The sequence below is a fragment of the Protomyctophum parallelum genome (assembly GCF_964188405.1).
Source record: "Protomyctophum parallelum genome assembly, chromosome: 21".
Classification (NCBI taxonomy): domain Eukaryota; kingdom Metazoa; phylum Chordata; class Actinopteri; order Myctophiformes; family Myctophidae; genus Protomyctophum; species Protomyctophum parallelum.
The window spans coordinates 35,832,937-36,053,558 of record NC_139713.1 but is presented as its reverse complement, the minus strand read 5'-3'; the positions used below and the strand labels follow the sequence as shown (position 1 = coordinate 36,053,558).

Sequence of the window (220,622 nt, the reverse complement as noted above, 5' to 3'; positions counted from 1 at the left end):
CCTCGAGTTCCATAAGGCAGTGGCACATGTTGGCGTAGACCACAGAGAAGCTGGGCTCTGAGACTGCCTTCTCAAAAATGATGCCGATGACTCCTTTAAGCCTGTCCTCTGTGTTGATGGGGAGCTCCCTCACCTGCTTGGTCAGCTGTTGGAACTTCTGGGGCGTTAACTTGTTCAGGATGCCACGCAGTCTGTTGAACAGATCCTGGGTCATGGCCTCCTCTGTGTTCTTCCCCTCCTCACGCTGCTGCTTCTTGCCTGTAGGCGCCTTCCATGCCTCCTTGGCCTTGTTGAGCTGCACGTCGACGGAGAGAGAGAAGTGACGACGAGGCACCTCTGTGTTCTTCAACTCCTCACGCTGCTGCTTCTTGCCTGTAGGTGCCTTCCATGCCTCCTTGGCCTTGTTGAGCTGCACGTCGACGGAGAGAGAGAAGTGACGACGAGGTCTGTCTCTCCAGCCTGCCTCTCCAAGTCCAACGGGACGCCTGAAATCAGAGCAACGGTCCATGACTACTGGTAGAGGCCTGGGCTTCAGCGTCCCCAGAGGCCTCTTGTTAACGCTGTCCAGGATTACATCATTGATGACTGGCAGACCCGCAGGTTTGTTCATGCTAGCTGAGATGAACTGCAAACTCAAAATGAGAGCTCTGTCGTAAGTGATCTTCCCCATGATGTCCAACGTACTACAACTCCAAGTCAAGACCATCAAGTAGAAATGAGCATCTGAGTGACTGTGTTGCAAGCTGAGCGTTTTATGCGCGACGTTCTCAACCGCAACGCTTCGTTCTCGACGGACATTGGCTGTTTGAATTTGAATATCTATCAGCGCGTCCTATCAGCGCGTCGCCCGTGGGTCTCCCTGGGCAACGCGCTTCTGTACACAAAGCGCGTCCAATGAGCGCGTCGCAACTGAGCGAAGGCAATTTGTGACACGCCCACATAGAGTCGGGGGCACGCCCACCGCTCAAGCAACCTACTGACCGTAAGTTAACTAGTTATAACGTCCATCCATCGACTCCATCCCAAACTTGAGTTCAGTTCAAAGTAAACTTCACATATACATCGGTATCATTAAAATACAAATAACAGTTACTTTACTGCATCAGCTGCCTGCATGTGTTCTGTATTAAATCAACTTCATTTAGCTGAACACTATATAGGCCTACAACAACTCTAACGTGAAATCAAGGCAACAAGTTGAAAACTAGTTCTCGGTCTAAATTCATGTTTGTGTTTTCTGATTATATGAATTATTGGGTTGTGATGAGCTGTTTTAAATAAAAATAAAAACGATATAAACAGCTACAATATCTGTTTTTATGTAAACAAACTTCGTCAGTCTGGCCTGGCTGGTGACAAACGGTGACGTGTCGACTCGACACGTCAATAATAATGACTATTTCAAGATGTGGATGGATTTCTCTTTCATATATATTTTGGCAGTCGTGATCACAGCGGCAGTCCCACAGTAGCCTATTCGATTCACCACACCAAGGCTCTGACCAGTCACCTGACCACAGCTAGTGCGACGCGGCCCCGTTTTGTTTGTCCATATTCACGTTCCGTAGTTGTACCAGAGCACACAGCGCTAACCAAAACAACATGGCAGCCTCCTTGAGCCACGCATGAGGAGTGGGTAGTTTAGCGATTTTCAGATATATATATATATACATATATAGTTATATACACGTGGACATTTTTCCTAAATCATGTCTGGCCGACACAACAACAAACTGCCCAACAACCTGCCCCAGCTGCAGAACCTTATTAAGAGAGATCCACAATCATACGTGGAAGAGGTGGGTTTTTATTTATTGCTAACGAAACTGTTGAGTAGCTAATAGTGCTAGCGATTACATTACATTTTTTGATTGATTGAAATATTTATTAACAGTTTGTAGAATTTACAGTACATTTTAAGCACAAACTCAATACAAAGACTGTCAACTGTGAGTGGACGACCCATGGCATTACACTTGTTTACAACAGGGTCCACATTGTTCAATTCATCAAAACATTTAAAGACATACTTACAAACATTTAGAGACATACAAATAGACATTTCTATGTAGCTAAAGAACAGAACAGGAATTCCTCATATGGGAAGCAAAAAAGGGAAAAGATACAATATACAGTGAGGGAAAATGGGGGGTGGGGGGGATTCAGATTTTACAGAGGCCAGTTTCGAATTGCAGCCATTACGTAGGTGCCCTTTGAGAGCGGTTTTGAAGGAGTCAAGGGATTCACATGTCTTAATGACTGTTGGTAGAGCGTTCCACATTTTGGTGGCATAGGAGCGAAAATAATTTAGTCCCTTGTTTGTGCCGAATCTGGGTTGTACATGGTTTGTTGCACTCCCTCTGGTGTTGTGGGTGTGGACTTCGTTTACATTAAGGAAGTATTTAGACAGGTACATGGGTATCTTGGTGGTGTATCGAATCTTGTGGACCAGACCCATTGCAAGATGCTGTACTCTGTCGACGACCCTAAGCCATCCCAGCCTGTCAAAGTGGGCAGGGGTGAGGTGGGTTCGGGGGGTGAGGCCAAGTAGGAGCCTGACCAGTTTTGGGAGGTCTGGAGCCTTGTTTTGAGGGCCTTTGAGGTGCTGTGGTACCAAGAGGTGGATGCATAGTCAAAGAAACCTTGTACGAGGGCTCCTGTCAAGGTCTTCAAGGTGTTTTTGCTGACCAGTGAGGAGATCCTGTAAAGGAATCTTGTTCTTTGATTGACTTTTTTGATTAAGTTGGTGGCCATTTTATCACCGGAAAGATTGGCCTCCAGGATGGAACCTAGGTAGGTAATTTGATCTTTTCGTGTGATAATATTGTCACCCACTCTAACCAAGAAGCCATCTGCCTTGCTGAGTTTACTATTTGATCTGAAGAGGATGGATTCAGTTTTTCCCAGGTGTAAGGATAGTTTGTTATCAGCGAGCCAGGTGCAGATTCTACCGAGTTCAGAGCTGAGGGTCTTTTCAACCTGCAGTTTGTTCCTGTCCGAGACCAGCAGTGCTGAGTCATCTGCGAACAGGAACAAGTTGCAGTCACAAGCTGAAGTCATGTCGTTAACATAAATTAGGAACAGTAAAGGCCCTAGTATGCTTCCTTGTGGGACGCCACAGCTCACTGGGAGGGGAGGGGACAGTGTTCCGTTCACCTCCACCATCTGTTCTCTCCCCTCCAGGTAGGATTGCATCCAGCTCACTGATGTGCTATCAAAACCAATAGCTTTAAGCTTGTTAACCAGTATGGAGTGGTTCACGGTTCACATACATTTGTACTCAGTAGTGAGTTCGATCTGAAGTTATTTTTGTACAAGGTTTGTCAATTGGCCTGGTCTGACCAAATCGGTGTCTTATTGATCTCTTCACTTTTCCAGTTTCTACAACAGTATCGACACTACCAGTCCAGTGTTTCGATCTTCAAGTTACAGCCAGACAAGCCCAACAAAGTCCTGGCAGAGCTGGTTATGTTCCTTGCACAGGTTTGTGGTGGTATTCTACTGGAGGCGCAAGGGTCTATTAAATTGGTTCCATCTGTGTACTCTTTATGTTAAATTAACACCTGTCATTTTGCATTGGGGTGCCAGAGAAAACATAGGCCTATCTGTTCAATTCCCAATGCCCTAAGTTAAAAAGAGATCAGGTGATGAAGTCTCTAGGACATCTAGCCGCGTGGGTTAAACCACAAGTAATTACCAGCCTCGGAGTAATAATAGATTCAGACCTCAACTTCACATCCCACATCAACAAAATAACCCAAATTGCATTTTTTCATCTCAGAAATATAGCCAAGATACGACCCTTCCTAGCACAACCAGATGCTGAAAAAAATCATCCACGCTTTTGTCACTAGCCGCCTAGATTACTGCAACGCTCTATTCACAGGATTACCAAAAATGGCCATAAACAGACTCATACAAAACTCTGCTGCTAGACTATTAACGAAAACAAAGAAAAGAGAACACATCACACCAGTATTACACACACTCCACTGGCTTCCAGTCTCCCATAGAATAGATTTCAAGGTACTACTTATAGTTTACAAAGCACTCAACAGCCAAGGCCCTGCATGCATACATAACAGATTTCTTACCATCATACACTCCATCTAGGACACTAAGATCCTCAACAGCAGGTTTACTAACCACAAAAGAAAAAAAGAAACCACGAAAGAAAATAGGAGAGGCAGCATTCTCGTTTTATGCACCAAAATTATGGAATACAATTCCTCAGGAAATCAGAGAGGCCAACTCCACCAACATATTCAAACACAAACTAAAAACACACCTCTTCAGATTAGCCTTCTCCACCCTGCCGTAGCACTTTATTGAGGCTTCCCATCATGTATTTTATTAGTATTCTATATTTTTTTTTCTCTTAACAAATATTTTAAATGCTGGACCTTCTCATGCCTATTTTTTATCTCAATGTCTGATGTCATGCACATTCACTGTCTTGTCTTGTGTTTGATTTAACCTATATGACCTATCTGTAAAGCACTTGATGTATATCCTGCCTGTGAAGCACTTTGAACTGCAACCCTGTAAAAGGTGAAAGGTGCTATATAAATAAAGCTTATTATTATTATTATTATTAATTCCAAAGTGTGGTGGACTTACCTGAACCTTTTTATTTCCCAGGTTGCACACTGCTATCAGCAGCAGCTGTCCACCTTCCCTCAGGATCTGACTGAACTGCTGTTGAATCATCACACAGTCTTGGAGCACGACTTGCAGATGGTGAGACAACACAACAGTACAGGACCCCATAAATTACAATAACACCATTTCACAAATTGAAGTTCTCAGTCGCCACGAGTCCACGACTGATGTCATTCGGATTCTATATCTATATCTATGTTATTCTAAATTCTAATGGAAGCATTTGAGTGACAATAAGCTAATCTACAAGCTCTCAAACTCTGAGAGCGTGTAGTATAGGCTACAGGGTCCCGTTTTCTTATACTCCGGGGATGCTAGACCTCAAGTCATTTAAAGGTCATAAGCTGGCATGAAACATTTTCCACTCAAAACATTTGTTTAATGTCGTTTTTCAGTATGTACTGTATATGTCGTGCTTTCTCTGTCAGACCCTCTGCAAAGCGCTGATTCTTCTGAGGAACAAGGACCTGATAAACCCCACTTCCCTGTTGGAGCTCTTCTTTGAGCTGCTGCGATGTCACGACAAACTTCTCAGACAGGTGAGAGAGCCTCGATGTAAACCAGAGCACCAATCAGCCATAGAATTATAATGAGCTCCACTTTAATTTGTTTTATTGACAATCAATCACAATCGATTGATTCTTTTGTGTACCTGTATAGTTTTTTCTCTCTGTGGGTTTGTGCTAAAATATTGACACATTACCAATTTTCTATAGGTGAAATTACCACTGTATTATGCTGTTTCCCTTGTTCGTTTTTGACTATTGTTTTTCTTTGCCTCCACAGACATTATACACACACATTGTATCGGATATCAAAAACATCAATGCTAAGCATAAAAACAACAAAGTAAACACGGTAAGTAAACATGCTCACCTTTATGCATTTATTCCAAATGCATAAAGGTATTTCGACCTCATTGTGCCTAATATTCATGTTTCATGTACATCTGATAGAGTACAGACACAAGTAACATTCTTGGGTTTTGGGTTCTCAAAATTGTAGCAGAAATAACAACAGCAAGGCGATGATTAAGACTAACAATTGTAGTTATACATTTTTTCATGCTGTAGCGCACTTTGACTGCCTTGAAGGTGCATGTGTGCATGGTTTCTGCTTCTCTAAATATTATACTTTTATCTACAATGAGTGCACTCATCATATATAATTGATATATCATGCATTTGTTCCAGACTTTGCAGAACTTCATGTACACCATGCTGAGAGACAGTAACCCTATTGCATCTTAAGATCTCTCTAGATGTGATGGCGGAGCTCTACAAAAGGAACATATGGTGAGCCACATGTCTTGTATTTGTGAGTCTGGATTTGACCCATTAAGACGAGGCAGATTCCACAAATTGTGGAATTGTTCAACATATCGTTCACAAAATATACATACTTCATACTTCATTCATATAATAGAATACATATAATAGAATATAGTAGCCGATCTACAAGCTCGCAATGCACTCGCCACCGGGGTACGATCAAGTATATAATGGGCCTTCAGTGGTAAAATGAGGTATGTAAAGGTGTTGTGCTCAAGAAAATACACATGAATGACTCTGTGCTATGTTCTAGGAATGATACCAAGACGGTTAATGTTATCACAATGGCGTGCTTCTCCAAGGTGACAAAGGTAAGTCCTCATGATGAAAGCAAGTCCTTCCCTTTTTCTACCAGATAAGGACTTAAACTGAACGCACAGTGTCTTCTTCCTGTGCAGATCCTTGTAGCGGGTTTGAAGTTCTTCCTAGGCAGAGATGAGGATGAGAAGAAAGACAGCGATGACGAATCAGAGGCAAGAAACATGGATGATTCATCAAGTTATCACTTTTTACTAAATGTATATCATGATACCGGTAATTGGAAAAAGGACCTCAAACTAGCAATTGAAAATGTTTCAAAGATATTAAAATCAAGTGTAAACTCCAGAACCTCATTCACTGAGTGCTAATGCTTCAATAGCCAGCAGGGGGCGCCATCATTGAGAACTGCATACTAAATATCTCTTGCTTGATGCTTGTTTATACATACTCACTTACTCATCTTACTGTTTTTTGTCTCCACCAGGCCGAAGGCATGGGGGGAGAGTATGTTTTGCACTCCGTGTGTCCGTCCGTCCGTCCGTGTGTGTGTGTGTGTGTCCGGTGTGTGTGTGTGTCCGTCCGTCCGTCCGTGAGCAGCTAATCTCGGCCACCGTTAACCCGGTGGATGCCAAATTTTACACACACACTCCCTGGATGCCAACGATGAACCTCTGCCCCAAACTTTCCAGAACGGCCTGTTATAGCGCCACCAGGAGGCCGCTTTGTGCAAAACAAGTTTTTGCACAGTACACCTACAGATTTTGTCCAAACATCACGCAAATTGGTACACAGTCTCTCTAGAGCCATTCAACCAAACCGGTCTTTCACATTTCTCAGACTCCATCCTGATTGGTTAAGATTGGCTTCCAAAGTTCACAGGAGTGCTCAGTTTCAAACAAAATGCTGCAAATCATGAACACATCGCGTGATTTCCGTGAAATTGTGCACCCACATTCCCACTAGGCCGAGGACAAAATGCCACATGAACAATTTCAACTCAGCCTCAAGGTGGCGCTATAACTGGCCGAAAAGTGTTTTTATTTACTTTTGTTGCCCTTTTATCCAACCACCAGATGAAGGCAAGCTGCAATGTCCTACATTCCTATCCTGGTGGAGACCTGTGCCCAGAAGGGCACTTTTTCTAGTTTGTTTTGTTAACAGTTAAACTTGCAATAAATAAATAAAATAAAAATACTTTCTACAGATTATGAGGTGGGTTCTCCAGAGCAGAGCACAGAGCTGTCAGAGGACACCGATTGTGATGGTTCATCTCTACCTGAGGATTCCCCTGAGGTAATTAATCCTCATGACCTGCCTCTGCATTTAATATGACCACTAGTACAATATATGACAAGATGCACTGTTTCTTTTATTTTGGGTCAAATTGAACTCAGAATGTTACTGTGTACACTGAATGTATACAGTACTTCAAACTGTAGCCTAGTACATATCAGTTCATTGTTTTGTTTTTCAGTTTTTTTTTATACCATAATATGATTTTTTTATACCTGGTAAAATTACAGAGTTCCCGGAAAGCAGAATGGAAAGAGGAGTGTGTGGATGACCCCCTAAATGAAAAGTAAGCTCTATTTTAATGACCTGTCCATTTTTCTTGTTCTTACATGATTTTCTTACGGTACAGGAGCATCAGTGCCAGGACAGAAAGGGTAACAAGAAGACTCGCCCCGTTTCTGTTTTCCTCCCAGAATTTTCCCCAATGTGAGGGGTGGGAGAGGCTGGACAGCAGACGGCTGGACTTTGAATTTCTAAAACTATAAACTTTCATGACAGCAGACAGCCTAAGTACAAATATAATTTATGAAAAGCTACTACAGTGAAGTCTGTTCACAGAAGTTGTTGTAGGATATGTGGGGATTATCTGACGAGGTACCATTTGAGTGTGCAAAACCTTACATATACTAAATAATACTAAATTGTTTATAGGGTCAATATAAGTAAAATAATATAGCCTTTCCACAGGAGTATCTTTTTATATTTTTCCAAAAAGAATACAAACAGCCAATGGCATATTACAAAGTTATCCCCCTCACTGGTGACAATTCCGGGAGGAAAAACGGGCAAGCACCGGGTCGAGTCTTCCGGTATTCACAGAAAGGATGCGGAGCAGCTTCTTTCCCCAGGCAATCAGGCTCCTGAACTCTAGCCTCCCTGGCAGATAGGACATGAACTATGATCTATGTTCAGTTTTTTAAATGGTTTTTATTCTATTAATCTTTTTTATGGATCCCTGTAGTTTTTAGGACTTATTTATACTTAGTATTGTCTTGCACTGATAATTGTCTCCACCAGGCCGAAGGCATGTGGGGAGAGTATGTTTTGCACTCCGTCCGTCCGTGTGTGTGTGTGTGTGTGTGTGTGTGTGTCCGTCCGTGAGCAGCTAATCTCGGCCACCGTTAACCCGGTCGATGCCAAATTTTGCACACACACTCCCTGGATGCCAACTGCCCCAAACTTTCCAGAACGGCCTGTTATAGCGCCACCAGGAGGCCGCTTTGTGCAAAACAAGTTTTTGCACAGTACACCTACAGATTTTGTCCAAACATCACGCAAATTGGTACACAGTCTCTCTAGAGCCATTCAACGAAACCGGTCTTTCAGATTTCTCAGACTCCATCCTGATTGGTTAAGATTGGCTTGAGTGCTCAGTTTCAAACAAAATGCTGCAAATCATGAACACATCGCGTGATTTCCGTGAAATTGTGCACCCACATTCCCACTAGGCCGAGGACGAAATGCCACATGAACAATTTCAACTCAGCCTCAAGGTGGCGCTATAACTGTCCGGAAAGTGTTTTTACCTCTAACTGCACTGGATAACTTTGTATGCCAACTCCCTAGAGGCCAAGGAAAAACCTTTGCCTGGAATTTTTCACATCTGCTCTTTATAGCGCCACCAGGAGGCCGACATATGTAAAACACATTTTCTATTATTACTCCTTCAGATTTTATCCAAATTTCACGCAAATCGGTATACACTATCTCCATAGTCATGTGATCAACACGGAGCGGCACCATTTCCCTTCTTCCATCCTGATTGGCTAAGATTGGCTTCCAAAGCTCACACGATTCGTCCATTTCGAAAAAAGCCCACAAATCACAAACACAGTGTGCAATTTCCGTTAAATTAGACACGCACATTTTCACTAGGCCGAGGACGACATGCCACAATTTATTCCTCAAAATCAGCCTCACGGTGGCGCTATAACAGGCCAATTCCTGTTTTTAGCTATAACTGCATCGATCTGTATACAACTTATGTATGCACACATGGAAAAACATTGTACCTGCATCCCTCCAACACGAACCTCCGGCCCAAATCTTCCTCAACAGCCTGTTATAGCGCCACCATGAGGCCACAACCTGACCTGCCCTGGTGGAGACCTGTGCCGATTGGCACTTTGTCTAGTTCAAATATAAAATAATAATAATTATGTTGCTACTTGTATAGCAACATAATTAACGAGACACAGAGGAAGCTCCCGGATTGAAAGGTATGACAACCTATAGGTTACAACAGGTCTAAATGGGTTGAGTAAAACATTTTGTTTTACTTTTTCCACCACTGGTCAGGACTGAAGAGTCTTCGTCCAGTGGATCCACCAAGGCTCTGGACAGTGACGTTTTCTTGGAGCCAGGTCTGCTGGGACCGCTAAGAGGAGATGGCAGCACTGTAGGTTCTCCTCTTCCTATTTCACTCTTTCTCTATCTCTTTTCTCTTTCTATCCTCCGGTTCTAACTTCACCTACTTTCTCCCTGTTGAAAAAGTCTGCAACTGGTAGGATTCTCCCTTCATGTTCATCATTACATCATTGGTCCTTTGGGGGCGGGTTTCAGGGGGTCCCCAGCAAAAGTAGTTAACATAGCGTCACAATCATTTTAACCACTTTATCCATTTATATGTTGGCTATACAAAAATAGCACACATATCTCACAGCGCGTCACTTCGTGCCGTGTTGCGAGATTATGCTTCTGCTATTTTTAAACATGAATCTTCTCTTCTGGGAGTCCCCGGTACAAAACCTTTTCAGCTGGGGGTCCGCGGCCAAATACATAGCAATTTGGGGGTCCTTGACATGAAAAGGTTTGAGAAACACTGCATTACACAGGTCGTTAATTTAACTCCTGGAGTGTATAAATTATGTTGTATGACTTTTCTTCATTTTGACCTTTTGCTAAATCCCTCCCCAAAAGCGATTGTCCAATGCTTAGCAACCGTTGCTAAATTGAACAAGCTTCCAGCTCCTGCCATAGCTGCCAAATGTTATTTTGCCTGCACATACAATCATTTGCAATATTATTAGCAAGAATAGGAATACCAGGATAACGCGATGGTGTCCAGCGACAGATTCCACATACCCAGAAAACCCAAAAGGGTGCATTACCGTGCTGAAGTCTGTACTTAAACAGCAAGGCGTGCACCTGTTGAACATATACACATATTACACAGCTTAACATCACACAGATGTGCTGTTAGAATGTTAGAATTTTGCTCAGGTGGGTATTGGCGCCTGTGCATTCTGTTTGTTCAATAAAAAGCCCATGAAGCTTGTGAAAGACGAGCACCATGTGAACAATGGCTAACATTTCCCTGTGTTTTTAGACTTAGTTAATTGAAATGATGTCATGCACATTTTTCCAGTGCTTAGCCTACTGCAGGCCTTGTTGACTATAGATTTAAAAGAGATTTTGAAGCTTTTGCTCCTGAAATGATCGATTATTTACATGGGAAAGTCTGTCATACAAGTCAATGGGCGAGAAGCAATTGGGCCTTAAATAAACTAATCTAAGAAATCCCATAAATTCAAATAAATAATTAAGAAGTAATGGTCCAGGCAAACGTCTAATCTCTCTTTTGGGTCTCGACCTGAAAGGTTTGGGAACCACTGCTCTATTCAGTGTCGTTTTGCACCTGTCTACTCTTATGAAACGTAACTTGAATGTAACTTCTCTACCCCGTCGCTTCAGAAAAATCAGCTGAATCAAATATTGACATGATTGGTGTTGTTCGCTGAGTTGTTGTGTCCGTATTCACATTGACCTCTACCCTTTGACCTTTGCCAGAGGCAGCAGTCTCTCCTGTCAGAGGACGAGGAGTACACAACGGGGTCAGAGGTCACCGAGGATGAGGTGGGCGATGAAGAGGAGCTGTACAAAAAACAAGGTTTTATAAATACTAACTCATTTTACATCAAAACATCACAGTGGTTAACATAGTCAGTAATGTCATTATCATAACCCCTTTGCAGTAGAGTTAACATCATAAACATTAGTAGTTCCACAGCTGCTGTTCCCAAGGTTACATTAGGGTCAGCACCGAAAAGCGCTTCTATTCTATTCTATTCTGTGTTCTGAACCGTGGTCAGTGATTTTAGTGTCCATATTAGTTATGATTGATGTAGAGTAGTTGGGATAGAAATATCACGGATAATGTGATACATTGTAGTGTAATAAATGTATGTTGTTGTTACACCCTTATGATGTCACAGACTTTCATCAATGTGAAGTGCTACAGTAATTATGATTAGTACTTTTACATTGTTGTTTACATACAGTATACAATTAACAATCATCTAATTGGTTTAGTGTTGAATCGTTGCATTTATAATTAGTTCTTTATTTATTCTCTTTGATTTTTACATGTGAATTAAATTTCAGGAGTTAAAATTTAGTTTTCAGTTTTCATTTTCAACCTATCTTCATATAATTGGTCCTCACTAATGTTTATGATAATATGGCACCATTTTTTATTACCACCCACCCACACACACACGCGCACACAGTGACCTGTTTTCATGTTGTTCCTACCACATTCCTTCACTTAAGTGATCCTTTCCTAATATTCTGTCGCTTCAGATCCAAAACACGCCACGCCCAGGTCCGGACAACATAGACAAGTGAGGAAAAGAAGATAGCAGGTCTTCCACACGTGCAGCTGCGCACTCCGTCCTGCAAGATAGCCACAACAGAGCAAGCCAGCACTGGCATCACTGCTAGCGTAACCCTGCCCCCACCCCACCCTGCCTGTGCCATTGCTATGGCTTACTACCTGGCTGTACTGTAGCTCTCCCATCATTCTTTAGCCCAGTGGTTCTCAAAGTAGGGTATGTACGGGAACGCCCAGCGGTCCTTGAGGGGGTTTCAAAGGCATAATGATTGATACTGAAGTTGGGAACCAAGTGGACCCTTATACTATTGGACTGTAACTCTGACAGTGTAAGAATGGAACATTTGTACACTGTCTTATGGCATGGTCCAATCCAGTGGTTCCATGTGGTCCTCATCTGAATGATGGAGAGTTGGTAACCAAATAGACCCTCATAGATCTTTAACTCTTGAAAGTGTAAAATGAAACCATTTCATTTTACGCTCTCAATGATGAAAGAATCATCTACGAACGTACATTACTGTTAATTTACAAGAAGTCTACACAATTCAGATCAAAAACACGCCACGCCCAGGTGATATCCAACGATAACAAAATATTCTTTCGTTTTGTGTCTGAGAGCCTAAATGTCTTCACAGGGTGGTCCGTGGCTCAAATGATAAATAAATAATGGGCCTTGATATGAAAAAGGTTGAAAGCCACTGGTCTAATCTAATGAATATCAAACTGAGGGTCCTTGAAATTAAAAAGTTTGAGAACCACTGCTTTAGCCCAGTTTGCCCCAGTTCTATCCCCAGCTTAGCTCAGGTACATGGGAATGGACATAAACAACTCCATGTATAGACTGGACATTGGTACCGACGCTGTGCTTCTGTGTCAAACGGAAGAGGATGTGATCAAACCTTAGGGGCCATTTGTGTGTTATGAAGATCCACTGGTTATGATATCCTTGGCAATACGTTAAGTAGGGTGATTTAGCCTACTATCTCTATACCTTTTATATACACCGTCACTGACAGGCTCAGTTAAGTAGCTACCGTTGATCACATGAATCAACAATCCAACAACGTCTAATGTGAATGAGTGGCTGTATGTTAGAACCAGTGCCAGTATGATATAGTTTCATGGTTTGTTTAGTTTAGTTGTGGCCATGATGATGTGTGGATTACCACAGAGGAGGAAGTCATATTTCCCAATGACCACCTCTAAGTTATTCTCCTGGTGCAGTAAACCCAGGACATGGGTAATAGCTTAGTCAGCTGGTGAACAGTAACCTGACGCTGCCAGATCCAAAAATCTTGCTACACAAATTTGTTTACCAATACCGCCCCCATCTGGCAGTGTCAGGTTAGGTGAACAGCACATCAACTACAATACATAGTAACATCATAATTGTTTTTTCATGGATTTCACGATGCCATGCCAGACGTCCCTGTCCTTCATTGCCATCCCCAGTTCCTGCTTACTGATTCATGTCAGGGAATGGCAGTTTTCTACCTCTGGTCTGCTTTGAGGCAGGATTCCAGAGAAGAAGGGAAGATGAATAACCTCATGATCAGCTCTGTAGCAGTGGCTACTTCTACTGGATCGGACTAGTGAATAAACACAGGGAAGGTTGCCGTATATTAGAGAAGTCGTTGGGTGGCTCTTTAAGAGAGATTTTGCGCTATCATTAGGCAGGTGTCTCAGAAGGTGCCATCCAGCCGTTTCTCTAATTTCTTTGAAAGTGTCCATGTCTCGGAGCCATACAGTAGAATCGTCCTGAACCTCTTACTAAGCTGGGATGACCTGATCTTATGCATGTCATTGCAGGCTGACCAGGCCATACACTTCCTAGTTTAAATAGGTAGTATATGATCTCAGGTAGAGCATTGGATCTCAGTTAGTGTTGTGAGAGAACTGGTTCCTAAACCTTTTGTCTCGAGACCCAAAAGATTAGTTGTCATAAGAAAATAAATTGAGTTGGAACAGTTCAGGAGGCGGAGGAACACACCTTGACCATACCTTCACGCCATCCTCCGCCCTCCACGCCAATCTACCTGAGCCTACTTATACCCGCCCAATACAACCCAGCATCCTCTATGCTTTTCGTATCCCGCCACCATCCCCATCACCACCACAGGACCAGCAGCATCTCCACTGCTCCATCTCCTCCTCCCTCTCTCCTCCTCCCTTCCTCGCAGTTCCCACGGGGGGATCACGCCTCCACGTGTACCGCGGGCTGACCGCCACACGACCCCCTCCCCAAAGACTCCAGGTTACCCCCCCGGAACCCACGCCCCGCTCCCCCCACTCTCCTCCTCATCATTTCATTAATTCATTCATAAAATCTTTAAACCTTCCACAATGGTGTGTTCATTCCAACCATTGAATTGACTTATTGACTTTCAGCCTGTCTGAACTTTGCATTGGTCCTCAATACTACAAACCTGCTATACTCTTAAATACAAACACTGTATAAATATTTGCAAATATACATTTGTACTCTGTCAGGTAAACAGGTTATTTATGTAAGGTTTGGACTGTGATTATACTGTACATCACTGGCACCAAGAAAACATGAATGAACTGTGATACCAACACATTAAAATTACATTGAATCTTAAATGGAGCTATTTGCATTTGTATATTATTACATTTGTAGGGTTGGGTTTTGATAGCTGCTTTGGAGATGGTTAAAAGTTTGTAAACTATACAGATGAATTGCACTCCAAGTTACAAAACTCTGCTCATATGTGTGCATCCCTTTTTGAGTGGTGCAACCACTCGAGCTGTGTGTGTGGGTGGCTCGGTGGCTGGTTGGCTGGCTGGGTGGGTGGGTTGGTATGAGCACGAAAATAGCATGGTTGTTTTTCACCACCTGTGCGCAACCTAACACACAAACACACGCACATATTAACTGTATATATGATGATTTCAGGTGTGCCAGTACAGTACAGTGACAGTACAGTACAAAAGGGGGTACAGCATAGGGACCCCCACACGGTAACTCTGTCATTTCTCAGCCGTTTCGTGGGGCGGCTCACTGGAACCGGGCCGGCACCCTGGCTGTGGTCCTGTGGGTCTGGAACTTCCGGGGTCGCCCACACGGAGTTGCACCACTCACTTCACACGGGTGTGATTTTTTTTATATACTTCCATGGTACCTGTCTGTCTATTGCTTAAAATTACTCAAAGTGAACACACACTGCATTTAGCACAGGTTATGGCTCTGTGCATTAGAAGATTCTTGTCAAAGGTTGTGTGAGTTCAATCCCCACTTGTAAAATAACCTGCTCTTAAATCTCTAGGGACCTCACTATGTAATAGTTTTCTTTTTTACTTACTCATTTTCTGTTGTGGTCTTTTGTCATTTCTGTGTTTTATATAGGCTGTATAAAACACAAATTCAAAATCTTAAAGATTGCAAATGAGGGTAAACCTCAGTGCTCTTTTCGAGAATGAATAAAGGTTTCATATATTTGTCAAATTCCTGATGCATATAAGGTTTTAAACAGATTTTGATAAAATGGTAGCCCTGCCCCTGTTTAGTAAGGGTCAGAGGACTGCCTGCAAGGACTGGGCTTAAAACCTGTATAGATTCAAATCAGAACATTGTTACTCCACCGGTGTGTGTTTGTGTGTGTGTGGGGGGGGAGGTGTCCATGTGACACACACTTTATGTCACTGTAAAGTGCTTAAAATAAGCAAAACAAGCATGTATAGAAAAACACAAGCATCAATGCAGAGTTCTCGTGTACTCTGCATCACATTATCACATTAACATGTACTGTATGTTTCAATTTCGATTATCGGTTATAGGCTATTTGTTTACATTGTGTGCAATAACGTATGGATATGTAATATGTTTGTGTATTGTTCTAGGCCTATTATCTTGCAATTTTCTTTTTGTTTATCTTACTAATCTAACAATTTTCATGTATGCAAAAGGTGCCAAGAGGAGGGAGTGTTATGGCAATTTCTGTCATTTATTGATCTACCATTTCTTGAATGTAAGCATATCACAAGTTGTCATTTGCCTGACGTCCTTTCAGGGGGCACACCCCACCTGTATACACAATACAGCAATTCAATTCAGTTGAATTAAACTCAAAGAAGCTTTATTAGCACGAGAAAACATACATTTACATTGTCAAAGCAAGGGTCAAAATATAAAAACTGTTGAAAATGGAGAAAATATATACAGTTGGAGGGGGTACAAACAGTGTGTACACAGAGCTACACATTGCCACACCTATTGTTTCTTGTTCATGGGACCCCTGGGTGCCTGGCTTGGGAGAGAGGTATAAAGACACATGAAAACATGAGACTTGTTGGGATAAGATACCAGGCTGGGAGAGATGCTAGTCAGTTTTTCTTGTGCCAGTAGGTGCCCACGGGGCGAAGCATTCTCATGCTTCTATTACAGCCTCTGAAAGATGCGGTTCGTTTGTTGCTGTTTTTCTGCATAGATACTCTTTTACGGTTAAAAAATCTCCAAAAAGGCCCAAAAATGCCATATCTTGAGCATCATAGATGCTTTGACAACCTTTGACCAACTTTTGATGAATTTGGACATACCAGGGTTCCTCCAACCAGGGTACCTCCACTTGTGACTGAGGTGGTGAAGAAGATCCATTCTCCTGGGCTTGTTGAGATGCTTGGCGTTCCAACTCATCTAGTTGTAGTATCTGTCGTATCTCTAGTAAAGCCTCGTACCATTCATCTGAATGTGTTGATGCTGGCCTCACCTTGCTGGATTCAGGTGTGATGATGCATCTAGCAACAGTGTCCCTGATTCTTTCCTTCACTACTTTCCAGGTTTTCTTCTTCTTTTTAGGAGTTTCCTCTGAGGTGCTGAAGGTCCCTGCATCTTCAGCAGCATGAGGTCCATCCTGTGACTGAGGTGACGATGATAGAGGTGGAGCAGGTCCAATCTCCTGGACTAGTTGTGGTGGAGCAGGTTCATCCTCAGGCCCAGGTTCAAGCTGGGCCTGAGGTGGTGTGCTGATGAGGTTTGAATCATCTTCTGAAGTGAAGTTCCCTGCATCTCCAGCCCAGGGTTCATCCACCATTCTGGGCAGAGACTTGGGGCATGTTCTTCTCTTCTTGAACACCCCATTCTTCTCTCCTTCCATTTTCAGGACCTTGTTGTTGTTCTTTGTTGTCGCCGTCATCTCGTTCATCTCTTCTTGCGTGAGGAGACTTTCAATCAGTTTGTCTTTTCCATCAGCACCCTCTTCCCAATGGTCTGTTTGAACTACTGACGGCTTTGCCTCACTGGATTCAGGTGTGATGATGATGCTGATGGCGGTGGACGATGGATGCTCAGTAGCATGAACTAATGCTACAACCTGGATGGATGATTCAGTTGTGATGATGTTGGTGGCAGTGGATGGCTGCTCAGTATCAGATGGTGGTGGAGTGCAGATTTTGCTAAAGCCATCTTCAGCAAAAGGTTCATCCTGGGCTTGAGGTGATTGCATTGGAGCGCTGATGATGAGTGAAGAACCGCTTGTACTCTTTGATGCTCCAAAGAAACTCTTCTTCTCCTTCCTGCTGTTCACTTTGTAGTCACAGGACCCATGGGTGTCTGTGCTGATGTCCTCCACTCTGGAGAAACGCAGTAGCGTTACTGGATCGGGGCTGTTCTGCACTTTGAACAAACGTTTTTTCAGCCTTCTTAGGAATCCCCTTGTTTCTCCTGTAACCCCATCTTCACTGGCACCAGGAGAAGGATGATCTGTGCTGTTCTCCAACTTGTACGATTTTGATTTGATCACCGATCTGTTCACTTGGTAGCCTGCTGTCGTTCTTCTGCCCTCCTCCACCTCACTGGACCCATGGGTGTCTGTGCTGATGATGTCCTCCACTCTGGAGAAACGCAGTAGCATTACTGGATCGGGGCTGTTCTGCACTTTGAACAAACGTTTCTTCACCCATCTCAGGAACCCTGCTGTTTCTCCTGTCTCCCCTTCTTCAATGGAACCAGAAGGACAATCTGTGCTGTTCTCCAACTTGTGGGATTTTGATTCGATCATTCTGCTCACTTTGTAGTTTAAGTACAGTAGGTGCTATTGTAAAACTCTAACATGCAGCTGCTGATTTCACAATGAGTTATGGTATCCTGTCACTTGTCCTTTTAAGTGAATCAAAATCAACAAAAACGAAGTGGAAACCATGGTAACATCGAACTCCATCAACAAGACACGTCACGTTAAAACTGCATGGCAGTTTAACGTGACGTGTCTTGTTGACAAACCATGGCAACGCGGCGCCTCACAGCGAGGTCGGGGCTACGTCACGGTCAAGTTGAGACACGCCCACCCAGCTTCTACGACTACGTGCTAAAACCTTTTTTTTACAGTCTATTTTGTGAATGGGGCTTTAGTGTGGAAACAGCCTGACTCTGGCCCAACTTAAATAACGCGCTGCGGCGCTACCATGGTTACAACGCGCAGCGCCTCCACCAATCAGAAACGATAGTGTTCCGACTAGGTTCGCTGCGCATGTGCGTTCACCACTTTCTCTTCGCCGCCGAGTGGTAGTTGTTGACAGAATGTATACTCTATGCCTGTCCTGTACTGTTCACGATACTTTCGTAGCATTAACTACAATACCGTCACAGCTGTGTGGACATCAGCTCATTACATTGGCGACGAGAGATGCAGCTTTTCAGAGCTTAAAGAATCCACGGAAACTTTTGTTGTATCTATGGAGACAGCCAGAGACAGCCAGCTAACAGCTAACACAGCAGCTAACAACAACAACAAGGAGTAAAGTGAGTGAGCACTGCAGAGCACATGAATGGATGCCAGATTGCTGATGTGTCCGCAAAGTTGAAAATTACACTGATAAGAGGCCAAACCGAAAGTGGTGGAAATGAATGGAAAGAAAAAAACGCAATTCAAGCAACCATAAAGGCACAAAGACATGGCTGCAGAACTACCCTCCCTTCCACCTTTTGACATAAATGCAGACATTTAGCTCAAGTACTGCACTTAAGTAAAATGTTGATATACTTTTACTTTATTTTATTTTTTGTTATCAAATGTTTTTTTATTTTAGACAAAAAATGTTAACATCATGAATGAAATAAAGAAAAAATAACACATAAAAATAACACATAACAGCAAAAGAAAGGAACACAAAAACAGACAACAAACAAACAATCCCACCCACCCCTCCCCCCGGGACCAAAGATGCCACAAATTGTCAGGACTCCTACCACTGTGCAATAGGGAAAAATAAATAAATAATAATGACTAAATCATGTCCTTTACCAAATCTATACTTTTACTTTATTACCGTACTGTGTTTCCATTTTTCTATACTTTTACATCTAGTCCACTACATCTCAGAGGCAAATATTGTACTTCTATTCTACAATGATTTGAAAACTTTAGTTACAAACTTGACTAGTTACAAAATAGGGTTGTCCCGATCCGATCACGTGATTGGAAATCGGATTACTGACTTCAACACAGTATTTCTACATTGCGGTATTGATACTTTTACATTTAGACCAGAAGCTTTTCTGAAAACCTAGAAATTCTTATTCAAATATAAAATAATAATAATTATGTTGCTACTTGTATAGCAACATAATTAACGAGACACAGAGGAAGCTCCCGGATTGAAAGGTATGACAACCTATAGGTTACAACAGGTCTAAATGGGTTGAGTAAAACATTTTGTTTTACTTTTTCCACCACTGGTCAGGACTGAAGAGTCTTCGTCCAGTGGATCCACCAAGGCTCTGGACAGTGACGTTTTCTTGGAGCCAGGTCTGCTGGGACCGCTAAGAGGAGATGGCAGCACTGTAGGTTCTTCTCTTCATCCTCCTCTTCCTATAATTCCTCTGCACTATAATTGCATTGTATATAGTCATAGCACACCATAGTACATATGTACTGTATAGCATAGTAGTATATATATATAGCTTATATGTATAGTCTCATAATATAGATATTCCACTGTTACTTTCTTAGCTTACGCATGTTTTATGATAAATGCTTTTGTGATATATTCCCATGCTTTTGTTCCTGATTATTGTAAATCGCTCTGGATTAAGAGCGTCTGCTAAATGCCTAAATTGTAAATTGTAAATTGTATTTCACTCTTTCTCTATCTCTTTTCTCTTTCTATCCTCCGGTTCTAACTTCACCTACTTTCTCCCTGTTGAAAAAGTCTGCAACTGGTAGGATTCTCCCTTCATGTTCATCATTACATCATTGGTCCTTTGGGGGAGGGTTTCAGGGGGTCCCCAGCAAAAGTAGTTAACATAGCGTCACAATCATTTTAACCACTTTATCCATTTATATGTTGGCTATACAAAAATAGCACACATATCTCACAGCGCGTCACTTCGTGCCGTGTTGCGAGATTATGCTTCTGCTATTTTTAAACATGAATCTTCTCTTCTGGGAGTCCCCGGTACAAAACCTTTTCAGCTGGGGGTCCGCAGCCAAATACATAGACATTTGTGGGTCCTTGACATGAAAAGGTTTGAGAAACACTGCATTACACAGGTCGTTAATTTAACTCCTGGAGTGTATAAATTATGTTGTATGACTTTTCTTCATTTTTACCTTTTGCTAAATCCCTCCCCAAAAGCGATTGTCCAATGCTTAGCAACCATTGCTAAGTTGAACAAGCTTCCATCTCCTGCCATAGCTGCCAAATGTTATTTTGCCTGCACATACAATCATTTGCAATATTATTAGCAAGAATAGGAATACCAGGATAACGCGATGGTGTCCAGCGACAGATTCCACATACCCAGAAAACCCAAAAGGGTGCATTACCGTGCTGAAATCTGTACTTAAACAGCAAGGCGTGCACCTGTTGAACAAATACACATATTACACAGCTTAACATCACACAGATGTGCTGTTAGAATGTTAGAATTTTGCTCAGGTGGGTATTGGCACCTGTGCATTCTGTTTGTTCAATAAAAAGCCCATGAAGCTTGTGAAAGACGAGCACCATGTGAACAATGGCTAACATTTCCCTGTGTTTTTAGACTTAGTTAATTGAAATGATGTCATGCACATTTTTCCAGTGCTTAGCCTACTGCAGGCCTTGTTGACTATAGATTTAAAAGAGATTTTGAAGCTTTTGCTCCTGAAATGATCGATTATTTACATGGGAAAGTCTGTCATACAAGTCAATGGGCGAGAAGCAATTGGGCCTTAAATAAACTAATCTAAGAAATCCCATAAATTAAAATAAACAAATAAATAATTAAGAAGTAATGGTCCAGGCAAACGTCTAATCTCTCTTTTGGGTCTCGACCTGAAAGGTTTGGGAACCACTGCTCTATTCAGTGTCGTTTTGCACCTGTCTACTCTTATGAAACGTAACTTGAATGTAAATTCTCTACCCCGTCGCTTCAGAAAAATCAGCTGAATCAAATATTGACATGATTGGTGTTCGCTGAGTTGTTGTGTCCGTATTCACATTGACCTCTACCCTTTGACCTTTGCCAGAGGCAGCAGTCCCTCCTGTCAGAGGACGAGGAGTACACGACGGGGTCAGAGGTCACCGAGGATGAGGTGGGCGATGAAGAGGAGCTGTACAAAAAACAAGGTTTTATAAATACTAACTCATTTTACATCAAAACATCACAGTGGTTAACATAGTCAGTAATGTCATTATCATAACCCCTTTGCAGTAGAGTTAACATCATAAACATTAGTAGTTCCACAGCTGCTGTTCCCAAGGTTACATTAGGGTCAGCACCGAAAAGCGCTTCTATTCTATTCTATTCTATTCTATTCTATTCTATTCTGTGTTCTGAACCGTGGTCAGTGATTTTAGTGTCCATATTAGTTATGATTGATGTAGAGTAGTTGGGATAGAAATATCACGGATAATGTGATACATTGTAGTGTAATAAATGTATGTTGTTGTTACACCCTTATGATGTCACAGACTTTCATCAATGTGAAGTGCTAATTATGATTAGTACTTTTACATTGTTGTTTACATACAGTATACAATTAACAATCATCTAATTGGTTTAGTGTTGAATCGTTGCATTTATAATTAGTTCTTTATTTATTTTCTTTGATTTTTACATGTGAATTAAATTTCAGGAGTAAAAATTTAGTTTTCAGAACATTTGGGTGGATTTGCTCTATTTAGCCACCTGATGGCGGAAAAGGCCATGTAAGATGGAGCAGTCCAGTCCATGCTCATTGAAGGAAGACTTCACCCATTTTCAACCTATCTTCATATAATTGGTCCTCACTAATGTTTATGATAATATGGCACCATTTTCTATTACTTATTACACCCACCCACACACACACACACACACGCGCACACAGTGACCTGTTTTCATGTTGTTCCTACCACATTCCTTCACTTAAGTGATCCTTTCCTAATATTCTGTCGCTTCAGATCCAAAACACGCCACGCCCAGGTCCGGACAACATAGACTGTTTGATGACAAGACAAGTGAGGAAAAGAAGATAGCAGGTCTTCCACACGTGCAGCTGCGCACTCCGTCCTGCAAGATAGCCACAACAGAGCAAGCCAGCACTGGCATCACTGCTAGCGTAACCCTGCCCCCACCCCACCCTGCCTGTGCCATTGCTATGGCTTACTACCTGGCTGTACTGTAGCTCTCCCATCATTCTTTAGCCCAGTGGTTCTCAAAGTAGGGTATGTACGGGAACGCCCAGCGGTCCTTGAGGGGGTTTCAAAGGCATAATGATTGATACTGAAGTTGGAGACTTGGAGAGACAGAGAAATAGCAGATCCGCACGCGCGTGTGCGCAGAGAGTCTTAGATGGAGTTGAATAAAGTGTCGCTTCGTTTTTACCCGAGAGAAGTGGATGGAATTAAGTAATCTCAAGTGACGCTTCGCGACCCATAAGCCCAGGAAAGTCCCACGGTAGTATTATCATAGTCTTAGTCTTAGTTTAACTAAAACCAAAGAATTACATCATCATCAATGACATTAATAACAAGCCAAATAGGAGTCTTACATTTGTAGTTTCACAGGAACATAATGTCCGAATATAATATTCTTATTTAGTTCAATCCAGTGGGGGGTTCCAGGGCAGAGGGGGGGAAAAAAAGAGCTAGTGGTAACTCCATACAGGAGGGCCGAGGTGGGAGGTTCCTATCGTGGGAGTCCTAAGGAGACATATTCAGGCTAAGTAGCCCTGCCATAACTGCCAGTATTTTTCACCCGTTGTATTCTGCCAGTGGACTTTATCAGTCTGGGTCAGTAGATCTCCCGCTGGTAGGGGAGGAATATGTGGGTACTTTTCAAGGCAACCGTTGATCCTACGTAAGTCCGCTTGGTGTTCAGCGGGAAGGTCCGGTGAGAAGTTTATCAGAGTGAAAAGCACCCTAGCCTTGGGGAATTTTTCGGTTGCCACGTCTCGTAGTCGGCGTACGTTCCTCTCGAAGGTGTTAAGTTATGTCTGTTATTAAAGCCGAAAAATAGAACGATTTGTCTCACCTCGGGGTGGGGCTTGGGTATTTTCGTCAGAATATCAATCGCGTGCGATACGCCGGCCCCCGGGTAGCAGTCTACTTGGACCCTCTGATCCAGAATATAGGGAAGTAGCCTAAAGTTAGAGGCTCCTGCCAGAATGGTGGGACGCGTGGGATCCAAAGCCCACACGCTCTTGTCACCCTTGTGCGAATGTATAGTACGTTTGGCTAAGGACAAGGGGGTCTGTAGGGTGGAGGTAGAGGGGTCGCTCGCCGTGATAGGTTCTTTGCGATTCGCATAGACCAGTAGTGTGGCGTCGAGTAGCCGTTTCATACTGATGCTGGGTGGTTCCGGTGCCTGAGCCGGGGGTATCTCTAAAAAGGAATCCAAGATCATTTTGTCCGTAGGGGAGGCGGCTACTACTACCTGGGGTTGTGACGTCACGTTGGGTAGTTGGACAACCGCTAATACAGGGGAAGAACTGGGCGAGGACGTTTGGGAGAATAGGAGTGGGGAATCCATGAACGTTATCGGGTCGGCGGTCGGCGGTCCAGACCGTGTGAGACCGCCGGGCGTTACTGCCACAGTCGAGGTCAGTTGTTGTGAGATTGGGGCTATCCAGGCGCGGGAAGGAGACGCAAGGGTCCCAGAAGGACGCGTGAATTCTACTTTTAACTAGGGACTTTAGGTGTCTGTTTACCTCGCGAAGGGCTGTCGCCCAAGATTCCTGTTGGTCCTGGCATGATCTAGTTTTCAAGGTGTCCAGGAGAGAGGCTATCAAATGTAATGAGTATAGGGAGGTGACCTCCAACCAGAGCTGGATCTCTGTACAGGCCCAGGGGATAATATAGTATGATATATTAATATTGTTGAGCTGCAGTTATAATATCATATGCTATATTATATTAGTTGGCTATGGATACAAACCACAGAGCTGAAGCTTTGTATTTATTTTTCTTCAAATATGGCTGGTTAAGAAAAAAAGATTACAAACTAGTTTAAGGTTGATAAGACCTATATTTCCTTCAAGGTGAAGTCTGCTGGTCAATATGTTGAGCTAAATGTTGAGCCTTTTTTTTCCACTGTGTCTACTTTTATTTTATTTGAACAGACCATAAGTACGGTATGAGAGACGTTGAAAATGGAACCTGACATTCCCAGAATAATTAGAACTTATTAGTACTTAAAATATTAGATAATGTCTCAAAGATCCTTGTCCAATATGATATTGGACAATATCTATCCAAGGGCAAATAGCGAAACTGTGTGTGGAGATTTACCTCAGGCTCTGCTGAAGCATAAACTTAATATAGGTTTGTGTGTGATTCTGATTGAATTTGAAGTGTGGATTTTATATTGTCCCTGTCTATTCCAATTCCCAATTAAAACTATCAAACTCTTTACTGCGTAATGTTTGTCAAAAAGGTCCACGATAACACTATGATTTAAGGGCAAACTGTGGCTACGGGCTAGCAGTGGATTAGAAGATTACTTTGTCTGAAAGTTTGTGAATTTAAAATCAATTTGCTTTTTCATACTTAGATGACTTTGCAAAGTTTGCATTAATTTCTGAGTAGTCCTGTAGTAATGTTCTTCTATGTTATCCTTATAATTTTGGGCGGGAACCCCCTTTGGTGTCTGCTATTTTTGAAAAATCAAAGAACGACTGACATGGAAACATAGCTTTTTCAGAAAACTGTCAGGATGTAGAAGACATTTTTAGAATCTGATCTCAGGTCAGAATGAAAACTGTCAGGATGTAGAAGACATTTATAGAATCTGATCTCAGGTCAGAATGGGTTAAATCAACAATCTATATGCTGAGTAATAAGACAGAATGCCCACTTGGGCTTGTGTGATATTGCACTTTGAGCATCAGGCAATATCTTGTCACCTACTGTAAGTACAGTTAACTGAACAGTCTCTATAGTTCTCAATAGAAAGAGAGAAACCAGTCAAACCACCACCGTTATGATAGTTATATTATATCAGGATACTTTACCATACAGCAGTATATCATTTTTATTTCTAAAAAGTTGAAGCTTTAAATAATTGGAGTTCTCCTAAACCTTTTGATGTGTTGTTTTGCATGCTAAATTAAACAGGCTTACAAGTTAAGATGGGACATAAATGACCCCAAAGCACATAATAAATAGAACTTTAATATGAGAATCGGAGAACATTGCTGTGTTGTTCATAGACTGAGACCATTTCAGCACACATTACCTCCACAGGGTTTAGTGTGTCAACAATGGAACTGGGACCATTCCCATTTCAGCACAGCAGCTATGATTATTAATTATGATCACCACTATAAGCCATTGTGAGATAGGCTAATATTAGAAGTTGACACACTGTTTTGTTATTTATTAGATATTTTATTGAAGTTGTTCGTTAAAGACTTATAAGAACAGATAACGGAACAGAAACAACAAAGGACAAAATACCATCTGAATAATTAATGATGAAAATCAAAACAAGAAAATACAGGATATTATTGTTAAAAAAAAAAGAAATCCGCTTTGGTCCATTTGTACACTCTTTGCATTAAGGACTTTACTGTGTAGAATAAGAGTCTCCTGTTGGTCCCTGATGCTGATGCCCACTGCCCTTATGTTCCTCTACTTGAGACGCCAGTGCCTGCAAAGCTATTCCTGCTCCTGCGTTTGAACAGTGTTTTGGGGAGGTGGAGAGAACGACTCGTCGTCAGGTGAGTCGTCCTCTCCTGCATCAGCGCCCTGGTGTTCTTAATCCACTCCTCTTTTGTTCCCACGTTGGATGCCCTGAGTACGGTCAGGTTGTGGGAGGTGGGTTTCCTTCCTACCGCCAACAGAGCAAACTTACAAGGGTCCCCCTCGACGTGTTCAATCACCCCCAACAACTCCGACGTCTGTATTGTATTCTTGAAGCGGTACTTTGTCCCGCCGGTGGAGTCTCTGACCTCCTTGCTGAAGACCAGTGCCTTCTCCAGCAGGAACAGGTGGCGGTGGTGAACCTTCTGAATGAAGGAGCTGGGGTTCTGCACCTGGAAGCTGTCGTGGAGGATCAGGTTCCCCTGGACCTCCAGGTTCTCGTGGAAACCCTCCAGCGAGGCAAGGTGCATGGCGTCGTTAACTCTCTGGAGAACACCCAGGATCACCTGCAGGCCCTCCGCAACCTCGTCCTTCTTTCCCTCCTCGCAGCACGATGACAAGTCCTTGAGCAGGAGCTGGTACTTTGTGATCCTCTGCACGGGTTTCATGAGGTGGGACTTGATGGAGTTTGCCCGATCGAGGCCGCGCCTCCGCTGGATGCCGTCGAAGAAGGTTCCGGCGTGTTCCGCCACGAGCCGATTGGATCCGGGCGCGTTCTTGCAGTAAGTCACGTACGCCTGGAACTTCTCGGCCCACGTGATGAAGCAGTGGCCCACGTCCTCCGGCAGCTCGCAGTCCACCAGGTCCTTCAGGAAATGATCGCTGTGGAACTCGTAGAGCTCCCGCATGTTCCCGAAGATGGCCTGCTCCTTGTCGAGGATGCCCGTGGGTATCCCCTCCTCCTCCTCCTGCACTCCGCTGGCCATCTCCCACAGGTACGTCTCCAGACACTCGCGCAGATCCCTGACGTAGGACTTCTCCGTCTGCAACAGCTCGTCCATGATGTAGCCTCGTTTCTGGGCCGACCTGCTCCTCTTCTCCTTGCTGCTGACCTCATGGTTGTTGTGGTCAGGCAGCTTATTGACGTCCTCAGCTGGTATGATGATGGCTTTGTGGTGGTGTGGCAGCATCATTCGCTCTCTGGCGAGGGCACTGCGCTCCAGCTTGGACCGAACAAATGCCAGCAACAGCCGGGCCTGGGTGTTGTTGTTGTTCATCTGATTGTTGTGCAGGCACTGCTGCAGCAACTCCTTCCAGGCATCTTCTCTCTGCTCGGCCGTTCTCAGCCTCCAGGCCAACCTCCTCCATGGCATGATGACACCATCACTGCACTCCATCACACCTGACCTCCGCTGGACACTCATCTCCATCATCTCCAACATTCACAATGAGTATGTGACTTGTGACCTGTCTGTCGCCTTTTAAAGACCAGACCTGTCAACAAATACATTCAACAAACGGGGTGAAAACCATGGCAACAGCGTCACAGCGTGGTCAGTCGATGCCACGTCAAGTGGAGACACGCCCACCCAGCGTGCTACAACAGACAACGTCAGCGTTTTCAGATCAACAGGTATCAACATAATCTAAATTGTAGCTTTTTTACTGATGGAAATTGATTTAACATGTTTTCTCTGGGATTGTTTATTGTATTAACTCATCCTAAATCCGGGAGAACTTTATTCATCATACCTAAACATGTACCAGTTTATTTATTTGCATTCGTTGTGTTAACAACGAAGCTTGGCAGTTCAGCCTATGGGATCTGTTGTCGCTGTGTACCATAGAGTACTCTAAGCTGTGTACGCTCAAAGTCTATGTTGTCATGGTTACGGACCGTGTACCCGCAGGCGATGGGATTGGGCCCTGTAGTCGCTGTGAAAACTGCGGTTGCCATGTTCGCTTATTATAAGCAATGTTGGGATTAGTCTTCTGTAAAGTTTCTTGCTAAGAAGTATAGTTGCTGGTTTTGCTTATTTGGTCTTCATAATGTTGGTTTAAACAGTGTTCAAGCCAAGGACCGCCAAATTAACATGTATTTGCCTGCGGACCCCCACCTGAAAACATTTTAGGGACCGGAAAATAGTTTATATATTTTTTATTTTGGGGCTTGTTTTCATATAGATTGCTTGTTTCTCTCTGAAAACCTGCCAACACGTACTGTTGATAGTAAGCGGTCGAATCGATGAGTGCAATCATGTTCAAAATGAACTCGAAGAAGTGAACCGACGTTTTTTTTAAAATCATTAGCCTACGTAGCACAACAAGCTTAATAGCTGTCTGAAAATTAAACAACATAAACTTCTCTCGTCAGGCATTTATGGCCATGCCAAGGTAGGTATCATTCAAATGGACCCTTATGGGACTGTAACTCTGAGAGTGTATGTAATGCAAATGACCATTTGCATTTGTACGGCTAGAGCCGTAAAGAATCTTCTCTTACGGGGGTCCCTGGCATATGTTTTCTAATGGGGGTCCGCAGGCTAATTAGTGTTAATTTGGGGGTCCTTGACATGAGAAAGTTTGGGAACCACTGGTGTAGGACAGGCTGTGGTTCAACAAACATTGTGTGCCTCAGGTCACCCCTGTAAAAATAACCTTTTCATCCACTGCACCACCTGAATTACACTTTATAGCACCTTTTGTCATATTAACAGTATGTAAATATGTATATGTTCCTCCAAAGATGCAGTATGTAAGGAGGGAAGCTGGAGAGAATATTTTGTTTCCACTAGGACAGACTGAGAATAACTTTTATACTTGGCATTTAACCAGTCCAACCCCAGCATTAATTCCTATGCCGTGTGGAACATTCCGAGCTGCCAAGCTCACAACGCGTGTGAGCTTGTAGATCTGCCATGGGGACGCCAGGAAATGCTATCCTATCCTATATAATGTGTCAAACATTGGCCAAATTGTCAAATATTACATAAGAAAGAGGCAACAATTGTGAAAATAACCGATATCGGCTGTAACAGCCAAAAAACTGTATGCCTCGATTCCTAAATACCAAAATAATTGTTTGTCTATGAATCCTAACCATTAAAGTAAACCTTGACTCTGGCGCCACCCTCAGGCCCTCAAGTGTCAACGTCCCACACAGTTTATACATCAATGTAGTCACACAATGTTCTGAGTAAAGCGGATGAACAGTGTTTGTGACACGTTTGGCCCCTTGGGGCCCCTTGACTGAGCCCCTGGGGGCCCTTTGACTGAGCCCCTGGGGTTACTATTCTCATAATCCCTCTACAACAGTGGTTTTCAACCCTTTTCATATCAAGGCCCATTATTACTTGCGCAAGCAGAGCGCGCAAGTAATGTTTTCGCCCGGTCTCTTCCGCCGTGACAGCTGTTCCGCCATTCGAGGCTTACGCAGAAAAACATCAAATCTGTGCCTGTTTTGCTGGGACCAAATGACCACAAATGACCATATTTCTTACGTCATCATTTAGAGCTAGTCATACGTATACTATATACATAATCAGTAAAAATAAAATAGCAAATTGTGCCTGATCTGCTGGGACCAGAGTACGTGGTGTGTATATGTATGGCTAGCTCTTAATGATGACGTAAGAAGAAATATGGTCATATCCACTTGACCAAATGTGCTGACCTCATCACGTTTGTGATGACGGCTATGGCCGTTTTCCTCCCAAGGAGTGTTTTTTGTGCAAAACTAATGCTTGGAATGGATTCAGAATCATGAAAACCCCCTAGTTTCATATGTCACATGCTACTGAAAGAATGATGAAATTTGGACTTTTTTTCTTTATATAGGATGTTATGGGTATGGTCACATATTATGCCAATAACTCAATTTCCCCCGGGAGTTGAATTTCAAACTTTTAGTACATGTTATTAGACACCTTTAGAAACACATTGGTGAAGAAATATCTTGGTAACAATTTAGTTCCCAGATTGGTCAAATACCTGATAAAATGCCCTTACTATATATATATATATAATATTAGCCCCATGTTCGAATGCCCCCGCCCCCTGTCAAAAATCGCTAAAAAGAAAAAGCAGCAAATAAATAAAGAAAAATTATAATAATACTCATATTTTTCTTTCTCTAATAACAACCTAAAACATGAACCTTGGTTGAAAAAGCAAAGTTGTCCTATATGAATTCCTTCATTCCAAACCAGACATGGCTGAACTGTTCAACAGGAGGAACCTGAAAACCACCAGAACCTCAATGAGTTTCATGCTCTCTCTGTTTCTTTGCTTTAATGAACCCTAGTGTCCTGGGTTAATATTGACTATCTACAAGCTCACAACGCTCAGACTATTTGAGCTTGTAGATATTATATTATTACTTGCTCAAACAGAGCGTGCAAGTACTGCGTTTGGCTGGGTATGTAGGCCTATGTATGTATGTCGGTGTCCTCTTTTGTTGATTATTTTGGTTACTTCACCATCAACAGCCAATAAGGGGGGCACCATTCTAGGTGACGTAACTAAGGTATGTTTAATAACAGGTATAAAGGATTTAGAACAGCAGGTGCAGGTTGGCATCTCGACAGAGTGCATTTCTAGCTATCGCTGTTTGTGGCCAAGAGACTTACCATAGAGGGAAGGACCAAGAAGAAGGAGCGGACCAAGTATAGACTCGATCCTGAGGGAGCCCATGGTCAACTAAATATATACAGTAGTGTGAAGTGTATAAAGTTTGCTCTGAACTTGAAGGCAGATAGATGCACGAAGCCGCGTCTCTTATCAGACCTATGTTGTCTACCTCAGATACCTGTCCAGACCTGCCCGCAGTTAAACCAAAATGTTGCTGCTGTAACCAATGTGGAAAAGGCTTCACTTCAGTTTACTATCTCAAAGTACACCAAAGGATTCACACTGGAGAGAGGCCCTACAGCTGTGATCAATGCGGGACAAAGTTCATCACAATGTCTCATCTCAAGACACACAAGAGAAAGCACACCGGAGACAGGCCTTACAGCTGTGATCAATGTGGGGAAAGCTTCACTCAAATGTCTACCCTGAAGACACACAAGAGAAAGCACACTGGAGAGAGGCCTTACAGCTGTGATCAATGTGGGACAAAGTTCACCGCAATGTTTACACTGAAGACACACAAGAGAATGCACACTGGAGAGAAACCTTACAGCTGTGATCAATGTGGGACTAAGTTCACTCAAATGTCTAACCTCAAGACGCACAAGAGAATGCACACTGGAGAGAGGCCTTACAGCTGTGATCAATGTGGTGAAAGCTTCACTCAAATGTCTCCCCTGAAGAAGCACAAGAGAAAGCACACTGGAGAGAGGCCTTACAGCTGTGATCAATGTGGGACAAAGTTCACCGCAATGTCTACCCTGAAGAGACACAAGAGAATGCACACTGGAGAGAAACCTTACAGCTGTGATCAATGTGGGACTAAGTTCACTCAAATGTCTAACCTCAAGACGCACAAGAGAAAGCACACTGGAGAGAGGCCTTACAGCTGTGATCAATGTGGGAAAAAGTTCACCGCAATGTCTACCCTGAAGAGACACAAGAGAATGCACACTGGAGAGAGGCCTTACAGCTGTGATCAATGTGGGGAAAGCTTCATTCAAATGTCTGCCCTGAAGACACACAAGAGAATGCACGCTGGAGAGAGGCCTTACAGCTGTGATCAATGTGGGAAAAAGTTCACCGCAATGTCTACCCTGACGACGCACAAGAGAATCCACACTGGAGAGAAACCTTACAGCTATGATCAATGTGGGAAAAGCTTCACTCAAATGTCTGTCCTGACGACACACAAAAGAATGCACACTGGAGAGAGGCCTTACAGCTGTGATCAATGTGGGACTAAGTTCACCGCAATGTCTACCCTGAAGAGACACAAGAGAATTCACAGAGGAGAGAACCCTTTTGGGTGTTGGCTCAGTTGCATAGAACATTAAAAATAAAAACTCATCAGTGCATCCATACTGTAGAGTGAAGTCTTCCTACTGTGACCAAACCAAGAATCCGTCTCCATTAAAAAGGAAGAACTTGAAGACCACCATTACTTCAGTATGTTTTCTATGATCAGTTTCTTTACCTCAGATCCAAGCCGCCAATATTTCAATTTTCATAGACTAGTAATTTGCATAAGTGAATTTAAAAGATTCACTGCTATTTCTACCTTCCTTCACCCCCCCCCCCCCAACACACACACACACACACACACACACACACACCCTCACACACACACACACACACACACACACACACACACACACACACACACTTTTTGATGTTTTCCGCATTTGAGCAGGACAGTCTGTGAACTCTAAAAATAAAAAGGATCCTGAGTTGAATGACTTTAAGGATGGATCCATCAGTTAGTCAGGAGTGATTTGGTGCGTGTTGTTATGACACTTTGTATCATTCTTTAACTGTATAGATTTGTGTTGTTCGACTTATTATTTCTTTGTTTAAAACTTTAAATACACTTTAAAAGCCTTTGTAGCTATTATAATGATTAGGAATTAATCATTATAATACACACTCACATACAACAGTCACAGATATATACAGGTCAAAGAGTGCACTGCACTGGGACCTTGACTGCATTTGTACTATTCATAGAACATTCTTTGGGGCACCTTGACTGCATTTGTACTATTTATACTACAATCTTTGGCTTGCCACATTGTTTCTTCAGGAACAATATTTCTAGTTATTTTATATTTTTATTTATATTATGTATATAGCCTAATATATTTTAAAAAGATGTTCAATTAAATGTTGCAGCCCCATTTATGCTGGGACCAAGCTTGCATCATCTGTGTCCAGTTATGGACAATAGCTTGACATTTCCAAACACATAATATAATGCAATAAATTTAAGCTGTACTAGTAGCCGACTTAATAAACAAATATTACAAAACAAATTGTTTAAAGTATGCATTTTTGTTTTATTTTATTTACTAGCATAATAAAAAAAAATCTGAAATAATTGCAATACATTTTCAGTTCTGTACAAAACCATTTTGTAGACACCAGATCACACAAATTCCAGTGGAGCCCTGAAAAATCATTGTTGCATGTTATGTTATACAGGAGAAATATTCACTATTAACAACAACACATCCACCCCAAATTCAATATTGTAATTAATTAATGGCGAATTGCTTTTTGTATTCTTGAATTTAGAGTGGACCAGTGGAAGGATGTGGAAAAATCACCATTTATCAGGTTCTTATAAGAAATAAATCTTAAATAGATAAATTAACATTGTGAGAGCAACATCTTTTCTTTCCAGCTATCAGCAGTTTCTTAGTGTATTTTCTTTTCCATCCAAAACTAACACAGATCATGCAGTGTTTTTCCCAGTTATATTCCTCCCCCAAAAGAGCTTTAGCTCGTCTTTGTCATTTAGTATTCAATGTCCTATTAATTGTGCATTGGGCAATCCAAGGGAATGCACACCAAACGCACTGCAACAGAAACAACAAGCCAGTGACCTCCAGACGGACCCACGGTGGTGTCAGGTTACGGGGGAGTGCTTGTTTTGTCTCACTCATGTCATGTCCACTAAATAACTCCTAATGATTCAATAGAATAGTAGTTGTGTCCACATAACCATTTTCTGCCAGGACCATTTCTTCCTGAAGGGGCATCATGTGAATGTGCGTAGAGACATTTGGTATGGTCCATGGTGTCTGTGTAGTGAGAGAGGCAGACATTGTGCAGCAAATCTGTATTGTTCTGTCTGTCTCCTCGTGGTCACAAGGACACCCCTCCCTCTCTTGTCCCCTCGCCTCCACCTCTCTCTGGAGTAGCAGACCATTACCACTGGCCACCCCCTTCACTTTGCTGTAGTCCTCCCCTTTGGATAGCTGAGAGAGGGCTTCCCCAGAGAGGGCTTCCCCCTGTCTCTGGGATAGCTCAGTGAGGGCATCCCCCTGTCTCTGGGGTAGCTGAGTGAGGGCATCCCCCTGGCCCTGGGGTAGCTGAGTGAGGGCATCCCCCTGGCCCTGGTCTGATGAAAGGGGCTGGAGGAGCACCATGTCGTCCTTACTGACCTCATGGACTTCAACGTACTCCTTGGACCGGAATGGGGCCAGCTGCAGCTTGCCAGTGGCCTCCTTGTGCCCAACGGTGGGAATGTTGTATTGACTGTGAGCCTCCTGGAGGTGCACGTGAGGCTGGGTTTGGGATACATGGAGCTGCTTCTCACCCAAGTGGAACTCGTCCAGGCCAGAAGCCAGATTCAGGCCATTCTCTGAGCCATAGCGGTGCTGAGCTGGCTGGGAGGTCGTGGAGGGCGGAGGGAACAAGCTGCCAGAGAGGAAGAGCGGCTTGGTTGTCTCCAGTGAGCCCAGATTGACCAGGGATCTGGAGCTATACTGAGGTAGTGGCGAGAACACACAAGGCCAGGTCTTCACCCTCACCCTCCCGTCACACATGTCGGGGGTGATACCCTCTCGTTGAGCCTGACTGATCTCTCTCTCCTCCCAACGTAATCGCTGCCCTATCCTATCTGCCTCCATTTTTCTCTCATATTCTTTGACCTCCACCTCTCCACACTTCTCCATCAGCAGGATGTGGCTTTCACAGCTGCCTCGGCCAGAGTCACTGTCTGATGGGGAACCCTTGGATTTCGTGCAACCCTCCTGGAGGTCCTTGCATTCCTCTAACATCATCTCCTGCTCTTCTGGAGCATTCACTTCCAAGTCCTCCACCAGCAAGTCCTCACAGGACTCAGATATGGTAGTTATTGGGAAACCAGGCACCACCAGTGCATGATAGACCTCTTCACATGTTCCAGCCTATGCAAAGGAATAATTATGCAGTACATTAGTTGTCGATACAGTTAGCATATACAGGTACGCACGCACACACATGCGCGCGCACACACGCACACACACGCACACACACACACAGTCACACACACACACACACACACACAGTCACACACACACACACACACACACACACATTCCAGTGTTGTACTATCTTACCTTGAGAAGCTGCTTATCAAATCCATTGATCTTAGGACCAGGTACTGGAGGCAGGAGGCAGTGCTTCACACTTGAGTTGTAAAATAAATAAAACATTTTAGGTATAGGAATGTTTTTTATTGCAGTGATTCCTTGATTAATGGTTTATCTTTTAATTTAATGAAATGCATAGATCCCCTCATTGATCACTCCAATGGGGGCATCACTCCTTGGAGGGATCATTGGAGATCATACAGATTAACCGTTGTGTGACATTATACTTTCATTCTCTCACCTGTGGATCTTCATGTTTAGGATGCATGTGAGGATGAGGAAGATAACGGCAGAGAGGACTGTGATGACGATGGACATGGACCTCTCATATGGGATGTCTAAAAAACACAACATGCATGTTGTCACTGTCGGGTGGAAACCTTGTCTAAAACTGTTTTTTCAGACAAAAAGGAAAATAAACTGTCACGTCTACATAAAGCTAACCTGTATTCCAATAGATCCGATGTAGATATGATTTAGTCACAAGCTCTTATTAATACTTTTCATTGGTTCACTATTTATAAAACCCAGACACACCTAACCACTTTCATTTAAAATATTGTTCTAAATAGCACAAATAGCAGATCCACAAGCTTACAAAGCGTAGACTGTGAGCTTGTAGATTGCTTTTTTTCACCGTAGTACGGTGTCACACACCATAGTAGGGCATTAAAAAAAAACATAAAAAGTTGAAATATGGAGAGCCGGTGATCAACGATATACAACAGGTTGTGGGATCCAGCAATATCTATGAATTCTAATGGTTTAGGGTTAGGTCACCACACCATTTGTTCATATATTTATAATACAGAAGAATACAAAGCATTTCATGTATCGGTCTGTAGGATCTCTTCGTTAAATAAATAATAATTAAGGTAATTAATAATGCTAATTAGAAAGGACTGTATATTTTAACTTCGATAGCAGAGCAAGAAACTCCGGAAATGTAAAAATACTTTAGAAAGTAATCTAAAGTACAAAAAAGTACTCTGTACCAAAAACCTAGGCAGAGAGCCTGTAGCGAAAATGGTTATAAACCTTTTAGATTATTAAATTAAGAATTAGCTTTAACAGGAATATTTTTAGGGAGAATGATCAATATCCATATAATGCCTTAAGTAGGAAATACTTTTAGAAAAATACCTTTTAAATACCAAAGATGAATAAATGAATCCACATGAAAGAAATGATTGTCCAGTCAGGAGCTTATGATGTTTCAGCCAGTTCACTTTAGTTCGGAGAGCACAAAGAATGAATCCACATACCAGCCAAATTACAAAAAGTCTCTCTCCGTGTCACCAAATGGACACGGTTAATATAGCATTATAATCAAGATTGGGAAAGCCATGAAGTCTGCCTTGCTACAGGGTCAAACAACTGTTTTCACAGATACACATGTAATCTGTGGCAAATGGGAGAAAAAATATTCTTTATCTGGCTAGGGGAGAAGTGAGATGTATCTCAGTGGGGCAGTGCATGTGACCTGAGGCACATGAAAAATAAGTCATATAGGGCATATGATTACGACATCCACAAACAATGTCTTAATAATTCAAAATGATCCATCACTCTTACAGTCAGGAACGTTGATGTATGTGGTGGAACTCCATTCGCTCCAGAAGCCATGGTCTGGCTTACAGCGCACCTGAAGAAGGTATGTTCCACCTGAACGCAGGCTGAAGATGTTGAATGTTTTCTGCTGGCCAGCACGGTGTTCCTGGGAACCACAAACATGTGATGTGTGACTGCACCCTGGTGAAATGTCATCTTGTGTTAACCACCTAATCTGGAAAGTGAATATATTTATTGTATTATTTACCTCCCACTCCTCATTTCCCTCCAGTTTGACACGAAGTTCATAGATGAGCGTAATCCAGCCAGATCGTGTGTCTGCTTTACGGGGTGGTTCCCAAGACACCTTGAAGAAGGGTCCGTCTTTGTCCTCTATCAAAGCCACTGTCACATTCTCAGGAGTGTGTGGCTGGACTAGAAAAGACAGAGTGGAAAGGAAGACATGTGTTTGTGTTTATGATAGAAAAAGAGAGCAAGTCAAGGAAAGAGAGAAATATTATTCTCTGACTCTAACAAAACACATGCATTCTCTCATGGCCTTTTGAGGCATTGAGCAGTATAAGATATTTCACAGTTGAGAAAATTAGTATACAATCAACTAAATCACTTAACCCCCTTATGGCTATTGATGTACCGGTAATTGACGTAATGAATCAATAAATCCATTATGGCCACTGACGTAATTGACATAATCGTTTAATCCCCTGTAATCGGGAGCTTAATATAACAAAATGTAGCAACTTTTAGCTTGTTTGGCTAACGGCCGATGTAATTACCTAAAACCGTCCGAAATCTGCGCGTGCACGGTCGATCACGCACGTGCGTGGTCAAATTAGTATACATTCAACTAAATCACTTAAGCTGGTATTAATTTTATGTCACTGGTGGTTGTCAATCAATCAATTACGTTTCCATTGGCTTGGGTAGATTAGCATGTCATGACCGATTAATTTGGTCCACCTGATTGATGCTATAATGGTTAAATATGACTAACTATAAAACTATAAATATAACTAAAGGACTGTTTGAAACAGTACGCACGCATGCGCGCGCACACACACACACACACACACACACACTCACACACACACACACACTCACACACTGTCAGTCATCTATGCACAGCCAACAAGCTGGAGGCTCAGCCAACGATTACTGATTAATCAGATAATATAATTATATGCACAGGATTAATTTGGCTGTGACATGGGCTGGGTACCGAGGCTAGTGACATGGTGGTGCACAATAAGGGGATAGCCTGATAGAAATCTAGACAGAAATGCATCCATGTCCATCTTGTAATTGCAAGCCATGGTGTACACTTCAACAAGACAAAAACTAGCACATCTGCAGTGGTTGTAGGTCGTTGGAATCCCTACTCTTCCACTGATAAAAAGTGGTTAAGACCCTAGTGTAGGACACCTACTGATGACAACTACAGCAGTACTGCCTGAAGTTCATAGTGCAATAACTCCCCTGACCAAGTAGGGATGTCTTATTGAAAGAGCGGTATATAAATCTATCTGTCCCTGTTAGTCTAATTCATGTGCACAAAACGTGCATTAACGTAAAATGTAAGATAGAGATGCAATAATACACAAGAGCAGAGCAAAAGTAACCATTGCTCACCAATATAGACCACATCTACTTCTACAGGCTCAGACGAGTTGCTGCCCAGAGGGTTGGTGGCCACCACAGTGATGTTGTAATTGATCCAGATAGAGGTGTTGTTCTTGTTGAAGAAACAGGAGTTCTGTCCAGCTGTTTGGTAATCTGGACACTCGTACACCATGTCAGAGCTACCATGTCAGAGAGCGATATAGAGATGGTGCAGTATGCATGTCAATACATTTCAGTCAGGACAACTAAATTGCAGAGAATATTTTGAAGGAATATAAAATGAGCAATACATTTATTTAGTTTCCGGATGAATGGATCTGCACCTTCACCTATTCACACATACTATCACTGTCTTAATGTAATGGATGAATTTGCAAAAGTGCCGAAGGAAGAACCACCACTGACTTCTCTTTGCGGTAATACAGGGCATAGGTGGTGGGCAGTCCTCCGTCAGAACCTGGCTCCCACCAACATGTGAATGTCTCCTTCTCCGGGGAACGGCAGCTGGTCAGTCTGGGCTTTCCTGGAGGGGTGTTATGGCCTGAAAAGAGACGCCACAAGAAGCTTCACACATGGGATGGACGTGATCCTGTTTTACAGCTTTCATAACAGTGCTTTCAAATGCCATTGCATAACAGCACGAATTTGGATGCTTTTATTACAGATTAAAGAGGAGTAGGGGTGCGACAGATAATCGCATAATTGATTTAATCAATTATCACCCCCCCCCCCCCATCAATTTTAATAAAATACTACATAATACAAAACACCTTCAAAAGTAACATATCTACAATCTATAAAGTATGAAATAGCGGGTAATCAGACTAATCAATTTAGTTGATTATAAAGAAAACAATTGGAACAATAGTAACAATTAATCAATAGAGCTACATGACAGACTGTCTTGTAACACATTTTTCCAGACATAATGCACTCTAAATATCAAACAGTAAAACATTCCCAATAATTCTGGTAAAGCACCAGCTGTCCTAGAGCATATAAGCTCTCGGGAGGATGGACATCTGGTGCCTTTTTATGCAACGTCAGTGACCTTCCATTTCTTAGATTGTAGACTGTAGAGATCTTTGTTTGTATAAAGGGTCTGGATCAATAAATCTGACTAAATTTGACAGTAAACTCTAAAGCCTGATTTATATTTTGTTGTATGACAGTTAGCCGACAAAAGCACATCTACAAGCTCTGTTTGCAGATCTATTCTTGTCATGTGACACGGACACCATTGCATCTCTCCACTTTCATATACAAACAAATGCCTTTATTGATACCCCAATATGTTGGATGTATTATTCCCCACATGCAAGCACAAATTGTGACAGCAGTATATACAATATCATCTCTAGCTTTGCTGTCATCCTGGACAAGTTGTATTTTGAATAACGCTTTCATTCTACAAATGAAATACTGACTTTTTGGAAGAGTGCATGTCTTTTGGAGCCTTTACTTAAAACAAACGTTTACAAACATACACAATGATGATGATGTTGAGGACGATGATTATTATTATTATGTCTGATTATTTTTATCAATGGATCTAGCAACTAAGAAGGCTCACGTATTATACTAAGGAGCATTCCGTGATTTGGGTGATTTGGAAAGAAATCCCGGTCCACCCCGGTAACAAGATGTGCACATGCACGCACTAAGTGGGGGGACACGTGACAGGCCAACAGCACACACACACCAAGGCCTGCACCCCTCTCTATCCTGATTGGATGAAAGCTAGGCCACCTAGCCAAAAACAAAACCCAAGGTTGTTTGACCCCCAGGGGTTAACTGCATGGGGACAGGGAGGAACTCCTTATATGGTCAGCACAATCTATAGTAGGGAGGATTATCACAACAAAACAAAAATATATTTGAATTAAGTTAAATCACTGAATATACCTTTAATAATAATCAACAATTTGCCTATCCTTTTCTGTAAGCATTTTAGCTTTTTAAAACTCTGGAATGTAACTTGGGCGAAATCAACAAATGACTAATATAAGACAAAAGAAAATGATAGAGCCTCATACACCAAAACAATACACAGAAATGAATCTCACTACGAACTCCCTCTGAAAATGTCATCAATGATAGTCTGTTGGCTGTGACTTACGAGTTCCTTTAGCCTGTCCGATCAGGAGCAGTGTCACAAACACAGCTGATGCCACAGGTTTCATTATGGTGCCAAATGATGTTGGCAACATGTCTGAGCACTATGGAGGAAATAGAACAGATAATATGAGGACCAGAACAGATTTACCAATACTGATGCCCCGTGTTCGGGGGAAGTAAGTTGGGATTCTTTTTGCCTTTTTCTGCCTCTATTAATAGGCTGAAAGTAGGAAATGGGGAGAGAGACGGGGGGGAAAACACACGGCAAAGGCCGCCGGGGACTGGAAGCCGAACCCGCGGCACGCCGTGCAGGCTGGCTCAGCAGCCTGGGTGCCCGGACAGCCACGACTCGCAAGACATGCTCAAAGCATTTCCCGGATGTCCCCAGCCCAAATCGTTGAGAACCCCTGTCATATAGAGCACTTGTTGACTATATTTATTTACTGGTATGTCTAAATATAGACTATGATAATGACGTGCGACTAGCTGATTCAACTTGAAGTGGAAAAAACTCCCAAGAATGTACATCCTATAAGCATCCGAATAAACTTAAAGGACAACTTTAGTTTTTTTCAGGTTTCATGGTTTCAGGTTCATGTTTTAGGTTGTTATTAGTGTTAATTTTTTTAGCATGGGGCTAAATATGTATTATTTTTACAGCGATTAATTTTTATAGTCCTACTATACCCCAAGAAATTACATCTGGCCACAAAAGATCACAGGATCTGCTGAATATGAAGGTAGCCTGGGGGGAAGCCATAGGCTCAATATGTCAGTTTGACACATTCAGTAGATCTCGTGATCTTTTATGCCCAGATGTAATTTCTTGGGGTCTAGTAGGACTATAGTAAATAATAAAAAAAGAAATCGCTATAAAATGTTGTAAAAAAAATACATATTTAGCCCCATGCTCGAATGCTCCCGCCCCCCCTGTCAAAACAGCTAAAATCCCTAAAACGAAAGAAAGCAGCAAATGAAAAAAAATAACACTCATCTTTTACTTTCTCTAAACCTAAAACATGAACCTTGGTTGAAAAAAACTAAAGTTGTCCTTTAAGCCAATGATCACTGGGAATTATGACTAAACAACTATTACTTTTAGGTCATGCCTTGCCTAACATTGGGTTGTTTTGCATCCTCTTGGTGAAGCATTATGGAAAAGCAAGCAGACCAAAAGCAGTCAAATATTGCATGAATCATTCATATTTTGTAGCTACCTGTATCATACCTGTTTCCGGTCCCGGTTCATTTTCCCATAGCTTCGTTTGAGTGGCTCGGCAGCAGATTTGAACTGGAAAGCACATGAAGATGTCATATCAATATGCCTGTTGCAGAACTGTCTGAAGTCTCTCCTTCATGATCTCAGACATTATAATAGACGTTTTCAGACATTATAAGCCTCTACACCACTATTTCCCAAACACCATTTGTGTGTATTATTTCAAAAACATTTTCAAATAACATTCCCCCAAAAGATTTTTTATTTCATTAATTAAAAACAAATGCAATAAATTTGAAAATGAATGTAGTTTGGGTCCTGGGGAGACTATAGCTAAAACGTTTGGTTAACTATGTCATGACATAACTATGTCACTATAGACCCCTTTTCCACCGGTTGGTTCCCAATGAGAACCGGTTCAGTTCTTTTCGGTTTTTAGTCCATGAGCCAGAGCTCCAAAATTGATGGGCAAACTATACCCTATATTAAATTGTTTATAGGATCAATACAAGTAAATTAATACATGATAACCCTTCCACAGTAGTAGCTTTTTCATATTTTTGATTATTTTGCATATTTTCCTACATAATGCCTCATTTGCATATTTAAAAATGTAAAATTTGTAATACAATAAATCATTGTCTTCGTGTAAGTACTCAATTGGGGAAGTTTAATGGTGATAACAATCTAATATAGGTATGGTTCTGCCCACTCAATTCATAATTAACGTTTCAATTTTGGAGCTATGGCTCATGGACTAAAAACCAAAAAGAACTGAACCGGTTCCCACTGGGAACCAACCGGTGGAAAAGGGGCCTATATGTCCATTTTCATTGGGTAGGTTCAGTGTTCGAATAAAACCACCAGGCTGCTACATTCGATAATAGCCAATATCAATCGTAATAGCCTAAACCTTAAGATTACACTTAATTAAAATAAATGTAAAAGAACAGTAAACATGACAAGGCAAGAGAGCTAGAGGGGGGCAAAAAAAATGTGTGTGTGTGTGTGTGTGTGTGTGTGTGTGTGTGTGTGTGTGTGTGTGTGTGTGTGTGTGTGTGTGTGTGTGCGTGTGCGTGCGTGCGTGCGTGCGTGTCATTCAATTTAGGATTAAAATACATCTGTCCCCTTATCTGTTGCTGTAGCTTTTTGCATAATGTGAGCTAAGGCTTATGCCACAAAATCTGTGCCACATTACAGCAGGGATGCTGCTTTCCAGTCATGGCAGACTGGAACTGTTGTGACCAACATATCGGCTGTTATCTGGGTTGAACTAGAGGTCACACAGAAGCAGTAGCTGAAGATGCATGACAGTCAGCAAAACGTCCACCTCTATACCTTTTCCTCCCACTCTCTCTTGTGAGTGACAGCAGTGTTTGTATTTATTCTGGTTACTGTAATGAGCGTGCTTTCTGGTCTAGAGGGGTGGGCGCGCTTGGAGCAAGCACTGGAGAATGTATTGCACAACTCCCTATGCAGATTTTGTACTGAGGTGTCCTGCATACAGAACACACCACTGTTCCCATTATACCTCATACCTGTAGTTCACTTGACTGGCTGCAGCCTAAATCAAGAAGACAATTACACTGGTGCCTATTCCTCTTCAAATGTGTTCACTATAACTGCCCTCCATACTTGAAACAGTCACTGCAACCATATACTGTACATCACCATATCCACACACACACACACACACACACACACACACACACACACACACACACACACACACACAAACAACAACCCTACTTTACTGTTCCCAAAATAATGTTTCGACCTATTTGCTATCTATATGTGTTCCACTTACACATGCACCTGATGAAAATAACTAGTTGTTTGGACTGTTGAGTGTTGACAGCTTATTCTCATTTATGTAAACATTTCTATAGCCAGTTGCCATGTAAGGCATCATATCAACAGATACCACAAAGCCAGTGGCTGGTTATCTCTACTCTTCTCCATCACACATTTATTTCAGCAACCTCACATGATCTGATAATTGGCATTAGGGAACTGCATGAGCCTTGCGCTACATATAGCCTAGCTTTCTTCTTACGTAACCAATGGAACAAATGGAATAAGCTGTTAAGCTGGTGAAATGCTGGCAAACAGAGAAGAGCTCCCTATAACAACAACTTAATGGCCTATACTGTATATCCACATAGCCATGTCATGCTTTCTGTTTGTTCTCTTTTATGATGTTTTGTTTGAATGTGTAGTGTGTGTTTAATTACTTGGGTGATGATGGTGAGGATATTACCAGATTTATTATCTTTTGGACTATATGTATTTGTTCTATTTTCACTATTTTGTCTACACGTTTGTTTGCTTTTTTCCCCTCACAATTGCATTTCAATCAGAAACTGTGCTTAGTGCCACCAAAAGAGCTGGATTATGTTGTTTTCAACCTTTTGGGGGAAAGTTAATGTTATTTTGACAAATCTGTATCTGTATCATGGCAGAGTATGATATAACTAAAACAGTTGCAGTGGTTGGAGGTAATGTACTCTTATTGAGACATTTAGACCCTGTGTTTGGGTAGGAACAATAGTTGACGAGAGAGTTATTGTCCGAAGTTCAAAGTGGAATAACTCCCACCCTTCAGGATGGGCAGATTTTCTTGAAATTTAGGGAATCAGTAGGTTGCCCCAAAGCGATATTTAACATTTAGGTTGAAAAGTCATGCAGGTTTAGCCTGAATTTTCATTTCGTTTCACTTCATCGCCCAGAACATATTGTTTTAGAGTTCAGGGAAGTATAGTGGTTAAGTGATACTAAAATGGCACGTTCACATTTATCATTACAATGGCATATAATGTTGTACGTAATTTACAATCGAAACACCTAAAATAGGGCATAGACTTGACATCGTCAGCAATAACACCTGAATGATGCTAATAAACAAAGAACCTAAACCATGTAACCATTAATTGGTCAAGAAGTATAATTTTTGAGAGATTTGTGGCATGCAACTCTGTTGCACAAAGAAGTAAAAATCAGTTTTAACTCCTGACCTGAGGCAGCATACGGCAAGTTAATTATTTTGACATAATTTTAAATTGTGCTCGGTTTCATGGTGTTGGATGGATGTGTCAATACATAAGGCAAAAATGAAGCATGATGATCCCATGAACATATGCTGTAAGTGGTCTCAAAATACAAAACAGAGGTCATTAATAAAGAATGTTCCTTAGTTCCGTCCTTAGCTTATGACAATGCTATGCTATAGATTAGAACATAGCTTTATTCCTTTCAATGAGCCCCTTGTTCAGGAGGGCTATACAGAAATACAAGCTCACAATATACAGTACATGTAAATGAGGTCCCACCTACAGTAATAGTTCTGCAACTACTAATTACGTTGACTGTTTATTAATGAACTAAACTGAACAAAACTAACATATGCACGTATTATTGATCTGGGAAAGCTGAGAGTGACTGCAAATTGCAACTAAAGGAAGCATGGAGTGTGTGCAATGCTTTGTACAAGTAAGGAACTTTGTTCTGTCATAATGTATGGTTCAAGTACCTTAATAAAAAAAACATTAATTTGATGAAATTGATCTAACATTGAGTAGCACAAATGGATTGTTAAGTCCAATAAGGATGCAATATTTTGGGCATATGTAGGCGAATATGCACAAAATAATAATCAGATCTACAAGTTCACAACATGTGAGTGTGTAAGCTTGTAGATCGGCTACTATAAAACAGGCTTAAACGGTTATAAAAATGCTGGAGATGTGCTTGGGCATTAACTGTGAACCTGGTGTCCTTATATATATATGTTGTGAGCTTGTAGTAGATTGACAAAATGTAGGCTAAATCAGTTTGGAAGTTCTGGTAGGCCTATCCATTGTTGCAAACATCACTCATTCTTGATATTTGCACACATGCACCTATAGTGCAATTTACAAATGATAACTACTTCATGATGAATTATGCATTTACTATTACTTAACTAATGCTTAAAAGTGTATAGTTATTATAAAGTGTTACCCAATAGTTAAAATAAAAGATAAAGCAGCATTATTTATATTTACAAGGGCTGGATGCTGTCTGCTGATATCTGTTGAAATCACTTTTAATATGTCGTTTCACTAACCTTTTGTCTGTGAAATGAAGCAAATCTCAATTTCTGTCAACTCGTCAGTGTGTCGATTGAGTCCCGAGTGGAGATGCACCGGCGGGGAGGATATACCGACCGACTAACCTACTATTTGGCTGAACCGGAGAGTCAGCAGTCCTCCCCATCCACCGCGTCCAGAGAGGTCCAACTAGTAACTACGAGAGGCTCTTCGCGCGGGCGCGTAATGATAAAACCACGTGACCGAGAATAAGGTAGCCGAATATTCAGCAGCAGCACCATGGCTGTTTCTCAGACAGAATGCAAAGGGCTGTCACTGCATACGCGCGCATCATCTCTCCATCACGCACTCATGGCACATTGGCACTGCAGTGCACTGTGCACTGCAAGCCGATCATAAATAATCATAGATGGTAGGCCTAATACATGTTATTATGTAACATGAAGACCCCTACAATTAAAACTTTTAAAACTTATTTTATTTTATTATTCACAAATTACATAATAATAATAAATAATAATAAAACTTTATTTGTATAGCACCTTTCATGACATGAAAGTGCTTTACAGAGCAATGGAGAAAAAAGAAAAGAAAAGCAAGGCATAAACATTAAAAAACAAGCAGTAATAAAATACAGTGAGGACATGAATAACAAAATAAAATATCAATTTAAAGGAAGGGTGTAGAAGTGGGTCTTGAGCTGTGCTTTAAAAATGTACAGAGGCTGCCTGTCAAAGGTACAGTGGGAGTTTGTTCCATGCCGTCGGCCAGTAGAAGCAAGAAAGTTGCAATTTCTTTAGGCAAAGCGAGCAGGCCAGCAGTGGAAGACCTTGGGGCTTAGGGGGACCTTAGAGGCATGTCCTTTAATCACGTCATATGCTCATCACATCATATGCTGCTACGGGACATACGCATCAAACGACCCAATAACCACAGTATACCGCTAATCAACTTACAAATTACATATACCGACACTGAAACATATCTTTATTACGCTAAAACTACGTACGTAGCAAATAGCTAAACCTATAATTCAATATTGCAAATGTTCTTTCACAGAGAGGCTGAGATTTGAATGTTTATAGCGGTCGACAGTACTTGCACGCTCTGCTTGCGCACTAGTAGGCCATTTATGGCCTACTTGGGTGCAACAAGCAAGTAGGCACTCGACAGAGTGCAGTTCTAGTTCTTGAACTGGATTTGTTGAATCATGACCGTAGGCTATAGGCCACATACCAATTCTGGCAAACTATTTATTCCAAATGGCTATGATTATTTCATCCAAATTTGCGTGACCGTGAGAGACCTATTTTGAGGGGCGCTAACCCGGGTTTGTGTAAACACAAACATTGTGTAAAAACAAACATTGAAGATAAAAGTTTAAGATGGAGAAGTGAGGATGCAAATTGTGATTGGCCAGAATGAGATGATGTACGATGATATGTTAAGAGCACCCCTCACTTCACATGGGTGTGATTTCTTGTTTTGTTTTTGAGTGGCACTAGCCACTTATGCCCAGCTTTGTGTGTCTGTGTTTACCACGGAATGTGATGATGATGTATGATGATAAGAGTGACCCTCACTTCACAGTGAGTGTGATTTTTGTTTTTTGTTTACAAAAAATGGCGGAAATTAAAAATTACAAAAGCAATAATCAAACATATTTTGACAAATAAATAGCAATAGAATATTCAAAATATTTTGACTGTCTATTGCACAAGACAACAGCTTTAGACAGGGATGTATATATTAGGTTAACAGTTAACTGTACACAAAATAATTCACAACAAAAAATGTCCCAGCTTACAGTATCTCGAGAACCATCTGACCGATCAAGTTGTTAAAGTTGTGTGTATTGCCGAGGACCTGATGGAGAGGGAAGTTGTCAGTGGTTATTTAGCTAAAAAAAAATCAGCCTCACAGGATCAAGTAAAACTAACAAAATAACTAAATAAATGTAGAGCTTATAAGAAAAATCTAGTCTACTACAGTCATATGAATGCTGATGCCAAATAAGTAAAAGGATTAATGAAAACTAACAAAATAACTAAATAAAAGCACAGGCTAACTAGAGCTGCCGTGACGGTGTCTGAACAATCGCGTCATCTTGGCAAACAAAAAGAAATAAGAAAAAGAAAAATCACCTGCACACCTTCACTTATGTTCCACTCCTCTACCTCAATATTATGCTACATACTCCTACGTCCCAACCTTCGTCATCATCTCCTCTGTCTACCATGTCGGACCACAGTTGCGGAACTACACCCATACTGCCGTATACATTTATTAGGTCTTCTGTGAAAGTGTGTTTTATTTGTGGGACGGGAGAACGTCAGGGGTTGCTCCTGGCTCCTTCTTGTTTTCATGCCACATAGCTTAACTCGTCTGCCAAGCTCTGGCTACGCTCAACAAATTCCTTGTCAATGAGCACCTCAATGCACTTTTTGATCATGCTGATGCTGGGGTTGAATCTGGCCTTGGACTGGTCGATGACCTCTTGGATGAGGGCGTTGTGTCGCAGCACCTTGCGGGCTTTCATGATTCTCACTATAGCGGCTTGTAAATACATTTTGCGGTCCTCGTCTATAGAACTCCTTGTCTGCTCCATCTCTTGTGGCGTGTCTTTCTGCATCGACATTGTGATCTTGAACTTGGTCCTTTTGCTGGTGAATCCCATATTTAATGAAAACGTGGATTCGGACTCTACTTCCTCATGTTGTGAGTCGTGGTTGAGCATCTTGACGTCCAACAGGGACTTAACAGTCTTCTGTAGCTCCTTCTCATTCATCTGGGTGGTGTCCTGTAGTTCCTTGTAGGTCACTACTGTTTGGCTGTTGTTGAAGGCCAGCAGCACGGCCATCTGGTATGTGGTAACCATGGCCACGTAGGGCTTGGACAGGTAGTTGAGCTTGACCTCACCTGTGCCGTGGTGGTGCAGCCAGGTCAGCTTTCTACCACTGAATTTCTGATTGTAAAACACCTCAAACATCTGTACACTATTCTCTAGTTCTTGAGGAATGGCAAAGGTGGAGGAGGTGACGTGTGTGAGGGGCCAGGCTCCTGCCTGTAATACAAGGATGTGGAAGTTGATGTCTACAACATTCTTTTTTGTTTTTTGGAAAACAAAGTTGGTGAAGTTATTGTTGAGTTCAGCACTCACACTCATGTCTGTATACATTCTGTGGAGCTTGCTTGTGAACTCATAGCCACATGTTTGCTTCAGTTTGTTGATCATGGCTTCTTCGGAGTCCATTGACAATGACAGGCTATGTATTAACCGCTTTGCTAGCATTCTGGCGTAAAACTTCTGAAAGATATCCTTGTCGTCGATGTATTTGAACACTATGTTGAAGCTGGTCAGTTTGTCCTCCACCTCGCTCTCCGTCCTTCCCTTGGCAGACTTCTTCAGCAGATTGTCACAGTACTTGGCCAGCAGTTCGGGGGCTATGCAGATGGATTTAGTTTCCCTGTAGTTCACCACAGATGTCAAAGCCTTATCAAGTGCACTCATGAAATGATGATCCCCATTCAGGACCGTGCTAATGAGGTGAACAAATTTACTGTGGACCTCCAGCACAGCCTCGACAAACTGGGTTGGCATATTTTCCGGAGAGAGGTTACTAGTGGCTCGAAGGCACTCGTCGTGGATATGGGCCTGCAACACGTGGATCATGTGAGGTAAGCCACTGGTCACATCCCGCAATAGGGTGTACATGTTGGCCATGTCGTCTGTCTTCTCTTGCCGGATGATGTTCTGACACTCGCCAAAGAGGAACTGCAGGTGGTCAGCCACCATCGTCTGCTGGAATTTCTGGATGACTTTTGTGTAGGTGGTGTCGTGCAGGTACTTCCGAAATCGCACCTCCTCGTCTTTCAACTGTGCTAAGACCTTTTCCATATACTGTGAGCAGTTGGACTCTTGCATTAGTTTGGATGCTTCCTGTGTGTAATCTTCTCCCATTTTGTTCAGAAATGGCTCCTCGAAGACTTCCTGATAAAATGCCATCTGGGACTTCTTGTACTGTTCAACATGAATAAAGGAGTTGATGACTCCATGAATTACTTTCTGGTCATTTCTTATTTCTTTGAGCAGCATTGAGATCAGAATGGGCCGGAGGGGCTCTATCATCCTCTTCCTCCAAACATCTAACGCCAGCTCTCCGATGTATAAAGGCTTAGCCGTGTCCTCACCTGTGGAGCTGTTTTGCAGATCATCCTCCACTAGTTTTTTCTTTGTGATGTAATGAGTGTTGAGATAACTGAATAACTTATTAATGTAGATTGCCCCTTCGCGGTAACACTCCCAGTAATTGTTGTACGTCTGTAAAATCTGATTTGACTTCTTAACTTTCTCGTACAAGGAATGGACATGACTTTCCAGAAAGTCCTTGGTTCTTTTGTATAAGGGATTTTCTTCAGGGGGCGTTTGGTCTGTAACACATAAGGCATAAATGTCAGAGAAGCTGTTATTCCATGTAGTCGACTCCACATTGCGAAGCAGCAGAACTGCCTCGATTGTAGTCTGCAGCTTCTTCCATGTCTCGTCGAAATTCACTTTCCGGGGCTTCAGGGACATTGTAAGAATTCCTTTTAGACAGCGTTTTGAAAGTAGCTGTCTCCGATGTCTCAATTAGAAGCTGTTCAATTATGCTACCTGTTCACAGCACACGACTATTACCGATGCTCCAGTGACGAAGGGTCATACGTCACTATGGCAATGTATAACCAATATAAATACCGAAGGCTCGACTGATTGTCTAACACCGGGTCAAGACCAGCTGAGGTGGTGTCCAAGCAGGACTTTGTGAGATGCCCCTTGGCAGTAGCCTAGAGGGATAAAGGGAACGAGTGGGAACAAAGCTGTGGGATATGGTTATCCGAGTTGTCAGACCAGCTACCTGGGTTAACTCGGAAGGCAATGAGTTATTTCGTAGTCAGAGCCTAACTGTTAATGTATTGAATATATCTTATATAGCTGATAACATGTGGTTGTCGCTGAAAGCAGTGAATTAACGTGCACTTGCCTTTTATGTCATTGGCTGCAGTGTTTGTGTCATTACTGTGATGCCATTCATTCATATGGAGCCTTGATGTGAGTCGTGCCCAAAGATAAGGTCTATGATGTCAGGCTTAGGTGTTTCCTTAGGTATAGTATCCATTTATGACTAATGTTGGCAATTAAGTATGCTCTGAAACGTTCTTCATAGCCACAGTGAAGTATGACCCATACGCCATTCTTTTTAGAGTAAAGTGGTATTTACACTTGCCTTCTCCTGACCCCAAGCCCCCTCTATTCACCTTCAACCCCCGTGTTTTTTTTGATTGGTGCTAGCCCCTCCTATGCCCTAGCCTGGCTGATTCGGTCTGGTTTATTAACCAGGCTACCTATGCCCAGCTTTGTGTGTTTGTGTGTGTGTGTGTGTGTGTGCAACGGAAAATTATTTGATTGACTGAGCACGGAATGTGATATATGATGATACTGCATATGATGATAAGAGTGCCCCTCACTTCACACAAGTGTGATTTTCAATTAAAATATAGCTGACCACCGGTTCCATCAGGCCTTTTTATCTCCCCCATCTAATGGTAATGTGTAATCTAACGGTTATGTAGTGCATATTATGTAACTCATATGGAGTACTCTACAGTGACACGAGTTTGGTGTAGGGTGGAATTCTCATATCTGACTTTTGTTTTGTGAATCTGTTAATGTTAATGTAATGAGTAGGCTATTACGAATCATGTTCTGTTGTAAGTAGGATAGGCATTTATAAGCTTTTAGCTTCTGCCTATTCCTTTTGATCATCTTCATGTTTTGTTTTGTTTTTGTAACAGCTTCCATTCATTGTCTGTAAATATTGTATTTGAAACTGAAGGATCAAATAAACTAAACTAAACTATTACACTTCAATAAGTGTGCTATGAAGTGACTTCATACACATAAAATAGAAGCTATAGGCCTATTTGTACAACTGAGTGCTGATGTCCTGTATACGACCGCCAGAGGGCGAGGCAGGACAAGCCAAACTCCCTAACGTGTGTGCGGGAGGGGTGCAAATTCCACCTACTATTATTTTCTTGTCTTTTTTTTTAATCTCCTCCTTTCTTTATTTTAGTTTGAGGAATTTCTCAAACTAAGTGAGTTGGTTCAAGACAAGTCGCTGGCATCCACCTTATCCTGTCACTTTGACAGTGCTTGTACACACACACACGCGCACACACACACGCGCACACACACACACACACACACACACACACACACACACACACACACGCACACACACACACACACACACACACACACACACACACACACACACACACACACACACACACACACACACACACACACACACAGTCACACGCGCACACACACACGCACACACGCACCACACGCACGCGCACGGAACCTTTTCCGTTTTCCGTATCCGCTCTCTACACCGGATCTTCAAACATTGATTCAAGAGTCGCTGGTGCGTTATTATGGATCCCACTTCAGTTCTAGGCAAACCGTGCCCGGCCCCAGCGGGGGGCGGGGTTTGCCCCAACTGAGGTGCGATCCATAATAACGCGTCTCCGGCATCATCATCAACCGCTGTGGCGAGAGGAAGTCACAGAGCTTTCTGTCACACACAACGTCAAGACTACTACGGATTATTAGGTTAGGAGGGAGTTAACATATATAGCCTTACCCTTACTGCCTTCTGCTTGGAAACATTTCTGACAGTTGTTTCACGAGTTATTGATCAGGCGGATCAGGCTTACTAATAAACACACCACGACCACGGCACAAAGAACTGTGTATGTGTGTGTGTGTGTGTGTGTCTGTGAATCCTGCACTCCACCACGGCAGAGTAGACAGGGGGAGAAGGAGACTATTGTTCACGGCTAGCTTGGCTGGGCTACTAGCAGTTTCTTGTTTGGACCTGTGGACCTCCAGCCTATATGGAATGGCTACGAATCTCGAGCCCATATATGGACTGTCAGAAGACGAGGTAATGTATAAGTTAATTTAAAAAAATGACACCACATGTGTGCCGTGCACGATAACGCAAGAGATAATTGACGCGTTGGACTGTAAAACATGCCAGGGGGTGTAGTGCCGTATGTTGTTGTTGCTGGACAGCCGCAGCTAGCTAGCGTTCACGTCCAAAGGCTTAAAATATCGTCGCTCGAGCCTTTCGCTCGATAATAAATGATGTGTTTTCAGTGTCGACGCCTCGTCTTTTCACTTGGAGTTGGAAACCATGTCATTTTTGTCAGTTGAAAGGTGTAAAGGAGCGAGCCTCCTGTCCCAAGCTCCGCTAGAAATACTCCTCAGGACGTCAGCTGTCAGGAGCTGCTTGTTCCGTGTATTCCAAAGCCTTTCTTTGGCTGACATCAGATCCTTGACAGTGAATGTGGACTGTTAGAATCCTTCTGGTGTCAAGGTTTTTAAAGGTTACATTCTACTAATATCCTTCTGATGCCAAGGTTTTTTAACAAATCAATAAAGAAGCTATTATGATGATCCTAACACTAACGTTATATTCCAGCCCAGCCAAGCAAGGGGGTTTAACATTCCATTCCAAAAATACAATCCGTTTTTTTAAACTTACATTCCAGTCTTTATGTTGAACTTTACATTCCATTTACAGTAAAACAAAAAAAGAGTCCTTCTGAATCTGCAACGGGGGTTTTAGTTACAGTCGTATAATTATTCTTAACGGTTTTAGCGTTACATTATTCCAGTAATGATCTTTCTAAAGTAACGTTTGGAAACGTTTTCCATAGAAGCATTCTATGCATATCTTTCAATGACCCACATTTTACATACCGTTAGGCCTATAGTTTCAGCTACTTTTAATGTTTTTTTTTATTATTATTATTATTATTATTATTATTATTATTATTATTATTATTTACACTATTAATTTATTATACATTTTTAAACAAAATTTCATGTTCAAAACTGAAAATAATTTCATAACCACAAAACGAATTAAAATTATTTGAGGCTAACACAGCTTATATCTACTGCTAAACAAAAGCCCCTTCACCACTAAGTGATGAACTGTTTTGGAGAACAGAATTGTGGTTTAAATACTCATTTAATTCATTTCGTTTCACACACCACCATAAGATACAAGAATAGCACAAAAATAAAACATTATTAAAAAATTAAGCCATTAACACCGTTGTTGTTCTAGGTCTGCTGAGTGCATTGTCATGGATGGATGAAATATCCTCATATATTCTTCCTGTTCTTACTGGAAATGGGGGGGGGGGGGGGGGGGGGGTAGCACTACCTGCATGCTTACATCAATGGACAAAGGAGTCTCCATAGAGTACTAGACTACTGGATGAACACACTCATTATGCCATAAATGACCAGGTCTTTTAATATAGCGTCTTCAGTTCAACTGCAAAATATAGGCTTGTAGCGGTAGCCTTTGTCTTACTGCTGCTATACGTTAAGCACAGAATTATTTTTACATTACTGTAGTGTATACTAGGATCTAAATCTATTTAAATCACTGTGAGTGATCGTTATTGCTTTTGCTAAATGCCACATTTATTGAAATCATAATTATGTAAAATCATGTACTGTTACTGTAAGTAGCCTAATGAATAATTCAGGTGAAATGTCCAAGCCAGTATTCATGTCACTATTGCTGGGACTCTGGGAGATGGGAGCACGGAGCAGGCTACGTTACCTTGCTTTATTTGACTATACCACATTTTCCCTGACCCCTGTCTGTCATTATGAAAGTTAGAGCTAAAGACCATAGCGACATTCCACACATACTATAACAACAGAAGTGGCGTTGCCAGGGAAGGGGTGCCCTAGGCCTAGGGTTCACATTAAAATCCTTAGTGTTAATTTAACTCAAGAGTTTACACTCTTACAGTTACAATTGCAAAGGGATAAATTAACACTGGGGTTTTTACTGTGTTGTTGGACGCCTAGAACCTCTATGTAATAACTGTGTTGCAGCGCAGGCATATACGTTCTTTATGAATACGACCCAATTATAGGCCCACATTCCATAATACCATAATCTTATTGTGAATGTGTTGTAAACAATCAGTATTGTTACATCCCTCTGAACAAGGCTACTACAACCTTAAATAACAGCTGACTGTCTGTTCCCCTCCCTCGCCCTTTCCCTAGCAGCACTCACAATAATTAAGTCTGTGACCGAATATGTTGTCAGCTATTACTTTGCCTAAACATTACCTAGCCTATCTTCTGGTGTAGTGTAGTGCCATTGATTTTGTTTTGGCCTGCACTGTAATTTGCTGCGTAGTAGAAAGCTGTGTGAGGCAGCAACCTGAGTGCAGTGTGTGAGGCAGGTCAAATAATTCTCTAGGAGTCTAGGTCAACCCTAAATGGCTAATACATTTCCTATACTGAATGTTCTTTTTTGAGGGCCGCTAGCCCCTCCTATGCCCGGCTTTGTGTGTTTGTGTGAATAATAGCAAAGATTTGATTAGCAGATCACCCCATAGCGATGATTTGATTAGCTGAGCAAAGTACGTATTGAGGATAAAAAGTGAGAGCAGACAAGTGAAGACTGAAAAGAGAGGGCGCAAATTGTGATAGGCTAGATTTAGAATGAGATGTGTGTCGGATGCTTATCCGACACACCACCAGTCTGTGCTCAAAGATGTAAAACCCCAGCCAGTGCTCAAAGTCTGACATGTTGGAAGTAGTAGTGAGCTTTGGGAATTAGGAAATAATGTCTTGATGAATTTAATTAAATGTCTCCGATCTTTTGCTTTCTTTTCCAGCATGATACAAGGGTGCTACGGGTTAAAGTCATTGCAGGAATCGACCTGGCGAAGAAAGACATCATCGGAGCGAGGTGAGCAATGAGGATAGACCAATTTATAATTGGTTGATGTGAGGTCATGACGATGTACAAGCTCACAATGTGTTGTTCTGCGACGCGTTGTGAGCTTGTAGATTGGCCATTTTCGGGGTGCAATATCTGTACGCAACAAAGTATAAGTTGGACTTAATTCCTTTCTAGCTTCTTCATACTTCCACTGACACCCACATTGTCATTATATAAGTGCCATGTAGGTGTTCTTTCCGAACACCAGGTTTGGACACAGCTCAGTTCCCATGTTCTCTATGGGAACACTTTCTTCAGCCAGCAATATTTATTGAAACAGCAACTTCACAACCCCAGCATCAATATCTAAACTTGTGACCATATTTTGTTCTTCTTACATAGCAATAAAACAACAGAGAGAGAGAGATATGTGCAGTGTGCTCCTGGTAACAGATGTACCGGTACATGCTTTTTATTTTGTTTGTTGTTTTTCACTTATTCGGCTGAACACTGGATTGACCAGAAATGTGTTGTTCCTATTTTCTGCCTTTTGGTGGCCAAACCTTCGGTGCATCCCTAGTGGACTGTGTCTGTAATCTGTATGATACAATTAAACAATTAACATCCTATAATGAGCTCTTGGCATGTATAAAAGTGCTGAGCAGGCCCAGTGGACCTCGATTTTGGATCAGATGGCAAGAGGAAAAGACCTGAGTGAGGATTCATTATTGCCATTGGAGCTCGGGTGGCAGGAGCTTCAGTCACCAACACTGCTGAACTGGCTAGTGTTACATACTGTACAGTATCAAGGCCTACAGTATTATTTATTTCGCATCTGAGCCACGGACCACCATTTGTTGAGACTTAGCCTCTCAGACCAAAGACTATGAATATTTTGTTATTGGATAGGACTTTGTCCACAATTCCATATGCTGTATTGAGGGTGATACCATATGAGATAACAGGCGTTAAATCTACATTCTCAATTTTCTTTAGACTTATTGTAATTTAGGTACTACAGATGTTTTTTTTTTTTTTTTTTTTTTTTTTTAAGATATTTTTTTGCGGCTTACGCCTTTTATTGATTTTTTAAGGGACAGATAGTAGGCTGACAGGAAACGGGAGAGAGATGGGGGGATGACATGTGGTAAAGGCCGTGTCGGGTTCGGGAGTCGAACCTGCGGCACACCGCGACTGGATCACCAGTCCGGTGCCCAGACCGTTACGCTACGGCCTGGGCGGTACTACAGATGTTTAACGATAATTTAACTCCTGAGAGTGTAAAATGAAACCAAATGGACCCGTCCGAAACGGTCGAGAAATGACAGAGTTACCGCGTTGCAGCTTTCCGTACTTGGACACGTACAGGGACACACAGCTGCGTTAATGGAGCGGAGGCACTGCTCAAAAAAGTGCCATTGAATAGGGTTGGGTGCTGTGACTGTCACAGACCTGACATTATTGCAAGAAAATCTTAATTTACTGAATTGGCCTATATCTCTGACCCAGGATAATTCCTTTTACAGTTCTGGATACTGACTGACTGCTTTATTTTGTGCTTTCACTCCTTTAGCCTCCAAAGTCTGGCAACAGCACTAAACTTCAGCTCTATAGGGTGAATGTTTAGCATTATGGTAATAAAAAGATCCATTCTATTTAGTTGTCCTTCTCTTGTCATAAGCTAATGACTATTCTGTGCTGAAGTATAACTCAGTGTTTTCACAAGTTTGTGTGCTGTTGCATAATATCTCCTTGTAGAGTTGTACTTCAAGTCTACATCTTGTTCCTTTTTTCACAGTCAGTCGGGTCAGGCAACATAACTCACGCCCTGTGAATTAATTACTTACCTTGTCTGGACTCACAAGGGTAGAAAAACACTAGATGGAACACCACTGAGTGATTTAGTTATCATTCTTGAAAAGCTAAATTCTGCAGCAAACCTGATCTAGATGATAATTGAAGTCATTCAATATAGTGAGTCATTAGCGTATACGCAGGTCACATTTTCAAGTTAACAGTAGTAATGTAAGGGGAAATTATTGTTGTAACTCATTGACTTCAAAAGCATTTAAAGTAATCTCATAAGGTAGAGTTAAACACATTTTATGAACAGTTATGTTCATAAGATTTACGTATCTTCTATAAAACGTTCAGACTTACCATTTCTTCCCGTAATGGCCTGCTCAGAAATGCTTCAGAACCCTTGAACTATCCCTTTAAGCAGTATAGCCTCAAAACCTCACTCTGTTAGAAGATTACATGTGTGATAAGAATAGTTTTAATGCACACACACACACACACACACACACACACACACACACACACACACACACACACACACACACACACACACACACACACACACACACACACACACACACACAGCTGGCCATGCACATTGAGGGGATAATACTTTCATGGGTAGAGTTTATTTTTTTACAGTATATCCCTGGAGCACACCAGTGGGTGAATAGCTAGTGTGTTAACCATACAGTAGGCCTTATGTCAGTTTGATACCAGAGGGAGCCCGGTGTTCCGTGTGTTGCTTGTCATTCCCCTCCACGGTCGGCCTCCTGTCATTCTTTTTTGATCAAAGTTTCTAGTTTTTAATTTTTCAAGTCACATATGAGTCAAAAATAGCATACAAACTTTTTTTTACCCCTCCCTCCCCCAGGCCTCCTGTCATTCTACACTATCTACAAGAATAATTAACCACCCTAGTCTAGACTTAACTGGGCCAACAGTATACCTGGAACACTTTTTTCTATCTACCGTACACCAAATCTCCTTGCAAAGTGCTCAGAGAGTCGGGAGAATGGGACATTTTGAGCACTATGAGTGCTGCTCCCATGTTACGCAGCCATGCAGGAACATCCTGTAAGAGGAGAAAACTTTGATGTCATGGAGAATGAGGTCTCATGTTGTGCACACTAGATACTGTAACTGTGCTAGCCGTCTCCTCCTCATTGGATACTCGACCACTACATTATTCTTCAGTTTTTAACCGTTGCCTTTATTCTTATCATTCTGTGGGACCTATTTAAGCCAGTGGTTTTAAACCCTATTCATATCAAGGCCCATTATTTATTCTGCATTTGAGCCACGGACCACCATTTGGATCAGATTTAGCCATTTCAGACACAAAACTTCAAATATTTTGTTGTCGTTGGATATGATCTTGTCCACATTTATGGTACCATGCAGGCATACATTGATCAAAATAACAATTCTTCTACATTCTGTAATTGTGTAGCCTTAAGTAATGCAGATGTTTAACAATAATTGTACTCTTGAGAGCGTAACATGATGTAATCTATAAGGGTCTATTTATTTGGTTACCAACTCTCCATTTAGCTGGGGACCACCTGGTACCCCCTCAAGGACCACTAGTTGAAAACCACTGATTTAAACTATTGAGACCTGAGCACCCGATTACAAATGTCTACAAATTAGACTACAAATGTATCATGAGTTGACAGTTTTCTGAAAAACCTCTGTTTCTATTTCAGTTGTTCTCAAACTATTTCATGTCAAGGACCCCCAAATGATGTATTCGGCCGCCGACCCCCATCTTGTTCCAGGGACCCCCCCCAGAAGCAAAGTACAGTCAAAAACGTTCGCTGTGAAAGAATATATATTCAAAGATTTGTGCCACATTTTCACGGTTTAAAAGAAAATTGCAGATCTACAAGCTCATAGCGAGGCATTCGGTGCTTCTTGTAGATCTTATAGATTTCAACAAGTATAAAATAATGGTTAATATGGTTAAACGCTAACGTCACGTGGCACAAATGCGTTCCAGGTCTTAATAGGTTAAATGATCTATGGTGCAAGGTCGCATAGGGTCTAAAGCGCATTCAGTCATCAGTAATAATAACCAGTAATGCCTATATAATAATGAATAACTAAGTGTTCTAATATTTTCCTTTTAAATCTGATCACTTTCCTGCAATGCAGCCTTTAAAAGGACAAGGATAAAGTTGAGCAATATCACAATATTAGAATATCCAAATCGCAGATGATATCTAGTCACACGTATATTGCCGTTGCCCTACTTCATCAGCAGGACATTGTGTGAAGGTTTCAGGGTAGCAGAGATACAGAGTAGGGCATTGTTTTGGTTTAGTCACAATTAATCTCAGCCAGACATAAACACACAATCCGGGGCAACATGGATTCTGGTGGAGTGGTTGATTTGCAATAAAGCTTGCAGCAATGTTATTTAGCTCTGTCTCTGAGGGAATTTCACTTGAATTCCTCGTTCTGTGTCTTGCATGTATCCTTGAATTGACTATTGAGTGAGTGTGCTACTAAAGAAGCTGAAGTGAGGAGATGCAGAAAAGGGCTCTCTGCTCTGAAGTAGCAGATAAATTAAGAGACAGTAATGTTAGCTGGCAAGTAGGACAGCTTATATTCAAGTACTGTTCAACAGAAACAAAGCCTATATTGCAATTGTGTTAAGCCAAACAAAATGTGTATGTCCTCAGCTTCATGTAGGTGTCCTATTGGATTGCAAAAAATATACAATGGAGTGAGTGGGTTTCCTACCTTCCCCACACAAAAGTGAGAGCAGATAAAATGCAAGTGTGTGAAATATGTGGAGGAGTTTCTTATCTCAGGACATGGGAACGCCAACCTGACATTGAACCTACAGTAGAGCTGCCTTTGGGGACTGAAAGCAGCAGAGGAATTGGTCAGCCTAATGAATAGAACAGCTCAGCCGCTATCAAAAACTCACTAGGGATTTGAGGATTTCTGCCCTGTCAGCACCTTCAAATAAACTACTGTGTTATTTTTAAATAGCCCAGTCACAGACAGCCTGCTTACTGTTTGTTCTGCTCAACTCAATTTTTTTTGCAGCTACTATTCTTAGCACATTATTTTGTCAATATGACATTGTAGCCATCCCTAACAATAATGTAATGCAAGCTGTTTTTTCTACAGGGATATTCATTGCTACTGTAGCTCAGATTTCAGGTTTTGGAACCAGTAGGATTTTTGTCATGGTGGTAAAAGCCTAGCCTAGCAATACAGGCTCTGGCACTTGTGGTTGTATTGATATAAGGGTCTGTTGCTGAGTAGGCTATCTGGTACAACTAATTAGATGGGATCCTGTCTCCTTACAACACTCATGATGTCTTTGCCACCATAAGATTTGATCTAAAAAAGTATGTTTTCCTGTTTGATGGACTATTCTTATTTTATGAAGTGAGTGTAACTGTAAAGCATCGACGATTTTATATTTTTTATTGTATGTGTAAATGAATGTGTCCGACTGAATGTAAAGTTTTAACATTTGTTGCTCTGTTTTGTCTGCAGTGATCCCTATGTCAGACTCTCCCTCTATGCTGCGGATGAAAACCTTGCCTTAGTCCAAACGAAAACCATTAAAAAGGTAAGACCCAAGATAAACAATATCTGTTGTTCCTCATATAGATATGTGTATGATAATTCCAGAACATTCCTGTGTCTATGTATCAAGTTTGTTTTCCTCTCAAAAGAGACCATTGAATTTCCATGAAATAGCAAAAATAAATGTACACGTTGTTGTATTATGCTAGTCCTTTCTAGAGCATGTCGTCACTCAGTACCTGGCCCGTCTGTAAGCTCCATCCTAAGACTTCAGTCCTTTCTAGAGCATGTCATCAGTACCTGGCCCGTCTGTAAGCTCCATCCTAAGACTTCAGTCTCCCCTCCCAGAGCTCACTCCTCCAGATTGGTTGAAATCCCACAGCACTTTCTTCTCCCAGCTTCTCCCAGCTTCTCTCCCATATACCAATATGCTGGGGCGGCGGTGGGCGGTGGCTCAGGGGTAGAGTAGCTGGATGGTAACCGCAAGGTTGCCAGTTCGAACCCGGGCTCCCCCAGAGTTAGTGTCGAAGTGTCCTTGAGCAAGACACTGAACCCCAAATTGCTCCTGATGTGCTGGTTGGTGCCTTGCATGGTTTCTGCCGCCATCGGTGTATGAATGTGAATGGGTGAATGTAATGCACAATCTATGTAAAGCACCTGGGATAAAGGAAGGCGCTATATAAATGCACCATTTACCATTTACCATGATGCTACTGCGTTACGCTACTGTGTTATAGCAGGTTTTCCAGAGCAAAATCTTTTCTTTTTTTTCCTCACTTCGGTTGATTGCCCATTACAAAGATATGTATCTGTGTAATAAAACAAGTAATAACCAACCAGTGTAATTGCTAGATACATTTAAAGGAGGATTCCACTACAAAGCCACGTTAAAATAATGTATCTGATAAAGGCAGAACTGATGTAGCCTGGCTTGGCCAGCCTCATAGCGTGGATTCACTGAAGATTATGCGGGGAGGAATCTTCAGTGAATCCACACGATTAGCCAGGCTAGAACTGATGTGGCTCGCCAAAGATACACAACAGCAATAGTGGCAGTGGATGTCTGGACGATTGAATTCCATAATTATTAATTACACACATTGTGATCTTGTAGATGACCTATTTTAGCTTTTTGTTGTACGAGGAAGTATAGGTTAGGTGGTTAACTAAGTCAATTATACATAATTTTGCTTATTTATAGGGAGACTCTTCTCACTCTAGTCTAGGGTGTGTGTGTGTGTGTGTGTGTGGGGCTCTTCACAGCAGGGGGAGCCGTTTCTTTGTGTTCACATTAACCTCCTGTCAAAGTAGAACCCGTGCCCAAAGAGAGGATTGGTGGGGTTGAGGCTGTCCAGGCTCCGAGCAAACATCCATTTGTATTAGAGTTAGACAAAGCAAAGTAAATTCAAAACTATATCAGCTTAGCATTTCATATTTAGGCCATGGTGTATATTATACATCCCTATTATGTTATGCTAGTGTGCTGTGGATACTTTAGCCTAGTGGAAACCGGATGAATCTGCCAATGCAAAAAAAAGAAAAAATAGCCCAGCCCCTGGCCATATTCTGGTCTGGCCCTGCTCGTTGTGATTGGATTTCCCTGCCCCAGAATTGTGCGGCACCAATCGGGGCCCAGGATGCAAATATGGGACAGGCATTTTTTTTAATTCTCTCCTTGGAAATGCAGGTCCCCCACAGAGATTCCAGACTGATACAGTATCTACGCAGTGATATTAGTTGTGCGTGCGTGCGTCTGTGTTGATATAGACCTTCTTCATTCTTAAATAGATAGTGATATATACTAGATAGATATCTATCTATATTCAGTACACCACAGAAAGACATTTGGATCAAGGCATTTGCACTGCCGTACATAATTACACGGTAATGCCATCATCATTATGTAACACTTGTTATAGCTAGTGAGATGGGCATGATTCTGTCTCTGCAACTATAGCGTCTTTATTATCTCAGTGCATTTCTCCTCTCCTAGTGGTTTGCATCAGCTACTTGCCAGCCAATCCTCTGCTGGAGCCAGGCAGCCCGGGCCTCCGTGCAGGCAGACATATGCTACCAGTGGCTATGCCTGTCTTTTAGGATATAAATAGCTGACAGTGCACTGCCATGTGGAGCATAAGAGCGAAGGGAAGGCTCTTCTATGCATGAGCTTCATCTATGTGTCTTTTTAAATGGGCCACCCCTGCCAGCATCTTTGTTGTTAAAGATAAGAGTTTGCCCGGTGGCAATATTCACTGGACAGTGGTTAAAAATGCTATTGTCGAGCATGCCATAGACTGTTATTGGGAGACAAACTGATCCAGGCATTCTTGGCCTAACTCATACTACTGTATTGTATACTATATTATACAGGAAATGTAATGTAACGTTGACTAACATATTTGGTCTGCTCTTTTGTAACGTGATCAAGACGAAAGTCGTTTTTGTATTATTATTATTATTATTAATATTTTTAGGACATTGGGTTCAATGGGGGAAAGCTATTTTAACGGAGATGTTATTTTATTGCTGCTGTAAAACTGCTTGTGTTTATTAATCGGAGAGACGTGAAATTAAAGCTTCATTGGCATTCTGGTGTTTGCTCCATTTCAATAATAGAAAGCATTTTAATGAGAACTGTCACATAGTTCTCAGACTAATAAAATGTCTAAGACAAGACTAATGAATTCATGTGTGAGAAGGCTGTGCATATCTGTGGTTATTTCTCCAACAAGCTTCTGGTTGATTATTTACCTGGGCCGATGCAATCACTGAGTCACACTAAAGGTCTTTTACATTATTTCATATGATTAATTTGTCCAAAAATGTTTATCTTATATCTTTATCTTTATTCGGAACATGGTTGATTTGTCATCTGCATAATCCTATGATATCATCAACATTCGCCACCGAGTTTGTTCATCGTGGCCTGATGTGTAATGACCTTTTAGGAGGATGAATTCGGATTAACACTCAAAAATGCAATACGTGCAACATGATTTAAACTTGTAGACTATTTTCGGTGTGACACCGGCGCGCACAATTTCAGACGGTGGATGTCCCCTCTTGCTCAGATAAACACTGTTAAATAAATTGTCTTTTCTGACCTGTTTCCTTGTTTTCTGCTAATGATAGGAGCTGGTATGGCAAATAATTTAGCCCACTTTTTTACAACTGTAAACCTGGTGACAAAGTTGAAGTTGTCTTATGAAAAACTACAAGATATGTAATACAATAATTAACCGTGTTCATATTTTATCTTCTTTTTAGACCCTAAATCCCAAGTGGAATGAAGAGTTCTACTTCCGGGTGAGTTCTAAAACCACAACTGTGTAATGTATGTTGTATCAAGTGTCAATTATAAATTAATTGTTCATTAATGTGAATATGTATGATGATGCAGATGCAGTCATTGTACTGGCCTCCACCCGGCCTGCACTGTTGCACTGTTACACTACATGAAAACTAACCTATGATGACTAAGACTAACTAAATATATTGACAATGGACAAGAGTGGACAAGAGGTCCAGTATGTCATTTTACACAGCCATTACGACGGCTTCAAGCATTTTAGATCTTATGATATTTAGTCGAGTAAGACTAGACTAACAGTACAACATTCCATGTGACTAAAATGTGACTAAAACCGAATTTGCTGTCAAAATCAACACTGCACTGTTGCTCATTACAATAAAGAATGCCGTCACTCGTCAATATCTGTGAATAACAGCCCTTTTATTTTTGCACAATGTAATCATTTTGCATAACAACCAATAACGTATAACAGCCTAACACAGTTATTGTTATTGTGGTGAAGGTTCTTAACCCATTCTGACCGGGCACCCATTTTGGTGTCAGCATCATGTTATGCTTTAGCTATTGAAAAATAGCAGATCTACAAGCTCATATCGCGCCACCGAGTGGCGCGATACGAGCTTGTAGGTCTGCTATTTTTGAAAAATCGAAGACACTTTTAGAATCTGATCTCAGGTCAGAATGGGTTAATAATTAAACTGTCAGGATGTAATATACATTTTTAGAATCTGATCTCAGGTCAGAATGGGTTAATGTTGTTAAATGTAAACGTGTCATAAATGAGTTCCAGCTCTCCTGCAACTGTAATCAAACCCTTATGGCTGTAGTATAGTTTACAAGGCCAGCTGCTCCCTGTTGGCTATGTATAGCAGAATCAGCATTATTCGTGCTTGTGTTGTGTTTAACATTATTAGAGCACAAGATTGACAATTATCTACAGTAGATATGGAATAGTTATAGTACTCTGTTTTGACATGTGAAATATTGTTACAGTTTCAGGCGTGTGCGTGTGCGCATGTGTGCGTGCACGCTTAATACTCCACTTAATCACTAACACTCTTACTATCTGCAGGTGTCCCCCCAGAATCACAGACTGCTCTTAGAGGTGTTTGATGAAAACAGATTGGTAAGATTCACACTTAATACCTTTTCCTGTCTATTCATGGCCTCAGTTTTATTCTGAATGTTTCTCTCCAGTTTTCTCTGTAGTTAATTCCCGAAATCTTGTTTGGTATATGAAGCATTCTACTTTTCTGATAATGGGTGTATTGTGAGCTTGTAGAGCCGCCATTTTCTCTGGATGTTCTTGGGTTAAAGTGTTTAAAAACTTGTTGGTAAAAACGGCTGCTCAGTTTCCAGTGCAGCTCTGTTGATGTGAATGGAAAGGGCATGTGCTCTCTGTAGCTGCCTGTAGATGCTGCATGCACAGTAGAGCCAGACGCCTACTGGCCAAAATATGGCAAACCATCTGACTTAGAATGCAATACATGTTCTATACACATAGAACTGCACTGACTGCTGCTGCTCATTCCACCATGAGCTTCACCTTATGTCTGTCTGTTATGCTTCAACGAAAGACGATTGTAAAGCTAATATAGCCTACCTTATAAAACAAAACGTATTGTCTGTTTAATTGCAGTGAATGGATATTAATCATATAATAAAGCAGTATTATTAGCCTAGAAGTACCAAAAGGTGTAGTACTTAATCATCATTTTGCTCATGCCATTAGTTATGTCTGTCTTTCACAAATAATGACTACTACTATCAAAATACAATTTCTATATATTATATTTTCGATATTAGGCAACAGCAGAATGACACTGTCTTCTTGGACTTGTGCTCTATATTGCATGATATTGCTGCCTGCAGTTTCACATATAACTATTAAGTGAGTTTACATCCAGCATAAGACCGAACGTTCAGTATGTGCCTAGCAGCTGGGCCAGGGCATTGTCCTCATTTGCATTCGCGTACTTGTGTGGAGTATGTTTCAGGCTTACTGTAAGTCACATTATTCAGGCTGTGCAGCAACTTGGTGTGCATGGCACACTGCATACCACAGTACTATGCATTAGCATCTTAAGGTTAGGTGAATAATGTTCATCCGATAGGATTATGTCTGTATCAGGTTCTGGAGAGCTTTGTAGGTCAGAGGCTGCATAGAATTTAAACATACCGGTAATAATAATGTCCTTGTATGCCTCGCATTTATGGCATCCCAATTTAATTTATTTGGAAGTGTTTTGTTGTGTGCCCTCTGACACGTTCCCTGATTTGATCCCTTAGGGCCGGTCTGGCAATGGAATACATTTTTTTCAGTGCTCATATGTCGGAAGTGGAAGGTTGCACTGTGGTTCTATCAAACATTTTCACCATCATGGAAACTAGAGCTCTCGATTTGTCACTGTATAAATCAATACCCAATGCCTTAAAATTATTTGACAAATTTGCTCTGTAATTCGAGTTTACAGGACTTCTCATATACGGCAAAGAGCATTGCTTTCCTTGTGTTTAATAATAGGCTGTATCCCAGCGGTCTCCCAGTTGCCATGACAACAAGATAAGACCACTGAATAATGTCAAATGTCTTGGCTACCTGTAGACCTGGCTAATATATTATCTCTGTGTTGAGGTGGTTTCTTCACCATGGCTAATTATAGTGTTTAATCAGAGGAAAGTTTAAGTGAAAGTTACTTTGTTGACATAGCATCTTCACAATCCATGCCAGTACACTACAATAGAAACGCAGACCAGTGGCCAGCGTTTCGAAATAACTAAAAATTAAAGTTTTGGGAAAAAAAGTAAGATGCAAAATTACGTCCTGGCAAAGGGGGTTATAGTGCTTAAAACGTAACCTGTCGTTCCTTGGCTTGGATTGGGTTAAGATAGTAATATTCTACGGAGGAAGTAGAACCTCTCCCTGGAGATGATTATAGGATAATGGATAAGAGCTTGTGGTGTAATTATGTTTGGGACTAATGTTTGATCTAAGTAGACAGTGGAATCGTCCGACAGACTTGGTGTTCTTGGCTGAATGAAGCGCATTCTGTTGGGGTTTCCCTGGTTCAATAATGCTGCTACCTTTTTGTTGAACTATAATTTATGCTAGTGTTCCGAGTCGCATAAGGTGAAAGTAAAGTATTGTTTAGAGACCTGCTGGCTTTTATCCCTGTACTTAGCTTCAGTTTACCTCTTGGCATCTTCCCACTGTTGCAGACGGTAGAAGCAGAGCACAGACTCCCTCAGGCCTGGTTCTGTCCTTATAAAGCAGACAACACTTGATGAGTGTTAAAACGGCTGTGCACTGGTGGTGCCATTGTTTTCCTATGGACAAAGCGGTGACGCCCAAACCCAGTGGTGACTGGTGGCGCTTACTGCCTGGATTGTCCATATTTGTGTTGCGCTCAAAGTACAAAGGTTTTTACCTTTGACCCCATGTGCCATTGTTATTTGTAAGCATGTCCAATTGGAGAGAAGGGCAGAACTGCACGTCTGCTCTTGTTTGAGTTTACCTGCATGCTCGCTATGGTGATGATGGTATCATTAGCATCTGTGGTGTCCCGTCCACTGATTGGTTCTTATTATGTCACTGTAGCATGTTGTGCTACTGTGGGTTCTTGCTGACACAATTAACGCAATATTTTAAGTGTAGCAACAGTGAAAACGACACATTATAGGTAAACGGTGCTTTTATTTTACATTCCACAGACCAGAAGACAGAGCGCTCTCATACATTGTCTGGAACTATGCCTGTGGCCCTGGTCTGTTATGTTTCTCTGATTCCTAATGCTCATCTCTATGTTGACCTGTTTTCCACTATTCAGACCATTCTTCATAGCCCTCCCTTTTTTCCCTTTTCATTCGATCATGCACCATAAGATGTGTAATTGTACTTTGGCACAGATAGGCTGACACCACTGAGGCTTGGAAGGTCTTAGAAGCCATGAAGGCCAGAACAAGGGAACCACTATGGCGACTTTATGCCTCTCAAAGGCCACTTTATCTGAGGAGCTTTGACTGTTCTCTCTGTGTACAGGCAGAGAGTTCACCCTTAAACCTAGCCTCAGGAAAACAAGAGTATTACATGCAACCATGTAATCTAAACCTACATTTATTCTTTAGCAGCTTGAATTCTGTAGAAAGGCTTTGCTATAAGGCAGAATTAGATTAGCTCATGTATTTAATTGTTTGCTGTGTAAACGTAATCTGAGCTGAGGTTCCCAAAAATGTAAGGACTGTAATAGGTAGGGCCTAATTGGAGTCCTGGCAGTGGCACAAGGCAACATAAGGGTCAAAAACAGTTTATGTTGTGGGCAACATGACTTAGCAGGTTAGTGTCTGCATGGGGCCAGTGGGAGGCATTTAGCACTGTGGGCAGCGTGGGGTTGTAACAGGAGGCAGGGGAACCATTTGTGGTCACGTGACTGACAAGCAGCCCACTGTCACCTCGGAAACCAGGAGCGCCGGTCGCTCTTATACAGTCATGCCTGGAATGCTGGTCCTCACTCGGCCCAGTCTATTTCTGCTGTCTGTCGCTATTGCCTGGTAGTGCTAAGAGTTTGGCGTAGGGCCCCCCCCCCTCCTCTCTCTCTTTGGTTTCACTCCTCCTCTTGAGTGTGTAGCGTTGTGTTGTCAGCTCACTGGCAGTGCCGCTTTTGTTTTTGTGGTGTGGGTCTGCTGTACTTTCCTCTCTACAGTTTACTGTGGGAGGGAAAGTTGTGGAAAAGACTCGGGGTGGGGGGGGGGGGGGGGAAGAGAGAGTGGAGCAAAAGAAGAAAGGGGATCAGCCAGCCAGCCAAAGAAGAGAAGAAGTGGGCGACACTTGAAGACAGAGACGGGAGCCAAAGTAACGAGCCAGACATCCAGCCAGTTACAGAATAGAGTGCTGTAGAGCGCGGGGTGAAAATGTCTCACCGTCTGCGTCTGTACTTCGGTTCAGGCCGCAGTAACACAGCCCCGGAGCTTCAGGTACTAGAAAGAGACTCCTCGGAGCAGCAGGGAGACAGCGATGTGGCCATGACGTTCCGCATGCAGCCACCTCCGACATTTAGGAGGCCATCTCTGGAGCCAGCCGTGCAACACTTTTCAAGACCTCCCAGCTCTTTGGCCCTGGGCTCTGAGCATTCACTCAAACGCAGCTCCTCTATGTTCATACCCCAGCTCACCCCTTTGGCTGATCCACGGCCCACCAAGAGCTCCTCTATGCAGATCTCCCTCCAGCGCTCCAACAGACCAGGCACTGCTAATTTAAATGGATTTGCATACGATGTCCCGCCACCCTCTTACACTCCTCCAGGACCTGCTCCTGCCTACACAGAGCCAGGGGTCTATACCGACTTTCCACTATCGCCACCACCTCCATACTGCAGCCCAGAACCTCAACCTGCAGAAAACTCGCAAACTAATTCTGCAGAGCCTGGAATGCCTAAACGCAGGGTATTCAACATCGGCCCCAATGGCCATGCTGTATGCAACAGCCAGCCTGGCATCGGCGGAATTTGTATCCATAGGAACTCTCCTGACGGTTCTGACATCCAGCAGTTCAGAATCCTCCCTTACAGTGGCACAGGAGTTCCAGGTGGATGGTACGTCCAGCGGCACAACTCGGATGTCAACGGTGGCGCACAGAGACTTGTGTTCCAGGTCCAGCAAAATCAGAGTCCGGATCAGAGCCAGCGGAGGCAACCAGCTGCCTCCTTCCCAGGAGAGTACACTGATCTGGCCTTTGGCAGCTCCAAGAGTGGTCGCATGGTGTGTTACCCCAGGATTCGATTGGAGAGAACCTCTTCCCCCCAGAGCTTGTCTCTGGGCAATCAAAACCAGAGATCAGACTCAGATAGCCCAACTTCAGAATATAACCAAACGGAAATGGACACGCAGAGAATGGACGCAGAAGAACGATCAAAAGGTTGCACTTTCAAAATCAAAGGAAAGACACCCAGAAGACAACCTCATTTCAAGATCTGTTTTACTCCAAGTGGGAGTAGAGATCAGGATATAAGCTTTAGCAATGACTCGACCAGGAATAAACCAAATAATCCACAGGTAATGATCACAAACTACATTTGCTCAAAAATACTTTATGAAAAGGTCTTCAACTGGTTGATTTAATATTATAAAGATAATGTACAGTGATAACCCATAAGTTTTGAGGACAAAGCAAATAACATAAAATGTAAATATTATATCTTAAACAATGTTAGTTGAATAGAAAGTGAACCTGGGGAAGTTGGTGTTGTTCCTTAGGACTTTTGGCAGAAGAGATAACAGAAGGATGTAACACATAAGGGACATCATGTAACATGAGTTGGGTTGTAAGTATGCAAAGGAAAGTGACTATTTGAAGGGAAAGAAGAAGAGAGGGTGGTGACATTCTGGGAAGTGAGACACCCAGAGAGTAGCTGTGTTAAACCACACACAAACACACACACACACACACACACACACACACACACACACACACACACACACACACACACACACACACACACACACACACACACACACACACACGTGCATACACAGGCAATCCTTTCACTCCACAACCGCTGCTTAATCACATCCATGGAAAGGAGCAGACAAAAAAAAAAGCTTAAATATTTCTTGCCGTTTTTGCCTTCATTATAAGTCACTGAAGCATGGCTCTTAAATGTTGGTAATACATTTACTGGTCCACTGTTCTTTGAGAGTTAGCTGTTTCTATCTTTAGCTGTGCTTCAAGTGTGGTAGTTGATTTTGAGCGCAGGCAATAGTCAGGCAGGCAGAATGTTTTTCTTCCTTCTGGCTCTAGGATGGTAGAGATCTTTCTCCTTGCAGCTGCTCTGCAGGCGATTAAGATGTCATTACAGAGCCAATGATGATGGAGAAGGTTAACAAGCTATCAATATCAACATTTCCTAAAAGCCTGGAGTCTTTTTGATGAAGGCTAGCTGTCCATTAGCTGCTTCTGTGTGACTCAAGTGTTGTTGTTTTTTTAATGTGTCACTGTGTCATTCATTACTTGCCATTATTATGTGCATTATGTGCCATAAAATATATATTTTAAGCCAAGGGACAGGAACCGCAGTAACTCAATGTTAACAGTATTTGTAGTAGATCACAGTAGCACAATTTGAAATTTGCACCTTTTATGGCCAGAAAAAGAATCAAGTTTGTGTGTTTTTACTAGGGTTTGACTGGATTACTGAATTCCTACAATGGCCATGATGCCTTGGTGCACTGCCCCTCCTTTTTGAGAAGGGGAAGGCTGCATGGAGGTGTGACTTGTATTCCAGTAAGGAAGTGAGACCACATTTTCATGACACATTTTGGTCATGAACATGCGGGTCATGACAAAAATATCCAAAAACACATACAAACCCCAGGAAAGTGTTTCTTGTGTCCTAAACAATAAACATCATTAAAAGAAGATCTGGTTGCAGAAGGGGTGAAGTGGCCCTTTAACGGTAGGACTGAGCTGGGGGGGTATGAACATTGAGGAGCTGTGTAAGATGTATTCAAGATCTAATTTTACATGATTGGTGTCATTGAGACGATGGACACGAGCAGAACGTGACTGTGTCCACGTTGCGTCTTTTACAGGCATCTCACAGCTGGGGGGCGATTTAGGGCAAGGAACGCATCTGTGTCGCTTTAGCGTTTAAACCGATTTAACCATCATTTTAAACTATAGCTGTTGAAAAATAGACAATCTACAAGCTCATAGCAAGTGCCACACTATGAGCATGTAGATCGGCTATTTTAGAAAAATCGTGACAATGTGCCGCAAATCTTTTAATATATTATTTCAGAGCGAAAGTTTTTGAACTCAAATCTTTGCTTCTGGGGGCTCCCTGGAACAACATATTTTCAGATTGGGGTCGGCGGCCAAATACATATAATTTGTGGCGTCCTTGACATGAAATAGTTTGAAAACCACTGGCATAGAAACATAATGTTTTACGAAAACTGTCATGATTTAGAAGACATTAGAATCTGGTCTCAGTCCTAAATGGGTAAAGGAAGAGTGAGGGAGTGTGATTATTGTTCCTTCTTGCCAGTAAGATTGGCTTCAGGTGTTTTTGAGCTACTCTAACTTAAGGAAATCCACTTAGATTGTTTTAGTTTTGAAAATTCAATGGTGATTCTGTCCATGTAGAAATATAGTGACAGTGTGAAACGTTATTTGGTTATTTTTCCACTTATATATTGTGGTGAATATTATTATATTATAATAATATATATGTGAATATTGTGTTTTTGGTTATTATAGCAGGATTGTGTTTCTGTGGAAAGACGTGCAGTGTTGATGGGGATTTCATGACTTGAATGTGGTTAACTCGGTGATATCTCTATCTCTGTCCTCTGGCTGTTAGGTCAGCAACAAGCATTTTGCTAACTTGGAGCCAATACGGCACCTCACTGAAATACCCTACCGATTATCTTATTTCTTCCCTAAAGAAACAAAATGAGATATTGTACTCAAATGTAAGAAACGGTTCAGGAAACGCAGTTGCATACTTAATTAAATTCAGTGCCCTAAAGCTGTTGGCCATTTTAAATAACCTTTGCATGTAGCCTACGAGTGTGCTACTGCTTTTCATGAACTACTGCATCTTCAACTGTGGTCCATGACTCTTCAACATATGTACTGTATGTGAGGTGTTTTAATAGTCTTTAGCAGCATCATAACAGTAATTTTGACATCATCTCAGACCGCGTAAGAATGTATAATATTCTAAATACTTTGTCCTTCAGTGTTGTGATAGTCTGTGCCAGGCTATTTCTAAAGCAAGAGGGAAATCCTCATACATTACGCACCACAATGACAGGACTTCCCTCACTGGTGGCCTGTTGTAAAGCCTGCCCTTGTGTGTGTTTGTGTATGTGTGTGTGTGTGTGTGGGGCTGGGTAATTTGGCCGCAGAAAGCTATGCTGTGGACCCATGCCCTCTCCAAAGCCCTGATGAAGCCCCTGATTTATACTTGGTTGCATGCCAATGTCGTGCACCTGTGTCTTGCACCGAGAATAGCCGCTTATAGATCCGCAAAGATCAGGCCTAACGCTCAAACTTCTCTAGCCTGACTTGAGCGCTACTTTGAAAATGACCAGCTCAACAAGATCTACCCACCGAAAAAATTATAATTCCATTGCTGAAAATACTGTAATAATGCACTTGGAATGGTAAATAGAGGGAGACAAATGGAAGAGGCAAGGGTTTTGGATTTAATTTGTAATTCTACCGACATTGTGAGCAGCAACACTCTTGAAAACAAAGTATTGCATTATGGGTTTGTCAATTTAATTCAAGTGGCAGATGCCAAAAATAGTTTTTTTATATTTAAATTAAATATTATTTAGGGGCATGTCAGGTGATCTACCTGCACAGCCTTTGCGATCTACTGGTAGATCGCGATCTACTTTTTGGGCACCCCTGGCCTACAGGTATATCCTCTCCTGCCAATCGCGTCCTTCCCTTAACTACTTCTGTTTCTCTCTCTTTTTCAGTTTTTCTCTTTGTTGCTGTCGGGCAGATCTATCTCATGTTTGTTTCACGCTCTTTTATACTTCGTTATATGCCAGTGTATCCAGACATGTAGTGACAATCAGCTGATATGCTATTTCTGAAAATGTTTTTAAAATATTGTTTTATTTTGTTTTTAAATGTTGCCTATGTCATGCCCGAAATTGGGATGCCAGTTTGAAAGTGGTTAAGTCTTGTCTTTGGGCTCTTTTTTGAGCCTTTATTGCAGTGGAGAGTTGGTATGCACATCCGGTTATCTAACCGGGGACTCGCTGTCAGGCATTGCAGCCCATATGGTACTTGACCTAATCACTACTAGGGTATCGGATTCCCCCCCAGTTAAAAGTATTAAGAGCTTGTTGTGACTTAATAATAATTTACATTGACGCCATTGGAAGTTATTTTTTCCATTCCAAAGTAATAGTTTTGGACATACAAGGTTTTCCACCTGACAGCAGCGTCTCCAGTGAAACCTGGCCCTGTATGAGACAGCTGCGGGCTCAGCCGTGACCCAGTGATGACTCTGCAAATAGCTCCCCTTACGTTCACACAACAGCCAAGCATCAAGGCTTGTTATGGTTGAAGACAAGAAAGAACCGTTGGCTGCTACGGTCCATAGAGACCACAGAATCATTAGCTACCACTGTTGCCGACTCAAGCTATTAGGGACTTAACCACATGAACCCTAGCGTCCCTATTCTGCGATGAATATTTTGCGGAAATATCCGGGCTCACAACGCGACACAGCGTGCAGTGAGCTTGTAGATCGCCTATTCTGTGCGTAGAAAAAAAGCTTTAAGTGTAAAGTATTGGGGGACCTCGGTCAACAAAGTGTATTGGGTTTAAGCCAGGGGTATTTCACCCCAATCAAATACCCCATGAAGCCTTGACTTCATGGAGATTCTTTAGTGTTTGATGCATTCCTGATCCAATATTCCAATATATTTACATCATTTTAGTAAATATTACATAAGAGACAACAACAAGACAATTATTGCAATTGATAATGCACATATTTTTGTGTTTACTAAATGGTTTTGTATTTACTCTCATGTTTAATGTTTCTTTTGGGCTTTTCCAATTGGAGCAGTTCAAGGTGTGTGTCAGTATGTACTTTTAAGTGTGCGTGTGTGTGTGTGTGTGTGTATATTATGTTACGGTACAAATCTGTGTGTCTATGCATTTACATTTGTGACTCATTTGTAACCCATCAATTGTAGTTGCGTAAGCTGTTATCATATTATCCACCCACCCATGCACACTGTACACAGCATCTATTACTGTACTGGTTATCAGAATAAACACCTTATCTGCTCCAGCAGCCCAGGGCCCAGGAAATGATTCTCCGTTCAATTTCCTCATAGACACAAGTATTTATTTAAAGACGTTTACGCCACAGACAAAGCCAACAAATCATGACAACAAACACAATTTTTTGGGCCGAACAAATAATTAGAAGAAAAAACGGCAGGTTACAACACTTTTTTTGTTGTTTTTCTTCTTTGTAATTATTTGTTTGGTCCAAAATATTGTGTTTGTTGTCATGAGTTGTCACGACTTGAGTTGGCTTTGTCCGCGGTGTAACCGTCTTTAAATAAATACCTTTTGAAATGTCTATGGGAAAAATGCATTGGGAATCATTTCCTGGGCCTGGCGTCGTCATGAAAGGGGGTGGGACTGCGACGCTCTATAGGGCTATACCCTCATAGGCGATTCGTTGATTAATTGGTCAGTTTGGTCTCAATTGACCAATAATCTGTTAGCTGATTAATCAGTTATTTTATATTTCCCAGCAGCACTGAATGAAAAAGTATAAACACTTGCACTTGTACTTAAAATACCAGATTTTACATCACTGCATGTGGGAAACATGAAATTTGTCAATTCAATCGACTAATCTGTTAGTCATCATTCGTTGTTGGATCATTAGCAAACTGAGAATTTGTTTAGTGGGAGGACAGGCCTAGTATACAACCAGACACCACTGATACTCCATGCCTGTTGTCTAAATCAGTTGTGTCCCACACACAGGCCGTCAACAAGAATGGGATTTTCCACCTCGGACAGGTAATCACTGATTTCACCGTGGGCTGCTGGCTGCTGTGTGGCTCAGTCACCCTGTTGCCAATCTAAGCTTTGCCTCTCATTCTGCATTAATGGAGGCAGAAACACAAACATAACTACAGGCTACTCTGATTTGTCACACAAGCCCCCCTTCCTTACTTCCCAGCGCTCCACTTCTGCCTCGTCCCTCCTCCTCTCACTCCGTCTGCCCCCCCCTGGCTCTAATCCGATGGCGGGTTGATGTTGTGTTTCTTTGCTGGGTTCACAGGTTCTTCTCCTACATGAAATGTCTCTAAACCTGTCCATAAACAAACCCTAGACTGCAGCTACTACTGCTTGGACACTTGTGTAAATCTGCGAAGGGAGTTTAATAGAATTGTCCCCCTACTGGGACACATTCATTATCGCCTCCTCCTCCTAACGTACAATAGACCTGCCGTATGGTTTATGTGAGTTATGTGACATAAACGGTTTTGCAATACTCGGATCAACACAGGTGTTCAAGAACAAGGCTAGAGGTTATTTCTGGATGGGACTCTCCCTTAAGTGAAAACTTCCCTCTCATCCTATGGTGTCGCTGTCTGTCTGTCTGTCTGTCTGTCTGTTGCTCTCTGGTTTCTCTCTCTCTCCCACACATCTTTATTTCTCTCTCTCTAATAAAGTGTAGGTATTTCTTTTAGATTTTCTCTCTCTCTCCCTTTAGTTTTGTGCCCTCTCTCTCCCCCTCTCTATCCCGCCTCTTGCTCTCCAATGCTGGACCTTCTGGTGGGCTTGGTAAATCCCCTCATCGTTGTGGTTTTCCCTTACCTCTCCAAGCCCTGCTGCTGGAAATGGACTCCTTGCTTTTGGTATTCTTCAGTTCAGCCAGGCTGAAAAACAATCTGCTTCTAAATTGAAGGTCTTAAAACACAATCGGCTTGTCTTTTCTTTTCTTTTTTCTAGACCAGAGATGATTTCCTGGGACAAGTCGATGTACCTCTCAGTCATTTGGCGGTGAGTCTGTTTCTGCTATCAAGGACTGTTACAGAAGGAAGAGACGTCGCTGACGTCATGGATACGCCATGATACTTTCATGGGGTGGATGGAGCCGGCTGGACCAGCTCGTGAACAAACATTATTTCTGAACAATTTAAACCTTTGTCACATATAATCGGTTCAGAAATATGAAAGAAGACGCATCACAGGTTGTTTTCTAATCATTTGCTATTCGATGTGCACAGCACATCATTTTATTTGAAGATCTAAACAGCGGCAGGTATCGTTTCTGTTGTGAGATTTGGTTGCAAGACAGGAAACGGTGGAAAGTCTCACGATACTTGACACGTTCAGAAACGTACATTGTGGGTCTTTAGATACCTCCTATTAAATTACACAGTGTATACACATCGAAAAGCTTATGATGACTTCCATTGTTGTCATTAGGTTTTTGAGTACCGGTACTCAGGTGTTCCTTATCTTCAGTTTTGTTCGGCATGGTTAACTTTTGTGAAGGTCAAGCTTAAAGTGTGTGTGTGTGTGTGTGTGTGTGTGTGTGTGCGCCTGTGTGTGCCTGTGTGTGTGTGTGTGACACACACACACACACACACACACACACACACACACACACTTTAAGCTGTGTGTGTGTGTGTCACGCACATGTCTTGAGTGTGTGAAAGCCCTGGTGGTCACAAAAGCAACCTGCTGTTGCAATCAAGCTGCAGAACAGCATGGAAAGAAGGCAGTCTGGAATGTAAACAAGAGGTACCCGCCGGCCTGAGGGCGGGCTACCCTCTGAGCAAATGGAAAGTGCCATGCTGACTAAATTGACACACACTCAGTTGCATGCAGTGGACTGACAGATGATATCAAGCTTTTAAAAAACAATAACAAATGGAGTCCATGGAGAGGCCATTAGCCAATAGGCATTGGGTTACCTTACACAATTCTTTTGACAGTATTTTGTAGTTTAACCACACGAGCCCTATTACGTAGGTATACTTCTCTATTTTTAACCCATTCTGACCTGAGATCAGATTCATACGAGGTTTCCGCCGGACACACACTGGTCTGATTAACCCATTCTGACCTGAGGTCGGATTCTAGAAATGTCAGTCGCTCTTCGATTTTTCAAAAATAGCAGACCTACAAGCTCGTATCGCGCCACTCGGTGGCGCTATATGAGCTTGTAGATCTGCTATTTTTCAATAGCTAAAGCATAACATGATGCCAACACCAAAATGGGTGCCCGTTCAGAATGGGTTAAACTAATAATACATAAAAAAAATTAAAGGAAAAACATTGTTTTGCTTGTAATGAATTACATGCCCAAAATAGGGTTGTCTGGGTTTTTAAAAGCTTATCATCATTGGTTCAGCTGTGAGATATGAAATATGATCCCGTTCATCTCGTGCTCAAGCAGCAGGGACGTGTTTTTTAAGCCAAATTTCATGTTGGCATCTTTTTTAAACGGAAGGCAGCAGACTGTGTGTGCACCCATTGATCCTTGGCATACATGATGTAGGTCATGTGATTCATAGTCACAGATCGTTCCTTTACTCACCACCTCTGCTTGCTTCTGTTAGGCATTATTCCATTAACCTTCCATGAAGCCTGTCCACTACAATAATTTGTAACAGGCTTCTAGCTACGTTGGCCCTATGAATCACGGTGTCACTGTCAAGTCACTTCATCTCTGAGTCACCCAGGCAACGTAGCTTTGGACTACGTTGTGAGATAATGCTGAAGTAGAGGAATCATCATCAGTTAGTTTGAATGACTGACACTGTTTTATACTTCCCGCATATGACCGTGATGATGCAGAATTAACAGATCTTCAAGTTCACCACACGTCACATTGTGACACGTGAGCATACTGTAGATCTGCAAACCATTTTATGCCTATAATGACATGCCTGAATACTAGATTTCAGGTTGAAAGTGGTTAAAAGTATGTCTGTTGATGTAATATAATGGAATGTACTGTATTTTCCTCATTACATAATGAGATGTTAGTAGACATGTTATGTGAGATCCACCTTTCCTGCTGTTCAGGGTGTAACTGGAGAAACTCAACATTGCATAATGACTCCACTTGAGATGGGCTGTGTACTACCTATTATAGCTCTGATATTTTGATACTCTCTGACTGAGTATAACAAGTTGGTTGGTTGTACATGCTGTTGATTGATATTAAATAAGTCTTGTTGTTGTCGTTTTGCAGACGGAGGACCCTGCCATGGAGAGGCCTTACACATTTAAAGACTTTCTTTTGCGGCCCAGAAGGTTTGTTTCTATGGCATGTGACATGTTGACTGGCCACTTAATGCAGAGCAATGAATGACTACCAGTATGTAGCCTGTGGTGTGAAATGAGTTGCGACTTCAAATCATGCTCCCAAAACAACGTTTGTGGGGGAACTTCATTGGCCAGGCACATGTACAGCAGCATGTACAGATTGCTCACCGCCAACAGTCTGGACTGACTGCTGTCAGTGTTGACTTTCTGTATGCAAATTAACAAATCAAAATTGGGCAAAACGTTGGCTTGTTGGCACTCATGTACAAGTACAAATGTATATGAGATTTTTGTAGCCTCTGCAACAGTAGTGAGGTGTCTCTGTGTGAACTCCTAACTGTATCTGATCAAACCGCCACAGAGTGACAGAACCAAGGCTTACTTTGTAAAGAAGAACCCTCTTAGCAGTCATTGTAGCCACGTTGGTGCACAATTTCTTTCTCTTAGTGGGTTCTTTTTTGACATTCTTCCTCCAGTCACAAGTCCAGGGTGAAGGGCTACCTGCGACTCAAGATGGCATATCTACCCAAGCAAGGAGGAGCGGAAGAGGAGGCTGGTGAGACGAGGGAGGAGACGGAGGTGAGTTCATCCTGTTGACTTACTTACATCAGTCATCTACAGTACGACCTACTATGATGTATGACTCCATGTTTTTGGCAAGGTTTCCGCCCTATCCAACCACCATGGGTTTCCGTTATACCATACAGTTAAATAAGTCAAACAATATATAAAACATGGCCTCCTGGCAGTAAGTGTACACAAGAAGTTTGTCGCTGATTGGTCCAGCGCTTTGCGAATTGGGTCCCGTACAGAGTCAGACACACAGACGGACAGACCCATTTCTAGGCGACTTGCCTCCTACTTGCCTCCTACACAGCCACGCCATAACAGCGGCGGTGGCTCAGGGGTAGAGTGGCTGGATGTTCGAACCCGGCTCTCCCAGAGTTGGGGTCGAAGTGTCCTTGAGCAAGACACTGAACCCCTAATTGCTCCTGATGTGCTGGTTGGTGCCTTGCATGGTTTCCACATCGGTGTATGGATGTGTGTATGAATGGGTGAATGTAATGCACAATCTATGTAAAGCGCCTTGGATAAAGGCGCTATATAAATGCACCATTTACCATTTACCATAACAAGATGGCCCTGCCAAACCAGATCCTATTTTAGTAATCCTGAGGTCTTGAATCATATATCTTTGCTCATTGTATAATTAATTTCCTCCTAACACGATTGGATAATAATTTATAGCTAATAGGTAAATGTATTCAATTGATACTATCTCGCACAATGATTGCTTTTTAGAATGAGGGCAGGACCTTTTATTTTTTTAAGAATTCAAGCAGTATCTTTTAGCCAAAAAAAATGGAGACAATGTCTTCTGCAGGTTAGGGCCTGGAAAGTCAATTTACAGTCAGTCTCTCTCTCTCTCTCTCTCTCTCTCTCTCGCTCTCGCTCTCGCTCTCGCTCTCGCTCTCTCTCTCTGTCTCTCTGTCTCTCTCCCTCTCTCAGTATCTTTCTGTTGCTTGCTCAAATTGTGGATTGTTTTTGCACTTATATTCAGGATTGCATGCATATAAGCATGCATTAGACTAGAGAATATGATGGGGAGTATATATTTTCAGACAATGTTAGATTTCATAGATAAAGTGACATATAACAGGCTAAGAAGGGGGGGGGGTGGGTGCACATAAAATACATAATTTGCAGACTATACGGAATTTCCTTTTACTTGTGTCTCCGCCAGGCCGAAAGCATGGCCGAGACTATGTTTTGCACCCTGTCTGTCTGGCCGTCCGTCCGTCCTTCTGTCTGAGAGCAGCTAGACTCGCGTGCACAGCGAAACTGACCACACACACTCCCTGGATGCCAGAGCAGAAATGTTTCACATGGGCCTGCTGATAACAATATTCTTATTTAACCCATTCTGACCTGAGATCAGATTCATACGAGGTTTCCGCCGGACACACACTGGTCTGATGAACCCATTCTGACCTGAGATCAGATTCTAAAAATATCAGTCGCTCTTCGATTTTTCAAAAAATAGCAGACCTACAAGCTCGTATCGCGCCACTCGGTGGCGCGATATGAGCTTGTAGATCTGCTATTTTTAAATAGCTAAAGCATGACATGATGCTGACACCAAAATGGGTGCCCGGTCAGAATGGGTTAAAGTTCAAACATCATGCAAATCGGTACACAGTATCTCTCTAGTCATGAAACGAAACGGTTCATTCAGATTTGTCATATTCCATCATGTTTGGCTTCCATTGTTTGCAAGAGTGCTCCGTTTTGTTTTTAAGGCGGCGGTGGCTCAGCGGTAGAGTGCCTGGATGGTAACCGTAAGGTTGCCAGTTCGAACCCGGGCTCCCCCAGAGTTACTGTCGAAGTGTCCTTGAGCAAGACACTGAACCCCTAATTGCTCCCGATGTGCTAGTTGGTGCCTTGCATGGTTTCCGCTGCCATCGGTGTATGAATGGGTGAATGTAATGCACAATCTCTGTAAAGCGCCTTGGATAAAGGCGCTATATAAATGCACCATTTACCATTTATACATAGAGGCCAAGGAAAAACCTTTGACCTGCATTTTTCACATGTGCCTTTTATAGCGCCACCAGGATTTATGTAAAACCTTTTTTGTATTACTCCGTCAGATTTTATTCCTGATTTCACAAGAATCAGTACACATGATCTCTACTAGTCATGTGATCAAGACTAATATGGATTTGGATTTTGTGCTCCGAGGAGCACTTTTTCTACTTTTAGTTTTTATCCCTTATCCTTCTTTGCCTTTTTTTACATTTTAAAATACTTCAAATACATCGACACGTTGTGAGCCAGATCAGCTATTTGAACTATTTAAAAATGTTTTTCAAAATAGTAAAAGAAAATCACACTCGTGTGAAGCCTTATCATCATACATCACAGAACCGTGCTCAGCCAATCAAATAATCACAAAATGTCATTCCAGCCAGTCCCTTTCGGCATCTTCACTTTTCTGCACTCACTTTTATCATCAATATGTGCTTTGCTCAGCCAATCAAATCATTGCTGTGGGGTGATCAGCCAAAGTGTTTTTTGACCCCCCCCCCCCCCCCCCCCAGAGAGGACGTATAGGGCCTTAGGGCCGATTCATACTCCTATTTTACCGCTGTTTCGGCGCTGTAGTGCCGAAATGATTTCGTCTCGTCAGAAATTTTCAGTAGCAGCGAAGAGCCGACTTTAGGACGGTACCCGCCCCCCCGAACCTCAAATGACGTCAAATTGTAGGCTCTACAGCGCCGAACCGACTTTTATTCGGCTCTAAAATAGGAGTATGAATCGGCCCTTAGTCCTACTCCTCCTCCCAGCCCAAATCACACCTTGGACAGCATGTGTGTATTTCAAACAAAGTGTATCAGGATGTATTAGGATGTTCATATTCATTCATCAGCCAACACTCCCCACTCACAGGTAGTACCCTGTGAGTGGGGAGGAGGTTTTGAGATAAGGGTTAAGGCCCTGATGAAAACAGGGCCGTATGTCTCTTTACTCTGCTTCTGTTGCATTTCCCTTTCCAACTCTTGTCTCGCCTGCTCCGTTGACCAGGGTTATGAAGACTCGCCGGATTCGGCCACCCAGCGACCTCCGCAGTTGCTGCCCCCGCTGCCCGCAGGCTGGGAGGAGAAGGTGGACAACTTGGGCCGCACCTACTACGTGAACCACAACAACCGTTCCACACAGTGGAAACGGCCCTCCAACATGTATGTTTTTCAGAAAACTGTCAAGCTGACACTAATTGGTCCGCGGACCCCCATTTGAAGAGATATGCCAAGGACCCCTATAAGAGAAGATTTTTACAGCTCTAGCAGAGATTCTCAACCCGTTTAATTTCAAGGACCCGCAGTTTTACATGCATTAGTCTACGGACCCCCATTTAATGGAATTTCTATCTCTGGGTCCCTCGCCTTATATTGTAAAATCAATGTTAATTTAACTTTGAGAGTGTACAAATGGTTTGTACACTCATAAGGGTCCATTTGGTTCCAAACTATAATTTAGACTGTGTGGAACCACTGATTTAGAAGACCTCTGTAGAATCGGATCCTTGGGTCTTATCCATTATTCCATGGATAGGCTTTGAACGAAAACGGACAATCTGCAAGCTAACAATGCATCACGATACGTCGTGAGTGTAAACCAGGCTTGAGTAGATGCGTGTGCATGTCTTTGCTCTTCAGGGATGTGATTTCGGAGACGGAGAGTGACAGCCAACAGCGACAGAACAACCTGGACGCGCACCGCGTGTTCCGCGCCCGCCGTCACATCAGCGAAGACCTGGAGGGCGAACACCTGGAGGCCATCAGGGACTTGGAGAATGTGAGACACCGCACACGCGCCTTCACTTCACTCGTAGAGGATCACCAAATCAGTTGGCTGTTCCTGAGAGCAATTTCCATAAAAGCCCCTATGATGAGAATGCCGGGTTGTTCAAAATTGCTTATTTGGGAGGATAGAAAACACATAGGCAGCGCAAAATACAGTATTTCATGTACAGTACGTGCGTGCGTTGACGTCCGTACGCATGTGTGTTATTCACATCTGGCTGGCTCGTGAATTGAACCATTTGCCCATGTCATTGACTCGCGGTCTCCTTTTCTTTGCAGTCGTGGGAACTAATCACGGAAGAGGACTCCAACGACCGCTTGGCCCAGTCCCTGCCAGGCCCCTCGGTTTCCATGACGGCCCAGCCCCCACAGACGCCAGCGCCGCCACCGGAGTTCTCCGAGGATTTGAACCTGCGGCTGTCACTTCCCCCTGACACCAATGGAGAGGTGGAGAGGCCTAGCTCTGCTCTGGTGATGACCATTACATCAATCGTTTACATTTGATTGAATCTAGACCAGTGCTTCTCAGTAGGAATGTCCCCATCACGTTTCTTTTTGCTCCCGATCTGATTCCGATCATTTGATTTTCAGCATCTGCCGATACCGATTCTTCCCGTTCCGATATTTATATTTTATAGAACACATTGATGCCATATCACAATAGTACAATATCACAGACAATATCCAGTCTAATATCATGATATGAATATAATATTACTAGGGATGTCCCGATCACGTTTTCTTTGCTTCCGATTCCGGGGACCCTGGGGAATCCCACTGGTACTTAGAAGGGTTCCAGGGGGTCCCTATCTAAAGTATTGATACCAGAAACAAGTCCTAGAAATGTATAAGGTTGAGAATCAGTGACCATCTACATTTCTTGGCAGATCCCAGATTGTGCTAGTGTTGATTTTGACAGCAAATTTAGATTTTAGTTTAGTCATCGTCTTTGGAATGAAACTTTTAGTCTAATTTTAGTCATCTGAAATGTTTCAGTGTTACTCTAGTTTTAGTCCACTAAATATAAGATTTTAGTCGACTAAATCTACAGTTGATTTAGTCGAAAATGTATTTTGGCAGGCCTTGATGACGTTGTAATGGCTGATTTTACACTTGCTGAAAATAGCAGATCTACAAGCTCGCAACGCATTGCGAAACTTGCGATGCGTTGTGAGCTTGTAAATATTCTATTTTCAGCATGCAACCAAGTGTAAAATGACTTGTGTCTTTATCTCTTGTCCACTAGTCCCTTCCTAATATTTTAGTCTAGTTTTTATTTGTTGACAAAATTGTCAACATAATTTAGTCTTAGTTTATGTCATCATGGCTTAGTTTTAATTTTGTTTTCCTACCGTGTAAAACGGTAGTCAACAAACATTTTCCATCATAGTTTGTCAATGAAATCAACACTCGTGGTGACTCATGCCAGTTCTAAGGTGATTGTTCCATCTGTCTCTCATCTGTATGTGTTCTCCTCTCTGTTCTAACAGAGCCAGCTGTCCAACAGACTTCGCTCCTCCAGTATGACGGATGGCGTTAGCGATCAGGCCCAGGCTCCTCCCCCATTGGTATGCATTTCTCTCCCCTCTGTTGTTCTTCATCCTGTATTTCTCTCCCGACCTCTTTTTCCCTTCTGTTTGTTTCCTTTGGTTAATTTGTGGCTTGACGTGAGGTGAATATCTTCACTGTATTATGATGCCTCTGCAGACTGCTGCGTTCACTCCATGTCTTGAAATGACATGCCGCGTTTATCTTGCTCCTCTATCGCCCACACTTCTCTCTGCTGTGGCCGGTGTACAAATGGTCACCCATGATCGTCTATCTTCCATGTCCATAACTCGCGGTACACATGGATTAAAGTTCTCAGTCGCCACGACTGATTTCAGTCATTTGGATTCCATAGAAGCCAGCGTGTCTTCTGTGAAAGCATGCCGTTCACCGAAAATAGCAGATCTACAAGCAGACAGCAGATCTACAAGCTGACAACACGTCGCCTTGTGAGCTTGTAGATCTGCTATTTCGGTCATTAGTTATTTTAAGATTAAAGACTATTTGAATTCATCAGACTAGCAGTAGAATACAAGTTTAGAAGAATACCAACGAAGTTGCGCAACTCGCACCGGGCGTACAGCCAGCGGAACTGCTCAGCCTGGTATTCCTAAAGTAACCTAAGTAAATTATGCTTATTAAACCATTAAACCTAACCCCAGTAAAGTAAAACAAATTCAAGAATACAAGAACCGGCGGGGAAAAAAAGAGGGCGAGATGGATTATAGGCGACGGTACCTGTTACCGTTTAGTTTAGAAGCTTCTTCCAGAAACGCAAATGATCTCTGAAATGTCATAAAAGCAACCGTAATGCCTCAAATCTGTGATTGCTTCAGCTGGTCGGCCAAAAAACGTCATCACTACATTTTCGATGTCTTGAGATTTTATTTTGCTTCATTCTGTGAGTACATCATCATAGCACGCTGATATGGTTCCTTCTTCGCATTTGAGTAAATGGTGCGCTGTGACTGGCCAGTCGCTGTGATTGACAGCCTACACCTAAACCTAACCCTAACCTTAACCTCAGTAAAACTATACCTAAACCTAACCCTAACCTCAGTAAAACTATACCTAAACCTAACCCTAACCTTAACCTCAGTAAAACTATACCTAAACCTAACCTCAGTAAAGCATACCTAAACCTAACCTCAGTAAAAATAAAGCAGTGGCTGGGGGGTGTTTCCAAGAACCCGAATGCGAAGAAGATACCATATTAGCTCATAGCACACGGTCCTGCACCACGCTCTGCACCGTCACCTCCCGCTCACTTCCACTCTCTGTCCTTCCTGCCAGGCAGCCACGCGGTGTCTTCTTTTCTTTTCTTTTTTTCCACCTCATTTCCCGCAACTCCTCTGCGTTGGTCGTGATTCGTTCGTTCTCTGCCAGCTCTGCAGCATCAGTGAAACCGGTGGCGTTCGCCGTTAGGGCTGTGTGCCAGCAGGACACTGGGGTGGGATAGGATAACGATAGAAAACCCAGGCGCACTCAGACTGACAAGTCCAGTGTAGAGCAGTGGGTTAAAAGGGTTTTCAACCCTTTTAATTTCAAGGGCCATTATTCAGCATTTGAACCACGGAACACCATTTGAGGAAATTTAGCCTCTCAGTTGTTGAATACGATTTTGACCACAATTCCATGCTGTATTGATGTTGGTACCATAGGAGAGATAACAGGCAAAACCAAAATAACAATTATATTTTGCATTCTCTAATTGTGTAGACTTCTTGTAAATTAACTAAGTAATGCAGATGATTAACAATAATTTAACTCAGGGGTTCTCTTCTCAGCCCATGGGTCACGACCCCTAGGGGGGTCGCCAAATTATTTGGGGGGGGGGGGGGGGGGGTCCCCAAAATGTTTTTTTTTTTTCCAACTGAATGGCTAGAAAATGGAAATGAAGAGTTTACATAGTACACATAGTACATACATAAACTTTCCTTAATGATTATATCTGGTTTCAGTATTAATTTATGATATATTTTCTCTAATAAGGTTATTTTTGCAGTCTGTTTGTATTAGGGGTGGGGAGGGGCGGGGGGGGGGGTGGGGGCACCGGGGGCTGGGAGACATGGCCAAAGCATTTCCGGGGGTCCCCAGCCAAAAAGGTTGAGAACCCCTGATTTAACTCATGAAAGTGTCAAATGAAACGGGTCAATGTGGTTTTCATTTAACACTTCCAAGAGTTAAAGATCTATAAGGGTCCATTTGATTACCAACTCTGTCATTTTGCTGGGGATGTAAAAAGAAAATATGTACAAAATTACAAATACATATTTTGCCAGAAGTAGGGACGACAAGTTGAATTTAAGTGCATAAAAGTCTCCAATATGCAACCAAACTCGCCCTGAGTCATAGCATGAATCAGCTGAATATTGATGAACTGTCACATGATCTGCTCTGATGAACGTGCCTCCCACGTAGTCGAGTCATAGTAAACACCAGCTTGGCATTGGCTGCATGCCAAGACTCTCAAAGGAAAACTACAGGTGCTGATGTCAGCTTTTTCTTTGAGAGATATTTGACACTAAGCACTTTTATAAGCCTTCAGCGAGAAATTATATTATACGCATGTGTTGGTGGTGCCCTACATTAGGCCTGATCACATTTTCCGGGGGAGGTGGTGAGTAGTTCAGTCTGTGAGATTGCAGTTGCTTTGCTATATCAGCATTGGAAGGCTACCAAAACACAGCCACGATAAGACGGTCTTTGATGGTAATGGCCTTTCAATTTAATCCCACTCCCTCTCATTTGCACAAGAGGGGGGGAGTGAGGGAGCAGGAAGCAAAGACAACACAAACACATGAGTGAATGATAGTGAGCCAGGTAATATTAGTCATGAACCACTGGGTGTGTATCATGCCTGTAGTTAGAGCTTTGTCCATTGGTTAATGACAAATGAAATGAGGCATTGTTACCCCATTAGTCTCTCAAGACAGATGTGTACTGGCTCAAACAACTTTCAAATGCTTCCGCCTAATAGTCCTCGGAAGCACTGAAAATGAGCAGAACATAAAGCAGATGTCCCGCCTCCTGTGAAATTACATACAGTTAGCTAGAAATCACATTAGTCGAAGCCTAGCCAGCTAGTTGCTAGCCTTAGATCCTCAGGTTCTTGGTCACTTTAATTAATTAATGTTGAACTGCTTGTGCTTTATAACCATAATCTTTTCGGGTTTTTGGCTTATCTACCTAATACTGTGTGTGTGTGTGTGTGTGTGTGTGTGTGTGTGTGTGTGTGTGTGTGTGTGTGTGTGTGTGTGAGGGTGTGTGTGTGTGTGTGTGTGAAGTTAAACTGTTCTTCTACTAGAAAATTCTAGGTTGACTCATCTGGCTGATGAAATTGATTAACTAGAATCAATCACTGTCACGGCTTACTCTCTATTCCAATCACAGATCACACTACTGTAAAATACAGTTGATTTAATGCACTCCCTCCTGCTATCTATCAACCTCACAGTTCTGCTTAATTCATACTCCGACATCCAACAGAAATGGCAGAATAACAGAAAGATCACGACAGCGCGACGTGTCGTGAGCTTGTAGACATTCTATTGTTTTGCCACGAGACACCGTCAACGTCGTATTTGGACGTAGGACTCAGGCTTTAGTGTCACCACGGGTATCCTCTCTCACCACCACAGAAACAACCATCTTCACCGGGATCTCTTCTTCTCACATGGCCACATCCATGGACCCCCATGAGCACAAGGAGGAACCTGTTCTCCTCTCTTTCTGACAAGACATTCCTGTCACTCTGTCTTTTTGCCTCGATCCCCCACATTCCTCTCCACTCTCCCTCCGCCCGTGTAATTCCTCTCCTTAACCACCAATCAACTGGGCGCTCACTTTGCTCGATGGACGCTCCTCACTGAGCCTCCACCCACTTGCTCTGTGAAAAGAAACTCTGTAATCTAAAGACCCTCTTCCACCCATGTTGTCTATACCAGCCGCAGAGTTCCCAGACCAGAAGAACGAGAGCTCAAACAGTCACAGGCGTTGAGGAGCCCACGGTAATGTTCTGTCTACAGTATATATACCCTCTCTCCGTTGTACATCTCTCATTGGAAGTAGTCATCTCTGCACCCCCCACCTCCACCACACTGGATGAATCCCCCCCCCTCCCCCTTTCTTTTCTTTTACATAAATACTAATGATTAAAAGCTAAATATATCCTTAGAACTGAACACAAAAAGCCAATTTAAACGAGGAATTAATCAAGGCATGATATGGTCATCAACTTCTATTTTTTTTTTTTAAATGGCCAATTCCAGTGAAATGGATAGAGGGAAAATGCTAAAGGCATTGCTTTATTGTTGCTCAAATAAAGGACAAATGCGTGATTGTCATACAGCCAAAGATGGCTTCCGTGTTAGTTCATGAAATATGTGAAGAAGAATATGTAAGAAGTATGCTGTTGGTAACGACAGCAAACAAGTGAAATAGCACACTAATACACTATTACTGTATGTTATATATGCTGAAAATGTCTCTGGGGCATTCACTTACTATTACTAATATCATTTTAATGCTTTTTTTAAGTCCTTTTAGTGTCATCACTCAATTGACTACAAATTGCAATCATCTTTATGTTGCACATGGTTTATTTAATTGTTCACATTTCTTCTTCATGTTGTTGTTTCTGTCTGAGTCTGAGTTTGTCGTTTGTAGTTTGTGACTTCCATTTTAAACAGGATCCCTTACTCCATGTTATTTGAAAGGCATGGAGTAAAGCCCCTCGCACAGTCTATAACAAATAACGAAGACACACTTTGCCATTACCTAGGCTCTTGCACACTACTCAGACAGTCGAGCCCAGTTCGATTCCTGCATTTTCTCCCCAGATACGTTAAGATTGACAAAGACCGTAAGATATATTTGTGACTGTTTTACTTTAAAGGGGATAATGCCCCCATGGGCTGATGTGTGGAAATTAGAAAAAGTTTCCCCACCTTCTGTGCAGCTACAACCGGAGAATCTATTATCTGGGGCCATTTTGATCAGTGACGGCTGCTGTAGTCTTTGGCCCGCCCTCTAGGCCCCAAACGTTTTCATGTCAAGGACCCCCAAATTGACACCAGTTGGCCCGTGGACCCCCATTTGAAAAGATATGCCACCCCCCTTAAGAGAATATTTGTATGGCTCTAGCAGTGATTCTCAACCCGTTTAATTTCAAGGACCCCCAGTTTGACATGCATTAGTCTACGGACCCCCATGGCATTTCTATCTCTGGGACCCCCAATTTATAATAGTAAAATCAATGTTAATTGATTACAGACCCTCAAGGGTCCATTTGGTTACAAACTCTCATTTAGCTGGGGACCCCCTGGAACTCCCTCAAAGTCAAAGTCATGTGATTTGTCACACACGTTACCGCAGTGAAATGTGTTCTCTGCGTTTGACCCATCTCTTGGAGCAGTGAGCCAAGGAACGGTGAGCTGCAGCCGTGTCGCGCTCAGGAATATTTGATTAGTTGATTTGACCCTCCCATCCAACCCTTTGATGCTGAGTGCCAAGCAGGGGGGAAAAGGAATGGAGTGCAATGGAAAGGCATTTTTGAGAAGAATGCACGTCTCCATAAGCACAAAATGTACTTCGTGGTTTTACTTCCTTAAATGATCATTTTACTTCATGCTAAAGTGTCCAATAGACAAGTCCTCCTGCAGTGTCGACTAATACTACTGTATGGCGAAAAATGTTCGTCGACTACCATTGTTCACTGACTGGAAACTAAATGAAAACTAAGCTACGATGACAATTTCGTCAACAAATAAAAACTACACTAAAATGTTAGGAAGGGACTAGTGGACAAGAGATCCAGTATAAGTAATAGACACAAGTCATTTTACACTTGGTTGCATGCTGAAAATAGCAGATCTACAAGATCACAATGTGCAGCAAGTAGATCGGCTATTTTCAGCAAGTGTAAAATCAGCCATTACGACGGCATCAAGGCCACGCCAAAACACGTTTTAGTTGGCTAAATCAACTATAGATTTAGTTGAATCTTCAGATGTTTAGTCGACTAAAACTAGACTAACACTACAACATTTCAGTTGACTAAAATATGACTAAAACTAAATTAAAATGTATTCAGAAGGGACTACGACTAAAAAACTAAAATCCAAATTTGCTGTCAAAAAATCAACACAGGGCTAACTAGTTGGTCTTTGCTTTGCTCTGTTCTCTCTGCCTTCACTGGGCTCTCCAGTCCCCGTCGGGAGCCGCTAACGCGCTGTCCACCCCTGGCCTGCCAACGGGATGGGAGGAGAGGAAGGACGCCAAAGGACGCACTTATTACGTCAACCATAACAAGCGTGCTACCACCTGGACCAGGCCTGTTGTGCAGGTACATGTCTTGACGGTTATGGGGACGTACGGCTGTGCTCGTTGCACGGCACAGACCGACCGGACCTTATATCCAGGTTTTATTCCGGGGTCATTGTCTTGAACCTGTAACTTCTGGAATGAGTCGTGTATTCCTGTTATTTTCCCTCTCTGTGGTGTTAAGAACGGCTTCACAAGGACCAGTGTTCCTTTTCTGACTTGCCTCTCTTTGTCTTTCTCTCTTTTCCGTGTCTTTAATTTTCCAAGTTGAATGTGTGTCGTCATCGTCGTCCTCTTGTCCCCAACACTTTTGTCACTGAGCGAAGTCCAACTCTGCACGGGTCATGTCTCTTTTCCAAGAGCCAAGCATGGAGTTTCGCCAACAACCTCTTCTCTGTGTCTCTCTCACGTTCCCCCATATCTGCCCTGTTTCTCCTCTTGTCTTTCTTTGTGTCTTGTGTGTGTGTGTGTGTGTGTGTGTGTGTGTGTGTGTGTGTGTGTGTGAGGCAGCTCTACACAGCCTGAGGTGGGAGAGAGAGTCTGCTGCATGGCGCTAATCCCAGGTCTCTAGGCATAGCGCTGTATGTTTATAGCTCACCTCTGGAGCCCGACCGATATATCGCTCCGGACAATATATCGCTCATTATTTGACTTTTTGACTACACATCGGTATCGGCACTCATGCAGCTGGTGATGTGTCTAACCACGTTCAACCTTTTGCGTCATTGAGATAGAGATGGATTTTCAAACTTTCAAAAATAGAACATCTACATTCTACACGTTGCAGAAATGCGTGTCGTGAGATACAAACTCACAACGTGCACACCTACAAACTCACAATGCATCGTGGTGTGGTTAAATCCCATGAAGTTAAATGTATGTGTCTGTTCTTTAACTATCAAAAACGTTGAATGTTCTCCAATAGAACGTTTAAAGTCAATTGGTGGTCTACGACTTGCCAACAATTGGGATCGGCATTGGACCCAAAACATTTGGCATCGGTCGGGCTCTGGACCTCTTTGTCTTCGCCCCTCTTTGTTTCTCCTTTTGTGTCGACTGTCCGTTAATGACCTGTTCATCTGTGTCGTCTATGAACAAAACTGTGTACTCTGCTACTCATCTACTCTCGTCATCACAGGGTCACTCCAAAAAAGAGAAGGTCAATGGCAAGCGATTTATATTAAATTGGAATGAAATGGACACATTACGCCAGTGCTCATTGGTATGCAAACAGATCATTGATTAGTGTGTTGCACTACTGTTTCCTCTGGACGCTGACATGATTGACTCCCAAAGCCTTGTTCCTCTTCTTCATTTGGAAGCTGAGAATACTCATTTAAGCAATCATCTTTAGTTCAGTCATTAATAAACACGCTATTGTTTGGTGCCCAATGGAAGCCCTGATATTAGGAACAGATTTCCTCTGAAAGCAATGTCTGCATCCAAGCCTGTAGCACTTTTGATTGGCTTGTTTTGGGGAAATGCAATAACAGTCCAGTGTTCTGGTGGGTGAGTTGTCCTTTTTCACGCCAGCTGCACCGATGTGTCAAACCTGTGTGAACCCATCAAACGCGTTGGCGATAAATATAACGCCCTCAAGCTAGTGTCTTTAAGCGTGTTCTTCCTCCCACCCACAGCCGACTGAAGATGGAGCCAGCACCTCCTCCTCGGCTGGAGCAGCAGTAACGGCTCCGGGAGGAGCCTCTGCCTTTCCGCCTTCCCCTTCCCCCTCCACCTCCTCCTCCAATAGCCACCTCCACGAGGTCCCGCCCCAGGTCCGACGCGCCCGTAGCCTGAGCTCGCCCACTGTCACCCTGTCCGCCCCGCTGGAGGTGAGGACCACGCTACCCGCTATCCCTGCTTATCACACGGCTTGGTTGAATGCTTGATTCTGATTGGTCAATCGCTGAATTCTGCTGTGTGTTATGTCTTGATAACAGACCAGACCGCTGTCTAATCAAAGCCTCGGAGCACCTGGCTGCGCTGCTGGATTTTTCCAACATGACAGCCATGTAAACACACACACACACACACCATGTAATTTACAACTAAACATTGCTCTTAAGAATGTTTTTGAAAACATTTGAAGGGAGAAACAGACAGTGCAGTAACCGAACATGTATTCTATTTGATCAACTCACTTCCTTGTTTTCTGAGGCGACTGTGCCGCAGCTGGGCAGACGGCCAGAGCAAAACTTATGGGATACTTTCAAATCATTACAGTAAGCAAGGAAATACCTTGTTTTGTTACTTTTGTCAATTTATAAATGTATTAATATTGTAGCTGTGTAATAAGCCGGATAATGTATGACGCGGAAATAATAAACATATATAATAAACACTAAGACGAAGGTCATTATTTTTCAACAACTACCGCCACGCCGTACATCATCTCTTGCACAGTGTACAGTACAGTAGATACTCTTTCTTCCTTCTTGGCTCCGTTTCCGTGACCACCCCACAATAAAACTTGCCCGGTGGCCCAGATGTACGTTTTTTTTAATGCTCCGGGTCACCATAGTAAACCAAGCACTGGCCCGGTGTGGCCAGTGAAAAGACTGCCTTGAAAACAAAAACATGAATTAACATCTAATAATTAAGGGACCAAGCAGTCCCTTTTTGGTTTTTTGCAGTTGCAGTTCTGGCTGAACCGTGCAGGCGGTTCTCACCAAACTGGCCAACATGGTAGAGGGCCGTGCCAAACGGTGACGATGCGAAGCCCACTACCGTTGGCCAAAGGGTGGCGCTATAGCACTCAATTGAAAATGCTAACTTTGAACGTACATAGCTCATGAACCGTCTGCAATGAAACTTCGATACGCATATGCGTCTCTTACTTTTGACCTCATGAAACACAGTTCAAATCTATCTCCTCCCAGGATCTTTGATCAAAATGCACGGAAACTTCTACACGTGAACTTTGGACAGTTGAAGAGAAGTTTGTACGTGAAAACATGAACAGCGAACACACTGTAGTAATGAATGACATGCATAGCTCAGTAAGTAGAGCTCTTGCCTTTGAAACACAAGGTCATGGGTTCATATCCGGGTACCGACAATTCAGCATATGAGTCTTCAAAAACCCTGGCCCCCACAAATAAAACCGACCCAGTCACAATTGGTCTTCTTTTTCTCAAGTTCAGTCTTCCATGTTTCTATGGCTTATTGTGCATATTGTTCTTATTGCTTATTGCCTTCTTGCTTGGTCCCAAGTTTTGTAATGACTTCGGTTATATCGTCTTGGTAATTACCGTTAAAACATAGGCGTTTTCTAACTGATTCCGATATCCTGAGTCCTGAGCTCCCGTGCATGGCTGTCTGTTTTGCTACGTTAGCTACATGCTAACGTTGCTTCCATAGATGTATGTCTATGGTTGCTTCCCTCTGACTAAGGGAGAGTTGGGTCTGGCCATAGGGGTCTGGCTCGCTCACCTCTCTGAGTCATAAACTCATTGGGTCATAAACATGCTCGTCGCCCAGAGGGCCAGTGGAGAATTTCCCTTATTGTCTACCCCTGCCTAACCTTTATACTCTATGCTTCATCACATCACCATTTGCATTGCTTTGAATGTGACAATCTTCATTTAACACATTGTGGTGTCGTCTGTCTTCATTACATAGCAATGTTACGGTATTCTAGTGGAATAGGACTCTGTTCCTCACTGTTTCAGGTTAGGTCTGTTTTCATCTCTCTTCTATCACTTCTTTGTCCTGGATATTTGGTGCCGCTATGATGATTGTGGTGTGAACTGTGAACCAAATAACCTTGCATTGCAGCCTGCAACTGTAAGCAGTTTGTGAGTGTGTGTGTGTGTGTGTGTGTGTGAGTGCAATGCTCAATGTAAAACACATTGAAGGGCCGTCAAGACTATAACAAGGCGCAATATTAATGCAGCCTATTTGCCATTGAATCTGTGTGATCGGTAATCATTAAATCGGGGCCTATAAGCAGTTTAGAAAGCGTCTACTGCATGTTGTTTTTACACCACCCCATGCAATTAGTTACTTATGTCTCGATACATTCTGGCGACTGATTAGCTAAGGGCTATTATGACGGGACACACCCTGTTCACATGAAGCTACGGGTCAAGGTGCATCTCACTGTTTGTAGCGGACCGGCTGGATAATAATTGGGTAAAGCCGACTGATGAGTTTGATGTTTCTTTATTCAGAATCCAACGTAGAAACTGGAAAAAGGACATAACATACATAGGCTACATGTATAATCAAAAGGCATAATTAATTTCCAATAACATGCATGAGCGTATAAATCACAAAAACTCTTATCAAGATGAAATATAGAAATGAATAACCCTCAGACAATACATACAACAATAAGTCCAATTACCAATATCCCTCATACAAGATTGACCAACAATAAAAGTATCACCTTTTCCCCCCTTTCAGCTCGGTGCTAAAGTGGCTTGTGCAAAACAGTCTGTTCCAGGGCTCGTTTGGCCATCCGTCCGTCCTTCCATTGTGGTCTGACCGTCCGTCCTTCCCTTCCTCAAATAAACTTCTCCGTGTTTGCCATTACCATTCCTCTTTTGGGGCAAATCTGGCAATATCTGTTCCTCTACCATCGAGGTGGGCAAGTGACAGTTTTATAATCTAATGCCTCCTTCTAGACCCATACTGGTTTGTGCAGGAAACAGTCAAAATAAGGCCTGAGACCTGACATTTGGACAGGAAGCCACTCAAAAATAAAAGCCTTAGGGACACATTATGACAATTGGAACCCCCCTATGTGGGTATGTTACACTGTTAATGGCAGAAGGGTAAAGTTGAGGCTAAATTGTATTGTACCCCATCATATGATTAGAGTATAGAGTAAAAATGAGGCATTAGTTTAGGATGCACTTTTATTAACCAAGACCTTAAGTATTGGCATAGGATCAGTCAAATCTGACCCCTATACTTCTACTCTCTTCAATTGGATGTTAATTAAGGAGAGATGCAATTTCATTAACAAATGGGAAACTCATAAGTGTGCATTCTTCTTTTAGGGATGAATGCCAGATATTCAGGCTCTTATTATATCTTGAGTCGGGTTTCTTCTGACACTGACTTTTGTTTTGCAGGTGATGCACATATCGGATTATCCACACTGTGTGTGTGTGTGTGTGTGTGTGTGTGTGTGTGTGTGTGTGTGTGTGTGTGTGTGTGTGTGTGTGTGTGTGTGTGTGTGTGTGTGTGTGTGTGTGTGTGTGTGTGTGTGTGTGTGTGTGTGTGCGCGTGTGTGTGCTAATTTAAGCATCTTATCCATGTGTCCTGTCCTAATCTCAAGCAGAAGAAAAATGGAAGATGTAATGTAATTAACATCCAGCTCAAAGTTGGGGAATTATGATGAAGGCTTTGTAACAAAAAATGGTCTAGTTGTCCGCTCTTGCTTCATTTAAGAACTGAACGGGTTTTGTAACTGTCAAGGGAACAGACCTTTAATGAAGTTTTAATTAACATTTGTGTGCTCTGCTCGGGATGTTAACAAAAGTTAAGAGTTGAAGTCCTAGAAAGATGTTCTAATTGCAAAGTATGAAGGGGTGAAACAGAGTGTTCTGTAAAATAATTAGCATGGTTTCTTCTCTTATTAAAAATCTGATAGGTCTATCACTCAATGGGAAATGACTGCTAAATGAGCTCTACTGCTGTAGGAAGAGTTTGGGGCTGTCCTCCGTATTGGCACGTTGATATAATTAGTTTTCAAAGAAATGGGCATAGTAGCGTCCGTTCTTGCCGCTGTTCTTAGCCCCTACGTTGAATTTAAATTTCCCCCAGAAATATCGGAATAGGTGGAGATCTCTGATCGTCTTACTACGACTAAGACTAGGAACTTGTTTGTGGCCTTTCTGGTTTGCGTGCTATAGTTCAGGTCAACATCATTTAAATAGTACCTGTTCTTTTGATTGTTCTGCTCTTTGTGACAGCCTCGAATTGTTCCCCGGCTGTCTGTTTGACTGTCCTTTAAATGCCCTGATGCATGTAATTGCACCTGATGCACTCGTTTAAGGAACGTGAGAAAAGTTGAATCCCTGGATCCACTGTTTGTGCTTGCGAAGTTTAATCTGCAGAAGTGTTTTGCGTAGCCTTATGAAGTCTACAAAACGCCTAAAAAAGATTGACCCATATATCCGATTTACTAAATAATCGTGCGGTCCTCCGCTGTTCACGGCCGTCTCTGCTGGACAGTGTTGATTTTGACAGCAAATTTTAGTTTTTGTCATACAGCCTCTTGAATAGTTTTCATTTAATTTTAGTCACATTTTTGTCACCTGGAATATTTTAGTCGGCTAAAATGTGTTTTGGCAGGCCTTGATGCCGTCGTAATGGCTGATTTTACACATCTACAAGCTCTGTAGATCGCCTATTTTCAGCATGCAACCAAGTGTGAAATTACTTACATTTTACTCTAGTTTTTGTGTGTTGATAAAATTGTCAATTGTCAAGGTATCTTATCTACTTTTCCCGATTTCATAACCCAAATTCTGTTTGTTTTCCCCCCCCACCCCAGGGGGCCAGTAACATCCAAGTGCGGAGGGCCGTGAAGGACACGGTGTCCAACCCCCAGTCCCCTCAACCGTCCCCCTACAGCTCCCCCAAGACTCAGCACAAGCCGCAGCAGAGCTTCCTCCCGCCGGGCTGGGAAATGAGGATAGCCCCCAATGGAAGACCCTTCTTCATCGACCACAACAGTCGCAACACCACCTGGGTGAGCTTGAGTACTTGAGTACCCCCCGGAAGCAAAGATATGAGTCAAAAACGTTTACTGTGAAAGAATATCAATTTTCACGATTTTTCAAAAAATAGCAGATCTACAAGTTCATAGCGTGGCACTCTGCGCTATGAGCTATGAGCTTGTACAGTACATCTGCTATTTTTCAGATAACGTTTAAAATAATGGTTAATGTGGTTAAAAGCTATATAAGCTTGTAGATCGGCTATTTTCAAAAGATTTTGTGCCCATTCTGCAATACGAGTACTTTTACTTTTAGTACTTTAGGAACATTTTGATGCAGATACTTTTGCACTTTTAATACGGGACTTCTTCTATGACATTCCCAAAGTAGGGACATCTGTTAAGGATGCAACATAACATTTTAATGAATTTAAACAACTCTGCTTGAGAATTTGCCAACTTTGTTTTATTCACTGCCTTATTCAGAGGGCATTTATAAGTTTTCCTAGTTAGTTGATCTAATCGTTCTAAAATGACAAATAGAGTGATTGAGGTGAATAAAGTGATTCTGATTCTAATGTAATGTTGCAGTGACACCTGGTGGTGGGAAATTGAATGTAAATCTTTATCATTCAATCTAATCTCATTGTACCACCACCTAGCCTCTTAAAAAGCTTAAATCAATTAGTGAGGAACTGGAATTACACTAAGTGCTATAGCTATTTGAAAGTAATTTACTGGATTTGGGGCAGATTTAATTAAAAGGCAAATGTAATACTACAGTACGGTGTTTTTTGTTCTGCTCCTTCATTTTGTCCTAAATGATTAGAATGTATTTTCCCCATAATAGAAAAATAATGTCCACTCACTCAGTGGATCATGCTCCAAAAGTGATTTGAATGGGTTACCCTTACCACCAAAGCAGTGTTGATTTTGACAGCAAATTTAGATTTTAGTTTTAGTAAGTCTCTTGAAATGTTTTAATTTAGTTACTGCTGCCTGTTTTACGTGATATTAACGCTCTGCGACGCAGCTGTACGAAGGGAACACGGCGTGACATGCTTTGAGATGGAAACACACAGCTGTGGTTGGATTGGATGAGAGGAGTTGACTAAATGTGTCTTTTTCGGAAAATAAATAGTCAATCGCCAAGTCTATATTAGATTGAATAGCCTACGTTGACAATCATAAATGGTGAGACGATTGAAATGAGATTTTATCATTTGTGCGCAATTTGTTAACTACCTTTTCCACCTACAGTACATGATTTTCATTGGTCATCTTCCCCATGTCTCTCCCTCTCTCTCTCTGTCTGTCTCTCACTCTCTGTTCTGTCTCTCTCTCTGTCATTCTCTCTCTCAGGAGGACCCCAGGTTGAAGTATCCAGTCCATATGAGGACTAAGAATTCCATGGAACCTGGTGACCTGGGTCCTCTTCCTGTGAGTAGTACTGTTAGACACAACAGGAAACTAAAGCATTGACTGACTCACAAAGAACACACAGATTCAGGTTCTCAGTCACCACGACTGATTTCAGATTTCATTTGGATTCCATAGAAGTCAGCATATAGAAGTGTGTCCTGCACCAAAAATAGGCTATATCCACAAGTTTACAACACGTTGCGTTGCGACGTGTTGTAGATGACCTATTTTCGGTTATTAGTTATTTCAGTCATCCAGAAAACCCTAATGATCTCAGATATTTCATAACCGCGATCGTTAACACCTCAATGTGCAATTTCTTCAACTGGTTAGCTGTATGGCTACCAAAACATCATTTGACAATATTGCATTAAGTGTGCAGGACACACAGCGTTAGTGTGTGGTGGCTCCTTTCACGCTGTTAGGACTTGGCTAAGCAACATTTTTCAGTCGTGAGATTTTATTTTATTTTATTTCCATGAGAACAATATAACATGCAGTACCAAGCACCTTTTTCAGAGCTATTCAACTAAAGCATTATCTATTACCAACTATAAGTGACCATACGTCAAAATATTAAATAAGACAAGCAGACTATCGGGGTATTGTGAATTCTATTATATCGTCACTGAAACACAACAAGAGAATGCTTATTTATTTTATTGCAACAAAGTGCGCAAACCTCAGCTCCTGTGGAGCGATGTCGATGCGGTTCAACCTCCAAATGATTTAAGGAACACTGTCTGCTTTTAATTCTGTGTGTGGGAGAGAGGCTGCGTTGTCTAAAAGAGATGCTGAATGAGATAGGGGCTATGTGGTCAGAATCTTTATGAAGTATCTGGCGTTCCTTCCTGTCCTAATCGGGGGCAGCGGCAGTGGAGGGAGGAAGTGATAGGGACAGTTTAGAAGAGGACAGTCTAGGTCAGGGGTATTCAACTGGCCCTTGTGGCCCCTGGAAGAAGAAGATTTTTTTTTTGATGATTAATGAAAGTTACAGGTAGGCTATGGTGTGTGCGATATGAAGTGTGAGATGACCATAATGACATTATCCTTAATCATATTCCATCATATTCAAGGGCTCTTGGAGAGAAATGTCGATAGTCTCCAGTAACTTTAGACTAGAGCGCAGCAGAGGGTGGATACGCTTATGTAGTATAAATTAGCCATTCGCTGAATCAGGTTTTGGGATGAACAGCTTCAGAGTTCTCACAAGGCTTGTCTGGTGTGTGTACGTATGTGCTCTCTCTCTCTCTCTCTCTCTCTCTCTCTCTCTCTCTCTCTCTCGTTCTCTACACATTCTGGGGGATCTTGTGTGCGCTACCTCTTCTTCTCCACCTGGCCATGTCTGTTTGGCAGAACCTACCAGAGGAGGTTGGTTGGTGCCTCCCTCCCTCTGCCTGCCTTCCTTGTCTGGTCTGGTCTGGTCTGGTCTGGTCTGGTCTGGTCTGGTCTGGTCTGGTCCGGTCCAAATCAAATGCCTGACAGTCTTGCACTCTTTCTCTTTTTCATGACTGGGCATGGATGGACTGTATCTCTCCTACCCTGCAGTGTTGATTTTGGCAGCAAATTTTGATTTTAGCTTTAGTCATAGTCTTTTGAATAAAGTTAAATTTAGTGTTTTAAATTTAGTCACCTGGAATGTTTTAGTTTTAGTCGAGTAAATATCATATAAGATTTTAGTCTTCTACAGTTGATTTAGTCAACTGAAATGTGTTTTGGCGGGCCTTGATGCCGTTGTAATGGCTGATTACACTTGGCTGATTACACTTGCTGAAAATAGCTGATCTACAAGCTCGAGCTTGTAGATCTGCTATTAAATGACTTATGCTGGATCTCTTGTCCACTAGTTCATCATAGCTTAGTTTTAATTTAGTTTCCATTTAGTTTTAGTCAGTGAAAAAGGGTAGTCGACGAAATCAACACTGCTACCCTGTTCATCTCTGTTCTTCCTCTCTGTGTTCTCGCCCCAACACCACCTCTTGTGAAAGACCCTCTCCCCCTGTTTTTTATTTTATTTTATTTCAGACGGTGTGTAAGGAGGGACATTGATTCATACAAGACAAGTGCTCATTGAGGACTGGCTTGTTGTTTTTTGCTGTGCTGCGTTTGGTGGATATTCTCAGTGGATATGTATTGATTACCCAAATCCTGGATCATCAATGCATCATTCAAAGAGTATATGGAATACTGAATGAAGTCAAAGATTGAGCGAAGAAAAAGATACATTAAAGCTGCTTTAGGGACAAAAAATAACTTGGCATGCCATGTACGTACATTTATTATAAAGAGATGATTATAATTTTTTTCAATATTTAAACCACATCATTGCACTGGGACTTTAGTCGTTATCTTTTGGGAAGTTGGGAGTCCCCACTATTCTACCAACGCGCCAGGATTCCTAAGGATTCCTGTTTGAAAGTCGGGAGCTTGTTGGCAGGAGACTCCTGTGAGTGAATCAAGCGACCAGGTCACCACTTGAGTCCTATTACATCAGCTATTAAAAAAAAAAAACGATTGGGAAAGTCCAAATAAGCAACTACACTTCAGAAACAAGCCCAAATACGCTTAAATAATGTTTCCTCTGCCAACTGGTTTGTGCTGATTAGAAATGCCAGTCTGTTGCATTTTGACAGTTTTAAGTGGTCTTTGACTAGTCTGAACGAGACTGTTTGTTGTGGAAGGGCCTCTAAATGATTGATAGAGTTTAGTCAGGGGAGCTACAGTATGCGAGAAAGATGGAGGATTAACTTGCGAAGTGATGGTATCAAAGGAGAGAGAGAGACAGAGGTAGGGCCAGAGCGTGAAAGCCAGGCAGTCGTATGTAAGAGTGCGCAGCTTTGTGTGTACCGCATGTTGATGGACTCCTTTCGTCTCCCCCCCTTACATCTTTCCCTGCTCTCCAAGTATAGGCCCCGATTCACCAAGCTATTTACACCCATATTTTGGGTGTAAAGGAACTTTCCAAACGTCCCACATTAGTAGTCTAGAATAAGGCATTCCAATGACATACAGCAAGCTTTGGTCCCATTCAAGTCTACATCCGAGACAAAAAAAAGATTACTGAATCAGACTACTAACATGGTTAGTTTGGAAAATTCCTTTACACCCCAAATATGGGTGTAAACAGTGAACACACACACACACACACACACACACACACACACACACACACACACACCTTAAATAACAAATTGTCTGTACCCCAGTCCCCCACCCCTTCACTTTATATATAATGTACAACTGAACTGTTCTAACTGCCTGACTGCTGGTGCTGTATGAATGTGTGTGGCCTGTGACACTGTCTGGTTTATACTCTGTTGCGTGGTGTTGTGGCGCAACGAAAGTAGCCGATGCACAAGCTCACAACGCATCGCAACGCACTGCGGTGTGAGCTTGTAGATCGCCTATTTTCGGCACACAACACCGGCATGCAATGAAGGATTGTGTACTGGCTTGGTGGTGGTGGTTAACCTGGATGTTGTGGTTGGTTGTGTGTGTGTCCCTGTTTGGTCACATGTATCAGACCTGGCTCAAACACGAGACACAATCCTCCCTCTTTCTTTTCAAGTTTGAGTTCTTGAACCATTTCATGGTTCGGGCAAACTCATATCAAGCATAATTTTTTTTAAGTGGTTGGATGTAGAATACTATTTGAGCATGGCCTGGTCATTAGTACTGTTTGATGTTAAACCTGTTGTTCATCCCAGCCTTTTATTTGTTATTTTCTTTAGCCTGGATGGGAAGAACGGATTCACACAGATGGACGCACCTTCTATATCGATCACAGTAAGGCTTTCCGTTACCACATTCATGTTAAATGTCCTCTTATAATACCGTAATCGAATCACTCTTTATTTACTTGTTATTATTTTCGTCCAGCAAAAGTGTGTAGGCATTATGTCTATACAGCTCCTTCTCAAAAGAAATTGAATATCGTGCAAAAGTTCATTTTCTTCTTTAATAATAATTCAGAAAGTGAGAACTTTCATATATTCTTGATTCATGGTGCATAAGGTGAAATATTTAAAACCTTTTTTTGTTTTAATCTTGATGATTATGGCATACAGCTCATGAAAATCAAAAGCGTCTTACTGGCATTGGTTAAGTGTTACATCTGATTTGTGTTTGTTTCATGCAGACACAAAGAACACCCAGTGGGAGGACCCTCGTCTTCAGAGTCCAGCCATCACAGGACCCGTGAGTATTAATGTTCTTCCTTTTACTGCAGATTGATACAGTACATGCACAATGCTAAACCACGAGCCCTTCTCATAACTTTAGCTGTCGCAACGTCTTGCACACCAGCGTCGGCCCCAATGTATGTCCCCTCGAATGTTTACGTGCACACACAGATAACGTCACTTTGTCATTGCAGTCATCACTTAACGTGCCAACACCTTTGTGTCATTCTGTGTGCCTCTTCACAGATACTGTCTTCTCTCCCACGGTAGATCACAGCTAAACCTTTGTCAACCTTACATATATCATTTACATAACATTTGCTTCTTGCATAGCGATTGATGCTCAAGACCTTCAGATTGTTTAGCTCTTTACAGCAGTGGTTCTGAAGCTGTTCGGATCCATTTGGTTCCATTTGTACACTCTCGAAGTTACAGACTTGTAAGGGTCCATTTGGTTCGTAACTATTGATCATTTAGTTGGGACCCCTCCAAGGATCCCTGGGAATTCCCTGGACCTTACGTTGAGAACCACCACCATCAGTGGTTTTCAACCTTTTTCATATCCCAAGGCCCATTCTTTGATCCACTGACCACCATTAAATGATGAGATTTAGCCTTGCAGACACAAAACTGAAGAATAATTTGTTATCGTTGGCTAGGATTTTGTCCACAATTTAATGCTGTTGGCAAACGTTGATCAAAATAACAATTCTTATACATTCTATAATTGTGTAGACTTCTTGTAAATTAAGGAATGCAGATGTTTAACAATAATGTAACTCTTGATAGTGTAAAATGAAACCAAATGGACCCGTGCAGGTCCATTTGTTTTCATTTTTCACACTCAACCACCATGCTGGGGACCACCTGGAACCCCCTCAAGGACCACTGGTGGTCCCCGGACCACTGGTTGAAAACCATGGCTTTACATCGTCATGTACCTTCTGAACAGAACATCCATCTTGTCAATGTTTGATGCATGCTTGTCATCTGCTATACCTGTACAGGCTGTGCCCTACTCAAGAGAGTTCAAAACGAAATACGACTACTTCAGGAAGAAATTTAAGAAACCGGTATGTTATTAATTCTCTCTTTCAATGCGCTACAGTATGTCTAACAATGATCATTCATAACCAACACTGGCCCTGATAGCGTCACTTCAATGGCATTTTGAGTCTAAAACTGTTAACCCCTCACTTCAGTCTTATCTCGCTGTGATTTGGACATTTTCTGTTTGTTATTCAGCCTTCATATAATAAAAGATTGATTATCGTTCATGGTCTAGAATTTCACGGTACTTCTCTCAGTTTTATATACTGGACCATGGGAGTATAATTACTAGGGTTGTATATAAGTTGAAGAAGAGAGAAAGAAATAATAACCAATCTTCAAGCACACAGTACATCGCAATGTAATGATTTAGCCTATAATAATAAACATGTACAAAAATAGTGACACATTTTCACGATTTTGGAAAAAGAACAGACCTACAAGCTCATAGCACAGCACTCGGTGCCTGAAAGTGTTTAATTCCTATTATTATGATTATTAGTATATTGCAAGGCAATGTTTCTTTATGTACATGGATTATTGTTAACCCATTCTGACCGGGCACCCATTTTGGTGTCGGCATCATGTTATGCTTTAGCTATTGAAAAATAGCAGATCTACAAGCTCATATCGCGCCACCGAGTGGCGCGATACGAGCTTGTAGGTCTGCTATTTTTGAAAAATCAAAGAACGACTGACATTTTTAGAATCGGATCTCAGGTCAGAATGGGTTGATCAGACCAGTGTGTGTCCAGTGGAAACCTCGTGTGAATCTGATCTCAGATCAGAATGGGTTAATTCCTATTATTATGATTATTAGTATATTGCAAGGCAATGTTTCTTTATGTACATGGATTATTGTAAATGTGTGTTTTCCCTTTGTGCGCCATGTGTCCAGGCGGACATACCCAACCGCTTTGAGATGAAGCTGCACAGGAACAACATCTTTGAGGAGTCGTACCGCCGCATCATGTCTCTGAAGAGGCCCGACATCCTGAAGGCGCGGCTCTGGATCGAGTTTGAGTCGGAGAAGGGCTTGGACTACGGCGGCGTGGCCAGAGAGTGGTTCTTTCTGCTGTCCAAAGAGATGTTCAACCCTTATTATGGCCTCTTTGAATACTCTGCCACGTAAGTGTGCTTATATATACTGGCCTGTGTACACTTAATCATTGGTTCAGTTCAGGCCCAGGGACTTGGAGAGAGAGCCTTTTACAGTACCATGTGGTTCCAATCTCAGAGTTAAATGAACACGGATGACTGAGACCAGTGTGTGTCCAGTGGAAACCTCGTATGAATCTGATCTCAGGTCAGAATGGGTTAAATCAATTACTGCCGCTAGGTGGTAGCATAAGCACACCTAACGAATGCCACCCGTCCGCTCTAACTCTACCATCCATCCTTGTTTCATTTCTGGGTTATTCAGGGAGGTGGGGGCTGTTAGCAGTAGCTCATACCCCTTCGCTATCATTACAAACGGTTACATGTGCTCAGCGATGCGATACAAACTCACAAATGATTTACGATCGTCGGGATGCGCGACGGCTCACCATGGACAGCGCTCGAAGCTTTAGAGAGATACAGCGCTTTGAAAATCCTGTTATAATGGAGGCTCAAGGGAGCTGGATTTAAAAATCCCATAGCTGGTGGGGACGGAGGCTCTCCATAGTATCCGGATAAATGCTAAAGGGTAAATTGACGGTCCCCGCTTTCATATATGGACTATACGGTTGTCTACGAACGTGTACGTAGATAGCACCTTTAGGTACGCTGTACCTATAGCCTAGCTAGGTTTATAAACGTAGATAGAAGCAAAGAATTAGCAACTATAACTAGCAGGGGTGGACTCTTTCATTGAGTCATTTAGAGTACCCTGCTGTCCGGTGGACACCTACTGGTTGACAAAAAGTACTGCCTGAAGCTAAAACCAATAGTATCTCCCCTGCCCCAAAACGAGCTTTCCTTTTTTGCTCAGCAGTCACGGTTTCATTGCTCATGATGAGGGAGTCCCGTGTTCGAGTCGCAGGTAGAACTTACACGTAAATCTTACGGATTGCGGCGTTAAAAGTTACACTGGATTTCACTGTGCTTGTTAAGATGTTTGTGACAGGACCAGCCTATTCTGTCCCCTAGAAGTCCAGTTACACTGTAGTTTCCTGCTGCTTTGATTAGCGTTTCCTTTTCCTCTCATTCAGTCCGGCAGGCAGGCATCCGGAAGCATTAACAAAATGTGTCCCATTTCCATTCCTACAATAATGAAAACGACATTCCTTTGTTATGCCCTTCACACACTCCTAATCATCATCACCATCATCATCAACCAGCCCCAATGACTCAATGGTTATCGAGCTGTTCCATGTAAGTCATTTGAAGTGACACATTTGCCATTATGGTCACAGCTCCTAACATCATTAACTATAATGAGCCCTAACATGAGAAAATAGCCGATCTGCAAGTTCACGATGCGTTTGCATCACGACACATTGCGAGCTTGTAGATCAGCTATCGCCGCACACCACCTACCGTCGCACGACAGAAGTGCAAATCAGGCTGAAGTGATTAAGTTTCCATTGTGAACAACAACGGCTCACTTCTGCTGTGTCTGTCTTTCCAGAGACAACTACACACTCCAGATCAACCCCAACTCTGGCCTATGCAATGAGGACCACCTCTCTTATTTCAAGTTCATTGGCCGCGTAGCAGGCATGGCGGTGTTCCATGGAAAACTGTTGGACGGTAAGCTTCAGTGCACTGGCTTGTGTTACTGTATGTCTGTTGTTTTCAACCCTTTTCATATCAAGGCCCATTATTTATTTGCCATTCGAGCCATGGACCACCATCTAATACTTAGTCTCCCAGACTCAAAACTTAGAATGTTTTGTTGTCGTTGGATAAGATTTTGTCCACAATTCCATGTTGTATTAGAAAGGATAACAGGCAAACGTTGATCAAAATAACAATTATTCTACATTCTCTAATTGTGTACACTTCTTAGACATTAAGCAATGCATTAAACAATAATTTAACTCTTGACAGCATAATTAAACGCTCTCAAAAGTTAAAGATCTAGTAAGGGTCCATTTCGTAACAAACTCTCCATCATTGTACTGGGGACCTTCAAGTACCACTGGTTGTCCCTGGGCCACTGGTTGAAAACCACTGCTGTATGTGAACGCATGGCAATATTGTCCCTGTCAATATAATAACACTATACTGTACATGCTATAGTAGTGTGCGTATTAGATGAGACATGCCACAAGAGGCCGCCATATATTCCCTGAAGCAATATCATTGTAAATGCAATGCATGGTTCTGTATGGAGCCATGGCTGCCAGAACAGATTGCAAAAGAAAAATACAAAATCAATGCAAATAACCCAAAATAAACATTTGGCAGCTCAAAGGTTGTAAAATAACACTTTTTGTACACTTATGAGAAATGTTAGATGGGATACACACTGTATTGGCAAGCTTAATAGTGGTATTAATTCAGGGTTTTATCAGACACTCTTATCCAGAGTGAAAGTAAAAATCAGAGTAAATCAGTGGAGTCCACTTTTTTTCAGAATATTTTGATTTAGGGACAGGTCAAAATTTAAGTAGGGGTACCCCTGGAGGAAATGTATGAGCCCTGATATAAAATACCATGCCCCCTCCCCAAGTACCCTCCCTAAACGATTAAACAAAGATCACCCTCCCCTAAACAATAACCCCATTGACCCCATTTTACCCATTTACCCCAGCAAAACTAAAACCCTGCATTTTATGTTATTATTATGTGTTTCCTGCTGTCACTTCTAGTTCTCTCATTACAGGGTGTCTACTCCCCATGTGTCTCAAAACGTCTTTACTGTAACCACATTACCAGCTCTCTCTTTTCTCTTAAACATCCGAGTAATTGTTGCAAAGTGCTTCATTTATTTTTTAACCCATTCTGACCGGGCACCCATTTTGGTGTTGGCATCATGTTATGCTTTAGCTATTGAAAAATAGCAGATCTACAAGCTCATATCGCGCCACCGAGTGGCGCGATACGAGCTTGTAGGTCTGCTATTTTTGAAAAATCGAAGAACGACTGACATTTTTTTAGAATCTGATCTCAGGTCAGAATGGGTTAAGTTGCATTCTCCATCTCCAACAAAGGTTGCCCGCTGTATAGATAATTAATTTCACGTCGCATGTGTTTTATTTTTTTCTTCCAGAATAGACACTGAATGTGATTTGAACCAATCAGAATATTAACTATGATGACAGTCTGACAGCAAACCAGAAACATGTTTTAAATGTAATTCTTGTCGTAGCTCCAGTAATATTTTGCACACACCATATGCACGGAGAAAGGCTGTTTCTGTATCCAGTCTAAACCGGATCTCCAACTACAAGTGAACTGAGCGAGCCCATAGTTGAGTCCAGGCAGTCTGTTTTTTTGTGCATCGCGCGAGTGGTGGAGTGGAAAAAACGAAATGAACACCGAACGCATGGATTACGCTGATTGACACAAACACACTGTCTTGTGTGTGTGTTAATCTGACATAACGTTAGTAGATTATGTTTTCTTCTTAGACATCACATGCGTTTGTGGTACACTCACTACACTGGCTTATGGGATTTTGACAGCTGCTGTCCACTTTTCTTATTCTTAATGGCCCACTTTCACCCCTGCGTGATTGAACGCATGGATTACGCTGACTGTGCGCGCTGTCCGCAATGTGAGTGTGAGTGAGAATCACCATAACGTGCTGTCATTCTTCCAAAGATATGAGTTCAAACATTTGCTGTGAAAGAATATATATTCATCTTTTTGATTTGCGCCACATTTTCACGATTTTGGAAAAATAGCAGATCTACAAGCTCGTAGAACGGCACTTGGTGCCATGCTATGAGCTTGCAGATCTACTATTTTTCAACAGCTAAAGTTTAAAATAACGGTTAAAGTGGTTAAGCCATAGAGCTATAAAGGATAGAGACCGAACCGGAGCGTTAGCCCCCCCCCCTATGGGAACATAGCAAAGAAGAATTCCAGGAATTTATTGATGTTTTAAATAGCCATCATAGATCCATAACGATAAAATATGTGACACACACAGAAAGGATTGACTTTCTTGATGTAACAATCTTCAAGGGCCCAAACTTTAACACAAATGGGAAACTAGACTTAAAAGTATTCTTTAAAGAAACAGACACTCACGCCCTATTACACAAAACGTCATTCCACCCGGCACACTCCTACACAGGGATAGTCAAATCACAACTACTAAGATTCCATAGGATTTGCACGCAAAGAAGTGATTTCAAAATAGCTTGTAAAACTCTATTTAATGCTCTCAGACTAAGAGGATACACTAGGACATTCCCCCGGAAAGCTCAAAATACCTTCTTAGAAATACGAGTGCGGGATCCAGGCCCTAAATTGGCCCTGATAACCAGTTATTCAACACAGAGCACACTAGCCAACAACAGAATAAAAAGGAATTTTGAGAACCGAACGGATGATCTTCTAAAAGATTATAAAATTATATCGGCCTACAGAAAAAACAAAAACCTTAAAGATTATCTAGTACACAGCAAGCTAAAATAAATCAACACACCAGCACGCCAGGGACCAGAATACTTCAAACCCAAACAATTAGTCAAAAATAGAACTACAAAACGCGTGTTGGAGATTAAACAACAAATAACAGCCAGAACCAGTAACTGCATTTATTTAATCACATGAAAAATGTGGTTTACAATATGTCGGAGGAACGGGTAAAACAATAGGTACAAGGCTGGGACAACACAGATACAATATTAACAATGCAAAAAAGACAACCACAAGCATTGAAGCTCTAAAATGCGCTGGACTTCAACACAATCCCAACTGGACAGTAGGACAAAGACGTTTGAATGAAAAACAGTGGATTAAGAACCTCAACACGGATTTTCCTGGAGGCTTAAACATGCCTAAAATCAGATCTTGAACACAACAAAACTTAAACTCAGGATTAAACTGGAGAAATCTAAAAGTGATTGGATCAGACTTCCTTCGGATACATGGCGAATGCATTTATTCCTTGCACTGTGCCTACACAGTGCACTGAAGTTTTTTAATTCCCCCCCGCTATTCATTTAATTGGAAGTTGCTCAGTGGCGTTTTGAAGCACCTGGAAGACTGCCGGAAGTATAATTATTTATTATATAATTCGAGCGAGCGGAAGTTTAGCCGGGCTTACGCACGTGACGTCATGAACGTCCGTCCGTCTCCATTAAAGTGCTGCAATTCCACATTTCGCCAGTAGGTAGTGGCATCTTCAACGTTGGATAGCCTTACTGGGGGCTTGGGTTAAGCGCTAAAGTGACACAGATGCGTTCCCCGTCCTAAATGGGTTCAAATGTATTACTGGCATCGAGACCAAAATAGAAACTAATCGAAAAATGATAGTAAAACGTTAGAAGTTTAATTGAGCCTTGTGTTTTTGTCTATTTGTGCATAGGTTTCTTCATTCGACCGTTCTACAAGATGATGCTGGGGAAACAGATCTCTCTCAACGACATGGAGTCTGTGGTACGATCTCACTGCCACGCAGTGTTGATTTTGACAGCAAATTGTGATTTTACACTAGTCCCTTCCATAGGTTAGTTTAGTTTAGTTAGGAATTTAGTTTCCATTTAGTTTTCGGAAAAAGGTAGTTTCGTCAATAGTTTTAGTCGACAAATTCAACACTGCTGCCACGTCAAAACAACATTTTGACCCCATTAACCCTGGCTTCCCTATTTTGGGCATGTCATTACTGTAGGTGAAGATTTGCAAAACATTTACAAAACATCCCGACGCGTTGTGTAGATCTTATTATGGAAATGATTTATTGGGAATAGCCCCTTGAGATGAATCCTCTCGTTTTTCAAGGGGATCCAGTGATCTTGTAGATCACAACACAACAAAACAAAGTATCGGCTAAGCGTCCATGATGTCATGGACACTGGGCTTACTTCCTTCCTGGACTACAATTCCCATAATGCTTTGGTGCACTGCTCCTCCTTGTGGATAGGGGGAGGGATGTCTTACTGAGACAACATGTAGTCCAGGAAGTAAGTGAACCCAGTGTCCTAAATTATCTAAAACCACATATTACACACATAAATACCCCCAGGAAAGTGTTCTAAATCTTCTAAACGTCATTATCATTAACATCTATTTGTTTTGCAAAAAGGGTGCTAAAAGCTACAAGGTGACACAGATGCGTTCCCGGCCTTAACCCATTCTGAACGGGCACCCATTTTGGTGTCAGCATCATGTTATGCTTTAGCTATTGAAAAATAGCAGATCTACAAGCTCATAGCGCGAGCTTGTAGGTCTGCTATTTTTTTTTTTAATCGAAGAACGACTGACATTTTTAGAATCTGATCTCAGGTCAGAATGGGTTGATCAGACCAGTGTGTGTCCAGCGGAAACCTCGTTATGAATCTGATCTCAGGTCAGAATGGGTTAATCAAATGGGTTAGTTTGTGATGATGTCTCTTGCGTGTCCCTAAAGGACAGCGAGTACTACAACTCTCTGAAGTGGATCCTGGAGAACGACCCCACGGAGCTGGACCTGAGGTTCTGCATCGACGAGGACAACTTTGGACAGGTAACCACAACAACTCAAACAGACTATTATGGAGTTTATTGTCTCAGGTTCTTATTCGTTTATTGTTTTATTTTTTTAAATAGCCATCAACAGAGCAGTGCTGAATGATTTTTTTTAAACCTCATTCTTTGGTGTCCTGTGTGTATCTGCCATATAGACATACCAGGTGTCTTACTGTGTGTATCTGCCATATAGACATACCAGGTGTCTTACTGTGTGTATCTGCCATATAGACATACCAGGTGTCTTACTGTGTGTATCTGCCATATAGACATACCAGGTGTCTTACTGTGTGTATCTGCCATATAGACATACCAGGTGTCTTACTGTGTGTATCTGCCATATAGACATACCAGGTGTCTTACTGTGTGTATCTGCCATATAGACATACCAGGTGGACCTAAAACCCAGTGGCTCGGACATGGTCGTCACCAATAACAACAAGAACGAATATATTGAGTAAGAACATTATACAATTGTATTATTATTATTATTATTATATTTTGCACTTTACTGGTTTAAATTTTTGTATGATGTGCCTTTCCTAACACTCACACTAAGAAAACACTTAATGTGTCCATAATACATGCTACATGTATATGTGTATCTCTCTAACAGCCTGGTCATTCAGTGGAGGTTTGTCAACCGCGTGCAGAAGCAGATGAACGCATTCTTGGAGGTACGTGCAGTAATGTCAGCCACCACATGGGGGCAGCATGACAATAGACTTAACTGATGCAAGCGGCCACAGCTGTAGGTGTAATCAAAATGTTCCAGGGTCCACCGACCCTCAATGTTGAAGTGTGTTGTATTTCCACGTTCTGTGAATATGTGAAACATGTCTTATACAACCATACGTAGATTTAACCTCAAAACAGTCTAACCCCCGGCATTCTAATGGCATTGTCTTATAATTGTCTCCACCAGGCCAAAGGCATGGGGAGAGAGTATGTTTTGCACTCCGTCCGTCCGTCCGTCCGTCCGTCCGTGTGTGTGTGTGTGTGTGTGTGTGTGTGTGTGTGTCCGTCCGTCCGTGAGCAGCTAATCTCGGCCACCGTTAACCCGGTCGATGCCAAATTTTGCACACACACTCCCTGGATGCCAACGATGAACCTCTGCCCCAAACTTTCCAGAACGGCCTGTTATAGCGCCACCAGGAGGCCGCTTTGTGCAAAACAAGTTTTTGCACAGTACACCTACAGATTTTGTCCAAACATCACGCAAATTGGTACACAGTCTCTCTAGAGCCATTCAACGAAACCGGTCTTTCACATTTCTCAGACTCCATCCTGATTGGTTAAGATTGGCTTCCAAAGTTCACAGGAATGCTCACTTTCAAACAAAATGCTGCAAATCATGAACACATCGCGTGATTTCCGTGAAATTGTGCACCCACATTCCCACTAGGCCGAGGACGAAATGCCACATGAACAATTTCAACTCAGCCTCATAACTGGCCGAAAAGTGTTTTTACCTCTATCTGCACGGATCTGTGGATAACTTTGTATGCCAACTCCCTAGAGGCCAAGGAAAAACCTTTGCCTGGAATTTTTCACATCTGCTCTTTATAGCGCCACCAGGAGGCCGACATATGTAAAACACATTTTCTATTATTACTCCTTCAGATTTTATCCAAATTTCACGCAAATCGGTACACATGATCTCCATAGTCATGCCATGTCCTACATTCCTATCCTGGTGGAGACCTGTGCCCAGAAGGGCACTTTTTCTAGTTAGAACATGTTTTGACTATTAAAAATGTCATGTATAATTTGGCTAAAGGAATCGTGACATACAAAAACATGTTTGTCATTTTATTATTTTAGTTCTTAGGTTTTCTGAGCTCAATTGCACCCAAAAGAACTGAACTTTTAACATTCAGTAGATTTTCTGTGGTCTGGGGTTTTCTGGCTCAAACAAGTGCTCTGATTTGCCTGTGGACCATTGTATTTGTGATTTGTAAGAGTCCACAAATCCCATATATGACATAAGAATTTGCCAGCAAATGTCACTGTTGAGGGATTTTGCCTGTTTTCATTGCTGCTCAAAAGGCTTCAGAATACACAGAGAAAACCCCAGACAACAGAAAAACCACTGAATGTTCAAAGTTCAGGTTGTGTGGGTGTAATTACGGCCATAAAACCTAAACCTAAAAATTAATGTTCCTTTTATTTGCTTTCCAGGGCTTCACTGAACTCATTCTCATCGATCTGATCAAGATCTTTGATGAAAACGAGTTGGAGGTATGGAATACAATCCAGAATCAACCTGCTCTATACTCTTCCATTCTCCGACTGTATTCTAACCAAGCATGCTGTAGAAGTGTCTATGCTGACAGTCCAAAGGAGTACATTTATTCAAGTTATTTGTCACTACTACACTATGAATACAGATTAACATGTGTCTGACTCTGATCTACAAATCACTTCCCAGACAAATTGACCCTCCTTCGATCATGTAGATCAGTGGTTTTCAACCCTTTTAATTTAATTTAGTTTAACAATAATTTAATTCCTGAGAGCGTAAAATGAAACCAAAATGGACCCATCTCAAGAGTTAAAGATCTATAAGGGTCCATTTGGTTACCAACTCTCCATCATTTACCTGGGGACCACCTGGAACCACTTCAAGGACCACTGGTGGTCCCCGGGCCACTGGTTGAGAACCACTGATTTTTGTAAAGCAAGCCGAGCTGACCCGGCCAGCAGACCTGCGGTCATCTAGACCAATAGGCTTAATGTCACTGCGCTCGTGTGTTCTGCCAAATATTTTTCCATGTAAGCTTATTTTTCCAAACGTTCTCATCTAGGTGTAATGTCGAACATAATGTCGAATATGAAATATTTTGAGAATAGCAGACCTACAATCACAACGCAGTGTGGGATCATTGCTCACAATGTGTCACACTGCTATTTGTTGTGAACTTGTAGATTGGCTATTTTTGAGGGGCACTTGCCCCTCGTATATTTAGCTATTAGTGTATATTTTTGTCCTACACAAACATTAAATTCCCATTGACAATGAATGGTCTGAGCAAATAGGCATAGTATCTATTTTACGTCATGATGATGTACGATGATAAGAGTCCCTCACTTCACACGGGTGTGATTATTTTTATAGTGTCGTACAACAAAGCATGTCAGGTTCAAGTGGCTTAACTGCTGTCTCAACGCAGTGGTTTAAAGGACCACTTCACCACGTTTCAACCTATCTTCATATAATAGGTCCTCACTAATAATCATGAAAAAATGTCGCAATTTTTTCCTACTCTGTGTCTCATAGGAGGGCTGTGGGAAGTTCAGATACCGTCCTCCAGTGATGGGGAATACAAGCTAATAGAAACTGCAGGCTTTCTAGTCCTGAAAAGTTGCAATGCGAAAATGGAAGCCATCGTTCTCACGTCACGATAATGAAAATCTAAACATTTTTGTTTAAAAAAAAATCTGCCTAATGATGATGTCACTGGAGGACGGTTTCTAAACTGCCCACAGCCCTCCTATGAGACACAGACTGAGTAGGAAAAAAAAATCATGCCATTTTATCATGATTATTAGTGAAGACCTATTATATGAAGATAGGTTGAAAATGTACATTTACTCAAGCACAATGTTGAGGTACTACTTTACTGGAGTATTTCCAATTTTCTATACTTTTACTTCTACTCCAGTACATCTAAAAAATTTACTTTCCACTACCATGATTAGAACACATTCGTTACTAGTTACTTTGTAGATTTGGATTGTTATTACAAAGCATTAACATTATGTTAACACTTCAGCCTTATTTAAACGTTGTTTAATACATTTGATAATCTGTGAAATGGAACATTCTGCATAATGAGTACTTTTACTTATAATACTTTTAAGTATATTTTTATGCCAATACATTTGTATTGTAACATGCGTGTTTCTACATTGCAGTATTGATACTTTTACTTAAGTAAAATAAATATAGTACGTTTCCACCACTGTCTGAGGGGGATTGTTCACTGTGTGTGTGTGTGTGTGTGTGTGTGTGTGTGTGTGTGTGCAGCTGCTCATGTGTGGCCTGGGGGACGTCGACGTCAATGATTGGAGGCAACACACTGTTTATAAGAATGGCTACTGTCCCAATCACCCTGTCATACAGTGGTTCTGGAAGGTAAATATGCTGTATGTGTGTGTGTGTGTGTGTGTGTGTGTCATAGCTCTATGGTCAGAACATAAGACCTTTGGTCTGTCCAGAGCCATCTCACCTGAAATGGTGCCAGCAACATCAATTTTGTCCAAATTTGAAAGGAAAACGTCAGTTTTCTCCTAAGATGGAGTGGGGATTTTGTCCAAAAAGCACATGTATGATTGTATGGTGTGCTTTGAAACATGGAAGCAATGGCTCTAGAATAGTCACATCACCCTTACCCCACGATCAGGCCAGTGGCAAGTTCTCTGGCCTAATCTTTGGAAGATCAAAGTCTGTTTGGATGAACGAGTGTGTTTGCTCTGATGAAAGAGACTAGAGCAGCGCTTGCCCCAGTTATCAGCTGTCTGGAGCTTGGTTCAGCACGCTTATACACACACATCTTAAATGCACGTACGTACACACACACACACACACACACACACACACACACACAAACGGGGTCATACGGGCTGGACTAATTCAAACAACATCTGTTTGTTCATACAGTTCCTCGGTTACAAGGAAATCCATCATTACAACTGCTGTTTGTTTATGTCCTTTATAAGAAGAAAGAAGAGTTGCTTATTAAGACCTTAGGACCTGATTCTACAAATGTCGTCTAAATCCTGATAGTTGTCTGAAAAACCTATGTTTCTATGTCAGTGTTTCTCAAACCTTTTTGCGCCAAGGACCCCTAGAATGATATGTATTTGGCCGCAGACCCTCGTCTGAACATATGTTGTTCCAGGGACCCCCCCAGAAGCAAATAGTTATATAGCAGATAGCAGATCTACGAGCTATGAGCTTGTAGATCTGCTATTTTTCAGTGTGTTAAGTGGTTAAAAGCTACAGTATGAGGCCACACAAATGCATCCTCGGGTCTAAATTGGTTATACTGTAGCTCTACGTGGCATTATGCAATGTTCCTGTTTGATTTTTGATGTCCCATTTGATCTGTTCAGGTTGTCCTGTTGATGGATGCTGAGAAGAGGATCCGTCTGCTTCAGTTTGTTACAGGAACATCCAGAGTCCCCATGAATGGCTTTGCTGAACTCTACGGTATGCACTGTATTCTTACCAAAAAAATATAAGATTAATTGGCTTTTGTAATAGCAGGATACTTCTTCATCTTTTAGTCAAATATATTATCACGTTGTCACCCTTCAGAGAAGGAACTTTGTTAGTTATTATTATTATTTAGAAGAAAAGAAATCAGTACGTTTTAGTCCCATTAGTGAAAAACTGTAATTACAATTCGTATTCCCTCTTGCATGAGTGGTAGACACAATGGTTAGGAATTCCAAATTGTGTAGCTTTTAGACAGCGGTGCCATATACATTTTGGCTGGTGATCAATGTTACATTTCTCACCCTGGTAATAAAACGAAGCATAATCTGTAAATCTAAACATAAGAAAAAAGGCACAGGTTACTTTTGTTGTGTAAAATCAATGTCTGGTTTTGTTAACACAACAGAATCACCCAATACAATCCCATGCAAACGTGTGACGTGTCACAAAGAAGTAAGAGTACAGTCTCAAGAAAACAAAACTCGGGGAAATTCGGTTTAGCAAGCAAAGACTAAATCAATAAACTTGGGAAACTCCAAGTGTTAATGATATCCTCTCTCTCTCTCCAAGGTTCGAATGGTCCTCAGCTGTTTACCATTGAGCAGTGGGGGACCCCAGAAAAATTGCCAAGAGCCCACACATGGTATGTAACAAGTAATACCAACCATGCTTTCATGCGTGCATACCAGGGGGGCAGTCAGACAGATATTTTGTGAAGCCACTAAGGAAATCGGGACTTCCTGATAATGGCCTGTTGTGGCGCTGTCATTGGGCCCAAAAAAACCCCATATCTCCATAGAGGTCCATGTATTTGGGCCCAACTTCACCTAGACTGTATTACCTTAATAAACATGGTCATGAATACTTTCTGCTTCCAGTCACTAGTTTAAAGTCTCATTTCTCATGTCATAATATTCTTTTTGGAAAATTATGGTCCCATTTATATGCTGCTTATACGTAGCATCCCAACACGCCCAAACCCCAATGCATCTGATCCCATATGTTCTCCTTTCAGTTTCAACCGATTGGACCTGCCCACCTACGAGTCCTTCGAGGACCTGCGAGAGAAGCTCCTCATGGCCGTGGAGAACGCACAGGGTTTCGAAGGGGTTGATTAAAAAAAAAAAAAAAAAAAAAAAAAAACCCAAAAAAGAACACGGCTGCATCAAATACAGCACGGTCACGGGAAACGGTCACCACACTGCCATTTTTACAGTGGCTGTATAGCAGTTCCGTGCCAGCATGTTGTACTGTATGCCTGTATGAACGAGCGTTGGGTTGAGACTGTGCAGTGACTCGTCGAGCCAATGACCCCTACGTCTCCTATCTCGTCCTTGTGCTGTACGTCGGTCACTCTTTCCAGGTGCATATAGGATGGAATGGGTGGTGGATGGGGGAAAGGGGATAGAGTTGCACCATTCAGAATTCTATTTACTACACAGGCATGATTTACATATGATTACAACTGCCCACTGTATGCCTCTTTTTTCCCCCCCTCTCCTGTTCCTGTGAAAATCTGCAGTGCTGGAAAAAAAACACTAATTACATTTCATTAGATCCTTTGTGTATAGCTCGGTATTTTTGCACCCTTCTCCATCTGTAAGGGTCTTAGCATGGCCTTAAGCCCGATCTATACTTAGTTTTGCGCTGGTGTTGCGTGTAGACAATAACCAATCTGCAACGCATTGTGAGCTTGCAGATGGGATATCTTCGGCGTGCGACGTCCACGCCCAACAAAGTATAAATCAAGCCTTGACGTGGCTTTTACATGCACTATTCTTTTCCCCAAGGAAAACGGTAACGGCACTATACGATCACGCCTCTCAGATCCTCACACACCAACTCCGGATTACCGTGGGAATGTTAGCCAATCACAGATCAGGAGATCTGACGCAAACCTTTTTAACGCCACCGTCGTGTGATCCAATTCAACTCAGTGATCACCATTACAGCCTGTTGTTGTAGATTCAGAATAACATTGATTCTTTGGGACGGACTGAGAAATGAAGAAATGTATCAACTGATGGTTTGATATCTCCTATTAAAAGTTTAAAGGAAAAGGATTTCTTTTCTCTCTTTTCATTTTAAAGTTTTTTTTTTTTTTTTCGTTTTTTTTTTTTTTAAATCAATGTTATTGTTCTTACAGGAAATACTCAATGCATTTGTACTGATGAATACTGATGTTTACTATTTGGACATTTCTAGACGGAATGTGTGGAGTGTAAATCTGGCCAATTTGGGAAATGATGAATCCATATCATTTGTCATGGTGATAGAAAATATGTTGAATAAAATGGTTATCATAAGAGCTATTAAAGCAGCATGATGATGTATCTTGTGTTTGCTTTGATTGCTTTAGTAATTGGAAGTGTAATTATCCCTCTGGGTCCGCAGGTTTGGGGAGGGGAAGAATTCAATGGGGATAGTTTGTCTGAGAGATATGCGTCACAGTGATTATTATATTAATATTGTCATGCTTATAACTGTTCATAATGCTGTAAATTCTTATAAAAAAAGAAATTATTTCATGATATATAAACATGTATGTATGGTCATTGGTCATCTAACAGAAGTATTAACGATGAAAAACACAGAAAATGAAGCGTATGTCCGTGTGTGCACTGTGGCACTGGGCTGTGTGCGTGTTTGCGAAAAAGAAAGCTGTGATTGCCACTGAATATAAAAGCAGCACGTTTCTTACAGATGGAGAAAAAAAAGATTTCATTTTTTTTAACGTTCATTTTCCTCCCCTTTTTCTAACAATTGAACCTAAAGGGCACTTTATAGATCACTTTAAGGTCATGTCGCCTATCTTATGTCTTCTAACTTGAATGTGAATTTGTTTTATTTTTATTTTTCATTCAGAGCACTTACTTGGTGCAATATACATAGTTTGTAATACCTAATTTATGCTCTGTCGCGTGCAATGGAAATAGATCTACAAGCCACAACGTGTCGCATCTGTGGCACGTTGTAGTGTGCAGATCTGCTACAACAGGACGATGCACACGTCAAATTATAAATAGTCTGTAAATCTGGGTTGCTGCTAAGGTAGAAAACATGACCGCTGTGAAGCTGAGACTTTACATTCTTAGTATTCTCTCTTTCTTTCTCTTCCTTGTTCTGTTTCTTTTCTCTGACCACCACCACCACCACCCAAGCTGGCTCCGTATAGATTTGTCCTTTTATATGGGGTGTTTTTTTTAATTATTATTAATGGTGGGGAAATATCACTTTTGTTAAAAGATTCCACTACTTGCAAGTATTTGTGATTCATATAACTTGGGTCAAATAAAAATGAAATGTAGAACTTTTCAAGCTGTGTTGCGTTGATCTGTGGAAAGGTCATTAGTGAGACTGCTACTGTCTATGAATTGTGTCTAGTTCAAACAAATTCATTGTCTTGCAAACTCAAGTTTGAGAAATTGATCAATCACAACGTTTGAGTCTCAAATCAAGACTGTCAAGCAACTCACTCTAGACTGGACTATCTGACCTGAGAGAGGCAGTGCCACAGAAATATTTTGAATGCAACGATGTGTAGGCTGTTTTCCGCTGGGGCTGTGAGTTTTTACTAATGTAATTTATTTTTATGTGTAAACTTGAAACATTATTGTCCTGTAAAAAGGACTCTCTTCCCTTCATCTTTATCCTTTTTAGTATAATAGTGTAGTGAACCTGACTTGGAGTGACGTCATACAAAAAATATAAACTAGAGACATGTAGGAATACAAAAATATAAATATTTTACGGTCAGTCGTTCACCTTAGGTGGTACCAATTAAAGAAAATATCAGTGTTGGCCCCTGCACTAATAAACCTGGCCAGCATTGCCAGGGTTATTGTGCTGCGCATTCAATTTTCGGTACCCAGCATCGGTGTGTTGCATGAATGCACTGACATCAACCGTTGCCCCAGATAATCCCAATTTGTGCTGACGTCAACGATTGACTTCACTGCTTAACAATTCTGATTTCCGCTGATGACAACCATTGCCTGTAACAATAGTGATGCTGTCAGGAATGTCTATACAAGGACATATACCGGTAGACAACTTTAAATGTATAGAATAGATTAAACAGGTGGTGTTTTCACACACTTGGACCCTTTCAGCCCTTGAAGTGGACTCAGACCATGACTCAGCAGTGAACACAACCATAGAGGCCAACACAAAGACTGTTTTCAGACTGCCTTTGCTATGGCCTATGCCCTACAACACATTTAACTCAATGTAATGCAGTGCTTGAAATGAACAAGAATGAATGGTATAAATTAATCAAGTCAATATAACCTTATTCTTAGTATTAGTGAGTGTGTATACGTAGAAAAACACCAAGTGTTTAATTTCATTCAGCAGTTCTTGAGAGTTGAGACTATCGGCATATTTTACTGATGAAAATTAGGTTTATATTAAAACTTCATTTTCACTTTCAGAGCTATTCAATAACTTCTACTTTACACTCTCTCTCTCTCTCCCCAATCTCTCTTTCAGTGCACATGTGTGGTGAAGGGACGTCAGTTCATTCACACAGGCAATCTAGGAGTTATCAGCTTCAAGGACGAACAAATAAAAGCCTCCCTGCCAGTCCGGGGACATTTTATCAAAGCCCCCATGTAGCCAATCACTCGATCTGGTCACAAACAAACCAGCAGCCAACCCTTCTCCAGTTCAATCTACTATAATATATGTACGTGTAGATAGATTTATGTCTTAAATAGTCTATGTTTAATTGTGTTGTTTCTTAGTACATAATGTGTAAAATCATGACCCAAAGCTAATTTGTATTGTAATACTGGGTATAGCTACACTGTTTTCCTATGAAAGATAAGACGGTTCTAGTAAATGGGAGCCAGTTGGGACTATTTACAGTGTCTCACAGGCCTCTGGTATCCATGGTTACGTCCGAGCACTGACCTGAGTGAAACCCTGAGCGGACGTTTGAGCTCAGGTAAACCACAAGAACCCTTTAATACTGTTATTTTTATACACATTCAAATACTTATATTATTAAATACTCAAAAGGGAACATTCGTACACTCCAGCGGTGGAAGAAGAACTACGATTATTTTACGTAATTAAAAGTATATACCATAAGTATTTGTATTTGAACCCAGTTTCCTGCACAAGTCCTGACATTTTTACCAATGAGCTAATAGAGCCTGCATGCTTCCTCAGGGGATACATTGAATCTTGACCATCAGGTCAAAATTCGTGTCAGATCCTTTGTCTAGGTGAGACATGACCTTTGTACAAAATACAACCACCACAATTGTATAAGTTATATTGTATTAACATAACCAACCAGGGGCACGGTGGCACAGTTGGTAGTGCTGTCGCCTCACAGCTAGAAGGTCCTGGGTTCGATTCCCGCTGGGGACGCTGTGGGCACTGGCGGCGTGTTCCCTCCTCCGCGTCATCAGTGCCCATACCCGAGGCGGGGGTTGGCGATAGGGCCTTTCTGTGTGGAGTTTGCATGTTCTCCCCGTGTCCCCTAGGGTAGATACCCTCACAAAAACATGCCGTAATCCTGGTCTCTAAAACTACCTCCCCCTGGCCAGCCGGGGCGCCTGATGGAGGGGAAAGGAACTGGTCAGAATGACGTGTCCCTTCCACGCGCTACGTCCGGCCGGGGAAATTCCCCTCTGTCAGGTGAAAAGAAGCAGCTTGGACTCCTCATGCATAGAAGGAGGCATGAGGTCAGTGTAGCGCCCAGGATTACATTAGACAATTGGCACTGGGTGAAAAGAAAACTGGGTTACAAAATCGTGGGATAAAAGAATAAAAAAAAACATAACCAACCAACCATACAGATTGGACAAAATTACATTTGATTCAGTAAAGAAAATAGCGCAGCTTTAATTCAAATAATTATTAAAATAAAAATCATCCACACTGTAAGCTACAGAGGATGAAGCAAGGTGTAATTATCAGACCTTTCAAACCAATATGACGGCTGGGTTGAATCTGATTGTCAGGTTCAAGAGTGAAACCTGCCTAAAAGTCAGCATGGTTCCTTGGGGACATGGTGGAAAACATTGTGAAAGACATTAAGCCAATCAAACCCAAGGAGAGGGTAGGTGTTTGTGGGGGTAAGTAGCCTATCCAATGTGTGAGCAGGGGGCCCTTCCTTGAGGGCGTTGCTTGGGTTCCAAGGTATCTGTAGCTAAATGATTGATAGTTAGGAACCAACCATCCTTATGGATCTATATCGCCGAAGATCATTTAAGTATGAAGTATTATCTAATTATTAATATCAAACTGGGGGGTGGTCCTTGAAATCTAAAAGTGTGAGAATCAGGTATGTGACACTAAACTTAAAATAACTGGGAATTACGGCCCTGTTACCACATAGTTGTTTTTTTTTCTCCCCTGTTGCTCACCATCTCCTGCACATTCTACCTCTGGTCAGGGTCGATCAATACTTCTTTTTTTTTTAACACTTTATTTAGATTTTTATTGATGAATAAATGAAAAAACATATGTGTACATTTTGTTTTATCCGACATGTAAATATCCCCCCCTCCCCCCCAATCAAGGTCAGAACAAGACAAATAAAACAAAGACAGACAGTACAAGACAGTAAAAGTAATTAGTAAACTAGTTTTGAAAGTACTAATGAACATAGTAAGAAGAAAAAAAGTAATAATAATAAAATACAATAAACAGTATTTTCCATCAGGGTATATGGTATCTAGGTTACATACATTGTATCCATCTTTCAGTTTAGATAGTAAATTGCTCTATATCCAACTGTCTACTTACTGAGGGCCTCTAACCAGAGGTCGCCCAATGTCAGGTTTAGTGTGAGGTATCAGATTGTACAAGGGAATATGGGTTTAAGTGAAAGGTATACTTTCTACAAACTCTATGAAAGGGGTCCAAGTCATAATGTATCTATCTTTAGAACCACTTATACGGTTGTACCTTAGTTTCTCTAGGGGAAGCATGGAGAGAACCTCTTTGACCCACTGTTTGAACGAGGGAGGTTTCCCCGACTTCCATTGTGTCGATCAATACTTCTGCTGTAGCTTATCACTGATGGGGAACCGTCTGTTTGTCCAAACCCCCCTCATGGGCTACATAAAGAGCGGGACAGTTCTAGGACCAGTTGCACCGTGGACCACCAGACCTTCATCACATGCAGGACTGCAGACTCATCACTGGACTGAACTGAACTGAACTGGATTGGACTTTAAAACTGTGCTACACGGACGAGACCTGTCCTGGAGACATAAATGCCGTGGAGCGGAGGAAGAGGAGTTAGAGGGAGAGAGGGGACAGGGGACGGCGGACCACTGGATATTGAAGAAGCGGGAGGGAGAGAGATCGAGGATCTTACTGTTCACTGTGGAATCTTGGGGTGAGTTGGTTGGATCTGAGCTAGATGGGGTCTACTTTCAAAACCTGGGTTGGTTCCTTGCCATTGAACGGCCTACAGCACATACCCAGCAGTATAGCCTAAAACTAATAAATCTGTGTATCACCGTGAGAGTTAGACAAATGTTATGTAACCATTTTGTCCTATCTCACTCAGATTTAAATGAACTGTGGCTTTTTCGAGGGAATTGAGCCTAGTTTCTTGAACTACATTCTGAAACCATATTTTACCTGAAATATCATAAATATGTAATTCTGTTCTAATAGTCTACATTTTGGCAAGTTTAATCTTCAGCAATCAGCACAATGACTTGTATGGAGTATACAAAATAGCACTATGGCAGTGGTATTGGTAGCAGTGGTGAATGAATAGGACACATCACATACAAGTGGTAGCTTCATGTTACCTCTCTAATTTTTATCTCATTCTGTCTGACTTATATACACACAGCTGCTCACATACCCACTCAACAGATAAGTCTCAGCTTAGTTAACCTCAGCTTAGAAACCTTTTCATATATTGTAGTTTTCTGGTATAAAATGGATATACAGATTGCTGATTGCGAATTGAAATGGCTTTATCCAGTTCCTGCTTTCATGGGGACACATTAACTATAGTCTAGGATAGTTTCAAAGCAGTAATAATGAACATGCCATTGGTTGACCCTGAAATACCTGCTATAAAACTCAGCCGGCTGACTAACAAGCTAGGCGTATTCAAATAATTAATCATTCTCTTGTGAAATCTACAGCCTGTCTTTATTTACTTTGTTCTGTTTCTCTGCTATTCATGTCTCATACTAATTCCCTTCATCACCTTACCTGCATTTTATGTTTTTTTTTCTTTCTCCAGAAAGTCTTCTCACAGTCTGTCTGTCCGTCCGTCCATCCTGAACCATGTCTTCCAGAGCTATGGAGTGTGACAATGGTGTTTGTGTCCTGTGCTATCAAACGCCATTATCACACTAAATAGCTATGGCAAGAACAAAACCTCCACAGCGTACATGGGCAACTGGCAGCCCCGGGGGCCACATGCGGCCCCCCACCACCATCAGTTATTATCACAATACTGATATATTTATTGATCTCAGCTGTTATAATTCCAAACATGCAAACATGACCCACTTTAATTACTTCATTCTGCATAGCTTTAATAGTAGTATTAAGATGTTGTTGTCTTTTTTTTCCAATGTATTTGTATTTAGTTCATAAAGTTAGATAACTAAATGCTTTTGAAATTAAATAAAAAAGTATCTTCAGGATTCCAATAAAAAAATGCAACAAATGTATTCAGGATTTCAATTCCAATATAGCAAAAATAGCTGCTTTACAACTGTGACCCGTTTTGAGCTTGTAGATTGGCTATTTTTGCTATGACAGAAATATGCAATGTGGCCCTCTGGAGTGGCCCTCTGGAGTGGCCCTCTGGAGTGAATGTGGAACTATATTGTGGCCCTCTGGAGTGAATGTGGAACTATATTGTGGCCCTCTCCATCGTCAAAGTTTCCCACCCCTGCTCCACAGGACCGATTTAAAGACATTCTCATAACATGTCCTAGATTGTTACATTGTGTTTTATATGACAGTATTTGTTGACCACATCTTTATTACTCTATTTTTTATTTTCTTTGTTTTATTAATTCATTTTGCTCTTCAAAGGCTGAGTGGCTTATTTGAGAACTCTGGATATTCACCGTGAACATTCAGCGGAGATATAGCAAATCTACAGGCTCAACGACGTTGGTGGAGTTACAGTATAGTACAGTTGACAGTGTAGTTAAAAAAAAGACAGGACGGTGAAATAATATTCACTTTAGTTTTCCTTACATACAAAATGTGCTCCTCTGTAGTCATTGCATGATAATAAATTAAGCCAGGGGTCTTCAACGTTGTTCAGGCCAAGGACACTTTAGCTGAGCAGGGAGCCATAGGCCTACTATTGTATACTGTATATCCCATTCTGACCTGAGATCAGATTCTAAAAATGTGTATTACATCCTGACAGTTTCATTATTAACCCATTCTGACCTGAGATCAGATTCTAAAAGTGTCTTAGATTTTTCAAAAATAGCAGACCTACAAGCTCGTATCGCGCCACTCGGTGGCGCGATATGAGCTTGTAGATCTGCTATTTTTCAATAGCTAAAGCATAACATGATGCCAACACCAAAATGGGTGCCCGGTCAGAATGGGATATACAAATACAATACAATACAATAATATATTTTGTATCTATTTAAAATATATTATTATGTTGGATGTGTAAAAGTTGGATGTGTAATTTAAATTACTGTACATTTAATGGGGGGGGGGGGGGGGGGTTGGAATTTGGCCCCTGTAGTAACTCCAAGGACCGCACCTGTTAAAGACCTATGAATATAAATGTACTGTACTGTACTATAGTGAATGATGATATCTATATACGATGTACGATCCTGCACTACTAGACCACAGACACAGATGGTTGTTTGGTGACCCAGTTACCTCTGCATGCCAGAGCTGCTCATTTGTTGCTTTAATGCCACACATTGTTATGGACAGAAATGAGTGACCCGCAATTGTTGGACATATACGTCCATCCCGACAGTTATTGTGTTTTCATTGATGAGCTGAAATAGAATACTTCGAATCATTACAATGCCACAGAATGCGGCATACGTTTTCTTACAACGTCACCACAGTAATAAAGACAATACTGAGATTGGCTGTTCATTATAGGCTACGTTATTTGTTACAGTAAAAGTGTTTTTCACTTATTGTTGTATTGTATATTTTTTCACTGACACACACACACACACACACACACACACACACACACACACACACACACACACACACAAACTGCAGGTCAGGGGGTCCATTCCACTGAATTTGCTCACCTCCTCACCTCCAGGAAATAAATCACACTATGGTTGATTTAACAGACCCATGTTTAATAACAAACAAATGCAGTATTATTGTACAGTACACACTACGCAACTACACACACACACACACACACACACACACACACACACACACACACATGCACGCACGCACGCACACACACACTGTATATACTGTACAGTATATGATATCCTACACTACAACTGATTTGTGTATTATGAAATTATATACGGTATGGAAACGACTTTCGTACACATACGTGCTATAGTTTAAACCTTCTAAATCACAGGTAAAAGGCCTACAATGTAACGAGAACATATTTTTGTGTATATTTGTTACACTACACACAGGTTGAATTTCTTTCAAAACGTTTTTTATTTCGTTATTTTGTGATGTGCTTTTGGAATCGCCATATTTTTGTCTGACAAAATCAATCAATCAATCAATACAATTTCTCAGTAAATACAAATGTATTTGAATTCAAACAGAAATGTAACAATGACCTTAAAAACAATATCATTACATGTATGCCTGTCCAGAAGGGGGGGGGGGATATATATATATATATATATATATATATAATGTTCTTTGTAAATCTGTAGCTTTCCTAACGCATCCAAAAATATATATTTCGACATTAAATATATGGTGGGTTGAAGGAATCTATTGGGCTTCACTTCTGCCACTCCACAATCGGACATCGGTTTTCACACAACAGGGTAGCTACTAGCAGTGTGGAAAAAGTACTCATTGTTTTACTTAAGTAAAAGCATCAATACGGCAATGTAGAAATACTCCAGTACAAGTAAAAGTCTGGAATTCAAAATTTACTTGAGTAAAAGTACAAATGTATTGGCATCAATACATTCTATTCTACCATTCTATTCTATATTCTACCACAAGTAGAACGTACTCATTATTCAGAATGTGTCAATTCAAGTTTTCAAATGTATAAAAAGATCATTTGAAAATAGCCGATCTACAAGCTCACAATGCGTCACATTGCGATGCATTGTGAGCTTGTAGGTCGGCTATTTCGGCCGAAAATGTATACAGTAGGGCTGAAGTGATTAATGTATGTTTTGTAATAATAATCAACATCTACAAAGTAACTAGTAACTAAAGTTGTCAAATAATTCTAGTGGAGTAAAAGTACAAGATTTGAATGATATGATATGTAGTGGAGTAGAAGTACTGAAAGTTTGACATACTCAAGTAAAATTGTACAGTACTTAAGTAATTACTGTAGTTACTTTCCACCACTGGTAGCTACTAGTAACATTTCTACAAGCCAGTTCTCAACGACTGAACACAACTAAAATATTCATGACTCTCTTTCATATTTTGTTAAAGTGCAAATGAGTAAAGCCCGATTTCATACTTTGGTCGTACGACAGTGTCGCACGCCACAAATATCACGAATGTTTGTATGCAACACCGTCTTGCATCATTTTAATGCCCACTGCATTTTCTAGTTCTAATTCACTTTGCAGAAGACGCACGGCTAGTGTGCATTGAAATGTTCTTTTGGGTTCAGTTGTTGAAAAGTGATATCTTAATAGCTAGTGTGTAGGCCTACATCTATTCTTACGTGCTGATCTGATTCACAGAAACACATCCTTTTTTTAAATCAAAGATGGAAATAAATAAATTTTAAGTGTAAATTGAAAGTAAAAAAGAGAGGAAATACAACTGATCCGAAGAGACACAACATTGCCGTGCAGGCGTTAAATTAACACAGGAAATAAATTTCAAGTTTTTTTTCTAAATGAATCACAGTTTTATCCAAAGCAAATTAAATAATGTCTCTGATTATCTATCAGATGATGACTATAAGATACAAAGTAAAAACTATTATACATAACCAACCGTACACTGAAATCCCTGGCCACTATCGTGAAACGTTTTAACCCATGAATACATTTTCCTTTGAATCAGTAATTTCCATGGAGACGACTCTCCTTGGGATTCAACGAGGCAAATAAATGTGGATTATCTGTCACTCGTACACCCTTATGGTACTGTATGTGTCCTCTGCTTGCATCACAACATCTTCATATAGATCCTCTTCATCCATCCAAAATCCCAGAAATGTTTAAGTCATGAACAGAAGTCATAAACAGAGGAAGGCTCAACGATGAAACCCATGAAGAATATCATTCTATCATGACTTTCCCTTCACACTAGGACCAAAGGGCTTCTTCTTGGGAGCAGCACTAGGTTGAGGCTTAGGTTTTGGCACAGTGGCAGGCTTTTTGGGTTTGGGCTGTAAGGACGTGAGGCGAATGATGTCACAGTACTTGTTGCACTGATGCAAAGCTTTGAACTGGTCAATGAAGGAGGTGGCACAGTTCCCCCTGAAACCCTTGTACCTGGAATAACACAAGGATGGAACACTTTGTCACTATGTGTATATTCATTTTGTTTGTGTACTGTATACCCTCATCTTCTTTCCAAAACAATGTCTACTCACCCTTTCTTAGAGGTGGCTATCCCAACATCAGTGAGCCTCATGCCAACTCCTGAAAAACCACGTAAATAAAATTGATATTTGGATTTCTGAATTCTATTTCATTATAATGCGAAAATATATTGTGCCAGTAATTGCATTAGTAAGTGAGAATTTACCACGCATAGTTTACATGTATATAGGGGCGGCTAGCGCATGGGTAGAGACCACCAGTTTGTCCCCCTGTTACAGTGTCCTTTAGCAAGATACTTAACCTCTAGGTGCTCCCCGGGCTATACCCCGGGTTATACTATGACTATATACTAAATATAGTGCTACTACCGGGGGGGCAGAGGCTCAGGGGTAGAGTGACCGCATGACAACCAGATGGTTGGCAGTGGAGCAAGACGCTGAACCCGCAGGTTGTTGCCTTGCATGGGTTCCTCCTCCATCGGTGTATGGATGTGTACAGTGTGAATGGATGGGTAAATGTAATGCACAATCTATGTAAAGCTCCATGGATAAAGGCGTTCTATAAATGCACCAGTTACCATTTAACATGTAGCTTTTAGTCAAATACAAAGGACAAATAACCTGTATGCAAATGTACACTGACAAATACCTGACAACAACAACGATAGGGGACGTTATTATTATTATTATTATATGCGTGTGATGTCATTATGTTTGTTGATGTTCTTCATGCAACCAACCTTGCATGTCAGTGACCAGTAGGTTCCCCTCAGTCTTCTCGTAGACCCAGTGCTGGAAGGCGCAGCATTTCTGTCCCGCCTCGGAGTCACGTCGCATGAGGTTGATCTCTTTGCCGTCCCTGACCGAGTACTTGACGAAGTCGCCAAACAGCTCCTCCTCCATTGTGGCGTAGGGGATGTCATTGGAGGGACGGTGAACAAGGTAGATGGGGATGATCCTGTACAGGAGGCCTGACAGTGAGTGGCCAAGTATACAGTATGAAGGGCACACTATCTGAATGTGTGTCTATCTTGCACCCACCTTACCCCTTATGCTTAAACTTATTTGAAATGTTTTACTATTTTGAGAAACATTTTAAATCCGCTCTACAAGCTCACAACGTGTTGATGTAGATCGGCTAGTTGAACTATTTTAAAATGTTTTTCAAGACGTTTAGGCATAAAGGGTAAGGCATGCCCAAGATAGGGCCAATAGTCTATTTGTATGTTCTATTGCATTTATGATACTAACTATAAAACTATACTAAAATTTAAGGGCCTATGTGGTAACCGGCAAAAAGGGGAATTCTGATTCCCAGATCGTCTCTCTACCCACTGCCGCCCAACAAAACATATTCTGTGAGCTAGCTGTGTGTTGTCATAAGATTTACGGGCTGTTTGAATTCATGTTTAAGCCTCTTCCCACCATATATATATATATACTCTCCCTTTGGATCACATGTATATTTTAAGTTAATTAAAATCGGACTCTTCTCAAGAGACCAATGGCAACTGGATCAGCACTGCAAACCAAGACAGTCAGATCGTTGTTAGATGGCCTACAGCGACAATGCTGTGTCACCAACTGTGGTGATATGTTATTGTTTACCTTTTATTTTGAAGTGTTTCCTGTTTTTTACCTCTGTTGTCTCACCCTACCTGTGATTACTAGTTTTCTCCACCTGTGTCCTGTTAGTCTCCCAGCCAATCCCTATGTTGATTATCACCTGTGTTTGGTTATCCCTGCCTACTTAAACCCTCAGTCCCTTGTTGTTCCCTGCTAGAGTATAGATGTTGTTATGTACTGTAGAAGTGTTTCCAGTCCTGTATGTATTCTATGTTTCCTGAGTTTTGGGTAAATAAATCCCTCTGCAATTGACTTCTCCTGCCTTTGACATTTTTGGGTCCTCCTACATCTGAGTCGCACTGTGACATGCTGTCTCAGAAACAAATGAGTAACGGAACTGTATGTTCACAACCAGAGTGCTGAAAATGGAACCTAGCAAGCTGACCAGCATGGGAGGGAAGCAAAAGTTGCTCAGGTATTGCAAATTGTGGGCCTACATCCGCGGGTGGCTTGCCCAATGGGCTCGACTCATGGGCGGGTCTTTTGTGACGTAGGACACAGGGTACAGGCACACTGTCACGTCAACAAACTAGAGCAGGCGTCTCTTCCGGGTTTTTAAACAGTTGGTGGATGAAAATGACGCTAGAGTGTGGATTCAACTTGTAGCGCAGGGCAAAAAACAGAAGCGCTTTGCTGCCGTTACAAGTTGAAGCCCCGCACTAGCGTCATTTCCATCCACCTGTCTAAAAACCAGGAAGAGACGCCTGCTGCTTTAGGCGTTTTCTTGCTGCCCCGTGATGTGTAAGTGTCCCTGCACCCACATACTGTAGGAGAGATACTTTCGTGTAGGGGGAGAGCTGTGGGAGCAGCTTTCATTTAAATGATTGGACAGGGTTCGTCTTTCATTCTCGAGCTCTTATATAGCTCAATGGAGCAGACTAACAACCTTATTGATATCAAACACACTGGGCAAAAACACAGTCTAACAAATTGGCAGCATAAAGTTTAACTTACTCTGGGACGTCTCCAAAGGCTTCATTAGATTCAGCTACAGCAGTGTATGCCTTGATGTATTCCCTTGCTGTATTCTGCACTTGGCATTCCTAAAACACAAACATTTTGTACAATACATTTACATAATTTATTTTTGAATAAAAAGCTTTCTGCAGATGATCAATATACTGTACAGTAACAGCTACTGTATGTATAGAACAGGTTGTGCAAAAGGCAAAAAAAGAAAAACACTGACTTGTGTTTATGCAGTGAAATAGTGGTATAATATAAATGCCATAATATTAATATTTTGTAAAAGCTTAAAGGTATATTCAGTGATTTCACTTAATTCAAATATCACTTATTTTTTTGTTTTGTTGTGATAATCCCCTCTACTATAGAGTGTGCTGACCATATAAGGAGTTCCCTGTCCCCAGTTAACCCCTGGGGGTCAAAAAACCTTAGGTTTCGTTTTTGGCTCTCTATCCTGATTGGATGAAAGGCTTAGGTCCCAGCCAAAAACAAAACCTTTTGAGTGAAATCACTGAATTTACCTTTAATCTTGTGTAAGTAAAATCCCTTATCAATCCTGACAGATGTGCTCTCTTTCCGTTCACTGTAGAATTACCCTGATGATGATTGATGACTCACATCAGAGTTCTGTGACGTTCTTACCTCCACGGCCAAGTTGAAGTTCTTCAGAACCAGCTCTTCATTGTTATTGGTCCCGTAGCTGATGGAGGTGTGCACTTTGAGTACGCAGGAGTCTCCAGGTGTCAACAAGGGCGCCATGCCTGCTTGCAGCGTGGCACGGAAAGCCTTGCGGTGCATGCCTTCGCCGAAGTGGACCTTCTCGGTGACGATACTGGCAGGCTGGTTCTCTCCAAAGTGCTGTTCGGTCAGGAAGTCCTCCTCTCTAAATATCAGCCTGGAACAGTTGACGTCCTCCTCCTCCTCGGCCCCCACCAGCTCCACAGGGACAGCTGAGATACAAAGAAAACACATAGGCCTACAGGCAAAACTCTCGATGGATCAATCCCAAACAGTGGTGGGCAAAGTATGTGTAATGTAAGTAAGTGTTGTACTTAAGTAAAAGTATGAATACTGCAATGTGGAACTACTCCGTCACCGTTACAATTCAAAATGTGCTTGAGTGAAAGTACAAAAGGATTGGTATCAATGCGTCGCATTGTGAGCTTGTAGAGCAGCTATTTTCAAATGGTCAATGTACGTAGTAGGGCTGAAGCATAGAGTATAATATATATACTCTAAGGGCTGAAGTGGTTAATGTATGATAATCAAAATCTACAAAGTAACTAAAGTTAAAAAAAAAAGTACTGGAAATTGGAAATACTCAAGTAAAGTATACAAATACCTCAAAATCGTACTTAAGTACAGTACTTGAGTAAATGTACCAAAGAAGTACGTCTACATTTTGAAACTATTCAAATAGGCCTAGCATTCAATTTAATTCAATTTACTGTGTATATTGACCCTATACAGTTTGTGTAATGAAAGACATCTGAGCATGAGCTTCCAACTTACATTGGAGGTTCTTCGATGGTGATGGGATGACGATCTCACTGAGTGCTGTCAAAGAGTTGGAAACAGTCAAAAGTCATAAATAGGGCTGTGTTGTAGGAAATTAAATGTGTATTTGTCCAGTAGTGGAAGAACGAAGTACTGATATACTTCTTCTTAAAGTAAAAGTAGCAATAATACCACAAAGTTAAGTTAACGTTTTCAAAATAGTAAAAACGTACCCTCATAAGTGAGCAGGTAGTCCAATGTGACAGATCCATGTGGACTGGAGAGTTGACACTGGTACTTGCCCAGGTCTTTGTGAGATGCCTTGGTGATGGTGACTGACACTCTGCTTTCATCCCCAGCACTGTGGAAACAAATGTAACGCCACAAACAGCATGTTACTTACTGTCACTGTCTAGAGCTGAAGATATCACACTACATTTTCATTGATTTTTACACCTTAAACTGTTATTATGTCCAATCTGAAGAAGCTGCTGTTTATTCTGATCCTGTCAATATTGTACAAAATAAACTAAGACTCCACAGTCTGATGCACCGCCATTCCGACACGCTCAATATCAACGCTGTCCCTATAACCCTAACCGCACGCAGAAGCCACGTACGTACCGATAGTCGGAATGCCACTCTGTTCGTCAGAAACAAGTGCCGTAGCTGTGTTTGTAGGCATAGGCAAAACTATTTGAATATTTGGCGAAAATCACAGATCTACTGTACAAGCGTGAGCTTGTAGATAGGCTATTTTCATTATTTGACCGTGTAACTTTGATAGTTATTAGGTCAAAAATGTGCTGTGTGATGGATTCGTTGAGACAATGCTACCAGCTGTTATGTGCACGTGCCAGCAACCCATGTTGTTGTGACCCCTTAATTGTTGTCAAAATCTGACACACTCCCCTCCATGAGTGGCTCGCTGATTGGCTGAAACATCTTGGCACACCGAAGATGTTGGATGGATATGGAAACACATTAAGGCAGACAAGCCAGACCAGTCGGCAAAGTATGCAGCGTGGTTTACAGTTTACAGATCAGTGTTTCTCAGCGTCGGCTCCATCAGGGATTTAAATAGACCCTCATGGGCCTGTAAACAACAGTTTACAATACAATGTCTTTGAGGGGCTGCTATAGTCTGGCTTGACATCACGTGGCAGCCAAGTCTATTCACTTTTAATGTCTGTCTTAAGCAGCCCCTCCCCCCTTTTTCAACATGCCCCCCATGATGACGACATGTGGTAGCCACGCGAGTGTGATTTTGTTTTTGTACACTCAGAGTTAAATGTATATAGTCTCAAGCAGAGGATTTTGAGGATTTTGAGATGAAATATTGTATGAAGTGCGGTCCGTGGGCTAATACATGTCAAACTGGGGACCTTATATAGTCAATGATTTTAGATGATTGATGATAATACTTGAAATAATGAGACACCTTCTCTTGCTTTCAGCCAGGACGGTCCCGTCTCTCCTCCAGGTGACAGTGTGGCCGGTGAAGACGGCAGAGAACTGACACCACAGACCCAGACTCTGTGGGTCCTCACTCACCGACACTGCTTGGATGGGATGCACCGCTTTGGGAGCTACAGTAGGGACAACATGAACATACTGTCATTTTCATTATGGGTTAGAAAATGTAGAGCAAGTTATCAAAGGCGCTTTACATAGATTGTGCATTACATTCACACACGCATTCATACACCGATGGTGGCGGAAACCATGCAAGGCACCACCCAGCACATCAGGAGCAATGAGGGGTTCAGTGTCTTGCTCAAGGACACTTCGACACTAACCCATGGGGGAGCCCGGGTTCGAACTGGCAACCTTGCGGTTACCATCCAGCCACTCTACCCCTGAGCCACCGCCGCCCACACAGACAAATCTTGCATTTGTGGGTTTGAGCTGACAGGCTCAATCAATCTATAATCAAGTAACTTTAATTCAAGTGGCAGATGACAAAAATAGTTGTTGTTTTTTTTTACATTGAAATTACATATTTATTTGGTCCCCTGGTCTAGATCTACAAGCAGCCTGTTGTGAGCTTGTAGATATTTTCACAACTTTTGCACGACAATGTCGTATGTCAAAGTATAAAAGCAGGCTTACTGTAAGTGGTTAAAGGATGTCCCATATACAGTAGCATTCATTTATGGGAAAAAATATAAAACGTTTTTGTCATAATAGTCTCTAGAATAGATGTGACTAGATTAGTTTTAGTCACATTTTAATCACCTGGAATGTTTTAGTGTTTACTTTTAATAAAATTAATTTATTCTGGCGGGCCTTGATGCCGATTTTACACTTGCTGAAAATAGCCGATCTACAAGCTCGTAGATCTACAAGCTCGTAGATCTACAAGCTCGTAGATCTGCTATTTTCAGCTTGCAGCAAAATGGCCCACTAGTCCCTTCCTAACATTTTTGTCTAGTTTTTATTTGTTGACAAAATTGTCAATATATTTAGTCATCATAGCTTTCCTTAGTTTTTTCCTTAGTTTTCGTCAGTGAAAAAGGGTAGTCAAATTCTTTTTTTGTAATAGTATTAGTCGACGAAATCAACACTGGCAGTTCATAATAATAATTATTACCTTCTTTAGGTGTGTGTGCTTTTTGCTTGACCACGTCACTGTAAGCCTTCCTACGCGTCGTCTCCACGCCTGCCTTGGGCTCCTCCCTCTTTGCCTGGGCGGGACCTTCTGGCTTGGATAATTTAGATTCCATAGTACTGACCATCTTCCCAAACTTATTTTCAGACAGGCGTCGCCTTTTAATTGCATCCTCATTTAGCTGACTGGTTGACTTGGTTGGCTGCTGGTCTTTAGGGGATGCACAACTTGAAGATTCAGCCTCTAGGTTTGCAATAGTCTCCAGTTGACGGGCCTTTTTCTGTACATCATCTGACTTATCACCGTCCTTACTTGTAATAGTTGTAGACTTATCTTTACTTTTCCCTTTATCACCCATTTTGGCCTCAAAGATATCAATCTTACTTTTTGCTGTTTTCTGTTTAGCTCCATTCTCCAATTCGCTCAATGGCTGCACCTCACTCTTTACCACTGTTGCATTCTGAATATGTTTCTTCTTCTTCTTGCCATGTGACTTTGTGGCATACTTCTCAGCCACCGCAACAGTCTCTATCACAGCCACCGATGGAGCCTTGTCATCTTCAAGGCCAGTCAGATGATTTTCTTGTGTTTTTGAGGTCTGCTGAGCTGGGAGGTGCTGAGGAACATTCTCCAACTGCACCTGTGCAGCATGATGCACACAACTCCCAGACTTGTCCTTTTTGCAGCGTGTTTTACACTCTGAGGTGCTCTTGTGAGATTTGTGAGGCATCTTGGAGGATTTGTAAAATTCGGATCCAGATGAATCCGCGTCCCAATCAACTTGTAGTCTTGAGGCGCTGGGTTTTGTAATCCTTGAAGCGAATGGATCATCGAGGTCTAAAGTGACGTATGCGCGGCGGTCTTTCTCAGAGACCAGCAGTTGATTCCCTCGGAAAGTAACAAAGTCTGATTGTTCTCTATCCTCTTCACAGTTATTGCTGCCTGAATTAAGATAATAGACAGAACGGACGGTCAACTCAGTCAAAAGTTTCTCCTTGTGTCTTTCCAAAGGTGGTCCATTATTAGCCCATCCACGGTTGGGCCAAAGGACATGAGGTTCTATGTGAGCACAAGTGTGGCCTTTGCTGTCATCGAGAAACCCTTTGGCACGGGCTTGGCCTGCGTCCAGCACGTAGCTTGTCGGGCGGAAGATTGAAGGCCCAATACTGAGTGGGGCTAAGGGCATAATAAACTGAGTGCCTCCTGACTGTAGCTCCCCCCGATGCGCCTCCTGGAAGCCTTGCGAGGTGTCAAACAACGGGTGCGTGTGAACATGTGTGTTCTGAGCAGTTGGTGTGTCCACAGGTGGCATGTGTGTGTCTGTCAGAGGCTGTGTGTTCGTCAGTGGAGTGTTTACTTCAGCGCACTCATTCTCAACCTTTGGCGTCTCCTCCTCAGTACAGCCAGTCACACTGGACCCATAAATCCTTTCATCTCCATTCTTGCCCACCGCCAATGTTGTGCAACTGTGTTGCGCTGTCACTTTACACAGGCCATCTCTAAAGGTCTGATCATCACAATGAAAGAGAAGAAAAATAAAATGATAAGAACATCTAAAATCACGTTGGATATACGCACATTTTAGCAACAAATATCCATGAGCATACGAATGAGTATAATGGGCCTTCCACACCAAGCACGATACCTATATGGATAATTATGTGAGCATCTATCCACACAGATCCCATCACTAGGAAACTATTACAACATTTTCTTGTATTTCTCATGCTATTATCATTACATATTACATTTCAAATGTAGATGCTGCAGTTTGTATATAATATGCCATCAGATTACATTCATGTTATTCACATACCTTTTTATGGAACAAGAAGTCTGAAATTTGAGAAACATTATAATTCCAAACCCAGATGGGCAACATGTAGCTGAAACAGTCGCTGTCATAGAGAAGAGCTCACACTATGGCAATCAAACACCATCTCCAAGCCTGAAGAACCAGTCGGATTCCTGATGCTTGCTTTTTAAAGAAGCTGCAGTGGGAATGGGGCGTGCTAAAGGGTGAATGTATAAGAGAGGGGGTCGTGTTTCAGTCCTCAGCTGTGCTCCCCTCTCACCCCCCCCCCCCCCCCCACACACCACCACCCTGACACGCGAGGGATGCATGCTATTATCATCAAACACTCGCTATTATTAGATGTCATTTCTGTCTATCTGAAGTTTTCTCCTAGACCCTCTCATTTCCTCAGACACATACACTTGTCGGTCTTCAACATCTGAGCCACGGGACAGTGTGCAATGTTACACACTGTCTCAGGGCCTGATTCCATGGGCGGCATTGGGCGCTAAGCTGATGACTTGACTTCACAGAGGGGATGAGAATACCTCTGACGTGTACAACAGTCACTGCTATCTGCTGATTGAGTAACAACAATAGAACACCAACAGGGGATGTAAGTGGGTTTCCTAGTTCTTATGTAGAGAAAAGACTGTGATTTACGGTATACTTATTGGGGATCACGTCGAATGTGATCGTTAAAGGTGAAGGTTGTTGAAACAGAGAATTCATTGGAGATACAGTATTTTTGCTCATCATTTATGCTAATCACACTGCTGCACTTGCTCTTCCACCCTTAACCACATTAACCATAGCGCCCCTATTTTGGGGCGAACATTTGGTGAAGAGCCCAAGGCCAACTTAGTATTGTACATGTAAGTGTCTTTGTTTTAGTTAAAGTGACTACATTGCTGTAAAAGTGTTTGTTCAGTAACAGGGGTCTCCCCTTCTCTCCAGCTCTTTAGTAAACAGAAAATACATTTTCAAGTCGGATACCAATTTCGTTAAATTAGGAGAGAACCCATTTATCAACTTCAATTTTATAGTGTTCCTGTTTGAATACCAATTTTTGTTTTTGCCCCACACTTCCAATTTCACTTGTTCATCTTGTATCCTGTATAAGTTCTGTCTCCTGATTAGATCAAATTAGAAACCCCACCTGAAGATATATTTTCTGTAGCCTAAGCCTATACTAAAGAGCTGGAGAGACCCCTATTACTGAACAAAAACTATACTATAGCAATGATTATTGTTACTATAGCTCGGATTATAGAGCCATTTAACACAGTTTAATAATAATAATAATAATAATAATAATAATAATAATAATAATTAGGGATGCACCAATATCAGCCACATATTGGTATCGGACGATATCGGTATGGGCAAATACAACTCACATTAACCGATTCTGAACATTTATTTCTTGTACTGAAGAGTAGCATGTATATGTGTTTCATTGGCACAAAAGGAGGAAATAAAAACAACAAACGAAATAAACATAATTATATAATCAAGCATCACAAATGTTCATGTCTTACCTCCCCAATATTCAGCTGTGAGAAGACATGTTGGCTCTCCAGCCCTTCATCTGCATCTTCTGTGATGTGCAGTAGGATTGGATCCTCTTTATGGCTAGTATAGATTTTTGCCTTCATTGCGCTAGCATATTCTAGCATATTCCCCCAACATGTGCTTAAGACATTGGAGGCAGCAGAGGACGAATGTCCATGTCTAGTGATCAGTGAAACCGCAGGCATGTCTGCGCTGTATGTCCCAGAAGACTCTAGCATGCCACTGGACGAACCAAAGGACAAGTGCTTGTCCTTGGGGCAGAGTCGGCCCTCATCCTGGGTGTTCTGGAGCTCCCCTGGTTTGTTATCTCTGTGTGCAGTAGCTGGTGATAGATAAGACTCTTTTGTTTGGGTGTCCCCTCTGCTTGAGAGCTCAATTGAGTCTCCAGCTTCTGCTGGCTCTATAATGGAGCTAGAGCAGCAGGTCTGTCCAGGAAGGATGGAGCTCTGTGGCTCCAGTGTCTGATTCTGGATAGCCATGTGTGACTGATTCTGTGATTGTGGGTCTGCCTCGGCCTCTTCCCGTGACGTTTCCCGACCCTGTCCCTTTGAAAGTTTACCTTGTTCCGTCTCTGCTTGACTTTGTGTCTCTGTCTGTTGATATATATGAGCCTCTGTCAGTGCCTGTGTTAAGGCATCAATCTCTGCTCCTACCTCTGTGAAGGCAGCCGTGAAATCCTCCGGTGGAGCGGCGATGATTGCAGTCCAGTCAGAGAGTGCACTTGCCCAGCTGTCCACTGACGACCACCTCTCAACAGGTGTCCCCCATAGTTCTATGTCATCACTGGACCAGCCAATCCCACATGCCTCACCAGTGGCGTAACCCGACACCTTTGCGTCCGCTTGCGGGAAAGAGTCAGTGGTGGTCCAGACTCCTCCCTCTGTGATAGCATCATCTCCATGGCCTTCATCCTCACCTGCCAGAAACTGGCACGCATCCAGCCACAACTCATTAGGACTTTCACTTTCTGGGCTGGTTAGACTGCTAACCTCTGATTTCCCTTGACTCAGTTCACTTACTGACATTAAGCCCCCCTCATAGGATACCATAGCAGGTGGTCCTGACCCTTGTTGGCCCAATTCTGGATTTAAATCCACTATAACTGATTCCCCTTTCTCACTGATGTGACTGTAATCTTGTGGCACTGCCAAGTCCTGATGGCCGAGGATTACGGCATGCATACCATGTTTAGGGCCTGTCTCATTGTCCTCGGGCTGTGATGACGATGATAATGACAGACAGTCTGTGCAGTTAATCCTTTCGAGATCTGACTTCTGGGGACTCAGGATAAAGTCCTGCATCCCACTCTCAAAGATATAAAGGTCTGAAATAGGCTCTGTGACATCGTCAGTTTCTATTGAGCTATCAGAAAGCTCTGATAATGACCTGAATAGGTCATTGGCTTTACTGGCCAGTGGCAGGCTACTGCCCTGCTGTGGTACAGACTCAGTGAGAGATTGTCCCATCAAACTGCATGACATCAGTGGCATGGGCCTGCTGTCCTTTGAGAGCAAATCGGAGAGCGATGATTCATGTTCCGGGAACTCTGAGAAGGTTTCCTTGGGGACTCCTGAGAGACTTTGAGAGGGGGTTGAAATAAGGCTACGTGATATGTGAGGTGATTCAACAGAAAGAGGAAACGTACGCTCTGTTGTGCTAATATAGCCTAGGTCACTGATTCTCCTGTCCTGTATGTCACAGTAAAGTATGCTCGGTACAGCCTCTTTGTTGACTTTGGCCTCTGGATGATGTGAAAAGCATGTTGTCGGACCACTGCTAGGTGACACAGGCTTTACTGAGGGCAAATGGCCCACGTCAGAAACATTCTCCAGAGAGGGGCAATTGGAAAGGGTTGATGAGATCCCTATTGGGTTGTCCGCTGGGGACATACCTGTATGCTCTGTGGCACAGTCTAAAAGTTGCGACGCAACCTTTTTTTGAATCTCATTTCCAGGAGAGTTTATTTCTGTAGGATTACGGGAAGAGGCTAAATCCCTTGTTTGGCAGTTTGAGAGTGGACTTACTGACTGCCTGTCTGTGGAAGGGAGTGGAGAATCCATAGGGAGAGGGAGATCCATGTCTGTGGCAGCTTTAGCCACACAACAATACCTTCAGGCTCGGCATGTGGATGAATAGGATGAGGTTCTTCTGTGGACAGTGGCTGATTGGTTAATCCATAATTATTTGCCGTTATTGCCTTCACAGATCACAACCATCTCCTTCAGCACCTGTAAAGTAAAGCATGAAACAGTGTTGATTTTGGCATAATTTTTTTATTTTAGTTTAGTAATAAAAAGGAATACAACTTTTAGTTTTAGTCTACTATATCATATGATTTTAGTCGACTAAATCTATACAGTTGTTTTTTTTGTCGACAACAATGCATTTTTGTGGGCCTTGATGTCGTTTTTTCGTGTCGATTTTACATTTAGTTGCATGCTGAAAATAGCTGCATTGCAGAGTAACGCATTGTGAGCTTGTATCGGCTATTTTCAGCATGCAACCAAGTGTAAAATGACTTGTCTTTGACTTATTCTGGATATCTTGTCCACTAGTCCTTTTCTAACATTTTAGTTTAGTTTTTATTTGTTGACAAAACTGTCAATATATTTAGTTTCAGTTTGAGTCATTATTACTTTTCATTTAGTTTCCATTTAGTTTTCATCTGTGAAAAAAGGCAGTCAACGTCAACGAACATTTTTCGTCATAGTATTAGTCAACGAAATCAACATTTAAACTGATCCTGGACTTGTAGTTATAATAACCCTACATTGGTCATCTCTAGGCTATATCCAGTCAGGTCCCCTATCTCCCTCTAGCTGTCACTTTGTATGATGTGTTTATCTTTCCCCTAGGGTATGCTCCTTGTTAATGCCTTAGGGCTGCATCTAGTTCAGTGGCTTTAAAAGGATTCTTGTCGCACCTTATCACCAGGAAAGCTTCCTGTTGTTGTATGTCATGCATTTTGGCAAGAATAAACAGAACAGACTCTGTGCTGTGCATGTCTGCATTATCAAAGTGCTTCAGATTCAAATACTTCATTGTCATTAACAGGCATATTGCAAATGTGTCTTTTTCTGTATGGCTCGTGTAGAGATAGAATACAGTGAGAACACAATTTACTCTACATAAAAAGACAACACTGCAAATGCAGTAACATAAAATAAAGTGATACTATCATACCAACAGGAATACTAGTTTTAAGTTGAGAAGTTAAAAAGATTGACCAGTGACTTATTGTGAAGGCTCATACATAGTCTGGATTTTCGGTGGTGAGGTGACTACCGAACTACAACATTGATTGATTGATTGAAACCTTTATTTATTCTCAAAGAGCAATTGAGGTTTTCCCTCATTTTCAATGCTGACGAGATTACATACATTATATAAAACAATTTAAAGACATGACATGCAGGTTATAAACACAAACAAATCTTCATGTAAGGCAAAGACATATTATATAGACAATGAGACAAACATAAATTAAAAACAGTTACATATTGAGGTAGGGAGGTTCAGAAGCAGGTTATTAAATTGACCATAGGATATTGTGTTTGCTGTAAAGTGTTCCATGTGGTTGGGGCATCGAAGCAAAAAGCTGACTTTCCTAGTTCGGATTGTATGGATGGGACCTCTAGTTTAAGCCATTCGCTTGAACGGGTCTGGCGTGTATTTATTTTCCATTTTAATAGTAATGTGATGTATGATGGTAGCTTTCCATCAATGGCTTTAAAGATGAACTGTTGCCAGTGCATGGTTCTCCTTTCAGAGAGGGAAGACCAACCTACTTTATTATAAAGGGTGCAATATGGTGAGTGCTGCGTCTAGCTCAGCTCAGTTGCTGTTGAGCTGCTTAATGGCATTGGGGATGGATCATCTTTTAACTGCACTTATGTGCAAAGGTGACTCTGAACCTCCTCCCCAATGGCATCTTCTCTTAAAAGTTATGAAGGGGGTGGAATGTGTCATGTGATTTTTATGGCCATTCTGTACTGCTTCTGTTGTTTTGACATCCCGGCTAATCCCGGAGAGTTTGGCATTGCTCCTCAGTCCTCACAGACCAGAGGACATAGTGGTAAGGTTTGTGCATCATTCAAAGCTTGGTAGACGATACACTGCTCGGGATCCCACTCACTCTGTTTTTTTTCTCTCTCTCGATCTACTTTACTTCTACAATTACTTCCGGTCTTGACATGCAATGCAGAGTGTACTCTCTGTTTACCCTCTGTAAACAAATGCAATAATTGATTTGATCTATTTACTTACTCAATAATACTCATGTTGCCCATATATAAGCCTCAATATTGTTTGTAATATTTATATTTCTTGAGGGCGTACTGTTTACACATAATGTCATGTTACACATACTAATACACATACTGTCAGTATTAAGTGTAATGTATCCCTCTTATGTGCAAACATACCGCACATAGCATGGTATTCCCAGAGAGCATACAAGGCCATATACTGTATACAATAACTTTGTATTTCAACACAAATTGTCAACATTACTCAGCCTCAGTATCTATCTATAGAAATACATACTGTACAGCACAACTGCTATACGGTATACAAATCTAAATTATACCTGTGTTACTAACTAATTACGCTACTAGATATGCCTGACATGAAGTTGGAAGGCATTATAGGCCTGACCATCTTGCAGAAAGGGAAGTTGTGGCAGAGCCACTGGAAAAATACCAGTGCATCTTCACCCATGACCTGCATTGGTCACATTCCTGTAGAAGGGCTTTGCATTGAAGGGCACCTCGGCTAACAATGTTTACCATTACATAAACCAGTCACTTCGCTGTGTCCATTAGCCCACACACGCACATGGAAATAATTACTCAAAATGAAAGGTGGAAGAGGACACAGGTATAACCGTTTTTATATTTTAGATGAGTGATTATGTAATGACAACTTCTAAATTTGTTTAGCTCCAACTCAAATGTATTATGTCCACATCGCTACCGACTCGTTCGTAAGAGAGTTCAAAGCATTCCATAGCTAGTCAGAGACTTTCAAACATGATCCCAGAAGTATCTTGTGAATCAAAAATTAATCCTTCTATTTGACCACAAAGCCACTTGGCTTGAGTGATGATCAGAGAACTGCACTTAAAAAATGATCCCAATCAATTAGATCTGATCATGGCACAAGGATCATCTATTTAACTTAGATGTTAGTTTCCTCTTGCTGGAATCTGACTTTTGGTCAGGGTCAGTAGACAGGGTCTGTTCTGTCCTAACATTAAGGAATAATAATAAAATAAAAAATATAAGAGGCTAATTCCACAAATGGGGATCTATTATAAGTATAAACACTACTTATCTCATTTTACAAGATTTCTTCAACGCAAATAACTAGAGCAATTGAAAAACAACTTTTTTCTAATTTCTTTATTTTTATCAACACAGCAGACTCAGCACATCACACTACCCACCCTTGTGCAGTGTGCACACAGATGGAACATTCTTGAATGTTTCATTGAATATAATGTACTGTACTGTATATTACATTACATACAGTGCAGAGTAGAACTGACAGCAAATGTATTGGCAACCCGGTTCCGACAGTAAAAGATAATACCATACATCGTAAATCAAACAGGCGTAACACTTGAGACAACAAAACAGTTGTTTAGGCCGTGCAGGGGATTTCCAGTCATGCAGGTACGTACCCTGTTCATAGCTGAGTTGTTGACTATATCGACCTATGATGTAGGACTCGAGAATAAGCTCAGGCAGGACTGAGGGTCTTGGGGTGTGAGTCTATTTTTAACGGCAGTCCCCCACAAGTACAAAGTCAGTTACATGATATTGTGGACATGTGCCGATCCTGAACACTTAACACTCTGCATCTATATACAGAGCGTTTCACTGGCGGCCATCTAACATACTTTACAAATATCTGGATCACACTCATTTCCAGGTTATGTTTTCTCCCACAGTAGTGGAGTCACAAGGGCAAGAAATGGAGAGACAATGAACCCAAGCACATACAGGAAAGCTTCCTCAGAAGACACATAATTAAAGACATTTTAGATGTTTCAGGCTAGTTTAATGGGAATAACACTATATTGTATGAGTAGATCATTGAGTTTTCAGTATCCAGCCTGTCATTTGGTTACAGTTGTACATGCACTCTCAAAGATAAATGAACACTGATGACTTTACTGACTGTGTATGTGTATTGGGGAGGGCTTAATACAATCTTCCGTTCCGTATACCACTCATGTAGTTATACGAATATCATTTTATTTAAGTATTAAGTATTACAGCATCTTATGGTAGTGTGGGAGAAATGGAACCACTGCAGTACCTTGAATATATGCAACAAAATATCCCTGTTATTCCTGAATGGTTCAGATGGCCGGGACCACTAGGGGTCCTTGAGGGGGCTGCCAGCTAACACATCAATAGGAACTAAATGGACCCTTGGGGGTCTGCAGTTAATTTAAGAAAGTTACAATTTAGACTGGTGTCCCTGAAATGTAAACTAAATACAATGGATATGGATAATAATGCATAGGTGTCTTTGAAATTGAAAAAGGTTGAGATTCACTTTGTTCTGGTTAGGAAAAGTGGGGAAACATTTCCCAAGCTCCAGCAGCAGTAAGCGTGACCCAGTTAAGTGGAGCCCTGCCCAGTTCCTGAGAAATGTGTGGGCTGTAATGTGAGGTGGGCATGCCAGCAGGTGCACTGTATAATATGCAATGTTCATTTAACCCTGAGAGTGTAAAAATGAACCCTTGCTGGGTCCCCTCTGGGTTTTGCAGAGTGGAAATTTGTCTGATATGGTGACACACACATATTTCCATTTGCTAAGCTCAAGGAACATATTCTATGGGGCCTGTAGGATGTGGAAAATCTATTATTGCAATTACAATTTAGGCATTTAGCTGATGACGGGATCTGGTATACCAAAATGAATAGCATGGAATGAAAAAGGGCCATATGATGATGTTTGTTTTTTATATTCAGAATTTTTACTTTGGTCAGTCATCTCTTCAATAATACCAATTGGTAGTTTATATCGAAAGAAAATCACACCCGTGTGAAGTACGTGGTGCAACTCTGTGTGGGGGGTCTCCGAAACTTCCAGACCCACAGGAACGCGCCCAGGGTGCCGGCCCGGTTCTGGCAAGCCGCCCCACATCCGAAACAGGAATGATATCAAATTCAAGTTGGATTTTGTCAAATTTGATGCTGATCAGTCCAGTAGCCGTGGATAGACAGATAAACTGATCTATAGACCTATTGCCTCTTAGAAAGCCGCACCATAATAATGCTGATAGTATTCAGCATGAACAACAATTATTTTTCTAAAAACAGCTTTTGTCCCCACACGTCTCAAGATTTGCCATTGACATTGAAAGGAAAATGTACGTCATATGTAAACGAGCAAATCGTGAACCAATCACAGGCAACAGGCATTCTGATTGGCCAGTAGATTCATGATGATGTATGATGATAAGAGCTGATAATTCCGCTAAATATGACGTAAATTAAACATCAAAACATTAAACGCCATTGACATTGAAGCGAAAACTGTACAATGACAAGAGCGCCCCTTATTTCACACGGGTGTGATTTCTACACAGTAACCACAGATTCAGGTCCAGATTCAGTCCCCTGAATCTGTTGGGTTTGCTATAGTTTGCCCTATTATGTAGATAAACAGGCATCAGCTTCACGGATTGGCTGATCTTTGCGTGATGTTTGAGCCGCTGTACTAGTATAAGTGTGTTTCAGGCAGAGTAGGGTGACATTCTTTTACGGAGCTACTGTATATTAGGCCATTCCAATTTTAATCCAGATGGTATTGGTGTTTGAAACTCTGCGCTGGACGCTGTACCTGAAAGGACCACAGAGAGCCAACCATGCTGCTGTGGCAGTGGGGCTAAATGTGTACTCCTTTGGAGGCTCGCTAGGACTGGTGGCGACCTACATGAACAGGGATCAGATTGAGGTTCACATCTTCAACACAGTGTCCTTGCGCTGGATAAAGTTGACCCCAATGACAACTGGAAGAGGAGAACATCCCCTTGCGGTTCCCTCGATGCGCATGGGCCACACAGCTGTGCTGATCGCTGATGTCATCTATGTCTGGGGAGGGTTTAAGTACACGAGGGATTTCTGCAATGTGCTCTATGCGTTTGATGTCAACACCCACAGATGGTTCAAGCCCACGATCTCTGGAAATGTTCCAGAGACGAGGTACAACCACTCAGCCTGTGTTGTAGTGAAGGTCATGTATATCTTTGGGGGATTCAACCTGATGACTGGATGCACTAATGACATCCACAAGATGGACACCACCACAATGGTCTGGTCTTTAATTAACACCACAGGTACTCCAGCACCGGGTTCATTATATCACACTGCCACCATCATTGGGAAAAAGATGTATGTATTTGGGGGCCAAGGGGACCAATTCAACTACAGCAACAACATCTATGCGTTTGACACAGAGACCGACTGCTGGCTGCGCTCTGTGACTTCTACACAGCTTCTGCCCGAAAAACGCAGGGGTCATTCAGCTTTTGCCTATAATGGAGAGCTGTACATATTTGGTGGCGACAACCATCGCCTAAACACGACCTTAGATGATCTGTGGAAATTCAATCCGGAGACCTTCTCTTGGAAGAAGATTGAGCCCAAAGGGAAAGGACCATGTTCATCCTCTTTTAGAATGTGCTGTTGCATGGTGGGAGATCGTATCGTCCTCTTCGGAGGGTACATACCTGATGACATGTACATTTTGGACTTGAGTCCCGGTCTGAAGACGTTATGCAAGCTAGCAGTTATTCAGTATGGTCTGGAACAGTCAGGACTCCCACATGACATTAGATGGGAACTGGCAGCCATGACTACTAACAGCAACAGAACATTGTGTTAGCCCACATAAAAAGATAAAGATTACGATGGCAATGTTCTAGGAAATGGAACGGAAGGAAAAGACAAGAGATCGCCACCCTTGACGAGGTTCCCTTCATTCAGTTAAGATAGAACGTAGAGCACAGGAATATGCTCGGGTATACCAACCAGGAACTAAGCAGCATCATACAGTAAGTAGAATACAAAACTTGTCTACCAACTGAACAACACTAGGTCAGACAGGCTGCAAAGGATGCGCAGTTAATCTACATCAGAAGGATCTGTTTGCTTTGGGAAAAGCAATGGGCAGTTATAGAATAACGAGTGGGAAGATTTTTTTTCTGATCTGTGACATTTGAGGTAGTAATAAAGAGAGCAGTGGATGAGAGCAGAATTGCTAGTTACTTTCGAAAGACAGCCTTTGCCATGCTTGTACATGTCATGACAGAAAATAAGTGTGACTTCTGCCCAACACTACAGTATATTGCATCCCATAACTAAATTACATAAGTTGTTGGAGTGATGAAACTGTTACCACTCTTCTACAGACCGCCCAGGATATGTCTCCCAGCCAGGAAATGTCTTCCACCAGCACAGGCTGCCTCCACTGACAGCCCTAATAAAACGATTGTCATGGCTAATGCTTATAAGTTGCGAGCATGAGAAGAACTCTCTCATAAAACCAGTGCAACACTAAATCTGTCTGTTGCAAGAATGCCATTGTGGCACACACACAGTCCACATCTTCACGACCAGATGCAATGGGCCGGTCCTTCACAGCTGATGTCCCCAAGCAATCCGGTCAGGCCATATTTTGTCCTTTGAAACGATGGCACCATTCGGAGCAACATGAGTCATTGGCGGCACGCGCTGGTACAGCTCTATTCAAATGCACCCAATGGATGGTCCTGCAATCATCTGCACTGATCCTGCTCCCCAGATTCAAGGCCCCGGTCAGCAACGAGTTTGGGCCACAGCCCAGGACCACACTGAAGCTGCAGCATGCCAGGAACCCCAACCAGAACAACACCTCTGGTAGAGAAGACTTGTCTCCACTCTCCATTGACCCTGACACAAGTAGAGAACTACAGTGTCCGCTCATGTGGTCATTTGTCATGAGAGATGTGACCAGTTTTCTAATGTTCAGATACATTTAGGCGACGATGTCTTGGTGGCTGCAAAGCAACGTCTGCGTTGAGCACCTTGCTCAGCGAACGCTGAAAAGTGCCCCTTGCACATGTCGGCTCCGCACGCAAGGTTGGTGACTTGTCTACTTCCACTTCGACAGTGTCTGTGTATCTGTCTGCAAACCACTACATGATAACTGCCAAATGTCTTGTATCCACTGCCAAGGAACAGGAAGTAACATCCTCAGCGTAATACTTCACATTTTGTGACTATCTTTTTGTGTGTGAATATTTGTACTTTTTTGTGAATTCATAATGTCAGATACACTTTCCCGCCGATCAGTCTTGCCCAAACATGGAGTTCCGTGTTGACACCATCAGTATGACATCATCAATCATCAGAGATCATCAGAGATCCACCGGGAAGCCAAGCCATTATTAGATCAGTTCTTGTTTCTTCAAGAATCTCGTGACTTGGAATAAATCGACTTGATGTGGGTCTAAACTAAGTAACTTACTGTAAGACAGTAAGTAACAATCGTTGACAATGTACAGGCTCATCCACAAATTGAGGAATGCATGCCAAAGTCCTGGATGTGTTACTAATCAAGGGGTGTGTTCCACTTTTTGAGGGGCGCTGGCCCCTCCAATGCCTGGCTTTTGTAATTACATCATATAGCAGCCAAGTCTATGGACTTTTAATGTTTGTTTAGGTCACTGATGTGACAACGTGAGACAGCATGTGGCCAATACATCTTGTGACTGATTTAGTTTTATATACAATAACACATGCATTCATGTCTCGTATACTGTAGTGGCAGTGAATCTGCAATGAATGAAAAAGTGACTGTGCCACATGTGCAAATTATGCTTAATTTCAACATCGAATTTCCAGGCGCCCACCCCAAAAGTGTGATTTTTGAGGGCCGCAAGCCATTCCAATGCATGTCTTTCCGAAATTACTGGACGTCATGTGGCAGCCAAGTCTATGGACTTTTAATGTTTATTTATTGTAGTATATGACAACGTAAGATGTCATCGGGTTATGATATAAATACATGATATAAATACAGCCCTTGGTGGCACAGTTTATTAGTGCTGTCGCCTCACAGCTAGAAGGTCCTGGGTTCGATTCCCGCTCGGGACGCTGTGGGTGCTGGCGGCGTGTTTCCTCCTCCGTGTCATCAGTGCCCATACCCGAAGGCGGGGTTGGCGAAAGGGCCTTTCTGTGTGGAGTTTGCATGTTCTCCCCGTGTCCCCTATAGGGTAGGTACCCTCACAAAAAACATGCAGTAATCCTGGTCACTAAACTGCCTCCCCCTGGCCAGCCAGAACTGGTTGGAATAACGTGTTCCTTCCACGCGCTACGTCCAACCAGGGAAACTCCCCCGGAAGCATGAGTTCAAGTCCGTTGCTCTCCCCTTGTCCCCCATATATGGGGACTAGGTTGGTGGAGGCTGTGTAGAGCCCAGGATCACATTAGATGATTGACACAGGGGTGAAAAATGGGTTACAAAATCGTGGGATAAAAAATATATTTAAAAAATAAATACAGCCCTTGCTGCAGCCCTCACTTTACACAAGTGTGACATTTTGATCCTTCATCACTAATGGAACATAATCATCTGGTGTTGTTTGGCTTTTCACCCCCCGCCCGCACGCCCGCTATATAACTCTCCTCCTCCTCCTCCTCCTCTTCCGTTCCTCCCATGCCTTCCCTAAGGTCAGTGATCAGCACCTATCAGTGCCTTTCCTCTCCTTATCGCCACAGCGCCTAAAGGTCAAGTGGACAGAGGTCTGGAATCACCCTCTCCTCCAACTCTGCATCGCACACAGGCCTCCTCAATCTACCCTCTCCAATAAACACTTCAGTCTAGCGACAGCATTGAGTTTTGATTGTGCGTGTTCAGGCTGTGCATGTACAGTAGAGTGTAGAGCACTTAGAAGTTAAAGGGGTTGTATTGCTAAACAGATGTTGCATAATCACAGTGAAGGACAGTCTTATTGCTATGGATAATTTGAGAGAGAGAGAGAGAGAGAGAGAGAGAGAGAGAATGTGTGTACACCAAGGCGAAATAGGAAACAGACCGTAGTGGTGCACATGTTCTTGTAATTGTATCTGTGAAGAAAGTGGTTGCACTGATAAGTAAGCCGGTGGCTCACACACAGACTGAACGTCTGTCTCTCTAAAGTGTGTCATGTTATTGCTGGTCAGTCACACTGTGCTTTATAGTGTTGTGACTAGAACGAGGTCAGTTTAAATAGTGTTGAAGCATGAGACTGATAGAGCTGTACAGGGATATAGTGGCTAGAGTTTGTAATTTGTAGAGGTGACACACACACACACACACACACACACACAGCTATCATAAGGGCTTTTAAATTTAATAGACCTTAACTTTCATGTTCTTGGTATCTTCTCAGAAGTAAAAGACGCAAATGGAGAGTATATAGCTGCAAGTTGCTGGTGGATGGAGTATTGGACAACAAATCTGTAAGAAGATGTATCAAGCACCAACACAAATCCTATAATGTATAATTTATTTATTTCTCACAAAATTACAGTACATCTTCCTAGTTTACAAATGTCTAATAGTACATAGATGGAGTTAATCAAATAATTATGCAACAGCTGTCTCATTAACAAGCCTGCGATCTCTGTCTCTGATAGCCTCCTAAACCTTAAAAAATAAAATGTTGTTAAGCGATATGTAGTACAGCAAAAATATAGTCAGGGACTTTTCTTACATGGTCCTGGATGTTGTTGATGATGTCCCTATGGAGTCACATGTGCGAGTGTCGTCTTACCAAGACCTGCTATATTTACACCACGTTGTTGCACATTCTGTCTCAGTCTGCCGTCCCCAGACTGCCTCTCCCTGAGCGCGACTATAGGAGGTGCTGCACAGTGCACGCGTAAAACATGTGTCATTGTCATGATGTATGACTGTGTGTGTGTACAGATAGAGGGGGGGGGGATGTTTTGTTCTTGCTTACTGTAAATCGCTCTGGATTAAGAGCATCTTCTAAATTGTAAATTGTAATTTAAACTGGACAACTGGGGACATCATATTGAAGCCTACTACACCAATATAATTCTCAAACTTTTTAAAGCCAAGACTGCGAAGAATTAGTGCCAGGGATACCCAGTTAGTACATTATTCTACTACTGTGGCCACTGGAGAGTGAAACCTCTGATATGAATACTTCATACAGTACAATCTCTCATTGGGTTAACGTCTAGCCAGTTAAATAATAGTAAATATAGGCCTACTAGTTGAAATAATAGTTCCACTTTGAGAACCACTGGCCTAAACAAGGCTGTTGAATTATTATATTTATATAAATACGGTTAAGTCTAGACTAGAGAAAGGCCAAATTAAGTTTGTTTTAAATTGAGTGTGATTCCAAGGTCGGATTCCCTTGAATGAACATGCAGTATATTGCGAACAATATTAGCCTACTAGGGACAGATAGAATTACCGTGTCCTATTTAGACATTCCTTAGGCATTGATTTCCTTTTGACAACCTGCAATGGGGCAATTAGCTTTGGCCCAATTGTGGACCTCATGCAGGTATCATCTTCAAGGCAGCGAACTTGAAGACCACAAGCTGAGTCAGTCACTATCCTGGCAGTAACCTCGCATCACCAGGCTGGCTTTTATCCTGGCAGAGCTATTTCCTGGATCAATGCTCCATTCACTGCCAGGAAGTGTGAATTCATTTTGTAGGCAGTTTTGCGCACTTGGACTTTGTGTTCTCTTACAGCAAAGGCTATTACACCACTGTAAACTTTGTTATAAAATGTTATGTTATCCCAATTATCTAATGAATTGAGTAGCTACAAAATGAACCACAATTGAAACATTCACCTGGGGCTTATTTGTTTTGAGGTATTTTATTTATCATCAGTAGCCTTGACTTTTCATCCTTAATTTGAATAGCAAAGAATTTGCAAGCACACATTTGCACCACACCACCACTTCTTTCCATGGTTAGTGTTTAGCTCGATGTGGAGGTCATCTTTATAGATGGAGGGTATGCGCATGCATACAGTGAGTGGCAAAGTGATTTTACTGTCGTTTAATGTCATTTAATGCAATCAGATAGGACTTTTCTTTGGATGTATGGGCTGTCAAGGCCAGAAAGTAGTTGTTCCCGCATAGCTTCCGGGTATGATGATGATGTCACGAGCATAGCCTCTATAGTCACATCAACAACACAAAGACAAGGCTTTTTCAGATTTTGTGCATGTTTCTAACCTTTCACCAGTGGTGGAAAAAGTACTCACCTTTCTTACTTAAGTAAAAGTATCATTACTGCAAAGTATATGAATACTCTGTTACAAGTGAATACTGTTACTCAAGCAAAGTTTACTTGAGTAACAGTACAAAAGTATTGGTAGTATCAAAATGTAGTTAAAATACCAAAAGTAGAAAGTACACATGTTTTCAAATGTATAAAATGCGTAAAAATAACTAACTGAACTTGTCCAATAATTATAGTAAATTAATGCAATTTGTTTTCCAAGAAGTGAACCAAAACCTCTGACATCACCTGTGCCAGAGAAGGACTGCAGGTCCTTCTTTGGGAAAAAGACTGAGTTACATTCTGAAGCAAGAGTAAAGCACATTTTTAACTTGAACACAAAAGAATGCATTTTACCATTGCACCAGCACCACTGTGTTTTGAATTTCATCAACCCCTGGTGCAGGGGACCAGCCTAGGACAGTGAATGTTGCTGCACTTATTTGCATCCATCCTGTCCTGTCCATATTGTTGACAAATTAATAAATATAAACCCTGAACAGGTCACAAAAATATTGCCCCAAGGCCTTCTGAAAAGTTGGCAGCACTGTAGGCTATTGTATTAGACACTTGTTATCATTGCGGCCAATGGCAAGGTGCGAGAAAGCCGCTAGCTTTGCAGCTAGTAGGAATGAGGCCTGTTTGCAGCTGGCAGCTTATGGGCGATTGCTTTCGTAACTAAAAGCCCATAGGCCTGCTGGTGGCTGGCGTAGCCGTCTGGGCACCTAGGCTGGTAATCCAGCCTGACAGTGTTGGGTTTGACTCCCAATCCCAGCGACGGGCTGTTTCAATCATTGTTGTTTTTGGCAGGCATTTTTTAGATTTAGTCAGTCTTAGTATTTTGGACGAAATGCTTATTAGATTTAGTCACTCTTAGTCATTTGGACAAAATGCTTAATTAGTCTTAGTCACTCTTAGTAATTTCTATCCTTGATAGTTTTAGTCTAGTTTTAGTCGACGGAAACTCCTAAGGGTTTTAGTCATTTTAGTCGACGAAAACGTAAAAGGTTTTAGTCCAGTTTTAGTCAAAAATTCAAAAATGTCTTTAAATAAAATGTCTATAGCTACAGGTATTAATACATTGGCATTGGAATCAAGGTTGACAGGTTGTACAACTTGTACTAGGTTGTTCAACTTGTAACAGTTAAAAATAAAATGGAAATAAAATAAAAAATAAACTATCTCAGTTTAAAGATTCAAATTATTGATAATAATACAACTAGCCTATTCATATACACATAATGTTAAATTGTTTTGACGCGAGATATAGACGCCAACACACAGTCAACTGGATTTGAACGTGACGTCCTGCAGGTAATTCTCTGGGGTGTTTTGGAACCAAACACATACAGTATACATTTTCAACGTTTCTTTACCTATAACTGGCAGGTTAAGTGCTCTGGAAATATCCTCTTTAATGAAACTGCGGGTGCTACCCCCATCTAATAGGGCTAGGCACCAAAGAGCCGGATTAACAATGGCACTAGGTGGAGCTTAAGCGCCAGGGCCCGAAGGTTGCAGGGCCTGGTACGAGACTATAGGTACAGCTGTTGCTTCTTTCGAAAAATATAACGCAACATAGGAACCCCCGCTAGTGTTTTTGGTCTTCAGAGAGTTTCTGTAGCAGTTTTCCTGGAGGAGGGGGGGGGGGGCAGTCGGTTTGGGGGGGTTCCCCACGGCTGCGCGTCGCTTCCTCCTCCGACAGAGGGGAAGCGCGAGTAAGCGACGCCGTCAGAAGCCCCCTTGCTCAGGAAGGCCCCCTCACTCAGACGGACCAAGTTGCGACAATAACATACAGCCTATGTAAAGAGGAATATAAACAAGACCTTGGAGCAAAACTTCATATTTACCCTGCTCTAATACAACAAAAGTGTGTTCTTACATCCTCCATTTCACGATTTCAGCACTCGTGAGTAAATTAATTTAATTGCTATTATGAAAGTTTTCAGTGACGTTGGACCCACAGGTTGCATTGTCGTCAATAATTAATCTGTCTTTAAAACGTTCTAATATTAATATAGCATATTGGCATTGTCTGTTGGTATGGTTGGTGCACACTGACATCTTATATGGACCATGTAACAACATGGTCAACAGCACTGTTGACCATTTTGACAAAGACAATTTAGACAAAACCTGCCTGCTAATGGAGCTTGTAGATATACTGATATAGGCTAATTATTTTTCGGGGAAATTGCAGATATTTTAGCAGAGACTGAAGTTGGAAATGCTGTGCGCAGTGCCTGCTGGCTGCTGTGTCTTGTGTCAGCGGGCAGCGCAGGCAGTAGTGGATATGCGCTAAACGCATGCATGTTTAATTAATTAATTAATTAATTAATTGGCTGAATCAGTAGGGGCCTTTTGATTTGGTGAAGCGCCAGGGCCTTGAGAGGGGTTAATCCGTCACCGGCGCACCATGGCTACTTGGCTTTGCGTTGGTGCACCGTGCATCTATCCAAATGGTATGCTGTCTGCAGTAATACTGTAGGCTAGGCCTACTATTGTCAGAGATGCTTGCTACGCTACTAACTGCATCTGCAACACTGTGGTCAGCGTGCCGTGGCCGGCAACGACATATATTGACTGGCTCTGTATATTGACTGGCTGTTTGATTGCAAACTGTTTTGTGGTGTCTGCGCCCGCACTCTTCACAGTGAATGCCCTGCGTTCTACAATTACGCGCGACATGCCTGCCTACCAGACATACAAAACACTAGCCATGGTTCATGACTCTTGTATTATACGAAAGTCAACTTCACCCTGTTTTTTGCGCTCGCTGCATTTACAAGATTTCCGTATATATAAACATTCAGATTTAAAATATAAAGTACTCACAATTTGTCCCACGGGTGTTAGTTAGTTGCAGCTCCAGCGATTAGAATTTCTGCATCCCGCGTTGTTTAATAAAAAGCATTTTTATCCGAGGTGTTATTTTGCCATTGGCTTTCAACTACGCGCCCCTATCGGTCGGGAGGAGGGTGGCACTCGGTGTGTTCGATATAGGTACGCTGACCGCCCTGCCAATACAGACTAATAGGCGAGTGCGCTCCCGGTGTGCAACTGTGGATTTCCCAAACGAACCCCGTTTGAAAAAAGTAGCCGGGGAGCTCGGACAAAAATGCTTTTTATTAAACAACGCGGGACGCAGCAATTCTAATCGCTGGCGCTGCTACTAACTAACAAACGTGGGACACTTTGTGTTTGTGAGTACTTTATATTTGAAATCTGAATGTTTATATATACGGGAATCTTGTAAATGCAGCGAGCGCAAAAAACAGGGCAAAGTTTCTGCATGACTGTCATGATAATCATCATGGCAGTCATGTTCCAGGGCTAACAAAACACCTGCCTTGTTTCTGCCTCTTCTTAGTTCAACAGTCAGTTCAGTACAGTTCTTGGATGTGTGATTACCATTACAGAATATGCATTTTGAATCATCTCTGAAACTCTGTTCTTTTCTCCCAGTTGCGCTCTGAGCGCTCTCTTGATTCTCTCTCTGGACCTATAGTTGCGAACGCAGTGAGCCACTTACTATGACAGCAAGGGCTGAATGTCTGTGTGTGTGTCTGTGTGTCTGTGTGTCTGTCCCGCTGTTACACCACCCGCCTGCCACCAGAGGGCGCAGCTGTAGCACACACACACACACACACACACACACACACACACACACACACACACACACACACACACACACACACACACACACACACACACACACACACACACACAGGGCGCAGCTGTAGCACACACACACACACACACACACACACACACACACACACACACACACACACACACACACACACACACACACACACACACACACAACCACACACACACGAGCTGCGTTCGCTTCCCGCGTCTTACTTGTATAGTATAGGCTAGTTTAGTATAGTAGCCTATAGTATATGTATAGGCCACTATGCTGCCTATATATTATAGCCTATAGTTTATATTTAGGCCTATATCCTATTATTTATTGTCTCCACCAGGCCGAAGGCCTAGGGGGAGAGTATGTTTTGCACTCCGTCCGTCCGTGTGTCCGTCCGTCCGTGTGTCCGTCCGTGTGTCCGTCCGTCCGTGAGGAGCTAATCTCGGCCACCGTTAACCCGGTCGATGCCACATTTTGCACACACACTCCCTGGATGGCAACGATGAACCTCTGCCCCAAACTTTCCAGAACGGCCTGTTATAGCGCGACCAGGAGGCCGCTTTGTGCAAAACAAGTTTTTGCACAGTACACCTACAGATTTTGTCCAAACATCACGCAAATTGGTACACAGTCTCTCTAGAGCCATTCAACGAAACCGGTCTCCACCTCCATCCTGATTGGCTAAGATTGGCTTCCAAAGTTCACAGGAGTGCTCAGTTTCAAACAAAATGCTGCAAATCATGAACACATCGCGTGATTTCCGTGAAATTGTGCACCCACATTCCCACTAGGCCGAGGACGAAATGCCACATGAACAATTTCAACTCAGCCTCAAGGTGGCGCTATAACTGGCCCAAAAGTGTTTTTACCTCTAACTGCACAGATCTGTGGATAACTTTGTATGCCAACTCCCTAGAGGCCAAGGAAAACCCTTTGTCTGGAATGTTTCACATCTGCTCTTTATAGCGCCACCAGGAGGCCCACATTATGTAAAACACATTTTCTATTATTACTCCTTCAGATTTTATCCACATTTCACGCAAATCGCTTCACATGATCTCCATAGTCATGTGATCAAGACAGCTTTGTTTGATTTCTCATATTCCATCCTGATTGGCCACGATTGGCTCCTACAGTTTTCAGGAGTAGCAAATGGCCACAACTCCTCAACGCAGCGTCCGATTGCGATGAAACTGTGCACGCATATTCCCACTAGGCTGAGGAAGAATCCTGGTGGAGACCTGTGCCGATTGGCACTTTATCTAGTTTATTTATCTTTTCAACTCTTATAACAATAGGCCTACATTTCAACATATCTATGTAATATTATTAGATATTTATGTAAACAGCTACATTTGATAAATGGTGTATTTTTTATATCCCATCCAACATTTTTTGGGTCAAATCTCCTGCACATTTTCATTTTGTATTTTTGCAAAAATATGCTGCTGCATGTAGGCTACTGTATGTATATGTAATGTCACGGTTATATTAGCAAAAGCCTATTGTTTGCATATATAATTCATTCTTTATTGTTTGATGATCTTAATCCTAAACTAAAATTAGATTATTTATAGTTTGCTGTTTTTTCTTTCATTCTTTATTTTTTAAGTTTCTTTTTACATTTTGTCATGTTGTTTCTTTTATTCTGAAATGTATGAAGCCGACAAGCCGTCTTATTTTTGATGAAATTACTGTGTATATATATATATATATATCCATCTTAAACCACAGCCACTGTCAATCTTAGTCTGCACCCCCATTTGAAAATATATGCCAAAGACCCTCATAACAGAAGATTTTTACAGTAGTGATTTTCAACCATTTTCATTTCAAGGACCCCCAGTTTGATATGCAACAGGCTATGGATCCCTATTTAATGGCATTTCTATCTCTGAGACCCCAATGTATATTGTAAAAGCAATGTTAATTTGTTACAGACCCATAAGGGTCCATTTGGTTCCAAATTATCATTTAGCTGGGGACCCCCTGGACCACTCTTAAGACAAAACAAACTGGTCAGGCTTTTTTGCTTCCCATATGATGAATTCCTGTTCTGTTCTTTAGCTACATAGAAATGTCTATTTGTATGTCTCTAAATGGTTGTATGTCTTTAAATGTTTTGATGAATTGAACAATGTGGACCCTGTTGTAAACAAGTGTAATGCTTAATTGGGTCGTCCACTCACAGTTGACAGTCTTTGTATTGAGTTTGTGCTTAAAATGTACTGTAAATTCTACAAACTGTTAATAAATATTTCAATCAATCAATCAATCAATCGGTAGGCTTAAACAATCGGTAGGCCTAAACAAACATAACATTTATTTCTTGGCTATTCAAAACATCTGTTTTTTTTAAACATTTTTGACATTTTCTTTGTGGCTGCTTTTCCATGGTTTGGCGTCAGTCTCTCCCCTCCCATTTATGGTTATTGCTCTCTTACCTGGTAAAAGTTGAACCTGTGTGTGTCCTTGAACCAACCGAAGTTAAGAATAAGAATGACAGAGTTTTAGTTGCTCTCCAGTTAAACAATGGATGGCGTAGTCCCAGGGTTATACACTTTATTTGGTTTTACAAAATTGATACCTTTCGCACATTAAACAGTGTAACTCAATTAATGAATGGTTGTATGCCTTACAAAGTAATAACGATAATATAAGTATACTGTGTGACTGATTCGGCCCAGGTCACATGTGCCTCGACCAGGGCCGTGCAGAGAGCACTGAGGGGGCAGGGGCTCAAACCCCAGAAAAGGGCACATGTGTCCATGGGCGTTTGTAGCACACGCCGATTTTTGGGAGTGGTCTTTTTGTGGGGTCCGTCCCTTGTGTCATTTCATGTCATTGGACAGTAAAATAAGCAATACTTTCTCATTAGTCTGAAACAAACTGACTGATGGCAGCCAGCACATTAAAAGTATAATTAATTATAATAGTGGAATTATCATTACTTGTCAAATGTTGTCTTGATGGGCCAGTGGCATTTATTGGCCCCCACATAAGCCCTTATTGGCCCCCCACGTAAGCCCCCACATAAGCCCTTGTTGCCCCCCCCCCCCCCCCCCAATGCCCATATGTGATATAGTTTTTTTTTTTTAGGGAAAGGGCACTCTGCACGTGCCTGGCCTCGACGGAGTGGGCGGTAGAGTTTCTGCTATCTGCCCGCTGGTTGTGGTGGACCGTTCTGGGCCAAATTTGCGCAAAAATGACCGGGCTGAATTTTTGTCCCAGTCCAGCCCTGGGAAAAGGTAGGGTTTCTCCACCAAAACCGTCAGAACATATCCTATCAGTAGTGTCAGCACCAGGTGGCCTAAGAACAGGTACATCTGGAAATAAAGAGATTACAGTATACGTCATATGGGAAAGCCTGAGATAATACTAAAGGGGTAATTGCTGAGGTATTTCACAAATGTAAGATGCAAGAAAGGGTCTTATTATGCTGCTACTGTAACATGTGAAGTACCAAAAACATTGCAAAAAAGGCTGCAGTATGAAGGTATTCACTGTATGAAAATCAGTGATGGAAGTACAGTACTCAAGTACTCAACCACTTACAGGTGTAATACGTGATTTTCTTTTATTAAAATAAATAGGTCTCACTGTTATAGACTGTTTGTTCAGTAACAGGACTCTCCTCGTCTCTCTAGTTCTTTTTCCCAACCAGAAAATGCATTTTCAGGTCGGGTATACTATGCAATTCAAGCTGAAATATTGGTACTTTCTTGGCAACCCACCTGAAAAGGTATTTTCTGTTTATTAAAGAGCTGTAGAGACAAGTTGACGAGACACTGTTACTACTGAACAAAAGAGTGTAGGCAATTATTACTATCCAAATATAGAACCAATAAATATCACTTACTCTACCTTTAAGCTCCATTTTAAATGTCAGATATTTGAAGATTGCCGATCTACAAGATCACAACCTGTTGCACTTTGAGTTTGCAGATTATCTATTTTATTTAAATTTTACTTTGACTTTGGTACTATGTATGTTGATGCCAGTATTTTTGTACTGTTACTCATGTAAAACCTTGAATACTGCAGGAATACTTTTACTAACAGAATATATAACGTAACTTTATATTGTGGTATTGCTACTTCTCCTTACGCCAGGACTGTATGAAAATACTCACAAAGTTGAGGTCAGTGTAGTGGATGAGAGTCTCCTGTTTGCTATTGTAGTATTGTATGAGAACAGGATGGATCATATAGCAAGCAAAACTAATGTTGGAAAGAGGAACCCAGAGATCTAAAGACAGCAGGCTGTTGATGAAGCCTAGAGAGAGAGAGAGAGAGAGGAAAACTTTATTAATCCCATGGGAGATATTCTGTTTCAGAGACCATTTAGTGTGCTTGGAAGTGTGTGTGTGTGTGGCCTCTGCCTGATGGCCTCAAAAGTCTAATATAATATCTCCCTCGGCCCATAGGGATATCCCTTTGGTCTAGTCACTAATGGTTAAGATGTTGGACTTTCACGCAGGAGACCCGAGTTCGAATCGCGGGCGCTACACGTGCGACATGTGCGTGCGTGCATGCAGTGTATCATCATCACAGGTGTAGCCTTACCTCCATAACCTTCCTCGCAAGCCACAATGATCCAGGCGACTCCCAGGGCCCAGAGGGGTCTGTGCAGGCCCTGGTACAGGGCATGAGGGACAGATGGCCCAGGTGGGACGTCCCGCAGAACATAGGACAGTCCTATTAACACTGCCATACCTAACAGACAGGAAAACCAACCCAGCGCTGCCTGCCACTGGGATCAATAATGTAGATCAGTTGTTGTTTTCAACCCTTTTCATATTTCATATTCAACCCTTTGAGCCTGCACGGACCACGACATTTAGCCTCTCAGACCCAAGACGAAAGAATATTTTTTGTTATCGTTGGATCAGATTTCATCCGCAATTCCATGCTGTGTTGATGTTGGTACCATTAGGAGAGATAACAGGCAAACGACAAACAAAATAATAATTCTAACTCTTGAGAGTGTAAAATTAAACCAAATGTACAAAATGTACCATAAGGAGAGACATAAGGCAAACGTCAATCAAAATAATTAATCTAACTACTTTTGGTACTTTAAGTACATTTTGATACCAATACTTTTGTACTTTTTGAATTCCGGACTTTTACTTGTAATGGAGTATAGTTTTACATGGCAGTATTGATACTTTTACGTAAAACATTTAAGTACTTTTTCCACCACTGGGTGTAAGCAGACCTAGGATTCCTTGCGCGGACAAAAGGAGCTATCTGCCGTGGTCTCTTCCGGGTTTTTAGAAAGCTGGTGGATGGAAATGAAGCTCCACCCATGCGGCAGATTGCTACGTCGGCCAGATTCCAGGAAAAGCTTGCCCCCGCGGCAATCTGCCGCTTGGGTGGAGCTTCATTTCCATCCACCAGCTGTCTAAAAACCCTGAAGTGACCCCGGCAGACAGCTTCTTTTGGCTGCGCATGGAAGTTCAGGTGGGTTCAGCTGCACAATAGATTAAGAACCCTAAGATGTAATGATGCACTTGTAGGGCCACATCATGCAAGAAATGTCATTTCATTTGAACAAAAGAATGAGCTGTGTATACAGATATGCTGTTGTACACCAACAGATTAATTTGCGTGAATAGCAATATTTGGAATTCATACCTTGTGTTTTATTAGCGACGAATCTTTTTTTGTGGTCATGTATATTCCTGCCAGGATCCCTATGAGATATGGGCCATATCTAGTGTAAGGCTTAGGGTAGTAATACTGGAGATATCTTTCACTGGAGATAGCACTGGAACCAAATACATAACATCTGTTAAATGTTTTATAGGATTTAAAATAATTAAAATAAATGGCTGCTAATTAAAGGTCATGTGGATATGCTTTTTATGAAAATTAACAATACACACACATAATAGGGATGCAGAGAATGCTAAATGATTTGCTGTTTTATGTTAATTGAATTCATATGTGTTGCTGTAATAACAACAGAGACTTCCCAAAACAAACTGGTCAGGCTATTGGCCTCACTCCCCGAACCCACCTCACCCCTGCCCACTTTGACAGGCTGGAATGGCTTAGGGTTGACGACAGAGTACAGCACCTTGCAATGGGTCTGGTCCACAAGATTCGCTACAACACCACCAAGATACCCATGTACCTGTCTAAATACTTCCTTAATGTCAACGAAGTCCACACCCACAACACCAGAGGGAGTTCAACAAACCATGTGCAACCCAGATTCGGCACAAACAAGGGATTAAATTCATTTCGCTCCTATGCCACCAAAATGTGGAACGCCCTACCAACAGTCATTAAGACATGCAAATCCCTTGACTCCTTCAAAACTGCTCTCAAAGGGCACCTACGGACGGCTGCAATTCGAAACTGGCCCCCGTAAAATCTGAATCCCCCACCCACCCCTGTTTTCCCCTCACTGTATATTTCTTTTCCTTTTTTACCTCCTATGATGATTTCTTTTTGACTATATAGTTGTGTATATTCTACGTCTCTAAATTTTTTGATGAATTGAAAATGGTGGGCCCTATTGTAAACAAGTGTAATGCTTTATGGTGTCGTCCACTCACTGTAAACAGTTTTTGTATTGAGTTGTACTTGAAATGTACTGTAGGCCTAATTCTGCAAACTGTTAATAAATAAATAAATCAAAAACAGTGAACCTTATGCAACAGAGGTGTTGCATAAGATCGACATCTAGTGGCCGAATGTTGTCTATAGCCTTTGACTCAACAAACAAATAGCCTATTGTTTGTGTGACATGATGCCACTCACCAAAACTACATAATGTCAACTGCTGTGTTGTGGTTGTGTGGTGTTTTACTTACAGTGTGGTTGGCTGGTGGACAGGAAGGTGAAGTAGAGCCGTTATAACAGCACTGGTCAAACTTGACATCAACAAAAGAGCAGCTGCCACTGCAGCCAGTATACGTTTATTACTGATGGAGAGGACCGTATAGGGAAGAGACATCAGAGGCATTCCAAACGTACAGTACAGTACAGTACAGTACAGTACAGTACAGTACAGTACATAATATCTCTGCTGTCTGCAAGAAACCACCTAACTCCAAAATGTTCATTTTTCAGGAAATTAAGAAAACCGTATATTTTGAAAACAAGTTAAACAACGCAATACCGCCTCATCATTTTGTAACTTTATATATTGCCAAATTACTTGCATGAGAGGGGGAGAGGTGGTGGAGTTAGTTGCTTTAGCAGACAGTTTTATGGTCCAATGGAGTTAAGAGGTTTTGTCCAAAGTGTTTTTTACTACTTTCCATTTGTTCAATATTTTCTGAAGTTAGGAGGTTTCCTCCTGACAGCAACGATATGTGATTTCTCCCCTGGTTGAGGTGAAATACAACACATAGCCTACTGTCTGCATTGCTTAATTTATATAAAAAAAAAAAAAAAAGTGATCTGACTGCAAGCTCACGAGTCACAACGTGACACAGTGTGGGCTTGTAGATCAGTCGATTCAGTGCATGCAAATGGCTGATGTGTCGTACTGTTGGCTTACAGTCGGTACAGGTAGATCAGTAGAGGTGTGGTGGCATAGAACTGAAAGTCCACAGACAGGTACCATGTCCAGTCTGCACACTGCGGAGAAAGCAGACGATAGACAGGGAGGAACACATTTTAAACAACGATTATTGGTTAGAATCCACTGGCAGTTTGATATGCATTAGGCCACGGACCCCTACTGTATGTGGTATTATAGCCTATGGCACTGTAACATCTGCATCCTCGGTGTTACAGACTCCTAAGTATTCATTTAGGTTCATAGCTCTCAATAATTTAGCAGGGGCGCCCTCCATGGCGCCCCTCGAAGGCCCCTGGGCATCTCTGAACCCCACCTTCTTCCGGGCAGCTTCCCTACTTCCTTCACAGGTGTTACCGATGATACTAATTAAGTTAGGCTCTGTTCCATTTAGTGTGCAGTGGTTAAACTTTTTAATTTCAAGGATCCCCATAACTTTACAAATGGAACAAAATGGATCCTTACGGGTCAATTTGGTTCCATTATTTGTACACTCCCAGAGTTACACACCCGTACGGGGCCATTTGGAACCCACTCAAGGACACTTTGAGACCCACTGGTGTAGCAGAATGTCCCCAGTGAGCCAACATAGCAGCACCCTGACTCTGTTTGACTAGAACGGAACAGATCATCATTAGTATCATTGGTAACACCTGAAGGAAGCAGGGAAGTGGCCCAAAGTTCTTTCCAAAATGGGGGGGGGGGGGGTGTGTGTGTGTGTGTGTGTGTGTGTGTGTGTGTGTGTGTGTGTGTGTGTGTGTGTGTGTGTGTGTGTGTGTGTGTGTGCGCATATAGCCCATTGAATTGATTCGTGGTTGTACTTTGTACTCACAATATCAGTGGTGGTGAAGAGGTTGTTGATCAGCAGTAGGTTGGACCACCAGTATTTCTTACAGTTCCTCACCTCATCTTCAGCCGTGAACCAGAAGGCTCCTCTCTGGATGACTGAGAAGAAACCGATGACTAGACACACAATGAACAGGTGCAGGGGCTGGATCCTGCCATGGGAGGATGATGATGATACATATGATGATGGGATTAAGATGGGATAAAGACAGAAGGACGGACAGACAGAAGAGCTTTCAGAAGTTTCAGGGTGCATACTGCAATTGGCATATGAGACACGATTGGCAGATGATACACATCTACCTACAGTATCTACTGTAACATACATACTGTGTACAGTGTATATTATGACTCAAAAGATCATTGCACCTTTTAAACCTCTTAAAGAGATAGTTGGCCACCAGTCTAAGGTTTAGTTTGTCTTCAGATTTGTGTATGGAGCTGAGTAAAGACTTGGCACTGAGCAGACCCCTGCAACACACAGGAAAACAAGACATTGTGAAGAAACTGATTTTCTGTACTATATACACACGGCAGCCATTTTTCGCTTACTGTCCATTGGGGTGTGAGAAGAGCTTAAACACTTAAGCCCCATATAATTTGTTGCACGATGAATATCAGTAGCAAAACAAACAAACAAAAAAGCTCACACAATGTGGAACAATGCATATTGTTTATGAAACAAAACGAAATGCCTGTGCAAGGCGTTTTCTCCTTTGAAACAATGCGCCGGTGGTCTTCCGAGGCTATGGAAATGTTGAAAAAAGGTTTCGTCTATAATTAATTAATTAATAGGGACAATGTCACAGTAATAAGCCAAGTGCAAACAGTTCAGTCTCACCCCAGGAGAAGATAGGTGTCGACAGCCAGAAATATTGGCCCGCTGGTCGCAACCACATACATGGGGTTACTCTTCACTGTCTCCATCCATACCTTCCAGTTATCTGCAATAAAGACCATGGCAGTATGTATGAGTGAAACACACTGCGCAGGTAAATTAAAGAGCTATTGAATGTAATCATTGACGAAGGTGGTGGTGTATGGGCTTGAGTTTTGAGTATTCTTCTTGTCTCACCCAGGTTGTTCCATGCACTGAACTTTGAGGTGTGTCCAGATATAATCCAGAAAAGGCTGAGGATGCGGATTCCATTCAGGGAGGAGTAGCTCCCTCTTGGGTTGTTTGAGGTGGTGCGAAGCACCCCCTGGCAGGTCCTCTGGAGAGGGAAGACCTGAAGAAACCAGTGCACACAACCTATAGAGGGAAACAATTTACAATTTAGGCATTTAGCAGACGTTCTTAATCCAGTAAGCAAGAACAAAAAAACATGGTGATACATCAAAAACATAAAAAATAGTCATCATGAATCCTACGTAAACTGGAATATCTATCTAAGGAAATTATGTGCGTATACACTATAGCGTTGCGCGTTGGTCTGGCGAGTGGGAGGCCCGGGTTCAATCCCCGCTTTCCGTGCAATGCTACACAAGCTTGCAATCGTGTTGAAGCAAACAGTCCACAGAGGTTGCAAATGCATCTTAAATCTGCACCCACTACATTAACGGTGGTAGTTACAACGGAGCTGTTTAACGTCATGCTCAGGAAACACACACACACACACACACACACACACACACACACACACACACACACACACACACACACACACAAGCATCACAAACTTGACCCTTACCACTTTCTTCTTCTGGACTGTGTTTCTCACTCAGCTTCGGGATGCTGTTGGGACCGTTGGGCGCCATGGTTCCATACAGATTCGGGTTGGCGTTCAGAGCAGCCTCTACCCCTGGACTGAGCCCTCTGTGCTTCTGCCACCTGATCACAGCCAGAAAGAGGGTGGCTGCCAGCGGGATCCCCACCGTCACACAACACACCAACCTGAAGGATCGGTAGGGTCCTCATTTTTGTTTTCAAAGATTTTCAGTAGGATTTGACTTGATCTCTAGATCAACATTGTCAAGGGTTGTCATCGTTAAGTAATATGTATGCATGCCAAAAACATCTAGATATAGGCCTAATGCTATTTTCATTTTATATTACACTTTCATTCACTTGGACGTGGACAAAATATTAAATATTTCTCATTTTCATGTGGTTACACCATTTAACACTTTCAGGCGCATATACATGCCTGTTACACGCATGTTTTTCTTTTCAATTATTTGTCATGTCGCCACTGCACCCAATCACTGACAGCAATTCCCTATGGTTTATTTGTCGTTACCCGGTGTGTAAATGACCTCAAGCTAATAGCAGAGGATGTAAAGTATAGGAACCATATATGCTCACAGGCAGGTGACAGCAGAGAGGTCTGGTGCTGCAGGTTTGGACAAACACTGAGTCATAAAGATCCCTTGAGTGGAGTTAGGCAGCAGGATGGAGGGTAGAGGTGGAATGAGTGTCACCTCACCCTGCTGGAATGTCTCTAATAAAATAAAATAAAAACAAGGTTGCATATCAAGAAGAAAGCTGTACTGTACTGTACTGTATGTCTAATTGGGTGGTTTTGGGCACACAGCCAGTGTAAAAAGATATACAAATCAAAGCCACTCACCATAAACCACCAGTGTCTGAACCTCCTCTTCTGTACAGGAGTCGGGGACACAAATGCCCACAAAATACTGGACCACATCCTAAAAGCATTTTAAAATATTATCAGAATTATGCCATGATGCCATCATCATCTGTTTATTAAACACAGAGACAGTGTAACAGTGGTTCTCAAAGTGGTTTTCCAGGGAGTCCCCCAAAATGGTAAATGGTGCATTTATATAGTGCCTTTATCCAAGGCGCTTTACATAGATTGTGCATTACATTCACCCATTCACACACACATTCACACACCGATTGCGGCGGAAGCCATGCAAGGTACCAACCAGCACATCGGGAGCAATTTGGGGAATTCAGTGTCTTGCCCAAGGACACTTCGACATGTAGACAGGAGGAGCCGGGATTCGAACCGCCGACCCATGGATCATTGGACGACCTGCTCTACCTCTTGAGCCACAGTCGCTCGAAAATGTATTGGAACTTTAGGAACCAAATGGATCGTTGAACCTAATTGTACACTCTCTGAGAGTTATGGGGGTTTGGACCGTGGCCAACCAAACTGGGGGTCCTTGAAATTAAAATGTTTGTGAACCACTGTCCACTGCCATGCACACACAACTAGTGTAGACATCAAGTTGAATGTTACCAGGCATAAGTTGTAGGGGTGTATCCATACAGTAACTGTATCGCTGCATGGATTTTCATTTCATAGATTCAGCTGTATCAATATGCAAACAGCAATATATTCCATTGTTCATTGAAATGAAGCTGTTAAAATCGTTACACCCCTAGTAAGCTGTAGGGATTTTTATAGAACACTTTTGCCATACCACAATAGTAGCCTACAATATCCCAAATCATAGACAATATCCCGTCTAATATCATGATATGGATATAATATTGATACTATAGGGATCACGTCTTTTTGATCCTGACCCGATTCTGATCATTTGAAAATGATGTGATCGGCCCCGGATTTCCGATCACATGATCGGATCGGGACAACCTTAGTAACACCCTATAGTAACATATCTTATGTTCACCTGCTTGAGGAACACCTTACAGTACTGTCCAGAGAAGGCGGGGCCTCGGACCGATAGACATTCCTGCAGGGAGCCAGGCCTGTTGACATTACCCCCCTCCACGTCACTACCCATCTTCCCAAAGGCATCGTACACTGAGGATAGAAGCACACAGGCAGTCACGCACGCAGTCACGCACGCACGCACACATGCACACACACACACACACACACACACACACACTCATGCATGCACGTACGCATATTATTATTTTATTGCTATATTGTTGTTAGGCTATTCCTTATTGCGTCTTTGTTGTTAAACAATTCAATTACTACTGTGAAACAAATGATTGGTGATTCGGCGATGCTACAATCACGTGAACAATATGATCTTATATATTCTATCCTATATCCTATATTATCTTTTCCTAAAATCCAAGAACTACAACTTATTTTGGACACTCCCCATGAACGCAAGTGGATTGTTTTCTTGTCAACTACAGTTTGACACTCCATGCAACCATGCACCTGTTTTACACTTAAAAATATGTGCATAAACAAAACCAATTAACCATTCAATAGGAGAGCCCAGCACCAACCTCGGAAAATAAGTATACTTACTCAGAGCAGCATACTTCCTTGGCCTGGTCTGGTTGACCTCCCAGAGGAAGGCACTGGTGTCCTGTAAACATATCTTAGACACATTCAAAGCCTGTGCTGTTTCCACCATTACCAAACCCACCACAACTAGCACCGAGACCACCCATCTCATGTCCATCTCAGGAAAGGTCGTATTCCGGGTAAACCTGGAGGCATGGAAAAGCCTTGACGCTTGGTCGTACTTCAAAGCTGGGTTTGACACCGAAGGATATTCTCGTTGTATGTGGACAGGTTTGACCATAAGGAAGATTAACTAGTTTTGTGCAAACAATGGGTTCAGGGCCGGGGGGGGGGGGAGAGAGAGAGAGAGAGAGTGCTACAAGTGCTATACAACTGCAGCAAACAAGTACAATGAATGACATAAAACTACTATAATTTTTAATGCTTTTATTGATATAGGCTACAGTTCACAGTGACCCAAAGTGGTAACAAGTTTGTAAATAAATTATGAAGACAAACTTTTGCACAATAATTACTAATTCAAATTCAATGAGCTTTAAACTTGATCAGATATGCTCCCATCATATTCATATACACCAATTGTAACTTCAAACTCAATTTGCTCAAATTCAAACTCAACTTTAACCATGTTAGTCCCCCATTGCATATTGTATACAATTGTGCTGTAGATTAAACTTCTTCATAGATTGTTTGACAGCATTATTATCAATGTTGTAACTATTAGTAGTTAAACTATTGTTTAACTATTTGGTGTATATAAATGTCTATGCTAATGTTCCCCTCAGAATCGTATCACACTATGGTTTGGAGGACCCCCTGTAGTAGGGTCCCGGACCCCCTGTTGAAGACCCCTGCGTTAGACACCCATTTTGGTGTTAGCATCATGTTATGCTTTATCTATTGAAAAATAGCAGATCTACAAGCTCATATCGCGCCACCGAGTGGCGCGATACGAGCTTGTAGGTCTGCCATTTTTGAAAAATCAAAGAACGACTGACATTTTTTTAATCTGATCTCAGGTCAGAATGGGTTCATCAGACCAGTGTGTGTCCAGTGGAAAACCTCGTATGAATCTGATCTCAGGTCAGAATGGGTTAGAGATGAAGGCCAGTCTGGATGGTCAGCAACACTCCAGCAGAAAGAAGTCCAGTGTTTCCACGTGAGTTCAACACACCATGCAGTACTCTTACCCTCTTTCTATATATTTTCATTTATATTGTGTTTTTTTATATACTGTATATAAATCTGAAGACTTTGTTTTACTATATTCATTGAAATGTTGGTCAAATAATACAAAAATGATTATTGCATTGTGGCTGTAGGAAATGATGTTCATTGTTGAATCAATAAACATCATTCCTATTTATGCCCATTTGTTTTTCTATGTCTGTGACTCTGTATGTATTGTGTGTATATACTATGTATTATTTTGGAAGTAGGCTATTGTATTAGACACTTGTTATCATTGCCGCCAATGGCAAGGTGCGAGAAAGCCGCTAGCTTTGCAGCTAGTAGGAATGAGGCCTGTTTGCAGCTGGCAGCTTATGGGCGATTGCTTTCGTAATTAAAAGCCCATAGAGGCCTGCTGGCAGCTGGCGTAACCGTCTGGGCACCTAGGCTTGTAATCCATGCCTGACAGTGTCGGGTTTGAGTCCCAATCCCGGTGACCTTTGCTGCGCGTTTGCTGCGTGTCAATCTATCGATAAAGGCAGAAAAGGGCCCAAACTGAAGAAAGAATAATATATATAATAAAAAGCCCATAGGCTTAGTGTGATGACTATGGTTGCGTGTCCTCCGAGTCCGTCCTATATGGTGACAATGACACGGCATATTCCCTATAAATCTAAAACTCTTTTGAGATAACTGACCAACAAGCACGGTCGTGCCTGTTGGTCTTGACTTTAGGGGAAAGCTATCTTCAGGGAGCAGTTAAGCTATGCATTGAAGAAGCTAGCTGGCAGTCTGAGTTGCTTTCTGAGTAAAGCGAGAAGAGGTATTTGAATGACGAGTCATTCTGCGTCGGGCCAAGAGATCCACAATACCAGGACAAATTACATTACTGTAACACTTCACATGAGGCAGGAACAACAAGACATTTGGTTGACTGTTCGTTCAGTGTTTTTGAAAGATTAGGTAGGACGCACACACACACACACACACACACACACACACACACACACACACACACACACACACACACACACACACACACACACACACACACACACACACACACACACACACACACACACACACACACACACTATCTATTGTTTTATACATACTGTACAGTAGGTCAATTAATTGCTGACATTAATAATATGAACACCAGGCAACATGAAATTCATACAAAACATAGCAGTAGTGTCTTTGTAGCATTACAATGATCTAACAGCTGTAAGCATTCATTTACAATCTCTAATTAGGCACAATTAGGCAGTAGGGAATAGCAAGAAGTAAACATAATAGGCAAACATTCAGGGAAAAAAGGCAAATATTCCACAAAAATAGCAAATCTTAAGATCACAACGCATTACAACACAACCCCTTGTAAGCTTTTGTATCTGTTATTTACAATGAAGTACGGAATATATGTTTTAAGTAGCTAACTGGAATTGACAGGCCTTCAACTGAGTGAAACACCTTTCTATCCAATGTTCCCTTTTAGGAAAAGGTAGGGTTTCTCCACCAAAACCGTCAGAACATATCCTATCAGTAGTGTCAGCACCAGGTGGCCTAAGAACAGGTACATCTGGAAATAAAGAGAGAATTACTGTTCCTACGTCATATAGAAAAGTCTGAGATAATACTAAAGAGTTAATTGCTGAGGTATTTCACGAATGTAAGATGCAAGAAAGGGTCTTATTATGCTGCTACTGTAACATGTGAAGTACCAAAAACATTGCAAAAAAAGGCTGCAGTATGAAGGTATTCACTGTATGAAAATCAGTGATGGAAGTACTATACTACACTACATTTCAGAGGGAAATATTGTACTTATTACTACACCACAATTATGATACTAGTTACTTTTGTAGATGTAATGACTGTCACAGCCCCTGTAGTTGGGCTACTAGGGCCTGTGTGGTTTGAAAGGTAGGCCTAGTCTTGTGCTTCCCACAGGTCCTGCTGAGTTGCTGATCAGGTGCATTGGGAGCACCTGGCCAGTGTTCCCAAGGTGCACTATAAATGGCTGGGCGTTGGCCACGCTCAGTCTCTCTCTCCTTCCATGAGAGCAGCAGCATCTGTTTGCACCATTCAACACCCCACACTACATTTACCACACATCCACTCACTTACACTACTGATCTACTGAATAACACGCTCCACCTTAGAACTGTAGTATTGTTTGTTTGTTTGTTTGTTTCTTATTAAGTTGGTTATAAATAATGTAAATAAATATTGGTTTGTGCACTTTTAAACAGCTGTGTGTCTTCCTCCTTTGTTATGGCCCAAGAGCCAGGTCATAACATGACTAAAACCAAAACATGCATTAACAACTTAAAGGTGCAATAAGCGATTTTCTTTCATTAAAATAAATATAGGTCTCACTGTTATGAAGTGTTTGTTCAGTAACAGGGCTCTCCTCGTCTCTCTAGTTCTTTAGTAAACAGAAAATGCATTTTCAGGTCGGGATAACACAAATGGAGTGGAAGTGATGGTGCAAAGAAACTAGCAGACCAAATTGGAACAGGTACACTATAAAATTCAACCTGAAAAATATGGGTACTTTCTTGGCAGCCCAGCTGAAAAGGTATTTTGTGTTTATTAAAGAGACGAGTCGACGAGACACTGTTAAAACAGTCTATATAGAAATGATTACTATCCAAATATAGAAATTTTAGTTTTTAACAAAACACTTTTTGTCTTAAACAATAAATATTTATATTTATAATATGACTTACTCTACCTTTAAGCTCCATTTTATGTTTTAGATATTTGAAGATTGCCGATCTACAAGATCACAACATGTTGCACTTTGTGAGCTTGCAGATGAGCTATTTTCTTTTTCTTTTACTTTGGCACTGCAAGTATGTTGATGCCAGTACCTTTTACCGTTACTCATGTAAATCCTTGAATACTGCAGGAATACTTGTTCTAACAGAATATATAACTTTATATTGTGTGAAACCACTTCTACTACGAGCACTGTATGAAACTACTCACAAAGTTGAGGTCAGTGTAGTGGATGGGAGTCTCCTGTTTGCTATTGTAGATGATTATGAGAACGGGATGGATCATATAGCAAGCAAAACTAATGTTGGAAAGTGGAACCCAGAGATCTGAAGACAGCAGGCTCTTGATGAAGCCTAGAGAGAGAGAGGGGGGGGGGGGGGGGGGGGGGATGACGTGTAGACCTTATTAATCCCATGGGGGAAATTCTGTTTCAGAGACAATTTAGTGTGCTTGGAAATGTATGCTTATTGCTTACATACACTGTGCGTGTATCATCATCGTCACAGGTGTAGCCTTACCTCCATAACCTTCCTCGCAAGCCACAATGATCCAGGCGACTCCCAGGGCCCAGAGGGGTCTGTGCAGGCCCTGGTACAGGGCATGAGGGACAGATGGCCCAGGTGGGACGTCCCGCAGAACATAGGCCAGTCCTATTAACACCGCCATACCTAACAGACAGGAAAACCAACCCAGCGCTGCCTGCCACTGGGATCAATGTTGTAGATCAGTGGTTTTCAACCATTTTCATATCAAGGTCCATTATTTATTCAGCATTTGAGCCACAGACCACCACTTGAAGACATTTAGCCTCTCAGACACAAAACTAAATAATGTTTTTGTTATCGTTGGATAAGATTTTATCCACAATTCCATGCTGTATTGATGTTGGTACCATTAGGAGAGATAATATCAGGCAAATGTCAATCAAAATAATAATTCTAACTCTTGAAAGCGTAAAATTAAACCAAATGGACTCGCTTTCAAGAGGAAATTAGTGCACAGAAAGTAGGCCTACTGATGTCAATCACAAATGTCACAACTGAGAAATGTCATTATGTTTTGTTTAATTGTATATTGCTATAATGTGTATACATGTGGTTGTTAAAAAATGCACAAATGGACCGTTTGGAAACCAAGTGGAAAGTAATTAAGTACATTTACTCACATACTGTCTGTATACTTAATTACAATTTTAAGGTATTTGTACTTGAGTAGGCTGTCAAATTTGACAACTTTGGCCATTTGAAAATAGCCGATCTACAAGCTCACAATGCAACACATTGTGAGCTGTAGATCTGCTAATTCTCACACAAAAAATAGTAGTTTTACCTTGCAGTAAAACATTTGAGTACTTTTTCCACCACTTGCTGTACAGGTCAGTGTTCCAGCTGCACGAATTATATGATTATGAATCCCAAGATGTAATGATGCACTTGTAGGGCGGCTATAAATAGGGCCACATCATGCGTGACATATGCAATTTCATTTTAACAAAGGAATGAGCTGTGTATACAGATTAATGTGCGTCATAGCAATATTTAGAAATTCATACCTGGTGTTTTAGGAGCGGATGTTTTTTTGTGGTCATGTATATTCCTGCCAGGATCCCTATGAGATATGGCCCATATCGGGTGTAGGGCTTATTGTAGTAATACTGGAAATAACTTTCATAAGCACTGGAACCAAATACATAACATGTGTTAAATGTTTTAAATAGGAATGGAACTTTGAGAGTAAAAGCTTTTTTACTGAAATGTTTGTGGTGGTGTAGGCTACAGTAAAAAAAAATAAGATTTAAAAGAAATGGCTACTAATTTAAGGTCATGTGGATATGCTTTTTATGAAAATTAACAATAATACAAATACCTACATCCACAGAACCTTTAAAGCGGTGTGGAATAAAAGTATTGTTCTCAAAAATTATAATTATGATTGGCAATAATTTAAACAATCTTTATGGACTGTACATTGAACACGTAAATCCCTATGAAATGTGTCATAGGCTATTATGAATAGCAAATCTAGAAGCAATGTTTTATTTGAGAACATATTTGAAAAGTTTAAAACATTTTCATCTTTAATGATATGCCCAAAATAGGGATGCAGAGAATGCTAAATGATTTGCTGTTTAATGTCAGTAATACAGATGATGGGGAAACAGTGAACCTTATGCAACAGAGGTGTTATACAAGAGCGACATCTAGTGGCCGAATGTTGTCTATAAGGTTTGACTCATGCTTCAACAAACAACTATTGTTTGTGTGACATGATGCCACTCGCCAAAACTACATATTTTCAACTTTAAAATACATGAGTTCTGCGGATCGGGCACAAAGCTTCATTCTCCAAAGTGCTGTGTTGTGGTTGTGTGGTGTTTTACTTACAGTGTGGTTGGCTGGTGGACAGGAAGGTGAAGTAGAGCCGTTATAACAGCACTGGCCAAACTTGACATCAACAAAAGAGCAGCTGCCACTGCAGCCAGTATACGTTTATTACTGATGGAGAGGACCGTATAGGGAAGAGACATCAGAGGCATTCCAAACATACAGTACAGTACAGTACAGTACATAATATCTCTGCTGTCTGCAAGAAACCACCTAACTCCAAAATGTTCATATTTCAGGAACTGAAGAAAACCTTATATTTTGAAAACTATGCAATACTGCCTCATCAAAGTCGGTTTTTTGTGACTTTATATATTGCCAAAATACTTGCATGAGAGGGGGAGTTAGTTGCTTTAGCTGCTAAAGCAAAACCTCTTAACTCCATTGGACCCTTAAACTGCCTGCTAAAGTTTAGCAGACAGTTTGAGGGTCCAATGGAGTTAAGAGGTTTTGTCCAAAGCGCTTTTTACTACTTTCCTTTGGTTCAGTATTTTCGAAACAACACACAGACGTAAAGGGTGTGCAACAGCACTGATGTATGAGAGAGAGAAAAATAATCTAAAACATAAAAAAATTAGTTACAGTAGGTTTCCTCCCGACAGCAACGATATGTGATTTGGTTGAGGTGAAATACAGCAGATAGCCTACTGTCTGTATTGAAGTTGTAACCAAAGAATAATGCTTAATTTATACACCATCACATGAGAAAAATAAGTGATCTGCAAGCTCACAAGTCACAACGCGACACAGTGTGGGCTTGTAGATCAGTCGATTCAGCGCATGCAAATCGCTGATGTTGTACTGTTGGCTTACAGTCGGTACAGGTAGATCAGTAGAGGTGTGGTGGCGTAGAACTGAAAGTCCAAAGATAGGTACCACGTCCAGGGTGCACACTGCGGATAAAGCAGCCAATAGACAGGGAGGAACTCATCAGTTCAAACAATGGTTATTGGTTAGAATCCACCTCCAGTTTGATATGTATTAGGACACGGACCCCTACTGTATGTGGTATAAATATGGCACCCCAATGTACAGTACACTGTAACATCCTCGCTTTTACAGACTCCTAAGTATCCATTTTGGTTCATATAGCTCTCAATAATTTAGCAGGGGCGCCCTCCATGAATCCCCTCGAAGGCCCCTGGGCATCCCTGAACCCCACTCTTCCTACTTCCAGGCAAGGTTAATTAAATAAGGTACGGTGGACTCCATGTTGCTCCCTGGAAGGAAAGAAAAATGTGAGACCAAGGAAGCTGAATGCGGAAGTGTTGGCTGCAACTCCTGCAAGCCCATTGCGCATGTTTCTTTCCTTCCAGGGAGCAACATGGAGTCCACCGTACGGTCTTCGCTTCCTATAACCTTATTTAATTAACCTTGCTTCCGGGCCGCTTCCCTACTTCCTTCACAGGTGTTACCGATGATACTAATTAAGTTAGGCTCTGTTCAATTTTGTGTGCATGTGGTTCTCAAACTTTTTAATTTCAAGGATCCCCATAACTTTACAAATGGAACTAAATGGACATTTACGGGTCAATTTGGTTCCATTTGTACACTCCCAGAGTTACACACCCGTACGGGGCCATTTGGAACCCACTCAAGGACACTTTGAGACCCACTGGTGTAGCAGAATGTCCCCAGTTGAGCCAACATAGCAGCACCCTGACTCTGTTTGACTAGAATGGAACAGATCATCAATTAGTATCATCAGTAACACCTGTGAAGGAAACAGGGAAGTGGCCCAAGTTTTTTCCAAAATGGTGTGTGTCACCCAACACCGCATATAGCCCATTGAATTGATTCGTGGTTGTACTTGTACTCACAATGTCAGTGATGGTGAAGAGGTTGTTGATCAGCAGTAGGTTGGACCACCAGTATTTCTTACAGTTCATCACCAAATCTTCAGCCGTGAACCAGAAGGCTCCTCTCTGGATGACTGAGAAGAAACCGATGGCTAGAAACACAATGAACAGGTGCAGGGGCTGGATCCTGCCATGGGAGGATGTACGTATGATGATGGGGATAAAGAAAGAAAGAAAGAAAGAGAGGGACAGACAGACAGACAGATAGAAGAGCATTAGAAGAAGTTTCAGGGTGCATACTGCAATTGGCATAATATGAGACACCTACGATGAATGATACACATGTCTACCTACAGTATCTATCTAACATACATACTGTACAGTGTATATTATGACTCGACAGCATTGCACCTTTTAAACCTCTTGAAGAGATAGTTGGCCACCAGACTAAGGTTTAGTTTGTCTTCAGATTTGTGTATGGAGCTGAGTAAAGACCTGGCACTGAGCAGACCCCTGCAACACACAGGAAAACAACACATTGTGAAATTTGTGAAGAAACTGATGTACTTGCGGTGTGAGAAGATCTTAACCACTTAAGCCCCATATAATTCATTTGTTGCACGATGAAAAACAAACAAACAAAGCTCACACAATGTGTACGATGCATATTGTTTCATGAAAATGTTAGCCTGAAACAAAACGCCTGTGGTCTCCGAGGCTATGAAAATGTTGACAAAAGGTTTTGCCTATAATTACATGCCTAATAGGGATGATGTCACAGTAAAAGAGCCCAAAACCAAGTGCAAACGGTTCACTGAGTTCAGTCTCACCCCAGGAGAAGAAAGGTGTCGACAGCCAGATATACCGGCCCGCTGAACGCAAACACATACATGGGGCTACTCTCCACTGTCTCCTTCCATACCTTCTCGTTATCTGCAATATAGACCATGACAGTATGAGTGAAACACACTGTGCAAGTAAATGAAAGCTATTGAATGTAATCATTGACGAAGGTGGTGGTGGGTTTGAGTTTTGAGTTTTCTTCTTGTCTCACCCAGGTTGTTCCATGCACTGAGCTGTGTGGTGTGTCCACATATAATCCAGAAAAGGCTGAGGATGCGGATTCCATTCAGGGAGGAGTAGCTCCCTCCCGGGTTGTTTGAGGTGGTGCGAAGCACCCCCTGGCAGGTCCTCTGGAGAGGGAAGACCTGAAGAAACCAGTGCACACAACCTATAGAGGGAAACGCACCACAATGCACACCAGGGATGTGCAGTCAGAGAGTGTGGGCTGAAATTCCGTAAGAGGGCACTTTAGGAAGAAAATAACCAATCTACAAGCGCTCAACACGTTTCCAGGTGTTCTCGGGTATGGCATGGAAAGGAGAGGTGGGCATTTGCATTTCTTTCACCATAGCAAGTGCTGCATTCATGGGCTGGAGAGGGCAGTTATATTTAGTCCAATCTGTACAGTAGAGTATGTTAATACAATATTAACTACAATTGTGGCGGTTCTATTTGGCCTCCCTGCTTTTCTACGGAGACATTTCGATTCTGTGTCTTGGTTGGACACGACCTTTGACCTGAAGGTCAAAATCCAGTCTCTCCCCAGAGCAAGCAGGCAGGCTCTATGAGCTCAGTGGTAAAAGAATGTGGGTTAAAAACACTAATCCACTAAATGACTAGTAATAGTAACTGGTATGCATTGGAACACATTTAGGAGGATCCAACACAAAATGCACTTTGGACTCTCTCCCTCTCTCTCACACACACTCTCTCACACACACACACACACACACGCGCGCGCATCACAAACTTGACTCTTACCACTGTCTTCTTCTTCTGGACTGTGTGTCTCACTCAGCTTTGGGACGGTGTAGCTGCGATTCCCTCCACCAGGGGGACCGTTGGGCGCCATGGTTCCATACAGATTCGGGTTGGTGTTCAGAGCAGCCTCTACCCCTGGACTGAGCCCTCTGTGCTGCTGCCACCTGATCACAGCCAGAAAGAGGGTGGCTGCCAGCGGGATCCCCAGCGTCACACAACACACCAACCTGAAGGATCGGTAGGGTGCTAATTTTTGTTTTCAAACCTATGCATTGATTTTCAGTCGAATTTGACTCTAGAGTCAAATTCTACTGAAAGCAACTACTAGAAGCAACATGACATTGTCAAGGGTTGTGTCATCATTAGGTAGTGTCAATTGTTGTAACAACAGGAAAACTGTATAATCCTCCAGAGTAATGAAATATGTTTTATTATTTTTACATGTTTACATAATTTGTCAGATATTTAGAAAAAAAAGCTTTATCAGCATTATGTCCGATTCATGCAATTAAAACTGAGATATATTATATATATATATATTCTATTTTCATTTGATATTTAAAAATGAACGAGTGATCTTGCGTTTAAACAAATCTCATGCATGTCTTTTAAAAAAAGATTTTAAAATATGTTTTTCGTTTTAATTATTATTTGTCATGTTGCCACTGACCCAACCGCTGGCAGAAATTCCCTATGGTTTATTTGTCATTACCCGGTGTGTAAATGACCTCAAGCTAATAGCAGAGGATGTAAAGTATAGGAACCATATATGCTCACAGGCAGGTGACAGCAGAGAGGTCTGGTGCTGCAGGTTTGGACAAACACTGAGTCATAAAGATCCCTTGAGTGGAGTTAGGCAGCAGGATGGAGGGTAGAGGTGGAATGAGTGTCACCTCACCCTGCTGGAATGTCTCTAATAAAATAAAATATAAAAACAAGGTCGCAGATAAAGAAGAAACTGTACTGTATGTCTAATGGACCATGTACTGTATGCAGACAGCACCCATCTTGCATAAGTTAATGGTATGGTGCACTGCTAACAAGGTGCAATTTCCCATTGACAGCAAACAGAAAAGTCCTATCTGATTGTATTAAACCACGTCAAACTCGCCAACATTGCAGCTGTCCGTAAACTTGAATTATCCTCTTTCTATCTGCAAAGTGTTTGTTTCATAAAAATCCACTGTAGACATATTAGGCTACTTTCTTTCCTCGCAGGTGATTATTTTACACTTATTAATTTTACACTTATTAAGTGTTGCAGTTTGGAAGTGCTCGTTAGATATCACTCAACAGCCCTGCTGTTTTGAATAATGCAGCAGGACGTTGGCACACAGCCAGTGTGAAACTAAATCAAAGCCACTCACCATAAACCACCAGTGTCTGCACCTCCTCTTCTGTACAGGAGTCGGGGACACAAATGCCCACAAAATACTGGACCACATCCTAAAAGCATTTTAAAATATTATCAGAATTATGCCATGATGCCATCATCATCATCATCATCATCATCATCATCATCTGTTTACTAAACACAGAGACAGTGTAAAAGTGGTTCTCAAAGTGGTTTTCCAGGGAGTCCCCCAAAATATATTGGAACTTTAGGAACCAAATGGATCGTTGAACCTAATTGTACACTCTTGGTTATGGGGGTCTGGACCGTGGCCCCTAATGCATACCAAACTGGGGGTCCTTGAAATTAAAATGCCCAATAATAGTAGCCATCAAGTTGAATGTTACCATGAGCTGTATTACAGCTTAAAACGAAGCTGTTAAAATGTATCGTAAGCTGTCCCGTTCATGTATTTTTTTGCTCCCGATCCGAAAACTTTCCCAATCCGATATTAATATTTTTATAGAACACTTTTGCCATATCACAATAGTACAATATCCAAAGTCACAGACAATATCCTGTCTAATATAATTTATGTGGATATAATATTTTTTTCTTGTTGCTCCTGATCTGATTCTGATCATTTGAAAATGACAATCGCCCCCGATTTCCGATCTCGTGATCGGATCGGGACGATCGGGACAACCATAGTAAGCTGATGCTATAGTAAGATCTTCCTCAGTGTATGTTCACCTGCTTGAGGAACACCTGACAGTACTGTCCAGAGAAGGCGGGGCCTCGGACCGAAAGACATTCCTGCAGGGAGCCAGGCCTGTTGACATTGCCCCCCTCCACGTCACTACCCATCTTCCCAAAGGCATCGTACACTGAGGATAGAAGCACTATTGTTGGTATTCCTTATTACGTCTTTGTTGCTAACAAGTCATTGAATACTGTGAAACAAATGATTGGTGATTCAGTGATGCTACAAACGCATAAACAATATAAAATAGAGAAATCGAAGCGCTGCAGGAATCAGTCAGTGGCTCTTATGTATTTACTTTATATTATCTTTTCCTAAAATCCAAAAAATAAAAAACGAACTAATTTTGGACACTCTCCATGAACGCAAGTGGATTGTTTTCTTATCAACTACAGTTTGACACTCCATGTAACCATGCAACTGTTTTACACTTAAAAATATGTCAAACAATTCAATAAGAGACCCCAGCATCGACCTCGGAAAATAAGTATACTTACTCAGAGCAGCATACTTCCTTGGCCTGGTCTGGTTGACCTCCCAGAGGAAGGCACTGGTGTCCTGTAAACATATCTTAGACACATTCAAAGTCTGTGCTGTTTCCACCATCACCAAACCCACTATGACCATGAGCACCGAGACCACCCATCTCATGTCCATCTCAGGAAAGATCGTATTTGTTGTGCAAAGGATGGCTAAATAACATTGGAAAGGACACGTCATGACCAGGCAGTGAGGTAGGGTGGACGTCCGTTTCCACGGTCTGCCCTGAACACCTGCCGTGTCAATTGGAGATTCACTCACACCTGTCTTTCAGCGTCGGATGGGAGTGGGATTTGATTACAACAATGAGTCATCTCTAAACTCTTCAGTAAGACGGGTACTATAGCGTGATTATAAGTCACTACACATGTGATCATTGGCTGCTTTAAGGAAAATGATGACACTGTTGGAGGTGTAGATTTAATGCTATTTTCCACTTTACTTAAAGCACCCAATAACCACATATAGGGACTTATAATAACACTACAATGCCTTTGACCAGTGATGATAATGCATTATTATAAAATTATCAATGTATATAATTTGGCAAAAAAGAAAACATCTGTGAGTGACCAACAATTATGAAGTAGCCTACTTACTTGCATTATGATTATTGTTATAAAGCATTATGCGCACTTATACTATATAGTGTAACAAACTGATTTTTCAACTGATAATTCATAGTCTGCCGTATACTGTGGGCATCAATCGCATCCTTGCGTGTAATTAAAGAAGAAAGTCGTGCTGATATTGCTTAGATAGGAGGAGCTAATGTCTTGTGTAGCCTACAGTGGACATCAAATCTTGCCCCCTTGGTAGGTTTCACCATTTTTATTGACACGAAGAACAGCTTTGTACACAAGCATCAGACTATAAGAAAGAGCAGCAGCCAGACACATTCTAATCAACAGAGAACAATTCACAGTCTGCTTCTTACATGCAGTTTTACAGCATGAGACAATTATGCTTGATGTATAATCTGTTGTATAATGGTGTCTCAAGCCGAAAATAGCCAAACTACAAGTGCGGAAATTTTTGGCACAAAACACTGTTGTACGACTAAGTATAAAGTATGCGTTTACAGTCCTTTTGTCAGAGTAGAAAAACTATTGTTTAAAACAGCGTGTTGGTTCACGAAAGGCATGAACAAAACAACAAGGATGGAAAATAATCTCTTCATTGCTTTACCTCTTAGGGTTTACAATGTCATGTTCATTTAAATAGTTGTCTCTGAGATATTATGTTACTTCTTTTTCACAATGTTTTACATTCTGAGAAGGAAATCACAAATAAAATAAAATGTATAGGAAATTGAAATGGCACGAACTAATGATGCTTTCATTAGTTATACTTGAATATTGTAATATCCATGTCTAGTTTAGAATCTTAATTAGACCAAAGATGGTCTATAAAGAAGGCTGCTATAAAAAGTGCTTTCATTTATTATACTAAATATTCAGTTAAAGGACACCATAAGTAAATTATTATCACAAAGAGCTGCCACAGTCATAAACATAAGATAGGAATGACAATAAGATAGGAATGACATCAGAAATAAAATTTTAAAAAAATGGCCCTGAAGTGACTTCAAATTAAAGAAATTAAGAGCCCTGCTCTATTAACATGATCTGACACAAATTCAGAAACTGTTCAAACTCATTTTGAATTAATCATTTCTATGAATGCATGATCTCAAGACATCAAGTTGTCAAGGACATGGACACACTGTTTACAAATTGAGGTGCTTTCACTTATAAAATAAAACAATGCAGACTGCAGATGAACACTGATTGTCCTCTTCTGATATGTGATGTTCACATGTGGAAAGAAACAGAAAACCCTCATGCAGAGCTTGAGGGAATAATTTCCCTTCACCAACATTAAGACAATCTGTTTACTGAAGTCACTTTGACTGCCAGGATTCAGAGCGTTTTTCACCTGCCTTTGAAAAATTTGGCGCACAGGTGGCCTCAAATGGCGCGCACCACGGATGTGCTATAATCGGAAAATAGTTACGATCCATCCGCGAGTCGACACTCCGTTTGAAAGCTACAGGCTCGCGTAGAACGAGCGCTGGGCGCAGTTGTGCCATAGGAATGCATTATGTGGTGTTTTTCCACCGGCTATTACAAGCTTGGGAATTTATTATTTTTGTGTCACGTGGTGTCCCGGGAACCCCGAAACCAAGCAAACAGCGCCACCTAGCGCCATTGGGAAGAAAGATGTCAAAGACGTCATTGGCAGGTAAAGTTCAACAGTCCCCCCAAAATGTTATCATACCGTAGCGTAAATTAAGTTACATAATGAGAAAAGAAAAATGAGAAAATAAAATATTATGTCAAACATCCATTGAGCTGGGTTGCTATGGAGCAGTGATTCTCAACCTCTATAGATTTGCATTGGACCCCCATTTGACACAATGTTTTATCTCTGGGACCACAGTCTATCACCGTAAAATCATCAGTGTTAATTTAACTTTGAGAGTGTACGTAACTACGAATGGAACTGAATGGACCCTTAAAGGTTTGGTTCATAAAAACGTTTGACTGGGGGTCCCAGGGGTTCCAGACCTGTAGGGACCGCTGAAGTTCCCCGGAACCTATACGTTGAGAACCACTGCTACGGAAGACCAAAGCTGGCTGTGTCAGGGACCTTTTTTTTCTCAGACATTCGCTGGACAATAGCAGCATAACATTTCAGAACACTGCCGTCAGACCGTATGAGGATTAATCCCATTATATGTTCATACATTATCTAACCACCAAACTCACGAGACCACAATGAAAACAGTTTAAAATAAAAAGCTCTTCTATAAAATAAAAAAGAGAACTATTCAACGACTATAGAAACATCTGTCATAAAGTGTACAAAAAAATCTTGTTTGATTTAATTAAATACACATAAAGTGACTTTGAAATATATTATATATTTTTAAGAAATGTGTCTGTATGGTATGGACATTTATTACGTAGGCCTATATATTTAAAAATGTCCATATACTCAGTATAGGTATGTTGGTGCGACAGTCAATGGAGATGGGTGAATCACATTTCTGCAATCGAGGGTCAAAGTGTTATCAATTAAAAACTGTAATGTTTTATATCTGATGGTAGCCTACTGCCGAAGAAAGGACTCCCACACATGTCTTCTTCACCCGTAAATACATCAATTGGCACTATGTTTTGGTATGCAGATGTTCATCAGGTTTTACACAAGATGACCTGCGTGCCGAAACGTTTCCAATAAATATTTATATAAGTGAAGTGAAGAAAATTGTTTGTGGGGGTCGTTTTTGTCTGCATTAGGGGCTGTGTCCACAGAAAGCATCTGTTGAGCAATGGAGTACTTTGGATATCATGTCCAGAGAGACACACAAACATGTGTCAGCGAGACATCACCTCCGCTCTGTTTGCTCCAACCCTCTGCATAGTAAAGTGACGTTGATGAGTGATGATCAGGACTCTATATATTCTGCATAGAGAGAGCGCTGAAACGCAATGTCCTGGGAAGAGGAGCACTCTTAGCACGTCTTTCAGTGTTGATTTCGTCGGCTAAAACTGTGACAATTTTTTTTTCGTCGACTACCTTTTTCTTTTTTTTACTGACTAAAATGTTGTTGTGAATTATGGTGGACACAGCGATCCAGTATAAGTAAAAGACACAAGTCATTTTACACTTGGTTGCATGCTGAAAACAGCCGATCTACAAGGTCAAAATGCGTCTGTGTTGTGAGCTTGTAGATCGACTATTTTCAGCAATTGTAAAATCAGCAATTACGACGGCATCAAGGCCTACAAAAATCCATTTCTGTTGACAAAAACCAACTGTAGATTTCGTCGACTAAAATTGCATGACATTTAGACTAACACTAAAGCATTTCAGATGACTAAAACATGACTAAATTTTATTTTATTGAAAAGACTATGACTAAACTAAAATCGAAATTTGCTGCCAAAATCAACACTGACGTCTTTACCATAGAACTACATTTCAGAAATACGCTTTCTGTGGATACTGCGCCTTAGTCGGCCCATGGTTTTCTCTGACGCAGATATCGGTATAGCTGTGCTAAACGTCCTGCTCCTTTAGATGTCACAGTACCGCAACAGACGTTCGTGGTCCTCTCACTTCTCCGCTGCGCTCAGTCTCTTTGACTTGATGAAGGCCATTCCATGTGTTCTCATGTGCGTGTTCAGGTTCCCCTCCGTTTCAAACATCTTGCAGCACACTTTACATTTGGTGTTTGGTGTTCCATCACTGTTCTCATCTCCAAGGCCCATCTGGTTCTCTCTCTGACTCTCGTCGTTGTCGTCGCCTCTTCCGTTGCGCCGGCCGAGTCCGTGCGGCTCCCTTAGTCGGTGGACAATGAAGAGGTGTCGGGCCAGCGAGCGGTGGGACGTGTAGCACAGACCACACTCCCGACACTGGAAGGACGAGCCGTCACTTTTGTGCTGAGGGATGTGCTCATGAAAGGCGGCGACGTCCTCTGTGGTTAAGCCGCAGACGGCACATTTGTGAACCTTGAGGACATTCACCTTGAGTTTTTTTAACGGCTGTGAGTCGGAGGCCCTGGAACGTAGCCCTGGAGACTCGTCATCATCTTCCTGCTTCCTCTTGGGACTGAGGCGCTGTGGAGGTGAATGAGATGATGTATTGATGTAAGTAAGGCATGTGAGACTATTAAACGTGCGCTTTTGCACGACACTACTGTACGTCAAAGTAGGGCATGTATTTACTGTATGAAAAAAATAAGAAATATGAATGTGGAGAAACCAGCTTTCTTCCCGACAGCACCGATATGTACCTCAGAGTGCTCCTTGTCAGTTGTAAGCTCTATATGGTCAGGATCTCCAGCCTTCCCCTCCAGGGCCTTGGCTCCATGCATCAGCTGTATGTGCTGGTCCAGCAGCACCCTCTTAGTGAATGGTTGACTCAGGGCAGGACAGTGCCTGGAAAGGTGAAGAAAAACTACTTTCAAAGTTTTATTTACCATGTTCGACCCAGCGTCCCTGTCATTGGGCATGTCGATATTAGCCGAAGATTGTGAGAAATTAAAAATTATCCTTTCATCGTCAAGAATATCGCTGGGATAACAGAGCAACTGATTTCTATGTTTTAATTAGGTGTTCCATTCCGCTTTTGATTGATCGATTGAAATATTTATTAACAGTTTGCAGAATTACAGTACATTTCAAGCACAACTCAATACAAAGACTGTTAACTGTGAGTGGACGACCCAATAAAGCATTACACTTGTTTACAAGAGGGTCCACCTTGTTCAATTCATTAACACATTTAGAGACGTACAAGACGCTCGTTTAAGCACGGCTAGAAGGCTGTTTCAACCAATCAGATTGCTTCCTCGAAACGACCTGTTGTGTAATATAGTTTTATTTGTGTACAGTTAATGTAGCAAGTCAGTCAGTCTGTGTACTCACTACTCACAGGCAAGTGTAAACCTTACGTAGTCCCTTGTGTTTGAGACGGTTGTGTCTGCAAAGACTGTGGGAAGAGCTGAATGACTTATCACACTGTCGACAAGGGTGCTTCTTCAGTATCTGCAACCAGGAGAAGAATAAATTAATAATACAACAAATCTCTTTATTGTTAATTATGCTTTAAATATTTTTGTATTATATATTATAGTATCGCTTTGACTTATTTATGTGCATGGTGGCATATTCAGTTCTCACAAGACCTACAAAGTCACAGACACAGGTGAAACATAATTTAGTGTTGAACCCGGCAGTATACTTAATTGACTGGGGGTCCCTCAGGGGTCTGTCATTTGCATGCTCTGCACTAATTTCTTCACCGAAAAACTCCAGTGAAGAAGCTCACAATGCGCAAACTAAGTAATTTATATCTGAAATATCCCTGAGGGACTCCGCACAACAACATATGGGGTTCATGTGGTTAATGGTCCATTTACCTTGCCATGTTCACGCCTCACGTGTGCTACATAGACCTCCCTGGAGGTGAAGACGCTGTCACAGTCTCCACACGTATAGCCTGAACCAGGAGCACTCTTCACGTCTACTGAGCCCTTGGCTTTCTTGAGGGCAGACGCAGAGGATTTCTTGTCTCCGTTGACATTCACTCCATCCTTGGTGTTATTGCTGTTGCCACTGTTGGAGTTAGTGGGCTTGGTGCTGAGGGGCAGGTTAATGCCCAGATTGGGGGGACCCTCGACGGTCTTCAGAGTTCCGTGCAGGGCCTGTCACGGAAAGACGAGGACAGAACCAAAATACAACACAAAACAATATTCTGAAACATGATAGTGAGTTTTCATTTGCTTGATTATGAAATCCAAAATGGGGGCTGCCCAAAATTGGATCGACCTCCCATTAGTTCGACCATGCATTAAGGTTGCTGCGAACCTGCATTAAGGTTGGCGAATATGCATTTAAAGGTTGGCGAACATGCACTGCTCCCGTGCTTGCGGTTATGTTTAGGTTGGGGTTAGAGACAGCGACGGCTCCAGAAAATTGTGACTGAGGGTGCTATGGGGGGGCTGGCTATTTAGAGGGGGGGCTAATTAATCTTGGTTTACATAGAAGTCAGTCAATTGGGCTTGTTTTGAGGGGGGACTAAGCCTCCACCAGAGGGGGCTAAAGCCCCCCCCTGGTTAGAGATAGGGTTAGTAATGGATGGTCGAACCAGAACAGTACATGTGTCATACTGTCTACTGTTAATCTGTGTGCACACTAGCAGCCACAAAAGCGCAGTCGCCAGCTATATGTTGCAAAACATACTCGTTGATAGCATCAAATTATGCTATACAGACTATTGGCTGTGGGTCTATTGGTTGTCGGACTATTGGCTGTGAGACTATTGGTTGTCGGACTATTGGCTGTCGGACTATTGGCTGTCAGACTATTGGTTGTCGGACTATTGGCTGTGAGACTATTGGTTGTCGGACTATTGGCTGTGAGACTATTGGCTGTCAGACTATTGGTTGCCAGACTTGGTTGTCAGACTATTGGCTGTCAGATTATGCATACTGTACTGTACTGTACTGTACTGTACTGTACTGTACTGTACTGTACTGTACTGTACTGTACTGTACTGTACTGTACTGTACTGTACTGTACTGTACTGTACTGTACTGTACTGTACTGTACTGTACTGTACTGTCTCTCATCATGCACCTGTGCATGTGCTACACCATAGTCTGTACTGCACTGTGCTCTGTGCTGGTGTTACACTAAAAACGTTGTCACCTGTTGGTACTCTAAACATACAAAGGGACATACAAAGGGAAGGGACACACATTGCTGATCCTCTGAGTGGCTGCACCACTCAAAAAGTAATAATAATACAAAAAAAGCATCTGACTGAGCATACTGTACCTTGATGTGGTCCAACATGAGCTGTTTCTGGGCATAATGCATCGAGCAATCAGGGCATTTGAACACTGACACTTTATGGTTGACGACATGCTGATCAAAGTGGGCGCAGAGTAGAGATTGTAGAGTAAACACAGTGTCACACATAGAGCACTTGTAGATCAACCTGAAAGACAGACAAACGGCAGGTCCCAGGACTGAAATGTTTCTTAGTCTCTATCTAAGTATTATTCCTTATAAATGTTTTTGCCTGACAACTAAAACTGAAATTGAAAATATGCAGTCAAAACAAAACAAAAGCAAAAACGAATAAGATGTTCTAATAGCCTTATGTGGGAGGACAGTGGCGTCATGAACACCTGCTCAAGCTGTCAAACAGTTTGATGAGAGATGGGGAATTCAGGTAAAAGCTTTCCATGTGGAAAAATACCCAACCCACTGAACCCAGGCAAAGCCTCCATGTCTAACACCCTTTAAACCCAACTGTTGATTGTGTCCTGCAAGTCAGCCACATTCAATTTTCTGGCCAAAAGGAATTCGACATGAGTATTGTGTAACATACTGTGTGTGTGTGCGTGTGAGTGTGTGCGTGTGTGAGTGAGAGATTATCTTAAACAAATTAAAGTGTTAAAGTGATCAAGGCTCACACATCATTCCGTGTTTGTTAACCAACTGTCAGATGTCATGTGATGATGTGTGCGTGCATATGTGTGACTGAGCAGGTACAAAACATGTACGCGTTTTCATTCAATTGCTCAATACAATTAATACAGGTGTTTGTCACAAATACTGAAATCAATTCAATGTACCAGAATTAACAGGTTTAAACGTATTATATTATACTGTATATGGTGAAACAAACTAATGAAAATGTAACACTGTGCATTATCGGTGGACCTACTTGGGCTCCCCTATCTTGACCCCTGGGTGCTGTGTGTATCCATGGGAGTGAGTTCCTGGAGCAGACTTGAAGGCCATGGGACAGATGGGACATTTATAAAAGGTCTCACAATGAGTGGTCTGGATGTGGGTCTTCAGAACAGCAACATCAGCAAAGATCACACTGCAGTGGAAACAGCTGCACGGACAAATTGACACACAGAGAAATGTATGTTCTGTGAAAATGGCCACTGCAACTGTAGATCATTGTCTTATTGATTATACTATCGATTACTTTTCCAATTAATCTATTAACAGAATCAACACGAAAACATTCTAGAGAAGTCTGATAAACCACTAAAGCCCTATTTCATACTTCATACTTTCTACGGTGCCGTAGAAAGAATAGCCGGTCTAAAAGCTCACAGCATATCATTTTAGTTATAGTTTTCATACTTGATTAAATCAATTGGCTCCATTAAACTGTCTGGCATTTACAAAACAGTTGTAGGCCTACATGCCAGGATTTTACGTTGCTCATTTTTAAATGAGTTCTCTTAAAACCCATTTTGGGCGGGAACCCCTTTTAGTGTTAGCATTATGTTATGCTTTAGCTATTGAAAAATAGCAGATCTACAAGCGCATTCGGTGGCACGCTACGAGCTTGTAGATCTGCTATTTAAAAAAAATCGAAGAACCACTGACATAGAAACATAGCTTTTTCAGAAAACTGTCAGGATGTAGAAGACCTTTTTAGAATCTGATCTCAGGTCAAAATGGGTACTGACCGGTAGCCAATCCTGCGGGTGTAATGCAAGCAGTTCTTGGTGACGTGGGACTGAAAGTGGACAGAGCGACAGCTCACACCGCACTCAGGACAGATGTACGGAGACTTGTGCTGGTGGATCCGTTGATGGGACACAAAACTGCACTGATTAGGAAGCATCATTTGGCAGATGGAGCACGTTTTCTGTAGGCACGAAAAACAACATAAAGAAAACAAAAACATCATTCAGATTCATCTCGGCAGAATTGTTGTTATAACCTAGCTAGACACAATAATATGGGGTTAACTACTTTAACATTATTATCTCAAGACATTACTGCCTTAACCCATTTGACCGGGCACCCATTTTGGTGTCAGCATCATGTTGTGCTTTAGCTATTGAAAAATAGCAGATCTACAAGCTCATATCGCGCCACCGAGTGGCGCGATACGAGCTTGTAGGTCTGCTATTTTTTGAAAAATCGAAGAGCGACTGACATTTTTAGAATCTGATCTCAGGTCAGAACGGGTTCATCAGACCAGTGTGTGTCCGGTGGAAAACTCGTATGAATCTGATCTCAGGTCAGAATGGGTTAAACGTGTAATGTTGTTAGTAGGAATAAACACAGAAGCACTGAGAAGGAAGTGGCCCCGAAAGGGGAGGAGCCAAAACTGAGTTCCTGTTTAATGCAAAAAAGGAGGTCGTGCCCCCAGGGTTTAAAAACAAAGATTTGTATTTTACCGAATGGCCCCCCAGATTGGTGTAACATTGACATAGAGGACACTGTACCTACATCTGACATACATGAATCACAATTAAAATTATGTAAAGGTTTCATAATGATAAAACGGATCAAAAACGGAATATGGTTGTTGTAACACACAAATAGTAGTGAAAACGAACGAACGCACGCACACATGCACACACACACACACACACACACACACACACACACACACACACACACACACACACACACACACACACACACCTGTCCACTGGCATCCGCCGCCTGCTGGTAGTGCATGGCCAGGGAGCTATCATCCTGGAATGTCTCATTGCACTCCACACACTTCAGACTGTGTCTGCACAGTTTGGACGCGTCGTCTTCTAAGGGCATGGCTGCCACCAGAGGAGCGCTGCACGGTGCTGAGATTACTGCAGTCTGAGCCCCACAACCAGTAATCTTGCCTGGGAGGTGGCCCGTAGCGGCCTGGGTGGTGGTGGTGGTGGTGGTGGTGGTGGAGATGGAGACTGATGAAGCAGACATGGCTATCATCTGATCTGCAGGGATCGGTTTCAGGATGAGGTGTGAACACTGCATGACCATGCCTTTGTCTTTGTGACCCCTGGCATGAGATAACAGGCTGCACTTGTTGTAGAAAACAAGATTTTTGCCACAGTGGTTGCACGTGACCTCAATCCGTACGCTGCGTCGCTCGTAGTGCTGGGTCAAGCTCTTTTCTAACGCAAAGGAATCCCCGCACTCCAGGCACTTGTAGCCACGAGTTGGCAGCGAGATGCAAGCTGATGTTGGGGGGGAGAGGTTGGGAACGTATACTGGAACAGGGTTCATGCTGCTCAGGACTTTATTGAAGGCCTCCACTACAGATGTTTGAGAGCTGGCTAATACTTGAACCCTGGACACTTTCTTGGGGGCAAGCATTGCCTGCAGTTTGACATGTTGTGTTTGTTGGTGCTTTGAAGAGGAAACGGTCTGTGGCAAGAGGTTAAGGTTGGTCAGATGGACGGTCTTTGGCACAAGTTTGGCATTAGCCAGACGGGTGGCAGGCACCATGACAGCCTGCTTTTGGAGGGCATTAGCAGCTTTGAGAATGGCACTGCTAGCACTCTGTATAGAGGCAGCAGGGATGATCGTCGCTTTGACAGTGGTATTGTTAGCCAGCTTCAAACTGATCACTTTTGAACCTGCAGCCTTTACTGCTGAGACAGGAAGGAAGGCCGTCGCCACAGGTTTAATGATCATCTGTTTGGTTATTTCCATGGAAGGAACACCAGAGGTGGCCACTACCGTGGTAGGGAAAGATGGCCGCATGGCAGAGGATAAAATAACACTCGACGAGACCATAACAGAGTGATTCTTTGTATATTCTCCTTTCGTCTGCTCTTCTGGGTCAAACTGTGGAAGGACTCTGGTCACAGTACGTTTGATCTGGCCTGATGAAGTCTTGATGGTTTTGATTCTGACTCTAGGGATAACGGGAGCGGCGCCTGTGGGTGAGGCGGGGGAGCCCTTACTGCTTCCCTCACTGGTGACACTAGAAGGACTGTCAGGTTCTCTTGATATCAGACTCTTGGCAACCTCAAGAGCCACCTCCTGTTCAGCAGGTGTCTCTGAAACTCTGGAACCATCTTTGATTTCCTTTAAGGACTCCGTCTGGGGAGTTATAGGTGATGATTCTCTCTGAGTTATAGGAGAACCGGAGACTCCCAAGTCTGTAGCGCTGGCCTTTTTGGCACTGAGGGCTGCTATGGCAGCTATGCAGGAAGATAACTTGGCTGAGGACTTGGCTTTGGCCTGCTGTGAGAGACTAGACACAGTGACATTGCCATACGCCAAGGGCTCTCCAGCATCCTTGCCCTCCTGTTCTTGCGGTTTAGCAATAGTCTCTTTGGCTTGTTCCTCAGACTTCCTCAAGCAAGGAATGTCATTAGGTGTGGAGCAATTGGAATTGTCATTGTCATTGTTTGGATCAGGTTTGGGATGACATGAGTCTGTAATGGACCTATTAGATGTATTAATATTGTCCACTGATTTGGTCGTGTGTTCCTCTCTCTTAGGACAGGAGGGTCGGCCTGTCAAGGGATTGGGAGCTGGCCTAAAAAGTGACTGACCGCTCTGTTTGTCCATAGGATCATCTACCTCAATTTTATCATCATCATCATCATCATCATCATCATCATCATCAAACTCCTCTGCACTGGAGATAGGGCTGAACTGATTGAAAGTAGAAGTTGGGTTGTTAGCATGAGGTGCACCTTCCTCCTGGGAAACGTCTCCTCCATTCATATTGTAATGGTTGTTGGCTGTCAAGAAGCCATTATGATGTCCATTGCCTATACAATCAGCAGGGGGGTGTGTGTGCAGTAGTCCGTCCTTCTCTGACAGGGTGCCACTAGGCTCCGCAGCATCCATGCTTCGGACATTCTTGACAATGACACTGACTCCAATATCATGTCCCGAAGCACTGTGAGACTCGTCCTCATTAGCAGCGGCTGCACCGCTGCCTGGTTTGAGCGGGCCGTCGTGGTCGTCCTGGTGGCCAGACTCAATAGCAGCCTTGGGATCCACCATGTCGGGGATGTCGAAGGCTGCCAGCAGGTCATCAAAGTCTGGCGTCTTCATATCGCCCATTGTCCTGCTTCATGGGCCAATAAGGAGATTACCTATAGACGCAAAGGAAATGGAGATTCAATTAATTACATTCTAGCCTTTTATTACCAGTGGTGGAAGGTATAACTAACTATCATAGTGATGTGGTCGTTTTCCTGCTGTATTTGTGTTTGTTTATGTCTGAGTCAGAGTGTCGTGGCTGTGGTCCCAGTAGCCAATTTAAATATAGGATTATTACAAAACATACAGTGACCTATTTTTATAGTCTTCTTAAAAATAGTTAGTCTGCAACTCACAACGTATCATCGTGAGCTTTAGATCGGCTAATTTATGAACAATATTGACAATATTGAGTACTTATTTTGGTACTCAAACTATATTTTGATGCCACTGCTTTTGTACCTTATTTACTTAGCAGAATATTTGTTACAGTACATTGTGGTATTGCTACTTGTACTTAGGGTAAGTGATTTTCTTTGGTTAAAATAAGTGTTAGAAAGCTCTATATTGTGATAGTACTCATTGTTGAGTGTTTGTTCAGGAGTCTCCATGTCTGTCCAGCTTTTTATTAAACAGAAAAAGCATTTTCAGGCCAGGATAAGACTTTTATCCAATCAGGATGGAGAACTCAGTCAGGATACAGATTAAATAATTGGAATTGTAAGTGATGACACAAAGAAATGAGCAGACAAAATTGGACCTGGACCACTATAAAAAATTAAGCTGATAAATGGTCACTCTCTCCTGATTGGCTGAAACTTTATCACCAACCTGAAAATGTATTTTCTGTTTATTAAAGAGCGGGAGAGACAGGGAGACCCCTGAACAAACACTCTGTAGCAATGATTACTATCATAATATATAATATATATGTTTTACCTTTAAAGTAAACTTTGTTTAAACCAAAAAATGTCACTTACCCTACCTTTTTAAGTAAAACAAAAATAATAATAATCTGAGAACTTCTTCCACCACTGTTTATTACAGATCTTCTTCAGGTGTTAATATCAGAAATTACCCTGCATGTGTGCTCAGATGTTGCACCTCTCGAGAGCAGTAATAAGGACATAGTGAACAATGCTTTGTCTGTAGATATAAGAGCTCTCCATGAGAGCGCTTTAAACTGCAGCAGCAGAAAGCAAATTACAGAAAGACCCAAGCAGAAGTACTTCTTTAGTGATGTCTAAGTTGATGATCCCGTACTAAATGCTGATCCTTTACTAAACAAAATTGCCTCTAGACCTGTAAATAATGAGACTGTCTGAACCTTGGAGAAGGAAGAAATTCATCCCCATACTAGTGAGGATGACTATACTTTATTATAAATGGCAAAAAAGGATGCCTTGACGTCCAGCACAAGATGTGCACACAATCCTCTCTTTGAACTGTCTGAACCTTGACATAATAAGCAAGGATCAGACTTAACTTGATTGTCTCATCAAATTCTTCTTGCCGGAGGAATTAAGAAGTGCTATGTCCTCTGCTATTTTCTTGGTTTCTTTTTTTCTTTTTCACGAAAACAACAAATTATGGAGCTTACACAAAAACTATTTCCACCCACTTCTTCACACCTGTAAACCTGTGATGTGACAGTACAATACTCTTGACAGCTAGAATTTGTATAAGCAGCTTATTTCACATATGGAGTAATGCCATCATGAGAACAATGAGAACATTAACTCTTCTTGACTATGCACACGGGCAGGGGGGGTTGATGAGTCATTAAGGGAAATCCCCTAGTAGTCAGCATAAATCGTGCCTCCTTTCAACTATTTAGTCTACTGTCACTGTTGGAAAATAGTTCACTAACTTTATGCCCCAGAGAATAATGATGTCATTAGGCCTGTGACTTTTTATAAACAGGAAACTGCTGAATGTTGAAAACAGTTAATTAATTGCATAGTACTGTCAGTGATAATTAACCGACATATTTCCATAGATCTGTTTCCATTACTTTATAATTATAATTATTTACATGTATTTGTACTTCAAGTCTTATGGCCAAATTTATACAAATAGAACATTTCACTCTACTTTTGCTTATAGCTACATTGTATTCATAAGTGCAAGACACAAATCTACCTTTGTGTACAAACTGTACATGGAGATTTCAGTCCTTGAAGACTAAAATCTGTTATACAAGAATTTCTTTAAAGGCAGGTAAACTAAAGGCATGTACTGTAAAATGTGGAATTGCGACTGCATTCGGTTTTTATGTGGGCATCAGCCAATTCTCTATCTCTTGGCTTTAAATCAAGTCTTGGTCTGATATGGAATTAGGGCTGCATGTGCATCACTGCATGAGAGCTGTAGCAAACGCATGTCCAATGCTCTGGAACAATAGAGGTTACTTTAATATCACATCCTGTTGGCGTTTACACACATCTCTTTGTCTACCAAATTCTTTAAGGCATTTAGGCATTTTTAAATAAATATTTAATATGGATTTTTAAGAACACTCGTTTTGTTTTCAATGACTACAGACTTACAATGGCTGGAATTAAGAAACATTTTAACAACTCTTCTTGCAAGGCAATTCACAATGTGCAGGTTTATGAATTTGATTGTAAGAACCAAATGGTGCGTTACAGAGTTGTTTACCAAAATGATCTAAAATTTGGCAATATTTAAAGGCAGGCAGACAATGTTTAAATAAAACAAAAATACCTTTGTACTAATAAATAGGTGGTGTATGAGTGGATGTTGGCATCATACATTAGAAAAGCGTGTTGAAACAAATCTAATCTTTTGCAGTGAACATTAAAAACAAATTTATGGGAATGAAAATATAATGTGTATGTGAGTAATGGGGCAGGGGGGTGGACAAAGGCAGAGCCAGCCATGGAGCAGCTCTTGTACGTGCAGAAACGCCAGTGCTGCTGTTTCATCAGAGTGGATGGTAAATACATCTGCACAGCAGTGCACAGCACACATACAGATATCCATCTCTCTTCATACCTGCTTCATTTTTGAAAAAAGTACTATTCCCAATCCTGACAATGGCACAGAAAGTGAAGAGGTAAATAAGCGAAGATGGTGCAAGGAGAAATTGCTGGTATTGAGAGGTCAGGAAAGGCAGAGAGCGATGAAATAAAACATGGCTGCTGAGCTATGAGGGGCAGTGAGCTGCAGTAGCTAAAGGCCTAGTGGGGAGAGAGAGAACCAGAGCAGCTAGTGGCAGCCATGACAGCAAAAACAGCCAAATGTACACAGTGCATGAGTGTTTGAACAAATGAACAAATATGAAAAATACACAACACAGACGTTCCCCATATGACACCACCAGTTTAATACACATGCATGATCACATCTTCAAATCCACATTCCACTGCAACAACAATCCAGTATCCCAGTAACGTGAAGGCAAAATCATAAGACTGGAAACATGCATATTGAATCAGCAGCTCCTCACCCACTTGTCTGTGTCTGTCTCCAGCCACTAGCCAAGCGTTCTTTCCTTCCCTCCTTCCTGAAACAAACACAGTCACAACACCACTAACCCACAAAAAGACATCCACCCCACCCCACTTGGGTGGGGGGGGAAATATCCTTTTCTTCCCAACCCGGCAAAGGCCCAGAATACAGGGTCAGGTTACATCCAGGGAGCTGGTGTGTGGTGGTAGTAGTCCTTAGTCATTCTCTGCACCACTAGACAGACAGACAGATAGATAATGGTCCAGAGAGGCAGGCTGCAGACTCACAAACTCCCAGACCGTCACGTACCCTGTCCTGTCCCCTTCCCAAATCCCCCTGCTCCTCTTGCAGTGAGACATGCTGCTGCACAGCACTCCCAGGTCCAGCCAGCAACCAGCCTGCTGCTGTGGATCTGTGTTTGTGCCATAGCAGCTAGGACAGAGCCTCCTTCCTGCAGAAGCCTCCTCCTCTACCATGGTGAAGCCGGGGCTATCTCTATCCCTCAGTGGAGCACAGAGCCGGCATTGTTTCTGTGAGCCCTCCGTCTGCCTCAAACCGGTTTCAGCCGGTTCCGGTCACCCCACATAAAACCTTCTGCTGCAGTACGGCCTCACCAGCACAGAGAGACAGCTTGTGCCTGCCGCTCCAAGAAACGTTGCAATATCGTATATTAATGTAGAGATTATAACGGTTATTGTTAGAGAAAAGTAGCATACATTATGGGTGCACGAGTGAAGAACGTTTACAGGGGGCCTGTGTTCTAAACTAATGATCTGGATCTGGTAAGGAGGTCATTACATAAAAGTAGACCTCTATATCCACAAACTGCAATCTTGATGGAAACAAACCGACCGAGAAAGGAGAAAAGTCTCAACTAATTGAGCAAACAATAGCTCTGGTAGACAAGATGTACCACACATACTGTATTATGTGACTAGCCGGTAAATCACATCCAACTCTCAACACTCCCAACTCCCACTGCAAAAGAGAGAGAGAGAGAGAGAGAGAGAGAGAGAGAGAGAATACTGGAAACCAATTCTGTACCTGGGTCTTTCTCCTCAAGAACTCCCAGTGCTGCTGAGTTGGCCTTAGACATGTCACAGGAAGGAAGCCGGCCTCTGCCTAGACTTGACCCCATTCCTTCCTGTCCAGTGTAACAGCTGTTTTTCTACAATCCAGATACTCTGTGTTGACAATGGTTGTACCCATCATATTGTTAGTATGCCAGCAAAAGAGGCCATGAGACAGACGCACGCATGCACACGTGTACACACACACACACACACACACACACACACACACACACACACACACACACACACACGCACACACTGTGTTCTGCACAATCATCTCCAACCTCTTTGCACCACATGCACAAGCACCCCCCCCCCACACACACACACACACACACACACACAGCTATATACTGTAAATATCCTTGCATAAATCGAGCCATAGAGTAGGAAATGGTGGCATACCCTTGTCAGTTTTTTCCCCAGTGAGAAATCCTTCCTGTTGAGGCCTCAGTCAGCGCCTGCCCTGCTCAGCCGCAGCCAATCCAACCTCCATCACCCTCCTCTTCCTCCTCCTCCTCCTTCCTCTCCTCTGGATCCTTCCGTGGGTCAGTCCCAGACTCTAGTCCCAGCACAGGCCTCGTCTCTCTCCTGCAGCTCTGCCACCATGGCTGAGCATGGAGGGATGGATAGAGAAGGGGGGGCAGTGTTCAGCAGGCGAATCAGGCCTTTTGTCTGTGTACGTGGAGGGGGGTGAGGGGGCTCGATCTCCACCCTGGCTCTAGAGCAGCAGCAGCAGCTGCTGCAGGAGGGAGAAGGGAGAGAGAGAAAGAGAGACAGACAGACAGACAGAGGGAACGAGAAAAGAGGTGGGAGAGGGAGAGAGAGAGAGTGGGGAAGAAACCGAAATGAAAAAGCAACATTTTAGGCCTTTGTTGAAGGCATGTGTTAATGCTGAAGGGGACTACAGTGCTGATAATGAAAGTAGGGCTTGTGCTATTGTGAATAGTCTGGTCTAGTGCCAATGTGCCAAGGTGAATGAGTTTATGTAGTGTATAGGTAGCCTACAAAAGAATAATATGCTTTTTTCTACAGCACCGAAACAAACTGTCTGTCTGTCTGTCTGTCTGTCTGATATTCTCGCAAAGCACTATATACTTTTCACATATATTGTGAATTTGTTTTGTTTGTGTGACTATCTTTCACATTTTGTGAATCCATAATCTCAGATCCATATTCTTGTCATGATCTCACAAGACTGACGTCAATATGACATCAGAGTTCCACAGTAAAGCCAGGCCATTATTAGACCCTGTCTTGTTTTTACAGTGCTTTGAACATGAGCATGGATGGCCAGTAAAAATGGTAAAAGAAGCCATCCACCAAAATGTAAAATCACACCCGTGTGAACTGAGTGTTGCAACTCCCCTCTCCCCTCTCCCCCTGCCTCTCTCTCTCTCTATCTCTCTCTCTCTCTCTCTCTGTAATAGGCCTATCTCACAGCCATTCCCCGCCCACGTTCCACGCCCCCTTTCCAGACCTAGTGGTGTTGACGTGACGTTAAAAGACCTACATTCAGAAGCCATAAACAACGCTTTTTCTGAAGGTAAACTTTATTCTATTTGTTTTAGCTGTCTTACCATCTTGTTTTCTTCATAATAATATTGGTCTTTTACATTTTAACATTTGGAAACGGCCTTAAATGGTGCAGAGAGAGCAGGTATAGGGATGTAGCTCTGGTCCATGAGTAAGGCTATGGTCTGGACCAGAGCTACAGGCCAGGCCCTTCCCAACAGCAGGAAACATGAGGTGGGGATGAAGTAGGTGGCCCAGGCTCCTCCGTCAGCTATTGTGGACTTGGTGTGTACTGTTGACGGCTGGGAAATTCTGAGGGTAACGGTGAAAATGAGACACAGAGATATGATATAACACCCGGCCGGATCTGTTTCGTTTCTGGATGGCGAAAACAGAAACTGCCTTGTCCTCCTGGAGAGAGGATGACATGAGTCTGCTGCTCTCCATGTAGTATTGGAAAAACTCTACTCTGGGCAGTGCGTAGTAGCAGAGGCTAGCGAGTAGGATGAAAGTGCAGGCTGTGAGGAAGTAGCCGAAGGCACTGTCCTGCAGAGCTGAGCCAGTGGCCAGAGCACAGATCATGGTGACGGCAGCCACAACGCCAGCCAGCCCCTCCGCACTGACAAGCGCTGTGGTGTAAGACACAGGCAGCAGACCTGCCAGTCCAAACAGGCTGCCCTGTAAAATAGCACTGAAGGAGTTGCTGCAGATGATGCAGACGATGATGAGGCAGAAGAATGGTAACAGTCCCAGCTTTACCTTCGCCTGCGTGGCGGTCAACAGGAAGAGCACCAGGATGACCGTCAGACGCAGCTTCTGGTGGATGAAGGAGTTGAGGCAGGTGAAGATGAGCAGGGGCACCATGGCAGACAGTATCATCACATTGCAGAAGATCGATTGCAGAGCGTTATGTGTGTTCCCTCTCGCCACAGTCCCATTGACTGCGCCGATGCCATCGATGGACGGGCACTTCAATCTACTGATGAAGTACATTGCTGCTGTCATGAAAATATTCCGTGGCAACATACATGCCAGGCCCAAGATGAACTTATTGGTCGGTGGCTGGTGGCCATCATGACATCTGACAGTGATGTGTTGATCACTTTAACGCTTTAATTTGTTTAAGCTAATTGACACACACACACACACACACACACACACACACACACACACACACACACACACACGCACACGCACACGCACACGCACACGCACAAAAACAAACAAACACAAACACACACAGCTAAAGGCATGGCTAACTGGTTATGACAGAGAAAGCAAACAACCATTAAGTATTTGTCAGTGTAGAGAGGTTTTGTATTTACAGTATAGCTAAAAAGGCTGTACGTTACCGTTACGTTTTGGCCAATATCTCTTGAACCGGTAAGTAGCCTTGCCGAGCCATGATGCCCATAGGGCAGGAGCCTATCTCCTGTTTCTGTAGCGTGAGGCAGCTTGATGTACAAGTACACCCCCTGGACATGACGCTAGTATGTCGCAGGGACTTACCCCCAATCCAACCCTTGATGCTGAGTGTCAAGCAGGAAGGCACTGGTCCCATTTTAGAGTCTTTGGTATGACCCGGCCGGGGATCGAACCCCGACCTCCCAGTCTCAGGGCGGACACTCTAACCACAAGGCCACTGAGCTGGTTCTTGAACCGGTGGTCATACAAAAAATATCACACAAAAATGCAGGGAACAAATGAAATAAACAACAAGGAAGCATGATGATGATGATATCTACCACCTACCTAAGTGTGCAAAGAGGCCGTTTGTATTTCTAGGCCCTGGCCTGCCACCAGTTCCTTGATCCCAACCCTACCAGACCCAGCAATGAATACTGCAGTAATAAATAGCCATACTGAGTAGCCTTCTCTCGTCACAAATAAGGAATGAGCCAGAAGCCAGTTGGTCAGAAGTACTAACAATCTGACATGCAACAGTCCGACAATATGCGTTGCCGGTTAAGAATCACAGATTCACCAGTGGCTCCCGACATGCATGAGCGGTTAAGACACATGCGTGGCTGGTTAAGACACATGTGTGGCCGGTTAAGACTCACCTGTGGCTTCCGTGTGCTTTTAGTACGTCGGACCTAACACATGCACACAAGCCAGATCCAAGACCAAGAAATTTAATTTATAGTTTAAAAGGATGCCTCTCTATCTACTGTGTGACAGAGGATGGGTAACTTGACTCCCACCTTCCTGAAATACACTACTGGTGTTACGTTTATGTCACGATGACAGGGTGAACACAGAATATTACATTATTTAATGATGGTATGATACTATAGGGTTAATACAGTATTATTACTGTATGATGACAGGGTGTACACACAGAATATAGACATTATATATGACATATTATAGGAATATAGACATTAAACACAGCCTCCACGCCTTGTTGGCTCGACTGCATGCATACCCAGTCGGGAAATGTCCCTCCTGGGCTACTGTTGAGATACAGGCCAGAGCTCTCCCACTTCCTGCTTCCTAAAACTTGTGTTTTTTTAGGACTCCTTCAGACCTGGTTGTGACAGGTTGCCGGCTGTGCAATGCCCTTGGTAGGTGAATGTTGTGAAAGTGCAGTATATTTGATTATTTGCCCTTGAGACTGACCTTTGTTTGTCACACTTTGGGACCAAGCTGCTCCTAGTAACTCTGCTCCCCTGTGTTGAGCCTCCCTATTGTGTGCAATAGTCATGCAGACAGAGGTAAATATGTCATTATGTTTGTTTTATATAATGGATATGTTTGTACAGTTGTGTATTATTTGTTTCCTTTGTAGACCTGACTGCCACTGCTGTTACGTTTTGAGTTGTTGATTTACATTGATTTGAGTTTGTTTTGTTTAACTAACCATTATTTGGTGGCCCTATATTGTAACTAGCTTCTACATTTTGATGGTAATGTTAGTTGTATTTTCCCCAATAATTATTTAATATCTAAAGTCTAAACTGTTGCCTTAGTGCTATGGACATATACTGTAATATTCTTCTCTCTCTGCTGCAGGATAGGTGCACTTCACCACTTAAATTAGTGAGGAGTTGAGGACCAATTATATGAAGATAGGTTGAGAAGTGGTCCTTTAATACAATATTGTAATCTTGGGGGAAATCCTTGTTGCAGTCCCATTTATTGTCACATTTGTATTAAGAATCTGTTAAGTTGATGTGAATCGTTAAATGGTCTGAGTGAATTAACACAAGTAAATCAAAACCCAGGCCACAGCCCGGCCACACATGCATTATCTGAACATAGTTTCTGTGAACAAGGCAGACTAGAATGGAATGCTCCTTAAATTCACCCAACACTGCCCTCTGGTGTTTGAATGGCTCAAAATAAATTAAAATTAACATGGCATGAACTCATCAATGGAAAACTTTGTTGAAGGTGTGTCATCTACCCATCTGTGCTCGACTGCCTTTCAAGGGAAAGCTGCCATGATGAGTGCAGAATTTGTAAGCGGGTATTGCTACTATTGTATAGACTATAAAGCAATTGTTAGAATGTCCTGTCCACTTCTCTGCATGGATCACTGAAAGATGCTATAGTGCTACTGTATATAGGGGTGCTATAGTTTTGTACTTTCAGGTTTGTTTGTGTCTATGGAGTTAACATTACTCTACCCCAGGTGTGGTTATAACATAGGTGCCGGAGGGCACAATTGGGGGATGCCTGGTCTATTTTTCCCGAACGGCACTGGTGCATGCCATGTCTTGCACCGTTTCCATTTAGCTGTGCAATAGTCGTTGACTCGTATTGGCTGCATAGTGCATACGTGCAGTAATTAACTGCAGTTGCTTTTTGTCTCAACTTGATCAAGGTGTCAGACAGGAGGTGCATAGTGGAAGTCGTATTGGAGTTTTAGCTGTCAATAGTCATGGGGAAACACTTGACCTTATCAAAAGAATGACCTATACCTGCCATGGCTGTGGCACATGGCTTTGTCTCTCCTCACCTATTCCCTTTCTCTAACGTCTGTCAATACTCACTCATGAATGAGATCACTCAGGTATATAAGAATTTCTCACCGGTATATACGTAGGAACCAAAATATAATTGAGTCACTTCTATTGAAATTGTTTATCTTTCCAATGGAGCAAATATCCTGTAATAAACTGAACTGATAGTGAAGGGGTGGAAGGAAGCTACAGTATAATGCACGCATGTTATTGTCACATTTCTCTTCATTCATGGCTGCTATTGTCTGCAAGCAAACAGCATCCACATCACCCGTTTTCAATAGTGCTCCATTGTTATCCTTATTTTGTTTGACCTCTGCATGATTTCTGTTTTGTTTTACAAAACAAAAAAGAACACATTCTTTCATTGACAATTCGGGCCTACTATTTAGCTGCAAATAGTCTATATTTGCATGTCCCTATGCTATGTCCTTCTCTGGAGCAGGAAAGCCCATTGTGACATGCCAAATGATAAGATTTTTATTATCAGCTACCCATAAGCATCAGCACACCGTTCTCTTCTATTCTGTTTGATTATAACACCATTGTTTGTGTTTCTTCTGCTTGGGGAGAAGGAAGCAATTATTCAGATGACTTGACCCTAAGTGTGACAACATGACGTCACGTCAGCACCTCCTCGCATCACTGCAATCTCTGGGCAAACGATACCAACTGGAGCGACTGTAATGCAAGCTGTAGATCATAATTGGTCACCATCAATTTCTCATTCTGGAACTGGATTTTTTTTTAAACCCTGCTGACGTAGCTAAAACTCGAAGGGGCATTCTGCATTTAACTTTCATCATAGCCGGTTCCAACAAAGACATGATACTTCTACAGTAAACCAACAACCCTGCTTTAGCAAATAGGAGCATATTTTTCCACAGGATGATGGCCTATAAATATAGTTGACTATGGTGGAACACTTAGTTTGATTTCACCAACTAGCAACAGCAAAAGGACTGCAATACAGGCGAAACCTTATATCTCTGATACCATGGCCAAACATGTGTGCATTTGCTACACATACAGACCAATTGTTATGCTTCTGTCAGTGGGCCTATTTACTTGTATGGCTCACTGTTCAGAAACACCAGCAGCTATCGTTGGGAATGTGTATCCACGCGGATATCACTGGGCAGTTGGTAAGTAGCTATATTTGATCATTTAATCATCAAGTAGGCCTAATTCATTCAAATTAAGCATGGTATGCCATTTGCATGCTTAAGGTAGCCGAATCAATAAAGCAATATTTTATTTTGTACACCTTAATCATCTGCATGCAATGTGGCTTTTGTTTTTCTGAAATTGCATCCTGATCATCATGTCCAGACAATTTGTTAACTATTCCTGCCTCAGTGTTTCAATGAACACAATAATGCACAATTTATGATAATTACAATGATAATTAGTCTCCATCAATCACAGACGTGTGTGTGTGTGTGTAATTTCTTTACTTTTTCCAAAGTAGCTCCTGTTGTTTTTTTGTTTGCTTGTTGATGGCTGATGAAAGTGTACTATGCATGCACAGGCAGTAAACGATACAAAATGACAAATGAATGTAATTCATATCAACTTGTAATCATCTTCTACACCTATTTTCCAGGGCATTTGATGGGGAAGAAGAGCATTGAAATCCCACTGGGCAGACAGGCCAACAACCAGCAAGACTGTGATGACACGGTACTGGACAGGTACGAAGGCCCTGCAAGCATTTCTGAGAGCTTCAGTCCTTCAAGAGCTTGGAAGACAGATGCCAAACACTGCAGAGGAGCTGACCGTCCTCAGGGGTAGTTGGAGAGAAGAGGACAAAGCCTAATATCTCAGAGGTAATTTAATAATAGGCGACACGTAGTCTTAGTTCTTGGCAATTACCCACTTAAACCTAATGTGTTGACTGGATCGAGTCCCCAATGGGTCTATACTATAGCCTACTAGCCTAAATAGTTAAAGCTCACAGTGCATCGCAACGGTATGCGTTTTGAGAATTAGATCTGGTATTTTCACTGAATATTTTCTCCAGAATAGCCTGGGCTAGGTAGGATATAGGCCTACTGTATGGTTTTATTCATGAAAGCAATTAAACGGCTTATTTTACCCATTGCATTGCCTAAGTGGACGATAATCAGATGTGGTCATTAAATCTATGTTTCCCTTTTTATTTTCTTGCACACAGGTGTCCGATGATCTCTTACCACTGGTCCAGTGACGGACTTTGTACCAACATCAGTCTGAGAACTTAGCAAACCATTATGTACTGACTAATATACAGTATAATACTGGTGTGTCTATTTGATCACATGTCTAACAATGTTTAGAATCATATTATCACTTTACTTTGTTTTGAATATTCTTTAGTGGGTTTATAGCCTATTAAAATTATTGTCTCATGTATTGCTTCAATTTACACATTACCTAACTGTTTATGTATTTATTTCCAGTTCAATCACATTACAATGATGTTATGAATGTCAAAAATAGCCAGAATAAATTTGACATTTGTAATCTGCATTGTGGATATCTAACTGTTCAACTTCTGAGCCATTGACTCACAATATAGCCTATTACTTACCTACCCTGTTGTTCATCAAACTTAATGAACTGTTGACATGAACTGAAATGCCATTCCATTCCATTCTAAACTGAATGTTCAGATTTTAAAATTGAACCAACATGTGAATCCACTTTGTACCACTAGAGGGCAGGCAAACACTGTTGGCCATTTCCTCACCCACAAAAAATGCGCGTTGCCTAGGAGACAGGTTTAACAGCCGACCTTTCCGGCCCGGGTTGAACCGGAAGGCGAAAAAAGATAAACAACAAAAATATGGATTGGATTTCCCAAGTAAATTTAAGGCTCTGCAGACAGTGCATATATATTTACCAGGTATGACGCCAACTCCAAGCAAAATGGATTCAACAAAAAATGGTAAGTTAATAAAATGCATTAAATCCTCCGAGTATAGATGGGTGTAGAATAGCCATGGTTCATGACTCTCGTATAGAAACTTCACCCTGTCTTTTGCGCTCGCTGCATTTACAAGATTTCCGTATATATATAAACATTCAGATTTAAAATATAAAGTACTCACAATTTGTCCCACGGGTGTTAGTTAGTTGCAGCTCCAGCGATTAGAATTTATGCATCCCGCGTTGTTTAATAAATAGCATTTTTATCCGAGCTGTTATTTTCGTTTATATATGTGTGCGTACCCGGTGGGCGGTGGCAGGGTGGAGGTGGAATAGGACCCAATGCTCTGGGTCTAAAAAATGTCAGAAACTTCAGTAGCATTGGGTTCTGCTTGTAGGGCTAGAACCGTAGCATTACACTTTTACAACAGGGTCCACCATATTCAATTCATCAAAACATTTAGAGACGTACTACAAATAGACACTTCTATATAGTTAAAGAACAGAACAGGAATTCATCATAAAGGAAGCAAAAAGGGAAAAGAAACACATAGCCTACAGTGAGGGGGAAAAGGTGGGGGGGGGGTATTCAGGTTTTACGGGGCCAGTTGCAGCCGTCCATATAGGTGCCCTTTGAGAGCGGCTTTGAAGGAGTCAAGGGATTCACACGTACGTTCCACATTTTGGTGGCATAGGAGTGAAAATAATTTAGTCCCTTGTTTGTGCCGAATCTGGGTTGTACATGGTTTGTTGCACTCCCTCTGGTGTTGTGGGTGTGGACTTCGTTAACATTAAGGAAGTATTTAGACGGGTACATGGGTATCTTGGTGGTGTATCGAATCTTGTGGACCAGACCCATTGCAAGATGCTGTACTCTGTCGTCGACCCTAAGCCATCCCAGCCTGTCAAAGTGGGCAGGGGTGAGGTGGGTTCGGGGGGTGAGGCCAAGTAGGAGCCTGACCAGTTTGTTTTGGGAGGTCTACTCTGGAGCCTTGTTTTAAGGGCCTTTGTGGTGCTGTGGTACCAACAAGTGCATGCATACAGTCAAAGAAACCTTGTACGAGGGCTCCTGTTAAGGTCTTCAAGGTGTTTTTGTTGACCAGTGAGGAGATCCTGTAAAGGAATCTTGTTCTTTGATTGACTTTTTTGATTACGTTGGTGGCCATTTTATCACCGGAAAGATTGACCTCCAGGATGGAACCTAGGTAGGTAATTTCATCTTTTCGTGTGATAATATTGTCACCCACTCTAACCAAGAAGCCATCTGCCTTGCTGAGATTACTATTTGATCCGAGGAGAATGGATTCAGTTTATCCCAGGTGTAAGGATAGTTTGTTATCAGCGAGCCAGGTGCAGATTCTACCGAGTTCAGAGCTGAGGATCTTTTCAACCTGCAGTTTGTTCCTGTCCGAGACCAGCAGTGCTGAGTCATCTGCGAACAGGAACAAGTCGCAGTCACAAGCTGATGTCATGTCGTTTACATATATTAGGAACAGTAAAGGCCCTAGTAGGCTTCCTTGTGGAACGCCACAGCTCACTGGGAGGGGCAGTGTTCTGTTCACCTCCACCATCTGTTCTCTCCCCTCCAGGTAGGATTGCATACAGCTGTGTGTGTTTGTAACAATTAACATATGTGAAACCACAACGTCATCATCTGGCTGTCCTTCATGGCCTTGTATCTGCATGCTATTGGCATATTCATGGGCGTTATGTTAGGCTAGGCACACTAGTACTGTTGTATTCTGCACACTCGATAACACCATGCTGCAGGTCCATACAGAGGGGGGCGGGGCCTAATGATAATATAAAAGGTGGATTTTTACCTATGACGAAAATAAGTTAAACGTTGTCATGTACTTGTATGGTTGCGCCACTATAAGTGCTGTATCCACGTTCTTTTCTTTTCTTTTCTTTTCTTTTCTTTTCACAGGGTGAATCCGTGTAGGCTACACGGTTTAGGGTGTGTGGCTGCCTGTGACATTAATAGCCTACTAGCTACTTCATTTGGTCTTCATTTAGGTAGGCAGCGTAGGCTAAATTAAATACCATACAATATGGTATTTCATTATTAATCAGCCCCATATTTGGTATTTTATTGGTATTTTATGTAGAATCTACATAAAATATTTTCTTTTCACATCATTCACATTGCTTTATCTGTAATAGATATCTTTGAAAGTAGCCTACATCTGTATATTGAATGAGCAAACATGTATAATACAATAAAAATAAAAAAAACACAGCAAAATCCATAGTGCTAATTTAGATCGTAGCCCATTAGACTTTAGAAGACTTCATTTAACTCGTTACACTTTCAGAGTTAACCACTACAGACTTTTGAAAGATGTTGCTTTACTAATATGTCAGAAATTAAACAAAATATGAACACACAACAGGAATGGTCATTGAGTGTCCTCCCTGTCGGAGCAGTATCCTTCCAACATGCAACAGGTGCATTATTATGCTCACTGTCCACATCCACACATAGACAAGTATAGGCCTACTGGGCATGCAGTACAGACAGAGTGGGTGGTGAAGAAAGCACAACAACGCCTCTACTTCCTGAGAAGACTCAAGAAAGTTGGCATGGGCCCCAAAGTCCTAGAGAGCATCCTGACTGGCTACTTCACTGCCTGGTATGACTGCTACACCGACCTGAACCACAAAGCAATGCAGAGGGTTGTGAAGAATTATGAAGGACCCAAGCCATCCCAACCATCTTTCTTGCACTCTTTAGTCTATAACTTTGTTTGCTGTGCTTGCTGTGTTTTTGTTGTTTTGAATGTTGTCAATGCTGCTGCATTGTCTGAAGGAAGCCAAACACAAATACGTTTTTTCTCTTACACAGACATACTAACAATAAAGTACAACCTTGGAACCTTGAACTTGTAGGACCATTTTAACCATATCTACCAAGTCTTCCCAATATACTGGATGTGCTCTTTAGCCCTCATCCTCAGAGAGGCGATGCTGGAGTTGCGAGTGTCCGTCTCCTCTAGGGCCAACTTGTCCATGAAACCTGAGCCCTGGTATAATGGAGGAGGAGGAGGAGGAGGAGAGCCTAAATGGGACAGATGATGATGGCCTTGTCCCTGCAGGGCAGCAGGGTTGAGAAAGGATGCCGGTGGCAGGGCGGAGTGCATGGACGGAGGAGGAGGATGTGTGTAGCTGCCTGCAGCAGGATGCAGACCTTGGGAGGAGACCGTGATGAGGCCAGGGAGCGACTGCAGCGTGGTGGAGGTGCAGGTGCTGCTGATGATGGGGCTGCATGTCACCCAGGGCTCCTGCAGGGGGCGCTGGAGGCTCAGCAGTGAGGGTGGCGTGATGTCCGGGAGTCTGATGGAGCTGACCACGTCCAGCTTCTCCTGCCTCCGCCACTTGGCACGTCGGTTCTGGAACCACACCTGCAGAGCAAAAATACATTTAAATTCATAATACACTGTACCTCTCTGCTGTGGGTGAGAAACCAAACCACTTAACTCCAAAATGTTCATTTTTCAGGAAATGAAGAAAACCTTATATTTTGAAAACAAAGTAATACACTGCCTCATCAAAGTTGTGACTTTATATATTGTCAATTACTTCCATAAGAGGGGGAGAGGAGGTCGAGACTAGTCATGCTTTTTTAGCTGCAGCAGACAGAGGGTCCAATGGAGTTAAGAGGTCTGAAGTGCTTTTTACTTCTCATTGGTTCAGTATTTTCGAAACCACACACAGATGTAAGATATGCAAAGATATGCAGTCTATATTGTAATTTTTATTATATTTTTTTAAACAATGAGTTGTCCTGATCAGAGCCTGAAATTAAAATGGTCCCCTTTAAAAATCTATACTTAGGGTATGTGTTAACGTGTAGAAAATATGAAACTATATCAGCGACCACATGCAGCACCATGTGTAACAAGGGGGTAACACATCATGTATTTGTATGGATTAAAAAGGTTATAGCCTATATCCATATATGGTCATTTATGTGATCTGGTCCCAGCAAACCAGGCACAGATTTGCTGTTTTTTTTGCATACACATCAAATGGCGGGTTGGCTGTCACGGTGAACGAAGACCGGGCGAAATTATTACTTGCGCGCTCTGCTTGCGCAAGTAATAAACACACATGGGCACATATACGGTACCTCAAGCACGAGGCGCTCCCGCACGCACCCCCACGAACAGACAAACTATTCCAGCTACATGCCAGCCATGCACAGCTCCTATTAATTAGCCTGATGATAAGGGGGGCGTGGTGTTGCTAGGGGCAACCTGTCAAGTTTATGAGTTCAACCCACTACAAGAGCATAAAATGAAACCAAATGGACCCGTTTAATTTTACACTCTCAAGAGTTAAAGCTCTAATAAGGGTCCATTTAGCATGGGGAACACCTGAAACGGTGGAACCCCCTCAAGGACCAGTGGTTGAAAACCACTATACACTAACACCACGGGTGCGTATTCAGAGCGTCAAGCTGTGACTCCACCCACCCCCGGGGGGGAAGTTGTGATTTGCTCTTGTTCACTGCAATGCAATTTGCGGCATTTCCAAAACAATATTGCGCAGAGTAGCGATTATCAAACGTATTTGCAATGCCATACGTTAAAAGATCTGTTGCCCGTGGACAAGGCACGCTACCTCCGCAAGTTAGATATTATCGGCATAAATGTTTGTCCGTATGTGATTAAGGATTGGACCAAGTTGCATTGGCAGCCATAGAAAATTCTTACCCCGGGATAAAACCGGATGTGACATTTGTGGGCGTTCCTGTCTAGCTTGGTGTCGATGTATAGCCATATGTCTTATGTCATCATTTAGAGCTAGTCATACGTATACTATATACATAATCAGTCAAATAAAATAGCAAATTGTGCCTGATCTGCTGGGACCAGAGTACGTGGTATGTATATGTATGACTAGCTCTCAATGATGATGTAAGAAATATGGTCATTTATGTAATCTGGTCCCAGCAAACCAGGCACAAATCTGCTGTTTTATTTGCATACGCATCAAATGGCGGGTGGCTGTCACGGTTTTTAGCGCAAAGTAACCACAGTATACCGCTAATCAACTTACAACTACATACTCTATATAGTATATGTATATGTATACATATGTCTTACGTCATCATTTAGAGCTAGTCATACGTATACTATATACATAATCAGTAAAATAAAATAGCAAATTGTGCCTGATTTGCTGGGACCAGAGTACATGGTGTGTATATGTACTGTATGACTAGCTCTCAATGATGACGTAAGAAATATGGTCATTTATGTAATCTGGTCCCAGCAAACCAGGCACAAATCTGCTGTTTTATTTGCATACGCATCAAGTGGCGGGTTGGCTGGCACGGTTTTTGGCGCAAAGTAACCACAGTATACCGCTAATCAACTTACAACTACATACTCTATATAGTATATGTATGTATATGTATGTCTTACATCATCATTTAGAGCTAGTCATATGTATACTATATACATAATCAGTAAAATAAAATAGCAAATTGTGCCTGATTTGCTGGGACCAGAGTACATGGTGTGTATATGTATGACTAGCTCTCAATGATGATGTAAGAAATATGGTCATTTATGTAATCTGGTCCCAGCAAACCAGGCACAAATCTGCTGTTTTATTTGCATACGCATCAAGTGGCGGGTTGGCTGGCACGGTGCGCAAGCAGAGCGCGCAAGTAATAATTTCGCCCCCAAGTAATAATTTAGATCCCTTTTTAGTTCGATAAAACTATTTCTTATATACTAGGTGTTTACATGCATAAAGTAGATAGGTAGCAAATAGTTACACCTAATAATTAGACATTTCAAACGTTCCTTCACAGAGATACTGAGATTCCACAGTTTACAGAATAATTATACTGTATAACATATTTTAATTCAGTTTATATACCCTTTTTTTTCATCACATATCAATGATTTATTTTTCTTTAAAAAACTAAAAAGGGATCCAGAATATATCTACATCGATAAAACTGTATTTCTTATATAGATAGAAACTTGAACCATACTTAATAATACTAGGTGTTTATATGCATAAAGTAGGTAGGTAGCAAATAGTTACACCTAATAATTATACATTTCAAACGTTCCTTCACAGAGATACTGAGATTTGACAGTTTACAGCGGTCGAAAGTACTTGCGCGCTCTGCTTGCGCACTAGTTGGCCTACTAGTGTGCAACAAACAAGTATGCACTCGACAGAGTGCAGTTCTAGTTGTTTAAATGTTTATCACTGTTTAGTGTCTTACCATTGTCCTGACTCTGCAGGTGCTCGCTGCTAATCCCCTCCCCCCCCTTGGCCTTTACCTGTTTGCCCTCGTTTGCTTTGCAAGCGGAGGCATTCTGACAGTCCTGTGCCATGCCCAATATGTGTATTCATATTCAGTGAGCTGTCAGCTGTGTCAGATGCCCAGTGTAGGCTACTGTGTGTTGGTATCGTTCAACCAAGGTAAGGCAGTTGCACTGCTATTATTATAGTTGGTTTAGATTTCTGATTGGCCAGCTATTCATTATTCTTTTCTTGTTGTGGAGACATCCGAGCTGTCCCCCATGCCATGTGCCCTCGTTTGCCTTGCAAGCGGAGGCATTGTCCTGGGCCGTGGGCACGTCTGCCGTCGTTTGCCTCGCAAGCGGAGGCATTGTCCTGTGCTGTAGGCACGTCTGCCCAATATGTGTGTTTGAACCGTTTAACAGAGGTAAGGCAGTTCTGCTACTAGACTATAGTTTGATTTCAGTTAATCATGTCCAGGTATTAATGGTATCCTTTTGTTTGTATTAGAACTCAATCCAGTCTGCCTTGCCTCTGCTGTTTTTGTCCTTATTTTGGTTATTTGATTTTGTTTTGTTTAAGTTTGCTTTGATGTTCATTTTGTGCAGAACAGCTCATCCCTGAATTGATGTCCATGAATAGGGTCAATATAAGGTATATTTGGCTCTGCCTCAGGCTATACCAGCAGTACCAGTGGCTACGGGTGGGCTAGAGTTGTAGTCCCGACAGGTGGTGGGTCACGTGGTATAGGCTGTTTTAACTAGTAGTGCATGATACTTTTTAGTGTGAAACCAGCGACGTGTATAACTTTATTCTATTTCCTTGCAGTGCGAGTGACCGAGATGGTGTGCTTTGATGTGTGAAGTGTGCGCTCTTTGGTGGCGGTGAAAACCTTTCCCCTCACTCCCTCACTCCCTGCCTTCCCCCTGTCAGCAAGGACACCTTTGGTACCCCCTGGCTACTGGTATTTGTAGTATTTTAGTAATGTAGGCTATTGTCTTTTTAATCCTTCTTTATTCTTATAATAAAGTCATTTTAATTTGCATCTTGAAATTGATAAATACATTTTCTAACCTGATGCTTATTTCTGACAGTGAATTCAAGTCTTATAGCAGCATTTCATTCTGCCTTTATATAATAAATCAATATATTTCATCCTGGAAATGCACGTCTCTGCTCACCTTCTTCATCTCAGCCCAGTGGGTTTAACAATTTGTATTATTCTCTGGGTGAAATTCCCATTGTGTCGTATAGTAGTCTGGCTCTGTTTCCGGGCTTTAGTGCCCAGGTTACACTCTCAAAGTTAAAGGACAACTTTAGTTTTTTTTCAACCTGAACCAAGGTTCATGTTTTAGGTTATTAGAGAAAGTAAAAGATGAGTGTTAATCTTTTTTCATTTGCTGCTTTATTTCGTTTTAGGGATTTTAGCTGTTTTTGACAGGGGGGGGCGGGGGCATTCGAGCATGGGAGTAAATATGTATTTTTTACACATTTTTAAGTAATATAATAATAATAATAAAAATAAATCGCTATAAAATGTTGTAAAAAAAATACATATTTAGCCCCATGCTCGAATGCCCCCCCCCCTGTCAAAAACAGCTCAAAAATCCCTAAAACGAAAGAAAGCAGCAAATGGAAAAAATAATAACACTCATCTTTTACTTTCAAATTGTTGCTAAACGTCTGAAATATTAATTTACTGCAGTAAAGTCCACACAGAATTGATAAAAAAAATATATTTTGATAAACGTTTGCCAACATCATGAAATTGTGTCAACGATAATAAAATATTCTATAGTTTTGGGTCTGAGACTGCAGGCTAATCAAATGGTGGTCCGTGCATGGTTCAAATGCAGAATGAATATGGCCCTTGATATGAAAACGGTTGAAAACCGCCAGTGCATGGTCTGGTTTTCAACTCTTTTCTACAGTTACAGTAGCCTATAGCCTGCCCTACCTGCACTCGAACCTCGGGCAAGTGAACTTTCAGTGCCAGCTCCTCTCTGCTGTACACGTCCGGATAATGGGACTTCTCGAAAGCTCTCTCCAGTTGGTGAAGTTGGAAGGTGGTGAATGTCGTCCTGTTCCTCCGCTGTTTCTTCTTTAGGTTAATCTCATCGTCCGACAGTTTACCGTCACCGTCATGATGCGAGTCAGGGCTGAAGGGACCTTCAGATGCGCAACACACACCTGCTAACACGCACAACTATTACGTCAATATATGTCTGCTAAGCAGACTCTGCTTAATTGAATAAGCACTAGCCAAGACTCATTATTATTATTATTATTAGGCCTATTATTCATTATTATTATTAAAATGTATAGGCCTATAGTCGTTATTATTTTCCAGAACGAAAAACATGTCTCAATGTTGTGCGGCTTGTGCCATTTAAACTAGACACAATTTAAAATAATCAGTCAATGAGAATAGCCTATAGGCCTACGTCTTTTTTTTTGCTATAGGCTGTCATATCATATATTAACAATAATTGGATAATTTCGACGAGCCTACCGTCAAAACTTGAGTGATGATCTTTCTTCATCGCAGGGGTTAAATTCGCATTCCGTTCGGCATCCAATTTAGTCAAAGCTGCCTCTGCCATGGTGTAGGAAGCTGCTTTGTGAAACATGCCGCCCTCTTTAAATCCCAATATTGCTTCAATGCTGTGGAGTCTGTTGGGGTTGACCACCACTGGACTTTGGACGAATCGGCCCGAGGATGACAGGCGCTCAGCCATGATCATTTCAGTCGGTGATGAGAAATGCTGAATTGAATATTGTGCAAAGTGAATTTAGGCTACAGACTGTAGGTCTACACAATTTAAATTCACGAATGTTCAAAGAACAAGAACAATAGTTAAGAATAGGGGGGAAAAAAAGAAAAAAAACGTTTTAAAAACTTTGCAGAACCCAATGAGGAATGATCGAGCCTCACTGAAATAGATCGACTAATATGTAAGAAAAGAATGCGCAAAAGTAAATCCAAAATAGGCTATAATAAAATGACTCGGGCTTCGAGATGACACATCCTCTGAATGTGAATGTCTGCATAAAGTAAGCTACTTCAGACCCCCTCATGAGACACCCCACAGGCCTCCGCAGCTGGCTTAAAGGGGGACGGCGGGTCGTGGTCGACGATATAAGTAACGTTCTTCCCCGTCGCACGACGAAATATAAACCATGCTTAACTCTCCCCAATATGTCATGACAAGTGCAGCACTGCACAGACCGGCGACCGCTGCATCTCTCTCTCTCTCTCTCTCTCTCTCTCTCTCTCTCTCTCTCTCTCTCTCTCTCTCTCTCTCTCTCTCTCTCTCTCTCTCTCTCTCTCTCTCTCTCTCTCTCTCTCTCTCTCTCTCTCTATATATATATATGTATGTATGTGATGTGATGTGTAGACAGTAAAACATGCAGAAAAAGATAGTTTCAGTTGTGTGTGTATATGTATGGTGTTGCTGTGAGCTTCATGTAGCTCAGTCAATATGCTAATAAGCTATATAGTAATAATTATATGTTTCGCTACTTATACTGGTAAACTCCACAGAGATAAAATGTTACCTTTGGCCTAATAAATGCAAGCTTTAAAATCAAGTAACTCAAAAACTGTCGGGGGTGCTCCCAGTTAGCCCATATTATACATGCTGCTTCTGTGATTGAATATCTTTCTGCACGAAAAGGTTTTAACCACCATACCATTTTATATATGGGGCTCAATGGCAGGTTATGGCACGTAAAAAAAAAATCACTTTCACCTATATAAACTCCATTCACACTTTTTATAGTTCAGCTTACTGTGGAAATACATGCTGGAACTTTCTACTTTGAAATGTTTTGTAGTTTCTGAGTTATTTAACTTAAACGCCCAATGCATGGTGATGGGTGTGGGCACCGCATTGACGCTCCATTATTTGTGGGAGCGTCTCTGTGATTTGTTTTTAGCTCCCAGGTTTAGCCTGCCGGTTGAGTAATTTAATAGAAATTATTATCAGCTATTACACTGATAATAAATACACTGAAGGTAGGTCCTTCGAAAACCATGAAAAATGTACTATAGTTAGTCCTTCGAAAACTGAAAAATTACATATAACTCAAAGAGCAGAAGACTTTGGTATGGAACTCCTGGTTTACCAGGATGGGGTTCAATTCCCTGCGGTGTCCTGCTGATTGTGTTATAAAAGTATAAAAGGTGAAGTGTACTGTCTGTCCGTCGAATTGTTTAGTAGGCCTACGTATAAATTATTTTGTCTTTTTTATTCAAATCCTCAAAATTGATGAAAAACGGCATGCTATAGTATGCCGTCCAAGGCCATGGGCTGAACTTGAACCCACAACCTGTGGCTCACATATAGACAGCAGCTTATCACAGTGTGCCACCATGCTGAAAAACGGCATGCTATAGTATGCCGTCCGAGGCCATGGTCTCGGAGTGATTTTCGTATTTTTTTCAAATCCTCAAAAATGATGAAAAACGCCATGCTATATAGTATGCCGTACGATATGGGCGAAAATGAGGATGAAAAAAAGACGAAATTCATTCCGAGACCATGGGCTATATAGTATGTTGTTTTTTACGATTTCGGAGGATTTTAAAAAGAAAATCGCAGGAAAAGCGAAAGGCTATAGTCCATGGTCACAGACTGCATACTGGTCAAGGTCATTTATACTGGTCAAGGTTATTTATACTGGTGAAGGTCATTTATACTGGTCAAGGACATTTATACTTGTCAAGATCATTTATACTGGTCAAGGTCATTTATACTAGTCAAGGTCATTTATACTTGTCAAGGTCATTTATACTGGTCAAGGTCATTTATACTTGTCAACGTCATTTATACTGGTCAAGGTCATTTATACTGCTCAAGGTCATTGATATTGGTCAAGGTCATTGAGCGGCGCGCTATAGTGCACGATTCTTCATCATTGTTGAGGATTTGAAAAGAGGTGAAAATTGCGGAAAAGCGAGAGGCTATAGTCCATCGTTTTTTACGATTTCGGAGGATTTAAAAAAAAGGTGAAAATCGCGGAAAAGCGAGAGGCTATAGTCCATGGTCTCGGAGGGCATACTATAGTATGTCGTTTTTCACGATTTCGGAGCATTTGAAAAAAAGGTGAAAATCGCGTAAAAGCGAAAGGCTATATAGTCCATCGTTTTTTACGATTTCGGAGGATTTAAAAAAAAGGTGAAAATCGCGGAAAAGCGAGAGGCTATAGTCCATGGTATTTAACTTAAAGGCCCAATGCATTCTCTATGGCAATAGCACAAACTTTGGCATGCTACATACTTAAACCTACCAACCCCATTCTAGCCTACTTAGGTTCATCTTACGGTGGACATATTTGCCTGAAAAGAAATCTTTGAAAGGTGTCATATAGTTTTAGAAATATAGTGCTTTCAAATTTGAGACTTTTAACATGCGCTCAATGGCAGATTTTGGCACGTCAAAAAATCACTTTCACCTAGAAACTCCATTCACACTTTTTATTATTCAGCTTACTGTGGAGACACATGCTGGAACGTTTTACTTTGAAATGTTTTGTAGTTTCTGAGTTATTTAACGTAAACGCCCAATGCATTCTCTATGGCAATAGCACAAACTTTGGCATGCTACTTAACCACTAAGCCAAAGCAACTGCCTATGGCTGAG

At 42.0% G+C, this 220,622-nt stretch overlaps 9 protein-coding genes and 1 pseudogene across 22 annotated transcripts; 3 read left to right on the top strand and 7 right to left on the bottom strand.

The window, feature by feature from the left end:
- Positions 1 to 1,597: 1,597 nt before the first annotated feature.
- LOC310878973 (protein SDA1 homolog) lies at positions 1,598 to 12,165 on the top strand (annotated as a pseudogene). The gene is made up of 10 exons (XR_014571109.1): positions 1,598 to 1,799; positions 3,379 to 3,483; positions 4,642 to 4,740; positions 5,091 to 5,201; positions 5,449 to 5,520; positions 5,856 to 5,957; positions 6,247 to 6,304; positions 6,392 to 6,466; positions 11,337 to 11,422; positions 12,129 to 12,165. The product of XR_014571109.1 is annotated as a protein SDA1 homolog (transcript).
- A 19,890-nt stretch (positions 12,166 to 32,055) lies between these two features.
- prlra (prolactin receptor a) lies at positions 32,056 to 41,774 on the bottom strand (the record flags this gene model as incomplete). The annotated part of the gene is made up of 10 exons (XM_083793388.1): positions 41,741 to 41,774; positions 40,525 to 40,624; positions 38,811 to 38,946; positions 38,415 to 38,584; positions 37,033 to 37,199; positions 36,789 to 36,930; positions 35,455 to 35,551; positions 35,181 to 35,250; positions 34,010 to 34,988; positions 32,056 to 32,060 (listed from the first exon to the last, which is right to left on the bottom strand). The coding sequence occupies exons 1-10, from the start codon at positions 41,747 to 41,749 to the stop codon at positions 32,056 to 32,058; spliced, it is 1,875 nt and encodes a 624-aa protein (XP_083649514.1). The 5' UTR covers positions 41,750 to 41,774.
- A 6,418-nt stretch (positions 41,775 to 48,192) lies between these two features.
- On the bottom strand, positions 48,193 to 50,406 carry LOC310878555 (cullin-2-like; the record flags this gene model as incomplete). The annotated part of the gene is made up of 1 exon (XM_083792892.1): positions 48,193 to 50,406. One exon carries the CDS (start codon positions 50,404 to 50,406, stop codon positions 48,193 to 48,195), a length of 2,214 nt encoding a protein of 737 aa, XP_083649018.1.
- Positions 50,407 to 52,442: 2,036 nt separating this feature from the next.
- nedd4l (NEDD4 like E3 ubiquitin protein ligase) lies at positions 52,443 to 120,870 on the top strand. 8 transcript variants are annotated; one of them, XM_083793765.1, is made up of 32 exons: positions 52,443 to 52,825; positions 55,605 to 55,678; positions 60,971 to 61,046; positions 64,271 to 64,309; positions 65,389 to 65,442; positions 75,853 to 75,888; positions 76,828 to 76,878; positions 79,085 to 79,146; positions 79,635 to 79,737; positions 82,744 to 82,898; positions 83,376 to 83,514; positions 83,802 to 83,993; positions 85,013 to 85,090; positions 89,018 to 89,080; positions 91,279 to 91,416; positions 93,032 to 93,226; positions 97,903 to 98,100; positions 99,430 to 99,507; positions 103,221 to 103,275; positions 103,628 to 103,686; positions 104,678 to 104,743; positions 105,619 to 105,848; positions 107,332 to 107,453; positions 111,190 to 111,260; positions 112,231 to 112,326; positions 112,712 to 112,785; positions 112,945 to 113,005; positions 114,510 to 114,569; positions 116,359 to 116,466; positions 117,447 to 117,543; positions 118,123 to 118,195; positions 118,568 to 120,870. In XM_083793765.1, the coding sequence occupies exons 1-32, from the start codon at positions 52,634 to 52,636 to the stop codon at positions 118,668 to 118,670; spliced, it is 3,198 nt and encodes a 1,065-aa protein (XP_083649891.1). In that variant the 5' UTR covers positions 52,443 to 52,633; the 3' UTR covers positions 118,671 to 120,870. The 8 variants fall into 8 exon arrangements, with proteins under 8 accessions (XP_083649891.1, XP_083649892.1, XP_083649885.1 ...); XM_083793766.1 differs by lacking the exon at positions 75,853 to 75,888; XM_083793759.1 differs by lacking the exons at positions 52,443 to 52,825; positions 55,605 to 55,678; positions 60,971 to 61,046; positions 64,271 to 64,309; positions 65,389 to 65,442 and adding an exon at positions 69,091 to 70,364.
- Positions 64,779 to 200,806, bottom strand: znf532 (zinc finger protein 532). Of its 5 annotated transcripts, none has more exons than XR_014570975.1 (10): positions 199,237 to 199,865; positions 193,461 to 195,877; positions 192,491 to 192,672; positions 191,725 to 191,901; positions 190,827 to 190,989; positions 189,407 to 189,691; positions 188,920 to 189,032; positions 188,279 to 188,423; positions 185,972 to 188,102; positions 64,779 to 64,789 (listed from the first exon to the last, which is right to left on the bottom strand). XR_014570975.1 is itself a non-coding variant. In XM_083793756.1 (10 exons), exons 3-10 carry the CDS (start codon positions 195,843 to 195,845, stop codon positions 187,599 to 187,601), a joined length of 3,954 nt encoding a protein of 1,317 aa, XP_083649882.1. In that variant the 5' UTR covers positions 195,846 to 195,877; positions 200,283 to 200,422; positions 200,717 to 200,806; the 3' UTR covers positions 184,286 to 187,598. The 5 variants fall into 5 exon arrangements, 4 of the variants coding, with proteins under 4 accessions (XP_083649882.1, XP_083649881.1, XP_083649883.1 ...); XM_083793756.1 differs by lacking the exons at positions 64,779 to 64,789; positions 199,237 to 199,865 and adding exons at positions 200,283 to 200,422; positions 200,717 to 200,806 and having other exon boundaries at positions 184,286 to 188,102; XM_083793755.1 differs by lacking the exon at positions 64,779 to 64,789 and having other exon boundaries at positions 184,286 to 188,102.
- On the bottom strand, positions 129,456 to 146,064 carry alpk2 (alpha-kinase 2). Of its 2 annotated transcripts, XM_083793079.1 has the most exons (11): positions 145,991 to 146,064; positions 140,274 to 142,535; positions 136,920 to 138,444; positions 135,768 to 135,915; positions 134,560 to 134,687; positions 134,342 to 134,386; positions 133,472 to 133,779; positions 132,818 to 132,906; positions 130,978 to 131,195; positions 130,289 to 130,337; positions 129,456 to 130,187 (listed from the first exon to the last, which is right to left on the bottom strand). In XM_083793079.1, exons 2-11 carry the CDS (start codon positions 142,383 to 142,385, stop codon positions 129,980 to 129,982), a joined length of 4,830 nt encoding a protein of 1,609 aa, XP_083649205.1. In that variant the 5' UTR covers positions 142,386 to 142,535; positions 145,991 to 146,064; the 3' UTR covers positions 129,456 to 129,979. The 2 variants fall into 2 exon arrangements, with proteins under 2 accessions (XP_083649205.1, XP_083649206.1); XM_083793080.1 differs by lacking the exons at positions 140,274 to 142,535; positions 145,991 to 146,064 and adding an exon at positions 138,754 to 138,994.
- LOC310878971 (kelch domain-containing protein 3-like) lies at positions 148,129 to 149,211 on the top strand (the record flags this gene model as incomplete). Its single annotated transcript, XM_083793387.1, has 1 exon — positions 148,129 to 149,211. The coding sequence occupies one exon, from the start codon at positions 148,129 to 148,131 to the stop codon at positions 149,209 to 149,211; it is 1,083 nt and encodes a 360-aa protein (XP_083649513.1).
- On the bottom strand, positions 161,373 to 170,983 carry LOC310878970 (O-acyltransferase like protein-like; the record flags this gene model as incomplete). The annotated part of the gene is made up of 15 exons (XM_083793386.1): positions 161,373 to 161,603; positions 162,411 to 162,553; positions 162,844 to 163,030; positions 163,918 to 164,050; positions 165,105 to 165,215; positions 165,797 to 165,876; positions 166,650 to 166,815; positions 167,033 to 167,134; positions 167,505 to 167,607; positions 167,739 to 167,915; positions 168,355 to 168,557; positions 168,969 to 169,104; positions 169,234 to 169,312; positions 170,273 to 170,406; positions 170,875 to 170,983. 15 exons carry the CDS (start codon positions 170,981 to 170,983, stop codon positions 161,373 to 161,375), a joined length of 2,094 nt encoding a protein of 697 aa, XP_083649512.1.
- LOC310878969 (O-acyltransferase like protein-like) lies at positions 173,522 to 183,591 on the bottom strand (the record flags this gene model as incomplete). Its single annotated transcript, XM_083793385.1, has 15 exons — positions 173,522 to 173,626; positions 175,042 to 175,184; positions 175,350 to 175,536; positions 176,384 to 176,507; positions 177,216 to 177,326; positions 178,029 to 178,108; positions 179,036 to 179,201; positions 179,426 to 179,527; positions 179,845 to 179,947; positions 180,069 to 180,245; positions 180,839 to 181,002; positions 181,616 to 181,751; positions 182,206 to 182,284; positions 182,925 to 183,058; positions 183,432 to 183,591. 15 exons carry the CDS (start codon positions 183,589 to 183,591, stop codon positions 173,522 to 173,524), a joined length of 1,971 nt encoding a protein of 656 aa, XP_083649511.1.
- A 10,807-nt stretch (positions 200,807 to 211,613) lies between the features above and the next one.
- rx3 (retinal homeobox gene 3) lies at positions 211,614 to 217,715 on the bottom strand (the record flags this gene model as incomplete). Its single annotated transcript, XM_083793384.1, has 3 exons — positions 211,614 to 212,108; positions 216,935 to 217,146; positions 217,490 to 217,715. The coding sequence occupies 3 exons, from the start codon at positions 217,713 to 217,715 to the stop codon at positions 211,614 to 211,616; spliced, it is 933 nt and encodes a 310-aa protein (XP_083649510.1).
- Positions 217,716 to 220,622: the final 2,907 nt, after the last annotated feature.

Excerpts from the sequence above, each read along its gene's own strand:
- nedd4l (XM_083793759.1), top strand. The coding sequence starts at position 69,225 with ATGTCTCACCGTCTGCGTCTGTACTTCGGTTCAGGCCGCAGTAACACA. Across the intron at positions 111,261-112,230 it reads TCAACGACATGGAGTCTGTG|GACAGCGAGTACTACAACTC; the intron begins GTACGATCTCAC and ends GTGTCCCTAAAG. Across the intron at positions 117,544-118,122 it reads TGGCTTTGCTGAACTCTACG|GTTCGAATGGTCCTCAGCTG; the intron begins GTATGCACTGTA and ends TCTCTCTCCAAG.
- znf532 (XM_083793756.1), bottom strand. The coding sequence starts at position 195,845 with ATGGGCGATATGAAGACGCCAGACTTTGATGACCTGCTGGCAGCCTTC. Across the intron at positions 189,692-190,826 it reads TCATGTTGGACCACATCAAG|GCCCTGCACGGAACTCTGAA; the intron begins GTACAGTATGCT and ends TTTCCGTGACAG. Across the intron at positions 188,103-188,278 it reads CTGACAAGGAGCACTCTGAG|CGCCTCAGTCCCAAGAGGAA; the intron begins GTACATATCGGT and ends TCACCTCCACAG.
- alpk2 (XM_083793079.1), bottom strand. The coding sequence starts at position 142,385 with ATGGATCTCCCTCTCCCTATGGATTCTCCACTCCCTTCCACAGACAGG. Across the intron at positions 133,780-134,341 it reads ACCATCGAAGAACCTCCAAT|CTGTCCCTGTGGAGCTGGTG; the intron begins GTAAGTTGGAAG and ends TTTGTATCTCAG. Across the intron at positions 131,196-132,817 it reads GCCTTTGGAGACGTCCCAGA|GATCATCCCCATCTACCTTG; the intron begins GTAAGTTAAACT and ends CCTCCTGTACAG.